Source organism: Pararge aegeria, chromosome 9, assembly GCF_905163445.1.
Source record: "Pararge aegeria chromosome 9, ilParAegt1.1, whole genome shotgun sequence".
In the NCBI taxonomy this organism is placed as follows: domain Eukaryota; kingdom Metazoa; phylum Arthropoda; class Insecta; order Lepidoptera; family Nymphalidae; genus Pararge; species Pararge aegeria.
In genome coordinates, this window is record NC_053188.1 from 16,098,717 (window position 1) to 16,387,074 (window position 288,358).

Genomic DNA, 288,358 nt, shown 5'->3' on the forward strand with positions numbered 1-288,358 from the left:
TATGTACCAATCAAGTGTTACAATAATGTTATAAAGTGGGTAAATATTTAAACTTTTCATAACGATTACTTGATATGTCACAGATAATTTATTTTATTTATTAGTCTTTTAACAAATGTGCTGATAATTCTTATTTTATTAATAAATAGTGGCTATTTTTATTGCAAACTTAAATTAAAATAAAATAAAATATACAATATATATAGTAAAGTATAACATAAAGCCCAATAGAAAATAACTTGATACGAAAACTAGCAAAGTCAATTGTGCTCAATATTTGACTTATCCTTATTATCAGTTTATCCTAAATAATCTGCTTTTTATAATAATTCTTATGCTCAAATTTAAAAAGTTATATTTTGAAATAGCAAACAACGTTGAAGCAGAAAAAGAAAATAATGTGTTTTGAATTTATATTTTTAGAATGTGTGCGTGTGTGCTCTTATAAATGTAAATTGCAGGATTATCTACAGAACTTGGCTTGGCACCATTTTAGATCTCAATTCTTTTGACGGTGAAATCAACAACCACCCGTATTCTTCATATAGAACTTGGCTTAGAAACATGCTATGCGCAAGTATAATTTCCGCATAAAATCATATCAATCATAGACGGCCGACTGGCGCAGTGGGCAGCGACCCTGCTTTCTGAGTCCAAGGCCGTGGGTTCGACTCCCACAACTGGAAAATATTTATGTGATGAACATTAATGTTTTTCAGTGTCTGGGTGTTTATCTGTATGTTATAAGTATTTATGTATATTATTCATAGAAATATTCATCAGTCATCTTAGTGCCCATAACACAAGCTACGCTTACTTTGGTGCTACATGGCGATGTGTGTGTTGTCGTAGTATATACTTTATTCTACAGGGTTGTCATAAAATAAACGCTTTTTATTTCAGTCTGAGTCTCGCCTGTGTGCTTAAAAATGCATATCCTAATTTTAGTGTCAGCGTATAAGAGGACGGTAGCTTAATTGGAAAACACCCAAGCGATACCCAGAGGGGTGTTGGTTCAAATCCCGGCGGTTCTGCTATTTTACATACCTACTATTAAGCATTTATATTTAAACAAACGCATAGTAATAGATATGTGTTTATTTGTGTATTACAAATAATAAGCTTAAGTGTTAAACAGATTATGATAAAATTTGGTACAGAGATAGCTGGAATTTAAATGAAAAATAAATAAATATATTACGACAATACACACATCGCCATCTAGTAATCGTAGCTAGTGTTATTGGCATTAAGATAACTGATTAATAATTTTTGAACAATATACATAAATCTTATATCTTTAAACGAGCAATTATATATATATATATATATATATATATATATATATATATATAATTGTAATCTCGGAATCGGCTCCAACGATTTTCATGAAATTTAGTATACAGGGTTTGGGGGCGATAAATCGATTAACCGATTTGGTGCACACGAAGTTGCACGGGTCAGCTAGTAATTATAATATACAGATAAACACCCAGACGCTGAAAAACATTTATATTCATCACACAATTTTTTTTCAGTTGTGGGAATCGAACCCTCGGCCTTGGCTTCAGAAAAAAGGGTCACTGCCCACTGCGCCAATCGGCCGTCACTTCAGAGACTAACTCTTTAAACTTTTAGATGTGGTCTGTTATTGACAAGAAATTTACTGTGCCATCAACCTAAAAATAACATAATGGAGAGTAGAGTAGAGTACGTAGAGTTATAAAAATACTAAGTTTCCCCGAAACTTATTTCAAATAAGTTCACACAAACCGTCATTGTACGACCCACCGCGTCGCATCGACCTCTATTGCTGGTCTCTATACTCCCGGAAATATTAAATTTAAAACCAGTGCATCAGTTAATGAGTAACATGGTCCTAATTAGTTCTGCGAGCGTGATGATTATGCGAAAGCCAAAGTCAAATTGTCAAATATTTTTGTATTAAAAAAGTCACATAGATGGCACTTTTGATGCGTTGATCAACGTACAAAATGTGTACAGTGAGCAGTGGCAATAACTACATTCGTAAACTTAAAACTAAAGCTACGAGGGTTCCAAACGCGTCCTAAGAAGAAGCCCACAAAAAGATTAGCCAGGAGTTCTTTTTGTTATCACCATCTCACATTGTCATTTGAAAATATTTAATAAGAATCCTGGTTAGAGCTGGTTCACAACCAAGCTTTTTTATCGTTTACGTAATCCTTTATACTATAATCGGACTTTTCTATAAGGTTTTTGGTGAATACGAACTTTTTCTTTGTTAAAGATATCCCCAATATATCAACCGGTAATTTATAGTAAAGTTGTATACAATTTCCTTTGAATGAATTGCTTATTTTGTGTAGTCTAGTGTATTGCACTGCCGTTAGGGGAAGCCGTTAGGCCAGCAGTGTTATAAGCTATTCATAATGAGGATTTACACGGCATTGGTCGAAATCAGAACCATCATCGCGTCAACCAATGGACGTCTGCTCCTGTTTTTTGTAGAGTTCTAAAAACCATGGTATTGTGCCGCTTGGATCGGATTGGAGCTGCTCCCAGCGCTCCACTTCATCGGGGATATCCCTTTCCTATCCCTATCCGTATCCCTATCCCTACTTCCCTATCCCTATCCCTAATAATATTATAAATGTCAATATAAGTTTGTTTGTTACGCTTTCACGCAAAAACTACTTGACCGATCCTCATGAAACTTTGCACACATATTTTTGGAAGTGTTAGAAGTAATATAGAAAAAAATTTTATCACGACATTAAGCTCTGTTCCTTTGGGAGAGGGGATGGAAGTGTTTGACGATTTTACACCATAACTCCAACGACAAAATAGAGGTTATAATATGTGTTTAATTTTGCCCAAACTTTGTGTAGATCTGTTGAATGTGGTTGGAGATAGAGGACAGAACTCCTCAGCGGACAACAGCAAACCCCTCATGTAAGGCTGAGTGATACTGAATACTTTAATTTTTTTAAGAACTACAAGTTAATTGAATGCCACTTAAAAAAAACAAAATTAAACCCAGACGAAGTCGCGGGCAACAGCTCGTAATCAATAAATCAGAAAACAATTTTCATACTGAACTTAATTCTTTAAATAAGCTTTCACAACCACTTTTGTGCCGTCAAAGGTGTGCGCAATGCTATTAAATTTCCAGCCAAACACCGGTCTCCTAATAAACTTTCCAGAAATAAAGTACCTACTTAGTGTAAAGTTCATTTCCAAATTTAAACCTTTCCTGGGTATTATATCAATGTCATTGACGTTTTTGTTTTAGAATTATAATCCTTGAGTAGTCCTTAGCTGGTGGACATATTTATTATAAACCTTCGGGGATACAATCTGCGGATATAATTTTTTATAAAGTCTCGTGCCTGTGCTAGCCATACAGGGCATGGGTCTCATCCTACAATGATATGGGGTTAAGGCCGTAGTTAACCACGGTGACCCAGTGCGGATTTGTGGACTCCACACACCTTTGACGACATTATGAAAACTCTCAGGCATGCAGGTTTCCTCACGATATTTTCCTTCAGCGTTGAAGCAAGTGATATTCTAATTGTTTAAAACGCACATAACTTAGAAAAGTTAGAGGTACGAGCTGGGACTCGGCCCCCGAAAGTTAAGTGGAGCGCATACCCAATGCAATAATACCCAATAACCGCATCTAGTAATAAGTCGTAATTATTGAGTTTTTATTGACCACTATAATTTATACAGAAATAACACAATATTTTTTTGTAGTAGTAGAACTTTTTGCGTCAGACCCTCCGAGTACTACCGCTATGCTTATTTCTGTCGCCAAGCAGCATCGCTTTTGTCCGGGCTAAAAGAAGTGGTTGCCGGCCTTATTACAGACACATGAGGCTTAACACTTACGCCTCCGGTTGACAGACAGAAGGCGTGTTCCGTGCATGCCCTGCCGAACTGGACACTTAAATGGCGATTCGCGCTAGTGCATCTCAATGTTTCACATTGTTTTAATAAAACACAGTTTCCCTGACCGTTTTTGCCGCAGAGATGTTCGAACTACGCGAGAGATATTATAGTATAAAACTGTGTGCGTAAATACAGGTGCATGCTCCATTCTCATACTGTCATTATCTGACTACGTGCAGGAATGACAGCTTAACGTAAAAAATAGCACTTCAATTCTGCGCAGAAATTTTAAGAAAACACTAGCCAGTGACTTATCGGCGACGGATTTCCACTAACCATCAGGTAGGCCGTCTGCATGGTCCGTTAATTAGAACTATATTAAAAAATAGTTGGAAAATCCTAAAGCGCACGCCTCATAATCTCATTCATTACAATAAAATTGAGATTATTTGTAAATAATAATTAAACTACATCTACTTATACCGTGACAAGTAATAGGCTTCTAAACCTCAAAATACTGAAACCTATAAAAAAAAAACCAACTCGATAAGTGAAGTATTTCGCTCGTTATCGTGACCACAAGATACGGGATCCGCACATACAGACACACGGACGTCCAAGACAGAACTTTTTTAACCAATTTTTTAATTACTTTAAATAATAAAAAGAGATTTAAAAATATGATGAGTGTTAAAAATAGTGTTTTTTCTCTACATTTGTCTATTTATATTCACTTATAAAAAGCAATAAAGAATAAAAAAAGTGACATTTTAAGTTGGAGAACCATTTTGTGTGCGTAAACTGACAGTAATACCCACCTCAACGCTTCGCTTATGAGGCGTGCAATACAGCAACATTAAAGACAATAGAATAATACATACCTGTCTTCTTTTCTATATTGTCCCCTGTCTATATAGAGGAAAATATAAAACGCTGAGCAGAAACACTTGAAATAAATAAAAGGTACGTTGCGTCGTTGTGGTCACCTTCTCAGCAGCTTCTTCTTAAGGTTTCAAGTGTAAATTTATAGATAAATGGTAAATAAGTATATTTTTATACACGTATTTCAAGTTGTACACAGGCACACTTAATACCCCAAATATGCGAATGCATACAAAGTCGACATGTTAATAATATAAACGTATTCCCCATACCACCATCTATAATAAACAAAAATGCTCAGTTTTCCTAACGTTTTAAATTGCCTAAAAAAATGAGTAACAAACTGAATTAACAATTTAAATGTTAAAGAAATGTTGATTTTTTTCACTAAACGAAGACGATTTGTTTAACAAGGCGCTGAAAAATAATGTAGCGTTCAAGAGCGGGCTTAAAATATACAGGAGAATTATTTCAAACTAAGGAAGGGCGCACATGGCTCTGAACTGTATCTACCTACGCTTTATCGCATTCGTAAAGACAAGGCCAAAATATCAGCGTCCTAAGCAGCGTTCAAGTGTGTGTCCTGATCGAATGCGTGCTTCGCTTAACACGGTGTGTAACCGACCAGTGGCATACGATTCACGATACATATCACTACATAGTATAAAACAAAGTAACTTCCTCCTGTCAGTCTATCGATATACATGCATTAAAATTGAATGTATATTATAGACGATATTGCAGAGACATGGGTATGTGGGACTGGCCGCGGCGTAGGCATATAAAAAGCTGTGAACATTGCATATAAAGACATTTTCTACTATATTTATAACCAGCATTGCACCCGTGCAAAGACGGGGCAGGTCACTAGTAACACATAAATTCAGTGCGCATTTTGAAACTTTTCTGAAAAGAAGTGAAAGTGCGGCCGGCCTTATTTCACTCTAAATTCGAGGAGACTCACTCAATAAAGAGTGCTCGATCCGAAATTGAGTGTTTTGTTCTGTAAGCGAGGTCTGGGAAGTTTTATGTAGGTTCCTTTCGGAGAATTCCTTTTTTTTAAGCGTTGATGTAATTGGATTTCGGATTTCATTTACATTTTACTATGTACGCCGTTTTTTATAGATAAAAGGTTTGTCGCTGGTAGGTTCATCAGCGGGATTATTTTTTTAAGGATAATAATGCTTTCAGCACTGAAATGAAAAAAGTAATTCGGAAACATTACATAAATGTGAATTACTTTTTTTTTCTATGACTGGTATTTCTGTTAGTTTATGCGGCAAAACCAACTACCTAAGACAGACGTGCCAAGCGATTTTCTGTTCCGGTACGATGCTTCGTGGACACCGATTTATGGTATGGGTTAGACCGCAATTATTACTTAACATTTTAGCTGTTATCATGCAAAATGACAAAATAATAATTACATAGTTCAAACAAACTAAAAAACACGCTTGGTATAAAAAACTAAACTAATTTCTTTCTTTTAGCTTATTCATAATAGCGATTTTTTTCAGGTTTTTCTTGTTCTATTATTTTTATTAGAGCAAAATTAATCGGTAACCCATCCACCATTAAAGAGATAAAATATAGATAATTTTTTTTTTTTTATTCAGTGTGCCCGTCTCTCGAAATGCAAGTTCTAATTATTATTTAAAACAGGCCATTAAAAAGTAACAGCTAACGCCCTCTACCATCTAGTAGCTTAATGTTTTCTGTGGAATTTGTTAGGTACGCGAACGCCATAGGTTTTTTACATTTGGGTCTAGATGGCGCTGTAGTAATTAGTAAAAAATCTTATTTTTTATAGTGAAAATTGGAATAATCTTTTCAGATTAGTGTATTGTCATCGGTCCTCGATATGTCTACAAAGTTTGAAAGAAATCTGACCGTTTCAAGTGGGTCAAAATCGCGCCCAAAGAAGTCGGTTACAAACAAACATACAAACATACAAACATACAGGTGAAGCTAATAAAAAGCGTGTAAAAACTAGCCTGTACTACATAACTATTTTGTGTGATGTGTGTGTTTCACTGACCTCTATAAAAATACAGCGTGTAACCGAATTACGAAATCATGTTGTATACATAACTATATTTCATAAGGGTGATTACCCTGTAAATGAAAAGCATATTTATTTTTCTATACAATCAAATTAAAACATTCTAAGTATTTACTTATGACAACCCTACTGGAGATAAAAGACCGCCACGGCATAGTACTTACACTACGCAACGCGTATTAAAGTGACGGAAGTCACTTGATTTTAATATTGCATGTGATGGTAGGGCTATATCTGATTTCTTTCAGGAAAAACTATGACAGTGGTATAATCAAAACTCATAATTAGTCTCATAATTTTTCCTGTATTTTTATGTGGTGAATAAAAGTGTATTCATTCATAAGTCTCAGAGACAGTAAATAATGTACTTGAGGTAGCGTAGGTAAGCATCTGAAGAAATATTTCGGTTTTTATTTACTCGTTGTATAGTACTATAGTCTAATAAAAGTCCGTGGTAGGACTAATTAACACTTATCTATCTATCTATATATATAAAAGAGAAAGTGTGTGGGTATGTTCCGTATAGGCTCCGAAACGGCTGGACCGATTTTAATGCAACTTTTAGGGAATCTCCGGATTTACCTGGCGAGTAATCCTGTAAAGTTTGGTGACGATCGGAGCACTCCTATTTTTGAATTGTCAAACTGTCAAATACTGCTTTTATTTACTATGTTGATATTCTATTGTTGGGTGTACATGGGTGTAGATAATGATCTTCACCCGCTCGAGAAGAGAATAGAAGAGAATGAATACGGAGAGAAATAAATGATTTTATATATTATGAGACTTAAATTAAAAATTTAATGATGTAAGTTTATTGTTGGCGAAGCGGGCTGGGTACGCTAGTGTGTTATAAAGATTTCCTAAGTTACTTCCTGAATGTCATAAATATTAGTATTAAAAAGTTAGAGCACAAATAATTTTACCGTATTTATTCTTTTTTTTACGTAATCTTTTATTCACTGAAGTCATTACTTTATACATTACTCATGGAAACATGTCTTCGGATAAAAAGATCCAAATCATTGGTTTTATCTAAGTTCATAGAAAAATAACGGTGTAGCTATGTCATATATAAGCGTTGGGTTGAGGATTATTAGAGTACAAGTAACATGCGTTATTGGATAGAAGCAGCCGCTTTGCGGAACTCCATGATATATTATGAAAATTAAGCTTAATTTGCCATACACCGCCAAAAGCAGGAAAATCTATATGGTGTAATATATAATTTCTTCAATCCTTATACTCCACACCAAACAGATATTCGGCAATGTACCCTCTACGCACGTACAGGTGTACATTGCCGATCTGATCTGATCTGATCTCCGAAACCGGAGCATTCTCGGGAGATATTGACTTTACAAATAATAATTATTGAGTACACTATGTTTTAAGGTTAATTTAAAACAAATAATCTAGTGTACAGATTCCAAATCGACCTAAGTCACAAAGGATCAAGGCAAGCCCAACTGTTTTTCATTAGACTAAATCGGGTGACCCATGTCAATTGTAAACCTCAGAATCTCAATGGTTTAGAGGTGAGCTGAAATCTAAAGAGTTGCAGATTCAAATACCAGCCGTTGTTCTTTGATCGTATTAACTCTCTGCACAAGTTTACCGCTGATTTGGTGGAGAAAGGGTAATATTAGTACAGTTTAGTATTGGCTTAATTTTTTTAAGTCTATAAGAATGTTAAAAAAATTCTTTATAAAATTAATAATTTATAATTTTGTAAACTATTTGTTTGTTGTTCAGTCTAACACACCTTTGTAAACATATCCAATGAGTAAATAAAATCATCATCATCATTTCAACCAATTGACGACCACTGCTGGACATAGGCCTTTTGTAGGAAGTTCCAATTCCAAATCCGGTCCTCTCCAGCGGCTCACACTGACTCGCCTGATGTCATGTGTCCACCTCGTTAGGTGCCGACCAACACTGCGTTTACCGGTGCGGGGTCGCCATTCCAACACCTTAAGCCCCCAACGTCCATCCGTTCTCCGATAAATAAAAATACAATAACTAAAACTTAACCTTATAACCTACGCAAAAATAAACGTAACACTTTTTTTTCCATTATGTAAACGTTTATATAATGTTATTGAATAAAATTATACTATACTTATAACTTGTACTATTCACGATCGCACATAATTCTTATGCGTAGCTACATGGTTTTTAAGTAAAAACAATTTTTTATTTTACACTATGCGTGTAGACATAAAAAAATGAGCAACGGATTCAGTAAACTGCAGCATAAACCGGTCGCTTGCTCTAACTACAACAATACGACAATCGACAACGAATTGCGAGGTCCTCGATTTGAAAGTTGGCGGAGAGCGGGTATTTGGATTCCTAGAACTAATAAGTTTAAAAGTTGAGCTCGGTCAAATGAGGCAGGAGGTGGTTGGTATACGAAGATTTCAAAATACCTGCGGGCAACATGCGGGGACGGGCTCCCATTACCGCAAGCATCAAAGGCCAAAGCCTCCCACCAAACCAGACCAGGGAAAATACAGATATTATAAATTCCCAAATTGCCAGGAATCGTATCGGAATTTATAGCGCTCACCGCTAAGCCATGGAGGTTTTGCAGCGATAAGCCATAAAATGACTTCAAATTAGTCTAACGCGGTGAAGCAATGTCCACTGTGGCGGGTCCGAGGCAGCCAAGGCTAGTTGCACCCAAATTAATGGCACGTCACTACCACTCCTCTGGTGCAGGGGCCAAGCTTTAGCTCACGAACTCCTTAGGATACAAGTGATGAGCGATTTTAATCAAAAAATCTAATACGTAGACTAGCCATATAATTCATAATATATCTATTGTCAATAAGTTTTATAATATAACCATTTTAATCGAAACAATCAGGGGGCGCAAAGATACCCTTGGTGTCTTAATCGTTACGTACTTATCCATAATATAGCTATTTTATATAAGTTTTTAAATAATATAACAATTATTCAGTTAAGTATTGTTTATAGTTTTTTATTGTTACAGTACAATTAAATTAATTAAGAAGTTTTTTATTTTATAATTCTTTAAAACTATAACACCGATAACAATACAAAAGCAGTAAAGAATACTACATTGTTATATTATTTAAACATTTTGAATCATTTATAAAACCAAGTGACGTACTCCCTGGCGCAACAGTGAGCGCTATGAATTCCGATACGATTCCTGGCATGAGCAATTCGGGAATTTATAATATCTGTTTTTTCAATGGTCTGGTCTGGTGGGAGGCTTTGGCCTTTGATTCTTGCGGTAATGGGAGCCCGTCGCCGCATGTTGCCCGCAGTTATTTTGAAATCTTCGTATACCAACCACCTCCTGCCACATTTGACCAAGCTCAACTATTAAACTTATAGGTTCTAGGAATCCAAATATCCGCTCCGCTTATGCTCTTTGCGCCATACTGTCGTCCAAAGGGCGGGCAGTGAAATATTATTGGAATTCCTCTATCCCAGATAATCCGGGCCCAGTTTGTCGCGATCGAGTCGTCTACCAAATTCCGACCTTTATCCAACTCATCTGTTAGTGTAATAAAGGGTAGCAAATGTTATTTTTTTTTTTATTCCGAGAATTTTTATTGAGTTACTTTGTGGATGTTTTTTAAGATAGAGAAGGTAATATGTTCGACTATATCTCTTTCTTTTTCTACGTTTGTTAAAATATTTCTCCGTCAATTACTCCTCGATACTCCGCGAAAAGCAGGAGAATCTGTATGGTGTGATTTATAGTTCTACGAGTACTTCACACGAAACAGATCTTCTGCAATATACTCTCCACGCGCGTTTCGCTTTGACACCGGAGTAACCTCAGGTGATGTTTACTTTGCAATTTTTACAAGTAAGGTAAGTCTTAACAATTATGTATTGTAAAGTGGATATAAAGATTGAAGAAATTATAAATTACACCATACAGATTCTCCCGCTTTTCGCGGAGTTTAGCAAATCAAGCTTAATTTTCATAACATATCATGGAATTCCGCAAAGTAACGCCTGCTTCTATCCACTACTTGTCGATTTCAAAAACTATTTTATGGTTCAAAAGGGGGAACGTTAAATTATTTTATTGTTTATATCCACTGCTGGACATAGGTCTTTTGTAGGGAGTTCCAAATATCACGGTCTTGTGCCGCTTGGGTTCAACGGTTCTCTCTGCAACCCGCCTGATGTCATCCGACCACCTCATCGGGGGTTTACCAACGCTGCCTTTACCGGTGCGAGGTCGCCATTTCAGCACCTTGAGTGCCCAACATCCATTAGTTCTCCGAGCTATGTGCCCCGCCCACTTCAGCTTTGCGACTTGTTGAGCTATGTCCGTAACTCTGGTTCTTCTAGGGATCTCCTTATTCCTGATTTGACATACTCCTTACATAGCTCTCTCTATTACCCACTATGTGACTCTAAGCCTTCTTTGGTGACCCATAGTTAGCGACCACGTATCTGGGCCATAAGTCAGGCACTGTTTGAAGACAGTATTTTGGGATGAAAAGATTGTCTGCTTATAAAGTGATATTTCCATCGACAAATATTAAACAACAAAACATCTTCAAAATAGCTCGTTAATACAATATCGAAGTAGCGACATAAATTATCACTATTTCTCTCTATAGCTTGAAAAAGTCTATTCGTTAGCATAATGAAATTTTAGTTATTGGTTAGACTTTTCCCATCAAAGTCAAACGATGCTGTAGTCATACGTATAAATAGTGAGCACATAAATAGAACAGGCAGGTGAGTAGGTATTGTGGTAGGCATATACTGCGCGTATGAGGTAGAGGTATTCTTTTGTTGACTTTCTTTTTGTTCAAGATGAATGGGATACCTCTTTGCCGGCCTACTTTTCAGCCGATAGTGCCATTTTGTCTTAGCTTAGTCTGTTTTAAGACTTTTTCCAATTGAATTTTCACCTTTTTTTTTATATATTTGCATAGCTATTTACTGTTTCGGGATATTACATAAATTGATTTACTACCAATATAAATGTACCTGAGTCCACCAATCCGCACTGGGCCAGCTGGTGGACTATGGCCTCAATCCCTTCTCATTGGAGGGGGAGACCCGTGCTCTGTAGTGGACCGGTAATTCTTGTGAATATATTTTTGTTATTATTTTACCGACAAAAGTATTTCACAGACTTTGTCATTTGTAGCAAATGCACAATACCTAAAGCTAATCCTGTGGATATAATGCAGGCTAGCCGGCACATTAATAATTGGATTACTGACTTATGGAGGAGCCATCTTGGTTTTACACGTTTAACATCCGCACCTAGCATCGTATACCTACTTTGAGGTTGTACTTAATTTTTAACCATTAAATATGCAATTTTTAAAAAGTTTTACCTGACAAATAAAAAAGAATGCATATTTATTGGTTTCCACGACCTGGCATAGTGGTGAGTACTGTAGGATAGTGGTGATCGGAGGTCCCCGGAAAGCGTTTAGCGTATTTATAATTTCTGAATTTTGTCTGGTCTAATCTGATGGAAGACCTCGGCCGTGGCTAGTTGTCACTGAAGAAAACCATTAGGTGTTTGGGCTCAATATAACTGATATACCCCTAAAAGGTTAGTATGCTACCAACTTAACGTGCATTATCAACGCAGGTGAGATTGCGGTCAAGGACTAAATATAAAATGTAGTCCAATAAAAAAACTAAAGTAGGTATGAGTTATATAAAACATGAGAGCTCAAACTCAATTTTTTTTATTAATATTTTATTACAATACTTGCCGAACCTAACCTAAACTGTGAAGGGTATAAATAAACGCAATTTTTCGATGGGGGTCTTAATTCAAGCACGATATGTTAGGCGAAGCTGGAAAGTGAGAATGGAATGGAAGCGAAAGTGGAAATGGGTGGGGTACATAGCTATAGCGATGGATGTTGAGGTCCCAAGATGCTGGTATGGCGACAGCGCACATGTAACCACAGCGTTAGTAGACCCCCGATGTGGTGGAAGTATGAAATCAAGCGAGTCGCAGGGAACCGTTGCGCTGGACCCAAGAGGCACAAGACCGAGGAATACCTCGGTCGAGGAATACCTTTTGTACAGAGCACTAAATATAGTGCTCTGTACAAAAGACCTCTGACCAGCAACGTCCAATGTTTTACGTGATGATGATGATGATGATGATGATGTTACGATATTCGAAAATATCGAACTACGTATAAGATGTGCTATCTCAAACAGAGGGTAGAGGTTCTACGTATAAAGTTGCTCACTGCACTTTTTAATTACTCAACTTTCAAAAGTTAAACTCTCCTTTCTATTATGATTTAAAACAATAGAGCGTCTATTTTCTGACAAGTAGATAATGCTACAAAATCGGGAAACTTTAAAAGGATCCCTCCTTTTAAAGTTGAAGTTGAGTTTCTTCATTTTGTTCGCAAACACTTTCCGGTTCTTGGGATTAAAACTTTATGACACAAAAATGCAATTTGCTGAACCAATAATTGTAGATGGACTTCCACTTTGACCTAGTACTTAGATTTTAAATTGAAATCCGCGTAGTAAAACTTATCTATTACCTTTGATCACCATAATCATATCAACGCTGGTTGTGTGCGGATTGGTGGACTCCATACAACAGGTTACCTCACGATGTTTTCCTTCACCGTTGAAGCAAGTGATTTTTCCATCGCCTAAAACGCACATAGCTTAGAAAAGTTAGAGGTTTCGAACTCGGCCCACCAAAAGTAAAATCGAGCCTGTCCACTGAGTTTTCACCGCTTCAAATTGACTATTACTTATATTATTCTCTTATATAACTGAACCGCTGATATAGCTTAGGGGGTAAGGCTTTGGCTTCCCTTTCGGAGAGACCGAGTTCGATACACGGCACGCATCGCTAACATTTTCGGAGTTTTGTGCGTTTCAAGAAATTTATTATCTCGAGTTTTCTATAATTTTATCAAGAGCGTGCGTCTACCAATCCGCATTTGGCCAGCGTTGGCTGACTAAGCCTTTCTTATTTTGAGAGGAGATCACGAGGCCCTGTAGTGGCGGTAATGATGATGATTAGTGACTAAATAGTCAGATGCTATTCTAGAAATCTAGAATAGCAAAGTCAAAGTCAAAGTCAAAAATGTCTTTATTCAAGTAGGCCCATAGATGGCACTTTTGATGCGTACATTACATGAGAATTACACGGTAGTGAGATGATGGCGATAGCCATATTCGTAGACTTAAAACTAAAGCTACGAGAGTTCTAAAAGCGTCGTGGTCTAAGAAGAAGCCCATAACAATCAGCCGGGTGTTTTTTTTGTTATCACCATCTCACATTGTCATTTAAAATTAGTAGAAGAGCAACCTGGTTAGAGCAATAATTCACGATTACGTAGTCCTTTATACTATAATAGGACATTTCTATAAGCTAACGTTTAAAACAAACTTTGAACTTTTTAAGAGACATCTCCTAGATGTCATCTGGTAGTTTATTATAGAATTGTATACAATTAAATTTGATTTTTATTTTGAAATTGAATTATGAATTTTATGTAACCTAGTATACCCTAGCCTATTATAACCTAGTTGCCCTGATACAATTAGTGCGTCTTCTAAGGAAGGATAAAGATCATTAGGGCACCTGAAATTGGGACAGTGAGGGGTCGAATAATCGCCGGTTGCATTTCTTCTTGCTACGCCAATTTGGGATTGCGTTCCCGCTTCTTCCTGTTAGAATCAGCCTTCAGAATTGGTTGATAGAGTCACTAATAATACATGCAGTAAAAAAATAAACCTTTAAAGTAGGCCTACTTAAATAAACGGGTTTGCATTTTGCTATTTGTATTTCAACGTTCAGCTAAAGAGTTCAGGTTCGAATCCCGCCGGTTATGCAGCGCGCTGTAAGTTACATTTCGAACTGTAATGCACAAGTATGGAGTGGGTAACATAAACCGCATTAATTTTCGAACTTTTCCCTCGCAACAGTCGCGAGTTGCAACGCACACGAAATGCCATCAACGTGGAAATTTTTAATTAATACCCACGCGATTTACCTACCCGCAACGCCATATGTCAGTTAAGGCCCAAACTACACTCTCCGGTTGCAATGCGGTCCGATCCGCCAAGCTAGTGTATCTTAAATATATCTTATTCATTTCCGTTATTTAATACCGTATTCATTTCATAAAATAAATAAATATACTATGTCGTAGTATATTTGTTTATTTACACACATCGCCATCTAGCCCCAAAGTAAGCGTAGCTTGTGTTATGGGTACTAAGATGACTGATGAATATTTTAATTAATAATAAACATAAATACGTGTATTATAATACACCCAGACGATAAAAAACATTCATGTTAATCACACACACATTTTCCAGTTGTCCCACAACAGAGAAAGCATTGAATCCGCTCCGTCTCATCCGCTTTTAATTCTAAAATGGCCCGATAAACTACCTACTAATTATTATTGTTTTTTTTTTGATTTCCTTTTTTTTGAATGATATTTTAGCTTTCTGTTGGCGTAGAAATGGTTATTATCGGTCCAGCACTCTCGGAGCCTATTGGGTCCAAACAAACAAAAAAATCTTTCCTTTTCGTGATATCTTAATATATATAAATCTCCTGTCACGATGTTTGTCCGCGATGGACTCCTAAACTACTAAACCGATTTTGAATTAAATGGGCACACCGTGAGCAGTCTGGTCCAACTTAAGAGATAGGATAGCTTAGATCTTTAATTATAGTCGCAATTTTATTTAATTGCAAATTATTTGTCTATAATTAATTGACAGTCACATGTTATATATATATATATATATATATATGTATACTACTATAATCATTTAAGGCTTAGCGATACTGAATACTTTAAAAACAAAATCAAACGCAGACGAAGTCGCGGGCAACAGCTAGTTAGAATATATAGATATATATTACGCTTGTTTAAAACCGGATCGGTGTAGAACCGTGTATTGCGAACGTTTATCGATTCGGATTTTTGAATCGCGTAATGCCTACTATAGTAACTACTGTAGACTTGTATAGTATATATCTGCACTTGACATGGCTATTCACTAACATGTAATATGGCTACACAATTGCGCAATATTGGATGTCTGTGTATCGGAATAATTGCTAAGCCAGTGTGAAGCTATTACATGAATTTAGCTTCACAGGGTTGCTGCCTAACTTAACTTATAATATGACCTACTTAGTTTCAACCAATGGACATCTGTTGTTCGATTGATGTCGTCTGTTTACCAGTGTTGTTTGACGCCTCATGGACTTTCCACACAGAGTCCTCAACTTCAATTTTGATAAAAAATCCTGCATCGTTCATTATGTACGCCTCATGGTCATCGTCATTTCAACAGATGGACGTAAATTGCTGGACACAGATCTATTTTACGGATTTGACCACTCCACGGTCGAATGCTGCTTGTATCCAGCGAATCTATGTAGCTAGATACTTTTTCAACTTTTTCCCATTTCAATTCTGTTGCTTGAGTTTTTCTATTCTATGTTTATTTCTTTAATTTTATCACGCAAAGATACTCTGAAAACAGCTCTCTCCATCACTTGCTGGCTGACTCTGAGCCTTTTTACTTTATGCATACATATATATCTAAAAGGTCACTGACGTAAGTGTCAGAGGTAACTTATATTGTCTTTCAACGGCGATCCAATTCATGAAAAAATTCAAAAGCTGAATAAATAAAGAACCTTGCAATGAAAAACATGACAAGCAAACAATTATTTGGGGGTAGTAAAATATGCCCTCTCATAAATGCCAGTGATACAGCGCAGCGGCGGTATCAATGACAGCTTCGGAGAAAAATAAATTGAGTTCAGACGTATGTGCAAGTTTACATTATTTGTATGCTATGTAAGTTATTTAGTCTTAAAGTTACAATTGTAAATTATTCTTAATTATTCAATAATCTAAATTGAGATATATTTTGCATTTAACAAAGATTATTTTTACCACTCTGGTATGGAACCCTAAAAAGGTATATGTGCGTAGCAATAAAAAAGCCAATGTAGCGTTTTATTTAAGCGATTAGTGCTTGTGACATTGACGAATGAATGGCATGACCTTTTTTAATTGTAACACATACCTAAAGGTTAGAAGTTGATTGTGCGGTTTGTTTTGTTTTCTCCTGTGACCTGAGTTGAATTTATTTGTTCGAAACGCTCTTGAGCTGTTTCAAATTCAAAACACTTAATATACAACGTGTAAGTGAAAACAGAAATAATACTTCACATGCTTTATAGGTACATGAGGAACTGTCTTTGAGACTTATCTGTGAAACCGAAAACCATTTGATTGAGTATACAACTGCAGTCGTTTTTACTGAAAGAAATCAGATACAGCCCTAACATCACATGCAAAATTAAAATCATGTGAATACCGTCTCTTTATTAAGTACGCGTCGCCTAGCGTAGGTACTATGCGCGTGTCGGTCTTTTATCTTCAATAGCGTTGTCATAAGTAAAAAATTAGAAAGTTATGAATTACTTTGTATAGAAAAATAAATATGCTTCTTATTATTTAATATTTTTACAGGTTGATTCCTTATGAAATATACTTATGCATCCTTCGAATTCTTTCGTAATTCGGTTACACTTTGTATCTATATTATCATTAACGTTGTGCGTGGAGGACTGAATATAACAATGTTGTTTCGGGGATTAGATATATAAGAAGTACCTAATACATACATGATACACAAAAAATGCATTAAACAATTTATTAAGTATGCATTAAAGTTTACAGAAGTCATCATCTGGATACCTGGTATTCTTCTACTGTTCGAAATACCAGATCATTTCTACCGCGCACTTGCAAACTGTGGAACAATCTCTATAAATAAAAAAAATTAAATGAAAAAAACTTTCTAGCTAAAAATACAAAGATAACATTACAAAACATATAAAGAATTCAAGTGAAAACATCATTAAAAAATAGTTCTTGATTGCATTTATATAAAGATTAATAATTATTTACTGGTATAATATTTCTTTTCCCAAGAACCGCGAGGGTAAAGGACTCCTCCAGACATGACCACCAGTCTCTATCTTTGGCTACATGTTTTTTTTTTTTTTTTAAGTATATAGACAAGTGCTTGACTGCAATCACACCTGATGGTAAGTTATGATGCAGCCTATGATGAAGCGCGCTTGCCTAGAAGATGCCTATTCACTCTTGATTTGAAGGTACCCAGATTATAGGTATCGGGGAAGACGGAAGATGGGAGGGCATTCCAGGCGGTGCGGATCAGAAAGGAAGAAGCAAAACGCTTCGTACGTGTTGATGGTATTTCAACCACGTAACGGTGCAGATTCTTTCGGTACCTGGCAGTTCGATGGTAGAAAGGAGATGGTTTGACCAAATCCAATAGCTCCTGAGCACACTCTCCGAAATATATCTTGTAGAAAACAGCCAGACAAGCAACCTTGCGCCAGTGTATGCATCCAGTTTATGCCGGCAACTTTTACGATATCGTCTGACCGTCTTGCAAGTGGTCTGCCTACCTTTCTATGGCCTGCAGAACCTGGCCATGACGTCAGCCTTGTTGTCCAACGGTCATCGCCCATCCTAGCTATGTGACCTGCCCTTTGCCATTTTAATCCACTTGCCATTAATAACAGGTATAAGCAATCTTTATTGAAAGTAGTTACGTTTGAATTGAATTTGATAAAGCGATAGAAGTGGTTATCGAATCGTCATGTCTCATTAAATTATATGACGAGGGTCGGGGAATCTTCCCTTAGTGATAAATTGAGGGTGGGAAATTCACTTCCTATGCGATAAATTATATGAAAATGTATAAATAAAACTTAATATTATAAATGCGGAAGTGTTTGTTTGTTTTTCTTACCTTCACAGCCTAACTAAGCAACCAATCAATTAGAGTTTTGGCTTTATATAGAATTAGTTCAAATGACGAACAGTGACAAGGCTTTTATCCACTTGTATCCTTGGAAACAAAGCGTTACCAAGGGATTTGTATAAACTCGTAAAGTCCGCGTCTAGGACGTAAAACATTAAAAGAAATTGAGGTAAGGAAATTCACTTGATATGCGATAAATGAAATCAAATAAAAATTATTGATAAGAAGCTATTCGAAACCCAGCTCTAACTTTTTTAAGTTATGTGCGTTTTCAGCAATTAAAATGTCACATGATTCAACTGTAAAGGAAAACAACGTGAGGAAACCTGCATACCTTAGAGTTCTTAAGTTCTTCTTAATATTTAGTTCCCTAATGTTCTCAAAAGCGGGGGGAGTCCACCAATCCGCAATTGGCCAGCGTGGTGGACTACGGCTTTAACCCGTTCTCATTGTGGGAGGAGAGCCGTGCCCTGCACTGGGCCGTTAATGGGTTGATATGATGATGATGTTACAACGGACGGACATAGCGATCTCGTTCAGCCTCATTAAAACGATGTAGGTACGTAAAGATTTTTAAATAAGAAACGCTAACATGTATTAGACACATATACGCATATATACTCATTTTTAATTAAAAAAAATTGAAAAAAATAGGTGAATTGACAGTGTAGCGCTCACGAAATCTGTGATTAAAGAAGTATCATCATCATCATCATATCAACCGATAGCCGTCCACTGCTGGACATAGGTCTTCTGTAGGGTGTTCCAAATTCCACGGTTCTGTGCCGCTTGGATCCAGCGGCTACCTGCAACGCGCTTAATGTCGTCTGTCCACCTCGTTGGGGGTTGACCAACGCTGCGCTTACCAGTTCGGGGCTGCCATTCCAGCAGCTTGGAACTTCCTACCTTTCTCCGAACTATGTGCCCGGCCCATTGCCGCTTCAGCTTCGCGACTCGTTGAGCTATGTCGGTATTTCTGGTTCTGCTACGAATCTCCACATTTCTGATTCGATCGCGTAGAGATACTCCGAGCATAGCTCTCTCCATCGCCCGCTGAGTGACTCTGAGCCTTCTTATGAGGCCCATAGTTAACGGCCATGTTTCAGAACCATAGGTCATTACTGGCAACACGCACTGTTCGAAGATTTTCGTCTTCAGGCACTGAGGGATTTTTGACGAAAAGATGTCACGAAGTTTAACGAACGCTGCCCATCTGAGTTGGATTCGGCGGTTCACCTCCTTCCTAGAAGAAGTATAGTCTATGACAATAGAACCTATAAAAAAGTAATTATCTATGGTCGATTATCGATTATCCACTAGTTTGATTAAAATTGTCTTACGCCGGAAATTAATAGTGATTAATAATAATCATTCGAAATCGAACTGTACTGGCAGAGTGAATTGTGGTTGCGGTGTAATTACAGACACATGGGCTTAACACCTACATGAAATCGAAAACCTCACCTTGTTTCGTGTGATGAACACAGGGGGACGTCGCGGGACGTCTTCTTGGCATGTCCTGGACATCTACAACTCAGGAGGATGGTCTACAACGCGGCACATTAAAGAACTTGTTTCTAGCAAGCCTTGCGAAATGTTGCTCTGTTTACCAATTACACCTGAACTTAAGAATAACAGTTATAAAATTAAATTATTTGTTTATAAGAACTCTCATCCGTACCTTCTCCGTGGTAATCTACACACGCTTTGTTTCTTGGGCACTACAATACATTATAAATCAGAACAATAAGATGTCGGACGTTTGAATTGAATTCAATAAAAGCTATAAAATGTCAGCATCGAATCTTCATGCCCCGTTTTATATGACGAGGGTCTCGGAATCTCTCGGTATTGACTGTCAGCAGATAATATAATAACTGGGAGGTGAAAAACAGCGGTTGAGAAATTCAGTTTCAATGCGATAAACGGATATGAATTCTTAATGATTTTGCCTCTTTGTCTCTCCACAAGGAACTACAATTGCCTGCTCTGATTTTTGAATCAAATATCTGTATTTGTTCATGTGCCGTACTTTCACACAGCCACAGAACAACCGGTTGATGGTTTTTTTTAATAGTGTTCATAGGCTGGAGAGGGATCATCCCGCTTGGAGTCATCATCATCATCCATCCACGGTCCACGGATCCACGGTCCTGGGCCGCTTGCCTCTATTGGCTGCTAGGTACTTGTCTGATGTCATCTGTCCACCACATTGGGAGCCGACCTACGCTGCGTTTACCGGTGCGGGGTCGCTATTCCAGCACCTTAGGACCCCAACGTCCATCGATTCTCCGAGCTATGTGCCCTGCCCATTGCCACTTCAGCTTCGTGACTCGCTGAGCTATGTCGGTAACTAACTAGAGTTACCGACACCGATACCGATAGCTCCTACGGATCTCCTCATTTCTGATTTGATCACGTAGAGATACTCGTGGCATAGCTCTCTCCATCGCCCGCTGAGTGACTCTGATCCTTCTTATGGGTCCATAGTTAGCGACCACGTCTCAGATCCGTAAGTCAGAATGGAAACACGCACTGTTCGAAGACTTTAGTCTTCAGTCACTGAGGGTCTCTGCTTCGCTAGCGCTTGGAGTATTCGAATTTCTTTCTCTGAAATTAATTCGAATTGAATTATTTTAGCAAGTCACCAACGAATAATACTTTGTTTTTAAAAGTTTATTGTTAGTATCAATAAAGTATGTTACTTAGTGTGTTGATTTTATTTTCTTGTAAAATATGCATAAATTTCTATTGACAAGAAATCATTAAAATTTTTTATATAATACCCCATTCACTTTATATATCTTAGTTTGAAATTTCGGACGGACGGACAACAGAGCGATCCTATAAGGGTTCCGTTTTTTGTCTTTAGGCACTAATTTATGAGTCTTATATTACTTATATAATAAGTATGCTATCTTTCCATTAATATTTAGACCGATGAAAAACAAAACTTATTTTTGTTAACATAGATTACGTAAAATGAAAGCATTTTTTTAAATCGTTTTAGATACTACCAACGATGTAGAAAATATTACAGATTATCGATTCTGTTGAGAGCTCGATTAATGGGAAAAGCCATTAAGCTGTTGTCAAAAATTGCATTCCGAGTAAAATGGCCATGGATATAAAATATCTAGCAGGTACATTGGCAGTGATAGTTCCTTGTGCTAGAGCAATTAAATTCTACAGTTCTTTTGAGAATTTGGACGACCAATGCTGGGCGTGTGGAGGATCGTAGACGAGTCCAATCCACAGTAGTGAAATAAAACAACAAGGTGTAGTCGTTTTACCGGAGATGCGTTCGCTTCAGAGTCAGCGAGTGAAGTGCGTGATTTGACCGCGTGAGGCGGGGTTTTATGCTCACAGAAACGCGCGCATATCGGTATCTTTATTAGAGTATGAGACAAGGATGCAAATACAGGTAAAAGAGATAGAAATATTAGTAGACAGAGATAGAGATACATAAAGAGTGAAGCGGTTGTTTACAAATTGGTCAGCTTCAGTATGGTTGGTGACGGGGAAGCATCGACCGCTTAATTTAAATAAATCTTATGTTTAATTTTACAGCTATAAATCGTCTATATTTATTACTAATAAAATATACTCTAAATAGACTTATCTTAACTAACTTATATTTTTCATACAAATAACCAATATATCTACATTATCAACTATTAAAACATAACTTCCTTATTATAATAATCAACTGGTCAACATACAAGGTCTCGCAAAAGTATTTGTTAATTTACTTAATCAATTTAGGTATCGTGAATCTTCAACAGTCTCCCCTCCGTGCGAAGATGACATCTGGAGCACTTCATGTTGAGGAAGAAGATTGCGCGATTTTCACTAGGCGGGAAACCGTTCGCTTTAGTATTCCGGCGGTAGTGCGCACGTCTACTATACGTGTTTTTCCGTCTGGTCCGGGGTAGGTTTTGATGATTTCACCTCTTGGCCAGGTGCCTCGGGGAAGAGAATTATCGATTATTATTACAATGTCGCCGATGGTTGGGTTAATGAATCCATTTTGATTGTTGTTGTATCGCGGTGTTATCGTGGGTAGATATTCATTGAGCCAGCGTTTCCAGAAGTGATCGGTGAGGCGTTGTAATGTTTTCCATGTTGGGGGGCCGATGAGTTCGTCGTCCGTGAAATCTCCCATGCGAAGGTGCCCGCTTGATCTTCCAATCAGAAAGTGGTTTGGAGTTAAACCTTCTTGGTCATCTGGATCTAGGGATACCTCTGTTATAGGTCTTGAATTTATGAGGTGTTCTGCTTCTAGAAGTAATGTATGTAATATTTCTTCTTGAGGATGTCGTGTATTAAGGGTTGCGGTTAGTGCGGTTTTAACTGATCGCACTAGTCTCTCCCATGCTCCTCCCATGTGTGGAGCTCCTGGAGGTATGAATTTCCATTGAATTCCTTTTTCTTTGGATTTATCTATCATTTTTTCAAACGCTGTCTTGATTTCTTTATTTGCTCCGATGAAATTTGTTCCATTGTCGCTAAACATCGTTTTAGGTGTCCCTCGACGTGCTATCATTCTTCGCAGTGTGAGTATCATGTTATCTGCTGACAAGGATGTAGCAATCTCCAGATGAACTGCTCGCGTTGTGAGGCATGTATATAAAGCCACCCAGCGTTTATCTGTTTTTCTGCCAATTTTTATGGTTATTGGTCCGAAATAATCTACAGCAGTGCAGGTGAACGGGTATTGTTTGTGTTGCAGGCGTTCCACCGGTAAGTCTCCCAAAGGTGTTGTGATAGGAACGGCTTTGTGTATTCTACACCATTGGCATTCTCTTGCTATACTTTTGACGGTGTTTCGAAGAGATATCACATAGTATTTCTGTCGAATCTCGTTCATAATCGTGTTGTGATTACCGTGATTGTATTCTTGATGGTAATGGTTCACGATTAGTCGTGTAATCGGGTGTTTTCCATCGAGTATTATGGGTTTTTTATACGGTTTCCAGGCTTTATCCTTGACGATTCGTTTAGTGGCGGTGACTTTGTCGGGTTTATTTATTAATGTTTTAAAAACTTCGACGCTTTGTATGAAGCGTGCTGAGGCTCGTAGGTAACGTGTCCATGATGAGAAACGACTGACGTCTGGTATAGGTGGTTGAACGAGACGCGCCGTGGCTACTGTCTGTGTTTTTTCTTCGCCCGTAACTTGTAGTGAGCGATCACTGTGATCTTGAGGCCATTCGTTGCAGTCAAGTTTTAGGAATTCTGGACCGTTGAACCATCGATGGTTGCTGTCGAAATTTCGGGGTGCCGATCTAGTTGCGTCGTCAGCTACGTTTTGTTTAGTGGGTACGTATCTCCATTCTGATGTTTTTGAGAGTTCTTCTATTTCAGCTAGTCTGTGTGCGACGAAGGTTTTGAACGTGCGTGGGTCGGATTTGATCCATGCTAATACCGTTCGAGAGTCTGACCAGTAATACTTCTTCTTAATATTGGTGTCCATTTCTTGGTGAATGCTGTTTGCTAGACGGCAGCCAAGCACTGCGGCTTGTAATTCTAATCGTGGTATAGAGGTAGGTTTGAGTGGGGCCACCTTGGCTTTTGCTGCTATTAGTTTTATGCTGACCTGGTTGTTCATAGTAGTTTTCCAGTATGTTGCAGCGGCATAGATGGTTTCACTGGCGTCTACGAAGGTATGTAGTTCCCCCTCGTTACAGGAATCTGTACATCGTGGAACGTTTAGATCCTTTAGACATGCTAGGTTGTTGAGCCATTTTGACCAATGGTCTCTAAGCGTGTCGGGTATGTGGTCGTCCCAATTTATTCCGGTGCGCCATAGTTGCTGTATAAGTGTTTTTCCTTGTATTAAAACTGGAGTGGCTAAACCTAGCGGGTCGAATACTGACATGACAGCGCTTGCGACTTCGCGTTTAGTTGGTGGTCTCGTTTCTTTAGTGACGTCATCGGGCGTGTTGCGAAGGCTGACAGTAAATCGTAATGCGTCGTTGTTGGTTTGCCATATCATGCCCAATGTCTTCCCATATTTATCGTGGTCTCCCAAATTAATGTGGTCGGGATGGTTGATTTCCATTGTGTTAATAGTGGATGGATAATTCGATGTCCATCCTCTTAGTTCGAAACCTCCACTTTTGTGTATGAGGTCCACTTCTTTACTTGTTCTTTTTGCTTCTTCGACTGTTGGGAAGCTTTGTAAATAGTCGTCCATATAATGACAACGTTGAATGGCATTCACAGCCTCGGGATATTTTTCTTGGAAGTCTTGAGCATTTCGATTCTTAACGTATATAGCTGAACAGGGTGATGACGTTGCTCCGAATACTAGCGACTTCATTCTGTATTCTTTAGGTTCTGCGTCTGTTTCGTTCTCTTTCCAGAGGAATCGTAAGCTGTCTCTGTCTTCTTCTCGTATTACGATTCTGAGAAACATTTCCTTGATGTCGGCTGCGACGGCTACCGGGCCTTGGCGGAACCTTATCAGCACGCCGAAGAGGGATTGTAGTAAATCAGGACCGGATAGTAAGGCATCGTTTAGACTTTTGCCATTTGTGCGTTCGGCGGCGTCGAACACGACTCTTAATTTTTCCTTTTGTGGATGTATTACTGCGAAATGTGGCAGGTACCAGGTTCTTGGCGAGGTGGGTTTTGTGGTGGCTAGTTCGGCATATCCATTGGATATTAGATTTTGTATTTGGTGAGTATATTTTAATTTGAAGTCTTCATTTTTATTTAGTTTTCTTTCTATGCCTTGTAGGCGGCGTAAGGCACTGTTTCTATTTTGTGGCATAGTTTCATCGTCGGATTTCCATAGTAATCCGCATTCGAATCTTCCTTCGGGCAATCTATGAGTTGTTTTTTCTAAAATTGCTATGGCTCGTTGTTCGGGATCTTTTAGTGGTTTTCTTTCTGTTATTCCCAACGAGTCGAGACTGAAATGGTTTTTAATTAGTTTATCTATGTCTTCAGTTTCTTTTTCATGAATGTGATTTATGAAGAGGACGGGTTTTGAGGTTTCAGTCTTCAAGCCGTGAAGTATCCATCCTAGGCTGGTTAGGGATGCCACGGGCTTTGATGCGCTACCAGTCTTCAAGTCTCTTGTAACTATTAAGTGCCAGTTGTCTTGGCCTATTAACAGTGATGGTGGCGTTCCATCGTATATCAGCTGATCTTCTATATCTTTAAGATGGGGGCAATCTTCTATGTCTTCTTTCTTTACGGATTGTGCTATAAGGTTGAGTTGTCCGATTGTATGTGCCTGAAGATCTTCGTATGTCCTTGAGAATAAACCTTTGATACGAATTTTAATATGTCTTGATTCTTCCGTTTTCATTTGATGACCGCTTATGCCTTCGATAACTAGGCTCTTTGCAGGTCCGGAGGCTCCTATGTGGTGGGCGACTTTGTCTACCAGCAGAGTGACTGTTGACCCTTCATCTAGTAAGGCCATGACGGTCTCAGTGCCATTTGGTCCGCACAGCTCTACAGGTACTATTTTTAAGTAGGCTTTTGAAGTGCCTATGTGATTTACTGAAACTATCTTATTAGAGTCTGGTTTTAATCTTTCTTGATGCAGTAGCTCATGATGCTTTCTGATGCAACCATCCTTGCCACAAGGTTGAGTTTTGCATTGAAAGTGTCTGTGATTCGTTTTGAGACATTTGAAACACATCTTTAGTCTTTTGACTATTTCCCAACGTTCTTTGGTGGGTTCCTTTGTGAATTTGTCGCATTTGATAATATCGTGTGATTGTTCGCATAGGGGACATCTTTCTTCTTCTATTGCCGAGGCGGTAAGGACGATTCTCATTTCTTCTTCGAACTCGCTGTCGTAGTTTGAATCTTCGTCACTTTCGTAGGTTGATTCGTGATTTGCCGTATTAACTCTGGCTCTTCTTATTGGTCGTGATTTGTTATTTTCTATTTTAACCTTCTGTTTGAGACGTTAACCGGGCTCATCAAATTGATCCGATATCATATTTAAAAACTCAGACAGCACACTGAGTACGGGTTCCTTTGTCCGGTGGCATTTGTATTCTTGCCATCGAAATCTTACTATGGTGCTCATTTTTCCCACGATTCTATCTGATATATCGGTAGAGTAAAGATATTCCTTTCGGTCTAATTGTTTTATTGTATTTACGCTGTTAAATACTGCGCTAGCAAATGTGCCTATGCCCTTAATGTCTTCAGTCATTTTGGGCAATTTGTCGAGTTCTGCGATTTCGCTTTTTATTATATATGAAGGTTGTCCGAATCTTCTTTCTAATTCTGTTAATATTATTTCTGGGTTCGTGCTGGTGTATAGAAGAGATTTTACTGTTTGTCTTGCAAGTCCTTTGAGGGACTTCCTGATGCGAGCGGTGTTTTCGATGTCACTAAAAAATGATGCCGTGTCCTTGTAGTGGCTGATGAATGGTATCCAGTTGATGGGATCTCCGTCAAATAGGTACAGATCGTTAATATATATTGGTGGTTTCTTTGGTGCGGTATCCGTTCTGTGTTCGTGACTACTGTTGGTTTGTTGAACTGCCTTTGCTACTAGGTTTGATAGGATGTTCATACTGCGGTTAAATTCGGTATCTTGTGGCGGCGGAGTTTTGTCTATCCAATCGTTGACTAGGTCGTTTTCATCGTCCGGTTCTTGGTCGGAGTTCTCTGCTAGTTGCAATAGCTCCAATTTAGTACGAGCGAGTGCAGCTGCGGCGTCTGCCTGTTCTTTTTCTCTGTGCTGGAGTTCTAAACGGGCTTCTAGTTCTGCACGTTTGCTCTGCGATGTCCGTGATCCCGTCGCTTTTCTTTGCACGTCTTGTGGTGTGTTTTTCGCTGTGCTGCTTGAGTCTGTTGTGGTCGTAGTTTGATTGGTGCTAGTTGTTTGTTCTGTACAGGTGGTTCGCTCTGTACCTGACGTTTCGCCTGTTCTAGACGAATCTCCCGATTCGTCGCTTCCGACTTCCTTTTCCTTCGGTTGTGACTTCTTGCTTCGCGTTTCGATGGTACTCATCTTGGCGCAGGTCTTCAGTCTTCTTGACCCTAACAGCCCTAACGCCCTATCAGTCCTGGCAGAGGGTCCCAAAGGAAGAACACACTCTGACAGGGATGGAAATAAAGGTAGGGTGGTGAGGAATCGCCCGACAGAGGGTAACGCGTGAGAATCGCGCGCTCGGGTACCGGGGGGAACGCCCGATACCGTCGTGCGTGCCTTCCAGGAGGGCGCTATCCCACGCGAACCGTACCGGCGCGATCAGACTGTTACAGACTTACTGCCCGTTAAGGCAAGCTGGCAGTACCGTCTGGTATACTGCTCCCGCCGTTAGGCGTTAACTCACTGTTCACCGTTTGACACCGTTAGGTGGTGAACAGATGAGGCGCGGTAAACCGCTTTGAGTCTTCTCTTCTACGTTGCGAAGCGATCTTCCCAACAGGCCTCGCGGTCTTCGGCAGCTATGCAGAGCTTCGCCTCAATGCACCCGCAGCGATGGTGGATTCCTCTTCGTATGTTGAAGGTAAGACTTCTTGTAGGTCTTCTCTGCAGCGCGGCAAAACGATCTTCCCAACAGCCTCGCGGTCTTCAGCAGCTACTCCAGAGCTTCGCTTCAATGCACCCGCAGCGATGGTGGATTCCTTTTTGCCAATGCGTTGTAGGTGGGACTTCTTGTGTCTGTAGCGCGAGAAACGATCTTCCCCACAGGCTTCGCGGTCTTCGGCAGCTATGCAGAGCTTCGCCTCAATGCACCCGCAGCGAAGGGTTGATGCCTTTTCCGTTGCTAGACAGACTTCTTGTACGTTGACTTCGGTCTGCAGCCTGACTTGAACGATCTTCCAAGCCCGCGGAACCCGTTCCGCAGCGATAGGTTGATTCCTTTCAGTCTTGCTTCGCAGAAATGTTCACTGACTTGAGCTCGTCTCCTTTTCTTATTTTGCCGGTTTCTTGGATCCGGCTCGAAGGACCATGCACTGTGGAGGATCGTAGACGAGTCCAATCCACAGTAGTGAAATAAAACAACAAGGTGTAGTCGTTTTACCGGAGATGCGTTCGCTTCAGAGTCAGCGAGTGAAGTGCGTGATTTGACCGCGTGAGGCGGGGTTTTATGCTCACAGAAGCGCGCGCATATCGGTATCTTTATTAGAGTATGAGACAAGGATGCAAATACAGGTAAAAGAGATAGAAATATTAGTAGACAGAGATAGAGATACATAAAGAGTGAAGCGGTTGTTTACAAATTGGTCAGCTTCAGTATGGTTGGTGACGGGGAAGCATCGACCGCTTAATTTAAATAAATCTTATGTTTAATTTTACAGCTATAAATCGTCTATATTTATTACTAATAAAATATACTCTAAATAGACTTATCTTAACTAACTTATATTTTTCATACAAATAACCAATATATCTACATTATCAACTATTAAAACATAACTTCCTTATTATAATAATCAACTGGTCAACATACAAGGTCTCGCAAAAGTATTTGTTAATTTACTTAATCAATTTAGGTATCGTGAATCTTCAACAGGGCGTATTAAGCGTGCGTGCGTGCGTGCGTGAGCGCGTGCGTGTGTGTGTATGTGTGTGTGTGTGAGTGTGTGCGCGTGGGTGTGTTTACTGGCAGAAATAAGCATGACTGTTGTACTTTCCCGGAGAGCTCTGCCACGAAAATCCCTACTACTAATAAATATCCTTGTGATATTGCTGAGATGTTTCAGCAGTGACGTGCATAGAGCCCGTGCCTTCTGTGCATACCCTATATGCACGCCACTGTGTTTCAGACTGTACGTTGAATGATGCTTTCTGAAAGTAGAAGGTCAGTTGTATGATGAATATTAAACCTGCCAAGTGCAAGTCGGCCTCGATCCCGAAGGGTTCCCCCTTACATATCTATTTTATTCTGTTTTTCAGTATTTATTGTTTTAGCAGCAACGGAAATACATCATCGTTCATTTGATACAGCCCGGTGATAAACGGGCATACAGCGGAGTCTTAGTAGTATGGTCCCGTTTTATCTACGGAACCCTAAAAAACTAGTTTGTCAAATTCTTACAATAAACTGTGTAACCACTTCCAAGTAAATGTGAGAGCGTAAATAAAACGCCGTCTCTCTCAGATAACGTTTAAGAGTCCTCATTTCAACAATGCTTTCTTCTGAACGTAAAAATGTTTCATTGAGCACCCCTATTTTATTCTTTCATAAATAAAGTGTAACGCTGACGGCACACTGGGTTCGAAACTAATTAAAATTTTGACAAACACGCTTAAATGTATTATGTGTTTTTTCAAGTTCATAAATGTATCCCTTAAGCTAGATACAGGTCAGCATCGGAAGTATAAATCAAAACTACGTTTAAAAATTGACACTGTTTTTTCCAGGACAAATGGGTAATTTATTAAGTTAAAAAGAAAGCGACAGCGTACTGGAAAAATACTAATATTAGTAAATATATGGATCAAAATAATAGGCAGGGAAGGCAGACACCGTGGCTGTAATATTGTCAAAGCATTAGCCGCAATAGTCAGAGATATGAATGAGGCCTGGAGTACCGCCAGTTCTGGCTATAATAATATTTATTTAGTATCTTGGTGAACGTTGTGGTATGTGCTCACTTATGAGTTAAACAGATTTCAAAACATTAAGTAGATGTACGTCTGTTGCTTTTACGTCCATCATACCTGTGGCGCTGTTTTCAAAAAGTAATAATATAACATCACGTGCATATACCAATGCACAATGTAACCACAAAATCTTATATTTTGTTTGCATTCGTAATCAAAATGGTTTGAAAATTTGCAAATAATCATTTACATTATGTATTTAAGTTGAGAATATCTTATTTAAGTGTTGTACATGTTTCCACTGTGTAGCCTAAGACAATAGTCTTAGACTATACAGTAGATACATGAGCAAAATATGAGTCATTGATGCTCTTTGTGTGCCACCAACTTAACACTTAACAGTGAAGGTCTTAGCGAAATAGCGTTAATTAAGATTTCTTTTGCTATCATTCATTTCCGAGCTTAGCGCAGAAACTTTACAGCGTTGTAAGTGATCACAAGAATAGAATTTCTTTACTTTAATCTTTTCCTATTGTAAAAAGAAACTGTCCTAGCCCAGTTGTACGACTTCGACTTCACCGTCGGGGGCCAAGTTTAATTCCCAGCAAGCATTTCTAACTTTTTTAAGTTTGTGCGTTTTAAGCAATTAAAATATCACTTGCTTCAACGGTGAAGGAAAACACTGTGAGGAAAACCTGCATGCCTGAGAGTTCTCCATAATGTTCTCAAAGGCGTGTGAAGTCGACCAATCGGCACTTTGCCAGCAAAGCAGACTACGGCCTCAACCCCCTTTTTATTGTACCGCGTAATTGACATTTCTATTATTTTATTTTTCTTACACAGGTTTTTAGGTCTATTAAAGATAACTATACTAATAGTAGTAAAGTGATCTTTAATAGATCTAAAGCAAAGTCTGCGAAACCATATTATTATACCTATCTCTTCTAACTAGGTTATAATTCACTGTGAGATGGTGATAACAAAAAAAATAGCTAATTTTGTTGTGGGCTCTGCGTAGACCAAGGTGCGGTTGGTTCTCTTTTAATTAAGTTTTTATTGACTAGTTTTAAAATTGGATTGAATTGATGGTGATGACGAAAAAGAAACCGGCTAATTTTGTCGTGGGATCTTTGTTTTTTGAATTTGAATTGAATTTTGAATTTGAATTGAATTTTGGTCCACGGCCATATTATCGCGAATCGAACCGTCCCCAATTTGATCCATAATTGGACATATTTACTTATATTATTGCGACAGTTTTTGTTAAGTCGGTTAAAAAAGTAACAACGTAAATCCTTTCCGAACAGTAAACATTATTACTCCCGTAAGATGAATTCCCTTCAGCGGACCTTTTGAACCCTTTGAGGTCCGCGAGCAAATGGACTGGGCAACTCAGTTGATGTCTCGATGATCGATTCCCTTTTCGCCCTTTATGCGAACTTACTAGCATGATTACGAGCTTCAGACGTCTTTTATTACAATACAATTCCACTTTTTTTTTGCGATTTTGTTATTCTTTACCTACACGATGTTATTGTGAGTTTGTTGTTTTAGTATGTTTGCTTTTGTTATTTAAATACACAATTCAAGTTGTGCTGTGTGGTGACGGCTGGGTAGAAAACAGTTGTGCTAGTCTTACCGAGGGAGAACGCGCTGCAGCGTCCTCTGTACTACCATTTAGAACTACTGCGATAACCAACGCGTTATTGGAGGAGGCCTTTTAGTCCAGCAGTGGACAGTGGCAGTCATATGCTGACGTGATATACCCACTTAACAGTATGATTATGAAAATGTTGCACAACATTTTCCTTATACAAGTATATCTATGGAAAGTGCGTATGGTGTCTGTAAAAATTTATAACAAAATGCCTACAGAATCTGTAAATCTGACTCAAAATATGTTTAAGAGTAGGTACACTCAATAAATGGCTCTTAGAAAAATGTTAGTATGTTTTAAATGAATATTTAATGAGATTGTGTCTTTTTATATTAATTTCGATTATATAATTGTTTTAATTTGCATTTCTCTGACATATTTATAGTGACTTGTTTTGTGATTTAACAATTCTTTTTATTATAATTCGTTTCCATATAATATGTGATTTGCACATTATTAATATAGTCGATTGTTATGGTCTATTTATGAAAAAATAAGGATTATTTATTGTTATTTAATTTACAAACAAAAATGCTGTTTAAGAAATAACTGTACAAAGTTTTCATTAAAATACACGGCCTTTTATTTTGATCCATTATAAAAACTGCGATTATATTACACATAAAATTTACTTTGGCAACAGAAATAAGAAAGATAATAACTGTAGTATTACAATATATAAGTTAAGTCGTATTTTCAACATTATAAATAAATAAATTAATATACTACGACAATACACACATCGCCATCTAGCCCCAATTTAAGCGTAGCTTGTGTTATGGGTACTAAGATGACTGATGAATATTTTTTTATTAATAATATACATAAATACTTATAATATACATATAAACACCCAGACACTCATGCTCATCACACAAACATTTTCCAGTTGTGGGAATCGAACCCACGGCCTTGAACTCAGAAAGCAGGGTCGCTGCAAACTGCGCCAATCGGCATTATTCATTCTTAAGTCGACATCTCCTGAGGTTGCTCCGGTTTCGGAGTGAAATGTGCATAGAGAGTACATTGCCGAGGATGTACATTTGGTGTGGAGTATAAGGATTGAAGGAATTATAAATTAAACCATACAGATTCTCTTGCTTTACGCGGGGTACAGCAAATAGAGCTTAATTTTCATGATACATCATGGAATTCCACAATGTAACGCCTGCTTCTATCCAATACTTATACCTTGTATAAAATACTTTTTTTTATATAATAGTAATTGCCAGACCAAGCGGATGGCCTACCTGAGGGTATCCCGAAAATCATCGCCTTCAAAGACACGTTCTAGGAATTGGGTAGGTAAGGTCTAATATTTAGCCTCATGTCCCTGTAATTACACTGGCAATCACAGTATTCAGAAAGGAACACAGCGATTCTGCTTAGTGGCAGAAATAAGCACCGCTGTAGTACTTTCTCGAAACCGCTCTGTCACGAAAATATCTACTAATAATATATACACACTAATAATATATAACCCAGGCGCTCGTCTGGTGCTCTTTTAACATTTTCGCACCAATGAGATGGTGCCGTTTTGGTTGATCAATGTCCATACATATTGGATAGAAGCAGGCGTTACTTTGCGGAAATCCATGATATATCATGAAAATTAAGCCTAATTTACTATACTCCGTGAAAAGCTGGAGAATCTGTATGGTATTTATTTTTAATTTGTATTATATTTCTTCAATCCTTATACTCCACACCAAACAGATCTCGGCGAAGATCTGTTTGGCTTTTCGCGGAGTAAAGCAAATTAGGCTTAATTTTTTTAATAATGTCCATACACATCGAGGTTACTATACCATCGACGAATTTCTTAATGACCACCTTGGCTTGGAAACAAGCCTCTTCGCTTTCATCTCACACAAGCAAAATGATTGTTAAATTCAAAATGATGTTGAATTTCTTTCCGGCTTGTTATTGGTAGAATCTGTCTCCCGAACGGACGGTAGAATCACTACAAATAGACATACTTGATTTTTCAAATGTGCATATACAACGCCTACTTGAATTATATGAATTTAGAATGGGAATGTTTTTGCTGTTTTCAAAAATACTTTCGGCATTCCCGGCGCGTCGTTCCCCTCACATTTTATCACTCACAATAATTCAATCTTTGCGTCAAGTAAAATGAAATATTATATTTAATGAGCAATTTTCTACTTACTGATAAATCCGAGTCGTCAGGCCAAGGTGTTGAGTGGCGTCCAATTTATTACAAGGAAAATGGAGGGAAAAGTAGGATTTTCCAGACTGATTGCATTGTTGACAAGTTAAGTAAATTACTGCTCAGATTTATGCCCGAGACAATTGCTACGTCTTGTTGCGAATGGAAAAATATTATTCTCATTATTTGCATAGAGTGTGTTTGATGGAATAGAGGTAGACTGGACGGCAACCTACGTTCGCATATTTCTTAAGCATAGTTTAAGTTACTTCACTGCCTCATTGCTTCAGTGGTCGATATCTTAGATTAGGTACGAATTGACATATTTTCAATGTCTCCTTTTTTGTCTCGGAGTAACACATTTACGAAGCGGTGATAGCCCAGTGGGTACCAGTTCTTCTTCACTTTCGGGGGGGCGAATTCGAATCCCAGCACGCACCTCTAACTTCGCTGAGTCTCTGTGTTATACGCTTTAAGCAATTAAGATATGCACTTGCTTAAATGGTAAAGGAAAACATCGTCAGGAAACTTTCATAACTGAGAGTTCTCCATAATGTTTTCCAAGGTGTGCAAAGCCAACCAATCCGCATTGGGCCAGCGTGGTGGTTGGAGAAGTCCCGTGCCCTGTGGTGGACCGGTATGAAATGATCAACTCATTTACGCATAATATCCGGATCGACTCCGTCTCTAGTTGGTATCACTATAATGTCATAGCAATGATTAAACACATATCAATAAATACACATCTGTTCCACTAGGCTTTTAGATAGTCCTTGACTGCAATATTTAACTTGATTTTGTAGTGTATTCATTATGCAGCCTAAGGTTGTGATAGACTAACCATATACGGGTGAGGCAACAACCAAAAAACTCCTCAAGACCCCCAATCGGTTTCCACAGGGCATCGTTAGGTAACTCTAAATCGCTTGGCATCACTTCAAAGTCAAAGTCAAATATTTCTTTTTTAAAATAGTCACATAGATGAAACTTTTGATGCGTACATTACATGCAGAATATGACATAGAAGTGAGTTGATGGCGATAACTAACTTCGTCAACTTAAAACTAAAGCTGCGAGGGTTTCAAACGTGCCCTGGTCTAAGAAGACGCCCACAACAAACTTAGCCGGTTTTTTTTCGTTGTCACCAGCTCACATTGTCATTTTAAACTTTTTAAGAAGCAACCCGGTTAGAGCAATAATTTACACCCAAACATTTTTATCGTTGACGTAGTCCTTAATACTATAGTAGGATTTCTCTAGAAGCTTACGTTTAATACAAACTTTGAACTTTTTAAGAGACATATCCAAGACTAGCTGACCCGCGCAACTTCGTCTGCACCAAATTGTTTTAATATCTTAAAAAAAACCTAGAAACTAATTGCAGCGCTATCTACCAGGTGACCAGGAACACCTGGTAGGTAGCGCTGGAAGGTTTTATTTCTAAACTATGTTATTCGCGGCCGTACGTGTTATTCTATATACCTGTCCCAACTACTAAGCGATGGGTTCAATTTCAATATTTAAAAAATGAATTTGCAGGTATGCAATCAAACTTTATATTTATATTATTTTATTTCTTTCGCATTTATAATATTAGTAAATAGTAGGAAGATACGCATGCATTCGATCGTTGTCCCTTATGCCTCTCGACTTGCTGTTATCTGAGCAAGTTATCTGTCATTTATCTCCAACAATAGTTTATATAGTAGATCTTCATTAAAATTGGACAGTAAATGCTTGATAGTATACACTTTCAAATAAAAAAAGAATTGTAAAAATCGGAGCTATGAAGTAAAATTGATAAAAAGTTCATCCCATTTCCCGGAGGAAACTAATTGTTTATCGGGATAAAAAGTATCCTATATGTTGACCCGGTATATCAGCTACCACTATACCAAATTTGATTTAAATCCGTTCAGTAGTTTTCACGTGATGCCCGGACAGACAGACAGACAGACAGACAAAAATTAAAAAAAAATCTGTTTTGGACTCAGTGTAGATTATAAAGCATCCCCCGGTCAAAATTTTCGAAATATATTAAATGTACAGAAATCTTCCAGTTACAGATTTATTATAAGTATAGATATCAACTGGTAGATTATTGTAAAATTGTATACAATTTCCTTCGTCGTTATGGTGGCAACAGCGAAGCCGCGCATCAAACAAAACTCATTCCCTATCACCTGGGAAAAAGACCTGTACCCAGCAGTCGTGTATTGAAGGTGATGATGAAGTAAAAAGCAACGACTTTTTGAACGAGCATAATGCAAATGGGTATCGATTCCTTTAAATAGTCTCCAGTACTGGAATGTCCCTTGTTTGCGGTACGTGACCGAGTGCTAAACAACCCGTGGAGAAAACCTTTTACTTTGTTGATAATGCCGTAATGGCGAGCTCGCTAAACGTTATTGCACCTTTTACAATTGCTCCGTATCCTTAACTACAGATATTTATTTGTAAAAGGTCTTTTATAGAAATTGTAAATGAACGAACGATTCTCTCTGTTCAGTCGGTCCCTCATTACTGAGGATCGTGATCACTGCAATGGTAGCCTTGTGATCAGTGGCGTGCATAGAGGGTATGCACAGGGTATGCAGATGATTTAAAATGAAGAAAATCTCCAGTACGAGTTATAAAAAACTTCCACAGGGCATCGTAAGGTAACTCTAAATCGCTTGGCATCACTTCAAAGTCAAAGTCAAATATTTCTTTTTTAAAATAGGCACATAGATGAAACTTTTGATGCGTACATTACATGACATAGAAGTGAGTTGATGGCGATAACTAACTTCGTCAACTTAAAACTAAAGCTACGAAGGTTCCAAACGCGTCCTGGTCTAAGAAGAAGCCCACAACAAACTTAGCCGGGTGTTTTTTTTTATCACCATCACACATTGTCATTTAAAATTATTAGAAGAACAACCTGGTTAGAGCAATCATTCACACCCAAGCTTTTTATCAATTACGTAATCCTTTATACTATAAGAGGACTTTTCTAAAAGCTTACGTTTAGTACAAACTTTGAACCTTTTAAGAGACATCTGCGGTTCCGGTCGGAAGGAAGTAGTTAACGGTGTAATTTTAGGTACATGAAGTTTACCACGTACGAGCCTGATTGATGGACACAGAGCGGTACTTTGGAGGACGTGTTCCTAGCATACCCTACGAAATGTTGGTCTGTTTGTAGGCGAAGGTTTTCCTGTTACCAACAGGGGGGGACATCCTTGGTTACAATTATTACTATTGAAAAAACTTACGTGAAGATTGAGACGAGATTGAATTTAAATATAGAAGCGTTATATTCAGAGTTTATAAATTTAACTCTGCTTATTGCACGGAATTGCGGAGTAGATTAAAAATGCTTACATTTTAAACACGGAGCGGGGAAGCGAATTTAAAAATGAGTGGCAGGCTTTTGGCTTAGCTCCACTCCACTTCGATGGACAGTCCACATCACCTTACCTTACCTACTACCTTAGGTATCAACTCCCGAAGGACGGACCAAATGGACCTGCTAGTAGCAGTCGTCGCTTTCTATCAACAATGCCGATTGTTGACAGCAAATTAAAATACATGTAGTGTTAACACGGAGTGGGATAAAAAAAATCTCGGTTGACCCGTCATTTGTCGCATGCTTTTTGCTTGGCTCTGGTCCACTTCAATGGACACAGTCAGTCCACATCACTGAGTCTGAGGGACCAATACCCAAAGAACAGGCCAAATATAATTGTTGTATAGAAGCACGCGTTAATTTGCAGAAATGCATGATATATTATGAAAATTAAGCTTAATTTGCCATACTTCGCGAAAAGCAGGAAAATCTGTATGGTGCAATTTATAATTTCTTTAGCCTCATCTCCAAACAGATCTTCGGCAATGTACCCAATACGCACATTTATTTTTAAGACTTAACAATTATTCATTGCAAAGTGAATCTCCCCTGAGGAAGCTCCGGTTTCAGAGCGAAACGTGCGTAGAGGTTACATTGCCGAAAATCTGTTTGGTGTGAAGTATTATTGAAGCTTGAAGAAATTATAAATTATACCATACAGATTCTCCTGGTTTTCGCGGAGTATAGCAAATTAAGCTTAATTTTCACAAATATTCATGTTAATACCAGTCGTCATTTTCTATCAACAATGCCGTTTGTTAACAGCAAATTAAAAATACATGCAGATTAATCACGGAGCGGGGGAGCTAACAGAAAAAGCCGCGCGTAGCATGGGTCTATAGCTCCACTCCAATTCAATAGGCAGATAAAGTCCTCATCACTGCAGCATGGGTACCGACTCCCTCGCATTTCTCCGCTTCAAAGGACAGGCAGACAAATAGGCCTTCTAATACTAGTTATAGGCCTGCTGTTACCAGTCGTCACCTTCTACCAACAATGCCGATTGTTCGCTGCGAATTAATGACGCCCACCGCAAATCGTGCGTAACCCCCGAACTGACGAGTTAGCGTTTTATTAAAGCGAGTGCAGGTGACAGTGATGGATTAATTGTACAACATTTTTAACGGGATAAAGGTCAGAATTTGTTGTTTTGTTTGCTCTGTTACTGAAGATATCTAAATACAAGCTGGTACAAACTTCACCTGCGCAAATTACTTCTTTATTGAATTCTGCATCATAAATAAGCAGAAAGATCTCGAAATAAAACTGGAGTTTATCGAAAGAAATTAAGCAAGATCACCATCATCATAGTTATCAATCCATTACTTTCCTGCTATAGAACACGGGTCTCTTTTCAGAATGAGAAGGGTTTAGACCTGCGGATTTGAAGACTTAACAAGCCTTTAAAAACATTATGGAGAACTCCCAGGTATATTCTCACGATGTTTTCCTTCACCGTTAAGTTAAGTGATGTTTTAATTGCTCAAAACGCACATCTAAAAAAAATACTCGAACTCGGTCCCCCGAACCTGAGCTATCACAACTAAGCTTTGGTTAATCCACGGCTACCATATTTTGAAGAGTGTGCTCTTGAGTTATTCCCTCTTGTTCTATTTACACCATTTTCCCATCGCACTGTAAGATGACGGGCAGGTTTTCAAGGTCAAGCAAGACTCTTTCACTTATTTCATTTTTCGTTATATAATGTATCCAGACACTTCGTTTGGCATTTGATTTTAAAAAGGTTCCTATCCTACCCACCTTATTTTATTACGCGTGTTGGAGTATTTTGTATAACCAGCATGGTATGCCAATTTTAGTCAAAAAGGTTTGAACTACATTGATCACAGCTGAAGCCCCACCAATCCGTATCCAGTTCAGAAATTGTTAACTTCAATGTTCTGACCGGGTTTCAAAACCGTAATAGCCCATGCATAAGACATCAGACAGGACATCTTCCTGCGCCCACTTTAAGTCTGCATTGTAGCACCGTGGTGGGTACCACGGTGCTCCAATGCAGACTGGCGGAATTTAACAATCATTATCAGACGTTATTGACAACACACACACGCACACACTTACCCACTATACCAACTACTTTTAGTTTACTTTTTTTTTATATGATATAATTAAAGGTACATAAGAGTAATCTCTTCATTTCAATCTGTTTATGTATATTTCACAGATAAAATCTAGCTAGGATAGCCAGTTCGTCAACTCGTAATAAGTATGTACAAATTTATATCTGGTACAGACGGTTTAACGTGCACAACGGGAATTAATATCGGGCTGATATTGTGATTTTGTTTAAATGAACTGAAAAACGTTGAACCTAACGTAACCCAACCCGATAATCACATACATCTCCTGAGTTGTAGGCGAACATTTTAACCTCAAAATCCACGATTTCTCCAATAATTGCTAACAAAAGCCAAATAAGTGAATTTGAACAAAGTAAATAAATAGGTGCGAGAGTTGAAAGCTTTTTCGTTATTCAATTAGCATTGAACTCGCAGCGGGACCCAAAAATGAAAAGACGTGGGCAAAACTATTTCTCATTCTGTCACTCAGATGGTTTCGGAGTAAATGTTTGATGGAATAAAAGCGATTTATTCATTGTTATTTGCTTTGTGCAAAGAGATTTAACTGACAGAAAGGCTTTTTTTTATTTCTGACAAGTTTGCCCGTGATCTCACCAGCTGATAAGTGATGATGTGGGGGATATGGCACCTATATTAAACCCATATATACAAGTTAATGTTTGGCAATGTTTACGTGATTGAAGTTTTCAAATAGTGGGTGATTTAAGCTCCAAGAGCAAGAACAAGTATATAATTCGCCCACACCTCAGTCATTTGTTTATGTATGTTGAAATACTATCTGTACTTAATATATTAAACATGACCGCCGAGTGGCGCAGTGGGCAGCTACCCTGCTTTCTGAGTACAAGGTCGTGGGTTCGATACCCACAACTGAAAAATGTTTGTGTGATGAACATGAATGTTTTTCAGTGTCTTGGTGTTTATCTGTATATTATATGTATTTATGTGTATTATATTCATAATAAAATATTCATCAGTCATCTTAGTAACCATAACACAAGCTACGCTTACTTTGGGGCTATGTGGCGATGTGTGTAATGTCGTAATATATTTATTTATTTATTTATTTATTTATTTATTAGGTTTGTATAGTTGGCACTACCAGTACATGTGAAAAAACTTTACGTTTAGTAAGTATTTGATTTATTGGCAGGTGTAGTATATGTAGCATGTACGCTGTGTACCCGTAATTAACGCGGGCGAAGCCGCAGGATACATCTAGTAAAGTAATCGTAGCTTGTATTATGGGTGCTAAGATAACTGATGAATAATTCACGAATAATATACATAAATAGGTACTTATAATATACAGATAAACACCCAAACACTGAAAAACATTCATGTTCATTACACAAACATTTTCCAGTTGTGGGAATCGAACCCACGACCTTGGACTCAGAAAGCAGGGTTACTGCCCACTGCGCCAATCGGCCGTCCAAGTATTTTTCTAATTATATAGGATTATTTTTTTATGAAAATCGTATTTCTATTTATGACCGAAGTGAGATTGGTATTTATTTTCAATACATAAAACTGCAAAATCTATCTAGCTGCCATTTCAGGTGAAACTCTGAATACATACGAGTAATAAGGACGTCACGTCTCGGTTACAAAAATAAATCTGTACCGCTTGAAATTCGAAAATATATCAAGCTAGTTAGTTTAGTTTAGTTTTAGTTTAGTTTATTATTCAAGTTATTGTTATCAATAATCTTTAGCTATAGTACGAGGAATTAATAAAGCTCTGAGTTTCTTATTACACCACAAATTTGACCATCACATCCGGCGACCGTTTTCGCGGGAAATATTAATTTGAGATATAATTTGCAATTTATTTATCTGCAAACACTTTAATTTTTAATATTTCTGAATATCATAGGGAAGTTTTCTATTGTTGAATTTCTTGCTGAGAAATTACCAAGGTTGCTTGGGAGCATTCGGCTCCGCTTTCACCACTCGCAAAAAAGAAGAATTATTGTTAAAATGTAAATTGTTGATGTTGGAAAAGAGCAACTGCTGGGTTTCTTTCCGTCTTCTTCTCGGTACAATCTGCTTTCCAAACCAGTAGTGGTGTCAGCGTCACCACCAAGTATTTTAAGTCCAATTGTGGACTGTTATAGGCTATTAATGATAAGATATATATAATGTGAAAAACGCTACATGGTAATGTAGAGTAAAAAGAAGCCAAACGGAACTTTACTCTACCTTCCATGAATTAGATTAGTCCTATCTAGCACTAATAAAAACGTATATATCTGAGTCCCTGTTTATTTGCAGCCTACGCAAACGGGCTTTTAAGCTAACTTCGATACATATGAAGGATTTGTGGAGTTTGCTTGCGAATAGAATTCTTTACTTGTCAGTAGACAACAAATGGAATCTTTTACTTTTTGATTTGGACTTCGCACGTGTTCCGAAAGTTAATTATTCTCGAAAATAAGTTAGAGGTAGAGAGTAGAGAGGTACAGGGCAGAGAGGTAGAGAGTAGAGAGGTAAAGAGTAGAGAGTAGAGGAGTAGAGAGTAGAGAAGTAGAGAGTAGAGAAGTAGAGAGTAGAGTTATAGTAGAGCTTTTTGTGATGGAGTTCTTCCGAACCACTACCGCCATGTTAATATCTGCCCGTTGCCAGTGGCGTGCACGGGGTATTCAGCCAGGGTATGCATAAAGCAAATACATAGCATGAAATGAAAAAAAAAACCCCTGAAATACGAGTTAAATATAATAATTTGGGTATGCAGTGCTTTTGTGCATGTAGGAAGTGCACGCCACTGCCCGTTGCAATACTGTGTTCAGACCTGAAGGGCTTGGTTGCGGTTTAATTACAGCCAAATCATGCTTGGTGAACTTATGGCGGCAGGCTACAGGAAGTGTTCCTTGAACGATGGTTTTTCTCTTATTTGGGCCATTTACTATCTACATTTACCCTCAATAATAACTATAAAAAAGTCCTCCTTTTAAAAAGTAACTTTAAAAAAACATTCGGGGCAGTCTTTGAGAACTGTTGATAGTAAACTCGATCTATGTACCTACATATACAGTATAGGTACATAGTTAAGCTAAGTTCATAAATTATATTCAGACAAATTAACCAATATTTTTTGTAATGTACATCTGTAACTGACTTAGTATGCGTTTTGACTAGCTGTAAGTATACTAAATATTTAAAAATAAATAAAATATAGTTGTTATAATTAAATAAATACACTGTATATCTACCTGTAGCTCATGGAAAGCGTTCGGTGACAATTACTAAAGTTTCATAATTTTTGTGCATCCAAAAAGTACACATATATACACTGTATATTTACTTAAAGCTCAAGGAAAGCGTTCGGTGACGATGACGCGAGTTGATTGGCCATGACTTTGTGGACCCAAAAAGTGCTAGACGCGCATAAAGCAGTTTACACTTCAGAAATAATAAAATAATAGGTAGTTGCGGAGTTAAAAAAAAAAAAGAATTATTACGTTATTGGTAACACGTACGTTAAGAGCAAAACATGGTCCATCAGTCACTTTACAACACCTATGTACAGATATACCTATATAAAATGGTAAGGTGATTACAAAGTAACAAGGCAGTATCTGACGTCCATTGCAGTAATTACATATACGAGCACCTTTGTGCAGTAGTTGAGCCGTGAAAAGTAATTAGTCGTAACTAACGTGTTCTGCCGAACGTTGCAATGTGATCAAACTTCATATTCCCACTGCCTTTGTTTTTAGAACTCCGTCGATAAACAGAGCAAGAGATACAGAGATGGACTCGGAATATCTCCAAATGTAAAATTCAAAAATTCTAAATTTCTTTATTCATGTAGGCCTATCACAGGCACTTATGAAGCGTTCATACATATTTGTTTACATAATTGTAACGGGATGGTGATAACTTCGTTCGCCAACTTAAATCTAAAGCAACGAGGGTTCCAAACGCGCCCTGGTCTAAGAAGAGCCCACAACAAACTTAGCCGGGTAAATTTATTTTTTCGTTATCACCATCTTCCAGTAAATTTAAATTAAGCTATGAAGCTAGAGCAATTCAGACCCAAGCTTTTTTATCGTTTAAATAATCCTTAATGTTATAATAGGATTTTTCTGTAAGCTTACGTTTTATATAAACTTTGAACTTATTGAGAGAAAACTCAAAGATTTAATTTGGTAATTTGTTATAAAATAATATACAATTGCCCTTGAATGAATGTGTAGCCTAGTAAACTGCACAACGAGTTAATTTTTGCTATATCTACGCTTCTATTTTGAATGCAGTCGGCATCTTAATCGAATGAGCCACAAAGATGTGAAACGCTCACCCAAAATATGCGTTTCCTCCCACGAATAACTTTAGTATTTACAAGGCAGTTTTGAATAGGCATTTTCTAGATAAGCGCGCTTCAACCTAGACCTCATCAGCTTTACATCAGGCATGATCGTTGAGCGCTAGCCTGTCTATGCCTTCTATATTCTACACTTTGTTTTTTTTATAATAATTGAATATACTACGACAATACACACATCGCCATCTAGCCCCAAAGTAAGCGTAGCTTGTGTTATGGGTACTAAGATAACTGATAAATATTTTTATGAATAACATACATAAATACTTAAAATATACATATAATGTAATATAAAAACTATAATTATAAACTTAAAGAGATTTTTTTAGTTGAACACGCTTATCTCAGGAACCACTGGTTAGAGTTGGAAAAATCTTTTTGTGTTGAACAGTCCAATTTATCGAGGCAGGCTTTAAATTATGTAATACCACGCTTAGACCAATAGGAGCGGAGCACCAATGAAAAACGTTTGAGAGTTTCTGATGTGTGCGATGCGTAAAGTTACACCAAAATTATGTATGACAGATTTTATAAAAAAAAAAGTCTGCAACAGCATATGACCTTTTGCGGTTGACTAATAGGCTTTGTAAACAATAATTAAAACACTCATATTATATAGCAAAAAGGTTTAATTCTGACCACAAAATGATACAAACGAAAAGTGCACTTTATTTATAAAAGAATACCGAATACGGGCGCTCAATGAAACATTTTTACGTCCACGAAAAAAGCATTGTTAACTCTTGGACGCTATCTGAGGGAGACGGCGTTTTATTTACGCTTTAAAATTTTGTTAGGATTGAAGCGATACAGTTGATTACAGAACCACAGACTAAAAGTAAGTGACTAAGAATAGACAGAACACTCGCCGCTTAGTGACGAAACATTTTCAGTTAGGAATCAGAACAGCCCTATCCTAACTCTTTAGAATAATCTAAGCGTGATCAGAATAATATACAACCTTTTCGCACCAAGGAAGGCGCAAATCGCATGCTGGATTACAAAATAGACTGATGCTACGAAGTGGCAGTCATTTTAAGTATCGGAACACTACTCATATCGCAGGAGTAGTTAAAGTCCTCAATTTAATGATCTCGATTTTTATTTTACAAACTATATTCGAGTCTGGAAGGACGTCGGTTCTAATAATTAAGTCTAATCTGTGCCCAGTAGCGGGGCATGGATTTAATGAGGATGAAACTTTATTGAGCATTGTAGAATTATACTGTCAACTTGTGGCGCAAAGAGCGGTCGCAATGCGATTTATTCATTGTCACCAACCACATCCCAGAGACGGTTTTAGAGCATAAGACAATAAATCCACCACGCTGCTCCAATACGGATTGGTGGGTTTTAACGACAATTATCACAAGTTAACGTGCTCAATATGCTTAACACGCTTAACGTGGTGATTTAGTATAACAACTTAAATTAAATTATATGGAAACTTTCTCTCTGCGATCTTTGCCTAGTCTGTGTCGAGAACAAAAACGAGTATTTCTTTGGTATCATCAAGTTTACGGCTCATTTCAGTGGGACTGTAGTCTGCACTCAGTCACAAAATTTTCGAATTTCATCAAAGTAGGTTTTTGTATTACGAGTATCTACCCGAAGAATATTTTAAAGTATTCTGACCACCACTCTGGCGCAGCGGTTTACTCTTTTCAGAAGTTTTGCATGAGAATTTTCTGGTTTAGTTTCCAGGTAACTTCGTTTACTTAAATGTACAACCAAAGTTTAACATTTAAACTTTGGTTGTACATTTAAATAGATGTATTTTAATCAGGGTATTTTAAAAAAAAGTATTTTAATCAGGGCATTTTTAAATATAATTTTATTGTGAACAAATTATTTTGATAAATTAATTAATCTAAGAAAGGCTACCCTGTTTTCCTACAGGCGGTTAAGCTCTCGGTCACGTCCCGGAGAGATTCCAATAGGTATTGGAATCTATTTTAAGAACTCAATAAGCCCTGCTGTTTTGTGTTGATGGGCACTTATTTGTTTGGCAATTCTCTTTAAAATCACAAGGGTTGTTTTTATGGTTCACAAGTTTATTTTGACTGTTTGTAGTCTCCTATATTCAATTATATATTACTAGCTATTGCCCGCGACTTCGTCCGCGTTTGATGTTGTTTTTTGATGTGGCATTCAAATTAGTTATAGTTCTAAAAAAAATTTAAGTATTCAGCATCGCTAGGCCTTAAATGAGGGATTTGCTGCTGTCCCCTGTGGAGTTCTGTCCTCTATTTTCAACCACATTCATCAGATCTACAGAAAGTTTGGGCAAAATTAAACACATAATATAAACTCTATAGTACAAAAAAAAATATTTAAATCGGTTATTATTTATAATTTGTCGGAGTTATGGTGTAAAATCGTCAAACACTTTCATCCTCTCTCTCAAGGAACTGAGCTTAATGTCGGGATTAAAAATATTCTTTACACTTCCAAAAATATGTGTACAAAGTTTCATGAGGATCGGTTTAGTAGTTTTTGCGTGAAAGCGTAACAAAAAAAAAGCGTAGAAAACAATATTTTCATAAATGTTGTAGAATAAAGTATGATTTTTTTTATTCCACTACAAGTTAGCCCTTGACTGCAGACACACCTGGTGGTAACTGATAATGCAGTCTAGGATGGTAGCGGGCTAACCTTTTAGGGAGTATGGTACTCATACCCCTAACCGTTTTCTACGCGACATCGCAATGGAACACTAAATCGCTTAGCTGCGCGTCTTTGTCGATAGGGTGGTAACTAGCCACGGCCAAAGCCTCCCACCAGACCAGACCAGACAATTCAGAAATTATAAATTCCCAAATTGCCTCTGCCTGGAATCGAACCCGGGACCTCCCACTTAAATTCACAGCGCTCACCGTTGCGCCAGGGAGGTCGTCGTTTTAGTTCTAAGCAGTGAAAGCTCAGTGGGTAGAACTTCGACTTCACTTCCGAGGGGCCGAGTTCGAATCTCAGCGCGCACCTGCTCTGCGTTTTAGCAATTAAAATATCATTTGCTTCGACGGTCTAGGATCATGCATGCCTGAGAGAACTCTCATGAAGAGCAACTGCTGAGTTTATTGCCGGCTTCTTCTCGGTAGAATCTGCCTTCCGAACCGGTGGTAGAGTCACTACACACACAGTCTTGACGTTTCAATAGTGCTTATATTTTACTTAGGCCTACTTGAAATAAATTAATTTTGAATTTTGAATTTTTATGTCCTCAAAGGCATGTGAAGCCCATAAATCCACACTGGGCCAGCGTGGTGGACTACGGCTAAACCCTTCTCATTGTTGGAGGAGACCCGTGCAACCGAGGGCCAGTAAAAGGTCTATGCGATGACTATTAAGTTAAGGTTGCGTTATAACTTAGCTAAAATTGCTCACTATACTAAACGCTAAACTGTTTAGGTACTCGAAAAGTCTAATGTCACAATTTATAGTCGCGCTCTCTGTAGTTTTAATGCGCCTCGACGCGTTAACTGCATAACGACTGCCATTACTCCTCTCCTGGGCATTCCAGCAGCTATAAATATCCCAATTCCAGCTATTATTAAGTTTTTTCTTACTTTTTTAATGTTTGACTGTTTGTTGTCTCCTATATTCAATTATTTATATGTAAACAATCTTTATCTTTATAAAATACTAGCGTACCCAGCCCGCTTCGCCGGGCTAGATTTTACGTTATTTTATTCAAACAATAAACTTACATCATTAAATTTTTTATTTAAGTCTCATAATATATTCAATCATTTATTTCTCTCCTTATTCATTCTCTTCTATTCTATTCTCGAGCGGGTGAAGATCAGCCACCCTACACCCATGTAAAACTAACAATAGAATATAATCATAGTAAATAAAAGCTGTATTTGACAGTTCAAAAATAGTAGTGCTCTGATCGTCACCAAACTTTACAGGATTACTCGCCAGGTCAATCCGGAGATTCCCCGATAGTTTCATTAAAATCGGTCGAGCCGTTTCGGAGCCTATACGGAACATACCCACACACTTCTCTTTCATATATATATATATACATGTTTTTTTTTTTTTAGACAAGTTAGCCCTTAACTGCAAACCTTCCTGCTTTAAGTGATGATGCAGTCTAAGATGGTAACGGGCTAGCCTGTTAGGGGTATGGCAGTTATATAAAACCGAAACCCCTACGGGCTCTACGCGGGTTCTACGCCATATCATCTAACAAAACCAATAAGAGGGACATGCCGTGGTGGTTTTTAGTTTGGGTATACCCCCTTTAGAGGCCATACATAATCGTACAACATAATCTTCGTCCTGCCCAAGGGTCGGAGGTAGCAATAAAGCTTTTCCAACACGCCCCAAAAAATAAAGGGTACATGTCTCTTCCCACGATTACAAGGGGTTAAGGCCGTAGTTCACCACGCCGCGCCAGGCCAGTGCGGATTGGTGGACGCGTCACCTTACCGTATATACCGTTATATAGGTACCTTCTGTGTTGTTTTTTTTAATACTTTTTACAGATTCTCTTTTTAACATTTTTCTTCGTATAATAAATAACACCATCAAATTGGTGAGACTGCATTACGGACTCACCATCTTCATAAACTCCATAAACTTATATTATGCATACTTATTTTAGTTGACTTTACAATTATGAATTTATTTATTTATTTATACTCTTTATTTGCACACAAATAAAAATACAGAAGAAGAATAAAAGAAAACACAGACAGAAGAAGTATACAAAAGGCGGCCTTATCGCTTTGTAGCGATCTCTTCTAGGCAACCTTAGGATAAGGATAACATACTGCAGGTTGTGCATATTAAAAAAAAAATACATACTAATAACTACACTATGAATGACAGGGGATATAATCTAACATGCAGCGATTAATATAATCAGTGCTCTGAGAGTTGATAAAGCTGTGGGAGAAGATAAATTTTTATCCTTTCCCCGGGGATATAATTGTCTCCTGCCCATGCTAGCCGTGCTGTCAAGGACTAACTTGTAGTTCAATAAAAAAAACGTATGATTACTTATTAAATCCGACCGTCCTCAAAATAATACTTTATGAATAAACTAAAATAACTAAACAACTAACAATAGATTAATAATAATAGCAAGTAATTAGATGTTTCCATGCGAGCAATTAAGACTGTTTACGAAACGTGATAAACTTTAACATAATAACAATGTTTTGTACACAGTTTTGACTGACAGTTAAATGTGTGTACCGTCGGCATAAAAATATCAAAAGATTTTTCTCAGATTATTCTCAGACACAGGACACAGGACAGTGACTGTCATTTGAGCGTTTACCACTCCAACTAACGCGAGTTTCAGTGTCCGTGTTACAATAAACGTTTTGTAGTTTAAATGCGGTTTTTAATAGAAAGTAAGTGAACATATTTTATAATTTTTGTAATTATAAAATATGTTTTCGCCATAAAGACTTTGAATTATCTTCATATTAATTTGACCTTTACCGTCTGTGTGTGGTTCAAAATAAGTGTGTTTGAATGAGCTTAAATTACAACTGAATAGCAATCTTATGCTGTAACAAATAATGTTATACTGTTAAAAAGACTAATATTTAAAATTTATTTTATTTAGAATACTTTATTGCACAAACTTAGAAACAATACAAGAAACACACAAGAAAACAAAAAAAAAATAAGTAAAATTAAAAACAATTAAAAAAAATTAATAATAATAAAAAAAAGTTAAATACAGTTGTGTGCAAAGGCGGCCTTATTGCAAAAGCAATCTCTTACAGACAACCCTTGGTGAAAGTAATAATAGAAAACAAGAGGGACAGTGCAAGCAATGAAACATACTCAGGCAAGAGAAAAAAAATGTTTTGGCAATAACAATATTTTTTTGCTATCGGTACCGGGATGCTCCCGAGTGTGATACGAGGGTATCAGTTGTCACCAGGAGGCCGTGACGAGTGGCTGTCACTTGTACGTTTACGGCTCCTACGCGAGTTTATGTGCCAGTGATAAAATAAAAACGTTCTATATTAGCTTTATGTCAAGTGGTTTTTAATTGGAATGAGTAAGTGACATTCATTTATTTATTGGGTACTAAGGTTATTGCAATTTGGACCTAAAGATACTGGATAAAAACTGAACTCGGAAGATCAGCAAATACATAAATGATAAAAATAGTAGAGTCCATTTTTTCTGGCCTGTCTTATTATATAAATAGTATTTTTGTAAAAAAGTAATTTTTATAAATATTAAAAAATAATAAAAGTTCTATAAGACTAAAAAATAGTAATAATACATGAGTATTTGTATTTTTTTTTTAATTTTATTTGTTTTTATTTAATTTAACACATTTGTTTTTTTATTATTTCGAATCACATTTCTATCATTTTGAATAATGAAACAATACCCTCTGTTACATTATAATACAGGTTCATAAAACTAGAGTAAAGGCCACCTCACCTAACTGCCTCGTTGATCTAGCATGTTCAACTACGGATCACGAGTTCTCGGTCGAGTCCGGTCGGGCCAAACTACAAAAGTTGTTATGTATTTTCTATAAAAGAATTTTCGGTGCCAGCCCGGCTTTTGTCTGTGTCAGCCACGTAAAGCCGTCGGTTCCGTCAATTATCAGTTAATTGTGGTACTAGTCGTTAAAGCCCACCAACCAGTATTGGACCAGCATGGTGGGTCTATGCACTAAAACCTTCTCGCCTGTGAGTCACGAGACCTGTGCCCTGCAGTGGGACATTAAAGGCTGCGAATGATGATGTAGCTACCTCACTGCAATGGAAAAATCAAAAGTGGCCAGCGAAAGTTTGATTTTATAAATTTAAAATGCATGTAAATAAAATCGGAACAGACAGGATTTGAACCTGCTACTATCTGGCAATTGCGGCCTTAGCGCTTTTACCACTAATCGATGGCTATACCGAAATTACTAAATGGCTTTTTATATAAGTCTGAAAGCGACTTTAGCGCCATCTATATCATCAGTTCTAGTAGGAAACATTGTAGTTTCGATCTACTTTTTCAAAGTTCTATATTACCATGAACCATTTAAATAATAAATAAATAAAATAAATATACTACGACAATACACATATCGCCATCAAGCCCCAAAGTAAGCGTAGCTTGTGTTAAGTGCTAAGATGACTGATGAATATTTTGATAAATAATATACGTAAATACTTATAATATACATATAAACATCCAGACACTGAAAAACTTTCATGTTCATCACACAAACATTTTCAGTTGTGGGAATCGAACCCACGGCCTTGGACTCAGAAAGCAGGGTCGCTGCCCACTGCGCCAATCGGCCGTCAAATCGGTCATTTGTTAGTATAGTAGTAGTATACCATAGTAGGCTTTCGAGGGTAGAACAATCAAACAGTTTTTCACTATTCTTTATATTGGTATTAGTAATTAATAATTTCGTTCTTCGTCCACGGTTATTTTTTGACGTGGTTTTTGTAAAATACAGTGGACGAAGAGTGCGGGCAACACCTAGATAGATATATACAATTTATTGCACACAAATGTTGGTTTTCTTCGAATAATTTGACGACCTCCTTGGCACAACAGCGAGCGCTGTGGGAGGAGGTTGTTTAAGTAGAAGGTACCGGGTCCGATTACCGTAGGGGCATTTTGGAATTTACAATTTCTTAAGTTTCTCTTCAGTTACAATTTTTTAAGTTTCTCTTGAGAAATTACAAATTCCAAAGTGCCCCTACCGGCTATATTAGTCTTTATAAACAAAAAGTGGATATAAACAGTCGACTTGCAAGAAATGATCATAAATTAGTGACATCTGCATATCGTCTACGAAAGGTGCAGAAGTCATTTCTCGACCTCCCTCATTCTCATTTATATGATAGAAGTTAAAGATACATACGTATAGCATACGTATTCAAAACACATGAAGTATATATGTTTGTGTCTTCCGCATTGACGTAGTAGTAGGAAGATATTAATAAACTTTTGTCTAGTTGTATTCATTGGTGGCGCTATTGTCAGATTTCAATGGGGTTCAAAAGTCAGTAACTCCTTTATTGGGGCACAGATGTCCAAAACACGCACGTATCTCTATTTAATCTTCTACCACTTACGTTGACGACCTCAGTGGCGTAGCTCTGGCCTGGTATTTACAAAGAGAGGTCCCAGCTTTGAATCCTGAGTCAGATTAAATTGGTATAGAATTTTTTCCGTCCATTTTTTTTTCGTTAAATTTTATTTTATTTTGTATTCATCAACCAATCTTTGACGGCCGATTGGCGGATTGGGCAGCGACCCTGCTTTTTGAGTCCAAGACCGTGGGATTGATTCCCACGACTGGAAAATGTGTGTGTGATGAATATGAATGTTTTTCAGTGTCAGTGTCAGTGTGTGTATATTATAAGTATTTATGTATAATATTCATAAAAATATTGATCAGTCATCTTAGTACATCTTATAAAACAAGCTACGCTTACTTTGGGACTAGATGCCGATTACGGGTCTACCACGCTGGCCATGTGTGCATTGGCTGATGAATGCAAACAAAAAACAATTGTCAAAAAAAACGGACTTCGTAAATAAAAATGCTTCACCAATTAAATCTGACCCAGGAATCAAATCCGGGACTTCTCTTTGTAAACAACACACCGCGGTACGAAAATAGAGAATATACACAATTATTTAATTACATAGGCGATATTTTAAATAGGCTTTCACGTTAATAGTTTCCAATATAAACTGCGGCTGACCGATCCAATAATAAATTGAATTTGAAATTTAATGCATAAATGAAATAGGTAAACACTCTTGTATCAGTCATTCACCCCGGGCTACGCGGCTTATGAACATTGGACGTGTTATTGTAGGATAATAACTTACTATACTAGGATTTGAAAGCCTTATGGTGAAAGTTTTAGTTCGAAATGTGCTAAACGGGGTATTTTCAAAGCAGTGGCGTGCATAGAGGGTATGCACAGGGTATGCATATGACATATAATGGAGAAAATTTCCAGTGCGAGTTTTTAATGTAATGTACGAGTTATGAAAAGCCTATCCTTAAGTATTTATAACTCGTTTTGGAGATTTTCTTCATTTTGTATCATCTGCATAACCTGTGCATACCCTCTATGCACGCCACTGTTTCAAAGTATTGTATCTTTGAAATGGTGACATATTTATAGAGAGTAGAGTATTTGATGGCCGACCCTGCTTTCTGAGTTCCACCGAGCTACCCACCGCGCTGCTCCAATGAGGGTTTTTGTGGGCTTTAATAATTATTGTCACAAGTTTGTGATAATAACCGGGACCGATGACTTAACGTGCTCTTCGAGGCACGGGGGTTGCCACCGCCAATCTCCTAACTCCGGGCTGGTACTTAAAATTGTCTAACATTGCCCCACCCTGGATTCGAACCCAGAACTTCTTAGGAAAACATGCTAACCACTAGACTAACGAGGTATTCAAAATTTATTACATAGTAGTTCGTAAGTTCCACAAAATTATCGAAAACAGCTTACCCGTTGGAATCAGGTAAATTGGATAATCCGTAGTATAGCTGCGAACAAATGTGTGTCATGATACTGTTATAATGAAGTGCTCCAAAAATAGTCAGCTTTATCAGAAAATATTCTATTTCCTCTCGTATTCCATCTATTTAACCTGGCACCGAGCACAAAGAAATGCACTTCGTTACAATAACGTGTAGCTCACTTATCGCTTACTGATAATAGTGACCGGGCCTGTACACACCCCACTCCGATACGTAATATACGCCAAAAATATCCACACTAGTTTACACTTTATTATCATAAAATACGATGCATAATTCTGTGTAGTTGCAAAAGGGTTTTGTTGTTTAATGTTGCTTATAAGGTCAAAGAACATAGCTGATTATTTGCTACAAAGGTTGAGAGTACTTACACCCGTATTCACTAAGTATACTTTAAAGTTCTGCTTTGCGAATGAACGCACAGTGTAGGTTTCAGCCATCAGTTCATTTTAATTAGGAATAAGATATACTAGATATAGTTTTTTATTATATTCTAGCTTGAGGTGCATGTTTGATGTATATTAGATGAGCGTTAACTCGGCAACAAACTGATATTAATCCATATCCAAATAAATAGTTTTATAAATATTAATTTTGATTATAAACCTGCAAATTGCTTTTTAAATTATTCAAATTGAACCTATCGCTTAGAAGTTGCGACGGGTATCAAAACGCAGAAAGCAAGAAAAATGCAGCGGGCAGCCCGGCCGCGAATAACATAGTTTAGAAATAAAACTAGACATGGCAGGTAGCGCTGCAATTCACTTCTAGCTTTTTTTAAGATTTTAAAACCTCTAATAACCGATTCGGTGCAGACGAAGTTGCGCGGGTCAGCTAGTCAATAATAAAAAATAATTGTACCACAACAATACATACATTGCCATCTAGCCCCAAAGTAAGCGTAGCTTGTGCTATGTGTACTATATGCTGATGAATATTTTTATCAATATAATACACATAAATACCTATACAGATAAACACCCATTCATGCTCATCACACAAACATTTTTCCCGTTGTGGTAATCGAACCTTGAGCCTTGGACTCAGAGAACAGGGTCGCAGCCCACTGCGCCAACCGGCTGTCAATGGTATAAGAAATATTTTGTTAACATCGGCCGTTAGTATATGTTAATGTTTATGTACCAACATGAATCTGTTTATTTAGTGGGCTATATGATATTGCATATTGTTATCGGTGACTTCCACAATTTCCGAGTAACTACCTACTTACTGATAATATTATTCAGTGGAAATGATTTAGTTTATTGACACCATTTTCGATACTTAATTATAGTATTTCTTAAGAAACAGGTATCTTTTAATAATAATAATAATAATAATCAATTATTTCAGGCTTTACCCATACAATTTAAGATCAGTTAAGACATAATGTTGAATGCAATTAAAATAAATACATGTCAAAAATAAATAAAACTAAATTAAAAAAAAAAAACTAAATTAAATCTAATCCAAATAAACCAATTCAAAAATGAAATTTAAATAAAAAGAAGATTGAGAACAATCCCTTAATACTCCCTAAGCGGCATTGGTATTGCAACGTGCCTATCACAGCAATGCCGGAGGTAATGACAGTCCAGTCTAGCCGCAAACATCTTCAGAACTATGTTGGAGCTATTCCGCACCCTGCGCACCAAAGACGCGCACCGCTTGCGCAACGTAGTGTGAAAACAATCCGTCCGCGCATCCGCAAACATACCAGAGGCGCTGCAGAATCGAGGCAGCCCCAACAACATTCCGAATACATTATTGTACAAGACGCAGAGGTCGCTGTACCTTTTCTTAGAATAATTAGCCCACAGGCTGCACGTGTATAAGGATGTGCAGTATGCTTTAAAAAGCGTCACCTTGACGTGCACAGAACAACGTGCAAACCTGCGAGCTATCATATTTGCTCTTATTGTCTTATTAAGACAGGCTGATTCTATCGAGTTTTAACATTTATTGTTAGCTAAAAATATTGTCAGTTTAAGTTTAATTCAGATCCATCAGTGCGTTCTTTGTTTATTACCGTTTTTCAAAAATCTTTAAACTAACTCTATGCCAAAAATCATTTACCTGGCGGAGAACTACCATAGTGGAGGCGCAGAAGATTGGCCTTACCTGGAGTGAAGTTAAGCGCGTGGCCACAGACAAGTCGTAATGGAGAAGTGTTGTGTCTGCCCCAAAGGGGGGACGTAGGACACAAAGAAGAACAAGATGCCAAAAATCTTTGTTTGACAGACAAACAAACAAACACTCTTTCCCATTTACAATATAATTAAGAATAAAATTTTCAATAACAACATGGAGTATTAATATGTAAAGCGGTCGTAGTCTAGTGGTTAAGATTTCAGCCTCTCTATCTAACTGTTCGGAGTTGTATGAGTTTTAAAATATCACTCGATTTAACGATAAAGAAATACGTAGGTGTTTGTCCTTTTACAATTTTCTTAGTCATTTGTCTGATGTCTATTTGTATTCCAAAAGACTACTGAACCGATTTTTAGACATGTCGATGGTAAATCAAAATTCAGTTGTCACCACACCTCTTCCCGGGGGTGACGTACGAGGTGACTTAGGAAAAAAATATCAAAAATTCAAAATTTTAAATTCATTTATATCAAGTAGGCCTAATATTAGCACTTTTGAAACGTCAAGACTGTCTGTTTGTAGTGACTCTACCACCGGTTCGCAAGGCAGATTCTTCCGAGAAGAAGCTGGCTAGAAACTCAGCAGTTGCTCTTTTTCGACATCAACTGTTTACATTTTTCATTTTAACATTCATTTTTCTAACTTGTGATCGATTATGTCGATCATGGGCAAACCCTCCTGTTGGGAACCTTTAATCCAGCAATACTTATAATATAAAATTCTTTATTGCTCACCAATACAAAACATAACACATAAACAACTTATAAACTAAATTAAGGTGTAATGGCGGCCTTATCGCTGATAGTGATCTCGTCCAGGCAACCACAAGTTACAAAGAATAGTGGTTGGTGTACAAGTTAAAAGATGAACTGCTACACGCTATTCATGAAGTAATTTTAATTTTTTGCTTCTGAGACATTTTCCTTTGTGTTGTTGTCTTTTATTTGGAATGATATAGTGATTGGTATTTTTTAATTTGGTTATTTTTTATTTTGTATATATTCTTCTTCTTGTGTATAACCTAACCTTATTGTCTAAGTTTTTATTTTGTTTTGGGTTCCCTGGCAGCTTCTTGGCGATATGGACACCCATTATACCTGTCAGTGGCGTGCATAGCGTGCAATGGAGTGCATATGATATAAAATGAAGAAAATCACCAGTACGAGTTATGAAAAACTTATAACTCTAACACTTAAGTTAACTCTACTCTATAATTTATAACTCGTACTGGAGATTTTCTTCATTTTATATGATCTGCATACCCTGTGCATACCCTCTTTGCACGCCACTGGTACCTGTATGTTAAATTAAGAGATTTTTTTTGTTTATCATTTCATTCTGTTTATTTTCATCTTCATTTAATCCTACGTTTTAATTGCATACAATATTTTATTCAACTTAAACCTATAACCTATTTATGTCGAAAACTTTCAATCTATGAGGTATGACACAGCAATAATTTTAACCCCAACGCATTCAATCTACATTTTATTTGATCCTATACCCTCCCTTTACCCAAAGAAATCCCAAAGGCGGGAGAAAGTGAAAAATTCACTAAGCTCACCAAACGCTCTGCCTTATCGCTTCGGTACAGCGAACGGACAAAAAATTCGCCTCTAAAAGGACGCGAATGTTATCGCAGACCCTGACCCCCGCAAGTTATCTTTGAAAGTTCACTACGCCACAGTTTTTCACCCTGTGGTGATGATTATCTTTTTTTTTATGTCTGTCTCTACGTCGTGTTCCTCATTGCCAAGGTTCGTGACCCTCCCACTCAGTGGTATGCATACAGGGTACGCACAGGGTATGGACTAAGCGGGTAGATAATATAAAATGAAAAACATCATAAGTTTTTATAACTAGTACTGGAGATTTTATTCATTTTATATCATCTGCATAACCTCTACGCAACTGCTTCCACTTACAATCTTTCGGACGATTTTGTGGCATTAGACTCGGCTTTTAGCAACATGTCAAGCAATATGCACTTTGGTGTCGAGAGCAGTGCGGTTTGATCCTACCAACGAATCGTGCTACGTCCTCGACATCTTCCTTCTTTGCCAGTGACCAGAGAATATTCTAAAGACAGGTAGTTGATATCCTTCTATTATATTATGAAAATTAAGCTTTGTTATACTCTCGACTTATATGCGGACGAAGCAGCGAGGGACCGCTAATATAATATAACCTTTTATAAGGTCCATAATGAAAATTAAGCCTAATTGTAACAAATTATGAATGTAATTGTACAAATATACACTTTGAATACATTTTGGTATAAGTATATCACAACACTCTTGGCACTGTCCCGTTCTCTGGCTAAAATTCCTGTCTTACTACCGGAATAGCTGGAGAATCTGTAAGGTGTAATTTATAATTTCTTCAATCTTTAAACTACACACCTAACAGATATTCGGCAATATACTCTCTACGTACATTTCGCTCAGACATCGAAGCATCTTCAGGAAATGTTGGCCTTACAATAAAAAATCGTTAACAATTATTTAATACACCAAAAGCAGGATATATTCTCCAGCTTTTCGCGGAGTATAGCAAATGAAGCTTAATTTTCATAACATATAACAGAAATCCGCAAAGTAACGCCTGCTTCTATCCAATATATGATTATACAATATACAACATAGTACAATAGTTTGAAGCAGTGATAGCTTAGGGGTTGGGACTTCGGTCTCTCTCCGGGTTACGCTAGAGTTATCTATATTGTTCATAAAGGGGGCGTCTGAAGTCTAGCAACCCGCACTTGGTCACGTCTGAAACCTGTCTCCTCCTGTGAGGAGACTCGTTTCCTGTAGTGGGCCGGTAACGGGTTTATAAATGGTAATATTGATCAAAGTTGATAGGGACAACCATGATGACGTGGACAAGAAATGCGCTGTCCGTGACACAGCAGATTATACACTCAATATCCGTCGTATTAATTTCACTCAATATCCGTCGCCCGACAGTCTACAATCTTGTTAGCAACAATTCAACAAGACGAATTATTTTGACCAAAACTTCGGATAAACTTCGAACTGAAGTTCTGTGAAACTTAACAAGTTTACGGTTTACATAACAGCTATCATTGCGTCAAAGAGGCTCTTAGTTTTTGATGTTTTAGTAAGAATTCACTGACAAAGTTTATAAACTGAGACAGAATTTACAACAACAGTAAATAAATTTTCAAATTGCAAAAATCTGTATACTATTATAATTTTTTTTTAACTTGTCTTATGATATACCTAAGAAAACCATATTTTTATTACTTTTAAGTGGACGTAATAGATACTTTACATTCAATAGTAATAAAAAGATTTTACTTTTACACGATAAGAAAAAATGTACTACCTACCTATCATCATCATCATATCAAGCCATTATAAGAAGGGGTTAAGGCCTTATTCCACCACGTTGGCCCAGTGTAGATTGGTGGACTCTACACACCTTTGAGAACATTATGAAAAACTCTCAGTCATGCAGTTTTCCTTCGCCGTTGAAGCAAGTGATAGTTTAATTTCTTAAAACGCACATAACTTAAAAAAGTTAGAGGTGCGTGCTGGGATTCGAACTCGGCCCTCCGAAAGTGAAGTCGAGCTCCCACCCAATGCGCTATCACCGCGTAGTACCTATATATGGGATTTCTTTTTCCACTATAAACTTGATGGTTAACCTGGCGTTATGGCAGCCGGCGACTTGTGGTATGCAGCGCAGTGTTGATAGGTAGAGTGTTCGATTACAAGTAGTGGGAAATTTGGGAATTTATAATGACTGGTAAGTTGGTGGCTAGTTACCACCGACCGTCAAATACATACCACCACACAATTTAGAGTGCTGGTATGATAGCGTTTAGACTAGGGGTATTTTTGCCCTACCTATTAAACCTCTCTTTGCATCTTAGCAAAGCATCAATACTTATCACCAGGTAATTTGCAGCTAAGGGCTCACTTTTAGTAGCATAAAAAATAACTAAAACCTAAAACTATTATTTTAACAACAGTTGGAAAGTCCACATAGTAACTATACATAACCTATATTCAGTGGCGTGAACTTCACGCATGCACAAAAGCACTGCATACATTAAAAAATTGGTATTACTCATAAAGGGGAAGGATTTTTCCATTTTATGCAATTTTCCTTCTTTATGCGTACCCTGTGCATGCCACTGCCTATATTCAGCGTTAGCAAATAATAACTTTTTAATTAAGAAAACAAAAATAGTTCTTACTTCAGCAGCGTAGTTTTGCAGATTAATCTTAGTTTTGCGCAAAATTAGTCAACTCGGCAAACTCGAAACTATGAAACACAACAAACTATTCTGAAAAGTTGCTACCGAACTTCCCGTGAACATTGAAGCACTTTATGTATCAATTATATAACTTTATTATAGGCATTATTAGCTGTTACCCGCAAGTTTGTGGAATTTCTGTAAGTAGCTTATAGATAGAAACCTCCTTGGAAAGTTCTTGTTTTTGAGTCATGCAACCGTTCAATCATAAAAGTATATTAAAAAAAAAAAAAATCGTAAAGCTATAAATTGATATCGGTCTCTAAACTAGATAGCCTGTGTCGCGGAGACCATTAAAGACTTCTTATTTTGTTTAACAAAGAACTAGGAGACTTCTTTTTATGATCTGAATATTTATATACCTATTATACGTGTATACAAGTATCTTTGTGTATACATTGAGGTAGGATATAATAAATAAATATAAATTAATATGTATTTGTATATATCTATCAGAAATGAGGAGATCCGTAGAAGAACTAGAGTTACCGACATAGCTCAGCGAGTTGCGAAGCTGAAGTGGCAATGGGCGGGGCACATAGCTCGGAGAACCGATGGACGTTGGGGTCTTAAGGTGCTGGAATGGCGACCCCGCACCGGTAAACGCAGCGTAGGTCGGCCCCAAACGAGGTGGACAGATGACATCAGGAGAGTAGCTGGGAGCCGTTGTAGGCAAGCGGCCCAGGACCGTGCATTGTGGAACTCCCTACAAAAGACCTATGTCCAGCAGTGGACGTCAATTGGTTGAGATGATGATGATGATGATGATGATATATCTATACTTATAGTAAAACTGTGACTGGACGATTTCTGTACATTTCATATTTTTTGAAATTTTTAACCGGGGGACGCTTTATAATAGATACTGAGTCCAAAAAAGATTTATTAAATTTTTGTCCGTCTGTCTGTCCATCTGTTGTGCTATCACGTGAAAACTTCTGAACGGATTTAAATAAAATTTGGTATAGTTGTAGCTGATATTCCGGGTCAACATATAGGATACTTTGTATCCCGATAAACAATAAGTTTAAATTTTCATGAAGATCTGATAAATATTGTCGGAGATAAAGGACATAACTCTTCGCAAATAACAGCAAGTCGCAAGGCATATGGGACAACGATCGAATGCATGCGTACCATCCTACTAATATTATAAATGCGAAGTTTGTGAGGATGGATGTATGTATGTATGTAAAATAATAATAAAACAAAAATAATGACAACTAACTCAGTATACCACGTAAAATAATAGTAGGTACATAGTTACCCACGATGATTATGATGTTAGCATCAGATCTATTCTAGCTTCTAGATTGACTCATACACGAACAAAGTCGCGAGGGTCTGCTAGTATATAAAAATGTTTATATAAATAATTAAAAAAAAAACTTATTAGTATATGGTAAAGGGTAAGTAAACTATTTATAACATATTTGCCATAAGTATTTCCTCTGTGTCCTTGTAAGTTAGTTTTTTTACCCAGTTTATGATGGTATGATTTGCCTGTTTGATTGTTGGGTGTTTAAGGCTACAAGACTTGGCAACATAGTTGTACATTTTAGCGTCAATATTTTATATCAGACATTCAATTGACGGCCAATTGGCGCAGTTTGCAGCAACCCTGCTTTCTGAGTCCAGGGCCGTGGGTTCGCACAACTGGAAAATGTTTGTGTGATGAGCATGAATGTTTGTCAGTGTCTGGGTGTTTATATGTATATTCTATGTATTAATGTATATTATTCATAAAAAAAAAAAAATATTCATCAGTCGTCTTAGTACCCATAACACAAGCTACGCTTACTTTGGGGCTAGAGGGCAGTGTGTGTATTGTCGTAGTATATTTATTGATTTATTTATTTTTATTTTATTTTTTAATTTAATTTATTAGCATTTTAAATGATAAAATTAACATATACAATTTAAGACAAATAAATAATTTACTAGCTGTTGCCTTTATTCTTTGTCTGTGTTTATTATAGTTTTTTGTAAAAACCTAGAATAAAAAGCCTGTTGCACTCCATCCTTTAAACTATCCCAAAAATCGAGTATTTTGTGGTACGGAACTCTTTGTGCAAGTCCAACTCGCACTAAGCCGATATTTACCAAGATATTATTTACGCAAGCTCTTGGCTCACTAGACGTCAAGACCAATTGTTGGGACACGATGTTAATAAAATTATTCGTGTCTGAAGACCATGGGCCCAGGGTCTCAAACGCAGGCCCTGGATAAACGTAGAAGAAAAAGTCCCACCGACCTTGAAACGATTTTTCTTAAACATACCTTGCGACCTGTTGATATTAAAAAACCCTCAAAGCTTCATTTTGCATTATTTTACGAAATAAGATTTTGGATAAAAGTAGGCGTTATTTTGCGGAAATCCATGATATATTTTGATATATTAAGCTTAATTTTCAAAATAAATAAAATTTTATTCGGCCTACATCTAACTTTTTCATTTAGGTATTGAATTTAATATTATGAATGTATTTTACTTTTATCTGGTGACCCTGATAACTGGGAATTCAATAGCGCCAGCATTTTGGGTGCATTGCCCATAAGTGAACAGTTAGACGGCTTATATTGTTTTAAACATTTATGTAAGTTTGTAATAATTGTTATGTGTTTTCCAATTGGTATTATATTAAGAGGCCTACTTGAAATAAATATAAAAAACTTTTTTACTCAGTTTACATATATTCCTCATAACATTCTCATACCTTTCACTTGTAAATATGAAGTAAAATTTAAATGAATGATCCCATTATCGCTCACCGGTAGGAACATTTTCCTGTTTATTACCCCACTCGTGGAATAAGTCTGAATAAATTTAGGAATCTCGCTTATTTTTTATGGTAATGATACACTTATTCTACTTGATGGGATTACTGAAATGTTTTATGTTACCTACACTTAGCTATCAACATCAGTATCCGACCTGTACGTTGGTAGATAAAAGCGAATTCGTAAATTAGATTTTATTAAAGATATAGTAATAACACCGAAGGTCAAAGACCCAGAGGCAGGTCCCCAACAAGATGGGCAGACCAGCTGAAAAAATCAAAGTTGTGCCGCTTCTTTCAAATCGCCAAAATGGCCTCCAACAGAAGCCGATGTATACAGTTTACCAGCGTGAAGTTAAGATCTCAACAGGACCACGATCTTTAGTGATGAAGGAACGACCAGAGAGAGATAGATATAATAATAAATGACGGCTCAAGTAGACAGTTAACCGGATAGAAGTTGAATCCTCTATAAACAGAACAAAACTTCACTTCGTATATGTTAGGCTATGCTAACATCAGCAATCACGATAATAGAAATTAACATGGCTGTAGTAGGTTATTCCCCGAAAGAGCTCTGCCACGAAAATATCTAATCATCATCATCATCTCATCAACCCATTACGGGCCCACTAGAGAGCACGGGTCTCCTCCCACAATGAGAAGGGGTTAAGGCCGTGGTCCACCACACTGGCCCAGTGCGGACTGGTGGACTCCGCACACCTTTGAGAACATTTGCAGAACTCTCTGGCATGCAGGTTTCCTCACTATGTTTTCCTTCATCGTTGAAGCAAGTGATATTTTAATTAAACGCAAATAACTTAGAAAAGTTAGAGGTGCGCGCTGGGATTCGAACTCGGCCCCCCGAAAGTGATGTTAAACTCCTACCCAACGCGCTGTCACTGCTACTCTACAAAAAAATCTAATACTACTAAAGTCTTACTTCTAATTATATTCAAGCCGCGGTGTTGCCTATTTTGGGGAACACTAATTATTACGAGTCGAGCTTCTGTCATTTTTGGTGTGGAATTCGGTTATAGTTATTTCAGCTGAACTTTCAATTATTTGATATAAAATAAATCCTATGTGTTTATTTAGATTGTGCCTTACTTATCTTCATTCAAAGATTTAGCTTTGCTTAACCAACCTTTGTTATCTATGCGGTGTTTAAGAGCATAACTGACTGTGAAGACATTTTTCTTAAACATACCTTGCGAGTTGGTAATATTCAAAAAACCGTCAAAGCTTTATTTTGCATTATGTTTATGTTATGTGAAATAAGTAATTTGATTTGGCTTCCAACTAACTTTTTTATTGAGATATTGATTTAATATTAATGAATGTATTTTCCTTGTTTCAGGTAGTATACGAAATAGTTATAAAATAATGTCATAGTGCTGTGATAAGTTTTTGTTTCTCAAAATGACGTTGTGGTGCAATGCGTTCGGTGCGACGGTCGGCGCAATACTAACAGTTTTTGTGTGTGTCGCGGCTGAGGTAACATTTGTGGAGGGGAGAGAAGAGCCTCACAGATTCACGATAGACGAGCTGATTTCAACGCATTTTGAAAATAAAGACTCTAATGATAATGGGATGGATCCTTGTAAAGCTGGTAAGTGTGTTGATTAATTTACTTAGTTCCTAAGTTTTATTTATGTGGTTTTTTTTTATTATGTTAGTGTTATGTGTCCCGATATAACCCTAACCGGATTGTAAGAGATTATGCAAACCAATTTGGATCGCTCTTACCCAGATTATTCCTATTCACTTTTCATTACAAGCACATTTTTTTTTTAATTAATTAATTATGTTATTTTAGCAATCTTTCATGAACATGAAAACCCCGTTGAGGTGCAGCCTTAAAAATTATTAAATATTAGTTAAATCTTTGAATTAAATAGTTATATGAAAATATTAATAAGAGAAGAAAAAAAATACAATAATATTATTAGTAAGAGGGAAAATAGGTGCAGGGTAGTTAAACAATATCTACCAGCACGGCTAGCATGGGCAGGAGATAATTATATCCCTCGGGGATAGGACATCAATTTATCTTCTCCCACAGCTTTAGCAACTTTTGAAGCTCTGGCGCTGAAGTGGAAATAACATCCAAATATTACCGGATGTTTGGTGCATCGTGTGCCAAATCGAATCTGATGATTGGAGGGGTCTTTGGCTATCTCTTCAGCCCTCGTAAAAAAATCTTGCTCAAACGGTTTTTTTTATACTGATTTTAAATTGTTTTTTTAAAAATTGTAAAAATTCTACATTTAAATTTTAATAAAAAATAAAGTTGTTAAGTATTAATTAATTTTCTTTTTAATCTTTAATTTGTAACGTTTTACGCTTCTTTTGAAACTAGAATTACACGCCAGCAACATCTAGTTTTTGTTTTACAGCCCCGCAAAGTTTTTTTTACGTAAAAAAATAAGCTTGAACGTCAACTTTCGGTTTTAATAAAAAAAAAACTAAAAGTGATCATGTTCTTCCAATTTTTTTAAAACATCTCTGGACTGTCCCCTTTCTAATGGTGTGCAATATGCCATGAAAAGTAATTAGTAACATCACTAATTTTCAAATTTTCTAAACTTAGTCACAATTTTCTAATATTCAACAGATGAAAGAAAAACAAGTTTTTGCGTAAATAAAACTCACAAGCAGGTAAAATTTTTAAATTTCGTAGGTTTTACTTGAAATAAAAATAATACATTGCATTTGAAACATTTATTTCATAATTTTTACAAATTCTGCTCAAATTGTTCACCCCTGTTTCGAATGCAGGCCCGACATCTTTGACGTATTGTTACAGTTGTAGTCCGAAGCCGTATTTCGTTCTTAATTGTACCGAAGGCCGCTTCTATGCGTTGTATTAGTACCTCCCTCGTTGGGACTTCTGTGGCGTATACTAGCTCTTTGGCACGTCCCCAGACATAAAAATCTAACGGAGTTAAGTCTGGGGAACGTGGAGGCCATGCAATAGGCCCATCGCGCCCAATCCACGAATTGGGGAACACATTATCGAGGTATTCCCTCACAGTTAAACGCCAATGCGCGGGACAGCCGTCATTTTGAAATACTATGGGCACATCTTCATTAAACACGGGCACCTCGGCCAATAATTCCGGCAGATCATTTTGCAGGAACTCTAAATAATTATCGCCATTTAAGTTATCAGGCAGGTAGTGCGGTCCAATTACCTGATTCCCAATCACTCCTGCCCAAACGTTCACACTAAACCGTCTTTGAAAAGATTGCTGTCTTTTGGCATGTGGGTTTTGCCGTTTCGGTGCCCAATGGTGTAAATTGTGCAAGTTAAGAATCCCTTCTCTGGTAAATTTGGATTCGTCAGTCCACAGTATTCTTTTTAAAAAATCAGGATTATCCACATCTGTGTGTAACAAAAACCGACAAAAGTGCATTCGTCTGTCAAAGTCGCCACCCTCAAGACCTGCAACAACCAAAAATCTTTTTAATTCCCCTTGAGCAGTAATTAATTGCACTAGAAGATTATGGATACCTGCTAAACAAAGGCAACGTCAAACAAAGGTTTTAAATTACGTACCTTGAACCGGAGTCTCGTGGAATGGATATTTTTCGTTTTGTCGAAGGACTTTCCACACTTTCCATATTGAAATATCAAGTTGTGCCGCCACATATCTAATGCTTCTTGTGTCGTCTTCCTCAAAAAGTGCCAGTATTCTCTCGTCCACTTCAACATTATGTCGCACAACATGTCCCCTTGGTTCATGAAAATTGACACTCCCAGTCTCGCGTAAACGTCGGTATGTGTCTTGGAAGACTCTGCGGCCAGGTAATCGTCGACCAGGAAAGCGTTCCTGGTAAAGTCGTTGCGCTGCACGAGCGACACCACGGGCTGCACCATAAACCATTATGATGTCCGCATATTCCTCGTTAGAGTATGTCGTCATTGCAACAACAAAAAAGTCAACAAAGTTTAACAATAACACCAAAAGTAAATAAAACGTAACAAAAAACAACAAAACTTAACGAAAACTAAATAAAAGAATCGTGGAGTACAGTAAGCTAGCACACACGTTAGGCAGCAGAGGCAGTGATGTCTCGACTAAAAAATAAGATGGCCGCCGTGTCGACGCGACGCGGGGCCCGTTCGCGATTGGTTCAAACAGGTTTGCACTATGCAAGAAAGGAATAGAAGATAGATTTCGCTTCACTAGAGTGAAAAAACTATTTTTGCCTGTTTAAACGAACAACGGGCGTATAACTTTATGAAAGAGACAGAAAATGTCATCTGCCTTGTGAATTGTGAGTGTTATTTACGCAAACCCTTGTTTTTCTTTCACCTGTTGAATATTAGAAAATTGCGACCAAGTTTAGAAAATTTGAAAATTAGTGATGTTACTAATTACTTTTCATGGCATATTGCACACCATTAGAAAGGGGACAGTCCAGAGATGTTTTAAAAAAATTGGAAGAACATGATCACTTTTAGTTTTTTTTTTATTAAAACCGAAAGTTGACGTTCAAGCTTATTTTTTTACGTAAAAAAAACTTTGCGGGGCTGTAAAACAAAAACTAGATGTTGCTGGCGTGTAATTCTAGTTTCAAAAGAAGCGTAAAACGTTACAAATTAAAGATTAAAAAGAAAATTAATTAATACTTAACAACTTTATTTTTTATTAAAATTTAAATGTAGAATTTTTACAATTTTTAAAAAAACAATTTAAAATCAGTATAAAAAAAACCGTTTGAGCAAGATTTTTTTACGAGGGCTGAAGAGATAGCCAAAGACCCCTCCAATCATCAGATTCGATTTGGCACACGATGCACCAAACATCCTGTATATGTGTAATAATAAACGGGAGTAAACGTCTCCAATTCCTTGTTCCCGTGCTTTCGCAGGTGGATACGTTAATTATATCCCCTGTCAGAGGATATAATCTGGGGATATAATTATTGTCTCCTGCCGGTGCTAGCCCTGCTGCAGGCCTAGCATAGGCAGGGGACAAAAATTATATCCCACAGGGAATAGGAGAAGCTTACCCCCGTTTATTATTACACATATATTAATTGGATATTATTTCCACTTGTGCGCCAATGCTCTGAGAGTTAATGAAGCTGTGGGAGAAGATACATTTGTATACTTTCCCCGGGCATGTAATTGTCTCCTGCCGTGCTCAGCTGCTGTGCTGGTGAGATTGACCTTTTGGTGAAGGGTGAGGGGTCTAAGGAATTCGTTCAACTTATATATGCATTTTTGGATAAGTAATTCAGTTATAATGTGTTTCATAGTTAGTTAGAATGTGTGGGCTCCACAAGATCAAGCTATGAGCTATCTACAAAACAAAGCTATGAACTGTTATGTGAAGTGATTGACGCCTCGAAGTCCTTCAACTTTTATCACCGGCGAGCGGTCACACCTAAATTGAAAACGGGCACTCCATAAGCCTTATAAGTCAATAAAGCCCGCACCCATTGAACCGGAAACCGGCAAAAACCGGACAATACCGGCTCATACCCGCTCCGCCAGTAAAAGACCCTCATATTTGTTTTGACAATCACACAATGAAGTGAACGAATATCCCATCTTTTTTATGGTTAACTAGCGCCCCGCCCCGGCTCTGTATGTTCGTGCATAACTTCGTCATTTATGTGATTTGCAAAATTTTTTTTTTGGATTTTGTTTATTCCGGTATTATTTAAAGTTCATATAGATAATATGATGGAGAGTGACGGAGACAGACAGCGGAATTCTTAAAAAAATTACAAAAAATCCACTACCAGGTAACCGCTAGTTTAGTTTATGTTTGACGACCTCACTGGCGCAACGGTGAGCACTGTGAATTTAAGTAGGAGGTCCCGGGTTTGATTCCCGGCACGGGAATCCCGGCATGTGGGAATTTATAATTTCTGAATTTCCTCTGGTCTGCCCACCGACAAAGACTTTAAGATTAGTGTTCAGGTGCGATGTCGCGTAGAAACTAGGCGTACTTGAAATAAATCAATTTGGAGTTTTTTGAATTTTGTGCTCTCCCGTACTAGCTCTGTCACAAAAAGCCCTACTAATTACTACGAAAAATACAATATAACTTTCTAGTAGAAAGGCATCGGCCTACCCTCATTCTGAATGGTAATATTTTTAAAAATATAAATATTTTTAAAAATCAAATTATTAAGCACTATTCCACATAATCTTTAGGGAAATAATATATATTTATTACTAGCTGTTGCCCGCGACTTCGTCTGCGTTTGATTTTGTATTTTTAAAGCATTCAAGCTATCTCTTAAGTTGGAACAGACTGCTCACGGTGTGCCAATTTAATTTAAAATCGGTTAAGTAGTTTAGGAGTCCATCGCGGACAAACATCGTGACAAGAGATTTATATATATTAAGATTATTTAAGTGTTTCTTTTTTGTTTCAACTTTAATTTTATCTTTACTTTCTGTTTAATTTAATTCCAAGTTGTGTACACATACTTTGGGTTGTAGCTTAGAACAAAACTTGTTATTACTTATATTTAGATCTACTTTTAGTTATTACCTGTTTTGTGTACCTAATAACAATAAACAATAAACAAGTAATGTATAACAAGTAAAGATTTTGTAGCATACTTACCTACTAGATTAACCAAGCAAAACTTTGTCAACGGCTGGCTATACGGAAAAAATATTTTATGGTTTTGCTTACACCATTAAATTAAGACCTGTGATAAATAAATAAATATACTATGACAATACACACATCGCCATCTAGCCCCAAAGTAAGCGCAGCTTGTGTTATGGGTACTAAGATGACTGATGAATATTTTTTAAGAATAATATGCATGAATACTTATAATATATAGATAAACACCCAGACACTGAAAAACATTCATGTTCATCACACCAATATTGACCAGTTGTGGGAATCGAACCCACGGCCTTGGACTCAGAAAGCAGGGTCGCTGCCCACTGTGCCAATCGGCCGTCAAATTTATATTATGTGTGATGGGTTCATCATCATCCTCATATCAATCCATTATCGACCCACTACAGGGCACGGGTCTCTTCATACAATAAGAAGGGGATAAGGCCTTAGCCCACCACGCACGAGCCAGTGCTGATTGGTGGATTCCACACACCTTTGAGAACATTATGTAGAACTCTCATACATGCAGGCTTCCGCACGACGTTTTCCTTCACCGATGAAGCAAGCGATGATTACTCAAAACGCAAATAACTTAGAGAAGTTGGAGGTGCATGCTGGGATTCGAACTCGCCCCCCCCGAAAGTGAAGTCGCGCTACTACCGGGCTATCACCGCTTCTACAATCTCACTTCTATAACCTCACTGAAATTGAGTACAAGCGTATATGTTTGCACTATGTACACTAATTATATTTCGCAATAACATTTTCATTTCGAAATCCTCGGCGCTGCCGACCGGTGAAAAAAACTCGTTATGCGAAGTAATGCAAGAATGTTGCTTTGGAACCTTCTTGATTAAAGTCGTCTTCTTAAGACAGATCAATACTAATATTATGAAGTAGGAGAGTTTGTGATAGCCCAGTGGTTTCACTTTCTAACTTTTCTAAATTATATGCGTTTTAAGTAATTAAAATAACACTTGCTTAGAAGGTGAAGGAAAACATCAACAAGATAACAAGATGGCGTAGGCTGAACTGAAGTCACAAAAAGCTTTTTTTTTACATGTTGGTCGTATACATTCCGATCCACACATCTGATGGATAATATCTCGCCAGGTCTTTCATTGACCTCCTTTTTAAGGTATCAGATGCCAGAAGGGTGGCAACGGTACCTTGTAACTGAGCCTCTGCTGTCTATCTGTCCGTCCGTCCGTAAACCCAGCTGTCCATCAATCCGTCAGTCAGCAGGCTGTATCATTTAAGAAATATAGAATAGATAGATGACATTTTCAAAGAATGTGAATTTCTATTGCCACTATAATAAATATAATAAAAGGTTTCAGTTGAAGGGTCCAAACAAAAAACGTTTTGTGTGGTGTTTTAGCTCGATCTTATCAAGTAATGTTAATAATGTATATGTTTCATATCGCACATTAGTACGAAAGCCTTGGTCCAAGTCTCCTAAGACATGTCTGGGTACCCTTTTGTCATTTTTATTGACCGTCTGTGGCAATCTGCTTACATTTCCTGTCAGGCGGAAATCGCCTTAAAATTTTCTCTCTCTTTCGTCTTTTTACTCTCTATGATATCTAAAGATGATGAGACACCCGGTATTTATTTTTAATAAGGGTTGGTACGTAGTATCAAAATTACATAATTAATAAAATAAATATAAAAATATTTTGTCTTCTCTTGTTTAATATGCGTATTCCAAACAATATACATATATATAATATTATAAATGTGAAAGTGTGGATGTTTGAAAATTGGTATGCATGTCGCCTATGCTATGAAAAAGTACATGTACTTTCTATACCAATATCTCGAATAGTTTCCGTGGTAGGATTAGAATTTGTTAGCGAGTAAAGCTTTATACCCAATTCTGAAGACCACGCAGACGAAGTCGAGGGCAGAAGCTAGTATATTAAAGTTAAATCTGTTCAGTTCTTCACAGTGAAAATAAGATATTTTATTTACGATCATAGTAGCTATTGCCCGACTTATTTGTCGTTGTTTATCATTATTTTTACAAATCACGTAAGAACCGTTTGTTTCCTGGCTTATGTTACACTCAGTCCTTTTAACTAACGCTATGCCAAAAATCAAGCATGCGTAAAGTTATAGCGTAAAGGAAGGACAAATAAACAAACAAAGAAATAAAAAAAAACTTTAGCATTTATAATATAGGTAAGGACTTCTGACTAAATAGCTATCCATGTCCATAATTAAAAACACTGTACAAAATCATAACTATACAAAAAAGTATTTATCCACATCCCGGCGACTCTGCAATTCGGTGTGAATTATTAAAAATAATTTAGAATTCCTCCAAGCCATAAAACACTTTAAATTAAAAAAAAAAAGTAAACCCATCTACTTTTGACTTTGACATCAGTGAGAAAACGAGCACAAACAACTCCCCTGGCACGCACTGGCGTGAAAGCCTTTATGAATTCATTTTTACGACATATTTAAAGCGATGAATGTAAGTGGGACGGGAGGCTTTTATAGATAATAGATAGGACGCGCGCCACAGACAGTGTCGTTCCCACCTGTACTTTCTCACTAGAACCATTGTACCAACGACTCTATGGTATCGTGAATTACTTATTTCTTGATCGTTTCTAGGTTTTACCTGAAATCAATGCGCTATGGTAACATCATTATTGTCATTATAACTCTTTATTTGTACACCACATCAAGAATTATACAAGAAAAACAAATATATGAATAAATAAGTTGAATGCAAAAGGCAGCCTTATCGCTTATTCAAAAATTTATTAGGTCTACCCTAAGTTGATAGATTTAAATATAGGGCTGTCTTTTCATTCTATGTCCCTAGAAAAGGGTAACACAACTTTTAGATATGTAATTATAATTTTAAAGCATTAAATAAAAAATGTGTGAATATAATTTAGTTAAGAGATTGGTGGACTACAAAATTGGCAAGTAGTAATGCTGATCTTTTCTAAGTTTTGTCTGAAATTGCATTATTATATTAATAATAATTATAGTAATATCCAAAAATAATCCTTAAAGTTTAACCAGCTTCACTACTGATTTACCAGTCCAAAGAATTTAACAAACTGTGTAACCAAACTGTAATGAGAAGTTTTACATTCAACCGGTTTGTAAATGAGTTCGAAACAATACGGGAACGTTTAAAATACTCGAACGGAGCGACCCGAGAACATTGCAAACAGATAAATTTAACATTCCCGCGCGTCAACCTTTCGCGAACTTTCCGCTTTTGTGTTACAAGCTTTTTTCAATTTCCCGAGTAAGGTACACACACTACGCATAAATCTCGGGCAGGTTTCAGTGTGCGCTGAAAAAATGGCGGACACTCGACCCTACTTTTGTACGCGGAGATGACTGTTTAGCATTTTTTCCTGCGTGTAATGTGAAATGCGCGGGACACACGGATGTTTGGTTAGAGAAGTAAGTCGTTATTGGTAAAATGATCTTGACATGCGATTTACGATTTCGAGTATTATTACGACGCAAGAAGACGTAAGATGTAGAATGGTAGACAGTTTTGAAATTTTTTCCTGCATATGTGAATTTCGCACGATGACACACTGATTAATGAATAGAGAAAGTTATATCTGTAAAATTACCTTCTGCATTCATATTCAAATTCAGTAGTACGGTCTTCGTAATCCTCATCATCATATCAACGCATTACCGGTCCATTACAGGGCACCGGTCTCCTCCCACACTGAAAAGTATAAGCCGTAGTCCACCACAATGGCCCAATGCGGATTGTTTAACGATAAGTCATAGTAAGATGTAACTACAGTAAACGTATTACAGTTAAGATTTAACGGATATATCGCTTATCTTTTATTAGATGTGTTCTGACCTATATATTATTAACACTGCAGTCTGCACTGGACTGGATGAACGTCTTTTCAATAACAGCTTTTATTTTTTTAAGCGCCACATTTTAATTTTAGTTCCATGGACGGCTTACATGGACGACGTATTACAGTGTCACACTTACAAAATGGCGTCAATCAATCAGAAGCGTAAACAAAGTGACAGGATAGTATTATTTAGCAGCAGTTAAGCTTTCTTTTAGCAGAAGTGGAGCTTTTTATGATGAGGATGTACAACCGCTATGTAAATTCTGCAGTATTATAAACTTACTTACCTTGCTAAATAATAATAATATTTTTGGATAATACAAAATTCAGTACTATCCATTGAGTAGTTTCTAATCTTCCGTAACCCACTTTCTCACAAAAACGTCGTGGTAGATAAAGATTCATAAGTATAATAGTAAAAATATTATAGAAGAAGTAGCATTGTACATGAATCGTGTCGGTTAGAAAGAAAGTTGACTATTTTTGAGACCCGTGTGTTGCAACTGACATTTGTATAAACTCTATACAGCATTCTACAGCCACTCCTAATCAAGGGCGGGCGTCCTACGCACGTCTGTCAAAATGAACACGAACGCACGTACGTGTGAAATGCTTTTTTTTCAAAAATAAATCTGCTCACTATTAGTTAGCTTCGTTAGTTTTTTGTTTTTTTTTTAATCGTCCATTTTCTGAGTTGAACTGACGTAGTTTAAGTAGTAGAGCCATTTGTGACAGAGCTCGTCCGAGGAAGCACTACAGCCATGCTCATTTCTGCCACCAAGCAGGATTGCTGTGTTATGGTCTTAAGGGCGTGGTTGTCGGTGTAATTACAGGTATATGAGGCTTAACACCTACGCCTCAGGTTGAGTGACACAAGACGGCATTTTTCAGGACGTGTTCCTTGCATGCCCTGCGAAGTGTTGTGTTACAGTAATTTTATAAAGTGGGTAAATAATAAAACATTTTATTAAAGTAAATTTTAAAATTGCTAAGTGACTTAACAATTATTCATTGTAAAGTTATCGTCTTCTGAGGATGCTCCGGTTTCGGAGCGAAACGTGCGTAGAGGATACATTGCCGAGGATCTGTTTGGTGTGGAGTATACGGATTGAAGTAATTATAAATTACACCATACAGATTCTGTTGCCGTTCGCGAAGTAAAGCAAATTAAGCTTAATTTTCATAATATATTATGGATTTCCGGAAAGTAACGCCTCCTTCTATCCAATATAATGTTCATGGATTTGTGGGTATTTCGATATAAATACGACTGCATTATCAATATACTCCAGTCCTACATGGACTCGACAGATGCAAAGATACCTCCCGGTGTCTTAGTCGTTTATCAGTTGTTCTGTTAATAATAAAAAATACTTACTTTTTTATATTGAGTACCTTTGACGGCCCATTGGCGCAGTGGGCAGTGACCCGGCTTTCTGAGTCAAAGGCCGTGGGTTCGATTCCCACAACTGGAAAAATGTTTGTGTGATGAGCATGAATATTCTTCAATGTCTGGGTGTTTATATGTATATTATAAGTATTTATGTATATTATTCATGAAAATATACATAAGTATTTATGTATATTATTCATGAAAATATACATCAGTCATCTTAATACCCATAACAGAAGCTAAGGTTACTTTGGGGCTAGATGGCGTATATGTATTGTCGTAGTATATTTACACTTATATATTTTTATATTTACCTACTTTTTACCGCCTCTACGATACAAGTTATCTTATAAGTCTCTATTCTGAATTTAAATTAAGCCGTGTTACGTAACGAAGGTTATTTTTTAAAAGCTGCAACGGTTATTTCTATTCCGGGATAAAATTCGCTTTTTAATTTTAATCATTTACAGAAAAGTGATGTCCTATGGTTCCGAAACATGGTCGCTAACTATGTGCCTTAAAAGAAGGCTCAGAGTCACTCACAGGGCGATGGACTCGGAGTATCTCTACGTGATTAAATCAGATATGAGGAGATCCGTAGAAGAGTCAGAATTACCGACGGAATCGTGAAGCTGAATTGGCAATGGGCGGGGCACATAGCTCGGGGAACGGATGGACGATGTGGTCCCAAGGTGCTGGAATAATAGCTCCGCACTGGTATACTGGTAGTATTTCACTTACTTCTGAAATTATCTTAAGTAGAGAATAGACTATATTATTGGCTGATTGGCGCAGTGGGCAGCGATCCTGCTTTCTGAGACCAAGGCGGGTGGGTCCGATCCCCACAACTGGAAAATATTACTATTATGAATGAATGTATTTCAGTGTCTGGGTGTTTATCTGTATTTTATAAGTATTGATGTATATCTTCTATCTTCTATATATATATATATATATAAAAGAGAAAGTGTGTGGGTATGTTCCGTATAGGCTCCGAAACGGCTGGACGGATTTCAATGAAACTTTCAGGGAATCTCCGGATTGACCTGGCGAGTAATCCTGTAAACTTTGGTGACGATCGGAGCACTCCCATTTTTGAACTGTCAAATACAGCTTTTATTATAACTATGTTGATATTCTATTGTTCGGTGTACACAGTGGCGTGCATAGAGGGTATGCACAGTGTATGCAGATTTTATAAAATGAAGAAAATCTCCAGTACAAGTTATAAATACTTAAGAGCAGGGTGTTTATAAATCTTACAATGCCTTAAGATTTTTTATAACTCGTACTGGAGAATTTCTTCATTTTATATCATCTGCATACCCTGTGCATACCCTCTATGCACGCCACTGGCGTGTACATGGGTGTAGGGAGAAGAGAATAGAAGAGTATGAATACGGAGAGAAATAAATGATTTGATATATTATGAGACTTAAATTAAAAATGTAATGATGTAAGTTTATTGTTTAAATAAAAAAAAACAAAATCTAGCCCGGCGAAGCGTGCTGGGTATGCTAGTTATTCATAAAAATATTCATCAGTCATCTTAGTACCCATAAGACAAGCTACGCTTACTTTGGGGCTAGATGGCGATGTTTGAATTGTAATCGTTTATTTATTATTCATTATTCTATAATGTAAAAGATGCCACATATTCCTGAAATGATCTTACTAGATCTAAAAGCTGGCATGATGTAAATTTGCCATTAGGTCTGTCTGAAGCTATTTCAAATGTCACTTCCACTATGTGACATACAAAGCACCCGACGCGTTCGCTTTATTTTATTAATAGTGACAAACGAACTTCATAGAGCAATTTTTTTTTTCACTCATATTACACAGTAGCAACTACCTCCAACTTCATTCGCGATATGGAATAAAAAAAATAGCCCGGAATTGCCAATGTCTATCTCCTGTAGGCTCCGGGCAAATCGATTTTAAGAAGTAAAAATTAGAAAATTACTGGTATATTCCTTGCGACTTTATAAAAAGGAATACAAAGTTTATGATATATACATAGTAACTTTCTACATTTTACTTGGCACCGACTTAAAAATGGTGCAGAAAATATTTATTTCTTGCTCTTTAGTTGTATGACAAAGTCGGTTTGTTTTTTGTCAATTTTTTTTTTTTATAACTTTAATAGGCTAGAGCTTGATCTCAATCTCAGCTGATGGAAAGTGCGCTTACATAGAAAATGCGTATTCACGTTTTAAAAGATACCCAGGTTTATTTCATTTAGAATACTAAGAAACACACAAGAAAACCAAAAAAAAATAAGTAAAATTAAAAACAATTAAATAAAAATAATAGTAAAAAAGTTAAAAACAGTTGTGTACAAAGGCGGCCTTATTGCAAAAGCAATCTCTTACAGACAGGTTTTAAGAATTAGGGAACACAGAACACAGCACACAGCAGGGCGTTCCAAACCCCAGCCATGCGTACAACATAGGGATGACAACCCGCCTGTTGTCTTGCAGTGCGAGGGTAGAATGGTTAGAGAGAATAAGATCAAATAGTTCCTTAGCACACTCTCCAAAGCATATCCTACAAAACACCGACAGAATGTCTACCTTACGGCGATGATCAAGACTTTGGAGTTTAGCAAAACCCTCATCTTAAATCAGTACGACAGTGTTTTCCCTCGCGACTTCGTCCGCGCAAAAATCAACCTTCAAAGATAGACATATGGCTTTTTTTTAAACTTTTAATGAGGAACAAATTTTTCTTACGTGATTTTATCAAAACTTTGATGGTTTACGCAGCGCACTTAGCGTAAGCTCTCAAAAGGAAATAAAAACCCCGCATTATGAAACATTCTTCATTGGTGCTATGTTTCTATTAGTCTTAGCGTGATGATACATACTCTATAGCCTTCTTCGATTGATGGGCTATCCAACACTGAAAGATTTCTTCAAATCAGACTCTTACCTGAATAAATCTGCCGTTTAGTTGCAGTATAGATAAATAACTTAGAAACCGTCTGCAGCGCCATCTGTCGGGCTGATATTTGAATCTAAATCATCCAGATTGCCACCCAAATGCATAAAAAAATTCATTCAAATCGGTCCAGCCGTTTAAGAAGAGTTCAGTGACGTCATACACACGTAGGTACAATAGAATTATTTATATAAAGATAGATAACTCTAACAATCAAATTACTATGCCACGAATAATTTAAGAACCTCCTGTCAAAGCAGCCTCGGCCGGTTTTGAGAATTTAATCTTACCCTCGTGATCCGTAAACAAACATGCAAACCATGCTTTTAGCGTCAGCGGTTAAAAAGCTGATGTTTCAAAAGTCGAATCCAAATCTCGTTTGTGCAATAATTAAAAAGCGTTTAACCCTCAGAATTGCTCTCGAATTGTTTTTACAAATTAGAAGGAAAATTTCGAGTAATGCTTTTTTAATATTTTTTGCGTACAATTTCCAACAGATTGTTTCTTGTTTGAGTAACGTAATATTTGAAAAAACATCCTGTTTATTTTACCACAAAATATAAAAATATTGATGTGGTTAGATATTGAAATATTGGTGTTCTACATTTGATATTGGTTCATAATATACTTTGAGTGGAATGATTATAGAAATGAATGCTATCGATGGCCAGGTATTTGTGCAAACACAGGATAAAATAGGAAATAACTATATTTTATAGCTATTACAACTGTTAGCTTAACAATAAAAACAATTATCAAAAATGGAATCCTTATACATACCACAGTTACACTGGTTACATTTTTTATTGGAAAAATACAATATGGCGACTGTATGACGCTATTTTCTAATCCGTAATATAATAGGGTTTGGCAGTCGTGTTTTATTTATATACATAAGAGTATTGGAACGACTAATATATTCATTTTATTCATAAAATTTCTTCTTTTTTGTTATTATATTGCATAATTTAATTAAAAACTATTTATTTTTCCGCAGATTATTCGTTTATACCTTATAAGAATTTCATATTATTGAGTATAGTCCTACCACGTTGTCTTAATGCGGAATGGCGGGCTTTAACGATAAATATCACACTGTGATAATAACTAGGACTAACGGCTTAACCTACTCTCAGAAAAACTCAATTAACGGATGGCACGATGTTTTACAAAAATAACATTAATTTGCGTGATTGAGTAACAAACATTTACACTTTCACATTTTTAATATTAGTAGGGATTTCTGAATCAGGTCAAAGCTTATCCAATTTAGACATAAAATAAGTAATTTTGGGAACTTAAATGTACCGAAAGCACTATTCAAAAGGCGATCTCTGTTGACACAGGCCTGAGTCCCTGGCACTGTCATATTGTAACCGCTGCCAATCCAAATGATGCCTTAGAACGGCTTAATAGAAATCATATTTGTTCAGCAACGATGTTGTACCTGTGGTATACAGAGTGAAATTTTGAAAGTGGTCAGCGAAATGCAAACTAGAATTAATAACAGACATTATTAATCAGAAGTTGTTAGGTATTGAACGAAAGTGCGTTTATGAGCTATCAAAATGATAAATTTTCTTTACTTAATGTGAAAATTATTTTACTACTATCACTGTAGTATTGGAAGGTGATCAAAACTTCGGTGTAAAAGTTTATAAACTATAACATAATAATATACCCATGCTCACATTTTATCTTTTAATACAATAAAGAATCGACTTTATTTCTCTTTCTTTAAAAAAATAAGGTAATTTAAGAAGATTGCCGACTGAATTATCAAGTAACTGACTTCCTAAAAAGCAAAAGTTAACGATTATTCTAATTTAATACATCTGAATTCTCTATCTAGCACTCATCGGTGAGAATAGAATAGAATAGAAAAACTTTATTGCAACACAACATAATAGGTAAAAGTGATCTTTTAAAGGCAACCAAAGCTGAGTTGATTATTTTGGTCAAATTAAGTTTACATGACGCTTTGTCAATGCTACGTGCACTTGTAATTGACGTGCATATAAGTCTATGTTTTTGTGTGTGTGCAACACTTAAAAACGTGTAATATGAATGTTGTTCGTGCTCTTATTAAATAAAAAAAAAATCTAGATATTCAATCCCCGGAATTGATTATTTCAGATTTTTCTTTGGTCTTTTGTGGTTTGAGACTTCGACTGTTAATAGTTACCACCCTACCAACGAAGCGATTTTTCAACAAAGACGAACCAACAGAGCGATTTTTTTTATCGTTTCAATATGATGCATAGTAAGGGATTAGGGTTATATGTTTAATATAAATGTTTTACCCCTAACAGGTTAGCCCACTCTTATGTATCGCTGGAAGTCTTTCAAGCTTCGCTTCAAAACACTGACGGCCTGGTCCTTCCTAATACCGAATGAATATCCCAAAAACATAACATGTTTTTTATGTTTTTTACGGTTCATCACTGACCCCACCCAAAATTTTACTCTTTAGTATGGGCTGGGAGTATAATATAATTATATTCTGTCATAGTGTACCTTAATTACTTATAGTGTGTACTTAACGTTGACCAGTAAATAATATTGATGCGTAGCGTATGACGGTTCTAGTGATGTGAATAGGTATACCAAATGAAATTTAGGTTCATAAAACCGACTAATGATACAAGAAACAATAAAACCGACGTACATAGAGTTTATCTACGGCCACAAGCCTTTTCTAACGAGGACGAGTTTATCTGCTCGTCCACCATATCAAGGTTTATGAAAATCTAAAAAAAATATCTGGAGATGGAACATAGGAATTCTAAACTGATCATAGCAACACTTTGCTAGTGAGTTAAATATTAGCAACTAATGAGTACATTTTTTTAAACAGTTCTGACGTTTTTCTATCAGCAGTACCTAGATGAAAAGAATAAGTAGAAGCGGGCTACTACCATCGCTTATAGCAGGATTTTTATAACGATAGTTTAATATGACAAACCTGTCCCTAAAATAAGGATCATAACTATTCTAAAACAAAAGTAATTAGCTTTTCAAGAAAGCGACAGAACTACAGTAGGCGTTGTTTTTACAAAGAAGAAGCGAGCCCGCGTTTTACACTCGACGTATAGTTTTCAAAATGTTCTAATTCTAACTTAAAGAACAGATCAGGCTTAGGATTAGTATTTGTGTGCATTAATATAAGCTACACTGCTAAAAAAATGTATCGCTGCACGAAGAGAGTGTGGTGCAGCGCTTTTAACAATCTAAAACGACGATAGTAAAGGTATAACACGATATAATTTTGCCCATCACTAGCAAGCGGAAGAGAGCGCGCCGCGGCGCGTTTTACGATCGCAACTGTCCATGCACATAACACATGAGTGTACATCCAGCCATTGTGTGAACACTCATCGGAACAGAATCGAAATGTATGGGTACAGACGCGTTGAAAACGGATTATTTATGTATAAAATCACATAGAAAAGATGAATGTAGAACTCAACCTAACTTTTGACGATTTGAAAGTGGTGAAAAATATTGAAATTGGTTTGAATGGAGTTGAGACATGAAAATATGGATTTAAATAACCTCCCTAAAATAGAAATTTTAAGAGTCCATCCCTAATAGTATGTTTTTCAAACTGTCCCTCCCCATATTTGACTGGAATGACTTTTAGATCTATTTGAGTTTGGATAAGTATATTATGTGTACGATGGAATTATCGACACTGCTAGTTATGTTCTAACGTTGGTAATAATTATAAGGGTTTTAATCCTTATAAAAACCCTTATAATTATATAAGATAAGCATGGTTTGGGCCATTGTCTACCACGACAATTGCGGATTTATCGTCTTTACACACCTATGAGTACATTATGCAGAACTAAGTGCATCTCTACGTTTTCCGTCTCCGTTGACCGATAGATTTTTTTTTAAATTAGCATCTGATTTGGACTATTTCTTAAACAGCAAATATAAGGTATGCGTGTTTTATTACGTCCCAATATAGCTTGTGTTCGCGACAGTACTCTTGTCTATTATAATCGATCGCGAGGAGTGCTCCGTGCTCCATTCATCGATATACTCCATCGATATATTCCCTGTCACCTATGGGAAGCGCTTAATGAAGAAAGATGCACACATTTAAACTAGCGTTGCATGAATGTAGTGGGGGCAGACCTTTATTTCTATTTATTTGTTGTGAGTTGGTTACATTACATACATTCGCTGGCACTTGAAACTTCATACGTAGATGGTTATGATTTTTTTTATTCCACTACAAGTTAGGGTTTACTTGTAGTGGAAAGAAAAAAAAGTAGCTTATTAAAATATCCGTTGCTGCGTGAAGGTTTCTTTTTTATTCATAATATAAGTGCGAATTCCACCCTAAGTTGACTAGTTGAATATTGGCGTCAGGTGGTAATTTGAAAGTTGGTTTCAATAGTATCTACCAATTTTTTTTCCCTTTTATAAAATAAGTAAGAATCATCTGACGCCAGCATTTAGTCAACTTACGGTGTAACCCTAAGTTGACTTAAAACGTCTCGCAAAAAATACGCCTTGTACTTAATTTTGTTGTGCCGTTATTGCATGAAAATCAAGATAAAGTACCAACCAACTACAAAATTTTCACATGTTTAATAATAGCAGAATTTTAGCCTTAAGTTGACTAAATACTGGTGTCAGATGATAATAATTTGAAAATCCGCTCAAATAGCATATCGAGACGGCATCTTGCATAAAATACACCTTATTCTTAAATGTATCGCACCGTTGCTGCATGTAAGTAGGATATAGCAGCAAACACACTTTCCCATTTATGATATTAGGAGAGATTCCTCCCTAAGTTGACTAAATGCTGGCGTCAGATGATAATTTGAAAGTTGGCTCAAATAGCGTCTCGAGGCGACGCCTCGCATAAAATACGCCTTGTACTTAAATGCACAATTCCGCCGTAGCCGGATTAAACCGGCACAAAGCGGTTATACTAAATAACAAGCTTAACTTCTTAAAAAAGGCTTTTATGATATTATTTTGATCATATTTTTGTTTTTAGAGTTTTTATGCAATATCTAATATTAAATAACCCTCGTTCAATAGTTTCGTGACTTTTGTCCGTCTGATATTTGTCATCTTCAGTGTTTTAGTGTCCCCAAAGAGCCACATACCTCTTATTTGTATTATTTTATTATAAGTTGGCCCTTGACTGTAAACTCACCTGGTGGTTTTTGATTATACAGTCTAAGATTTTTTTTTTCTAATTTTTATTCCACTACAAGTTAGCCCGTGACCGTGATGATCCAGTCTAAGATGTTAGCCGGCTAACCTGTTAGGGAGTATGGTAGTAGCCTTCAGTAAAAACTATGGCAGTGGCTTACACAAAAACTATTAGCGTTTCTGCTGCTTACTGCCTTAGAGGCAGTAAATGATGTAGTATGTACTCTAAAGCATGCGAAGTTATATTTCGATTTTCATTTACACGTTGTATATTTGATTTCCACGATACAAGGAATCCTAGTGTAAAAATCACTGACTTAATCTGTACAATATTGGGCTTTCCTTCTTGCTTCATCATCATTATTCCAAACATAGCATGTCCTATGTCCACAGCTGGACATAGGTCTTTTGTAGGGAGATTCACTCGCTACGGTTTTGCGCCGCTGGAATCCAACGAGTACCTGTTCACTACTCATAGAAATCGCATTTAACATTGCCTTTTTAAACTTCTATGATCTTCTATAATCTTCTATGATCTTCATTAAATTTCTATGATCCACCTCTAGGAGGCTCTACTAGCACTGCGCTTTCCAAAGCGGGTTTAATAAACCCTCAAAACTAGAATATCCGTATACTTTGTTTATCCTGCCCAGATATTAATACGGAAAACCAATCCACCCATATGGGCTACACATCTGAAATACAAAGTTTCCTACAAGGTCCCACAAGTTTGACCACTTTGTCTGTCCGTAGAGATACAGAAGAGTCAAACTTAAAGGATCCTACTTCCTTGGTTGGGGATTTAAAACAAGCAGACGCTGCGGGCTTCAGGCTTTGTTAAACCATTCTAATTTATACAAATTTTTCTTTTCAAAAATCCAAATCAATTTCCAGTTAACAACTTGGCAAGGCCCCAAAATGGAAAATACAAATATATTCCTCCTTTCTTGGCAATTAACGGTACACCACCCACAACATGCCCGCAAACTACCCCAAAAAAGTACATCAAAATATCAACCCTATACTTTAAACGGTAAAGTTCAATGTGATGTGACATTACCGAAAGTTATTACAAGACCTTACAGATCGATTGTTCTCAAAACAATGTTACGGCATGGTTCTTCGTAACTACGTTAAGTAATTTCTCAGTGAATTGTTTGCGATCCTACATTCGCTATTATTAGTAGGGATGGTTAGGCCTTTGCTTATTCGAACTTATTGGTTGAAAATTGTTAGTTACAGAATCAATACGGTAATTTGTTTTTGAACTAATTTGCTTAAAATCATCGGCCATCTATGTGTAGTTCTTTTTTTAACCCCCGGAGGAACAGCGAGTTGTTATGTTAGTTTCACGTGCCCGTGTTTGTGTGTGTATGTGTGTATGTATGTGTGTGTTGTGTGTGTCAGACTGTGGCATCGTATTTCCCGAACGGATGGACCGATTATAATTTTGTATTTGTTTGTTTGAAAGATTCATCGGATGTGTTCATTTATGTTGAATTAAAATCGTTCCAAGATGGCCGCCTTTTACGAGGTAAATGTTTTTTCACAACTCCCTGAATTTGGGTATCAAATGAAAGGGCTTTACTAGTCGAATAATGTGCACTATCACTATTGGAAATTTCGGTGTTCTGTTAATTATTCTTAAACTTTTCTAAGTATGCCTCGTCAGGAAACCTGCATTCCTGAGAGTTCTCTATAATTTGCTCAAAGTCGCGTGGAGTCCACCAAACCGCACTGGGCCAGCGTGGTGGACTACGGCCCTTTTCACTGAGGGAGTATGGGTTGATATAATGATTATGAATTTGTATGATACAAACCTTCCCTTGGGCAGTTAGAAATAAAAAGTATACACAAATACTTTTGAATGTAACGTTGTGCAAAATATTAATGTTGATGCACAACGGCTACGGCGAACGTCAGCAGGTGCGCGTTATTTTTTCTTCTTTTGTTTCTTTTACAATAAAAGTGTTCATTTATTTATTAATTCGGTCTGATATTATTTCCCCCACTATTTTATTTAATATTACATAATACGCTATTAATCGTGTCAATCAGTTTAATTTGAGTTTATTTAAGAAGTTTCCGTGTACTGTAGATATACGTGATGGAAACATCACGTATATCTACAGTACTTGAAGCAAGCAGCGAAATTTTTAATTTATATTATGGCATAATAAGCCGTTACATTTTTCACTAAAATGTAAATACAAAAATATTTCCAAGCAACAACTCTTGCCAAGTTGGCACTATATGTTTTTATCATTGCCGAACTTTATAAAGTCTCATAACATCGATAAACCTTCACATCACCATCTGGACGTAAGTTATCAAACTTCAGGGTATTTTAATATAATAATTGAATGCGGTTTTGTATGCTATCAAATCATTCGGCATCTCTACATATTACAAAACAAAGTCGCGGGCCACGTCTGTCTGTCTGGGCGCGAATAACTGAAAATCCACTAAACGGATTTTCATACGGTTTTCAATAATGGATAGAGCGATTCATGAGGAAGGTTTAAGTATATAATTCATTATGGTTTTCTTTAAAGTGACTGAAATATAGCATTGATTGTTAAATGTATGTAATTAACTTTGTCGCTCAGAGTTGTAGTTTATCACCCGTTTCTCAGCTTTTCATCTGTTCGTAGAATAATATGTCTTAATCCACTTGAGTTGGAAAAGTTTCTTCGGTTATATTATTTCGGGAAGCCGATGAATTATGTGACTTGCGAATTACTTTTAGTCGTTGATTGAATCAGGCGGCGATCTAAACATAGGATATATTTTTTCTTACACTACAAGTTATCCAATGACTGAAAACTCGGTAACGGTAGTAAGTTTAGATGATAGCGGGCTATCCTGTCAAAGTTATGATATATAATAATAGACCCATTTCTCTAACCAGTTTCTATTTGGGATCGTACTAGGACGCTCAATCACTTAGTCGCATATCTTTGTCGCTAGGTTGGCACCTAGCCATCACGTCAATAATACACTTATAATTTCTCCTAACCAAAATTGTTTTTTATTTGTTAATTCATACCGATTCTAGCAGGTGATTTCCATATAATATCGTAAAGTAATTAGGGTGTTTCTAAATAAGTATTTCTAACAAGCTTCAAAAATTTATTTCAAAGTTACCCTAGTATTCAGTAGTTTTATCGACTCCGGGTTCTATAATTCACCTTCATCGCATCCCTAAATCAGATCCACGCATTCAAACCCTGTGATGTATGTACAATAATATAATATTATTATTCTTTTTTTAAATATATCTGCTTGGTTCGTCAACTATGACTATAAAAAAAAAATCATAATATTTTTTTTTTTGCTTTAAGGGCAAGGGTAGCCAGGACTCAAATATTTAATTTCCCGTTTATATCTACTGACTAGGGATAAATTCAAATTCCCGCTCATAGAAGAGTGAATAAACAGGGAAACTGGCTTTCACGTTTATTATAGCATAACTAACAATGGTCTAAGAAACCAGAGAAAATTATAAATTCCCAAATTCCCGGGTATCGAGCCCGGAGACTCCCGCTTAGACCCCAGCGCTTCACCACTGCATCAGGGAGATCGTAAAGAGAGTAGTATTTCTTGACAGGAACACTTATAAACATCAATTTTCAGCCTGACGTTTGTATTGACGCTTTTTTTTTCTTGAAGGAAATCCTCATGGATGTCAACAGGTCAGTACCACTTGACATGCCCGACTTCACTGAGAGTACAACACTCGGCGACCTACGGACTAAAAACTCCTGCATACCCCGACCGTTCCCGGAACCGCAATACGCATGACTTCAGAAAGGGGGGGCTGTCTGATCAGGCTTTGTCTGCCTTTTGCCAATCCCATTCGTACTAAAGTCGTGTTTGCATAATATTCTGAAGCATTATTCAAAATCAAATGCGATTTCAATTATTCGTTTAAGTGTTTGTTACAAACTTCCCTTTGACATTCAGTTGACACGTCTTGATCCTGTTGAATTGGACCTTTCCCTTCAATTATTTTACTAAATCGTTAAACTTTTATAAAACTTTTAATTGGTAGGCGTTCTCGCAAGGCTGGTACAAAATTTGAAATAGCTCGTTGGCTGTGTTAATTACTTATTTTCTGCGATTATTTTATAATTCCCTAAAGACCTTATTTCAAAAAAACCCTTAATCGAGTATTTTACTTTATGCTTTCGCAGGATAAGTGTAATAAGTATCATCTTTCCTTCTTCAAATTTCAAGCTACGTTTATAACAAAAATTGGTCATGATCGGTATAGCCGTGCGTGCTGAACGATACTTGTCTGGTTTTCCGGGATCAAAAGTTTCATATGTCAATCTCCCGGATCAGAAATGTCTAATTTCATCAAGATCGGTGGCGCGGTTTAGCAAAACATAGGTAGGAAACAAACAGAAACACTTTCCCAATTGGCGGGAATTGGCGCAATTGTAGGCCGATTGGCGTAGTGGGCAGCGACCCTGCTTTCTGAGTCCAAGGCCGTGGGTTCGATAAAATCATGTATGACAAAGCCCCTTTAAGAGTTCTTAAAAAAAGTCCGAGACAGCATATGTCTATCTTTTTCGATTGACTTATACGCGAACGAAGTCGCGATGGACCGCTAGTACCGTATAAATTTGCAATGTCGCAACGACTACGCATTTCTCAACCCTCCGTGGGTTGAGAAATGCGTAGTCGTTAGTGAAGATTCTGAGGGTAGATTTTTTAATACTATTTATAATATGTATACATTAGTAAATCTTGCGTCGTGTGGTGACGGTAGTTCAGAATACCGTTGTCACCATCCCTGTGCTTCCTGCGGGTGTACGAGGCGACTTAGAGAATATAACGAAGATGTGTATAAATGAACTCTACTAATATTATAACTACTATTACTGCTAAAAAATCATATCTTTAAAATCTATATATTTTCGGCGCGTGATTATGTGTTATAACTGTAAATAATGCATAAACCTGATATATTTCGTATTAATACTGTGACCTTATGACAGATGACGTCTGTCAGTTGAAGCGTTATGCAAAATTCGCATAACGCACATCGATTGCCGAGACTGTAGGCTATGCGGCGTCCTCCAAATCTATCAAATTATACTGTGCATAACGAATTTATGCCGATGTAAGTTAAAAGCGATGGCGGAAAACTTGACATCACAGTCTCAATGTTGCTTAACATGCCCGAACAATCAATATAGTCAAAAACTTTAGATGGCATATTTAATAAATACTGCAGTCCTTATCTACAGGAAAAAATAGATGAAGGTTAGTAGTGTTAGCGAATCTGCCTTTGTATGTACATTTGTTTAAAAATAAAAAGATATCTGCGTTCAGACTGATCAAAATTATGCATAATCTGTGGTCGGTATAAGTTAGAGAAGAAATTCAAAATGATAGGAACCCAGATCAAAAAGGAAGGTCATACAAAATGGCGGGAAAAATAGAGGTACAGAGGAGAAAATAGAGATATAAGTTCAGATAGATTGATGTTTGAGTTTTTATGTTGTAATTAGATACTTAAACGTTGTAAGATGTTTATTGGGTTTCTTTTAGTAGGAACTACCAAATTTATCTGAAGAATTTGGATTAATTTTAGATTATTTGCTTATAAATTCGAGCGTTAACGACCTTGTATAGGTTTATGTCCGACATTCGGAAACATTCAAAATTCAAACATTGTAGGAAAATTATTGAATTGGCGATAGCGCAGAGGGAGCTCAACATCACTTTCTGGGGTCGAGTTCGAATCCCAGAAAGCACCTTTAATTTAAAATATCACTTGCTTCGACGGTGAAGGAAAACTTTGTGAAGAAACCTCCTTGCCTGAGAGTTCTACATAATGTTCTCAAAGGTATGTAGAGTCCACCAATCCGCACTGGGCCGGTTGGCTTGGTAAATGTTTTTGTAAGACTATTTAGCAAAATCAAATTTAAAAAAAAGCATCAATAGAAATTGTTGATTTTTAGTCAACACTATAGACAGTGACAATTGAAACGTCAAGTATGTCTGTTTATAGTGTCTCTACCACACTCATACATAGTACGGAGCTTTTGTGACAGTTTCGCTTGTCACTTGTTCCACATCCCTCCTGCAATTCGAAGAAATGACGCTTTAAATGATATTTATTTTACTCTTCAGTCCTCTACACGATGTTATATCTAATGGTGAATCTTATAACAAACTCGTTTGGATTTGTGTTGAGAAATTCGTTGACGTTGTGGAAACGGGATAAGACTGTGAAAAGTGTTTTCATTCAAAGTTGGTTTCATCACCATCATCTCAACCAAAGGACGTCCACACCTGGACATAGGTTTTTTTAGGGATGTCCACTAGATACGGTTTCGTTCCACTTTTATCGAGCGACTCCTTACGACCTTTCTTAATTTCTGTCGTCTGTTGACCTCGTGGGGGGATACGAAAACTATGCTTTCCATTGTGCGGTCGCTACTCCAAACCTTGGGACCCGAACGTACATCGGTTCTCCGAACTATGTGCACCGCCCATTGCCACTTTAGCTGCGCGTCTTTTTGAGCTCTGGTTCGGTTACGGAAGTCCTCATTTCTTATTTGATCACGTTCACTCCAAGTATAGCGCTCTCCATCGCCCGCTGAGTGACTCTTAGCCCATAGATAGTTAAGAGCCATAAATCATTACTGGCAAAACGCACTGTTTGAAGATTTTTGTCACGAGAAGAAAATATTTTGGGCGAGAAGATGTCGCGAAGCTAAATTAGTTCAGACGAATGAAAATATGAATAGAGCATTATGGAAAATATTTTAGAAAGATGTAAAATAAATAGTAAATATTATAATTTATCGAGTTACCTACGTACACTAAACTACTCTACAGTTGAAATGTTACAATATTTTATTTTATTTTACTACAAGTTAGCCACTGCAATGGCAATCTCACCTGCTGGGAAATAATGATGCCGTATTAGATGCTAACGGGCTAACCTTTCAGGAGTTTGTCAGTTATATTAAACTCATACCCATAATCGGTTTATACGTGACATCGTACTGGTATGCTAAATCGCTTAGCGGCATGAGACTAGAGAAAACTCAGCAATTATAAATTCATAAATTGTCCTTTGCCGAATCGAAACTGGGACCTCCGATTTAAATCCACAGCATTCGCCGCTGCAACAGGGATGTCGCATAATCAAAATAATTCTATAAAAATGATTTTTTTCTATGTGTAAATGATAAATAGTATAGCTGGAGGGTAATCGATCTTTTATAGGTCGCTAAAAATAACAAAAGAGAAACACTTATCATAAACATTTTATAGCACATTCGAAAAGAAAATTAAATTTAACAACGCCTACTGATTATTTGTTTGTTTAGCCATTGTCGTCGATATTCTTAAAGACCTAGGATACTGATATTTTTTGTTTTAGTGTGCGTGGCGGTGGGACTTCCCCGGAAAAGAGCTCGTCCGGGGAAGTCCTACAGCCTAGCTCATTTCTGCGCAAAGCAGCAAGGATGTGTTCGGGTTTGACTGCCGGAGTAATTACATCCACATCTCAGATTGAAGGACACAGGATGGCACTTTGCAGGGCGAGTCCCACGCAACCCTGCGAAGTTCCGATCTGTTTATATTGTCCGTCAATCATTTCTATAGTAAAATTAATACCTGTATGTCATTAGGTAGCTACTTATCTAATAAAAAAATTGAAGTGAATATTCAAGTAATAAATATGTTTGTTAATTACGGAATAGTTACGATTGCCGAAATAGGTAAAACGCAGTTGCAAGCATATAAAACCCACGTAAAACTTCTAAATCAACACAAAAACTCAACTGGCACTTTTAATTGTTCTATCTGACATTTCAAGATAAAAACAAAATAAATACTTGACTTCTTATGTTATCAAATATTCAAAATTAAATAAGCTTAAACCTGGACATTGATGTTAATTTTTTTTTTTTATTTAATTTGAATTTTAATTTTAATTCTATTTATATTTTTAATATTATAACCTTATTAATTAGTAAAATATTTTTAGACATTTATTTTGTAATGCAGATATATAAAATGTAATTAATGTTGAAATTATTTGTAAACGTTGTGAAAACCTGTAATAAGCTGAACATTCACTTAGCGGTTGGTTTTCCTAAATAAATAAATAAACTCCCAACTAAGAACCAGTAAAAATCAACGGACCCCTTTTCTTCTCGATCTCGTATGGGTTTGCATATCTAGAACGTACCTAGTATCTACCCTATTTATACATGCTTAGACATAAATCAGATCAAGCAATAATCAGATCTTCATTACCAACTGTGTTGTATACGGGCCCCAAAAGAAAATAACCTCACCTAAATAGTCCTCTTTTTTCCACAAATCCTTTACGGTTCAGGCCGTTAATCTTTGGAACGCCCTGCCGCTAAAGATTCGTGAGGCGCGAACGATCGGCATTTTTAAGAAACAAGTAAAGGATCACTACTTGTCTGTATCGGCCGGGCATTGATGGGAATGATCACTGTATTCTATTTTGTTTATTTCAATTCTACAATAAACTACCAATTGACATCTTGGAGATGTCTCTTAAAAAGTTCAATGTTTGTATTAAACGTAAGCTTATAGAAAAGTCCTATTATAGTATAAAGGACTACGTAATCGATAAAAAAGCTTGGGTGTAAATTATTGCTCTAACCAGGTTGCTCTTCTAATAATTTAAAATGACATTGTGAGATGGTGATAACAAAAAAAAAAAAACACCCGGCTAAGTTTGTTGTGGGCTTCTTCTTAGACCAGGACGCGTTTGGAACCCTCGTAGCTTTAGATTAAATCTACGAAAAATTAAATTGTTCGTGGTCCCTTCCTGTAACACTGTTGAACGTAGCACGGCACCTATACCGCGTTCATTGTCGTCATTCAATGCGCTCTTAGACAGCAATGCTGCGATGCAAAGGGATCTTATCTATGACGTGTGGACAGCATTATTCCGTGAATTGTTGAGGTACACTGAGCATATTGAATGACCTTTACTTCAATATTCACAGAGTATCACTATAGTACACTATATTAATATCATGTCTATAAATTTAAACATTTAAACATTAGAAGTAAGAATAAACTTACAGTGCAATATACTAGGTTACATAAAATTCATAATTCGTTTAAAGAAAATTGCATACAATTCTACAATAAACTACCAATTTACATCTTGGAGATGTCGCTTAAAAAGTTCAATGTTTGTATTAAACGTAAGCTTATAGAAAAGTCCTATTATAGTATAAAGGACTACGTAACCGATAATAAAGCTTGGGTGTAAATTATTGCTCTAACCAGGTTGCTCTTCTAATAATTTAAAATAACATTGTGAGATGGTGCTAACAAAAAAAACACCCGGCTAAGTTTGTTGTGGGCTTCTTCTTAGACCAGGACGCGTTTGGAACCCTCGTAGCTTTAGATTTAAGTTTACGAATGTGGTTATCGCCATCATCTCACTACCGTGTAATTCTTATGTACGCATCATAAGTTCCACCTATGGGCCTACTTGAATAAAGATATTTTTGACTTTGACTTTGACTTTGTCTTTTATAATACTTAATGTCATCTTTCATTCATTTGTCTTATAGTTATCCATAAATTATGTAGTTCCATCTAGTTAGTGTAAGAGGCCCTGCCGTACATGATGTAATATAAATAAATAAATGCTCAATTTCACCTAAATTGCAACCTTTTAAACTCTAACTTCAAAATTTTTAATACAAATTTAAAACCACCACTAGCCCACTGCTGGGCTCCTCGCTCACAAGAAAGAGAATAATGCCCGTTTTCATTAAACCTAGGAAGCGCCTTAATCGGATGCCTAGTTATTTAGGTGATTCCTAGAGAAGAAAAAGGATTCACGAACTCGTATGTTATGTCTAACGACGTTAGACACCGTCTAAAGTGACGACACAGATTAGGCGGATCTCGAAGTTTAGACTCGTAAACTGACTCTTGTCAGATGCAAAAATATATAAATTCCATATATTTTTTTTATAAGTAATACTAAATCCATACAACAAATGAAAAATATGATAATACAAACACAAAATACCACACCCTGTGGCAAGAACCATAGACAATTTGGGTTATATAAGTGAACATCAATTGGTTAAATGTATGTCTTCTTTGATTAGGCGTTACTTACCTGCGCATTGCCTTGTCGTTCGTTTGTGAAAACGGGCATAAGAGTTGATTATACTTTAATGCAGGTCGTGTGACCGAAGTTAGTAACTTCGGTATGCAACTGAGAATTACTTGGCATAAAACCCCAATATGTATCAAAAAAATACTTTACTTACAGTATCGAACCCCGTGATCCGTAGACGAACCGTAGATGCTTAACACTAGACCAAAAACGCAGTTGCAAACTTGTACGGGTTAATTAATTAATTGGCAGCCACCATTGGGCCAGGACAGGGCCACATCTGCTTCAAAATCAACATAATATAACTCTAAGTTAAGCTAGTATATGAATATACATTCTCACGTGGTCATCGTAAACCACGTCATCCATTACGCAGCGTGTACGCTTGTATGTGGAATTAATTAATTGGCAGCCAGCGCTGGACCGCAGCTGGGCAGGAACACGGCCTCGTTACATTTTATGGCAACACCAGATGTTCGTTGTTAATCGCCTGCAGCGTGGCATTATTGCGAATTTGAATTTCGAATCAGGTTATAGATTACCGGATAATTGAATTCATGTTTGCATTTTCGTGAAACGTTGATATGATTTAACGATATCCAGTCATTTAATAATTGTGAATTAATTAGTGTTATTAAAACATTGCATATTTAGACGGCAGACATATTAATTAAAAATGCTACGGAAAGCACGATATTAGGATACGCTTAGATTCATCAACCATTAATTTGTTCATCTTAACAAGACACGTGAACTGCTTGGCAGTAGTGTTGCCCAAATGCAAGAACAAGACGAGACTTAGCCAGTCTTGGTCTTGGTCTTGCGCCAATACACCTGGTCTTGGTCTTGGTCTTGGTCTTGCGCTCCCAGTCTTGGTCTTGGTCTTGGTCTTGCAGCAAGAGTCTTGCAAGTCTTGCAATTACCTATTAGTCTATTACTATTTATTAAAGTTTACTTTAAATCTTAGAAAAATGTATTAGAATTGGAACATTGTGAGCTTGAATTAACATAGCCATAGTAAAGATCAAGCAGATTAATAAATAACTGAAGATTTGATAAGAAATTCGAAAAATCAACTGACCTATATGTCGTTTTCCATGGAAGTAACTGTTTCTTAATAAACATTTATGATTTATAAGCTTACATTTGCTAAAACATGTAAAAAAACAAATTAATTACAATAACTTGACTGTATTTTAAAGAACAATACTTATCTGTCTAGAAAGAGATTGAACCCTCAACTTATAAGAAATTTAATAAAAGAGTTTTACGATTTATCATTTATTTGAATAAAAAATAAAATACAACACAAATCAACAGCTTTATCATAAGGTTATGATACTTTATATCAATTCTTTTGACCAAGAATTAATACAAAGTAACCATCTGGCTGACTCATCACTTAACCTATTTCTATGTTTTCTAATTACTAATGATGCTTTAGAAAATAACCTCTCAGCAGGTACTGAAGTTGCAGGTATTGAGAGAAAATCACGGGCCATTTTCGATAAAATCGGATACTCTGTCTCATGCGTCCTCCACCAATCTAAAATCACCAATCTGAAACCTATTTATTCTTTGGAACACCTGTAGGTACTCTTAAAATTCGAAATTATTTTGCATGAATAGTGTCAAATGTTATGATTTCGGCGCGGCGGCAACGATTGTTTTAGATTTCAAAAGAAGCCGCCGGCGCGTGTATCATAACCATGTACTTCCGAAAAGCGGCAAATTTCTTTGAGAAGTAAGTACAAAACCTTTGATGCCGCATTATCAAAGTGCCGATGGTTAAAACATAACTATGCATGCACTCAGTTTGATTTTAATAGATATTTTTTTATTCGCTATGTTTATGGTATTAGTCGTAATGCGCATAGGTCCAGTTTTTCATATTCTTTGATATAGTTTTTTGCGTCTCATAGAATTCCTAAGCGTACCTACCTACCTATACACCGAACTGTTACACCTAACTACTCCGTGAAATAGCGCTAAGTCCTAGCTGCAAGACGCAAGAGTCTTGCAGGCTATGTCTTGTTCTTGCTCAAGTCTTGCACGGTCAGTCTTGGTCTTGGTCTTGCTAAAAATACGCGGTCTTGTTCTTGGTCTTGGTCTTGCAAAAACGCAAGAACAAGACCAAGACTGCAAGACCAAGACTGAATTTGGGCAACACTACTTGGCAGTGATGGAGCATCCAGTGTTGCGTGTATATGCGGTCCCAAAAATAAGGGACTAATTATTTGCTTGGTATTATTTTTTAAGCGGTGATAGCGCATTGTGTAGGAGCTCAACATCACTTTCGGGGGGCCGAGTTCGAATCCCCGCGCGCACCCTTTTCTAAGTTATGTGTGCTTTAAGTATTTAAAATATCACTTGCTTCAAAGGAAAGAACACATCGTGAGGAAACCTGCATGCCCAGAGTTCTACATAATGTTCTGAAAGGTGTGTGGAGTCCACCAATCCGCACTGGGCCAGCGTGGTGGACTACGGCCTTAACCCCTACTCATTGTGGGAGGAGACCTGCTCTTTGTTTTTGGTCGGTAATGGATTGACGTGATGACGATGAAGATGAATATTATATTAAGTCTATATGTACAGGGTACTTATATATTAGCCGGCAGCATTCAACATATAAAACAGCGCACGATATCATTGAAAAAAAAATCGATCGGACGTTAGTGAACATTATCTAATAACCAGGCAGGTTATTAGATAATGTTCACTACCACAATTACGAACACAACTATCTCTGAAGAGATAGACATTGATGCCAATTCTGTGATTCATTTTATATAAACTCAAAATATTGGATAGAAGCAGGCGTTACTTGATGAGATGTTGTCTTTGAAATGAATAATTGTTAAATTCTTAACAATTAACAATTAAACAGTTAAATTCTTAACAATTATTCATTGTAAAGTCAACATCTTCTGAGGATGCTCCGGTTTCGGAGCGAAACGTGCGTAGAGGGTACATTACCGAAGATCTTTTTGGTGTGGATTGAAGAAATTATAAATTACACCATACAGATTCTCCTGCGGTTCGCGGAGTATAGCTAATTAAGCTTCATTTTCATAATATAATCTCAAAAAACATGTCTTAAGGCCTACCTTTAGTCATGTTTATTTAGTTAATTTATAGATTTTTCTATAACAGAATCGGCACTTTATACATTAGTTTAATTTTAACCCTTTAAACATTCTGGTTATTCCAGCAACTCGAGAACAAATTAGTGCTAATGTGAAAACTTTTTCACAAACTGCGTCCTAAACGTGAAGGAGAGTTTAACATTTCTACCTCAAATAAAAAAATGGCAAATGCCGACAACCGGCAGAAATAATTATTCCACGAAGCACTCGACGTTTAACGCTTGATGCTGACCTACACTCGCATAACCTATCACCATGTTCCATTGAATCTCTGAGTATTAGCTGCCTTTGTCATTTATCTCGTCTCTTAAATTACAGACTCAATCTAAACTAATATAATAATTCCAAAATATTTTCGATTCCGGTGGAATAGATTCTTCTTGTTGATCACGGAGAAAGTGAGAGACATATTTTTTTGCATAGTGCTAATTCAGGGGCAGAGAACGAAGTCGCGGGAAACAAGAAGTCTCAAATAAACATAAAATATTGAACGGCGGATTGCCAAACGTTATAAAAGCTCTATGGCTTCAATAAAGTTCGGCAAAAACAAAACCTTTCAAAATAATTATTTAATTATCTGTATTATTTGAGTCAACATTATCTTGAAGCCCATAAAGGTCTGAAATCAACTGTTTAATTTATCCCGTAAGCCTCCAGAGAAGTAAAACCCTGTGAATATGACGATATTGATAATTTTGAAGATTCATAATCCATTATTCTAAGAATCTTATTATTACTCATAGCAAGCTAACAATGTAATTTCTAATGAGTGTGATTTTAAGACATCGGTCTTACGGACAGCGAATAAATCTTAATAATGCTTATTTTTAAATATTATATAGCTGATAAAGCAGCTTTGAAATTACCTAATAATACAGAATAACACATTGTAATTTTCATTCGATTCCCACTATTGTAAAATCTTTGTGTGATAAACATGAATGTTTACAGTTCTGGATGTTTCTATTATGTTTATTATAAGTGTTTATTTATATTATTAATAAAAATATTCATTACCTATAAAACAAGCTAGGCGCCAATTGGGGCGTTTTTTTTTTTGCGTTTGGTGTGTCATAGCCCAGTTTAATTTACAGAAGATCTATTGGAGGCATCCTGGAAAAATCGAGGAAATTTCAAATATTATAACCGCATCTATAGCGAGTAGAGTATTTTTAATGTAACTTGGGCATTTTCCTTTCAAAGGCTACTATGTAGTCATGCCAAACTGATGTTGAAGACCAAGGTGGCCACCGAAACTATACAATAAGAGTTACAATAGTTGTACTGCGATTCTGGTAAAAAGGTTATGCTTGTCACAATAATGAACCTAATGGTGAGGTGCCGGGAGAACTCCTCTACCATTAACTAGTTCAGGTCATATTTTGTAGAAGGTTATGACCAGTTCATATTTGGCTGTTATAACTAAGATGTAATTGAACACCTACCTACTAAAAGCGTGAAAAAATTATTTTAAAAATAAAGAGCAGTCTTCGAAAACCACTAAAAAGCAAGAAATAAATTTAGTTTCTTGCTTTTAAATGTTTTACGAAGCCGGTTCATATTTTTGTAATCCAGCTAAAATGGTTATGCAGCTGATGTTAAAAAAAACATGGCTGGTATTTTCACATATCTTGGGCTACTCCATGTCTTTACTTTCATCGTCATCAACCAATTAACGGCTTGAGAATATTATGGAGAACTCTCAGGACTACAGGTTCCTTATGATGGACATTTTTATCAAATCCAAACGGAATTCGAAAACTTTTCTTTACTTTTAGGCAGGGGTTTTCTTAATACTGACTCATTATATTAACAATAACGTTTGTCTTGGTTACAGAAAACTTTCAAGGTGACATCGCAATACCAGACGTAGATTATCATAAGCCCGTCAAGACTGCTCCCTCACCCTCTAAGATTAATAAGTCACTGCAAGAAGAGGTGGAGAGACTTAAGAAAGAAGTATTGTTAGAAGGACTGCAAGTTGAAGAGGAAGGCCTAACTGATATACTAAGAAAGAGAACGAAACAACCGATGTCACTCTCTCAAGAAAAACCGAAGAAGTACAATGAAGCTTCTATAATATCAAAAGTAAGTTAAGAAAATTAATGATGACAAGTAAGGTGACAGTATAGTAACTAAGTAAGGTAGTAACTAATTAATATTAATTTATTGTACTTGGGCTATTAGAAAACGACAACAGTCAAGTCCTAATGATAATAAACGTACTTTCAGAGATCAAATTTGGATCTGCCATCCATTTAGTATTTATAAAATAATTTAGACAAAACATTTGCGTTACAATATTTAAACAAAAATATCAACTTGATTGCTGCTTTGTTGTTTTACTGTCTGTGAAAACTTCATATTATTGATTATTTTCAGGTAATACCGCCTGGTCTAGACAAACCTTTTCTGATGAAACATGGTAGGATACCACTAGAGGAAGATTTAGACGCTATTAACTTTTATAATCAAAATCAAAAATCAACAGATTTTAACGAAACTAATATAACAGATAACTTAACTGAGTCAGAGAGTTTAGAACAAGATGGAGTTTTAGTAGTTAATATTTCAAGTGATAATATTTTAAATCTAGATGAATTTTATCCACAAATTCAACAGTCAAACTTTTCACACAAAACAGATGAAGTCACAAATAAAATTCAAAGTAACAGTAGAGAAATAACAGGTGATTTTAATAATAACTTGAAATTTAAAGAGCTCCTTGAAAACATGACTGTCGCTCCTGCTCCTACCAATGGAGTTTTACCTGTGAATGAAAGAGATGAAGATAATGAAATGTTACGGAAAGAATTGATAAATAATACAAGTCAAGAACTTTACAACAAAATGTATGAAGCCAATGAGTTGCTGAAACCTACAGAGAGCTTACAAAGTTTAATAGGAAATACATTTAGTCATAGGCGACGGAGAAGACGAAGACATGGAAACGGTAGACGGTAAGGTCAACGACCTCATTTTATTGCACTGCATTTTCTAAACCTTACTTAATTTACTATAATCCGCGACTTAAAGACATCACCACACACGGACCACACGGTGCAACGAAGCTTTCTTCTATCCAACACTCCGGAAGATTTTGTCCACTTCCAAGTTCGTCCCGAATACAAACTAAACTGTAACATTTTTAAGTCAATGCCAATAAATAAATGAATATACTTCGACATAACACATTTCCGTCAAGCTACACAGTAAGTGTAACTTATGTTATGGGTACTAAAATGACTGATGAGTATTTTTATGAATAATATATATACTCGTAAATACCTAATTGCATCCATTTCGAAACTATGAGTACTTGAAACTGCTATGAATCGGTCCGAGAAAGGCTAGATAGCGCTTTTTTATTCTTTTGGTTGTCTTAATATTTTATTTCCTTCACCATGACTGTTGCAATATTAGATTACTTCTGTTTTCACTTTAAGTACTTTGAGTAAAAGTTTACAAAAGCTGTAACTAAATATACAATTACTAGTACTAATATTATAAAAGCGAAAGTGTTCTTCGATCACGCAACTGATTGAAGTGATTTAGCATAGAGATAGTTTATGGATCGTAAAATGCACCGCTTCTATGAGATTAATTTAAAGCTCTTTTATAACCTCTTCGTTCTTCATGCTCGAATGGCTACGGATTTTGATGAAATGTGCTATAAGGGAATTTTAAGATCCTACAATATCAAAGCCATCATTTCAAGCACAAACGCCTTTATAGCTATAGTATAGAGATAATGAAAAATCTCTCGGTTGGTCTAATGGTGAACCTGTTTGGTTGCTAATCACTGGACAAGATATCCGTGGATCCTCGGGTTGGGCCGATCGTGATCTCCCGCCTCATCGGACTATGAGACCGAGGAAATAGAAAGTGTACCTGTGTTTGGACACAAACTTGTGCACTATAATATCTCCTGCGTAGTTGGGAAATCTGTTTGGTAATCGACCACCCTGGCTAAAATCGGTCGGGCAAAACTGAGTTCTGTGGGACGAATAATAAAAGTAAAATCTATTCTAGTTGTCCATAAAATACATCTTTATATAAACAACTGGAAAGTTCAGCTGGCAAAGTTCGATGCAGCAACTTCTAGTGCTCACAAAGGTTTTAATAAGGCTAATGAATGCACGCGAAAAGTATGCAGATCTGGATGAATAGTGCATTAATTCAATTTACTTCGCCAGTAAGCGTCGTACGAAGTTTAAACGTACTTGTGTGTTATGACTGCAGACACTTTTAATGGAAATCGGCTGATTGATCTGAAAGAGAAGAAACTTGTTATTTCAAGACCTTCTGTCTTTTCCATTATAAATATAATATATTGTTGTTATTCGTATTTTAATATACAAATATTGTATATTTATAATGGAAAAGACAGAAGGTCTAGAAATAACAAATGGAAAAATAAACCCCGTTATATGATTACTTTGTTTGCTGTCTATGTACTCATACACCCGTTCGTCTGTGTGCCCGTATATTACCACATCTTTAGCCGAAAAAAAGAAATAGGTCCTTAGTTTCCTTGCTATACTTTTTTCAGGTGTTTCAAAACTCCGACATTTGACCGATTTAAAAAAAAAGTTTCGTTTCTACTGTTTCTCTGTTGATTTAAACGTTATACTTTCAAGTTAGTCTCAATGTTATCAAGTAACAATTATTGAGATCCAGAAGAAATTAAGAGAACTCTTCATATATTCCAGGCACTAAAAGACCTAAGGCAATTGGGGTTTTTTTATAATAACCTGTGCTCTTTCTTTTTGAAAGCACCATTTGGTCAAATTATACTGACTATAATCTTTCGGATGGCCACCAGATCTACAAAAAAATATGTATTTAACAGCCATTCAATTACTCAGTTATGATTGCCACAATAAATACCTGAACTTTGAAATTACATTCGTCTTAGAATTGGTAAACTACCGCAAAAAAAAGAGAACACTGTATAGTTAATTTTCAAGTAACTGTATTTTTCTTTAGAAGACTTAAGTAATAAAATCATTTTTTTATTATAGGCTAAGAAACATATCCAATGAAAAGAAAAAAGAAGAACAATCGCTGCAAAATTCTGATGAAGATCCAAGTGACATTAAGAAAGGAAAAAAAAATGGTCGTTATCAAAAGAAGAACAAAGATTACAAAAGAAATAAACACTATGGTACATTAGTGCCAGAACATGAATTTGAAGAGAAGTTCGAGGTAAAACCACCGCCAAAAAATTTAAACGTAGAAGACAAAACAAATAATCCCGGCCCTTTTGAGAATTGGTTTTTTCGTGACACGGAAGAAGATTTAGAAGCCAGCGAAAGCAGATTTTATAACCATACTGAGGTAATTTGCTGTGATTGGCAGGCAAAACCTTAGATCGTCATCTCTCCAGCCTGAAACTATAACAGCAAAAACACTATAAGTAAAAATATATTATTAGGTCGCATTGAAAATTGAATTACTTACGTTCTGAAAGATTGGCACAGAAAAAATCATATTCCATTATTTTTTTCCTTTTCTTTATTTCACTCTATATTTTTATTTGTATTGTTAACGTTTTGTGAAGACACAACAAGAAAAATATTCCACTTCTTACTATTATATATTACTCGAAGAACTTATAAAAGTCCAAATTGAAAAACTTTTGTAAAGTCTTGTCTGCCGAGACACCGGAGGCCTCGGGCTCAACGGTTCTAAAGTTTTAATGTTTCCTCTAGGACTTGGGTAGCCTACAAGTGTTGTTTGTATTTTTTGCTTAAAATGCTACAAAAATATTACCATAATTATATCATTGTACTAATATTATGCGGTGCGGAAGCGGTGATAGCCCAGTGGGAACGACTTCGACTTCACTTCCGGGGACGAGTTCGAATCCCAGCCACCTCTAACTTAAAGTTATGTGCGTTTTTTACAATTAAAATATCACTTGATTCAACGGGGTTCTACATAATGTTCTCAAAGGGGTGTGGAGTCCACCAATCCACACTGGGCCAGCGTAGTAGTTCACTAGGCCTTAACCTCATCTCATTGTGAGAGGAGACCCGTGCCCTGTAGAGGACCAGTAATGGGCTGATAAGATGATGATGACTAATATTATATTTATAAAACTTGTTCAAATCATGAGAAACTTTACTCCAAAAACATAGAAATGCAATATTTGTTTAGCGTGCCAAAGAAATGAACAGAAGAATGTCACAGAAAAACCCTTCCCTTGCAAATTTTTCATCTATTTTGATTTCTTCCCAGTTGAAATTATGCTGAAGTAAAATTTAATCAATGGTTCAAGAAAAAATAACTAATCATATTTCTTATATTTTCGAAGAGACGTCATCGTGCCACCAGAGCTGCTACCAACAGAAAAGAAAGAATATGGGACAATGGCGTTATACCATACGAAATCGACGGCAATTTCAGCGGAGCTCACAAGTCTCTCTTCAAGCAAGCCATGAGACACTGGGAAAACTTCACGTGCGTCAAGTTTGTGGAGAGGGAATCCGAGCATAAGGACTACATCGTCTTCACTGAACGGCCTTGTGGGTACGTAGAAGCTTTTTTAAACTAAAATACTAAAATAAAATATTGTATATATTTATTTATTATTGATATTAATTATTAGGTATATATTAATTAGTATCACTATCTATATATTTTATTCTAAGTTTGTTATATGTACATATTATATTTGTATATATAGGTTTATGCATGTTTATTTGCAACACAGTACAGTTAAATGCACCACCTACCTCTCTTCTTGAGCTGTTTTTAACGCCTTTGGTTGCCTGGAAGAGATCGCTATGTAGCGATAAGGCCGCCAAATTTTAGTTAAATTTTTTACTTTTAATTTGTTATGTTTATGTCGTGTACAATAAAAGTGTATTCATTCATTCATTCATTCATACTGCTCCAATTCCTTACTTGCTTACGCCGCGGAGAAACCATTCGCTCAAACCATTTCAAGAGATACTGATCCTAGACCAGTCTCTTAAACGACTGTCTAGAAGGGTCTTTTTACCATTGTATGTCGAGGCGTCCGGACTTTAACTTTGATCGCCAATTGCAGTGCCATCATTAACCCTCAGCTACACAATAAGCCGTTGCCCTCAAACCCAGTATAATTCTTATACATCGGAGACCGGGATCTCCCGGCAAAAGTAATAAGGGAATTTACAAAGCGGCTTCGGCCGTAGCTAGTTGCTTTCCTACCGATAAAGACGTGCCGCTAAGTTATTTAGCGTTCAGGTACGATGTTGCGTGTAAACCGAATAGGGTATGGATTTAATAGAACTGCCATACCACCTAACAGGTTAGCCTGTTAAAGGTGGTATTTTATTGCTCCTGGCTACAAATGTACCTCATAAGAAGGCGATGGACAGAGGCATGTTAGGAATATTTCTATGTAATCAAATCAGAAATGTGGAGATCCGCAGAAGAACTAGAGTTACCGACATAGCTCAACGAGTCGTGAAGCTGAAGTGGCAATGGGCGGGGCACATAGTTCGGAGAACCGATGGACGTTGGGGTTCCAAGGTGTTAAAGTGGCAACCCCACACCGGTCCTCCCGAGAGACTGTAGTCCTCACCACCAGGCTATCGGACTTTTTTTCACTGCGTAAATGTATGCGATGCAAAGCGATAAGGTTGCCAAATTGTCATACGTTGTTTTGTTATACTTTTCTTTTTTAGCAATAAAAGTTTTTTCATTCAGTCATTCATTCGTTCGTTCATGTAAATAGTTTTATGTTAATGTAAAACAATAATAAATTTAAGAGTCGCAGCGAGTCATACCTAGGGCGCATTGTGCGGTTATAATTGGAGGAGCATTTTGTGTGACGTTTCCAGGTTAAGATGTTATGTCGGTTTTATTGTAGTCTCTGTTATCGTTCCTTTTACTTTGATGTCGCATTTGCCCGCTATTGAATACCGTTTTGTGCCTTTTGTGTCACTTAACCTATTTTCAATTGAATTACTTACGTATGAAAGACGTTTCAGTTTGAGGCGGTTTCTTGAGTGATGCCTTCCTCGTAATATATCAATCAAATCTAACCCTTTTTTTATAGTTGTCCTTTCATTTGACGGCCGACTGGCGCAGTGGGCAGCGACCCTGCTTTCTGAGTCCAAGGCCGTTCGATTCCCACAACTGGAAAATGTTTGTGTGATGAGCATAAGTGTTTTTCAGTGTCTGGGTGTGTATTTTCTAAGTATTTATTTATATATAATTCCTAAAAATATTCATCAGTCATCTTAGTACCCATAACACAAGCTACGCTTACTTTGGGGCTAGGTGGCGATGTGTGTATTGTCGTAGTATATTTATTTATTATTTGAAGGGGGCCTCAAGTATTTTATCACAATTGTGTTTCTGTCATTGAATGACGTCATAGCAACTACTTATTGAAAAAAATATAAAATTTGTCGCATCGTTTCGTTATTTCAAGCAAAAATGGCATTTCCCAAATCCGCCATCGTAGTTGAAATAGATACAGTCTTTTGGAAGTGTTTAAAAAGGTTACTTTTCGAATTAAAACTCCTATTTTAACCCTAAATGGATAGTGAAAAGGTCATCACCATTCTCAGTCGTGAACTATCTATAGTGTTATCTTCTGATAGGCGTCATTGCTCAGGAACTTAGGGCTAGACCCACCACGCTGCCTCTATGCTGGTTGGTGGTCATTAGTCATTATTATTGTTCATAATATTATTACCGGCCCACTACAGAGCACGGGTCTCCAACCCACAATGAGAAAGGGCTAAGAACGTAGTCAACCACGCTATCCCAGTGCGGATTGGTGGACTTCACAAACCTATGAGAACATTCTGAAGAACTTTCAGGCGTGCAGGTTTCCACACGACGTTTTCCTTCACCGTCGACGCAAGTTATATTGTTAATTACTTAAAACGCACATAACTTAGAAAGTAAGAGGTAAAGTTGAGCTCTTACTTACTAGCTCGAGCTATCACAGCTTCTCTTATTATAATTATGTTAGTATGCGGGAGCTACGGCTTAGCGTCTTTTCCAAGGTACTGAGCTGACAACGCTGGAGTTCCAAAGCCCGGGCTGTTACGGAGAAAATTTGGGCTCTCACCCTTATCATTCACTAACACAGTTAGGTTGCCTGGAAGCAAGCCCACCTTACCTTCATCTCACACAAGAGATATAACAATGATTGTTAAATTGTAAAATGATATTGGTACAGAGCAACTGCTGAGTTTCTTGCCGGCTTCTTCTCGGGGGAATCTGCTTCCGAACCGATGGTATAGTCACTACATACAGACATACTTAACGTCTCAAAAGTTCTTATATTAGCATTTCTTAAATATAGTTCAACGGGTACATACAACGATAATATTTTGGGATTTGTCGATATTTCGACCCAGTTTCAAGGATCGTGATCACGACAGGACTGAAGAGTTCTTCTTCTTCTGCTTATGGCTCAGGTTCGCCTTCTCCCTGGTGTCACGTCGACCGGTTACAATCTATTTTGACGACCTCGTCGTACCTCCGCAGTCCATGCAACTGGGTCGAAATATCGACAAATCCCAAAATATTATCGTGGTGTGTAACCGTTGAACTTTATTTAAAAAAAAAAAAGGGTTGATTAACCCCGAGATTCTTGGTTTAAAACCTTTAGTTGCTTTTATTAGGCCTGCTTGAAATAAATGAATTTTGAATTTTGAATTGCATCAGGTGCTCACTGAAAACCAGCGCTGCACGTTATTGCATTGCAGCTGATTTTATTTGTTTATTTGTTTATTGCACCACCAACAGAATCACATTAAATACATTAAGAATTGATTATAGCCTTAGGTGTTCGATACACATTAGATTCAACCACAGAATAAAGAACAGACAGAACCCTCGTTCAGCCATTTTGCATGCAGTGCATTGTATCCAAAAATAGTGAAAACGCCCCGAGCATGTCTTACTTCACGACCGCGGAATGTTTTTAGCTCACAATTTTTTTCTCATTTTTTCTTTTTTTCCGCCACTAGTCATACATGACTCCTAGACCAACAAAAGAGTTCCAGTTTGACTGAGTTCGGGTACGTAGGTACTTGCCCTTAAAGAATCAGCTTCCAGGAACAGTCAAAAACGAGTAAATTCAGGCCAATTTCAACCAATTTGTCACACAAATTAGCAAATTATAGCTTTGCTTGACAGAAATTCATCATCAAATTACTGGGTAACTTATTGCATTAGTGCGGTAACTTGATACTATGCGTTTTGTTGAATTATGTAAATGCTTATGTTAATTAAAGCATTTGAATACAAGGTTCGAATTAGCTCGGCAGTTAAGCGTTCAGCCGCACTTTCAGAGTGACCGGATTTTATTCCCGGCACGCAGCTCTTTTCGGAGTTATGTACGTTTCAATCAATTAAAAATCACCTTTTTTTAACCCGACCACTAGTTAGCCCTTGTCTACTATCTGAGTTATTGGTAAGAGATGATGCAAAAATAAGCAAATCTGTTAGGAAGTATGGCAGTACCTAATATTAAACCATCGTACCGGAATGTTACATAGCTTAGCTGCACGTCTTTGTCGGCAGTGCAGGACATGGGTCTCCTCCCACAGTGAGAAGGGTTTAAGGCCGTATTCCACCACGCTGGCCCAGTGAGGTATGGTGGACTCCACATACCTTTAAGAACATTATGTAGAACTCTCAGGCATGCAGATTTCCTCACGATGTTTTCCTTCACCGTTAAAGCAAGTAATATTTTAATTACTTAAAACACACATAACTTAGAAAGGTTCTAACCACTGGGCTATCGCCGCTTACAAATCGGTAAATTTAAAGTACACTAATTTTGGCTGTGCCTCCTTTTAGTCATTCACAGTATGGAAGTTTAGCTATAGAAGTATTAGCGTCATATAATAAATATACTACGACAATACACACATCGCTATCTAGTATAAAGTAAGCGTAGCTTGTGTTATGGGTACTAAGATGAACACAGATAAACACTTAGACACTGAAACCATTCATGTTCATCAATGAAACATTTTCCAATTGTGGGAATCGAACCCACGGCCTTGGACTCAGAAAGCAGGGTCGCTGCCCACTGCGCCAATCGGCCGTCAATCATTTACCTATCCCCAAATCGTTTCTAGGCGAAATAGTACCGTAACGCTGGATCGCTTAGCGGCACATATTTGTCGGCAGAGTGGTAACTTGCCACAACCGAATTCTCACAACAGACCAGTCCCTTAGTACAAGATTTTCTCGCACGCAATCGAGGAATCGAACAAAGTTTCGAGGACCAAAATACTTAAAGTATAATAAAGAGTATAATAGATCTTATTCGTATTGTACTAAAGCTCAGATTTTGATTCTTCAGCTTGGGATTTTCGCAAAACGTTTACATTTTAAAATCAGAGGTACATGATTTACCACTCAAAAACACACACACACATCCGCACAACACACATACACACACACATACCCACGCAAAACAAATTTATATATATATATATATATATATAATTATCTTGTATAAGCAAACTTATATGCGAGTACCTATGCGACGCAAACCCACACAAGCACAATTATAAACTCTATCATCGCGTCAACAATTTGAGGAGACCACTGTCGCCTGTAATACAAGTTTTACCTTAATCAGGTACAGTAGATTTTAAATTGCCCCATTACATAGTAACATACTCACCAATATAAGATGTGAAGTACGCATTTGATTGTATAATAATTATATTTACTTAACTTAACATGTACCTATGATGATATAAATTTGCCAAAAAAAAAAGAAAAAAACAAGTGATAATAAACTCATTTTACTTTGACGGCATATAGATGCTAGCGAGCAAATCCTGTATTACTACTACTTATAAGACGCTGAAAGAAAGCTCCACGACGAAAATGCACAGAGTTAAGAACATACAGAATCCTTATTCGGCCTTTACTGATGCAGTGCATTATGTTCAAAAACAGTGAAAACGCGCTGCGCATATCTCACTTCAAACCCGCGGAATGTTGATGGCTAACAACCTTTTTCCCATAGGCTTCCACTTATAAAACGCTCAAATAAAGCTCCATGATGATAATGCACAGAGTTAAAAACATAGAGAAACCTCACACGACCATTATCGAATGCAGTGCATTGTCCAAAACAAGAGAAAATGCGCCGCGCACATCTCACTTCAAATCCGCGGAATGTTGCAAACTTTTTCCCATTTTTCTATTTTATGGTAAGCGGAACATTAGTGGTAAAATAATTACTGTCAACTGCTAAATGGTATGAAGTGACGAAGTTAGGGAAGCACTACTAAAGTGGAGTGGTGTTGCTTACTGCTTTATATTAGTCGTGTACGCGGTTTCTGTATGTTCTTAATTCTGTGTGATGATGATGATTCGACTCTAGATGCTGCTCCTTCGTGGGGAAACGTGGCGGAGGAGCCCAAGCCATCTCCATCGGCAAGAACTGCGACAAGTTCGGAATCGTGGTCCACGAGCTCGGACACGTGGTGGGTTTCTGGCACGAGCACACGAGACCGGACCGTGACCGGCACGTGCAAATCATACGGGACAACATAATGACTGGTAAGTGGCAATCAGTTTATTTTTAGGTATCCAATAATCCATATAATTTAAAATGCATATAAAAATGTTCGGAACCGACAGAATTTTAACCTGAGACTCTATGGCATTAATTTTACATTTTAAATTTATAAAATTGATAATTCTTCCGAGTGTAGATAAAAACACTAATAAAAGTAAAAAAACTATAAAATTGTGTTGGGGAAGAGCAATCTGCTGAGTTTCTTGCCGGCTCTTCTCGGTAGACTCTGCCTTCCGAACCGCGGTGGTAGAGTCACTACAAAAAGACTGAAATTTAGGATACTTAAAGAAAAATTTCAGAGCCGACAGGATTTGAACCTGCGACTTTCTGGCCTTAATTTTGCATTAAGCATTAAATTTATAAAATTGATAATTCCTTAAAATGTAATGAAAAACACTAATATAAATTAAAAACTATAAAATGATGTTGGAAATGAGCAATCTGCCGAGTTTCTTGCCGGCACTTCTCGGTAGACTCTGCCTTCCGAACCGGTGGTAGAGTCACTACAAACAAACAGAAATAAATGAATTTTGAATTTGAATTTGAAAGAATATAAAAATCTACTAATGCTCTTCGAATAATTAATTTATTATATTTCTTATTTATTTCGATATTTTCGGTATTTTTATTTATTTCGATAGGCAATTTCAAGCTAATAAGATTTCAAATGGTTCTTTCTACAAACCCGATCAACCTCCCCACAAATAATTAATACCTAATTATATTTCACGCATTATAGAGTGTAATACAATTATTTCGACTCTCGTAGGTATAATTAGAAGTAGGTGTTCCAATTTAGGCTAAATTGTTTAACTAGCGTTGCGTGTGCACTCAACCTTGCGAGATAGGTATCACACGCAACATTGTGACATTTGAGTTAATTAAAACGTTTTTTTTTTATAAAAAAAGATGACTCTATTGTAAAAACATAATATTTTTTCGACAGAAAATTTTTGTTGTAAGCTCTAGCTGTGCCCCGCGGTTTCACCCGCGTGATCTAAAGGTCGTAACGTTATGTTCGCCACCCCTTAAGCTAATATTGTGACTTAACTATGATAAAACGGTGATAGCCCAGTGGGTGGGACTTCGACTTCACTTTCGGGGAGGCGAGTTCGAATCCCAGCACGCACCTCTAACTTTTCTAAGTTATGTGCGTTTTATCATCATCATCATCGTCATTTGAACCAATGGACGTCCACTGCTGGACACAGGTCTTTTGTAGGGAGTTCCACGATCCACGGTCCTGGGCCGCTTGCCTCCAGCAAGGTATGTGCATTTTAAGCAATTAAAATATAAATAAATAAATATACTACGAAAACACACACATCGCCATCTAGCCCCAAAGCAAGCGTAACTTAAAATCTACATATAACTTGTACAAGAGGGGATTTTTGCCGTTTATGCAATTCTCCTGCGGTATGCATACCCTGGTAAGAAACCCAGTGCGCGCTACTGCAAACAAGGTCATGTATAAAATAAGCACGTAGATTATGTAACATAAGGGACTATATTTGCATAAAAAGGATTCCTGTACAAAGCACTTAGGCCCTGAGCCTGAAACGGTTGAAGACTTCCAGCAAATATTGGCTCAAGGCTGAGCCTTAGGGTCGGTGCACATAATTAAAAAAATAAACTTTAAAAAAAAATATATATATACTACGACAATACACACATCGCCATCTAGCTCCAAAGTTAGCGTAGCTTGTGTTATGGGTACTAAGATAGCTGTTGAATATTTTTATGAATAATATACATAAATACTTAGATTATACATATAAACACCCAGACACTGAAAAACATTAATGCTCGTCACGCAAACATTTTCCAGTTGTGGGAATCAAACCCACGGCCTTGGACTCAGAAAGCAGGGTCGCTGCAAACTGCGCCAATCGGCCGTCGAAAACTGTTGTCAACTTGTCCCTAACCTTATTTTGCTCACACAAACTTGACCCCTAGTACGAGTTTGCTAACATCGTAACCGTCGACGATTTACGAGTATCGAAAGGTGTTTCGATACTCGTAAATACAAGAACGTTTTAGTGAAAACGTTCTAGTATTCACAAGCGCTTTCTCATCACTTTGTCTGTGTAAAACTCCTGATAAGTAACTTTTCGCCCTTATCCGCTGTTCTATATAAAATACTCCGACCTATCGCTTCGCATCGATCGACCGACACGATATTACTCGCACGATATTACTTCCTCTCGCCTCATAAATATCAAATAGCCTTCCTCAAGAATCATCTATCCAGTGCAAAGAGAAATTTAAAAAAAAAACCTTAAACGTTTTAGTTTTATTATAAGTCTAATAAGTTACAAAATTAATGTAACTTCAGTGTGTTTAGCTCAGAGGCATCTAAGAACATATGCACATACTTTTATAAAAACAGCTTTTACTCGCGGCTTCGTACACAGTTTTTATGGATTTTCATGAATACTGCGAAAACCTACATTTTCCCGGGATAAAAAGCAGCCTATGTGTTAATCCAGGGTACAATCTATCTCTATTTCAAAATTCTTTCAAATTGGTTAGTAGTTTTTGCGTGAAAGAGTAACAAACATCCATCCATCCATACAAACTTCCATATTTCCATATTTATAATATGAAGTATGATAAGTAAAAGTGAGTTAATAAATGTTCTTTTACGCAACAACTTTGCATTTATAGCTTTATACTCACTACAGAGCACGGGTTTTCCTCCCACAATAACAAGTTGTTAAGGCCGTAGAGCACCACGCTGGCCCAGTGCGGATTGGTGGACTCCAACACACCTTTACATAATGTAGAACTCTCAGGCATGCAGGTTTCCTCACGATGTTTTCCTTCACTGTTGAAGCAAGTAATATTTTTATTACTTAAAACGCACATAACTTAGAAAAGTAAGAGGTGCGTGCTGGGTTTTGAATTCGAAAGTGAAGTCGGGGTCTTACCCAATGCGCTATCACCGCTGCTATTTATAGTTTTACTAGGGTTTTAAAGATACAGTAAAAATGAGTATTACATTAGGGCGATGCTGTGGAATTTTTGCCTTTAGCAATTTGTTTCGGGTTGCAAAAATTCTAAGCCGTAAATCTTTGTGGACTCGTCCTATAAGAAAATAAAATGTAACATTACATGGCCACCTCTTCCTCGGGGATCATAATAATCTGAATAAAGGCACTCGTGTCGAGTAACGTGCCGTAACGTGCCCTTCACGTGGCGGGCTTCTTGACCTGGATCCAAAGCGATGTGCGTCTGGGATCTTCACTCACCTGGCTGTATGGGGTTTTTGTTGTTGGCATTTTAAGAAGCCTGTCATAGAAAATAGTGTTTCGTTTCTTCATGGAACAGCAAATCTCGCAAATTACATACAAATTCAAATTCAAACTCCAAAATGTTTTAGTCATCCTTATCACAGGCACTTATGAAGCATTCATACATTTAACATGTTACACTCATGTTAGTGATGGTGATAACTGCATTCGTTAACTTTAAACTAAAGCTAGGAGGGTTCCAAACGCGATCTGGTCTAAGAAGACAACAACAAACTTAGTCAGGTTTTTTTTTGTTATAACCATCTCACAGTCGAGTTAATGTTGAGCTATGAAGTAAGAGCAATTCATACCTAAGCTTTTTTGACATACATGTAATCCTTAATATTATTAGATTTTAACTATTAACCTTAAATGCCTTACTAAGTTTATGCAGTCTAGTAAACTGCACTACAGGTTTATTTTTACTTCTTTAATTATTATTATTACACTCCACTTTCTTTTTAAATATTGTCTTCTTAAAGAAGAAGAATAAGAATAAAAATGGCGAGAATGGATAATTTATGGATAATTTCTTTAAAGTCGCCTGAAAAGCAACTAACATTGTTAAAGTTAATTTAAATTTAAAGTTGTTTTTTAACCAATTACAGGACACGGATCTCCCTCAGAAGGGTTTAAGCCGTTGTCCACTTATTCAAAAAAATTCAAATATATATTTGAATTCTTTTTTCCGTTTACGCCATTGGTTGCCTGGAAGAAATCGCTATGTAGCGATAAGGCCACCAAATTGTACTCTCTTGATATGTATTAATATCTTTGTAACTACTTTTTTTCTTTGGTGTACAATAAAAGTGTATTCATTCATTCATTCATGAGTATGCCATGAAAATTTATAAACATATTTCTAGAGGTAATTCTGTAATTGATAGATTATGACGGAGTGTTTGAACTAAATAGGTGAACTCTAAGTCCATTAATAGATTAACACCGCCCTGACATAGTTTCTTTGACCCATTACCTAATGTTACGCGTCAGTGCGACCCGCTGTCACACCGACGAGGTCACGGCGCGTCATGACGCTCGTCTCAAGCTGTCAACCAACACGCGTAAGAGTATACTTAGCGTCTAATATCTGTTTTATTGGTAAGGGCTAACCAACACATATAACTCGCGTCCGCAGTTAGCACTAATTATTTAAGACATTCTGGCTTAAGTGAAATCCTTTTGATTAGTCACAAAACGCACAAATTGAATGCACTCCGCAGAAAAAGGCTGACCGATGTTAACACACCAGACTTTCTATCTATGTATATCTGTCAGGATATATAATGCTAATATTATAACGATTCAATACCTGATAATAAGTATTATTTGCTACCCAATTATTGATCTTCATACTAATCCTTCTTTCGACTATCGGTCGGTTGTTAAATCACTATGGTGTTTAGAGTTCATTTACGCGCGTACACTTGCCGTTAATTTTGAGCTCGGAAAACTGTCAATAATTCGGTCCTGGCTTTGGTGTGTAACAGTTTTGGTACAGTATTTTCCATAGTTGTACTAGTCGGAGGTTCTATCGTAAATTGAAAGAAAACCATATTAGCATTAATTTTTTGTAGTTACTTGATATTAAGTACGCTATTTAATCCAAATTTCAAAATATGCTGCAACCAGGACAGAATGTGAATCACCAACATCGAATTACAGCAGATATTGTGTCGATAACTAAGTCACAATGTCTTACGATGTAGGTTCAAATAAAGGTTGGCAGTAACAGGAAGCCTGGCAGATGTGAAACATTTATGTTAGTATTATAAATCATAATAAATGAAACAAGTAAAATAATAAAAATATTGTGTGGTATAAGGAAACGCTATGCCGCTGGCCGACATATGGGTCGATTTACTGTCAAGGCGGGCAAATATAAGATAAGACCTAGTGGTCCAGTACTTTGGCAATAGAGAACGACGCACTTCCCTTCTCGAAAAAGGGGGTTGCGTTCCTTTATGGACCCTATGATACATTGAAGAGGTCGCGTGAGTCAAGACTGAGGCAATCGGAGTCGCGGGTGTCAGGAAGGAAGCTACTTCCTGTTTATTATTACCCTTTAACATTGTTTTTATACTTACGCACTTTGAATAGGCCGGAAATACGTGTAGCATATTAGGTACGAGACAGGCTAGTGACGTCAGCGATCATCTATATTATCTGCCGCCTAAGCGGGGAAAACCTAGTGGTGAGGACTTCGGTTTCACTTTCGTGGTATCTGAGTTCAAATCCCAGGAGGCACTTCTAGCTGTTTTAAGTTATGTGCGTTTTCAGCAATTCAAAAATCATTGGCTTCAACGGAGAAGGAAAAAACTGAGGAAAACCTGCATGTCTGAGAGTTTCCATAATGTTCTCAAAGGTGTGAGGAATCCGCACAATCGAATAATATTGCCGAATTCTCCCACACCGTGAAGGGTTTACGCCTTAGTCCACGACGCTGGCCCAGTGCGGATTGATGGCCCCAAAACACCTTTGAGAACATTGTGGAAAACTCTCAGGTTTCCCTACGATGTTTTCCTTCACCGTTGAAGCAACTTATATTTGAATTGTTTAGATAACTTAGAAAAATTAGAGGTGCGTGCTGGGATTCGAACTCGACCCCCGAAAAGTGAAGTCCTACCCACTGGGCTATCAGCGCTTCAGCTGATAAAGAACATAATATAAATGCCTAAAGATTATATTATCCTCTCAAACAAGACTTTAAACACAAATTACTGAAATGCCAGCATCCGCCCATATTCCAGAATCTAGGCATTCAGTATTTCATCTTTGTTAAACCGTTTTAAACGGTAACAAAATTAAACTTTGACGCTCAGACTTAAAGATCATAGTTGTACAACAAGCAAAATGCTTAATTGCCAGGATAACGAACTGTAAGGCTATTATTATCAATTTCAATCCCATACCAGTTCTAGTATATATTCTGTGGCTACAACGGACAGAAATGCGAAAAGTAACTTTGATGTTCTTAATTACTGAGCTATTTATTTATTTATTCGTCTAAACTAACTAAGTGAAACTCCTTTAGAATCGTTGTGATTTCAAACCGGATGCAACGGAAACGACAGGTAATAGACACAAATACAAAAATGTGTAGGATTCAGCCGGCGAGATAATGAGATAGAACACATGTGTGAAATGCATGTGTTTGCTCCTGCGTGTTAGAAAGATTTAGTATAAGTGTGTTGATTGTTGATGAATTTTTATTTAATGAATAATGAAATATAAAATTATGCCAAAAACTAAAGTTAAAAATAACCACGCACGCACTGCACTACGGAGTTATATTGCATTGCTTTGTGTTATAATAATTATTGAAGGGAAATTAGAACCGTTGTAATTTTAAACTCGATGTAACGCAATGCTTCAAAATCAAGAAAGAGACAGACGACACATGTATGGGAGGGAATGAGATAGAATACATTACACATTTTGTTTCGTATTTAAGTTACCAAGGAGCACAATTACTATCTGAATAAAGATACAAACACATAAATGTATAGGACAGAGTGAGATAGAAAACATTATCCATTTTTTTAACTATTCTAGTTACCATGGAAACTAAATACCTTTACTAAACCTTACATTTATCCTAATAGTTCTGATACTCTACATCCACCTCAATCTCTCATAGGCTACTATTCAGAAGTTACACTTCTGCCGTGTGTAAATAAATTGCACAGGATTTTTTTTCATTGTAAAGTCAACATCTCCTGAAGATGCTCTGGTTTCGGAGCGGAACGTGCGTAGAGGGTACATTGTCAAAGGCCTGTTTGGTGCTGAGCATAAGGATTAAAGGAATTACAAATTACACCATACAGATTCTCTGCTCTTCGCAGAGTATGAAAATATAATATTATGAAAATTAAGCTTAATTTTTGTTTCTCAACTTACGTCATTTGAGAACCGGGCTGAATTCAAGACGTGTGGTGCGGCTGCCACCAATGCTGAACAGGCCAAAACATCGGCCACAGTCGGGTACTTGGGCCTAGACGATATATTAGACGGGCGATATTAGACGGTATTAATTCTTTTAACAGACAAGTCAATAAATTAAAGTAGGTAGCTAATAGCGATTAATTCCAAAATTCAAATAATTAAACCCGGCCCGTATTAAATCCGATATTGAATGCAGGGAGAATTTGTTATCAATTACAGTCCGGTGCAAGTTTCTAAAGAGGATTATTAAACTTGGGAATTAATTTCAGCTAATCCGCTCTCGATGCTGTTACTGAAGAAACTAACTTAACTTTTGAGCGAGTTTAATACTTTGTTACGTTGTTGCATGATCTATTGGATTTATTAAAACGTTGTTATTTATTTAAATAATGATCTTAACAACGTGCTCTATCTTATTTTAGTTCAAGTCCCGTTTTCAATAACGACAAAGAAAGCAATACTTAAATAAGTAACGCCTAAGCTAAGGTGATTCTTAAGCATACATCAACTTCTCACAAATTGTTATCACCTAAGAGTTGGTGAAACGTTTTTTTTTCTACAGACATCGATGTCTAATCTTATAGATTCCTTGATTTAGTGAAAACGGGCATAAAAGTTGTGATGCTCCGAAAGCCATTTAAAGTCAAAGTCAAAGTCAAAAATATCTTTATTCAAGTAGGCCCACAGGTGGCACTTTTGATGCGTACATAAGAACCACACGGTAGTGAGATGATGGCGATAACCACATTCGTAAACTTAAAACTAAAGCTACGAGGGTTCCAAACGCGTCCTGGTCTAAGAAGAAGCCCACAACAAACTTAGACGGGTGTTTTTTTTTTTTTTGTTATCACCATCTCACAATGTCATTTAAAATTATTAGAAGAGCAACCTGGTAATAATAATTTACACCCAAGCTTTTTTATCGTTTACGTAGTCCTTTATACTATAATAGGACTTTTCTATAAGCTTACGTTTAATACAAATCCTTTGTGCCATAGGGCCGGGCTGACTTACTATTTTCGAAACATCAAGTCTCTCCCTTGGTAGGGAGGTTCCCATCGCTTATGAAGGCAGATTCTACCAAGATGCGGGCAAGAAACAAATCAGTTGCTCTTTTACAACACAATTTCATTATTTTAAAATAATTTGAAATCTCTGGTTTTTGCATTCTCTATAGTTAAATTAATCATATTAGCTTCATTAAATGCATTAAATTTTTACTGATAGACACATAATTCTTTAAATGTTTATACAAAGATATATAAATAGGGTTTCGGTTACAGGTCAAGAGTACAACTTCAACAAGCTGACAGACGAGGAGGTGAACTCTCTAGGCCAGACGTATGACTACGATTCCATCATGCACTACGCTCGGAACACGTTCAGTAAGGGCACATACCTGGACACCATCCTGCCACTGGAAGTGCACGGGAAGAAGCGGCCGGAGATCGGTCAGCGAGTGAGGCTGAGCGCCAGCGATATTGCGCAGACCAACTTGCTGTATAAGTGTGCAAGTATGTTCATATTACTTATTTAGCGTATATGCCTGGAAAGATTCATTGAAATAGACCTACAGCTGAGACTCCATCGTACACTACGCGTGAAATTAATTTATTTGTATTTCTTTGACATGTGCCCATATAAACTTAATTGTAATTTATTATTTTATTAATTGTATTGCGTTATTATAAACATTGTAATTGCCAATATTTTAATTGTACCTAGTAGTAACATATTAAAATTTTAAACACTACCCTGAAAACAATTTGCATGCCAATTTGGCGTGGTACAGTTAAGATCTGCATATATTTTTTTTCTTGTAACACCTATTTACCTGTATCAGCAAATAAATAAAATTGAATTGAATTGAATTGAAATTGAAACTTGCTTACCAAAGGCACGTAAGTGGACTTATCATGCCGATGGTAATTCACGGCATGAAACGACCAGCGATCGAGCAGCAAGTGCGGCTGAGCGTTAGATATATCGCGTAGACAAATTTTCTATATAAGGGTACATGTATGGTGAAACGTTTTTTTTCAGCATATTTTTAGTTTTTAGGTTGTCCCTGGAAAGAGTAATTGGGCTAGAAGTACAACAGTTAGATGTCTAGCCGAATATACGATCTAATGAACGACCAAGACGAAATAATAACGTACAACTAAGATTCCATCGTACATACGCGCTTAACTCGTTTAGGTAGGGCACGCACCTGGACACCATCCTGCCGCTAAAGATGCACGGGAACAAGCGGCCGGAGATTGGCCAGTAAGTGCGGCCAATCTCGGTCTAGTACATTACTTTACTTGTATGTTCATATTACTTCTTTAGGGTGACCAAACGTACGACTACGACCTTCAAAAACCAACCTTCACTTATATAAAACTTGAAGAGCATAGCCAGATTTTCGTCTGGCTACTTCGTTAAGGTATTCAAGTGCTCTGATTTATGTTTATGTTTTGGGAAAAGAATGCGGGAAGACGTTCCTGGGCAACGCCGGGTGGTTTAACTCGCCAGGCTGGGGCTCAGAGGCGCAGCCCGCCACGCAAGAACGCTGCGAATGGCGCATCGTAGCGACTCATGGGGAACGTGTCGTGCTCAATATCACCGGTAAGTTTCCCTTTATAGTATCAACCAATGGATATTGACCGGTACCTACGTCTACCAATACTCGGGAACCGAATAATTAAAACAGACCGAATTGTACGACTGCGACGTGTTTTTAAAGTTTGGGGGACCGTTTCCGTGATAAGCCCAATCGCGTCGGACCTACCAGGGTCTTAGAAAATCCTAGAGCTGTATTATTCGTTCGCTGGTGACCCGAGAAGGTTTAAGTTTTTAGTTATAAAATCCATACAATTCTACAATAAACTACCAATTGACATCTTGGAGATGTCTCTTAAAAAGTTCAAAGTTTGTATTAAACGTAAGCTTATAGAAAAGTCCTATTATAGTATAAAGGACTACGTAAACGATAAAAAAGCTTGGGTGTAAATTATTGCTCTAACCAGGTTGCTCTTCTAATAATTTAAAATGACATTGTGAGATGGTGATAACAAAAAAAAAAAAAAAAACACCCGGCTAAGTTTGTTGTGGGCTTCTTCTTAGACCGGGACGCGTTTGGAACCCTCGTAGCTTTAGTTTATGTTTACGAATGTGGTTATCGCCATCATCTCACTACCGTGTAATTCTTATGTACGCATCAAAAGTGCCACCTGTGGGCCTACTTGAATAAAGATATTTTTGATTTTGACTTTGACATATAACCCGCTCTCTTCCCTAGAAATTATGACATCTTCAGAAATTCTAGTCCAAAGTGTAAATGATAGAGCACAGTGCAGCGTTTACAATTGGCGGCGTCGTCGGTACATAGTGATTATATTATAACCATTTTTGGTTTTAGATATAAAACTTATTTGCAGAAACGTGCCCGTTTGAGTTATCTAGCGAAAGGACGTTTATTAAATGAGACTTCCTTAGCAGGTATCACCGAGCTTCCCTCATTTCGAAATAGCAAATAAGTCAGTATTACCTGTATCATTAAGAAAGCGGTGCCGGGTCGTGCTATTTTTATATATAATATAATCATCAGCAATGAATGATATAAAAATATTTGTTTAGTTTATGGTAACAAAATAGAAAATAAGTTGTAATACTAACTATATTAAGCTTGAAATAAAATTATCGTTATGTAGATAGAAACGATGATAGCCTAGTGGTTAGGACTTCGGATTCTCTTTCGGGGGGGGCCGAGTTCGAATCCCGGCACGCATCCGCAATCCCTCTTTAATGTTATGTGAAATCGACTTGAGGAAACCTGCATGCCTAAAAGTTTTCATGGTGATTAAAATTTTGCATCTTTGTTACATTATCGCAATTTTCTCTAGGATTTCCAAATTTTTTTTAAATAAATTTTAATAAACGCCATTTGTCTTTGTAATTGTCAAATGTTACTTTGTGATAGTTTGGCTTTCGTTAGGTTACATTTAGTTCATTTGGGTACATATTGAAGAGAAGCAGGCGTTACTTTGCGGAAATCCATAATGACTTAACAATTATTCATTGTAAAGTCAACATCTCCTGAGGATGCTCCGGTTTCGGAGCGAAACGTGCGTAGAGGGTACATTACCGAGGATCTATTTGGCGTGGAGTATACGGATTGAAGTAATTATAAATTACACCATACAGATTCTCCTGCTGTTCGCGGAGTATAGCAAATTAAGCTTAATTTTCATAACTTTCGGGTACAACAAACAAACAAACAAAAATCTTTCCTCTTTATAATACAAGTATACCTAGATATATACTATATGCAGTGGATGTATATAACGGATACAAAAGCGCTTTGCAAAGACCATTTGGAGATGAAAAAGGAATGAGCAACGTCATCAAATCGAAGTGTTTGTTTGGGGGACGCTATTAAGGACAAAAGGCCACTTGGACCGCCCAAATCGGCCCTTTATATGCTGACCCACTATGTTTTGTGTGCTTAGAGGATTAGAGAACAAAATTTTATAACATTATAGCGGTGGCCCGCGACTTCGGTCGTAACTTCTGATAAATAAAGACCCGTACAAACATTTCGCCTACGACGTATCGTGTGGCAGCGCCCGCCAGTTGCTGAACTGGGTTGTGAAAAAAAAACTGTTTCTCTTAGCGGTGTGCAATCTTTCTCACTCTCGTAGTCCGATGGGACGACAGCTCGGACACGAACAGAAACAGTTTACAACAGTTAACACGGTGAAGCACCGCCATTCGGAAATTGGGGGCGAATCACCACCAATTTCCAAAATGTGGACTGAAACGAAGAATTTCTTGATAGAAGAACCTAATATGCATTGGCGAGAAGATGGGATCGAACCCAGGATCTACTAAGATAAACATAAGACCAACAAGGACACTAACTTACGAAGGCATAGCAAGATGTTAAATAGCGCTATAACTTTACTTAATAATCTATACTTATAATAAAACAGTAACTGGAAGATGTCTATACATTTAATATATTTTGAAAACTTTGACCGGGGGATGCTTTATTATCGAAAACCGATTTTTATTTAATTTTTGTCTGTCTGTCTGTCTGTATGTCTGTCTGTCTGTTTGTCCGGGCATCACGTGAAACTACTGAACGGATTTAAATAAAATTTGGTATAGTGGTAGCTGATATCCCGGGTCAACATATAGGATACTTTTTAGCCCGATAAACAATAAGTTTCCTCCGGGAAATGGAATGAAAACTTTTGTCAATTTTACTTCATAGCTCCGTTAAATTTGAACCGATTTTAATAGTTCTTTTTTTATTTGAAAGCGTATACTATCAAACATGTAGTGTCCAATTTTAATAAAGATTTTATTTGTCGAAGATAAAGGACATAACTCTTCACAAATAACAGCAAGTAGCAAGGCATATGGGACAACGATCGAATGCATGCGTACCATACTACTAAATATTATAAATGCGAAAGTTTGTGAGAATGGATGTATGGATGGATGTAAGTATGTATAAACTAAAATAATGACAACCTCAGTATACCACGTAAAATAATAGTAGGTACATAGCTATCTATTCTAGCTTCTCGATTGACTCATACGCAGACGAAGTCGCGAGGGTCCGCTAGTCTTATAATATAATACATAACGCTGAAGAGTTTGTTTACTAGAACGCGATGATCTCAGGAATTACTGGTCCGATTGAAAAAATATTTCACAGTTGCATAGCCCTTTTATCGAGGAAGGCTATGAGCTATATATCATCCCGCTATCAATAAGAGCATTGAGAGCACCAATGAAGTATGGTATGAATGAATGAAAGACACACACAAACACACACATAGACACGTAAACCTTATAGCACCCTGCCGTTTTCCTGCCGAGTCGCAGAATGCAAGCGGCACAAAATCGGCACGAGTGGAAATACCTAGGAAAGACCTACGTCCAGTAGGGCTAGCACAGGTAGAGGATAAAAATTATATCCCCTGATTATATCCCCTGACATATAATTCACGGATATAATTCACGTGTCATCCTTCTGAAGCACGGGAAAAGGGAATAGGAGAAGTTCACCCCCGTTTAATATTACATATATATTATTAAAATAAATGTTTTATAAATATAACCTAAAATAAACTATTTAAAACGTCCTCGAAACCACCGCAGCGAGGCACAGTCCCTAAGATGCTGGCAGCATTGCCCCTTTGGATGGCCAAACTAATTCGTCGGCCAAGGTAACTGCCCGCTCTAGGATCACCGTGCTATATCATTATATATTATTTGGATATTATTTCCACGTATGCACCAGTACTCTGAGAGTTGATAAAGCTGTGGGAGAAGTTTTTTTTTTTCTTTTCCCCGGGGGGACAATTATATAATTGTCTCCTGCCTATGCTAGCCGTGCAGCAGACGTCCCGTGGTTTATACTGAATTTTTAAACAATGAAATCAAATGTCAGCCGCGGTTCCATTCCATTAGTTTCAATTTTAGATTAATTGGATACGTGACGCTTAACCGCAGGCCGCCGTGTCTAGAATGATACCAATTAATGGGATACGGTAATTGAACATTGTTGTTTAACTGTCGCTAGTTGTTAATGTTTGTCAACCAATAGTTAATTATTTACATCAACCTTATTCTTGGCTGGAACTTGGCTGATACACTATCGTGTGTCTAGATCTATACAAATAATAGAAGCGGTTATAGCCTAGCGGTTGAGGTTTTGGTTCCCTTTCAGCAGTGGAGGAGACAAAAATTATATCCCCTGACAAGGTATATAATTAACGTGTCCACCTGCTAAGGCACGGGAAAAGGGAATAGGAGAAGTTTACCCCGGTTTAATATTACAAATATATTATTTGGATATTATTTCCACTTGTGCGACAGTGCTCTGAGAGTTGATAAAGCTGTGGGAGAAGATAATTTTCCATTTTTTTTTAGTTAATTTCCTGTCCCCGTGCATATAATTTTCTCCTGCCCATGCTAGCCCTGCTGGGAGACTGAATTGGATCCCCGGCACGCACTTTTTACTTTTCGGAGTTATGTGCGTTTTAATTTAAACTATTAAAATATCACTTGCTTGGTGTAGGAACCTACATGCCTGAGAGTTCTGAATAAAGTTCTAAACGGCGTGTCATCACATCACATCACATCATCACTTCAACCGATTGAAGTCCACTGCTGGACATAGGTCTTTTGTAGAGAGTTCCAAAATCCACGGTCCTGGGCCGCTTGTTTCCAGCGGCTCCCGGCGACTCGATTGATGTCGTCTGTCCACCTCTTTGGGGGCCGACCAACACTGCGTTTGCCTGTGCGGGGTCGCCATTCCAACACCTTGGAACCCCAACGTCCATCGGTTCTCCGAGCTATGTGCCCCGCCCATTTCCACTTCAGCTTAGCAACTCGCTGAGCTATGTCGGTAAGTCTGGTTCTGCTACGGATCTCCTCATTTCTGATTTGATCACGTAGAGATACTCCCAACATTGCTCTTCGTGTGAAACGGTGTGTGGAGTCTACTAATCCACACTTGGCCAGCGTGGTGGACTGGTGCCTAAATCCTTCTCACAAAACTAAAACAGCTCATATGGTATTAAATTTAAGAGCTTTATTTGTACGTATGGCTCAGGTTAGGTTATTTCATAAAGATTTATCGATTCAGACTATACGTGTGCTAAACGCCTCTGGCAATACGGGGCCGAGTAATAAATTCATTAAAGCGATATACGGTAAATCCATTAGGTCTTTCAATCAATACACGCCTGTTTGCCCTGGAGGATGACAATAACTCCACGTATCTACAAATAATCCGATTTCACTAAGGCGTAGGAAAAGACTAGATGTACTGATAGAGTTTATTGCAAGTAATAATCTTGAGATCATGAACATTGGGAATGTCAAAACCTTTGTCACAAAATCAAGGCAGGAAGTATTAGACATCACATTAGCTACTGAAAATATTTCTCACTATGTCAAGGAATGAAGGGTTGATCAAGACGATTCGTTTTCAGATCATCGTAGAATAATCTTCCATATAGATTGCATATTTACGGATATTTACGGCGCTTAAGCACTTGAGAAGATTCGGCAGCTGCTGCCGCTTTTTGGGACGTACTCGGCAAGTGAGAAGCTGCCAACGTATCAACGCAGGTCGCATCCCACACCAGCCCATGCCCCATCGACCACGGTACTATAGTCATACCTTCTGGTCTCTTGTCTATATATAAATATATTAAATTTATATATATATATATAAATACAAACAAAGCACATAAATAACTTTATGACTTAGTAGATACGTAATATTCTTTTATACGACTTCTGAAGATGCTTAATGATTTAGACTGTCTAATGTTCCTTGGCAATCCATTCCAGAGTATAACCACTTTGACTGTAAATTAATTGCCATACGCCATCGAGTGACTTGCACGAACGTGCAACCTGTTGCCCTTTGCCCTCAAATAGCACTGAACATTGCTATCAAGAAAGTTGAATCGCTCTTTTAAATATGGTGGCGTTTGAGGATAAAATTAAATAGTGTATAAAAGACAAAGAGCGTGCAAGTTCCTACGGCTACATTATGTATTTATATTGATGTCTTTACGTGATCGTAGAAGAACCCGAGTTACATATATAGCTCAACGAGTCGCTGAAGCGGGTCACATAGCTTGAAGAGAATGGAGACCGATGGATTTTAGGGTTCCAAGGTGCTGAAATGGCGACCTCGCACCGGTAAACGCAGCGTTGGTAGACTCCGACGAGGTGGACGGATGACTTAAGAGATCTAACCACTTGTTGGATCGGGCTGAAATTTTGCAGACAGATAGTTATTACAATGTAGGAATCCGCTATGAAAGGATTTTTGAAAATTCCAACCCCAAGAGATATCATTTAAAATATGTAAAGTGTGTTAGTTTTTCCCCCTAACAAAGCAACCTTTTTAATGTTTAATGTACAAAGAGTAACGTGGCTATCTTTAAACCCGGGAAAACGAAAAGTATGAGAAAAGTGACCTACAATTAATTGTGATATTTATTTTCTTTTCCTTATTAGTTTTTTTAAATTATTAGTTGTTATTGTTAACCTATTCTTTTCTGTTCTGATCTTTTCTGTTCTGATCTTTTCTGTTCTGTTCTATTCAGTTCCAGTCTAGTCATTTCTGTTCTGTTCTTTTCTGCTCTGTTCCGTTCCGTTCTGTTCTGTTCTGAACTGTTTTTTTACATTTCAATTTCACTCCATTCCATTCCATAATCTATATGTGATATTAGATTTTTGATACTGTCTTAGACTGATTTCTTAATGTTCCTATTACGAGTACAACATTTTGTATTAATAAAATATTAATTAAATAATTATTGTGAGGTCACAATAATTACTAAAATTATTGTAACCTCACGTATTAACAAATTACCTATTGACCTATTGAGCACATTGCAAATGTTTACGTTCGTAACGTGTTTACGAAAGTAATGTTTATTTTGATTTAATATTGTTTAAAAACGCACTTAGAATTATTATTTTATAGATAATAAGTCGGTATATATGATTTGTTATAAAAAGTAAATATTTATTGTTTTTTACAATATTTTATTGTATTTTTAAGTTTTTAGAAAGTACTTCCGAACGTAAGAGCTTTGTAAACGTAAGAACGTAAGATACCATAGATAATTTTGAGTTTCTTGTCCTTTCGACCGTAAGAGCTTTGTAAAACGTAAGATACTATGGATAACACTTTAAATATCAACCTACCTACCTGTTGCATAATAGTTTTTTTTCAGATGAGAGACCGCAGGTGACCCTAAAACTAATCTCTGTTAGGGTATCCATACAATTTAAAGCCCATATTATATACGATATTAATCCATAGTTCCATCAAATCTAAATCAAATAATGTTTGCTATAGAGTCAAGTCAGTCTCATTTAAAGTCGGTAAATATCTCATAAGTTTTGTATATTTTTATTAGTTATCAAATGGCATCGTTTCATTATATTTTCGCGCTTTTCCGATCATATCTGGAAACTTGGTTTTCTTAGTTAACGACACTGTAGCTTTAGGACCGCAGTATAAAGATTGAAGAATCATAAATTTAACCTTACAGATTCTCCTATATTTCGCGGAGTATTGCAAATTAAGCTTAATTTTCATGACATATCATGGAATTCCGCAAAGTAACGCCTGCTTTTATCCAATACACTAGCGTTGCCGGTTGATGCTCGGCCAAAATTGTCAGTCTATCACGTACATCAGTATAGTATTAAAATTTTGTGCGGCCACCGGACGTAATAGTATTTTTTTCTAATATTATAAGAGCGCGTATTTCATATTTTATTATTACGGCAAATGCCTTTAACCATTGATATGAGCATCAGAGGTAGCTAGTTCATCATCACCATCATAATATCAACCCATTACCGGCCCACCACAGGGCACGGGTCTCCCAAATTGAGACCGGTTCAGGCAGTCGACTGGACTCCACACGCTTTTGAGAACATTAAGGAGAACTTTCAGGTTTCCTTACGACATTTTCACCGTTGAAGCAAGTGATATTTTAACAACTTAAAATGCACTTTACTTAGAAGACCTTACCAATAGGCTATCAACGCTTTAGCGAATTATTTCGTTTTTATATAAAAAAGTGAATTGGTTGCTTATTTAGTGCGTGTAGGAAGGACAAACAAACGTTCGCATTTATAATATTAGTAAGGATTTTTTAAAAGCCACATACACAGAGCGGTCGCTCGCAAACTCGCAACAGATGGATCGCACGACACAGATCGCCCGTGTATGGGTCCCTTAAAACATAAATTATTCCATCTTTTTTAAGGTTTAAATACCGGAAAAAGGTCAACAAGATAAAGGACCAATTAACTCTTTCCTAATGGAATGAAACTATCGAAATTCCTTTCGTAAGTCGCCATTATACTAGGCATACCAGCAGTCTTGATTGGTTAGGAAAGTACCGGTTCATATATAATTACGTGAAGCAAAAACTTTGTACCCCATTTTAGGAAAATCGCGCGGACGTAGAAGTTCCCCACACTTATAGTTTAAGAAGAAGAAGGCTTGCAGAAATCTAAGCATTATAATTACATTAAATCAATAAAAAAAACATTACCCACACTACCGCGACACTCACGCGCATATACTCTTTTGTAATATTTTTGTTGGATTATATAAAATAGACAAATTAATTAACAGTGTCAGTGTCAGTGCCATGACAAAATCTGTGATAATAGAAGTATAGTCTTTGAAAATAGAAATTTAATAATGTTCAAACTTATTATATTGGATAGAAACAGGCGTTACTTTGTGGATTCATGATGTATTATGAAAATTAAGCTTAATTTTCATAAGAAACTTATTATTTAAATCAATAATGACCGAATTTTGACCACTGCGTGACCACTTACATTTACACATTATAATAATATCTTTGAATAAAGCGACTCAAATCAAATCAAATCAAATCAAAGTACACTTTATTGCACACCAAATACAAACACAAAATAAAAAAAAAGAAACGAGGAGGTACGATAGGCGGCCTTATCGCTTAAAAGCGATGTCTACCAGGCAACACATAATATTGATCGAGATTCACAGAAGCTCTTTTGATCTCATATTATGACAATAATTTTTTCAATCAATTTTTTCATGGCAATTATTTTAACTTAAAAATATATAAATAAATTTGAATTCAAATTTTCATTTTCAGATAAATTTTTATTTTAATTTATTTTCCTTACAGCAAAATACATTTTGTTGAAATCAATCTATCTTATTTTTCAACATTACATGCTTGGTTACCCTAATGCCGACTAACTTATTTGTATTGAGGATGTAATGGAAGATGTGCTTAAGCGATTGTCTGTATCCACAAAAAAAGCAATAGTATGCGGGGATTTTAATGTTGATATTTTACTTAGTAATGCAACTACGACTAGGTTGCTAAACTTATTTAAATGTTTTAATTTAAATTATGCTTTTAGTGAACCTACTAGAATCACAGCAACCTCAGCATCGTGTTTAGATAATATTTTTCACAACTGTGATATCTTAGGTAAATCGATAATAACCAACTTAAGATCAGATCATTGTGGCCAACAAATTACTGTTTTGAATAATATAAACAAAGATAAACATATCGTCAAGTGTAGGCCGATAACTAAGAGCAAATTGACGCGATTCAAAGGTGAAATATCATCCAAAATTCCTGCCCTTGTCTTTAAGAACGGTCATCCTGACAGCATTTATGGTACGCTCTTTAATATTATAGAAAATGAATTTAACAAAATATTCAATTTCAAACATATAGATTTCAATAAAAAAATAAAGTTTAGCGATTGGGCAACTATTGGCATATACAAAAGTAGAGATAATTTGTATGAGCTCTATGGTGAAAAACAATATAACCATACTCCAGCTTTCCTACAACACGTAAAAATGTACTCTAAAACGTTTAAGAACGTTTGCTTTCATGCTAAGTCGCTATACTTTAAGGATCAAATCATAAAATCGGATAACAAAGTACAAACAACCTGGAAAATTGTTAATAATGAAACTGGGAAAGCTAAATCTCGCAACGTAAACTTTGAATTAATTATTAATGATAATAAAGTTACCGCTGACAGTGAGGTTGCAAGTACCTTTGAAAACTTTTTTCAGAGTGTTCCTATTTTGTTGACTGATTCACTTAATTCTTCACCTACTGCAGCTCAGAGTTTATTGAGGAACAACGTTAATGAGTGCAACGTTTTATTTAATTTTAAACATATATCTGCATATGATATAATAAAGAATTTTAAGTTGTTGAAACAGAAAAAAACCGGTGATTTATGGGGTATGTCTGTAATGGTAATATCTAACATTATAGACGTTATTGCCCCTTACTTAGCCATACTTTTTAATGAATGTGTTGATAGAGGTACTTTTCCAAATTTAATGAAACATAGTAAACTTATACCTCTATTTAAATCTGGCAATAAAAACGACATTAACAATTACAGACCCATTTCAATCTTACCAGCTCTTAGTAAGGTCTTTGAAAAAATTATATTAAATCAACTTTTGAATCACTTCAATGTAAATAACTTACTACATCCGGAGCAGTACGGTTTTACTAAAGGTCGTAGCACCACGGATGCAGGCGCTAAACTTTTAAAACATGTGTACGATGCCTGGGAACGTTCGCAGAATGCCATTGGTGTTTTTTGTGATCTATCCAAAGCATTCGATTGTGTCGATCATAAAACCTTGCTTCTTAAACTAGCCCATTATGGTATCAAAAACGTTGCACTAAATTTGGTTGCCTCTTATCTCAGTGACAGAACCCAAAGGGTTTGCATAAAAGACATTAAGTCGCAGGGGTCGGCTACGTCAATGGGTGTCCCACAGGGTTCAATCTTGGGTCCCTTTCTATTTTTGGTGTATATAAATGATCTACCACACCATGTCAGTGAAACCTGTGACATTGTACTGTTTGCTGATGATACATCTCTAATTTTTAAAACTGATAGAGGTAGAGACAACTCTGACGATGTAAGCCGTGCTATGTCGCATGTGTCGCACTGGTTTACTGTCAATAATTTACTTTTAAATGCAAAAAAAACTAAGTGTGTGGAATTTATTTTACCAAATGTAAAGAAAGTTAATAAAAATATAATAATAAATGGAGAATCACTAAAAATGGAAGATTCCACAGTTTTTCTGGGCATGACCTTGGATTGTAAGCTTCAGTGGGGTACCCATATAGATACACTAGCAGGTAAACTAAGCTCGGCTGCCTACGCCGTCAGGAAAATTAGACAGATTACTGACGTAGAAACAGCAAGACTTGTTTACTTCGCGTACTTTCATAGTGTGATGTCTTACGGGATCTTATTATGGGGCAAAGCTGCTGATATTGAAACTATATTCATATTGCAGAAAAGAGCTGTACGGTCAATATATAAACTTAAATCACGTGAATCCCTCCGTGAAAAATTTAAAGAAATTGGTATACTTACGGTAGCCTCACAATACATTTATAACAATATAGTATTTGTAAGACAACATATTAGTCTTTATAAACAAAAAGTGGATATAAACAGTCGACTTACAAGAAATGGTCATAAATTAGTGACATCTGCATATCGTCTGCGAAAGGTGCAGAAGTCATTTGTGGGATTGAGTATACGCTTTTATAATATGATTCCTAAGGTAATTTTGGACCTACCAATCCATAAGTTTAAAGAATGTGTTAAAACACATTTATTACAGCGAGGTTATTATACAATTGATGAGTTTCTTAATGACAAGGTTGCTTGGAAGCATCCGGCTCCGCTTTCATCTCTCACAAGATAGAAAAATGAATGTTAAAATATAAAATGTAAATTTTTGATGTTGGAAAAGAGCAACTGCTGAGTTTCTTGCCGGCTTCTTCTCGGTAGAATCTGCCTTCCGAACCGGTGGTAGAGTCACTACACACGGACAGACTTGACGTTTCAAAAGTGCTTGTATTAGGCCTACTTGAAATAAATGAATTTTGAATTTTGAATTTTGTATCCTTTACAAATGATCACCATAACAACTCTAGGGCCCGCTCTTTACACTACATTGTTCTCATATTATCCCAGTGGGTCTGTGCAAAAAACTACACGCCCCCTGCTCTTCACAGGCGGCTACCAAATTATCTGACCACTTGGTCCAAAAAAATTTTTGGACCAAGTTTTTTATAAAAAAAGTTTTTTTATTAATCAACGTTATTCCTTCTATATCGGTATCGTTATAACTTCCGTCCGATTTATTAATGCATGAAGGTTTAACTATATACGATTGTAGTCCTTGCGAGATCGAGAGTGCTTTCTTCTTATGTGCGAAGTCAGATAAAGCAATAGGGCTTCTAGATGTTACACGCTTTTAAATGAAAAAAAGGATTTTGATAATCAGTTTGACCATTCAAACCGGCGATGCTGCCAGCATTTTGTTTACAATGGCTCACTGCAGTGCTATGTTTCAGATGTAATTTGGTTTTATTTTGCTACCTCGGTTATTTTTGTTTATAAATATTTTTATTGAGGTTCATTATAAAGTTTATGAAGATTTCAATTAAATAATCTTTAGATATGAAACAGAGATATGTTATGGAACATCGCCAAAAATAATAATTGGATTTTAATTATTAATTTTAAGAGATATTAACCGACTTAACATGAGACTGACTTGACTATATAAAAACATTTTTAAATTGATTTAGGTTTGATGGAACTATGGATTAATATCGCAATATAATATGGGCAATAGTATGGGTAGCCTAACAGAAATTAGCTTTAGGGTCACCTGCGGTCTCTCCTTAAATAACTATTATGCAACAGGTAGACTGCTATGGAAAATTGGTTTATATTTGAAGTTTTATGTACAGTATGTACGCAATAAAGTTGTTCTTATAAATAATTATGGAATCACTTCAAACTGATAATCTCTTACCAAGTTTTGGTATCATAGAAAAACATTGTCTTCTCTTAAGCGTGTCTCTTATTACATTAGGCCCGTGGCAAAGAAATGGTGAAGAAAAAGGTCCAAAATAAATTGGGTTGTTCAAGGAGCGGTCATAACTTATCGTTGACGCTCACTCTGGTTTACGGGTAGTTGTGTTTGACTTGTGTTATTTATCTCGTTATGTTATCGATACTGGGCTTATAGGTAATTTTAAAGAGGAGGTAAGGAGGTTTAGTATTTTAATGCCTTTCCTCTTGCGCTTCAAAATACTTAAGGATACAAAGAAATATGAATACTACGACACACCACATGTATCCTCTCAGAAATAAAAGGGTTCAAAGTTTATTGGCGATAAAATTTAAATTATACATATTTGCTTTGGAATATATTTTTTTTTATCCTTTGACGCAAAATCGTCGTGATAAGTCGGACGTGTCTGTGTGTATATCTGTCTGTGGCATCGAAATTTCCCGAACGGATGAACCGATTTAGATTTTGTTTTTTCTGTTTCAAAGGTGAATTAGTCTGTAGTGGTCTTAGCCACGTTTGAAAATCGGTTTGCCGCTGCCACAAAATGGTGAACAACGAAGGGCTTTCTAGTAGAATGCTAAATACTATTACAAATTTCCAAGATGGCCGCCACAACTAAATGGTGAATTAATAAACTTTTTTGTGGCAGAGCTCGTCCGGCGAAATTCTGCTGCCATGATTATTTTTGCAACCTCAAATTGTGTTTCGATTAGAAGGGCGTGTTTGCCGGTGTAATTACAGGCAGATAAGGCTTAACACCCACTCCTCAGGGTGATGGACACAGGACTTCACTTTGCAGGACGTGTTCCTCGCATACCCTGCAACGTATTGCTCTGTTTACACAACGCGTAAATAAAAACTGAAATAACTCATCACAGGCTTCAAAGGTACATTATATACTGTCTCTGAGAAAAAACCTAATAGTTTTTGAGTAAACCACTGCCATAGTTTTTACTGAAAGAAATCAGATTCAGCTCTAACATCACATGCAAAATTAAAAATCTTGTGACTCCTGACACTTTATTAGATACGCGTCGCGTAGCGTAGGTACTATGCGTGTCTCGGTCTCTTATCTTCAATAGGGTTGCCATAAGCGAACACTAAGAATGTTTTGAATTCGAATGGAAAAATAAATATGCTTCGTCTGATTTAATACTATTACAGGATTCCTTATGAAATATATTTATGTATTCTTCAACATTATTTCGTTATTCGGATACAAGTACATTTGTCTATTCATTGTAACAATGAAGAATAAAAAAAAGACCCAAGTCTAACAAAGAATCAGTTTAAGAAACGTTATTTTTCTTTTTTTAACAGAAATCGACATCCACAAGTCCGACGGGTGTCGCGCTGAATGGGTGGAAGTTTGGGATGGGTACATGCCTAACGCCCCAGTGCTGGGAAGAATCTGTGGGTCTGGCAAAGGCCCTATAATGCGCTCCACGGGGTCCAGACTGACTGTCGTGTTCCAGCCCGGACCAAAAACGAAGCCTCATAGGGGCTTCAAAGCACATTATGAAGGTATCTAAATATATACATAAATACTTATTATAAATATACTACAAACAATACACACATCGCCAGCTAGCCTCAAAGTAAGCGTAGCCTGTGTTATGGGTGATAAGATGACTGATGGATATTTTTGACAATAATGTACATAAATACTTATAATATAGGTACAGATAAACACCCAGACACTGAAAAACATTTAAATTCAAACCTTTTCCAGCTGTGGGAATCGAATCCACGGCCTTGACAGAAAGCAGGGTGGCTGGCCACTGCGCCAATCAGCCATGACCATTTAATGGCGTAGTTCAGAAATAACGTAATTAAACTTAATTGGAAGGTCTAAAACTAGTGCAATCCTTTGATGACCTCCATGGTGCTGAGGATTTAAGTGGGAAATCCTGGGTTCGATACCCAGCAGGGAAAGTTCTAGATTTATAATTTCTGAATTTTCTCCGGTCAGTTTAATAAGCGGTGATAGCCTGGGTAAAGCTTCGGCTTTCCTTTCGCGGAGACCGACTACGATCCCAAATTAATATACTCTTTGAAAATTGTAAGGGGGTACATAATTTAAAAAAAAAAATTTAACCTGTTTATCCCTACTAATATATATATTACATCTAATATTATAAATGTGAAAGTAAGTTTGTTTGTTACGCTTTCACGCGAAAACTACTTAACCGATTATCATGAAACTTTGTACACATATTCTTGGAAGTGTTAGAGTAATATAGGTTACTTTTTATCCCGACATTAAGCTCGGTTCCTTTGGGAGAGGGGATGAAAGTGTTTGACGAATTTATACCATAACTCCGACAAATTATAACCGTTTTAAATAATTATTTTTGTACTATAGAGGTACACGTATTGAATTTTGCCCAAACTTTGAATACTTAGATCTGATGAATGTGGTTGGAGAGAGAGGACAGAACTCCTCAGTGGACAGCAGCAAACCCCTCATTTAAGGCTTAGCGATACTGAATACATTATTTTTTTTAGAACTACTGCTAAATTGAATGCCACATCAAAAAACAAAATCAAACACAGACGAAGTCGCGGGCAACAGCTAGTTATAAATAAAAAATACATTGTTGTTTAAATCTCGATTACATTCCGCTAATCTTCATTATGGAAGATTTTTGCGCTCGAGAGGGTTGCACTAGCTTATTAATTAATATTTAATGTAAAAAAAAAACAAAAGAAATATTTCTATTATGTTAATTAATGGAATTTGTAGGAATGGTCTGGATGAACTTCCGCCTTGTAGTTTTTGCACGTACCCTGAATGTAATAACGTTTCAATTTGTTTTTGATCTGCTTTAGGTTTTTATTTTCTATTTCTTCTAGGAAAGGTCTAGGTAATTTTTCTTAAACACGAGGCAGGAGGTACTCCCATACCCCCGTTCCATAAACATTATTAAATGTGGGTGTACTAAACATAGGTAGATAGGTAAAATATAAGAACTTTATCAAAAAGTGCGGCAACTCTCCGGCTTTTACCCCATAGTAGTTAGTCAGCCGAGTGGGGGACTAAAATGACAAATTGCTATTAATCCTGTCTTAATATTACTCAGTAAAATTAATTACTGAGTCAAAGCTGAAATTATCAGTACGTTTCCCGTCCCGTCATAATCCTGTAAGGAAATCAATTTATAACCCACTTCGTATCTCCTACATCAAACTGAATTAATAAATACCTTGGTTATAATATCTTTCTGTGTGACTTGGGTATTCGTATTTGCAATAAATTTCATCGTAGTATTAGCTAGCGTATTGTTTATTGTTATTAGGTACACAAAACAGGTAATAACTAAAAGTATATCTAAGTATACAAGTAACACATATATAGTATGTGTACACAACTTGGAATTAGAACCTACGTAGGTAGTACACGCATTAGAATCGTCGCCGTATTTTGGACGTAAGCAGTGGGCACAATTTCAAAAGTTATAGTCTTATTTTTGCAAGATAAAGAATATTTTGAAATTGTGACGTTAAGTTATAATGGTTAAATTTTTTTTATTTGACTACAATTAAGGCCTTGCCTATCGGTATTTTTCAGTAAGGTTGTAATTGGGTCAGCCTAAGCCTCCCACTATCCCTTCCAGAACAGAGAAAATTCAGTAATTAATTAATTCCTTAAATGCTGGGAATCGAACCCGGTACCCCCTACCCCCTCTTTACTCATAAGCGACCTTGCACTCCTACCTATGAGACTTACCCGCCGAATCACGAATTATTTCTATTTGTCTCCCTTTTTTGTCCCCTCAGGGGAACAAATAGGAAAAAAAGTATAGTATGGCCCCCTGCGCCCGACGACGGGACAGATGACTTACACGTAGTCTACGCTGTAAGTAATTCTGCTCGGTCCCCCCGCGATGCCATTTAGAAACCTATTAGGTGAATTGGTTTGATATAACTGCCATACCCCCTACAGGTCATACCGATACCTTCTTAGACTGCATGATCATTTACCAACAGGTGAGATTGCGTTCACGGGCTAACTGGTAGTGGAAATAAAAACAATAAAAAAAATATCAGACGACGTCATGAGACCACTTTACTCGGGGTTCTATTAGTAATATTCTAACAATTGAAGATAAGAAGGGATTCTACATCGTGTAATTGAAAACAGAAATAAAACTTCATAGGCTTTAGAAGACATTAATTACTGTATTTGAAATGTATCTGTGAAACCGAAACGCTAATAGTTTAGAGTAAACCATGGTCACTTTATTAGGTCGCTTAGCCGAGGTACTTAGGGGGCGTCCATAAATTACGTGAGGTGTTTAAGGGGGGGAGGGGGGTCGAGTCAAATCTCATCTAATCTTACGTTTTTATCTTATCCTTTCCGCAGTTTTTTTTCTGATTGAAACAAAAAAAAATTATACTATTTTGGTCCATTTAATCCAGATTGTACATGCTTAAGATTTTATCAGCGTAATCGTAATACGATTAAGATCATTTATTAATTCGTTCGAAAGAAAATAGTTTCATTCATACTTCGACGTTATACATTTACTCACTGTCAAACCACCATATTTGTTTTATACCAAATCCAACGCGTTTACGTAAGAAACTCACATTTTGAAAAATCTCACGTGAGATTGGGGGATGGGTTGAATGAAATCTCACGACATCTCACCAGGGGGGGAGGGAGGGGCAGAAAATTTAAAAATCTCACGTAATTTATGGACGCCCCCTTATACACGTGTCGGTATTTTATCTTCAAAAGGGTTGTCAGAAGTAAATACTTAGAATGTTTTGAATTAGTTTGTATGGAAAAATAAATATGTTTCTTTTTATTTTATATTAATACAGGATGATTCCTTATGAAATTTTCTTATACATCCTTCAACAGTATTTCGCAATTATGTTACACGTGGCATTGCGTATAATGCGTGTAGACATAGCGTTCAGCGTCAAAAGGTTACCACGTTCTTTTATGTTTACAGCCGTTTGCGGCGGGGATATAGAAGTGGACAGCAGTGGTCATTTGGAATCCCCGAACTATCCTGACGATTACCAACCCAACAAGCTCTGCATTTGGAAACTTTCAGTGCCACAAGTAAAGCTTTTTTGTTTGCGTATATTTCATAGTAGCGCTTTGGCAGTGCACTGGGTCTCTTACCAGGGTATGCATACAATAGGAAAATTGCATGAAACGGCAAAAAATCCCCTCCAATACGACTCATATAAAATAATTTGAGTATGCAGTGCTTTTGTGCATGTATGAAGTGCACGCCACTGTACATTGGTAGACCCCCGAATAGGTGGGCATATTACATCGAACGAATCGGTCTGCTATCAGGGAGCGAGCAAGCAGACCGTCAAGAAGACCGTGGAATTCGGAAACCCCCAAAAGGCCTATTTAAAACACTGGATGTTTGTTGACAAGATGATGATGATGATGATAATTCTTTAGCAATTCCCAATTAATTTTCCAGTAATGTAGTTTTCTACACGATATTCGTATTTATAGTCTGTTTGCACCCTAGCCTAAGTACTATTACTGTTTTCTTTGTATTTTTCCTATTGTTTTGTGTTGCAATAAAGTTTTTCTATTCTATTCTATTCTATTCTGTTCAATTTCACACCGGCAGGAGAATATGGCATTCTACTTTTATGCTTTTATTATTTTTGTAAGTTTTGCTTTTTATGTGAGTAGGTAGGTACTTGATTTTTGTAAGTTTTGCTTTTTATGTGTTGTTTGTTGAATAAATTGTTTTTCTATTCTATTTTTATGGTATTGTTACAAATATAATTTATGGTATAGTAATGCAAAAGTCAAGTTAAGGGAAGGGAAAATTTAAATGAAAAATATGAGTAGATAAACGAAAGTACGTAAAATAGACACTATTTTCTACATCACATCAATTGTTGGGTTCATTGTACCCTGTACATACTAGGCTAGGATTATGTCTTTGGAATGGCAGCCCCGCACTGGTAAGCGCAGCGTTGGTCGACCCCCAAAGAGGGGCACAGACGACATTAAGCGCGTCGCAGATAGCTGCTGGATCCAAGCGGCACAAAACCGTGGAATTCAGAACTTCCTATAAAATACCTATGCCCAGCACTGGACGTCTATCGGTTTATATATCATAGACCACAGCTTAGATTAATTTTGGAATGTTGGTATACATATACCATGGAAATTGGAATAGGATTCGAAACATTCTGCTCCTTTCTTAATAATAAGTTTATCTCCGCTTCCATGTCATAATGTCAAACAAGATAAAATGTAATTATTATATATATTCATAGTAAAGTATTATCATAGTAAACAATTGCTCTAACCAGGTTGCTTCTTAAATATTTTCTAATGAAAATGTGAGATGGTGACAACAAAAAGAACACCCGGCTAAGTTTGTTGTGGGCTTCTTCTTAGACCAGGGCGCATTTGGAACCCTCGTAGCTTTAGTTTTAAGTTTACGATTGTAGTTATCGCCATCACTACTCACTGCTATGTACACATTTTGTATATAATAACGCATCAAAAGTGCCATCTATGTGCCTATTTGAATAAAGAAATATTTGACTTTGACTTTGACTTTATTACATTGTTAATTCTTAATGTTGGAGAAGCAGAAATAAGCAGTTCGAACTGGTGGTACAGTAACTACAATCAGGCAGTACGTAACATTTCGAAAATGCTTATTTTCTTATAATTAAGGGCATATCTTTGGTAACAGTTGCCAATGTTTATGTTCAAATAATCGATAGAAATAATAAAGGCATTGTTAGTTTTTTTATACAAAATATACCATGTTATGCACGGTTTGTTTCCAGGATTACCAAGTAGCACTACGTTTCCATTCGTTCGAGGTGGAAAACCACGACACATGTAACTATGACAAAGTGAAAGTACGAGACGGAGATTCGTTGGATAGCCCTTTGATCGGCATGTTTTGTGGGCATAAAATACCTCCAGATATTAGGTAAGGAAATCCAAACCTCACTCTTTTAGACCCTGATTTTCTATGGCATGTGATATAATTTAAACTGCACACAAAATGTGTTCTGTGGTATTTATTTGGACACTTCTTCATTCAAGTATCGACTGTCAATGTTTACGCCGCAATCTGTGGTTAAAGGTTTTTATCATAAGAACTAGCTGACCCGGCGAACTTTGTTCCGCCTTAATGTCAATAAATAAGCAGATTTTTTTTTTATTGGAAAAAATACAAAAAAAATTAAATTTCTACATCAATCATTCATAATTATTTCTGTATTTTAGTACATAGGTTGCTCTTCATTTAAGTACCTTGTGATACACGACATTTTTTGTTTTATTATCAGGCGCAAAAACAAACAACGCAGATGGTCTTCCGACCCGTGAACATGCCACGTATAATTGACCATGGGAAAAACATGAATGTTCTAGATTTAAACCACAAACTTTTAAGGATTGGCCTTGTGATTTGTTGATGGTCATGGCAAATGCAAGACGTATCGGAAATTGAAGTCTTTTAAATTCAAACGGCATATCGGTTGGGATCATCGGTATCCTCGGAATGAGAACTTGCTCACCTTTGAATTTTCCTATCATTATCGTAGCGTAAATTACATTGTTCATCAATTTTCTAACCACCAAACGCGTACCGTTGCACAGTTTTGGTTGGTTTATGTTTCGAAGCATGATTACTACGGAGCCAACCTTTAGGCGTAAATTGTGCGGTGGTAAGCCAGGCACGTCCAAAGAGTTTAAAAATTCAATTGGATAGTTGGTGGCTTCATCTTCATTTGTGACGCAGTCAATAGATTTGAATGAATGCATTGTTCCAATGATCTTATTTTGAATTATGTTGTTTAGGTCATCTACATCTTTATTCTTAGCCGCTAAAATTGCTCGCTCACTCATCCATTCATAATTTTTGTAGTTAGAAATAATTTCTGGAAATACATTGTTGATAAGTTCGTCTTTTGATGAGACAAAATTACAGAAATTATTTGGAAATGATATTAATCCGCTCGATTCATCGACAGGTACTTGACCATTACCGATAGTCAGCAATTGCTCCGAGAAATCTTCAGCAGATGTATCATTAAGCAATGCAACTCTCATGTTTGTTGTCAGTTGCAGTTTCTTCACATGGCGCCATAGATTTGACGATTTGAGGCAAGCGTTTATTTCGTCGGCAGCCGTAGATCTTGGAATTACTGGCAGTATTTGGCGGAAATCACCAGAAAGTAAAATCATTGCTCCTCCAAAACATCTCGAGTCATTGCGTAAATCTTTTAATGTTCGGTTAAGTGCTTCTAATGCACGTTTATGCGCCATTGTGCATTCGTCCCAGATGATGATTTTCGATACCGCTAAAACTTTGGCCATTGCTGAGTGTTTTGCAATATTACACGTTGGTTCTTCAATAGTTTGAAGATTTAACGGTAATTTGAATGCTGAATGAGCCGTACGGCATCCTTCTAACAATGTGGCTGCTATTCCAGAAGAAGCAACTGCAACCGCTATGTTAGATCTCGCCCGAACAGTTGCTAAAACTAATGACATGAGGAATGTCTTGCCAGTTCCACCAGGGGCATCTAGGAAATATAAACCACCATTTTCATCATCGATTGCCTTCATTAAAGTATCATAAACTTTCTTTTGTTGGTAATTCAACAGGGGTACATTCGTTTGAACTACTAAATCTAATTCCTGGTGATCATATTCACGTTCCCGTTCCAATTCTCGATTAAATGCGTCATTCATTTCACGATATGGTGCTGGCATTCCTAACCTGATTAATAAATTACCGCACATGAGGTAACACATATCTTCGATCAAGAGTAAAGCACGATTATGTATCTCCTCATTCATCTCAATATCGTGATTTCTGGAACTGACACGAATTTGATGTAAAATATCTTCTGACATATTATCCTTGTATTTGTGCCACAGGTTACATGGGTTTGATGGAAAACATGTCGAAATTATGATAGCGAATAATGTGCGTATCTGACTTGGAGATGCACAGATAATGGCTTCAGCGATTGTCGTATCCCAATGACTATCGTTTTCTAATAACTTCAATTCTTCACATGCAGCACGATATGTTGGGAATATTACACCATTAACAGTTCGTAGTGACTCAAATGACGTTGGCCCACGCACATTTACCAGCAACAACCGCAAATAGAAACATTCATTATTCTTTGGATGAACTGTATACATACGACCAAGAGCATCAGTAGAACGCACATCTGGATACCCAGGAACCGCATCGCCTTGCTTCCGTCTTTGAAAATTCTTCGATGAAGCATTCCAAGTATAATAACGTGGCATCTCCGAGTAAAGCAAAGTTCGTGCAAACTGATCGCTTTGGCAGATTGCAAAAAAACTGGTCAATGTAGTTGCTGGAGGTGTTTCAGCACGTTGCGTAGCATTCGAAGCCGTGAAATATACTCGTTGACCATTCTCCAGATGCACCGCCAAATGCGTAACAGTAGGATGACGTTCGTGAATGGGAAATGCGAATATACGCCAAATCGCTTCATTACAGTTCACATAACGACCAACTTGATAGCGTGAAATTTCATCGTTGGTATTCGAGGATTGCAATCCAAAAACCGCCATATCACTGCCTTTCGTGACATATTTGCAAATATATTTTATGGACTTAACTGAATTGCAGTATTCAACGTTGCAATGTGTCTTGAACGATTTAGAAATAAGTGGCGAATATGGAACAATCCAACTGTTGTCGACAACGAAATCCATTCTTTTCACTTTCGTTGTGACAGTTCGACCGTTGTCATCTGGTGATCGACGCCGATACAGCGGATAACCATCATTGCCAGTGACAGTCTCCGCCGTTAATTTCCGTGGATATCGTTTAGAGCACTTTCCATCGACCATGCAAGGTGATTGGGGATTGATGGCACCACACGGTCCATGAATCATATTAGTAGTAACAACATCATGTAGGTCTGGATCGACTTCATAATCAGGAATCTCAGCACATATGATATCATCTATTTGGTCAGGCTGAATTCTTTCCACTAACCAAATAAGAATGTGTGCGTGCGGCAGGCCTCGCTTTTGCCATTCGATTGAATACATCCAGCATCGAGTATCTCCAAAGACGCGTTGTTTAACAATAAAGTTCATCAGGGACCGAATTTTTTGCCTGAATATACGTGCTGTGATGTCGTGTCTATCACTTGATGTTTGTCCGGGAAGCAGCAATTGAGTAATTTCTATCCATTTTGGATTACAGGTAAAAGTAATAAAGAGATCGGGCCGACCGTAATGACGAACATATGTCATTGCATCTTGTGCATATTCATGCATATGACGTGGACTACCAATGTATGTCGCCGGCAGAATAGTTAATCGACCAATATTAGCTGCATTTCCTTCAGTATTAACTGCATCACGTAAATGGATGTACTCCTCAGAACGCAGTTTGGCTTGGTTCAACCTAATGAATGTTAAACGTTCCGTTTCTATTTTTACATACATGTCAACGCAATACTGCTGAAACAATCGACGAAACCGCAGCAAATAGTTGTCAGCATTTTGACGATTCATCAAACGATATGCGTAATAATTCATTGAGCTAACTTTCTTTGTAGTTTCTTCACCTGAAATTAAAAATTTGATAATTAACCATTTCAAAGGCAAATTTTAAAGGCAAACAATACAGACATTAACCATTTTTTTAATAAGCATTATTTTAAATCAGTGTCTTTCACAAATAAATGAAATAAATTATGATACTGATACTCACCATTCAATGGATTTTTCATTTTAATATTAAAATAATATCCATCTTCTCCTTGCCAAAACATCAGCGGGTATTGCAATGTGTCATATGATCGATGAGTTTCAGATATTTGTTGCAGTTGCCCAGTATCGCGACGTGTAAGCACAATATCGCGTTTTTCCAATTGTTCACCAACAATCAGGATGGCAACTTCGTCTACTGTTGGAGCATTAAATGTCCTTTCGTGTGTTCCAGATGGTCGTTTATCTGCTTTGATAACAACTTTATAGTCATCACTTGGCATGCGCTCTAAAGCACTCTTAAACAACCTGACCAACGCATGATGTTCATGAAGCAGACACTGCAAGTCTTGAAGAATTGCTCGCTTCATTCCTGCATTGATCTCTAGGCGTCGATCAAGTTGTTCTTCCATGTTGCCCATGAAATATATTTGTAAAAATTTATTCTGTGTATCTTCGAAAGGTAGTAATGATCCAATTCGATGATGAATCTGTCCTTGTATCTACAAAATAAAAACCAGACAGTATTAACTGGGTTATAAACACTTTTTTCGGTGGGAGAGTAGAGTTCAGAATTAGCAAATATACTACATAGGTACCAATAGATAAAGTAAGTTATTCTTTAACTACATTCTATATAAGTACAAAAATAAATACCTTAAATGTCGGATTAAATCCCCGTTCTTCGATAATATCTGCCCCAAATGACGTCATCTGGAAACAACCATTGTATTTTTGAGTATTTGCAAGAAAGTGGCGTGATTCTTGTGTTTCGCCACAAAGCAATGAATACAATGGCTCAGGTGGCGGAGTCAACAATGGCAATTTCACTTTACCATTAAGGCAGCATAATCCAGGCGTTTCTCCGGAAAACTTTAATGCACCACAATACTCGCAAACTACGTCCATTTGCCCAATGCAAACGCTAGGATGCAAGCTGTAATCATTGCTGCAATCGTATTGAAACGCTGCTCGATTCAAATCAGCACTTGATAAATATCTTGTTCTGCGTCGCAAATTATCTATTTGTTGACCTCTGTTGTTCGCTCGACGATTCTGCATTGCCAACCGAGCTGTTTCACGGGCTGCTTCACTTTGCTCTCGTGATTGAGAAGCACGAAGTCGAGCCATACTATCGCGGCGCTGTTCACGTGCAATTTCTTGTTCTTCTTCAGTCCTTTCATTTGCAGTATTTCGTATTCTTCTTGCATCACGGCTTTGTCGGGAAAGATTCGATCGTCTTGGTCGCGGCATTATTAATTAAACTTCACTTCACCTAAAAACTTAAATTTTTAACCATACCGAGTTTTATAGTTCACTTCACTGTTTATACGAATGGGCAATTGGGCAATAATGTTAATTATTTATTTAATAGAAATAGTTATATTATTGATTTCTTACAAATATCAAATAGTCATCCATACGTCATTACATAGCTGTCATTATACGTCAATTTTGTTATTCCAAGTCTGATTCTTTTTTGTTATACCACGTTTTATAGTGACTGACGTTACATGTCAAGTCACACGGGAATGATGTCGAACGGGATAAAAAGTATCCTATGTCCTTCTCCTGGCTCTAAACTACCTCCCTGCCAATTTTCAGCTAAATCGGTTCAGCCGTTCTTGAGTTATAAGTGAAGTAACTAACACGACTTTCTTTTATATATATAGATGTAATGGCGAAGCACCTTGTGCCCAGTTGGCACAGACAAAAGCCATACACAAGAATTGAATTGAAGAATGTAACTAATAGAAACTAGTTTTTGTACACTGCTTAAAGAAAACCAGAGTAATTATTTCTAGCGAAATAAAATAATATTGTGCAAAATAAAACTATTGAAAATATTATTGTTAAAAATTTGTAAAATTTCTTTTATACTTTGCAACTGAAAGCTAAGTTCCTACTTTATGTATTACAGTTTTTTATATGTGGCTTTTTCTTTTCAGATCCACGTCAAACAAACTTCTAGTCATCTTCGAATCAGACAGTTCTGTTCAAAAAGCGGGTTTCTCCGCAACCTTTATGAAGGAATTTGATGAGTGCGCTTCCATTGATCATGGTTGCAGCCACTCGTGTGTTAACACTCTTGGCGGATATGAGTGCGCTTGCGATATTGGATATGAGTTACACTCAGATGGGAAGAAATGCGAAAGTGAGTTTTCAATGCAACTTACACATATCTGTAATAGATATAACTTATGTATGGGAGTTATGATGATATGCTCGACCGTAACAATAGAAAGACTATCATCCGAGCGGTTGATCGTGCTCAGGGACCGAGGTTCAACCATACATCTTTGGAAGTTATCACTTCGTTAGCGCGATGCAGGATCTTTGTGGCGCCATCTAGTTTGATAATATAGGAGACCGCTACACTTACAACAAAGCCAAAACGCTAATTAGTTATTTATCTGTGAATAACTGTAATATAATCGGTTTTTCTAAAATCTTATCATGTAGGAATGCCTTTTCAAAAACGAGTGCTATTAGCGGCCTCGTCCTTTAAAATTTTTTCTATATTTCAGAAACCAGTTAAAGTTGTAATTACCCACTTGTAATTACCGGCACAAGTCGTTAGCTTATATAGAGAACGACGAAAGTGTGTAAATGCGCAAACTTGCAGAAGAGTAAATTTTGCGCATTTACACATTTTCGGTATAAATTATATATAATAATAATCTTTATTCAAAGGTATAAGCCCAGATTTAAAATGCAAAGAGATAAATTTAAATTTAAATAAATTATAAATTACAATAAAAATATTGCAAACGCACGACCGTCATAGTAATTACTCTTTCTGATATCAAGCGTTATACTTTATGGGTATCAAATACCTATCCTATCCTATATAATAGCAGGAAGATCGCATAAAATTGAATAATTCTCCTTTTATACAAGTTGTATGAAAATTTTAGGGTAGGCATTTGTGCATCTATTAAGTACATGCCACTGACTAAATCACCCCGTGATGGAAACCCTCCCGTTGAGAGAGACCTTTAGCTTTAAAGGCCAGCAGTGGACTATTGCAAGCTGTTGATGATGCAACATTTCACATTACAGATGCATGTGGCGGTGTTCTATATGCTCCAAACGGTACAATCACATCACCGTCGTTCCCTGATCTGTATCCACCATCCAAAAACTGTCTCTGGGAGATAGTCGCACCACCTCAACACAGGATTACACTCAACTTCACACATTTCGACTTAGAAGGCAGCAATAATATGTATCATCAGGTAAAATACTAAGTAACACCACAAGATAGAATACAATAGAATTGTATTCCACTTTTCTACTCAAATACACCATAAAACAAATGAATAATTGAAAAATTGGAATATCTTGCCTTTAAACTAAAATTTCATTTGGAAATGGAACAGTCTTTTTAGTGCTTTCAATGCATTCCAAAAACTGCCATGAAAGAACAATTTTGGTGGCCTTATAATTCACTACGGGCGCACGTACGTACTTAATATTTTACCGTTAAAAATTGTATGATACCAAGGAAAGTGGCCCACTAAACTCTTGATTAAGTCAAGTAAGAACTAGTGAGATCCCCATCTCTAGGACAAGGTCTCGTTGAGATAATTTGTATAATAGTCGGAAGTAGTCGTTAGCGGATACTTCACGCGACAATTGTCAGTTTGCGTGAATTTAAATATTTGTATATACGTTCAAGATATACAGATTAAATATAATTAAAAAAAAAAGGTTTTATAAAAAATATAGAGATCATATTATGTTTAATATACCTACATTTGTGAGTGTTAGAAAAAAAATACTGATACAATCGCGATTTCCTTCGCATCTGTAGGTATCGTCCGTAAGAAGGCAATCCATCTTCCGGAATTTTAGTGGCCTACTAAAAATAGTTGATAAAATTTGGGCATTGTCCTTGGCCATTTTAGATACAAATCACCAATGGTCGAGGCATGGATCTTTAGAATGTCTTTAGTTTGTCATGTAAATCTATTGATAATGATTTCCAGGAATGTGAATATGACAGCGTAACAGTACACTCAAGATTAGGCGCTGATGTTTTACGGCGTCACGGAGCATTCTGTGGATCAGTGCTCCCGCCACCAGTTACCTCAGATGGATCAGTATTACGTGTTCAGGTAAGTTTTATTAATTAGTATCATACTTTTTTATTAATGACAAGTATCTGCTTAACTCTGTTCCAAAACCAAAAGATAGTACCATACACAATTATGAGCCAATGAAAGTTTTTTTAAGCAGGCTAGCGTATTCCATCTTACAAATAATAACCGCCGTCAGTAACAGTTAAGCAATCGCAAACTTAATACATTGTTACTATCAGAAATAAAGTACTTCGTTATTATTTTTTATAGCCTTTGATACTGAGTTGAACTTTAATCAGGATGATGATAAAGACGAATTTTAAGTCACATACATAACCGATTCATATTAATTCCAGTTCACATCAGATACATCCGTTCACCACTCGGGATTCGCTGCAGCATATTACATAGACGTTGATGAATGCGCTGACAACAATGGAGGATGCCAGCATGAGTGTCATAATACTTTGGGAGGATATGAGTGCGCATGTCATAGTGGATTCACACTCCATCCCAACAAACACGATTGTAAAGAAGGAGGCTGTAAACATGATATCACGCACCCACATGGAACTATTTTCAGGTAAGTTTTATCAGCATCATAAACAGGACATAGGTAAGTTGTGTTCATTTTCCTTTAATAGGGATTGTAAATAAAAACATTGTCAATTTTCTATAGTGAGATTGGGTGAGAACAACAAGACCAATATGTATGCATTATGTGTAATTATAGCAGAACAATGTCAATAAAAATAAACATTAACTTTTTCTTTGCAGTCCAAATTATCCGGATACTTACCCGTCAAGGAAAGACTGTGTGTGGCAGTTCTCTACTACTCCCGGACACCGTATAAAATTAATCTTTAACGTCTTTGAATTAGAACCCCATCAGGTAATACATACTGCTGCTGCTGCTGCATCCATTCACATATTACCATTTTAAAGTATTAAGTACAAAGTATTTTCAAAACATAGCCTACCAACTGCCAACTACGGAATTCTGGCTAATCTAACTTTAAAAAACTCAATGTACGTTACTAAACCTTGAACTTGTGTTATATTTACCAGGAATGCACATACGATCACGTAACCATTTACGACGGAGCATCAGCAGATGAAAAAACATTAGGAAGATTTTGTGGAAGTAAGCTTCCTCACCCTGTAGTCGCTTCACAAAACCAGATGTATGTCGTTTTCAAGTCCGACGCATCCGTACAAAGAAGGGGATTCTTAGCTACTTATTCTACAGGTAAGTTCTCTTCAGTCGGTTCGCTCTTCGTCGTGGTCGTCATTTTAGTGTTTTGGCACGCTTGACTATCCGTCGCCACTCTTCTATAGCAGCTGCCTTTCTTGTACACTCATGTAGAGGGGCGAACACTAAAACGACAGGTGAGTTACATAGTGCCGATTGTCTGGTATTGTAAATCAAAAGGTAAGTAATTGGGTCGCAAGTTATGTTTATTAAGTTCAGTAATTGTTAATGATTATTACAAGAACTACCTTTTACATCAACTAACTTACTTGATTTCAACAAGTAAGTTAGTTCATGTAATAACACTACATAATTTAAAATAAAGTCGAGATATTGCTTAAAGTATCTCACTTTCCGTTTTCAGCCTGTGGTGGCTACCTTGCAGCATCAGAGACTGTGGGGCACTTATACTCTCATGCACGCTACGGTCACGACTCATACGAATCTCGTGCTAACTGTGATTGGAGTATCGTCGCCCCGCTCGGCCAATTCGTCAGACTTACCTTCCTTACCTTTGAGTTGGAGCCTGAGACGAACTGCGGTTATGATTATGTGCAAGTGTTTGGTGGCTTAGAGGGAAGTGCTGGCGCTTATGGCAGCTTCTGCGGGACAAAGGTATAGTATCTAAGTTTGGTTAATAAATCGTTGATTTCTGAAATTTTTATTGTTATTCCCAGGTGCAATTTCTCGGACCTTTTCTAGTCTGATAAGATATTTCTACCGGCAATGCCATACCGTTAAACATTTTACCGTGCAGGTACGATAGAACATTTTAAAAATTTCATACCCATCCAGATGAGACGAGATCGCTGTCAACCACTAACTAAAGGGCCTCATACACGGGACGATCTACAGTTTCTTTTTATGAATCGATTGTAGTCTCATTCTGATTATACTTAGTGGAGGCATATCCGATAAACAACTAATAAACCACCAACCAACCATTTAATTTGGAATTTTTTGACGGAACGGACCTTCACAATTTTTTTGAGACTCCTCGAAACAAATCGTTTTGAAAATTTATTTATCTTGAAAAATGTCATCAACAGGGTCCACCCGAGATTGTATCAACAACAGAAGCCTTATTAGTAAAGTTCCGCACAGACGATTCCATAATATTCAAGGGATTCTCAGCATCTTACCAAGCGGTGAAGCCAGAAGTATGGAGTGGAGAGGATAGCTCAGAAGGCGGAGAAGATTTCGAGGAGGAGGAAGATGAACAAATTCCCCCATTGGTGGTCAGCAGGAGGGGCTTGCGAGCCCCATTGCAGAGGTTCGTACGCCGGCCCACGTGACGTTGGCAGTTACGTCATCGACACAGACGACTGCACCACAACGCTCACAATCGGCTCAAAATTGACAATGTGCAAAAACATTAAGGGCCTTTTTAGATATGGCATAACGTCGGAATAGTTAAGCAGTATTTTCTACGGTGTGACCTTTGAAAGGATCTGTTAATAAAAGTGTGACAGAACTATGCATAGCAACAATCATCAATGGTTGTCTGGAGATCGCTTAAAGCCTTCTTGTGTTTTTTTTTCTTGTTATTTCATCTTTTGTTTTCTCTGTAATTTGCGCGATAAAAACTTCATCAAACTATTCATCTATCTAACTATTCCGACGTTATGCCACTTCTTAATGCTTAAATATCGTAGGGAGCGATACTATGCGGCGATTATTACCTGCGCTAATTTACTCAATAAGCATAACATATATCTCAGAGGATACAACAGACAGCCCGACCTAACAATAATGCAAATCCTGCAAATCTGCAACTATAGAGGTAGTTATTCCTTCCTTATCTGTCTCATAATCTAAACAATCTTTCTCATAACTACTATTCTAGAGTAAAATAAAAAAAGGAAAATTACAATTGTGTAAAAAAATTAAAAGATATTTTTATCATTTATTTTACTTTTTATTTATTGTTTGTATTTTCAAAGCATACTTTCGACCATAAAGTAATAAAAGGAGTCAAGGCGAGAAAAGACAAGCGGTCGAGAGACGAGGACCGACCACATTGTCGTCGGCTTGAATCGCGCTCGCATTCATCGGATCGTCTTTGAGTATGAAAGTAATAAAAAAATATAAACCTTTAATCGCAGTAAATTCAAATTTAGCAGAATAAATTACTATTAAACAATGCCGGTGGCGTATCGTACCTACCTAGATAAACATCTATTTTTCATAATATTGCGATAATTATGTTTTAGTTCTGAATATGTTTAATGTTTTTTGTACATACATACATGTACTTACATTTTTTATTTAATAACATCCGTTTGCTATTTTTTTTAATTTTATTAACAACGAAAATCTTAGTTTAATGCCCGTTTTCACTAAAAATAGGAATATCCTAAAACGAATGCCTAATGATTTAGGCGATGTCTATAGAAAAAATCCTAACTCTTAATAGATAACTATAGGAATATCCTTAGATTAGGCGTTACTTATTTAGGTATTGCCTTGTTCATATTTAGTGAAAACGGGCGCAAGATTCTTCAAATTCAATCAAAAATATTCGGTAGGATGGATCGGCTGCAGTCTGGACCACATTTATCTGAGAAAATATAAACATAACGTTTTGTTTTTGTTACGTTAAGGTTGACATAAAAAATATTGACTGAGGCGAGGTTACAAACAAATTTACGACAATGACTAACATGATGTTTGTGTCCTCTCTGGTTTGAATGATGACTACAGTTGATTTCGGTGTTTGTAGCCATTTTGTTCAATCTTAATAACTGTATAAGGTTTCTCAAATTGTATGAAAGCGGTCGCTGATTAGTTTTTTGCGATTGTAATTATATCACTAAATTATAATGTCTGAATTTATTTTTATGACTGAATGTAAATGTAAATAAATTATTTATAGGAATATGTAGGTGTTTATTACAATACTTAATAGCGGTTACCAAGTTAATAATACTCATTAATATAAAATCCTAATGAACTGTAGACACTTGTTTGTTAAATATATATTATAATATTATTATTTACGTGTTCATTTGTTAATTACTTTTATTTAGGGTATTAAAGTACATTTTAAAACCAAAGATAAGTCCAAAGACATTTCATTGTGCCATAAAATATTTCCCTAATAAATACATAGATAAAACTGAAAGACGAAATTACTCGCATACTAATAATATAATAGTTCTATTTAACCATATGTACTTACAAACAGTTATGACTCCTTAGCCATAAAATATACTTTTATTTCACATAATGCCTGTAATGTAATTATTTGCATTTTGTAGATAGATACTTATTATAATATAAATGCACAATTTAGCAAGAAACAAATGTGACAATACATTCTAGATATAAGGTAATGAATATTAATAATACTAAAATTAGTAATATAGCGTATCAGCATATTATTAGGCGATAGTGTGACTACCACAACTGTATAATGTTATAGTTGTATTTATGGTTACAGATCATATCAAAATCATGAGTTGATTGAAATTTGAATGTTAGTGAATGTGTATTTTTTGTATCACTTTATTAAATATTTATGTATTGTACAAAGGACTTCCCGTAAGTCACCTACATACTTGTTCCATGTCTTAAAGTTTTTATTAAAAAGAAAAATGTCAATAGACGGTTGTAATAAGCACATGTAAGTAAACAAAACCTTAAACACAGTAGATTCTTACGTTTTTAGCATTTTTTTTTACAATTGAAAAAATAAAAGTTCGATGTTTGATGTTTAAATGTGTGCCAAAAACTCAATACTTATTACCTAATGATGTGTAGTTATTAAAATGTAAGTTAGTATTTTATAACTTAAAACTTGGAAATATTTATATGTAGAAATGTCATATTATAATTTTTAATAAAATGATTGTAAAAGTTTATATTCGTTTTATGATCCAGTCTTACCTGTCATAATCCACTGTTAAATTAACCTTCCCGCTGACTTATATTGGAGCAGCAAAGTGTATCTCAGCTACCGACCGATGAAACCATTTTTTTTTCACACCAAACTAGCAAATTTTCCAGTAATCTAGTCAATTTCCGGAAGGGTACGTACTTAGGTGGCTGGAATACCCACGAAATCCCAGCGCAACCCAAGGCGTTTTAAATGAAGAGTCAACGGATAGCTGTCGCATGCAACATTAGCACCTCAACGCTTAATTCCGAACTACAGGATTCTAGACTCTAGATGGCTAGATGAGGTATGTAACAAACCTCTGCAAACCTCCGCCTGCTGTCACCCACCAACGCTCCATGACATGACACCATTGCTTGCAACCAAGTGGCAAAAACTTGTTGCCAATTATCGTGTCTATGATATTTGGCTGCGGTGCCCACGTCGCACACTTCGCCAGAGTGTGGTGTGCGGTATCCTTCGACGCGTCGCATTCCCAGCTACCAGATGTGGGTTCCCGTCACGCGATCTTGTGCTAATACTTACCGAAGCAGACTGATTATACCCTAATTAACACATACTTAAGCTAACCCGACATTTGTGAGAAACTCATTTTCACGTAGATGAGCTATAAATTTCATACAAACTATCTATGTTGTCTTCTAGGTTGGAGGTCTCGGGTTTAATCCCCGGCCGAAAAATTCATGATTTTTTTCTGGTCTAATCTGGTGGAAGGTTTTGGCAGTGGCTAATCCAATATGTGCCAAGAATGGCCATCGAAGGGGCTCAGTGCGTAAAAATCTTTATTTTTATTTTGTCCTATAATACAGGTTAAATCCTAGTATAGGGGCAGAAGTTTTCCAATTTCTACATATGCTTCGATCATTTAACTAATAACTAATGTGTCTTTTTGTATACCATTATTATTCCGTCCGTCCTGCTTTCTTTGTGCCCAATAAAGTATTCTATTCCATTAAATTCTGATCTACCTTTGACAACACTTTTATGTCAAACTTATCTCATAAGCTTTTTCATACAATTGTTATTTACACCTAAATACATTATCTTATAAACATTGTTATTAACACCTAAATACATTTTTTTTCAAATATTTTAAAAGAAAAATTGATTTTACCCTAAAAATAAAAAAAAGTTTTTCTGGCTACACCTAACATCGTTCTGCATTTCTTCGCTCAGTAACCGAGAGAAGAAATGCAGAACGATGACTATGTTATCTAACATCGATCGGTAGGGACACATTTAGTTATAGTTTTATTTTGTAAATTTGATGTAATAAATGAATTAGTTTTCAATAAAATGCACCGCAACATAATGCTTCTTAGCACCCCCTGGTTGCACCGCAACATAAGTGGCGCAGTCAGTAGGATAGTCGAGTAACGGCTTTTTATAACCTACGTGAGTTGCAGCTAAGTGGAGTATCCGAAAATCGATACAGCAGATAAATGCAAATTTTTTGGTAAGTACCTAAATCTTACTGGAGTGACTCGTCAAGGCCTAACTATAATTTTCCCTTGTATAATTTTGTTAATTTCCTCAGTGTTACTATAATAATTTATTAAAAAAATTGGTTGTCTGTAAAGTCGGCTTACTGACGATAGTTGAACGTGACAACGTCGTAAGAAAATACTGATGGACTGGTGGCATTTTTCAAAAGAAAATTTTAATTTTATTTGTTTGATAGATATTATCGTTGCTATAAACAATTATTGACACCACATTCACTTTTCACTGCACTTCATCCTTGCCGAAAACATGTAAATGTATTATTGTATAGAAGCTGTCCACGCGGACGCATCGCTCACTCAAGTAGGAGAGAGACAGATGTCGAACGTGGAGGCCGACTGTGCCTCTTTGTCGCTCGTTCCGCGCTCTCGCTTGCACTTCAAGCCTTGAATGGAACGCCTCAGAGCGAGGTAACGCCGCATACGTCATGTTTTTTCGTGCGTGCAGCCGGCTCCATCGAATTATAAGACGCTGTCACGTCAAAAATTTCACCCACAGTGTGGATTTTAGTGATTCATTAAAATAATATAGAAATATAAGTATAATGAGTGTATCAAACCTTAGTCTTATATCTGTGCTTTCATAGACTAAAAATAGAGAAAAAAAATACTTTTATAAGTTGTCACGTCTTGTCATCAAGAATCCTAATCTGTTCTTGTCACTGTCAGATTGTTTTGCTTTTGTAATGTCATCTCATTCAAAAATTCGGACGCCTACGTAACGTTATGTTATTTATTTATTTCAACCACTTTTACTTCGCGTACACTTCTTTTTGACGAACAATAGAAAATTAATAATAAATAATTTGGTGTATATATAGTTTTATTAAATAGGATGGCATCTCTGGCTTTCAAAGTTAAAAGTAAAAATGGTCAGCAGGTATTGAAGGATTTGACCTCTGATAGTACAGTGGGTGAATTGAAATTGTTTCTCTCCAGTATATCGGACGTTAGTTGCGAGAGAATTTGCGTGTTGTGTGGCTATCCGCCCAAGCCAATAGATGTTAGTAATGATAGCAAAAAATTGAGTGACATTGGGTTGAAAACTGGCGAAACTTTAATCATCGAAGAAAAGTCACCTCCCGTGACCCCGACTGTTTCAAAACAAGATGTAGCACTGCCCGTGGAGAATGGAACATCGCACGAGACAATTAACCCCTGCAGACCTGGCATCTTGATGAAAAAAGTGGTTCCATCAGACAACTCTTGTTTATTCACTAGTATAGGTAAAATTATTGATAAGTCTATATTTGTTACTGGTTCCCACGCGATTTTAACATAAAACCAGCAGAACAAAGTATTACGCGGTGGTAAACTATATTTGGAACAATGCGCTTCTTTGTTTATTACTTTTTACACACAATGAATTTTAACAGGATGTCAGGATGTGTTTAGTTTAACATTTTTTTTAAACAACTGCATGTTTGAGTGCTTATTTTCCGTTTTTAAAATGTACGTACGTTTTTTACAATCTAATTGATCAGCCTTGTTAAAGAAAAAAATATGAGAATAAATAATGCAATCTTACACTTGGTAACCTATAATCTTGATGCATATTCAAATACCGAATTTATGAGTCTAAGTTAAGTGGTTTAGAAGCTGGGTATGGGTAGGAAGCATCAGTAGGAAGTTTGTTATTGCAGTGTTGGTATTGCTATTGTGTGTGACAAAACTATTTACTTATTCATTATTATTATAATCAACCTATACTAAACTATTTACCTATCAATGTTATCAACCTGTTACCAATCCACTTCAGGGCCCACATTTTTTTATAGTTAATAATTGATAGATCAAACAGATAAGTGGAAAGCCATTGCCTTTAAACAGAGCAACACTTTGAAGGGCATGCAAGAGACACATCCTGTAGTATTGCCCTGTATCTGTCCACCTTGGGCGTAGGTCAAACACAGCATTGCAACAATACTCCCCCAGACTACAACTACATACTACATAACACATTCTTAGAGTGGTATGGGTACAGGGTGTAGTCCACCATCCTGACCAAGTGCAGATTGGTATACCTTCACACACATTACGAAGAGCTCTCAGATATGTACATTGCCACAAACATTTTCCTTCTACATTAAATTCAAATTCAAATTCATTTATTTCAAGTAGGCCTACTTTATAAGCACTTTTGAAACATCAAGTATGTATGTTTGTAGTGACTACCACCAGTTCAGAGAGAAAATTCTACCGAGGAAGAGCCGGCAAGAAAGTCAGTAGTTGCTCTTTTCCAACATCAACATTTACAATCATTTTTCTATCTTGCGGAAGATGAGAGCAGGTTGGCTGCTTCCAATCTTCCTTATCATTAAGGAATTCACCAAATGTATAGTAACCTTGCTGTATCAGATGTGTTTTTAAACATTTTTTAAATGTTACATACATTGGTAGGTCAAGAATTACAATAAAAAATTAAAACATGCATCACTGTACATAGTTAGTAACTTTTCAAAGTTACTAACTATGTACCGTGACTATGGTAAGTTTATAACTTTTTTACTCATTAACCTTAAAAATACAATTTAATAATATGATGTAATTTTGTATTCTTAGGTTTTGTATTAAATGGCCAAGTAGATACATCAGTGCATACACTGATGCGGCAAATAATAGCAATGGAGGTGGCCAGTGACCATGACACATACAACGAGGCCATGCTAGGGAAGCCCAATGCGGAGTACTGTGCCTGGATACAACAGCCTAGCTCCTGGGGTGGAGCTATTGAGGTATTTGGTTAACTTCTTTCATCATAGGTCAAAGGTCTTACTGGTGATATGACACCATACTTTATGAACTTATTTTGCCAATTTTTTTTGTTAATCAGTTAATAGTTAAAGAAAAGACATTTGACCTTAACATAGCTCAAAGAATTAGAAGGTTGAAGTGGCTGTGGGCAGGCAATGATGCCTGTTCTATTATACATAAATCATTTAACTAAACACTAAAAATAATGCAACTCTTTTCCACCGCAAATATTGTGCAAAGAATAACAGCAGTTTTAGATTTGTAGAGGAATCAATTGCCCTTGTGGTTGACTTTTTTATAAGGAATTATATTCATAACAATGACAATTTATTTTTATGTTTTTGTTTCAGGTTGCAATTCTATCAAGATTTTATGGTTTAGAAATGGCAGTGGTGGATACGTTAAATGCAATTATAAATAGATTTGGAGAAGATAAAAATTATGGACAAAGAGTGTTTCTTCTTTTTGACGGTGTACACTACGACCCTTTATATTTAGAACAATCTGATGTAAGTAGCACCCTCAAACCCATGTATCTTACCTAATGTCATGTAATAAGATTAGTGCACTATTTGTGCTAGGCTACATGAAAAGGAGGTAGAACACAATACCATACACCAAAACACAGTACAAAGAACAAGTGTTACTCTGCGTTCCGCATTGATGATGACAACTATGGAGGGTAGAGGTAAGGAGAGTCATCTTATATGGGAGAAAAGTTGAAAAAGTGTCCAGTGTATGCGCTAAATAACAGTTCAAAAATCCTCCACAATGGCGCTGGTGGATGCACAGGGTATGGTATGAATGTAGCAATCGTAGATGAATTGAAGTATGCCGAGTTAAAAATTTTAATGTCATTATCGACTAAAGTAGTTAATTATTGAGAATTTCAACAACTTGCGTTGTACAAAATATTGTGGTAATATAACCTTACTTCCTTGTATCTCCATACTTCCTTGTTTATTTTTCAAGCCTACTCTAACAATATTTATATTTGGCGCTTCTTTTAAGAGTTACCCTGATGCAAATGTGGCGCCATCCTAATTTAATACATTTTGACGACACTTTTTCATATACACAGATGACTCTCCTTACCTCTACCCTCCATAATGACAACCCACCATCAGATATCCCATCTGCTATATGGTCCATTAATAAATATAAGAATAGAAAAAAAAGTAATTAGATAAATCCTTTTTGCCACAGTCATCATTATAGTTATTGTTATAAATTTTCAGGGTGGTATACAAACAGTATTCCCCGCTGAAGACTTGGAGATATATGGAGAGGCGGAGCAGCTAGCACATGAGGCGAAGTCTTCCCGACAGTTCACAGATCTGAACAAGTTCACACTCAAGTGTATGATCTGCGACAAATTGCTCAAGGGGCAAGTAGAAGCCCAAAGGCATGCGAAGGAAACAAAGCACACGAGCTTTGGAGAAGTTTAGTATAAATTATATATAGTTATTTATCTAACAAATGTGTAATCCAACTAAAACGGGAAGTTAACAATGAGAGTTAACTCAGCAAACATATATGTTGTCTCAAGTTGGATACAACGCCTTTCAATATTTTATTTTCATACACTCAATATAAAATCAATCAGTTACTGTGGAAACGTAGTCACTGTCGATGCCATTTGCTTCCCTTTTATACACATCTCCAGAATCGAATCCAGAACTTTTTTGGATTAATATTATCTGCAGCTATGCAATGGCTTTCTCCCAGCGTCATATTGTCTGAGAAGATACCATTCCACACTTTATTTGCCTGTTTTGCACACAGCACAGCTTGATACTGATGAAAAATAACCCTTGAAGCTACTTGGAGCGTGTCCTGTATGCTAACACCATTGCTTAAAGCCGTATTATTTCAATACTAGTTGTTGCCCGCAACTTTGTCTGTGTGGAAACTTTGATGTGTATTTATCTGGTGAAACTGTAAGTTCCACATTATAATCTATGTCTGTGATGAATTTTACTCAGATCATTTTGTTTCAGAAATATAATTATTTTAAGCAAAAGATCTTCTGATATAATAATGCTTTAAGCGATGGTCGGTAGTGAGTACCGAAACTGTAATCAAGTTGACAAACTTTTACTTTGGACTAACATAAATCTGTCAAATTTGTATGGAGTTGCGAATTTTTGACGTTTGTTCCTATATATTTTTATATGACAGATTTGGATGAAAACTTGCACTAAAACAAATTGCCTTTACACCCAAGCAGTTTCCTGAATTAGTATCCTGTGTTGAAAGCAAAAAGTGACTGCGTTTGCTCATCGTCTTAAGGTGGGCTTAGACGGACACATCTTCATACAAAAGTCCATACACTTAATACTCTTTCGCAGATCATTCCATTCATTTATTTTGTCTTCTAAAACTCAGCTGGAGATACCTTTATCTCTTCATTATCTACACCGAAATCTAAACAATATATAAAAATTATATATGTAGGGTAGCTTTGACGCAAAATATGGAAAACTGATGCATGATATAGGCAGTGGCGTGCACTTCATACATGCACAAAAACATTGCGTACCCTAAAAATTTTGTATTACTCATAAAGGGGATGGATTTTTCCATTTTATGCCATTTCCCTTCTTTATGCATACCCTGGTCAAAAACCCTGTGCACGCCACTGGATATAGGTATCTTTTATGTTTAGATTTAGGTGTCAGTAGGTAATGCCAAGTTAAAGCCAATATCTAACTTACTTTAGAATAAGAACAAACAATAGTGAAATGATTTGCTGATAACTATCGGAGATACGACCAGTTAGAGCCACATTAGAGTTAAAAACACTTGATTTAACTGCAAGATTCTGCTAACCTGCACTTGCCTAGTTCAAACTTTTATTGTTACTTTTCGCTTTTTTTGGAACTATGTTATTAAAATCGACTCGCATATTTTAAGGGGTATCATGGCACAGAAAATTTGAAATTAATGTACACGTGTATTGTAAAACTTTTGTAATACATTCGCAAATAAATGATACTCAAAGAATTAGGGCCAAGAAATCGTAACTACGCAGGAAACTTTTGTGTCGTCAATCATAACACCTCGTACAAGAACTGTCAATTAGAACAAAGGTCTTGATACATTTTTGTAAAAAAAAAAAAAACTTTGTTACTAGCCACCCCTAAACAAAGGTCAACTTGTAAGCCCGCTTGCGCCTATAGCTAGGTTAAAACTACGTAACACCAGGTTTTTAAAGTTCAGGTTTTATGGTTAAAATTTAATATTTTGTTGCGCCACTGAAAAACCACGCGGTTATTTACTCGGGATTTCTTTATTTTACGCTGTTAATATTAATCAATTATGACATTGGTGGGTTAAAACATTAAAAATATAAAACAAGGTTAGTCCCTAACACTTGATCGTGCAAGACATAGTTATAATTTAAACCAATATTGTCAGCTAACTATCGGAGTTAAATAAATTTAGCCTGAGTAGCAAAAGCGGGCCTTAAAGAGATAATTAATGTATGCAAACTTACACGATACTAATGCCAGTTTCACTAAATTAACATTTTTTTTATAATTTAAAATCAATACTACAAATGAAAAATATGATAATACAAACACAAAATACCAAACCTTGTGGCAAGAACCATAGACAAGATAGGTTATAATTTGAGTTGCCTAGTGAAAATTGATTGGTGTAAGATAAATGAATGCCTACGAATCTTTGATATGGCATTACTTACTCAAATAGTTTCATAGTTTGTTTAAATTAATTATCTTTTCGTAGGCCGCAGTTTAGTATAAGTTGCAAGTTCCGTCGGAAAGAAATCGGGATTGTTGGTCATGTTAAACATCTTGTATGTTCTTTTTCAAATGCTGGATGCTGTTTTGCATTGTGCCCACTTTCTTTAGTTATTTTATTAATTAAGGTGCCTTCCACACATACATATACATTGTTTGTAAAACATACTTTTTGCATTTCGTAAACAAATTGTTTTTTTTCAATTTTATATAAGTACTTAATGTTCTGTAAGGGAGCAGAGAAACTATGGCGTAAATTTTGAATGTCTTCCCTGAATTTTGAACGTTTTTACGTTATAAATTGTGTTTGAACGTTACAAATTAAGAATGAGCGTCCAATAAATATTATATATTTTTGTAGATTCTTCGCTATCTGTATTAGGTCACTCTGAATGTTACCTTTAATTGTTGAATATTTAACAAGGAGAGCATTTTCCCTTCCCCATTATTTTTATCTGTGTTTATTTCGGTGTACCTACCGATTGTTCTATTGACAATAATTATATCGCGATATCAATGTCTTTTAAATCGTCAGTTATTTTAGCTAAACCGAAGTGGGCACTGTTTATTTTTATTAGCGTATTTTGTTGGCTATCAATTAATAAAAAAGAAAACAATGAATTTTACTGTTTGGTTTTATTTACATCCTCATTATTACTGCTTTCTGGGTTCGATTCCCACAACTGTGAAATGTTTGTGAATTGAATGTTTTTCAGTGTCTGAGTGTTTATCTGTATATTATAAGTATTTATGTGAATTATATTTATAAAGAAATATTCATCAGCTATCTTACTACCCACAACACAAGCTACGCTTATTTTAGGGCTAGATGGCGATGTGTGTATTATCGTAGTATATTTATTTATTATTGGTATGGATATCGACATGATTTTGTCATACCTGCTACGTAACTGTTGCCCGCTTACTTGGGCATCGCCTAAATTGAATGCCTAATTATTAAGGCGATGTCTATAGAACAAAACGTTTCACCAACTCTTAGATTATAATTATTGGTGAACGGTTGCTGTATGCCTAGGAATCTCCTGCGATTATGCGTTACTATTTAGGGCATTGCCTTGTTCATGTTTATGAAAACGGGCGTATGTCTGTTATATTGACCAGATTTCTAAGTGTGAGATTTTATAACTCAAATATTCGATCGCGCGAAAGTTAAATACTATTTATATGGTATCGAATGAGCGCCATTCGTGACAGATGGCGCTCCGGTCCTGTGCTTTACTAAAGGAAAACGTACAAACTTACTTAAAAATGAAAACGACATGATCCGCAGATTACTTTTGTGTGGTGCGTCTTCTCTGAGGCATAATTTATAGTAATAGTTGCTGTTTATTAAGGCGGAGATGGATACTCATGAACTACCAGTACAAAATAACAACGTTTTACAGTAGTAAGTTTTTTCTGTTATGAAAATTAAGCTTCATTTGCTACACTCCGCGAACAGCAGGAGAAACTGTATGGTGTAATTTATAATTTCTTCAATCCTTATACACTACACCAAACAGATCTTCGGCAATGTACCCTTTACGCACGTTTCGCTCCGAAACCGAAGCATTTTCAGGAGATGTTGACTTTACAATGAATATTTGTAACAATTATTCATTGTAAAGTCAACATCTTAATCATACATTATGGATTTCCGCAAAGTAACACCTGATTCTATCCAAGTATATCATTTCTACAATGAAAGCACTCGAGTACCTATATGATAAGATGGCCATTTAAGTATTAGTCAGGCACTAGTTAAGATACCATATTTATACTAGTTAACTGTATTTGAAACTATGAATTCCCTATTTGGTAGCTGAGAATCCATCCACAGTGAGCAGTGAGCACTGAGCATACCTATTCAAACAACGCTCGATAAGCAACCAAAACAACCCATTCTAAGGCATACTTCCGTAGTGTAAGAGAAGTTCACAAATGAGACTACCTAATCTTGTCCATCGTACTGGGCTACGTTCGTGTTTTCTCTACTTAAGTACAATGTTTTTAATAACTGTTATATTTTGAAACTTAAGTTTGTCTCTTCTTTTGACACACTTATAACCTTGCAGCACTCGCAATAGTAGGGACCGCTTGTAAATAAAAGCTTTAAAATTTTTACATCATTTCAAGCGTATTAAAACTTAAAATACAAGCTCCTTAGTATGTACCTAACTTTTATTAAAAGTATAGGTAGATAAATTACTTATTATATAGATATCACTTCACCAGACCTTATCATACTCAAATGGCTGAGCAGATATACCTACTTCCAACAGAACAAACAAGATTCACCTATTAATTAATAAAACCGCTAGGTCCATCCTTTAGAACTTTAAAATGTTAACATCACTTAAAGCGTATTCAAACAAAAAAAACAAGCCCCTTAGTATTTATCTATTTTTAAAAGTATAGATAGATAAATTACTTATTATATAGATATCACTTCACCAGACCTTATCATACTCAAATGGCTGAGCAGATATACCTACTTCCAACAGAACAAACAAGATTAACCTATTAATTAATAAAACCGCTATCAAATAGGTCCATCCTTTTAAGCACTCTTATAAGTCGATTGGCTTAAAAACGGTCACTTTTCTATACCATTTCTGCGTAAAACATTGCGGATTTTAGTAAAATGAGACGATCAAAATGGTTTTTTCATATTTTATTTGTAACACAAAAATGTACAATATCAATAAATATAATCTAGTCACATCGGCTTTTATCACTTGTTATTATTTACGTCTAAGATTCATTATACAGTGTTGTCATACAACCTCTATAAATACGTACACGCTGGGTCGATTCACATTCACGCGACCGAAGCGCCTCGAAGCTACAATCTTAGTTCTGTCCTGTTGTACCTACACTTCAAAAAACGAATTTGGCAGGTCTAAAAATCCTCTTTTACCAAAGAACATAGTTTAAAAGATGGCACTAGGTTTTAAACCTGCCTCGTTTAGTTTAAGAGACTTGTGTAATAAAATACTCTAGTATCATTCACCCAAAAAGTAATGCACTGAAGATCGGTGGAAAAAATTGCTGCTTTTATAATATAGGTTTAATGAATGCCACTGTTTTATTTTACGTGCAGTGCAGTACTGAAGTTATTCATGATAATTAATGCCGTCTACTTTAAAAAAAGACGCGTGTAAATCTTGTTAAAGTCGTGTTAAATCTTTTTTGCCTCGATCAAAGCAGCCAAAACTTGAAGTTGTCTAATTAAAAATATGCATTACGTATTGAAGATAATGGCAAAAATGCTATTTGAACTATCGATTGTCGCTTCGATGCGCTTGAACTGTGTGAATCAATTCTTAGGGATCATTTACGGAGCCTTGTAGCGCCACCATAAACAAGCCCCTGTGTTGATCGCAGACCGCCGCATCCCATTTTACTGCACTAGAAACGAGAATGCCTCTACCGCATCGGACGGTGGCATCACTGGTGCGTGCGACTCCTGCGGTAATCTGCGATCAACTTATACGGAAATAATTCGCTTCCTCAGTTTGGTCGCATCAAATCAGAAATTGTCAGTCGATCAGATCCACATCGCGTCGTAATAATATAATAAATAAGCATATATATTTTGTATCAAATTTCGGAAACGTAGGCACACAGAAATGTGTATCATGCCAATATCCTAAGACGCTGTCTCTCATACATTTTATACTAAACTGCGGTTAAATAAAAGAGATAATTATATTATGTGGGTAAACAAAAATGTTCGACGTTGTTTTCGTGGCAGAGAAAAGGTGTATACTTATGTTTTCTTTTTTCCCTAACGCAAATAATTTAGAATAACTATGTATTTTCGTTATCCTTTTTTAGATTAAAACGATCGTACTACAAATTGTGTGGAGAGAACAACTAGAGCAAAACAGCAGCAATTTTGTTTATTTTTGATCGTCTCTTGGCGTCATTCGGGGACTGAGAAAAACCGCAAAACTCGCGCAGTGTTGGTGAAAAAATTATCCTGCTGACAATTTCCAATAATATGCGACCGGTCTTATAGTTTGATATTGTGCATCTGTAACCATCCATTTATAGAAAAAAAGTCTACGCCATTTGTAAACATTTAGGCGTTCAGCTAGTATAAAGCCCGGTTTATATATACGTGTTCCACTCCAATAAACTACGCTCACTTCTTTTCGTACATTGAAGCGACTTCTCTGATACTTTTATAGCATTAGTAAAATTGTTAAAAATTACAGTAGAAATATTATTGCTTCATATCATAGGGATAAAAACTTAAAACACGAATTTTAAACCAATGATAATACCTAGATAACCAGCTATGTGCAGTTTCATGAACTAAATATTTTAAAATACTTTAAAACACACAGTAAATAACCTAGTATTAAGGCGGTAAAATTGAGAACACTCGGGTATGCGAGAGCTTTGCACGAATGCTTTATTAAAGCAATATTTTAGTAAGAAAACCATGCTTTTATAATTTTTAATAATCCTTTTTTAAATGCCAAACAGGATTTTACGAGTGTCACGATAAATATTTTTTCGATAAGAGGTCAGTAGTTTACGTGTTTAAAACCTTAGTTAGACATAAAACGAAGTGTCTCATTAAGATAAAAATAATACATTGGTACAATATAAACCGCAATTAGAACAAACTATTATTGCCAACAATAGCTGAACGCTCCAAAGTAAATAGGGCTTAAAGTCACACTGACAGTACGTAAAAAAACGAAATGAATAGAATTGATCAATTTTGAACAAAACATACTTTGTCATTTAATAAAAATAATAAGATGGCGCAGTATTCAATAAAGTGCTCGAATTATCTAAAGATCACAACCAATATGTTAGCAGCCTTCACTCAATACTAGATGCCGTTATCTAAACGGCAAAACCGAAAGCATAGGTGTGTTAGACAGAAAAAGAGGTTATGTCAGATCTTTCAAGCACCTCAGAGAATGTATTAAATTAACAAAACTTAATTTAAAACAGCTTTACTCTCGAGGATATAATAATGATATTCAGCACGGCTAGAATGGGCTGGAGTCAAAAATGATATCCCCCGACAGGGGATAAAATTTACGTGTCCACCGGCCAAAGCGTGGCAACATGGAATGGGGTAGGTTTTATCACACACGTACCTTATTTGGAAATTATTTCAAATTGTTCGCCAATGCAAGAACGAGTTGATAAAGCTGTGGGAGAAGATAAAAATGTTGTTCTCTTCCCTGGGAGCAAAAAGCAGTTTAGTGTAGTAAAAAGTGTCAAGGAAAAAGAGCAGTGAGAAGCAAGTAGACGTAGTGGTTCTGGAATGAACAAGTGGCGCGGAGCTTTGTGTGTTATTGTTACATGGACGTGTTTAAAGAGTACAATTCATTTGTTCCTTGACGTAAATATATAATACCCTTTGCGCAAAGGCACGGTTTCCAGTTAAGGCAACGATGCGTTAAACCCTTTTTTTATTATAACGTCTTGCGTTTGAAGATTACCATGCCTCATGGACAAATGGATGGCCGCATTGCTTGCTAAGTTGACTTAAGTAAGTTATTCCATCAAAAGTTAAGTTCTATATGTAAATAGGAAAAATCGTGCAATTAACCAAAAACGGCGATGCGTACCGATATGTCAAGGCATGTTCGCATGTGAAAGCTTGTATACTTGCACTATCTTTCATAGTGATAAAAGTGAATTGTTATTTTTACCAACGAAACAACCAATGAAAAGTTGTTTTAGTAACTTTCTAAAGCTTTATTTGAGAGCTGCCTTAATGCTTTAATTGCAGAACCTTTACTGGAAACCATGGGTGTGTGTGTAAAGGGCCTTATACAAATAAATATCTTCAATTTTTAGGTGTTTGTAAGTAGAATATATTTAAAGTCATGTCAAGTATATGGAATAAATATTAAAGATTCATTTATTAAAGCGTGACAGTTAAAAAAATATCTCTATCTATTCGTATAGTATACGGCATTGAATTTTGATATGAAAATTTTGAGTCCATCCTTTCGATACTTACAGCCTTACAAGGGTCATCATTATAAGGTCTTATTTACACCAAGCAAGTACCGGCCGAGCCGACTGACGCTTTTGAATTATTTAGGACAACATTTTAGTCTTGTAAAAACTATTTGGAACCTTAAATGTAATTTACATTGAATTGCATAAAAACCTATTTTTGTATGTTTACAAACGTGGACGTTTAAACGTTTTACGTTGGTCTGTATACTATCGTCAACATCTTGTCGCCAGACACTACACTAAATTCGTACTTTATACCATAAGTACGTATTTATTTAAGTATTTTTTCTTTAGCTCCATAACAAAACTGATAAGTAGCACGTTTATCTCGAAAAACAACGTTGGTAACCAACGTGCTTTGAGTAATAGCACTAATGACGTTATTACTGCAAACAAACAATTAAACCTTTCAAAAATAAATATTAAAGAAAACCAAACTATACAGATGTGCGTTATGCTTCGGCTGGCCAAAAGGAGTGGTAACTAGAAATTTAGTGAGATTTGTACGCTTGTACTTTTAGGGACGTTTTTGAGTATGAAAACATCGTATTGTCCGAGTTATAAGTAAGTAGTAACTTTATTTTCATACTTAAAGCTTAATTTGTATTATTAAAGCACACTTTTATACACTTAAAAGAAAAATCAATATTACATAATGTAAGACTTTAAAATTAGCACCATTAGGTACATTTTACTGTGTCGCTACGATGTTTCTACACTCAAATGTCTCCATAATAGCAATCGGACAAATGTATATTAGGATTATGAACTCGACCGAGCACTCACTAGGTGTAAACGGGGCCTAAATTTTTCTTTTTATACAGAACGTCACAACTCTGATATTTTTCTTTTAATTATAACACCGACGCTGAAACCTATCTAATTTGTTAGTAGAAACACATCGACAACACCAGCTGGCCGTATCTCACGCCGCCCCACACGTGTTGCGTTGAATCGAATTAAATTAACTCTCGTCACAGAACCACCACCCGATGTTTCAGGAGGCGTGCCGTCAGACCAACGTTGCATCAGGTCGGATAGCGTGGTAGCGAGGATATCTGTTCTCTATGTGTTTCTAACGAAATTGGTTGATTTGTATGAATATGTACATTTACCACAACAAATCTCCATACATATTTTTAATTAATTTTCTTAAATAATGAATATTAGGCAAGTCCAACCATGACTAATATTTAAATTTATATTTTTTTTTAAACAATCCCCTCCAACTAAGCTCAAAGCTTGTGCTAGGAGTAGTTACGACAATAGTTCAACGGTCGGGAAACAACATATGTCCTTTCGGATTTGAAACCAACCCATTACCACTGAACTACTGACGATCAAATTGTCTTTTACACTAATGTCAATTAATGTATTTATAGTTATGTAATATTTTGAGCGCTATCTACACGCATTAGTGCAATTTTTTATTCGCAGACAATATACTCAGTGATTTTTTTATCGTCAAACATCGACAGACACATAAATCTATCTGATCTTCAATAACTGCACAGACATCAATAATTAAAACAATAATTTCTCCATCAAATTAAGTACCTATTCGAATGTATTTATTTACTGCATGAAACGACTGCAATTGATGGAACTGATACCGCCACCGCACCGCGCCGCTTACATTCAATAAAGGATACTTCTTAAACACCAAACTATTAATTTAAAATTCTTAATTTTTTTTACCAATGAATGGGAGGCATAGAGTAACTGTTGATTAATCGATGTTTTAAGACGAAAAAAAAGTCACCGTATAATAATATTTAAAATCTTTTTCACGTATTTATCTATTACTTATACTCATTTATTAACACAGTTATTTTTAACTATCTATCAGTGAGCCCGGATTTTAATATAACACGTCATGATACTATTGTAATATAACAGGTTAAGTTTAATGCTACATTATATTATACTTATTTTAACATACATTACAGCTCAAACCGATATTACAATCAACATTTGATAATAATGCATTAGCGGGAAAAAAAGCTTTGTAGATACAGTTTTTAAAAAGTGCGAGTTTAGAAAGCGTTTTTTTATTTTAGAACTAAAACTGTTTTAACTCGTGCTAATAGGGGTATTATATATAACTCTTGTTATACGGCTGGACCGATATGCATAAAATTATATGTATATATTCATATAGTTTAAATTGGTTTCTGGGTGGTTTGAAAACAGAATTTTACCCGGTAGGTGGCTCTGCTTAGTTTTCCCCGGGAGGTGCCCCATTATGTCTAATGCAAAGAATGCCCCGTAGCGTTCTTTAGAAATTCTGGAGCCATGAGGATTTACCATCATTTACTGGGAAGAAATCCCACATAACCAAACCAAATTTCACCCCCAAAAAGTAAACTGTGTACCATTTATTGTTGACGTAATAAAATATGTCATTCATGGGCTCTTTTAATTTGTTTGAAAAGCCATGCGAGCCCATGTGTGATTGATTACAGGTCAAGCGCAAAATTTTTACCGAATATTTAAAATAACCTGGTGAATAGTTCAAGATCACGCTACAAGTAAAATGCTATTTTCAAAATATAAACGTGACTTTAAACTAGGCAATTGGCCCATCAAAAATTTATAAAAAAAAATAAAATACAAAAGATACATTTCCAAACATTCATTTTGTTTTTAATCAATCAATACAAAACAATGAAACGTAAAAAGCAAAAACTAAAAGCCTTTATAAAAGCACATTTTATATCGGAACAAAAACCCTATATAGATCGTATATGTACGCAAAAATATATGTTTCATTGATAAAAGCTGAGAGAAAAACTTATCTAAGTTGCTTATAAAATGCTGCGAGGTGCTCTGGACTATTGCTTATAAAATTGTCTATTTCTTGTTTAATTTGCAAAAGCTAAAAAAAAATGCTATTTTTAATTAATTTTGGCTATTATTGTTTTTATGCAAAAGCTAAAAAAAAAAATTGCATCTGTTATTTAGTGTTACAACCATATCATATTATGAAGTGTTTCCCAATCCCAGAGCGATTTTATTTTTAAAAAAACCTTAGGAAATCTTAGAATTTCTCAGTGAGAGTCACACAAGTCTAAAGCTCTCAGAGTATCACTACGTTATCTAATCAATAGGAGAGTTATGTCCGTTTTCACAAATGATGTAAGTAAGTAACGCCCTACCAAAGATTACCTTTTACCTTTCACCAATCATATAATCTTACTAGTCTATGGTTCTTGCAACAAGTTGTGTTTTGTGTTTGTATTATCATATTTTTCATTAACGATTTTAAACTAAGATTTTCGTGGTTAAACATTTCTTAACTATAGGTCAAAAATATTATCGTTGTATGTACGGTAATACGAAAATCTTAGTTTAAAATCTTTAATTACTAACCGGTACGGCCCGGAATATGTGAGTCCCGTCGTGACCACGATCCATGCAACTGGGTTTAGATTATTTTTGTTATTTAAACTCTTTATTAGTAGTTAGTTTACGAGTCCCTTAAACTTTACGATCCGCAGAATCGATATCGTACCTTTAGATCGCGTCTAACGTCGTTAGACGTCACATAAGAGTTCGTGAAACATTTTTTTTTTGGAAATCACCAAAATGAAAACGGGCATTTATATAACCAAATTTACCGACAAAGTTATCTTTATCCCAATGAACACTTGAATCAAACTTTAATGGCTAAAGATTGGGAAACACTGCCTTGATATTACATACAATATATTTATCAAAATAAAAATCTCAATTTGTTCAAATCACACATTGATTGCCTTCACATTTTCCCTTAATAAATTATTATTATTAATTTAAAAGCAACACTCGCTTGGGCAGTATAAATAGTTAATTGATTTATTGTTTAATTACAATTATTATAATATTCCTTATCTATTTAGTATCCACCAATGAATATTGGAACTTACCTGGAAAAATAAAATATGACACTTCAATTCTGTTATATAATTAAATTCCATAAACTACTGCATTCTCACTTGGCGGTGAGTGATGATGCAGTATGAGTGGTAGCGGGATAACCTATAAAATAAAGCAGTTATACGATTTAACCCCTACCACGGTTTCTACATGAAATCGCAACGGAACGCTAAATCGCTAAGCGGTACGTCTTCGGCGGTGGAATGGTAACTAGCCACGGCCGAAGTCTTCCACTAGACCTGATCAGAGAAAATTCGGAAAAAATAAATTCCCCTGCCGGGAATCGAACCCAGGACCTCAAACTTAAAACCAAAGCGCTCACCGCTGCGCCAAGCAGGTGGTGTTTTCCAGTAATTAACCACAATTAAAAATTAATTGTAATTAAAAAGCCAAAAAATATGGTTATAAAAAAAAAAATACTTACAATTCACAATTCAACTAATTCTGTGGGTTTTGCGGCTTGGCGAAGGAGAACCTTGGCAGTGATATGCCAAACTTGGTCTCCAGGCCGGTGAGCACCGGCATGGCGACCTGGTACCCGCCGATGTGGTGAGGTTTTCTGACCGCCTCTTCTATGGGTGTTGATATTGTTTGTTCCGAACCCGCGGGTCGACTGTAAGAAAAAATCTATCTGAGTGCTTTGTAAATAATAAATAACTAAAAAATTATACTACGACAATACACACATCGCCTCTAGCCCCAACGTAAGTGTAGCTTGTGTTATGGGTACTAAGATGACTGATGAATATTTTTATGAATAATATGTACATAAATACTGAAAAACATTCATGTTAATCACGCAATTTTCCAGTTGTGGGAATCGAACCCACGGACTTAGAAAACAGGGTTGGCGCCCACTGCGCCAGTGGGCCGTCAATGCGTCAGTCGGTTTATAAATGGTGCATGCTGCTCAAATTACAGATTTATACTAAAAAGTATGGCGGAATGTTTCAAAAACTGGCGTAAGATCTCAATCGTCATCGTTGGTCTCAATCGTCTGATGACCCGGTATAGTTTGCCATTCTTTTCATTAATTTTAATATTTTATGTTTGACGATAATTATTTTACTTTAAAGAAAATTATTATATTGGTATTTTAATTTTTATTTATTTGTATTTAAATACAAGTGACATTACGTGAAATATAACATAATTTCTTTATTCATAATATAAATATAGGCATAGCGTAGGCATCGATGTAAGTACATGAATACATTTGGTTATGAGGATAAATATTTCACAGAAATTCACCTCAAATATACCAAGCGCCACCTCTTAGAATACTCATAAACTAATACGGGCCGCGAGTGGACTATGTCATATTTTTTGTTATTAGAAAAATACGGCATAACCATGCTAGAACGGCTAAACGAAAATACCCACGGAAAAGTCTTTTTTTGATTGTTGTATTCAGTTAAATCGTTCTGTCATGTCGGCAATACAAGGTTACCTAGTTAGGCCTTTTAGTCAAAAGTCGGTGCCATTTTGATAGATATAAAACGCTATTTTCTTAGTGCTTCTTTGGTTCAAAATTGAATAACATTGGTGCCATTATGTTTGTCCAAGCAATGGGTTGATATGATAAATCCAAAGGGATATCAGAATTCCCTCACGGATCTCGAACATTCTAATAATAATAAAATCTTTTATTTGGGATAAAAACAACACATAGGAATTAACATATAAGGTACGAGTTACACAAAAAAAAAAAAAGTTATCATTAACAAAATAAACTTTTAAAAAAAATAAAAGAAAGGATCTTAAAATTAGGTTACAAAATAAATATGCTAAAACAAACAAATATAGTTCCCTGTCGGCAGTGACATATCTGTGGTGTTGTTCTAGAGACTGTTACGTTATGATTAAAATAATGTACTCACGATCCTCCAAAATCGACGTAGAATAGACGCTGTAGGATTTCGTATGTAACAAGAGTAACGGCGAACTGTGGCGACGAACGGAACACACGGGCTGTAAAAATTCAAAATTCAAAATTCATTTATTCAAAGTGAGGTTTCGATATCAAGTTCGGAAAAACGCCAAAAATAAAAAGGGGTTAAAATGTTTGTTTCTTTTTTGTCAGCTAACGAGCTAGTAACGCGAAACTGAAGTAACAATGAGCGGATAGCTCGGAGAAAAGATGGACGTTGTGTTCCCAAAGTGCTGGAATGACCCCGCACCGGTGAACGCAGCGTTGGTCCAGCGGACTGTTTCGGAACTCTCTACAAAAGACTAACTATGTCCAGCAGTGGACGTCGATCGGTTGAAGGGACGATGACGATGATGAACTAACTTGATGCCCGCCAACCTGAACTGGAGCTGGAGATCGAAGAACGGAGTTCAAAATTTATAAATTGAAAATAGGGTGTCGCGTCATTTGCCGTGATGGCACATGGGTCGATTTCACTGCGGTCCATAAAAAATCTGACGCGCAACGTTTATCTCTGGGGACTTACTACGAATATTATTGACGTTTGGTTATAGAATTATAATATTGTGTTTAAAGCGGTGTTAGTGAGGCGGTGGTAGAAATCCCCAGGTCCGGTTAGCGAGTTTACGAGTTTACGAGTTACGGAGTCCACAATACGTACTTTAAAAAACACTTGTTATGTTTAATCATAATGGATAAAAATCATGATTTGTACCTATAGCACCCTTCCAGAATGCTCTGGCACCTTCCTCCGCGTAGATCTTTCTCGTCGCGTCTATTACTCCGTTATAAGTCGTTTGTCCGGATCGGGCCACTACCTGTAATTTAATTACAAGAATATAAATAAAAAAATATATATATATATATAATTGCGTAAGCATCGATATATCCATATGAATACATATGGTTACGAGGATAAATATTTCACACTAATTCACCCCACATATAAATAAGCGCCACCTATTAGAATACTCATGAACTACGTCCATCTACGTACTCATGTCCGGGAGTGAACTATGTCGTATTTCTTGTTATCGGGAAAAAACAGCATGACCATATTAGAACGGCTATACTGAAATACCCACGGACAGGTCTTCGTCTCACAAACCGGAGAAAAAAAGAAAAAAAAAAAAAACAGGTCTTCGCTCGCTCGCTTGTAGTATTCAGTTAAATCGTTCTGTCACGTCGGCAATACAAGGTTACATAGTTAGGCTTTAAAGTCAAAATTTGGTGCCATTTCGTCTGTCCCATTCTCAATGTAATAAGTCTATGTGTGTAGTACCTATGATAGATATAAAACGTTTCTCCTAGTACCTCTTTGGTTCAATTGGATAACATTTCGCTAAGAAATATTCCTGAGGGGGGTGAAAGTTTGTGTCAACTTTATACAACTCTCACCCCCGTTGGTCCACACCAAGTTAGCTCTTGACTGCAATCTCACCAGCTGGTAAGTGATAATGCAGTATTTGATGGTAACGGACTAACTGTTAGGGGAATAAATAAATAAATAAATAAATAAATAAATATACTACGACAATACACACATCGCCATCTAGCCCCGAAGTAAGCGTAGCTTGTGTTATGGGTACTGAGATAGCTGATGAATATTTTTTTATGAATATAATACACATAAATACTTATAATATACAGATGAACACCCAGACACTGAAAAACATTCATGTTCATCACACAAACACTCTCCAGTTGTGGGAATCGAACCCACGGCCTGAATGGCAGTTATATTTAACTCATACCCCCAATCGGTTTCTATGCAACATCGCATCGGAACGCTTTATGGCTTAGCGGCACGTCTTTGTCGGTAGGGTGGCAACTAGCCACGGCCAAAGCCTCCCACAAGATTAGACAAGACAATATCGAGATATTATAAATTTCCGCTGTCGGGGATAGAAACCGGGACCATCCACTTAAGACCTCACCGCTGTGCCAGGGGGTGGTCAAAAGTCTCGGTTATGATTATTAGGTAGTCGATGAAGAAATTAATATATAACATTATATATTTTAAGTATATTATTTTATAACAAATTATCAAATGAAATCTTTGAGATGCCTCTCAATAAGTTCAAAGTTTATATAAAACGTAAGCTTACAGAAAAATCATATTATAATATTAAGGATTACTTGAACGATAAAAAAGGTTGGGTGTGAATTGCTCTAGCTTCATAGCTTAATATAAATAAACTGTGAGATGGTGATAACAAAAAAAAAATACCAGATAAAAGTTTGTTGTGGGCTCTTCTTAGACCAGGGCGCGTTTGGAACCCTCGTAGCTTTAGGTTTAAGTTGGCGTACGAAGTTATCACCATCCCCATACAATTATGTAAACATTTATGTATGAACGCTTCATAAGTGCCTGTGATAGGCCTACATGAATAAAGAAATTTTGAATTTGAATTTGAAATATGTCCCTTAGTCTACTTACTTGTAGCCTAGTTTTGATGACGTCAGCGGGTGTGACTAATGAAGCCGCCGGGACGCCGGCGATAGCTCCAGCAGCTAACAGTGTCAACGGGTGATTATATCCATTTTCGTCCGCGAACTTCGCCTAAAAACATAAACTAAAATTAAGTTTTAACTTGTTTGTGTTTTGTTGACTAAGATTTAATATAACATAGAGCATGGGTTTTTCTTGTTAAAAAACCAGGGCTATCTAAAACAGACAGATCGGTAAGATATTCGAAATTATATATATATTTATTATATATTATCGATATATTCGAAATTGGTATGCTTTGATTTTTACATTAAGTCTTTTCTGTCCAACTTAAGCGTATCGGCTATTGCAGTTCGTTAAATGGTGCCAGCAGCGTCTATATTCGAACCAGCTTTTAACAGTCACTCACTCGTTCTGTTTATATTGGAAATATGGCTTCTTTATATTGGAAAACTAGCGCGCGGAAATCAAAGGAATATAAGTAATTTAGACAACATACCTTAACATGAGCATACGCAGGGAAATAAATAGCGCTGAATGGTACATCTCTCAATAGGCAGGCCCTCGCGCCTTTGTATAGGCCGAAAAGTCCTAAGTCCTTGACTACCGACCAGGCGCGAACCTTGCTAGCGGCCGCGATTTCGCCCGCCACTTGTAGTCGGATTTTCACTATTTCTAGGGGATTTGTGAATACTACTTGAGATGCGCCAGCCTGTTGAAAAGAGATATAGATAAAAAATACATTAGCGCTAATATTATAGCACTTCAATAATTGGTGCCCATTCGACGCAGATTTTCATGTTTATCAATTTATAAGTAGTACGTCAATATTGCCAAGAAATTCATCGCTTACTTTACAGAGTTATTAGTAAAATAAAAGACAAATTGTCCATTTAACAGAGCTGAATAAGCAGTATCATAGTTTTTGTCAAGAGATGTTTGTAAAGAGGTTCTAGCCTAGAGGTGAGTCCTTCGGCTACATTTCGGGGGCGCACACGCACCTCTGTTTTTATGTGCGTTGTTTTAAACAAGTAAAACATCGCGAGGAAACCTACATGCCTGAGAGTTCTCCGTAATGTTCTCAAAAGCGTGTGAAGCCCTCCAATACGTACTGGGTCAGCGTGGTGGACCATTTCATAAACCCTTCTCACTATTGGAGTAGACCCATGCCCTGTAGTGGGCCAGTAATGGGTTGATATAATGAATACACAAATAGCATGACGGAAATAGTGTATGTCAAAACAAAATAAATAAAGCATGCCACTTTTTATTACTTCACTAAAGTATAATTACTGTTGAAACTGTTGAAGGTTTGATTGCGACCAACAGGCATGTCAATTTAAAAAATTTACATCAGGTTTAATAAACTTCTACTCACACATGCGCCAGCAATAATTTCTGCGTGCAGGGCAATATTTCCATTCTTGTCCATAAACTTATCGCGAACTAAATCGTTCATCTGTAATTTAACACGGTATTTTATTAATATATAAAATGGATTAAATAAAACGTTAATAAATATGCCCAAATCCATCCAGCGACTTGGGCTAAGATCGCCGGCAATCCATCACCGCAAAAAATCTGTTAGCTCCCAACAGTTTACGTATAAATTCTCCATGCAATAACCTCTTACTAACGAGCCAGACGGTTTTTTACATCAATGGCAAGGTTAGTCTTTTCTCTAGTTTGAACTGACTATATCTTGGGGGCTGGTCTTCTGCAGCAGACAAATAAGGACGACCTTTAATCTGATTACTTCAAAATTCAAAACCATCAATCAATCTTGAGACTGGTCTGGCCGTTCTTCTGCAGCAGACGGATAAGGATGACTTTGAAACAGACTACTTGAATATTCAAGGACGTAGACCAATCTTGAGACTTGTCTTTAACAGCAGACCGTTACGTACGACCTTAAAGCGGACTACTTGAATATTCAAGGACATAGACCAATCTCGAGACTTGTCTTTAACAGCAGACCGTTACGTACGACCTTGAAGCGGACTTCTTGAATATTCAAGGACATAAATCAATTTTGGGGCTATAGTTGCATATTCAAGGATCAATCTTGGGGCTGGTCTGGATGGTCTTTTACAGAAAACAAATACGAACGACCATGAAGCATACTACTTGATTTAAGGTCATCCTTTGTAAAAACCTTATTATTTCATTTTACTTACAGTCAACTTGATGGCTTTCTCTGGCGCTACACCGATCAATTGTGGGACCAGTCCTCTGTAAAGACCGAACATGCCTTCGTGCCGGATGACCTTCTTGAAGCAGTCCCATGAGTTCCGATACGCCACTTCACCGATAAAGGAGCCAGTTCTCTGATTTTGCATTCGAGTCTTCACCAGATCTATCGGGTACACCGCCGATGCTCCCACAGCTAAAATCGAATATTTCAAGAATTAAAAATTGTAATGAAATAAAGGGAAAAATCTTCGTTATCCGCAGCGTCCTCTGTGCTAGTACAATCATCTACTGCGATCACCAACCCGATCAAAGGGAGATGCGTTTAGAGGATTAAATTAAAAATTTAAAAATTAAAAAAATTAACAATATTTATTTCGTTTCGTACAGCAAAATAATACATTGAAATTGGGGTCATCCTAGTAAGTTACTAAATTAAAACGTATTGGCACAAATCATCACCCTTATCTGACTGGTGGTCATATGTCTCTCATACAAGATCTGTTTCAAAGCTGATTGGTACACTTTAGATATAACTGATGCCGATGGCTTGAGGGAACTCCAAAGGTTAGGGCTTTCTATGCAACGCTACGGCTACTCTATACAGGCTATAGAGGAAATCTAACAATAACTTTTAAGAATACTTGCCACCAGCTATAGAACCAAGGGTGAACCTATATGTGCTCTCGAGGATTTGAATGAAAACACCTCTCTCTTCAGGGCTCTGAAACAAACGTAACCGTATATTCATCTAATTTCTCTAATTTTTTAGGGATATTAGTTAATGAGATGCTTTCAAGCGCTTGAGGAAAATCGTGTCTGTTGGCAGCATCCAAATGCATTATGGATTAGAACTAGAACTACAAAACGGATCAAGTATATCAAATAAAGTTGTATAATGATGTCATAGCCAAGGCTTTCACAGCTCTTGCTCTTAGGGTCAGTCGGGGATGTGCTGTGTATATTTTGAGCTCTCAATTATCAGGGAAATCACGGATTCATAGTTTTTGCAGTTTGTACCCGGAGAGAAACAATTATTTGTGTATACACGAAAACAGTTGAATAAGACTTTTGAAGAATCATGCTGTTATCTCTTTAAGAGATGGTCCGTATAGCGTTTGGACATAAGAAATACATTTCAATTTTTTTTTCGTTAGTACGGCTGCATTAAGCTCGGAGGACTTTGGAGTCCTAAGGTTGTATAGAGCGGCGATTCCGCAGCGGAAAGCGTTGCATAGCAAAATGCACTAGATGGATTATAAGAGAACCGTTGGACAAGACCGCCGAATTTAGAAATTCCCAGAAAACACCAATATCCAGCAGTGTAACGATGGATACAGCGTGCTATTTATACAAGGTTCGCGTCAAAACAAATTTGGCGTACTCCGGAGGAAAACTGAAGTTTCCGCTACTAATAAATGTGAACGACTTTATAATAATTTACTTAAGGGCACTGAGACTGATATATCTGAGCCGGCCATTATTGTGAGCACACGTTGAGCTTACTTACGCAAGCGATTGATTTGTATCCCCTTATTGACCTATTTTTCCCATCCAATTCGATGGGATTTGCCAATACATCTAAAGAAAAACAATCACTATACGATCGTTCTAAAATTTATGGCGGTTTGTTCACTTCGGAAAGGCAAATCGTCTATTTCTACGGACTCTAAAATCAGTGCGGAAAGCAGATTTTATCATAAAGAAGCAGCAAAAAACTCAGAGGTTGTAGTTTTAAATATAAACGTTGTTAAATTTAGATGGATCGGTCATAATTCAATCTTGTTTTACATTAAAGCGGAGATACGACCTCGAAGCTCTAGATAACGGAGAACGAGTAGTAGCGTTCTCTGTGCTGCTACAACTACCGTTTATCATTTAGCGATCACCAACCAGTCCGCGTAGCGTGGTGATTATGGGTTGGGAGAGGCCTTTAACTTAAAATCTTACATTACAATTAATATTTAGTTAGTTATGTTTTAGTTTCACTTTACTTTAGTCAAGCAGTGGACTGTTAGACTGATATAGATGATAGACTGATAAATATATATTAGTTATATATAAGGCTATATAGATATGTATTAGTTATATTTAACCATAAAACATCAACTTATTAAATATGTTAAAAAAATGGTTAAAATTTATAGATTGGTAGCACTAAAATTACCCTAGAAAAACCCACTCTACAAAAGATTTCTATACTGACATGGAAAAGTTTTATTTATGTGTTTGGCAATATCTAAATGATTGTAAATGGTTTGAGCAAAACTTGCCACTAAATTATCTATTGGGGTATAACAAAATGAGTATTAATGTCGTTGAGTTTATATTATTAGAATTGATAAAAATAACAAAGCTTATGTAAGAATAATTAAATTTGATCAAAGTAAACGAATGGTGAGCGAGACGTTGGCTTTTATTATCCACTTAAACTCTTTGTTTTAGTTACAATTATAACGTTAGTATTAACGGGACACGGTTAGTATTCTCATTATCGTCTTACATCAGCACCCCTAAAATCCATCACATGTTAAGTAGTATACATGTGTTCATTTTACTACAGTAGTGATAACAAAATAGAAATAATTTTAAAATACCTTATGTACTAATCCGAATATTTTATTGCTTAGCTAAATAAAATTGTACCGTCGCCGCGCCGCCTTGCTCGCGTTTTTTTGTTTCTTAATACATCAAACAATAAATTACAGGCATTGGGTAATGGACGCCATTGTAAGACGATAAAAATTTAGCCTTAAACACTTAGGTACATAAACCGATTAAACATCCGAATATTTTTAGATGACCAACTCGCTCCTCTTAGAAGAAACTATATAGCTCATACAAATGAAAAGTTCAAAGAAAAAATAGCCAAGACATCACTGTGAAAAGAAAGAACATAGAAACCATATAGAAACTTCATAAACTCCAATGTTACTCACCAGGATGCGTTCCAAAAAGTTTCCTAATCGAAAAGGCTCTTTTATCATATTTACCTCCTCCTTTAAATAAGCGTTGAAAGAAAGAGAGAAACAAACAGCGATAAGTTAGTGATGTTTCCCAAAAAAAAAACCCCTAACTATTAAACTGATAAATTAAGTTGTCGAATACGTTTATGAACATTGTACGTATTTAGTTGGACAGGACATCGCAATTGGACTGATGTCAAGTAAAATCCGAGGTTTATAACTCTAGGCAATTTTCTATAAGATAATTCCACCCTATGTTATTTTATAAGTTTTTTTACGTGTCTTTTTATTTTTTGGTATAATAAGAGTTTTATTATCGGGTACGTGAAGATGTAGCCTACGATGGTTCTATCTAACCTGTTGGTGCTATATTAGTTATACTAAGCCCAACTCCTAATTGGACGAAGAGTAGACAATTACTGCAATGCACATTTGTTAGATAATATTTTTTAAAGGTAGAAGGCGCTGATGGTTTAATCGTATTTTTTCAATACTTATTATTCAAAGTTTTGTTTAGAATTTCTAATGACCCGATGCTGTGATGGTATTTGACCTGCTAAAAATATGCTACTTCACATTTTTTACTATTTTTATTTGACTGTATAATTTATTTTGCAGGTTTGTGAATGAACTGTGTGTATAATATAAAAACGTGATTTAAAATAAATGATGAGTATATTTCACGTCTATATATCTCGCTAGATGACAAAGAAAATATCCCATAACCTCATGAATTGTGAAAAATAGTAATAATTTTATTCATTTGGAATTAGGTCGCCTAGAGTCGCTTTTGAGGTATTAACAGAGGTGTGGGACGATGGTAGCATGTAATCGAGATATACCTCGACGCACTTCATATTTAATAAATTGGATAGAAACCTTTCAACTTTCGTAGTTTTGCTTCAGCGTAAAGATTTAAGTTATGCTAGAAGGATTTTGACGCCTTAAGTTAATTGTAATAAGTTAATACTTAAATTAATCCAAAGTCTTCAGATAATAGATTGAATTAAATATTGCTAACTTTATCCACCGAGAAGTACGTACATCCATCAACTTTCTATTAACTGCACTTTACAAGATAACGTCTTACTGAGACTAAGATCTATAGAACGTACTCAGTCGCGTGCAATTCAGACTTTTTGCTTTATGCCTAGCCTGGTCAAAAACTCAGTTTGTGCCATTAAACGTATTTTGGAATTTGCTGACTTTACATAGTGTTAAAACGAGAAGGACACATAACTGTGTACGGGACAAAACTGTTTTTTTAAGTCAAGGTTAAAGACACACTCATACACACTTTAGATCTCAATCTCAGGTGCCTTAGTAAAAGATTTGAAGCCTCGCAACCGTGGAGTCATTTTCGAGTATCGAGACACAATAACGTCAAAATACAATGGACCTAATGATACTGATTTTAGGGTCGCAAATTTTTTGATTCTACATTACCAAAATTCCGCAAAAACGGTGCCCAAAAAACTGTGGACGAATTTGAGCTTTAAAAAAGGTTCATTAGGTTCATTTTACTCTGACGTCACTGTGTTTCGAATCTTATACGTGCAGTAATTTACTAAATTTTTGGCCGCCTTCATATGAACTTTCATACATAGTGTGTCAATATTTCATCAATTATCTATAAGAAAATATTGACACACTACAACACCAAGGTTTACTGGAAATGCGCTCTGATGGCTTTATCCGTACATACATAAAACTTCTATAAAATTAAAATACTTAGTATATATATTTAATTTTTTTTGTATACGTATAACGTTCGAATTAAAACTAGAACGAGTAAATCGCACGCGGTTCTTGAAAGCATTCGCAGGTTCCGTGTTAAAGTAAGGCAGATGTATGTGAGCAGTAGTGTGCAGGAAAGAGATAGAACACTCACCGAAACTGCCTTAATCTCAGCGACTCTTCGTGTAACGTGTTTGAAGTACTGTTCGGGTGTTATCGAGTTGAGATCGTTGTATATAATTCGACTGCAAACAAAAAAAAATCAATAAAAAAACAAAAAATTAAAACAAGAGGTAACATGTAAGGGAATAATAAACTTGCATACCGAGGACCGTTAACTGGGAGTTATATAAAATTATTTCGTCCGAAATATCTTAATATAAATATAAGGTTTCGGACAGAGAAATCAGAGTTACTGCAGCAGCTCATTGCAAAGCGATAAGACCGCCTTTGCGCATTATATATATATATGTGTATATACTTTTTTGTTTTTGTTATTTCTTGTTTTCACTTTTAATTTGTGCAATAAAGACTTTATCTATCTAAATATCTCATTGGTGGGGGCTTTTGTATTTAACTTATGTAGGTGCATGCATTTGGGGACATTAATCGATGGAACTTCATAGATGTACACGTTTAAGGTACTTCTATTGACTTACTCGTGAAAAACCGGTTAAGTACGAATCGGACTCTCGCACTAATGGTTCCGTAAAATTATCTACAAAAACGGCAAGAACGGGAGCCCCAATGCAGACATGATTTCAGTAATTATTTTTATAGCGAAAATTTTTTTTTTCAATAGCAAGCAGCAAAAGAATTACATCATCTGTGAAAATTTCAACGGTGTGACTATCGCGGTTCTCGAGATACAGCCTTGTGACAGACGGATGGACAGCGGAGTCTTACTAAAAAAGTCGCTTTAAGCACCTTGGGAACGGAAGTCTAAAATATAATTTAGAAAGTAGATTTCAAACTGCGTTATTTGGGGGTCAGTGGCAAAAGGCGGGACATAGTTCGAACGATCGATGGTCGTTGGGCTAAACACAGCGTTGGCGCCCTATCAGGTAGAAGTGACAGGAAGCTATACAAAGGTTGCACAGACTGTTAAAGTGGGAAATTCGTATGTTATGGATGTTTATCTTCCCCCTCAGTTTTATCCACTTTAGGCGCACGGGTGTACACAAAATTCAAATAATATTATGCTTATTAAATGGGGTAAACTCCTTTTTCCGATTGCTGTGCTTTGCCAGGTGGAAAACTAAATTGTCTTTTGTCAGTGGATATATATCCCCCGATTATATATAATATATTGCTTTATAAGAAAAGAAGAAATATATATTGACTTTATATATTGTATCGGGGATAAAACTTTGTTCTCCTATATATGCTAGCCGTCCAAAAGTAGAGAAGTTTATCGGTCGACTTGCCGACTAAAACCCGCTCTTTAAAGCTGCATATTACGTCATGAAACTTGGTATTAGTTTTTAAAAGATAGGGTATATTGGTATTCAAGGCTTGTCTTACGCAACGCTATAAATTATTAGTATTATAACTCTTTATTTGTAAACCTGAATCAAGTTAATGATACAGATGTGAAAACATAGTCATCAAGTATAGGATAAAAACATACGCATAAAGAAAGAAGCAGAAGATTAAAAAAAAAAAAAAGAGTAGAACAGACTGCTGCACGGCTAGCATGGGCAAGAGACAATTATCTCCCTGGGGAAAGGGTAAAAAGTTATCCTCTCCCACAGCTTTATCAACTCTCAGAGCATTGGCGCACAAGTGGAAATAATATCCAAATAATATATTTGTAATAATAAACGGGCGTAAACTTCTCCATGTTCCCGTTGCTTAGCAGGTGGGCACGTTAATTATAGCTCCTGTCAGGGGTAATAATCAGGGTATATAATTTTTATCTTCTGCCTGTGCTAGCCCTGCCGGTGGTATATACGCAAACAAACATACGAATAACTACATACTAATACATAAATTGATACAAAATCAAAAATAAATTAGAAATATTTGAACATACTTAAACAAATAATATTGAAAATCGTCTGCAGTGAGAAATACCGCGTTTCTACTTAACCGCATTTTTAATTATAGCTAGTGATTTTGACAGCCGCATGTTCATTGGCAGTGCATACCATAATTCAATGACTTGTACGGTAAAATAATCCTTAATAATTCGGTCTTGTGAATGGGTGAACGTGTGACACGATCTTATATCGGATTGCTCTCCAAGAAGAGATTATCGTAGGGGTCACTCAAGATAAATACAACTCCATGGCATTCTTTGGTAGAGTATTCCAGCATATTATAGTTTGTCTAATTTGCTGACGAAAGTTATCGATAAGGCGTCGGACGATAATAATTTACCGTTAATAGATTACGCGATAAGGTATCATCAGTTCGATACTACGCTGCAATTAACTGTTACAACGTTCTATGAGCCCTATTGCATGGTGTTTAGGTTGAATTTGGCTCGCACTATCGCAGCCTAGGTAATTAAATAAATAAATAAATAATAAATATACTACGACAATACAATAAATTGGGGATAAATTTCTCCTATTACATGTTACCATGCTTTAGCAGTTGGGCACGTTAATTATATCCCCTGTCAGGGGATATGATCGGGGGATATAATATTTCTAGCTAGCCCTGCAGGGTTGAAGAAGTGAATATAATATCTCATAAGTATCAGTAAGTCAATATCTCATAAGTAATAACTAAATATAGGTGTAGGAGTATGGAAATAAAAATACGTTTTTGCTTAAGAATGTTACGATAAGATTTCGGTGCCTAATCTTTACCGCGTAATAGATAACGCGACAAAATTATCGATACCGCGATACTACGAAACATTTTACAGTTACAACTCCTTAGCAGACTTAGGCGCTTCGCAAACGTAGACATTAAGTTGTCTGTCTATGACAAGCAAGGATTTAACCCATAAAAAGGGCAAGATCACAGAATTAAGAGCATACAGAAACCGCGTGCACTACAATATTGAAGCATTACAAACCACTCCACTTTAGTAGTGTTTCCCAATCAGGCGGTTAGTCAATTAATTACGTTTAGCAGTTGGCAGTGATTATTATACCTATAATGTTCTAAACGTTTACAATGGGGAAAACGGGAAAAAGTTTGTGAGCTAGCAACATTCCGCGGGTGTGAAGTGAGACATGCGCGGGGCGTTTTCACTGTTTTTTTGCATGCAATAATGGCAGAATTGAGAACATACAGAACCATTCGTTCTGTATGTTCTCAATTCTGAGGGTAACATGTGTTATGCGTTTGACGCTCGGTGTAATGAGTGTCTGTCACCATTTATCCGAAAGAATTATGTAATTAAATTTATGTATGCCACCGATTCACTTCCAAAAAGGTTTTTTTAATATGTTTTGGGACTATAGAAGTCTTTCGCTGAAAATGTGTTACTATTTTGTTACTTACGTTACCACTTTTATAAAAGGAACAAAAATAATTTGTTATTAATTTCTTACTTATTTTACCACTTAGTACAAGGATATTGACGGCCAATTGGCGCAGTGGGCAGCGACCCTGCTTTCTGAGTCAAGGGCCGGGGGTTCGATTCCACAGCTGGAAAATGTTTGTGTGATGAACAGGAATGTTTTTCAGTGTCTGTGTGTTTATATGTATTTTATAAGTATTTATGTATATTATTCATAAAAAATATTCATCAGTCATCTTAGCGCCCATAACACAGGCTACGCTTACTTTGGGGCTAGATGGCGATGTGTGTATTGTCGTAGTATATTTATTTATTTATATTTTACGTTTGTATGACACCTTAAATTATTGTTTATCGTATTGTTAATGACCTACAGATTAGTTCACGGTTATATGATGTTTTTTGGTATCTATTGTTCACACGACGTTAAAATTACGCTCGTCATCCAGCGAGGATGGAGTTGTTGCACTCCGCGCAAATGATGTTTCAGATCACGTCATCATTTGCGTGGAGTGCAAGAACTTCTCCTAGACGATTTCCTGCGTAATAATAAATGGAGCGCAGAGTGCAAGAACTCATACTTTGCTAGGTGACGAACGTAATTTTTTCAAAACAAAAAAAACATCTAACCCTTAACTAATCTGTCATGCTCATCATTTATGTGAAGTACAGGAATTTCTACAAGACCTTATTCCTACTATAGTACAGCAGTAGTGAATTATCTCTCCCGTTCGTCTGATGGATAATATCGCACAGCGTGAATAGTATGCCCACTTAGAAACCGTGACCTGACCCATCATTTCCGTAAAGTACAGGAACTGCTACATTATATTAGTGCTAATATACTACAGTCATCAACCGATAGACGTCTACTGCTAGACCTAGGTATTTGGTGGGGAGTTCAAAATTCCACGGTTCTGTGCCGCTTAGATCCAGCGGCTACCTGCGACGCGCTTTATGTCGTCTGTCAACCTCGTTGGGGGTCGACCAACGCTGCGCTTACTAGGGCTGACATTCCAGCACCTTGGGATCCCAACGTCCATCCTTTCTCCGAACTATATGCCCGGCCCATTGCCACTTCAGCTTCGCGACTCGTTGAGCTATGTCGGTAACTACTGGTTCTTCTACAAATCTCCACATTTCTGATTTGATCGCGTCGAGATATTCCGAGCATAGCTCTCTCCGTCGTCCGCTGAGTGACTCTGAGCCTTCTTATGAGGCCCATAGTTAGGGACCATGTTTCTGAACCATAGGTTACTACTGGCAACACGCACTGTTCGAAGACTTTAGTCTTCAGGCACTGACGGATTTTTGACGAAAAGATGTCACGAAGTCCGAACGCTGCCCATCCGAGTTGGATTCGGCGGTTCACCTCCTTCTCGAAATAATAATTACAGTACAGTAGTACTAAATAATCTCACCTGTTCTTGTGGCGGATCACACAGACAGTTAACAGAAGCGTGATTTGATTCACCATTTGCGCAAAGTGCAGGTACTTCTACACGACCTTATTGCTAGTATAGAACAGTAAAAGTAAATCATCTCACCCGTTCGTTTGATGGATCATGTCGCACAGCGTGAACAGTATGTCCACTTCCAGCGGTGTGACCTGACTCATCATTTGCGCGGAGTGCAAGAACTCCTCCTTCGTGACCTCTTGCGTCCGATGCCCGTTGGTCGCGTTGAGGTACACTCGCTTGATCAGCTCCATGTTGTTGAGGAGTGAAGTGAACGCCATGTAGTATGGGAAACTGATTTTTCGCTCGCCTTGAGGGAACCCTGAAGCCTGGAAGGAGATAATAAACCATTTCACTGAAGATTCTTTAATGTCAACAAACAGATCACTATTTTAGGTTAGGTTTCATAAGTGCAATGCGGAACATAAAACTGAAAGAGATGTCAGTCAAAAATATGTCCATGCTAAAATTGTAAATGCAAAAGCCCGTTTGTTTGTTTTGCTACTATGCTAAAACAAACGGTTAAAAACGCGAACGAAACTCGCAGGCGACAGTTTTTAACACTGAAGATCAATTTAAATCAAGGTCCAAAAACAGAATTATCAGTTTGTAGTAAATTTTCTTTCGACATTACATCTTTCGATAATTATTATTCTTTAAACTTCACTTTTGTACCCGGGCCTTGTGGTGTTTTAGTTTAGTAGTTTTTGTGAGAGAATTAATCCAAAACGATAGATGGAAGGCAAAAGTGCATCATATCTTTCATCTTTTAAAAATCGTATTATTTAAATAAATAAAAATATACTACGACTGTAAACACATCGCCATCTAGCCCCAAAGTTAGCGTAGCTTGTGTTATGGGTTCTAAGATGACTTAAGATGATTTTTATGAATAATCTACATAAATACTTATAACATACATATAAACACCGAGACACTAAAAAACATTTATGTTCAACACACAAACATTTTACAGTTGTGGGAATCGAACTCAAGGCCTACGACTCAGAAAATACGGCTATCAGCCGTCTATTTTACTAAAACCTGATAGCCTAGACACATGCTCCCTATTTGGGAAAAATTCGAGTTCGAACTCCGATTCGCACCTCTAACTTAAATATCACTTGCATTAACGGTGAAGAACAACATCGAGAAGAAAACTACATGTTAAACAATTCTCCATATTATTGTCAAGTGTGAGTGAAGTCTACCAATCCACACTTGGCCAGCACGGTGGACTTGGGCCTTAAATATTTTTCCATTCTTAGAGGATACCCATGCCCTGTAGTGGGCCGGTGATGATGAAATCTACGTCATAACATATTAATTATATGGGTTTTGCAAGAACTTCGTTTTTTCACAATTTCGTCAGCTTATGTGTCGTAAACAAGTATTTTTAAATAAAACAATTTAATAATTGATAACAAGAACGGAATCTAGTTTCGTAATACCGCATGATCGCAACAAACGGGTTCAAAACGAATTATAAGTTTTACGTTGATATTGTTACCTTTTTTTTTTATAACTTTATTAGTTTAAAAAAAAAAAAGGTTTAATTTTCGTATCTATTTATTTATATAGCCACCCTTGCCGACTTTTAGATCTACCTATTATATACACTATTGCCTTGAACGTACTCCAGTTATACAACATGTGAATGAAAACCGAAATATTATACACAGGCTTTAGAAGTACATTATTTACTCTCTCTGAGACTTATCTGTGAAACCGAAACGCTAATAGTTTTTGATTAAATCCACTGCCATAGTTTTTACTGAAAGAAATAAGATACAGCCCTAACATCACATGCAAAATTTAAATCAAGTGACTTCTGTCACTTTATTAGGTACGCAACGCGAAGCGTAGGTACTATGCGCGCGTCGGGCTTTTATCTTCAATAGGGTTGTCATAAGTAAACAATGTTTTGAATTAGTTTGTATGGAAAAATAAATATTCTTCTTTTGATTTTATATTTTTACAGGACACTATTCAACACTATTTCCTAATTCGGTTACACTTGTATAAGAAGAAGTTTTAGACATTGTCTAATTTTTTTCTATAATTCAAGTAAAAATGTAAAAAATAGCTAAAAATCATTTTTAAAAACACAAAAATTGGTCAGCGTGGTCATCTTATTAATAGTACACTACGGTACACGATGCACAATAACGTTGGCCAAGGCCGTGGGTTCGATTCCCACTACTGGGAAATGTTTTTGTGATAAGCATGAATGTTTTTCAGTGTCTGGGGGTTTATATATGACGTGTGTGTTGAAAATGCATAAAAATATTCAACAGGCATCTTAGTACCCATAACACAAGCTACGCTTACTTTGGGGCTAGATGGCGATGTGTGTATTGTCGTAGTATATTTATTTATATATTATACCAAAGCACATAATGTTATAATTTAGGTGGCTAAAAATACATCTTTTATTTAGACTTTTTAGTAGCTAATGCGGGAAAATACGCAACCGCTAACCTTGTGACCCAGTAACCTAAGCGGTTCTTATCCGTAACGTAGATAAAATATAGTCCCAGAGAGTTCATATCAACTAAATTAATACGAAGCTAAGGCCAATTTTGTCATTTCTTAATTGGCCATGGTGATGTAAAAGGCTTTTGCTTGGCAACTAACCATGCTACCGTTACGTGACTGAGCGTTCCGGAACGACGCCTCGTGAAAACTACGACTATGGGTTTGATAAACTGCTATAAACCCACTAATTAGGCTAACAAAGAAATAATAACGTCTACCAATTTTCTTGTCTAAAATCATACAAATAGGACGCGAAAATGATAGACATAAGTACATTATCTTACTTGCTAACAGGTTAGCACGCTTATGTCTTAGACTCCATCGTCACTTACAATCGTAGAGTTCAATTATAGTCTTTGAATAGAAACAGAAAACTAATAATGTCAGAAGCAGTCGACTTTATAATGCGATAAACTTCTCGAATACCGATTAAATTCCTTCAGAATTGTACAGTTAGATAGCTCGCTTTTAAAATTGCGTGTTATGATTCGAAAAGTCGTTAAGATTTACTACTGAATAAAATGAATTGAAAGTAAGTACCTATTAAAAAAAAATGCGATTTAAATTTTTCAGAGCTGTTTATGAATTCAAACATTTATCAGCATTATGTATCCATTGCCGGCCTTCTACGGTCATTGGTCTCCTTTCAGAGTAAGGAGGGTTTAGGCCGTTATCAACTACGCTGGTCACGTGTGGATTGGTCTACATTACACGCCTTTGAGAGCATTTTGGAGAACTAACTCTCAAACATGCAGATAATTTCAGATACAAGTTATTTTTAATCGCTTAAAATGCTCAAAAGTCATACAACTCCTATGGAGACACTTATATTTAAATTTACTTCTTTAACCGTTAAAGAAAGTAATTACTTGCTTAAATTGTCATAACTCCGTTAAGAATTTGGTTAAAGGATAATCACTCCGATCCTTACGTTAGGCTATCATCGGTTTATTAAATTAATCCAATTTTTATAGGGAATTGCAATCCGAAGTTAACAAAGCGATGAGAAAAATCTGAAAGTAAGACATACAAATTGTAAATGAAACTATGTACCTACTGTCTCTGAGATTTATCTGAAAATCCTAATAGTTTTTGAGTATACCAGTGCCATAGTTTTTACTGAAAGAAATCAGAAACAGCGCTAACATCACATGCAAAATTAAAATCATGTGACTCCTGCCACTTTATTAGGTACGCGTCCGTAGTTATTATGCGCGTGTCGGTCTTTTACCTTCAATAGGGTTGTCATAAGTAAACACTTAAAATGTTTTGAATTCTTTGGTATGAAATATTCTTTTTTTTTTTTTTATGAATATTTTTTTGTGATTTCTTATGAAATATACTAATGCAACCTTCAAATTTATTTCGTTTACACGTTGTATATTAAGATTGCATTTGATGAAGATTTTATTAAACAATAAATTTGAAAAAAAGATTGTGTACACACATTTGTATCATTATTTCAATAATAAAAATGGATGTTAAAGTTTGTTGTGGCTGCAACGCCAGAAATATTTTATCAAATAAATTTTTAATTCATTTTAATATTTTTTTTTATACATTTCCTTCAAATCACAGTATCACTAGCACACACTCTACCTCAAACTCACACGGTTTTTTTGTGTCATGTCATAAACATCTGTATAAAATTCACTCACCATAATAACTTTGGTCTTCAACTCCTTGGTGAGAAGGTGGTTCTTGATACTCAGCATGATGTCCCGGAAGTCGGCCGCAGTGATAAAACCGCTGCCATCTTTATCGCATTTCTTGAACGCTTCCACGCCATACTCCTCGTGGAAGTCGTGGAGGAACTGACTGAACTCCGGGTATGTGACTAACCGTTTCTTGTCCTGCACATTTTTGAATGTTTATGTGAAAGAAAAATAAGAGCATATTCACATTGATTTAAAGCTCAAAGGAGAATGCCGGACGTAGTATGGGATTTGGTTTCACGTAGTACTTATAAGGTGCCTTCATGGAATTTATAGTTCGCCGGATTTCAGAGTTACAAGCAAATGAAGTTCGTGAATTTAGGTTATTTTTGACATATGCGATTATTGTACCTTGATTATGGTACTGTTCACAATATGTATTTTTCGTTTTGTTTTTGCGTACACAAGTGACGTAAATCTTTTGATTTTTTCGAGTAGATTAAAAAATGATGACGGAAATAATAGAACCACTAATTTATCTCATTAAAACATTTTTTAACCGTCGAAGTTAAGGTTTGGGATTTTAGAGGCTTTTCTTTAAAAATGTAAACTTAATTTTTGAATTAATTTGAATGAGGCACCAAACGAAATCTTGTTCCGGCATTCTTCTTTGTTTACACTCCTACAGTCAGCGCACTTGGGGAACAACGATATGACTAACGACATTAGGCACCGTTCAACACTGTTCGGCAGTGCGCAATGTTGTATACTGAGTCTTGACAGAAGAACAAAATACATACATATATTTTTTAATAACCTTAAATCCATACAAAAAATTAAAAATATGTAAATACAAACACAAAATACTTTGTTGTAAGAATCATTGGCAAGTTAGGTTATAAGAGTTGCTTAGTGTTAATCGATTGGTAAAAGGTATATCTAAGAATCTTATTAGGCGACGAATCTACTAGCCATACAGACAAACAGTTCTGCCATAGTTTTCAAGTTAACCTACAGCTTATAAATTTGGGGTTAATGTTTGAAATGTTACCTTTCCGAAATATAGCCGCACAAATGTGCTTTCCATATTAAACGGCAACTTTTTGTTTAGTGCCGTTTTCTGCATGACCTCAGCAAACTCGTCTGCAAAATAAACCAATTAAATAAAAGATTTAAGGCTATCATCAATCACTTTTCCCATTACACGTTAACCCTTGATTGAAATCTCAAATGTACCATATCAGTGGTCAGTGATGACAGTCTTAGATGGTAGCGGGCTAACCTGTTCGTTATGGCAGTTATATTATTAGACCCACTTTTTTTTTTATTCCACTACAGGTTAGGCCATGACTGCAATCTTACCTGGTGGTAAGTGATCTAAGATGGTAGCGGGCTAACATGTTAGGAAGTATGGTAGTCATGCCCCTAATCAGTTTCTACACGACATAGCACCGGAACTAAATCACTTAGCGGCACGTCTTTGTCGGTAGGGTGGTAACTAGTCACGGCCGAAGCCATTGCCAGACAAGTAACTTAACAAACGCGGGCAAGAACTAGTACAAAAATATGGGGTACAGAGGACATGACGGCATAAGAGAGCATCATGCCGTTTGCCGTGACGGCGTGTTCAAAAAGTTGTCTCACGTCAAAACGCTTGATGGTTCCCCTCAGCAGCGCCTAAATTTCGGTAGGTACCGCAGAGTACCAACGGTACTTCATAGTTGATGTTATCGCATCGCAAACATTCAAATTAACAGGCGATCTGTTCGAGATTTGTGTACATTTCTGTAATATCAGAATGATAAATAGCCTTATCATAACAATCAAAAATGTTATTAACAAGGCAAAGGAGATAATGGTTCTTCTGTAGACATATTTTATGAGTCAAATATGCAAATTGTTTAAAATATTTATCTATATAACAGGTACCTGGATAACAAACGTTCCCTGCATTTGCATCTTTTCTTATACGCACGGCTGGAACTTCTTATAGCGGTTTAGTGCGCGTGTTCCCTAATTCTTACAACCTGTGTATTATGAAAACATGAGTGAATAGGCATCTTCCTGGCAAGCGCGTTCCATCAGGTGAGATAGTGGTCATGCGCTAATCTATCACTAATAAATAAAAACTTACCAAAAGCTACGAGCCCATTGCCGTTCGTGTCGAAGAGCTGGAAGGCAGTTTTGTACAGCGCGTCCGGGACACAAAGCAGTCCCTCAAACGCCTGGAACTCGGAGAAGGATATGTAGCCATCTTTGTCCATGTCGACAATACCCGCGATGAGTTGCACCGATTCCTTGTTGTAGTCATCTGGAAAAATACTTCGCGTTTATTGCCATCGTCCTCAGCAATGATCTCTTGTCATAGGAGAGAGGAACCCACTCCACTTCTTCAGTGCAGGTTGTCGGGCTTAAACGATTATTAATAATAATGATGTTTTAAGTAGTAGTACAGCTTTTTGTAACAGAGTAGAAGTAGACCGAGGAAGTACCACCTAGCTTATTTCTGCCACCAAGCAACATTGCTTCCGGTTTGAAGGGCTGAAAGTTAGTGCACTTATAACCGGTGGCTTATCGTGCTCTCCGAGGTAGGTGCGGTGAACACAACCTATTTCTTAATTCCCACTTGTTATGTTATTTAAAATTTCTAGTCCGAAATCTCATTATCACATCAACCCTTTTCCGGCCCACTAAAGAGCACGGGACCCCTCCCATAATGAGAAGGGGTTAAGGCCCTAGTCCACCACGATGGTCTTTGAGAACATTATGTAGAACTCTCAGAAATGCAGGCTTCCGCGCGATATCCTCCAGCGTTGAAGCATCCAGTGATATTTCAATTATTTAAAGCGCACCTAACTTAGAAAAATTAGAGTTCGTAGGATTTGAACTCGGCCCCCGAAAGTGAAGTCGAGCTCCTGCTCTATGCGCTATCACCGCTTCAGAAACCGTCAGAAAACTCGCTTCCGAATTATTGTAGTGGCCCGACCCGAGTTTGAGGTTACTTATAATTTGTTTAAGTCTCTTTGGTCTCGTAAGTTCGACTACGGATCACTATACGATGAGTTTGATTCCCAGGTCGGTTAATCTGATCGGAGAACAGTTATGATAGTTTTTATGTCAAGAAAATTTTTGTAAGAAGTTGGCGTTGGCTAATGTACTAAATAGCAATGGAACAACAAACAGCCTCGTTGATGATGTGGTATATTACAGATCACGAGGTATCGAGCCATTTTGTAAGGTATTAAGTTTTTCTATAATTATGATAGTTCTTTGGCAAGAAAATGTTTGTAAGAAGTTGGCGCTATAAACATAGATCTGTGTTATTTATCCCAAATTCAACGAGGCTGTTTTTGATAAATTAAAGATCACATTAAGTTTTTCTATGATTGAAATTTTTAGAATCTACCATCCCTTATCTGGGTATAGGCTTTATTTAAACCTCGGTGAGAACGTTAAACCATCGGTTCTGGTCATAAAAATCTGCATCAAAGCAGCGTCAAACTTTGTGGGTTTAAGCTTAACATCCCTCTTTAGTGGACCGTTAGGCCACTTGCCGTTGAAAGCATGAAGATTATTATGAATTTATCCTAATTTTGAGAGATGCATATTGTTGAGAAGAAAATTGTTGTGCAAAGATACGAGGTGGACTGTATTTAAAATTGATATTGTCCACCGAGAACCGCTCTGCGGGCGGGGTTCTCGGTGGACAGAAGTGGACTTCGAACATTATTGTTCGTCAACTCGTTCGCCGCAAAACCAGTACTAAGAGTATTGGATTAAAAAATTATTCATTGTAAAGTCAACATCTCCTGAGGATGCTCCGGTTTCGGAGCGAAACGTGCGTAGAGCGTATATTGCCGAAGATCTGTTTGGTGTGGAGTATAAGGATTGAAGAAATTATAAATTACACCACACAGATTCTCCTGCTTTTCGCGGAGTATAGGAAATTAAGCTTAATAGGTTATCAAATCCGCACGCGGGTAGAAATCCGAATAACGGGAAAATGTCCCTAATGGTACGAGATTACTACCTACGCTCGCATTCGTAAAGTCGATTTCAAGTAAACAAACGCTGGCACATCAGCGTAAAATATAACTTATCATCGTTGCATTAAAGCTCAAATTCGTCCACAAATCTACAGTAAGTTAGTTCTCTTTGTAAAAAGTTTATCAAAAATAAATCTGTCAATTTTGCTTTGAAGGTATAATATTTCGATACACAAAAGCGTTTCCGCATTAGCGAGCTTGAAAATCTGAAACTAACATTTCATATAGACACATCTTACCTTCACCAAACAATCCGAGGAACTTGCGGACGAAATCTTCGGAACTGATATGTTTTTCGCCATTTTTCTCTAAAGTCGCATACTTGAGGAAAATCTCATAAAGGCGGTCGGTGTCGGCCCGTTTTAAATAACCAGCCCCCTGCAACAAAAAATTCAAAGTTAATACCTTTGTTCGGATGGACAGTAGCTGTAGGAGAATTAAACGGTCTTAAGTTTTAGCAACGACACCAACGAAGAGTATTCGATATATTAATATTGTTACTAAATATAAATATCTTACTATTTAACTAATAACCGCACTTCACGGTTCATACCATCATACTAATTGGCCGAGCATCCGTTAACGGGACCGGACTACGAGGCCAATCCAATTGCAGCGAAGAGTGCGACAGGGAGATATTATCTCCCCAAAGCTGTTTGTATAACTACCGGTAGAAGTCCAAAAGTTTATGACGTTAACATTTTTAGCCCTACGCGTCATAAAACGTCCATTTCCAGCTTATAATTGCAGCAACGTAATATGACGATTATACAACGTGTAAATGAAAACCTAAATAATACTTCACAGACTTTAGAGGTACATTATGTACTGTCTCTGAGACTTATCTGTAAAATCGAAACCCTAATAGTTTTTGAGTAAACCTCTGCCATAGTTTTTACTGTAAGAAATCAGATACAGCCAGTCACATTATTAGGTACCTACGCGTTGCGTAGCGTAGGTACAATGCGCGTGTCGGCATTTTATCTTCAATAGGGTTGCCATAAGTAAACAGTTACAATGTTTTGAATTCGTTTGTATGGAATAATAAATATGCTTCCTTTTATTTGATACTTTTAAACAGTGATTCCTTATGAAATATACTTATGTATCCTTAAATATTACTTCGTAATTCTGTCACACGTTGTAGGGTCTTTTCGCCTTTTCGCGTCCGACGCCCAATTCGCGTCCAAACGACGGTACACTGTTTTACAACAGTGAAAAATAACAATACCGACACACCAATCTAAACAAGAGCGCTTCTATTGATGTTCGGACCTATGACAGGTACTCACACACAAACAAAAGATCTGTGCGTGCAACCCAAATTTAATGAAAAATAAACTAATCTTGCGTGTGCAACCAACAAGTGCTGACGCGCGAATGTGTTGTAAAAAAAATAGTGAGCAGCTGTACTTTTCACGGTAAGTATTTAAGGTGTTTATGTGAAATTTAGAATACTTTGTTATCCCTAGACCTTAATTGTGAACCACACTATAGGAATAACGATGTTTGTGCTTATATTTTTCTACTGACAGCTTTATATAAGGTGGACGCGAACTGGTACATGAAATTTATAAAAAAATCACTTTGCGTCCGCTGTGGACGCAAATTACTCTAACTATATCTCAGTCAGATGTTTAATTAAATACGATAACATGGGAAAAACAATATTAACTTCCTATCAATTTTAACAACATTAACATGCATAATATGATGGCCGATTTGCGTCCATATTATTAGAAATATAAAAAAAGATAATGAATGTCAAAAATCAGACTTGGACGCACAGTTTTCCTACATTAGAAACCCTATAACATTTTGCGTCCATCTTTTTATCACACGAAAATAATAGAGTAAAATTTATATAATTTTATTTAAATATACTCTTTATATACAATTATTATTTTATGTATTTGCCAATATTTGAATTTTGTTTCATTTTTTTGGGATCCTTAGCCAAAGGGTAAAAACAGGAACCTAGTACTAAGACTTCGCTGTTCGTCTGTCACCAGGCTGTAGCTCATTAATCGTGATAGTAAGACAGTTGAAATTTTCATGGATGATGTATTTCTATTGCCGCTATAACAATAAATATTAAAAAATAGAATAAAACACGGAACGCGCGAGTCCGATTCGCACTTGGCCAATATTAAAGGCTTTGTACCGAAATGGTAAAATAGAATCCTATAAAGCCATCGACATGATATTCGAAATAATAGTGAATCTATTAATGGAGTTAGTTGGAGGAGAAAAAAAATATTCTGAAGTGCAATTTATGTTTACTTTTATGATATCAGCAATTATTAAATAAATGTTTTGATTAAAATCACAAGCTTCCCTTTTTATTTCTTATTTCCCTTCCTAATTATTTCTAAACAGGTGGACGCCAATTGGTCCACAGGCGGACGCAATCTGGATTTTGTGGACGCAAAATGGGAAAATCGCCTGTTTCAGCTATTTATACCTGTGTAGAATAAAACATCAGATGCGTTGTCCAAAAATGTGCATTAAACTTGACAAGACTATATAGGGACTACATTACAACCATATTTGATTAAAAACTACCGCACGTACATTTTTTTTTCACGTTCAAACCTAACAACTCCACTAAGTGGACGCAAACAGGCGAAATTACCCTATATTCGACTACTGATAACACAAGTGTGTAGTGGTTTGTTCAATCGATTATTGTTTTGTGAAATAAATAGTGCGTATTTTATTGTGTTATCTATTGTTACATTATAAAAAAAACATTTAACTTTTCGTATGCTATGGATATGCTAAAAAACTGCTTTACGGATTGTTAAAATTCTTTCACCCATAGATCGCTTCATTTTCGGTTGCTATACTAATACTAATCTTTAAAAAAAATTGACTTATATTTTATGACAGTAATAAAAAGGTTTCAGCCTAAAATACGGTATTCATAAGTCAACCAAAAAGTAAAAGCGCTACAGAGTTAATAAATTCGTGTGCAGGGACAAAATGGTCCGTCAGGCGTTAATATTAGGTAATACTTAATTATTGCAATCCAACGCTGGATCAGTTCGCTGGACTAGGTCTAGATACGACTTAACAGCCGATTGGCGCAGTGAGAAACGACCCTGCTTCTGAGTCCAAGGCCATGTGTTCGATTCCCACAACTGGAAAATGTTTGTATGATGAACATGAATATTTTTCAGTGATATTATATGTTTTATATTTACCAAGTTTCCTAGTACGCACAACACAAACTACGCTTACTTTGGGGCTAGATGGCAGTCGCGTGAATAGAGGGTATGCACAGGGTATGCAGATGATATAAAATGAAGAAAATCTCCAGTATGAGTTAGAAATACTTAAGGGTAGGCTTTTTATAACTCTTACAATGCATATCCTTAAGTTATTATAAATCGTACTGGAGATTTTAAGGGTAGGCTTTTTATAACTCTTACAATGCATATCCTTAAGTTATTATAAATCGTACTGGAGATTTTCTTCATTTTATATCATCCGCATACCCTGTGCATAGTACATAGGTATCTATGCACGCCACTGCTAGATAGCAATGTGTGCATTATCGTAGTATATTTATTAATATTATTTATATTCGAAGGCAAGTGAACAACATCGGTACAAAATTCAAAATTCATTTAATTCAAGTAGGCCCAATATAAGCACTTTTGAAACGTCAATATATGCGGCGGTATAATGGGAATTGCATGCAGAGATAATAACTTACTAATTTACTAGGACAATAGCTCACAATAGCATGGATGATCATCGATAAAGTCGCTTTTTAGAACCTCGATGCAGTGCCTGATCGCACTTTTACATGCTAATCGCAACAATTTAGTGCAGTTTTAGCATGTGTGGCTCCACTCACCCCCGATGCAGAATTTGAAGAACCGCTTAAACGCGATTTTAACACAACTAGAAAACACAGCAAGTCACCCAAACGCAATGCAGCATCGAAGCATGTGCTAAAATATGCAATCGCAAAATGTGCTATGGTCCTAACTTCTAACTTAAGACAAACACAGGAGATATCATAAAAAAAAGTTAAGTTATGGACAACCAACGGAAATTTGTATTTATTCTTCCAAACCCAAACCACAGATTAGATAATAGTAACTACTGACATAACAAATATTACCAGTATACTATAGTTTGGCTTATCTTATCATTATCTATTTAAATATGAACCAAATTTTACATATGTAGTTCATAGATTCCTCGCAGCCTTCATTAAAATTCAAAAAGAACGATATTATTCATCGTAAGGTAAAAACCCTTTTTGAATATAATATTTTCGTTTTATTCTCCTTTCTGTATTGACGGTCTCTTCTAAGTAATTTGGTTGAGAGGGCAACTTCAAGTATATGAACAAATTTATTAATACGTTAACGATGACGTATACTATAATGTATTGATGTTTATAAAACACCACGTGTAAATGTTCGTATGTTGGTACGAATAGCGTTCGTTTATGGTGAGGGCGATCTTGCCATGCGGAATCATTGTAACTCCAATGGTGGTATATCAAATTGAAACAGTCCTCCTGCGCTCTCCAACGATCCGGATGCTTTTTCCATTCCTTTGAGTGACCTTCGAAAAAGTCCAAATTAAACTGTTTAATTCTCATATCGAAATATTGATTATGTTGAGTCACGTACGGTCGATTATGGACTCCCGGCCACACGCGATTCATTAAGAAATTTCTTGATTGAAATGCTATTATACAAACTATATATACGGGTACCACAAAGGAAGTGATTAAAATAATTCTATCCCAAATACCAGGCCCTGAAATTTTAAGGAGGATTGGGCGTCGATGCGCCAATAGAAGTGTCCTTGCTTTGTGTCTTATATCCCATATGTTGATTATCAAAATGAATAATGGCGCTAAAGGGAATGCCATCGAGAACAGTGTTGCCATTCCAAACTTAATCGCTAAATCATTGTATTCATTGTGGAAAAATTCATCATTGAGATTTTCCAGTTTGTATTCTCTTTCCCATATCGGTGTATTTGAAACAATATCGTCGCAGAAGTATTGGTAATCACTGCTCTTCCTGTTTATATATGAGGGGATCTTTACAAAAATCTGTTCGATCACAATAGCAACCGCTAAAGTAATGCACATATCGTCTAAGGATGTACCGAGTCCATTATTCATCACTTTGAATCCACCGAAACTATACCAATTATCTTCATCGAAGTGATGTGTATAGAATATATTCCCAACAATTGTGTGCAGCGTCAATAAAGCGAATGTTCCGGTGAAGTAAAATCCATAAAGTTTCAATGCGAGAGAAGAATTGTACGATCCAATCGTCTGATTGTTTTCTAGTGCCGCTAGTTTATGTACCATAATTTTTGCAATAATCTTCAAAGGAATTGTAACGAATGAGTAGACGGTCGCTCCTATTCCAATATATAGATGTTCGTGTAATCGATCGGCACCAAATGGATCATCGTTGAATTTTGAATCTAGCCAGTATTTCACATACCAAATCTGTATTGACAAGGTAAAAAAAACCAAAAGCCATAATGAGAACAATACCGCCCATAGTAAGTTCACGAGACTCCATCTCAACGTCGCTACGAAGTTGTCGTCTAGCGACACGCCAGTTAAATGTGATCTTTGGAACTCTCGTTGGATTCCTAACATTCCCCAATATCCTGGTAAGAAAACACTTTTCATATACTTGTCTTTAGTTTCCCACATCCAAGCAAGAGAATTCTGCTTCCTCTTCCATAACACAAAGAATACGATCCCCCATAATGAGACAAGATAGCCAAACCTTTGCATATAATCTGTATCTATTAATCTAAGGAACTCCAGCTCTCTACAATAGGTCGAACGTCGTCTATATGTACAAATATCGTAATGGCGACACAGCGGACAAAAGTAGTGGTTCCTATACTCATCGTATTCACACGCTCTTCTAGATCTATAATCTAGTTCAGTTTGTGGCCAGGTAACATGTACAAGGATAAGTGCGACCCCGAGTATCGCTGGGAACATTAACGTAAAATTGAAATATTCATAATAAGCAAAATACATTGCAACGCCATCGCCTAGATATTCCTGTATCAAATGCAGCGGTTGATATTTGCATACATTTACTAAGCCCACCCAATTATAAAAAAGTGTTTGTCGTGCATTGACGCAGGTTTCTTGACCTGATACGAGAAAATAGGGTCCATCGTGTAATGCGTAAGCATCAATTATAATATTATGATTCAGTAACTGATTCATTCCGAATATATGTTCATTTTTTCCAAATGGTAACCGAAGGATAATGTTATATACAATCTCACTTCTCTCCAATGTTGAATAGTTGATCGGCCCTGGATACTGTTCCCGCAAAACTTTAATCGCATCTTTTTCATGTTTCCCTGACTTGATATAATCCACGTGGGCGTCTTTGAAGAATTTGCGCACATTAAAATAGATGCCGTACTCTTCAATGACGGAGTCGGGGGCGTGTAATTTGATAAATGTTAAATTCTTGTGTTCAGACATCTTCCCTTCAACCAATTCCAGTTCTAAGCCGAACCTTACAATATTTGTTAGATAATTGATGCGCATCGTTGTTTCTAGATTGCCCCCCGGGGCCATAACCAAAACGAGATCGATTCGTTGATCGTTATCGAGAAATCCGGTAAAAACTGGGTTATCCGGATCCATTTTCTACCCGCTGCTATGCAATACATAAATCAAAATAATGAAAATATCTTAGTAAAATCTAGAGTAATGTAGATTCAGAAAATTATCATCTAAAATATACTTTAGTAAAACTCAAACCAAAACGGCAACTGTGTCAAAAAGGATAAGTGCCTTGCTAATGCTAAATGTTACATTTGACAGACGTTTATGACGTTTACAGGGGAACTCTATAGTGTTATAGATCAGTTTAGGTATATCCTCTATGCTGAACATAAATTAAGAGACAACGCACAGACACGCGAAGTAGTTTTTATCTTTTTTATGTTATTAGCACATTACGAGAGGACGTGTGTAACGTCACGATGTAAATTGATATCCTCTTAGCTTATCGCTGCTGCAGACAACATATGGAAGTCGTTATCATTTTGAAAAATAATTTAATTATTCTACTGGCTTTTAGATAGTTCCCGAAACCTGCCTTGTCTATGCAAAAATTGAAAGTTTCAAAACTCAAATCTAGTTATTGAAATTTGACCCCTTTCCTGTTGACCGATTGATCAGTAAAATATGTTACAAAAAAAAATAGTTAGTGTTTTTTTATTTGTTATTTTTCCTTGTGTGTGTTATTTTTTAATATGTAGCCTGAAGCGATGAATTGGGAAAATGCAATGTCTCTCATGCTTTATACTTAAATTGAATTTTTAAATTAAGTATATGCCTTGTGTCCAGTATTCATTGTCGGCCGATCGGCACAGAGGGCAGCGACCCTTCTTTCTGTATCCATATCAGGCTGTGGGTTCGATTTTCAAAACTAGAAAACTTGTGTGATGAACATAAATATTTTTCAGTACCTGGGTGTTTATCTGTATATTATAAGTATTTATGTATGTAATCCTTAAAAACATTCAGCAGTTCAAAACGGCAAGTATATTGTTGTCCAAATAACATTAAGATAAACGTTTGTTAGGTATTTACCGTAACAATGATGAATACTTGAGAGTTAATATCGCAGTTAATACTCGTTTAACCATACGCTATTTTTTGACACACAGTTACATTCATGGGGGATCTAGGTCCCCCATGTATATAAATCGAATTTTAAGAGCCTGATTACATTAAAAATGTAAGCATTAATTAAAATTAATGGAAGGTTCAGTTTAAGCATTGGAAAATAGTTTTATCAATATTCGAACATAACTTAACAGGCTACAAATGATACTAGCTAACTCAATACGAATTACGAAATAAGTTTATTGCTTTCAATATTTATATAATCTCAAATATGAAACAACCGTAAATTTCAGTATTTTCTTATGGCACAAAAAATATATGCGTAACAGAAACATTTGTTCACTTATTGAATTGATACACTTTCTTTACTTATTCAGGCTTCTTTAATCAAAATTTTAGTTATTTTTATCTGCTAATATTTATTTATTTTTTTCAAGATACACTACACTACACTGTATAGACTGGATACGACATAAGTTTGTCTTGAACATTGAGTACACGCTTGGAGTAATACTATCTTTGCTTCTTTTTTTCAAGGGCATCCTAATTTGAGGGAATTAATTTTTTGTAAGTAGCACAAAACTTCAAAAGTTTAAAAAAAACTCTCAATACTTTCAATATCCTGCTAACGTAAGTACACTCGTGGGGGACCTAGGTCCCCCAACAGCACGTACCTGCTAAACTTGATGCTGTAGCCCGTCGTACGGTTACCCTTCTTTAGCTTTCTTGTGGTACAAGGTATAGGAATAGGACTCGCGAATGCGTGTCGTTCAAAATGACACAAAAATACGCAAAGGTGTATAGCGGGGGCACTACACCCCAACGAGTGGTGTTAATAGGTAAAACACTTATGAAAATGGGTTGGAATAACATTCTGTATTCACATTACGCAAATTGTTCATTGTTAGCGGATACCAATCTCAAGTGGTACGTTGTTATCTATGTTGTATTTAACATTTAAATACAATCCCTTGATTTAAATCACAACTTCGTCGCTTGGCATGGGTTTAAACGAAGCTTAAATATAACTGAAGTCATAAGAAAGGACATGAAAGGATGATAAACAGACACACTATCGCATTTTCATATTAGTCAGGCAACATGATTCGGCGGCTAATTTGAAGTATATGGTATCGTAGACTTTTTTTTTAAATCTACTAAAGACTGACTGGCCATTTAGACGCGGATAAAACAGGTTGCGAACGTTTTACTTTCAGCTTGGGTTACAAACACCAAAGTCAAAGTCAAAGTCAAAGTCAAAAATATCTTTATTCAAATAGGCCCACAGGTGGCACTTTTGATGCGTACATAAGAATTACACGGTAGTGAGATGATGGCGATAACCACATTCGTAAACTTAAAACTAAAGCTACGAGGGTTCCAAACGCGTCCCGGTCTAAGAAGAAGCCCACAACAAACTTAGCCGGGTGTTTTTTTTTTTTTTGTTATCGCCATCTCACAATGTCATTTTAAATTATTAGAAGAGCAACCTGGTTAGAGCAATAATTTACACCCAAGCTTTTTTATCGTTTACGTAGTCCTTTATACTATAATAGGACTTTTCTATAAGCTTACGTTTAATTCATGCTGCACCTTTATTTCATGCTGCATCTTATTACTACTGAAAATAAAAATAGCCTATGTTACAGCTGGATAAGCTTAGTAAAGGTTCTTAGAGAATTCCTATTTTATCTTACATTTTGAACGTAACTATCCAAAGGGCCGTGGCATAACGTTGGAATAGTTCTGCAGTTTTTGTACACCCTTTGACATTTGAAAACCTCAGACAAAACAATTTATAGTCAGACAAAGAATAGGTGGTCAGATATTAAAAAAAACCAATAACTAGCAATTGGCAGAAGAAAAGATAGGTTTTATATAAGACCAAAATCTGAGCATCAGGATTTCCAGATATAAGTTATCCAAACTTCACTGGTGGTATCCAATTAATAAGATAAAGACAAGCAGAATAATTTTATGGGTTAATTAATCGAAGCACTTAATTTAATTTCAACTTTTCACTTGTGGCCTTTGATAGCTTATATTATTATATATCATAGATTAATATTTTATATTTCTTCATTGGTAGTCTGTTCAAATGGAGATTAAGTACATAGATTGGATTCGCAGGTTGGTTTTGGGTTATCTGTACAGGAAGTGCAGTGTCTGGCTGGATTATGAAAAATGGGGTTATAGCATAGAATTAAGAACATACAGAAATTGTGTACACAGCACAACTAATATTGAAGCATCAAAAACCACTCCACTTTAGAGTGGTTTCTCAAACAAACGGTTAGTCACTTCATACCATTTAGCAGATGACTGTAATTATTTTACCTCTAATGTTTTAAGTGTTCATCATAAAATGTGAAAATAGAAAAAAGTTTGTGAGCTAGCTACAGTCGCGGTTGTAAAGTGAGACAGGGTGTTTTCACTGTTTTTGGACACAATGAACTGCATACAATAACGGCTGAATGAGGATTCTGTGCATTCTTAATTCAATGGGTTAACAGTTACCAAACTCAAAGGGTCTACTTCCCAAAATCCCCCGTGTCTTACTAAAGTGCTGGTCTGGGTGTACAAGTGAGACATTAACCATCATTATCAACAAATTACACTTCATACATGCACAAAAGCACTGCCTACCCAAAAATTTATATATTACTCGTATAGGAGGAGGATTTTTGCCGTTTGATGCAATCTTCCTGCTGTATGCATACCCTGGTAAATACCTGGTAAAAACAGAATTATAAGGCATACTGGTTTTGTCACAATGTTTTCCTTTAATGTTTAAGCAAGTACCATTAATAGGACAATATCATGTGTAAAATTCATAAAACATGTGGCTAGTTAGTAGGACATAGACAAAAAAAACAAACAATGTGATTATGCAAGTAATTGTTGTCCATTTCCTGTAAGTTGATTGTTTATATATCTATTTCTTGTTTATAAGACAAATGTCTTACAGACAATATATTACTGTAAATATATTGTGGTCTCCTGCTCTTATCACCTAAGTAAGCCACATGTTTAATATAGTTAGGTACTAATGATGTATAATGATTTTGTCATTGAGATCATCATCAGCCTATTAATGACTAATGTGGTTTAGTGGTTCGGTATTATTATTATTATCACTTGTTAGTGATAATAATAATACAGGCTAAACATGCTCTCTTAGGCATGGAAGAGAATATTGTATAGAAGCTGGCGTTACTTTGCGGAAATCCATGATATATTATCAAAATTAAGTTTAATTTGCTATACTCCGCGAAAAGCAGGAGAATCTGTGTGGTGTAATTTATAATTTCTTCAATCCTTATACTCCACACCAAACAGATCCTCAGCAATACACCCTCTACGCACGTTTCGCTCCGAAACCGGAGCATCATCAGGAGATGTTGACTTTACAATGAATAATTGTTAAGATCTTAACTTAGGGTGTATTGCCGAGGATCTGTTTGGTGTGGAGTATAAGGATTGAAGAAATTATAAATTACACCACAAAGATTCTCCTGCTTTTCGCGGAGTATGGCAAATTAAGCTTAATTTTGATAATGGAAGTGAATATCAGCTGGAATTTTCTGGAATTTTCAACAGACAATAACTTGGCGCAGAATTGCGAATCAAACCCATGACCTTGTGATCCATAGTAGAACACGCTAACCACTGGACTAACAATGCAATCATGTTACATTCTATTAACTAGTACAGAAGTTAATGAAAGGTAGTATCCAACTAATCTTTTGTTCTATGAAGACTCAGAAAGACAAAAGAATATAACTTGTAACATCAATATACAATCCTTAAAAATGTAAAGTCAAACTCAATTCAACTGCTTTTAATGCTTTACAGAAACTGATACTTTTTTTGTGATATATTGATAATTGATAGCCATAAATTTTGTATTTATTTACTATGATGGATTCATCAAGGATAATGTCAGATGGCAATGAGTCCACTGAAACGAGATTAATAAGAGAATCTTTATTATACACAAAAATGGAAATAATTTGTATTTCCATTTTTGTGTACAATAAAGATGTACATGATATGAATATAATTATATTGACAGGAAAATTAAGGCATACAAAAGGCAGCCTTATTGCTACAAGCAATCTCTTATGAGTGTGATATTTTTTGTAGTAAGAGTGTATGGGAGCTGTTGTAGAGTAATCATCTCTATATTACTTATCAAGTAGCGGTCCAAGAAGTAGTGCAATATTTTCAGAGTTAATAAATGCATTTCACCAGAACTTGCATGCACAGATGAATTGTATGTATAACTAAAATCTTTAATTCAACCAAGGGTAGGGATATGGGTGTGGGAGGGAGATAGCAAGATTTGCCAATAATTTTTCTTCTTTGACCTACATAAAAGTTACTACAGCCATGCTCAGTGGCAGACATCTAACATATGTATAGGATGTAAACACCAACAGAGAAGAGGGGCAACAGATACTCAAGCATGCCACAACACTTAAATGATAAACGCATTTGCTCTGACAAGTGCTAACCAAAAAAGAGGAAGTTAACAACGTTATAATTAGGGTTCAAATATCTAATATAAAGGGCTAAAATATCTCATCCGTCATTGTCATGATGATTTTGATGCTGTTCTCAACAAAATATTTCTTTACTATTCAAGAAAAGAAAATTATTTAACTAACTTCTCCCACTAATTCTTCTTCTCAGTCGGTTCGCTCTTGTCAGAGCGGTCGTGGTCGTCATTTAAGGGTTGTGGCACGCTTAACTATTAAAAAGTCTCCCACTAATTACTTAACTATTATTTTCCTATACCTAAACATTTCCTTACATTAACTTTCCACGCAAATGATCATAATATATTGTCAGATAATACACATAGAGGCAGGAAGGTCAAATAAATGAATAGTGATTTAATTTGATGTAACATTTAAAATCAATGTTTATTAGTATTTAACTGTTTAATTTGATTAATTGCTGATTAATTTAACATATTAACACGTTTATGTAATGTTATTAAAGTGAAAAATAAACAGATTTAAAATATTCAAACCCAATTTAGCTTGTAATTGTAACTATTTTCCTACGACTGGCACTCACATTTTACTACTAATCACAAGCCACAAAACCACTTTTTATCTAAAACTGAAACCATATTTCATATTATTATTTAGAGAATCAATTATTATTAGAAAAGCAAAGTTACCCGAGTCAAAGTCATTGTGTAGCGGAGACACGTATTGGACTGAATTGATGGATAATAAGTTACTTGACGTAATAGATAGGAATATTATTATCTTGTCACATGGTGATAATGTTATCAGCAAACTGGCCCAAGAAGATGGGCATGTTGCAGATGTATAAAAACAAATGATGCTATTAGAAAACATGTTATTTCCATATCTCATTCAGTGCTCCATCAGGTAAGTTTGCCTCCACAATTTACTTTATTTCGAATTTGGAACACACAACATTTTTGTATTTTTTTTTTATGTGTTCTTAGCTTAGCTGTTAAGGTCAAAGAGGTTAATTGCACCGATTATCTAATAATCTGTATTTTTCTAACAAATGAGAATGTATGATGCATTAAACGTAAAGATAGTTCGCAGGAAACGTTGAGTTTATAAATTTCACTATTGAAATACGATATGAGGTTCAGCAATAGAAAATTGGCGCAAATCTCGTGTTTGCATTAATTCAAGGGCAGGCGATTCAAGGGCGCTCGTGCCACTAAAATACCGCATACTGACGACCGATAACAGATCAAATTGACGATACTACAGTAAAATCTATCTATTATTCAAAACACTGATCAAAACTCAAAAGCAAAAACTTACCCACCTCTTGACAGCTGGCCTGCGTTATCAAGGAATTGGACAAAAATTTGAACATTACAGTGTTTTTTCGTCACTACACTGTTTTCCTCTAGAACAAAATAGTGTAATGTTTAACTTGGGGGTTTGTGTTAAGTTCTGTTGCCTTTCTTACGTCACGATTTAAAAAATAATACAAATCTATTTTAGATTTTCACGCACTAAGCTCATGATCAACTCAATCGGCAGCTGACGGTACGACTTTACGTTCCGTTTGCAATTTTGTTGTATTGTAATTTTTGCATGAGCCTAGTTTGTCAGGCTGTCAGGCTGTCTGCTGCCAGGGACCAGGGTTGTCAAAAACTCAACAAGGTTGTCAAAATCAAGTGTCATTCGCAGGCGCACTGCGAATTTGATTATTACATTTGATTTTGCCCCTAAAGATTCTTCCTATTCTGCTGAATTCCACCCATTTCTAATATTGTATTTTAATTTTGTACTTCAATTTATAAAATCACGCATTATTATGAAATTTTTATAATTAACTTTTTATAAGGTGGCTATATTATTTATGAAGGAAGGCCGTGAATGGACCCATTACAGCCATTACACAAGCCTATCAGACGATACTCTTGTAATGTAGGTAGATATTTATTGTTGTCCCGGGATTGGTGATCAGAATTTTGTTGTTAAACTGTTGCAAAACTCTCCCTACAAAACACATGTGTGGCATTTTTGTATAATGTTAAATTGTAAAACTTTTGCAATTATGATATTATTGATTGAATAATTTATGACGTGACATACTTTTTCTCAACTTGCGTTTATACCTTTTCTGGTTGCTTGTGTCATAGGTTGACTAGTGGCATGGGCAATCTGATGACATTAGCAGATTGCCAATGTCATCAGATTTAAATAAGCGTTCAAACAAGCCTGTGTATCACGGTTTTAGAACGATTTCAAATGATTAATTATTAGCGGTGCCAGAAGTTTAACTTTGAGACATTGACTGTTGATTATGGACTTTTTGACAAAACTGACAAAAAGTTGTAATACGTACGCCCGGTATACAACTTCTAAGATAAGTTATAGAATCGGGCAACTGTCAGAATTGTAAAAAGGTAAGGTGATAAAAGATAGGTACTTGTAAACTGCGGAGAACCAGATCTTGGATGCTGCTAAAATGTATTGTGTAAATTACAACTTCATTCTTTAAACAACCTTCTTTTTTATTTATAATTTACTATTAAAATTAGTTCTTATTGTCAGATAATAAATATAAATAGTTAGACCATGTTATTTTCGTTAGTAGATTACTAAGTTGCATAGTTACTTTAGTACCGAATTACTGAATAATCATCCAATTTACTACGTACATTCGCATGGAAAAAAAAGACAATTTAATTTTTCGGAAGTACCTTTATCAACACGAATCTCAAAAATGTTTTCAGAGAAAAATCGTGAGAATATTACAAAGCAATACCTATTTGGAAAAGTAGGTAAGTCTGGTTTAAAATATATTTTATACAGCACTATAATAATAGATTATGTTATTTATTACGATTATAGTCGTAAAAATGTAATAGGCCCGTTTTGACATTTGTCATCGCGACGTAACTAGTTATGGACCATAAGACTCGGGACTCGATACTCACGATAAATCAATTCAAGTTTTTATCAGTACTTGATTGATATTATTATGTATTGTAAAGTGTTCGTTCGTTCAAAGTATTCCTTTAACTTCACAACCAATACGCGTGACTGGCTGTTGATTATACGTCCACTTTTCAACATTTTGAAACAGAGTTAGTACTATATAACAACAAACACAAAAATCGAGTCAAATCACTATGTTTAAATTAATGTCCAAAATAGAAGAGCCATAGTTAACGTAATAGTAAACAATATATATCAAACTTAAACGAGCGCACAGTCAACTTTACAAGATGAGGAACGAAAAACTGCGCAGTGCGCGCGGGGACGCTTCAGTCATGTGCCGTTTGGTCAGATACATCAACCCAGACTCATTATTTAGAACCCATTTTGAGAACCAAGCTCATTCTTTGCAGTAAAGATTACTACACAATATTTAATTTCGATATTCAGTAAAAAAATGGTTACAGCTCTAGTATAAAAAAAAAAAAGACTAAGAACGTAACTGTTTTCGGAACGTTTCGCAACAATTATAAATTGCATGCTACGATAAATTAAGCGCAAAAAGAATACTCGCGATATATTCTTTCATATTATTTAACGTCGCAAAAAAATTTACGTATTTTTTAAAACACTGTATGTAATTGATTTTTATTTTATTGTTTCTTTCAGTTTCATTCCAAGTTACATTCTATGGTCTTGCACAAATGTCAAAACGGGCCTATTATATTTTTACGACTATAGGTACTTCGACTTGAAAAATTAGCATTGCCATCTATCGTACACATTGTAGAAAGTACGAGTTCGAGCACGCGAGAACCCATTTCCTACGTAGTTCTCAGGGGAAAACCCAGATGGCGCTTTACTAATACTCCACTCGAATTTGCGCATTTTTGAACCAGATTATTATTAAATTAATTTTTAATATTGGAACAATAAGAAATCGCTTTATGTGGCATGAGTTTTTTTTTTATAATTACAGCCCTTACTGTAAGCAAAACTATAGCCTTTATATATTGTTAAGTAATTAATAATGATTATTATAATAATATTTTTTGGTAACGGTCTTTAATAATAATATTAATAGTACAATGCATAATTTTCCCTTCAATATCATGTGGGGATATAGCTCAGTGGTAGAGCATTCGACTGCAGATCGAGAGGTCCCCGGTTCAAACCCGGGTGTCCCCTACAAATTCCGTTTTTTATTGTTATTGTTATTGTGTATCTATTTGCTATTTTTTTTTAATAATTTTTCTTTCTAACTATTTCTCGCCATTGCGTTACCCTCTGTTAAATAAGTTTTTGCAGTTATTAATGAAAGATGTTGCCAAACGGAAAACATTGTCCCAAATTAAAACAATTTAAGCTATCTTGGATGAACCCAGCCTGGGTTTAATGGAATGTCACAGACGAGTTAGAGGATTCAATAAAATGATATTTTTTAAATCGAATCGTGAATTGCTCCGGTAGTTAATCGGTTGTTGCAGGTGGTAGAAAAGGTCTTTAATGTGTAGCCTCGATATATTGGAAGGGAATAAGTAAATTTTGTTATATTAAGTTTTGGTTGGTCTTAAATTTCTTATTAGGAGCTAAAACTAGTTCTATTAATAAAAATAAATAAATTACCTCGACATTGTTTTTTGTTTTGGGTTGACAAAATTATTTCATTAGTGGTAAATTTCTTTTTTTGATTTAAATCGGTGATAGCGCATTGGGTAGGAGCTCGACTTCACTATCGGGGGGCCGAATACGTATCCCAGTACGCACCTCTCAACTTTTTAAGTTATGTGCGTTTTAAGTAATTATAATATCATTTGCTTCAACGATGAAGGAAAACATCGTGTGGAAACCTGCATGCCTGAGAGCCCTACATAATGTTCCCAAGGTGTGTGCCGTCTACGATGCCACGGCCTTAACCCATTCTCATTGTGGAAGGAGACCCGTGTTCTGTAGTGGGCCGTTAATGGGTTGACGAGATGATGATGATGATTTTTTATTTATTTAAACTCTTTAACTCAAGATAAGGACTTCAAGATAAAGACATCAAAAGAAAAGTAGACAAAGTAGTAGGATACAAGAGGCGGCTTTATCGCTTAGTAGTATACCAGCATAGGCCTCCCCAAGTGTTTTTCACAGAGATCTATTCCTTGCTTTCCTCTTCCAAATTGTTCCTGCCACATTTTGTACCCTTCTCTTTTTTTTATCTAAGACACCATTTATTTCTCTTCCCCATTTCAAAATACCGAATCAAAAAAAAACCCTAAATGGAAATGGGCTGGCCATTAAATGAGAAGTAAGACAGATAAATGGGCAAAATAAATAATGGAATGGTAGTTAGGATTATGCTGAAACTCAAATCTATCTTTTGTTTCAGAATCATAGAACAGTAAAGGTGTTTAAAATGGAAACACGAACGTTTGCTCCACGGGGAATGGTTGTAACACCGCATCATTTGGCGACGCAAAGTGCTTTAAGAATTTTGATAGATGGTGGAACTGCCATGGAGGCAATGGTTGCTGCTGCGGCAACAATTGCCGTTGTGTATCCACATATGAACGGCATTGGTGGTGATGGATTCTGGCTCATCGTCCCACCGAGAGGTGACTTTGTTGCAATAGAGGCTTGTGGGGCAGCCGGTAGTTTGGCTACTGATTTTTTTTTTAAAGGATATGGTAGAATTCCTTATCGAGGTCCAAAATCAGCTATTACTGTTGCTGGAACTGTAGGTGGATGGGAAGAAGCGTTAAAATATGTAACTGAAAGTGGTTATCCAAGAAGACCTCTATCTAAGCTACTGGCAGATGCTATTAGGTACGCGGAAGACGGATTTCCTGTATCATCTTCGCATATGGAAGCGCTTTTTAAATTCGGGATAGATGAAAACACTTCTCAAGAATTTAGACATCTTTTTTTACCAAACGGAACAATACCTAGAGAGGGTCAACTATTTCATCAGAGGAATTTGGCAAAAACGTTCAAACATCTCTCACGTAATGGCTTAAATAGTTTTTATCGAGGCAATTTAGCAAAATTGATTTCAAAAGAAATGGCGTCCCTAGGAATGCCCATTACAGAATCAGATCTTGCAAATTACTCAGCCATTAGGCGGACTCCGCTGAGATTAGCACACTCGCATGGTGAAGTTTTCAACCTACCTCCACCGACACAAGGTCTACTTTCGTTATCAATTTTAGGAATCTTAGATAAGTTACGCATCGATGGCCATCATGAAGGTCAATTTATTCATGTAACAGTCGAAGCTACAAAACAGGCATTTCTATTACGAGACCAGCATATAACCGACTCTCGTTATATGAAAGTCGATCCCCAGACGCTGTTATCACATCGCTCAATTTCAAAAATGGCCAGCAATATAAATTTCAATCAAACATCCTCAAATGGGAAAGGCGAAGGTCCAGGAGATACAATTTGGATGGGCGTGATGGACAATTATGGCTTTTCAGTTTCATTTATACAAAGCATATATGAAAACTTTGGGAGTGGAGTTGTTTTACCTGAAACGGGTATCTTGTGGCACAATCGTGGTTTTTCTTTCAATCTGAAGAGAGATGATATAAGATCGTTAGTACCAGGAAAGAAACCGTTCCATACTTTGAATCCTGCTGCTGCTAAATTGAACGATGGCCGTATAATGATATATGGTACTAGAGGTGGCGACGGGCAGCCTCAGACACAAGCTGCTATCTTCCATAGATATGTTGTCCAGGGAAAGACTCTACAGAAATCCATTTCTGAGCCCAGATGGGTGTACGGACCAACTTCCGCTGGGAATCACAGTGATTTTTTACAGCTAGAGAGTAGATTTAGTAGTGAAGTAATCGAATATCTTAAAGAACGAGGACATAAAGTTATAATTCTGCCGCCTTTTTCGGAAGAGGTTGGCCAGGCAGGTGCATTAGTTAGATACCCAGATGGCATGCTTGAAGGCGCTTACGATCCGCGAAGTAATGGGAATGTAGTAGGCTTTTAGTTACGTTAGTTAATTTTTTTCTAGTATTTTACTTTTCGTAAAGACTTAAAGAAGGCTGACATCGAACAAAGACTGAAGGAGAATGTGAGGATAGGTTCTAGATAATGTATTTTTATGAAATAAGTACGAGTGTTTAGTTCGCCCTTGATATAATATTCTTAGTGATGTAGTAATATTATCTCAAAGGGACTACATTTGTAAAACCTAGTCGTAAGTTAATAAAACTTATACAAACATAAAACCGCCAATATATCTCAAGGGATCTGATTAGCGTTAACCCAAGGAAAAAAGATGTAAAGCTTTGTGGATTATCTATATGGCTTTTCTTGTGAAAAAAATACCATCATTTCTGAGATGTTTAATGTATTCTATACTCTGTTAATTAAAATTTCTGCCTCTTTGGTTGGGTAGTTTTGATTGCCGGTTCGGCCCAAAAATTATTAGATATTTTGTTTTTTGGTTCAGTAATTATCACCACCAGTCTGGAGTTAAGGTTGGTGTTGTGACTCCCTATGCCACAGAGAGCACGTCAGGCCTAAGTAACCTATATGTGACAATAATATTGAATACCCGCCAACCACCTATGGAATAACGAGGTGGGTATATTTACACCACATCTATCTTAAAAGATTTTTCAAAGCTTTATGGTAAAACATTAAAATATTTCCAATCTTCATTTTACTACTTTTAGTAACCATGTATCCAATTTTTATGAGACTAAAGAACTTCTATTTAAATATAAGTTACTGTACTCTTATTATAAAATATTATTATAATTGAAAAACCTATCAAGCTAATTTGCTCTAACTTCATAGCTTAATATTAATTAGCTGGCAACTTCGTCTGCATCAAATCAGTTATTTCCGGAAAACACGAATAAAATTACATTTTCTAAAAATGAATCCTATCCTATATCGGTTTATCGCCCTCGAAACCCTGTATACTAAATTTCATGAAAATCGTTGGCGCCGATTCCGAGATTCCAATTATATATATACAAGAATTGAAAAGTGAGATGGTGATAAATTTACCCAGCTGAGTTTGTTGTGGGCTCTTCTTAGACCAGGGCCCGTTTGGAACCCCCGTAGCTTTAGGTTTAAGTTGGCGAGCGAAGTTATCACCATCCCCTTACAATTATGTAAACATATTATATGTATGACGGCTTCAACGCCTGTGATAGGCCCACATGAATAAATAAATTTTGTATTTGAATTTGATCAGAAGTTTTGTTGCAGCTTAGATAATCTAGTTTTTTTGCAAGTTTATTATAAAGTATAGTCAAAGTCAAAGTCAAATATGTCTTTATTCAAATAGGCACATAGATGGCACTTTTGATGCGTACATTACATGTAAAATATGACATAGGAGTGAGATGATGGCGATAAATAAATTCGTCAACTAAAAACTAAAGCTACAAGGGTTCCAAACGCGCCCTGGTCTAAGAAGAAGCCCACAACAAACTTATCCGGTTGTTATTTTTTTTTGTTATCACCATCTCACATTGTCCTTTAAAAACTAATTAAAGAAGCAACCTGGTTAGAGCAATAATTTACACCCAAGCATTGTTATCGTTGACGTAGTCCTTTATACTATAATAGGACTTTTCTATAAGCTTACGTCTAATACAAACTTTGAACTTTTTCAGAGACATCTCCAATATATCAACTGGTAATTTATTGTAAAATTGTATACAATTTCCTATAAATGAATTACTATCTAGTATCTAGTCATTGTCAAAATAAACGGGAACGTGGTAAAATTCGATTTAATATAGAGTTATATTTAAACTATCCGCTCTGGGCCAGCGAGCTGCACCCCATCTCTTTGTGGGAGGAGATCCGGGCTCTGTAGTGGATTGATAATGGATTGATGTGATGACAGTGACGATATTGTAAACGCATAAATCACAAATGTATCAAACGTATATTAATTTAAATTATTGTAATTATGAATATGAATGTTAAAATTAGCAAATTTGTATGGAAAAATACTTGCTATAATATTTTAACGTTGTAATTAAGGTTGTAGTAGGGCTTGCGGGGTTTCAGACTTAGGAAAACAGCGGTGGTCTCACGAAGATAACTTTATTGGTTACAGTGAGAGTACACGTGACAAGAGAGAGAAAGAAGTACAGAGAGAGCGGTGTAGTTAGGCAATCGCGCGTGGCACAATGTGCACTAACAGAACCGTACTTATCAGATAGGATCGAGGGTGTTCAGCTGAGAGCCGAAGCGCCGTCAATGCAATATCTGATTCTGTGATCCGATGACAAACTAAATGTTAGACAAGGTCTTATACATTTGGAGTTGTACAGTCGATAGCGCGATCTTAAAATCTATCAACAACTGCTAACGCCATCCAGCGATATATTTAGGAACTATAAGTAGCCAATTGGTTCTCACAGTCTCCACGTCTTATGCATTTGGAGTTGTACAGTCGATAGCGTGATCTTAAAATCAATTATGGACTACTAACGCCATCCAACGGTATATTTGGGAATGAATTGTAGCCTTTGGTTGTTACAACCTCCCCCTCTGTCCTCGAAGACGTCCCGGCGAATAGGACAGTATTAAGCTGATTATTCTGGTTTGCCTCGTCCTCTAGGAGCTCTCAATATTTGTGTCTGTTCCTTTCGAGGTCGTCCTCTTCTTCGTATCGGTTGTACTGGTTGTGGTAATTCTATAGAATTTTCAGGTTTATGAAATAACTTGAGAGCTGAAGAGTGGTGTATTCCGATTTTTTTATCTGGTTCCTCTTTCGTAGCTAGTTGGTACGAACTGGGGCCATGTTGACCTAATATAACATATGGGCCGTCTCTTCGTGGTGCAAACTTTGCTGAGAACCCTTTCGCTGCGTTGCTGATTGGGTGAGTATTAACTAGCACTAAATCACCAACCTTATATTCGGGAGCCATTCTTCTAGCTCTATCTGCATAGAGTTTCCTGGTTTCTTCTTTCATTTCTTGAACTTCCTTCGCTTTTGTCATAGTTTGAGCCAGTAGTTTAATTTTTGGCGTTATTTCTGGTATGAAATTCTCAGTTATTAATATTTGTCTGAAGTCTTCTAAATTATCATGAGGGGTTCTTAATTCTCTACCAAAAGTTAAATATGCTGGAGAACAGTTTGTCGAAGTACATATGGCTGTATTTAATGCAAAACGAATGCTCGGTAATTGTTCACACCAGTTCTGTTGATCGCCTTCAACAAGTATCGCTAGCTGTGTTTTTAAATCTCGATTTTTCCTTTCAACTGGATTCGCTTGAGGATGGTAGAGTGCCGTGAATGATTGCTTAATTTTGAAACAGTATGCTACTTGCTGCATAACTGCGCTGACAAATTGAGCACCGTTGTCACTCAAAATTCTTCTAGGAACCCCAAACCTTAAAAATATCTCGTTGATTAGAGTCGCAGCGCAATTTTCCGCCGTTGCTGCTTCTAATGCAAATAGTTCCACCCAACGTGATGCTATATCTTCTACAACCAATATCCATGTATTATTTTTCTTTGACGGCGGTAATGGGCCAAATAAGTCAAACGCTAGGACTTCGAATCTCTGATTCATCGTTGTAGTTTGTAAGAGACCAGCTGGTTTCCAATTTGCTGGTTTGTAGCGTTGGCATGGGACACAGTTTTTAACATACCCTTCAATGTATTTTCTCATGCCAGACCAGAAGTACCTCTTTGATATTCTATTATATGTCTTCTCACTGCCACCATGACCTGCCAGTGGATCATCGTGATATATTGAAACAACATTCATCCATTCATGTTGAGGAACAACCAGTTGTGCATCTTCTGTATCTACAGATGGACTGTTGCGATATAGTAATCCATTGTTCATTATGTATCCCTTTTCACTCCAGTACCTGGCATTCTCGAAATTTACTTCATCTTCTAAGGACTTTATTATTCTTTGTATATTTTCATCCTTTATTTGTTCTTCTCTTATTTTCGCTGGGTCTTTCTTTGGCATATCTATCGTTACTACGCATTTTCCACAATCTTTTTCGTTTTCTTTTGTACACGATGGGCGAGAAAGTGTATCTGCAACAACGTTTGTTTTTCCTGGGCTGTATTTTATGGTTAGGTTGTAAGATTGTAATTGTAATGCCCACCGAGCCAGCCGTCCTGTTGGTGATTTTAAATTCATTAACCATCTCAAAGCTTGGTGGTCAGTGACTACTGTTACTGGAAGGCTTTCGATATATCCTCGAAATTTTGATACCGCCCAGACTACAGCTAGGGCTTCTCTTTCTGTGGTATTATAATTCCTTTCTGCAGGGGATAGCAGCCTACTGGCATATTCCACTGGCCGCTCATCTTCGCCCTCCCCCTGCAGTAAGACTGCGCCAATAGCGTAGCTGCTTGCGTCGGTCTTTATAAGGTAAGGTTTTGTTTCATCTGCCTGACGAAGTATAGGCGCTGAGGTTAGAAGCTTTTTTAATTTATCATATGCCACCTGTTGCTCAATTCCCCATACCCACTGGGCATTTTTCTTTGTAAGACGTGTTAGTGGCTCTGCTATTTTGGCAAAACCCGCTATAAATCTTCTGTACCATGAACAGGTTTGTAAAAAGGAAGTTAAGTGCTTTAAATTACTGGGAATTGGCATGTTAACTATTGCTGATGTTTTTGATGGATCCATGGTGAGACCTTCTTTGGTAATTAAATGACCCAAATATTTCACAGTTGGGCAGCAGAAACGACATTTTATGATGTTTACTGTCAAGTTATATTTTCGTAACTGGTCAAACACCTTGGTTAAATCACCCAAATGTGATTCGAATGTTGGCGACATTATTATTATATCATCTAGGTACGCTAGCATTTTTACGTCTTGCAAAACCGCTCTAAAGCCATCGATTAACCTTTGAAAGGTTGCTGGCGCATTTCTTAAGCCAAATGGCATTCTCTTGAATTTGAAAATTCCGAACGGCGTTACAAATGCTGTTTTATTCTGATCTTCATTTCGAACTTTAATTTGCCAAAAACCCGCTTTCAAATCAAGCGTCGTCATGAATGGTGTTGGTTTGGCTTCATGCAGCAGATCATCCATGCGAGGCATTGGGTAATTATCTGGTATGGTTACTGCGTTTAAGCGTCGATAATCCAAACAAAGTCGTACTTCTTTATTTGGTTTTGGTATCATGATAACCGGTGCTGCCCAGGGTGACGCACATGGTTCGATAATACCATCATTTAACATTTCGCTAATTTTCTTTCGTAGGATTTCTTTACGAGGCGGTGAAAGACGATATGGTGGTACTGAAATCGGTGTATTATTTATGGTTTCGATGCAGTGTTCGACTATCGTTGTGGGCTGACCATTCGAAGTGAAAATATCTTCATAGGTGTCTAGCAATTGTTTCAGTGCTTCTTTTTGGCTATTTTCTAGTACTGTATTTGTGAAGTCTACTTCTAACATAGCAATGTCTATGTTAGTATAAGAGTTTGGAAACAAGGATGCTGATTCTGGTGACAGTTCTAGTTCGCCGTACATGCGATGCACATTTATCTGGGCATCGCGCATCATTGCGTCTGCAAATCGTGGTGAGTACCCATCAAAAGTCTTTATTTTCTTTTCGGGCGAGTCCAGACGTCGCAATCGGTAAGGGATTGAACTATCCGTTGGTGTAGCTGCTGATTCCGTTATTTGGTAAGTAAGATCTGAATTTCTTTCAGATATATTACTTAGCGGACAGTAAGCTCGCTCGCTATCGACAACAGGTGAGTGTAAGTTATCCATTAGAATACTGCGATTAAAGACAGCGAAATCTTCCTTGTATAACTCATGCTCAATATATGGGTCGTCCAGAAACTGGTACGTAAATTGAGCCATATTTAATAGCATTCTGGCGTCTTGTATAAACCCAACCCCAAGTAGTGTCTTGTTCTCTCTGGAATTAGGCAACACAATGAACGTTGTAGGAATTGTCCTTCCATCTAAAGTTACCAGAGCCTTGACTGTTAGTACGTCTTGCTTTCTTCTATGGCCGTCTGCCAGTGTTATCCATACATTAGCTTTTTCAAAGTGGTAACCTTTATTTTTTAAGCGACAGTACAGTTCAAATGATGCTACACTGCTCTTTGCACAGGTGTCTATATATGCTGTGCCTGTAATGCCTTCGATCTCGATGTAAATAACAGGGCGAGATCGCGAGTCTGTTTGAACGTTGACTGAATTAAAACCAATCTCTTCGTCCGGTACCTTTGGCTTCGGCTTCGTGCAGGTTTCGCAATTGCTGCGTACCACGCCTGGTGTGCCGCAACCGTAACAAGAAAATTTCGGTGCTGTAGGTGAAGGGACTTGAGAAGACGTGGTTGCAATAGGCTTTTTTGGTGTATGTGCCGATGAATTAGATGAGAGTAAATTTTGTTCTGCTTTTAATTTCTTGCGACATTCTTCAGTTTTGTGGCCCATCAACTTACAAAAGTTGCACCGTTCCCTTTTGATGAAACCTTTCTTCTCCTTAAGGTTCGTATCTCTGTCTGCTCTTACGAATTCTCTATCCTTACTAACCTCTTCTACTGCCCGAGCTTTGTCCAATAATTCATCAAATGTCTTAATTGATGTTCTAGGCACCTTCTCCTTAATGGACAGTTTAAGTTGTCCGAATATCATGTCTAGCTGTTGTTCTTCTGTGTGTTCCGGTTTTGGTAACTGCGCTAACAACATACGTTTTTGAGCAATAAATTTCTCTGTATGCTCATTATGCTCTTGTTTTACCCCAATGAGCTCTTGGTAAATAATATAAGCCGGCTTCTTTGGAGCAAAAGCATGGCGGAGCCTCTTTTTGAAATCGCTCCACTGTGTGATGCCTTCCTTGACTCCTTGCCACCAAGTTGCTGCGTCCTTCTTCAAGACAAGAGGGAGACCAGTTATTGCATCTTCATCAGATATCCTTTCAACTTCTTTGTAGACTGAAACAGCAGCTAGGAAAGCCTCCACAGCATTGCTCTCTCTTTCCCCTTCGTAGAAGGTAGTGCACGCTGCGAAAGACCCTTTCTTGGTACCTCCGCCCACTGCTTCCAGTAGAGTTTTAAATTGTTCTTCCGATAAAGGCATCTTCTTTAAAGTTTTGGTCGTACGTACAGTTGAACTCCGACACGCCCGTGTGACAACAAATTTCGGCTGCGGCGGAGAGCCTTGAGGTCTTCGTTTGTTGTCCAGAGTTGCAGATTTTTGCCGTTGGGCGCCACTTGTAGTAGGGCTTGCGGGGTTTCAGACTTAGGAAAACAGCGGTGGTCTCACGAAGATAACTTTATTGGTTACAGTGAGAGTACACGTGACAAGAGAGAGAAAGAAGTACAGAGAGAGCGGTGTAGTTAGGCAATCGCGCGTGGCACAATGTGCACTAACAGAACCGTACTTATCAGATAGGATCGAGGGTGTTCAGCTGAGAGCCGAAGCGCCGTCAATGCAATATCTGATTCTGTGATCCGATGACAAACTAAATGTTAGACAAGGTCTTATACATTTGGAGTTGTACAGTCGATAGCGCGATCTTAAAATCTATCAACAACTGCTAACGCCATCCAGCGATATATTTAGGAACTATAAGTAGCCAATTGGTTCTCACAGTCTCCACGTCTTATGCATTTGGAGTTGTACAGTCGATAGCGTGATCTTAAAATCAATTATGGACTACTAACGCCATCCAACGGTATATTTGGGAATGAATTGTAGCCTTTGGTTGTTACAAGGTTAGGTTATTTTTAAGGTTCAATCTGAAAGTTGCTCAAAATATATCTTGATTTTTATTGAAATAAATTATTTTATTATTTGTACAATATTGGTTTTTTATTTTATTATTTAGGAAATGTTTTGCCTAATAAATTATTAACTTATAACAAAACAAAATTAAAAAAATTAACAAAATTAACAAATAAAAAAAAAGTTTTTTTCTAAATTTTTTGTATAGCATAAATACTGATTACTGATCACTCACGTAAGATACCTCTAATTTTTTTTTTTTCATTTTCCCTGTCTAATATTATCTCGTATTCTTCGAAGAAGACAAATGAAAAATACGTCTATAAGACACCAGCCATTCCAGTGTTAATGTTCCGAAGTTCTAGCATTCTAGGGATTCGGAATACTGATCTTTAGGTACTATTAACTCTGAACTGGCTGCTGTCACGCTGATTTTGTCTTTTGAATAGACCAACGCCATTTTAGCGCTGTAAGTAAAACCCTAAAATACAGGTGAATGAATTAATGAATGAATAATAAATAAAATAAATAAATATACTACGACAATACACACATCGCCATCTAGCCCCAAAGTAAGCGTACTTGTGTTATGAGTACTAAGATGACTGTTGAATATTTTTATGAAAAATATACATACATACTTAATATACAGATAAACACCCGGGCACTGAAAAACATTCATGTTCATCACACAAACATTTTCCAGTTGTGGGAATCGAACCCATGGCCTTGGACTCAGAAAGCAGGGTCACTGCCCACTGCGCCACTCAGCCGTCTTAAACTTTTATTGTAAACCACAGACAAAATTGACAGAGATACATATACAATAGTACAAGGCAAGCAATCAGCAAGTGTGTATGTGTTCAATGAACAAAAAAAATTGAATGACTATATGACACTTAGTAGTTGCAGGAAAAGTCGTATCTGTCATTTGTGTAGGGACCATTGCATTGTTTAAATTATCGAGGTCAGCGTCTTGGGACCACTCACCAAATTATAATCTAGATTATAACATTATTATATCTAAATCGATAATAATACACTTCCATGAAGATAACACTTGCATTATAAAACAAATATTAACAGCTGTGAAGATAGTGTTTTATTGCTATCTCTGTCAACATAAAAAAAGTATCGTTATTGAATACGAAAACGTGTTTATTAAAATAAAGTAATAATAAACGTCAGACGTGTCCACAGGTAGCGTGTTAAATCGTCACAATTTCAAGACATAATAATACAGGTATAATATTTTTATTTTGAATTTTTCTTTGAAGTTTTTATATCTCGAATGACACAAGTAACGAAGTTATGTCACCGTTTTAGAGTATAAACTATAATTCGCTTAAATGGTGATAGAAAACATCGTGAGAAAACCCGCATGCCTGGAAGTTTTCCGTAATGTTCTAAAAGGCGTTGTGAAGTCTAACAATTCTCGGCCATTGTGGTTGACGATGTCCTAAAGCGTTCTGATTCTGGGATTCATTTGTTTGCTAATAAAGGGTTTATGGTGATGATGAACGTATATTTGTAAAAAGGATAGATTCAAATAAACATCACTCTCCAGACACCAAAGTCAAAACTCCAAAGAAAAACGATTGCAAAATTGTGTTACACTCTTTTTTTAATCAACGTAAAAAAAAATAACCGATTTTAATAATTCCTGTTGTATTCGTAATTTCGTGTAGATCTGACGAATATGATAGGAGATAGAGGACATAAATCCTCAGCGGATAGCTGCAAACCTCTCACTTAACGTTTAGCGTTACTGAAAACATAAAATGTTGCCACAATTATGAGGGCTTCGGTACTAGGATTTAATAAAAATGTTCTTGTTTAATCTTTAGCATACAAATCAACTAACAATGCGATTTCGATTCTTCCTGTAACGTTTTCTATTCTTTGTAAGTGGTAGGAGCTGAGACTGATGTATACCAAATTATATATAAAATTTCAAAGGACGGGCACCCATCTATTTACTGACTTGGGTCAAAGTTACTTACCCAGCGCTATCGACTAATATGTTGGGTTGCTGTTATGCCACACATTATTTGCAGTCAATTTATAGAAATTTCAAAGCATTTTAAATGTGGCAAACAAGTACCTAATAGGATCGTGGGCTGGTCATTTGCGTTTGGCAATGTTTACGTGATTTAAGTTTTCAAATCATTCATTAAAGCTCCAAGAGCAAGAACAACTATATTATTCGCTCACACTTCAGTCATGTTAAAATACTATCTGTACTTAATATCATAGATTTATATAGCAGTACGATTAGCAGTACGCTGCGTTCCGTACTTAACGCGGGCAAAGCCGCAAGGCACATATTGTAATTTGTGCTTGAATGCTCATTCGGTATAGAATATAATATCTACAATCTGAGCTGAAATATCTCAGTTAACAACAAGTATAAGACTGAAGTTATCGCAAAGTTTAGTCCTTTAGAAACTACTTGTATCTATTTCCATACCATACAAGCGTTACGTATAATTTTGAACACGTGCAAAAAGTTCCGCTTACCCCGATTTTACAATCAGTAACATATTAAATCAATGTACATAATGATTTTAAGATGATAACAATGACAACTTTGTTTCAGAATCTCAAAACAGTAAGCTTGCATAAAATGGAGAAAAGAACCTTTGCTTCTCGAGGGATGGTTGTAACACCACATCATTTAGCGACACAGAGTGCTTTGAAGATTTTAACCGATGGTGGAACTGCCATGGAGGCGATGGTTGCTGCTGCGGCAACAATTGCCGTTGTATATCCACATATGAACAGCATCGGTGGTGATGGATTTTGGCTCATCGTCCCACCGAGTGGCGACTATGTCGCCATAGAGGCCTGTGGGGCAGCCGGTAGTTTGGCTACAGACAAATTCTTTGAAGGCTTCAATAAAATTCCGTTTAAAGGACCAAAATCAGCTGTCACTGTGGCAGGAACTGTAGGCGGATGGGAAGAAGCTTTGAAGTATGTAACTGAATGCGGTTATCCAAGGCTATCCTTATCTAAATTACTAGCCGATGCAATCACGTACGCGGAAGAAGGGTTCCCAGTGTCCTCTTCTCTCATAGAAGCGCTTGAGAAATTCGGGTTAGATGACACCAATTCTCAAGAATTTAGAAACATATTTTTACCAAATGGAACAATACCGACAGAAGGTGAATTATTTCGTCAAAAAGATTTGGCGAAAACGTTGAAAGATCTCTCACGGAATGGTTTAAATAGTTTCTATCGAGGTGATTTAGCAACATTGATTGCAAAAGATATGGCGTCCCTAGGAATGCCAATCACAGACACAGATCTTGCAAATTACTCAGCCATTAGGAGGACTCCACTGAGATTAGATCACTCGCACGGCGAAATTATCAACTTACCGCCACCAACACAAGGTGTACTTTCGTTATCGATTCTCGGAATCTTGGATAAGTTACAAATCGATGGCCGACATGAAGGTCAATTTATTCACGCAACAGTTGAGGCTACGAAGCAAGCTTTTCTATTACGAGACCAGCATATAACCGACCCTCGTTACATGAACGTTGATGCCCAATCACTTTTATCCAGTCACGCAATATCAAAAATGGCCAGTAAAATTAGTCTCAATCAAATATCCTCTAATGGAAAGGGTGAGGGCCCAGGGGATACGATTTGGATGGGTGTGATGGATAGTAAGGGATTTTCCGTTTCATTTATACAGAGCACCTATCAACATTTTGGGAGTGGAGTTATTTTGCCTCAAACTGGTATCTTGTGGCACAATCGTGGTATTTCTTTTAGCTTAAAGAGTGATCACTTAAGATCTTTGGTACCAGGAAAAAAACCCTTTCATACATTGAATCCAGCTGCCGCTAGATTGAATGATGGCCGTGTTATGATCTACGGCACAAGAGGAGGTGATGGGCAGCCCCAAACACAAGCTGCCATCTTCCACAGGTATGTCTTCCAGGGGATGAATTTGCAGAAGTCCATTTCTGAGCCCAGATGGGTTTACGGGCCAACCACTGGTAGATACTACAGCGATTATTTACAATTGGAGAGTAGATTTAGTAACGAAACTATTGAATACCTCAAAGAAAGAGGACATAAAGTTGTTGTCTTGCCACCTTTTTCGGAAGAGGTTGGCCATGCCGGAGCATTAGTTAGATATCCGAATGGCATGCTCGAAGGTGCGTATGATCCACGCAGCAACGGAAATGCAGCTGGGTTTTAATTTAGTGCTAACACTATGTGATAAAATGACCAGTGAATCAACCTGTTTATCGACGGCTATATTTTATTAATAAAAAACAAGGAAAGAAAAATATCCTTATTAATAAATTATGCTACACATTACAACTTTCAACATCTTACGTGCTCATTAGGAAGTAATGTTAGGTACTGCCAGTAGCAGAGGCAATAGCGATCCCTCGTGACTTCGTCCGTGTACTTATAACTCAACCTTAAAATATGCTGTAGCGGACTTTTTATAAACCAATTAATATAATTTTTACCAAATATAACAATATCAACGACAACGCGTATGTTACTACAGCTGCCTATTTTATTAAATTAATTTAAATTCTAATTAAAATAAAAAATATAAATGAATAAAATAAGTTCACGCATCTTGTAGCTAATACAATTTAGAAAGGCTGCGCGGGGAACAAAACAGGAAATTTGTTTTTGTTTCCAATTGATTGACGCTATTTTGGCACTGTTAGTTTTGCAGCCGTAATGCAAGTGTCTAAACAACTAAAATTTGAATTACTAAAACACTATTAATATTAGTTCCAGAGACACTCGTACGCCACAATTGGCGCTTCAAATGGGAACAAAATTGGCATAGAGACATCAGAGTTAATAAAAAATAGAGGTAATTGTAGTTTTGTCATGTCAGGGTGTATGTTTAAGTATCATAGGATTTTTATTTATCAAAAAGTTTTTATTTAGGCGTTTATTTATAATGGAAATGCCCTTTTTCGATCAAGCCGAAGATTGTTAATTTATGTCGACAAGGTTAATTCACATAAACAAAAACGAGCGAGAAAGCTGATCTGCTAAGTTGCATTTTTGAATTTACATGTTTATGGTTGAATTTTAAAAGAGGGCTGATTGGCGCAGTGGCTAGTGACCGTGCTTTCTGAGTCCAAGGCCGTGGGTTCGTTACTCACAACTGGTAAATGTTTGTGTGATGGACATGAATGTTTTTCAGTGTCTGGGTGCTTATTTATATATTATAAGAATTAATATATTTATATCATTCATAAAACTTGATGAATAAAGTTATCTTGGTACCCATAATTGGTAAAATATTTATTTATTTTTTAAATATATTTTCTTTAAAGTGGATTTATAGCGTGGTAAGTTATGTACGGTTGCTCACGGCATTCCAACTTTTTTTAACTGTGTCACAATCAACGTGCATAAGCAAACAGTATCTAACATAAATAACATGGCCAAAGCTCCGAAGATTGGCATTCGAAATTCGAATAATAAGTTCGTTAGCGAATTCGGAGTGTTGCGGTCGCTAGTAAACAAATGCACGTCACAATTTCGCCGCGGGCCGGCGGAATACAGCGAATATATTCCTGGCAGCACTTTAATCTAATTTGGACTTTATTAACATGCCGTAAGTTTGAAAATTGGCATGCGTTTGGTTAAACCAATTTATTTCTGTTTATCGGGTTAGCCTTTGGGCATGCCAGCTACATTGTAAATCGCATGCATAGTCCTTTTTGGTAGGAGCGTTCTAAAAACCGAGAATAGGTGGTGCTGTGTTACCTTGTAAAGTTCATACTCGGCTGTTCTTTTAACGTGCATTCGATGTCTTGACAATTATTAACTGCTATTGATAATGTACTTAACAAAATTAAATAGATAATAAATATATATACCACGAAAATACACACATCGCCACCTAGCCCCAAAGTAAGCGTAGCTTGTGTTATGTGTACTAAGATTAACTTATACATACGAGTACATACTTATAATATACAGATTAACAATCATAAGATTAGCGCGTTAGGTAAAAATGGTGATAGTAAATTTTTACGTTGCACGCGCACACCGTCACGTAAAACCTTCACCATGAAGTTAGCTATAGTCAACATTTTAGTTTTTCTAAACAAGGTTTGACAGTTGACTTTCAATAATTCAAACAATAACTTTTTTTCTATTGTTAGTGTCGTTTTTTCTACAAACGTAGATTAAGGCGATAGATATTTTATTTAAAGATTTTTATCTTGTTACGCCAAAGAAGTATAACTTCTAACGCGTGTACATAAGTACACACACATTTTATTTGAATAGTGCAGTTTTTTTAAATAATTTAATATTGTTAAGAATAAAAAACAAATGACTATCAATGGAGAATAATAACGACTGACGGAGAGACTGCGATTTCCCGATTGTGAAAAGGTTACGGAAAACGGACTAATCTGTTAGGGGTATTGCTGCAGTTATATTAAACCTATAATCGGTTTCCACGCGACAGCAAATGCTAAATCGCTTAACAGCAAGTCTTCGCCGGTGTGGTTGTAACTAGCCAATGCCGAAGCTTCCCATCAGAAGGGTCAGAGAAAATTAATTAAATTCCCAAATCCCCTGGATCTCCGAATTAAAACTAAATCTCACCGCTGCGCTAAGGAGGTCGCCAAAACCAACGTATAAAAGCTTCCGATAGTCAATTGACTCTCTTTGAATTTTATAACCATTTCATCGTGTAGTTCAGGCACTTTACCAACTTTGAAAGGCCTTTGCTTAAGAAAGGAATATTAAGCAGGCTCTGCCTAACTCAAAGGCTGGGTCTAGACTTTATTGATTTACCCCAATACGAGGCCTAAGCTGGAACATGACGTGAATAAAATTGCGGAGACAAAATTACAAGAGAATTTGACGAATATAGAGCGAGCACTACGTCCACTGACCTCTTTTATTGACTAACTAGCGGTCTACCGCGAATTCGTCTGCGTATATATCAACCATAAAAGATAGAGGTGGACTTTTTTTTTTTAACTTTTAAAAAGAAAACACTTTTGTCATACGTGATTTAATCGAAACTTGAACCGTTTACGCAGCGAACGCAGCTGAAGGTCTCAAAAGTCGACAAGGCTTAAGAGTTCGAAGAACATCATTATCATGGACCAATTGACCCTTATTTGCTGTACCTTGATTTATTTTTTAGTGTGTGAGATATGTTGTTATTATATTCTCATTCACGATACCTTTTGTTTTCATGTTATGGTGTTATTGTATATTTTCATATGCTGTGTTTACTTTTAAGAAAACATTACACTTAAATAGAATAGTTAAATTTTAAAAACGGTTGTATTAGTGTAAGTGTTTGTAAGTAAACCTAATAAATAAAATAAAATAAATATACCTATAGAATATGACATATTTTTGTTTTACTAAATAAATTTGAAACATTTCATTAGTGCTATGCTCCTTTTAGTCGTAGCGTGATGATATATGGACCTTCCTCGATTAATGGGCTATCCAACACTGAAATATTTTTTTCAATCGAACCAGAAGTTACCAAGATCAGCGCGCTCAAGTAAATCAACAAATATACTAGTTTAAGATTGACCGTGACTTTGTCTGCGTACAATTATTAATTATCTATATATTATAAGTATTTAAGTATATTATTCATATAATTATTTATCAGTCATCTTAGTACCCATAACACAAGCTACGCTTACTTTGGGGCTAGATGGCGATGTGTGCATTGTCGTAGTATATTTATTTATATTTTATTAATTTATAATTTCCTGCGAGTAAGAAGTTTCTTTTGTCTATCTACCTCTACCTGCGCGCCAAAGCACTCAATGCTATCGGTACTTTGTAGCTAAAGCTCATTGTCAATAACTTTAATTCGAACTATTTGTCCTACTGTAAAGGACAGTTTATCTAATTTAAAAACGTACGACTGGATCTGTATGATGGAACCTAATCTGTATACATATATAGTTGGGGTGACAAGATTCTGTTTGAAACCTAATCTACATGGAGACGCAGCTTTCACAAGGTAGATAAATTTAGTATTGACGCATTTACACCTCCCAGGTTAAGCGTATTCATGAAAACCCGGCTACTAATCTGACCATAAAAAATCTTATAATGCGAATCGTTTACCATAATTTCACTCTTTATTACTTTACACTTTATCTTTTCATAGACAGTTTATGGCTTTTGATCTCGCGGGAGTAATTTTTGGTATAACCTGGGTATTTATGGCGGAGCGGTTTGGAAACAGCTATCGGGACATTATATTGTGAAGCGAGGCATTTCAGATTTAAGCTCTATCCCGGTCGGGCCCGGCTAACGATGTATTAACGGGGAAACTTGCCGGGATGCTTTAGAGGAATTGGATTTTGGAGATTAAAGTGTCCAGGTACCTTGTTATTAAACCGATATTTATTGACCAGCCGGTGAAGTAACATTTTGTCTATCTGTCGGCATAAAAAAAAGTGAACAATATTGACTTTAAGCGTAAAATTATTGACACTTTAAATTGTACTATCTGACATTTCAAAATAAAAATAAAATAAATACTTGACTTCTTATGTTATCAAATATTCAAAAATATGCATTAATATTAAATATAAGCTTAAATAAACTTGGACATTGATGTTATTTCTTTTTTTTTTTTTTTTAAATTTAATTTTTATTTTATTTTTTAACATTATAACCTTATTAATTAGTAAAATATTTTTAGACATTTATTTTGTAACGCAGTTAAATATAAAATGTAATTAATTTTGAAATTATTTGCAAACGTTGTGAAAACCTGTAATAAGCTGAACATTCACTTAGCTCACAACGTAAAAACTTGGACAGGAAAAAATGTATTAGCGGTTGGTTTTCCTAAATAAATAAATATATATTTATTCTTGTATGTATTTTGTATGGTAATTATTAATATATCTTCTTCTTTGAGTCCTTCAACACCTGATGGTGCATAGGGCCGAGACTACTAATGTCCATCCAGACCTATCCCGCAGGGTGATTACATATCTCGCAGTGGCGTGCATAGTGGGTATGTACAGGGTATGCAGATGATATAAAATGAAGAAAATCTCCAGTACGAGTTATGAATACTGAAGGGTAGAATTTTAATAACTCTTACAATGCCTTTCCTTGATTTTTTTATAACTCGTACTGGAGATTTTCTTAATTTTATATCATCTGCATACCCTGGGCATACCCTCTATGCACGCACCTGATATCTCGCTATAGGTTTGTGACAGGCGTAAATCTTGCATTAACTGCTGTCAAACGTCACTTTTGGTTATTTACTGTATGGAAAAGTGACGTTTGACAGCAGTGATTGCAAGATTTACGCCTGTCGCAAACCTGTCGCGAGATACGTTATCACCCTAGCGAGCTGCAAACTTAAGCGTGGTGTAAAATAAATTAAAAGTCTTTATTTCCGTTTGCAGAGATCGCTTCCATGTTGCCTTTGGCCTTCCACGCTTTCGTTGCCCGTCTACCATTGACATGATTCTTGTCGGGCACCGGATGTTCGGCGCAAAGCGTGGCCAATCCAGTTTTGTATTTAATACTCCGTATTAAATACAAAATTTTGTATTTTGTATTTAATACGCCCAGAGATCTGAATTCAAAATGGTTTTAGGCCGAAAAGTTCCCAAAGACGTTACGCAGGCAATTGTTATTAAAGACTTGGAGTTTATTGGCTAGTTGAGTAGTGTGCTTCCAAGTTTCGCAGGCATACCTATAGTAGGACACACTCAACGTTACTATTAAACATCTTTATTTTAAACGTCCTAGAAAGCATTGGATTTTAACGCCTGCTTCTAGTAGTTGTTACTTTGCGGAATTCCATGATTAGTTATTAAAATTAAGCTTAATTTTCTAACCTCGTGAAAAGCAGGAGAATCTGTATTCGTTCTAGTTTATTTATTAGTATGTAGTTATTCGCATGTACGTCTTTTAAAATTTGTACCACCAGCAGTCTATTCTCCTATTCTTTTTTTTCCTAATTCAAAGGTTGCCTGGCAGAGATGCTATTAAGCGATAAGATCGCCTTTTGTTTTCTACTTCCTTCTATATGTTTCTGTTTTTGTTATATTTTGTATGTGTTAATGTTGTGGTATACAAATAGAGAGTTTTATAAATAAATAATAGATTCATGCAATGACAGTTGCGAACCTTACAAAAGGTAAGTCAAATAATAAACTAAAAATTGGTGTTCCACTGTAAGTAATGTCCTGGGCCGGAGCATCTTGATTTCGCGGGCCGGAATAAACTTAAAGTGACGGGTTTTAATAGAGGATAGGTATTCAGTAATTCGGGAAGTATTTCACATAAACAAGCGCTTTCCGATAAACCCCAAACTTTGCGGGTCTTAATAAGTATAAGTGTTTAATAAAGCTGAGACCCCAATAAAAATGAGTTTAAATGAAGACGAATTCGTCCACCTAATTATACAAAAAGTCGAAGCGAGTGAATGACGTGCTAACGACATGTCGCGCGACCAAAAGTTTGCTATCCCATCGGTGTAGAATCAAAGATGTATTCAAAGTTGATGTCCTATTTACTAACGCCTCAAGTTAATGGACACTGAGCGGCACGTTGCAGGACGTGTGCTACTAAAAAATAAAATATGCAAGTAAACCTCTAAATTATTAACACAGTAGTATGCTGTCGGTGATAATTATACTCGTAAGCTTCAAGAGATCCAAGGCACCGTGACCTAAAACATAAAAAAGCAGAGTAGCTTATCTATGTATCTTGTATCTCTATAAGTCTATTTTCAAATTATTCATATAGTTGTCATTAAAGTATTGCTGAAGCGCAAAGAATCGAAGTGGGAGGCTTTAGCCGTGGCTAGATACCACCCGACCGGCAAAGACGTGCCGCAAAGCGATTTAGTGTTCTTGTGCGATGTCGCGTAGAAACCGATAAGGTGTATGACTACCATACTCGTTACTACACTACACTACAAGTTAGCCCGCTACTATCTTCAACTGCATCATCACTTACCACCAGCTGAGATTGCAGTTTCGGGCTAACTTGTAGTGGAATAAAAAAAAACGTTATGAGTACAGAAGTGGCTACGATGGTTTATTGTATTTATAGATTTTGACATTATAATCTCACTCTCTATCTCAAGAGTATGAGTAGAGCCATGTCCCATGGAACCCTCGTAGCTTTAGTTTTAAGTTTACGATTGTAGTTATCGCCATCACTACTCACTGCTATGTACACATTTTGTATATAATAACGCATCAAAAGTGCCATCTATGTGCCTATTTGAATAAAAAAATATTTGACTTTGACTTTGACTTTAGTGGGCCGCTAATGGGTTAATATAATGATCACTAGATATTGCAACATTTTTTGCATGGTTTTATATGGATTTTGAATTTGAAAAAAGCGGCACTAGACCGTGGAATTTGTAACTCCTCCCAAAATACCTATGTCCGGCAGTCGATGTCCATTGGCTGTTATAATGCGATGTGAATCGCCCACCAAAAACCTACCATTTTTATAGAGATATCTAGTAGGTAGGTAACAGTGGGTATAGTGTTATTAAATAATAGAAGTCCGTGTGGTTTCGCCCCAGTATAGCCTTCGCACTAGGTCTTTTCCCGAAGTCAGTTAAAATAAAATAAAAAAACTTCAAAAATTGCCAGCCTAAGGCCAACAAATATCCTATCACAGTCCACTGCTGTCCTCAGGGTCACTCCCAACGGCGGAGTTTGCCAATAATCACCAACCTATGCTGACGGGTTGGATGATGCAGCAGATGGTAGTAGAACAGAGAACGCTAAGTCCGCTCTCCGTTATATTCTCCTAGTTGCGCGGTACGACAGACGTTGGAAGGGGAGGTATTCTGACCTGCCATCACCCTCGGTCTCACGATCTCGGCCGCTAACTGTCGCGCGCGTATGTGCGTGTGCGAAACGAGTTTTATATTAATGCCGTGAAATTTGGATAATGTTATGACGGATATGCTTGTCGCGTTTATCAGTACTTATGAAAATTGGTTTAACATTCATCATCTTCATCAAATTGTAGGTCTTTTGTAGGGCGTTCCAAACTCGTCTCGTCTGTCCACCTGGTTGGGGGTCGACCAACGCTGCGTATACCTTTGCGGGATTGCCACTCCAACACCTTAGTTTTTTTGTTGTTGGTTTAATATTATTCATGTATAATATATTATGTGTTTAATATATTATGTAAATAAATAATAATGTTGTAGTTATTACAACATAAGTGTAATATCAATATAAGTGCTGTGTGTTTGTGTGTATGTGTGTGAGTTTGAGTGTGAGGAAGTAGGCTACAGTGTCATCCACGAAAAAGACGTGAGACAAAAAGTCTCAAGTCTGCTAGAGCTTTAATCCAGCTGTTGTTTACACCATTTATCCGCATTAGTGCCTCCTGGTGACAAATTAACGGATTTATTACCTTTTTATACGATGTTGTGAACTTACAACTCCCTAGAGGGTGAGAAATCGACGATATAGTGGAGGTATCTAGAGAGAGTTTTCAATTGAGACAAATTTATATCGAAAGAACTGACTACACTTTAAGCTAGCTATATATTTTCATTGAGGCACACCGCTAGACGACGAGTGCCAAATGTATAGGATACTTGGGCGGCAGAATAAGAGAACTAAAATAATCCGGAAAATAAGGTATTTTTGGAGTCTCTGTTACCAATTTTTTTTTTTAATTTTTATAGACGAGCGCTTGACTTTAATCACAAAAAACCTGACAAGTGATGATGCAGCTTGTAGGTACTTGGGAAAATGGAAGCTGGAAGGGCATTCCAGAGAGGTGCGAATTAGAAACGAAGATGCAAAGCGCTTCGTACGCGTCCGCAGTATATTAACCACGTGGGGATGCAGATGCATTTACTTTCTGTACCGTTGACATTATTGTGTATAGTTTTAGTATTATTATTATTTTTTTTTATTAATTTTTTTTCAATAACCACAATACACACATCGCCGTCTAGCCTCAAAGTAAGCGTAGCTTGTGTTATGGGCACTAAGATGACTGATGAATATTTTTATGAATAATATACATAAATTCTTAAAACATACATATAAACAACCAGACACTGAAAAAAATTCATGCTTATCACACAATTATTTTTTTCAGGGCCGCTGCAAACTGCGCCAATCGGCCGTCAATTTTACCGTATAGTTTATTTTACCATAGGGAAATATGAACTAGAGTATTTTCTTTATTTTATATATGTACTGTTTTTGAAATTATTAATATGTGTGTATATTCTTAGAGCTGTGCTCACCGCTATAAGGATTCACATGTGAGCCAATTCCTCATAATGGTTGCCTGGAAGAAATCACTATAAGTGATAAGGCCGCCTTCGTTACACAACCAAATTATTAAGCACTATTCCACATAATCTTTAGGGAAATAATATATATATTATTATTTAAGTGTTTCTTTTTTGTTTCAAATTTAATTTTATCTTTACTTTCTGTTAATTTAATTCCAAGTTGTGTACACATACTTTGGGTTGTAGCTTAGAACAAAACTTGTTATTACTTATATTTAGATCTACTTTTAGTTATTACCTGTTTTGTGTACCTAATAACAATAAACAATAAACAATGTTAAATGTTTTGTACCTTTGTTCTATTTTACTTATTTCTTGGGTACAATAAAGTATTTTTAATTGATTGATTGATTGATTGATTCTTTATTTGTTTCCTTATTTCTAAGACGAACTGCAAATATCTGAAATACGCTTGCTGTTTTCGTCTAAGGTCATCCTCATCGTCACTTCAACCTACTGATGGACCGTTGTATATTGGTCTTCTGTCCCAGCAGCCGTCTTGCATCGACACACTTAATCCCTTGCCCCGTCTGTCCAACTCGTTGAGGGTTGTCAAACACTGCGTTTACCGGTGCGAGATCGTCATTCCAGCACCTTGAGACTTTCGTTTGTTTTGTTCTTCTAGCTATCTTTCTGCCCGCGCCTTCGTCTGGGTTGAGTTGCTTTTCAGTTTCTGTGATTTTGAGTCTAAAGTTAATTTAGGGTATAGTCAAAATTGAATTTGTCTTGTATTAAAGTGGCAATGGCACCCCGGCACCGGTAAACGAAGCGTAGGTCGGTCCCCAACGAGGTTGACGACCATCCCCCGCCCATGATTGCTACTAATTCAGCTTCGTGACTCGTGGATTTACGTCGGTAACTCTAGCTCTTCTAAAGATCTTTTTATTTCTGATTTGATCACACAGAGATACTCTCTCTGCATAGCATAGCTCTCTTAATCCGTTATGAAACCGTTTTAGTCATTTTGTCATGACTTTTATTTGAATCCCCCCTAATCGGGCTCTACGTGACATCGCACCAGAGCGCTAAATCAAGGCAGGCCGTTAGCCAAAAATTCAATATCCATTATTGTAAGTATATCAGAAGATTTATAATATTTTCTATGATATACGAGTGCTTTCATCTCGAAGATCAAAGGCTGCTTCAAGTTTATTGATACGCTGAAAATGTATCCTGCGAACAAAAGCCTGCAGTTCTCTTTGAAGGCTTTTGCATAAGAAAGTAATATTAAGTAGACTGACCGACTTCAGGGTTTTGTGATTATTGTTTTATAAATTCCATTATCGCATTTTTAGCGTAATATTTGAAGCGGTGATTGCCTAGTGTGTGTGGTACTTTGACTTTACTTTCTCTTTGGGGCCCCAGTTCGAATCACGTCATCGAATTACTTTTCCAAGTTATATGCTTGAAAACATTGAGGGGAAACCTGCATGCATGGGAGTTTTCCATAGTGTTATCTAGGGTGTGCGGAGTCCACAAATCCGCACTGCGCCATATTGGTGGACTACGGTCTTAACTTCTCCCATTGTGGGGAGAGACCCGTGCTCTGTAGTAGGTCGGTAATGGTTTTATATGATGGTGATGCTCATGATAAATAAGCCCTTAATTTTATCTTACTGTCAGCGATGATGCAGTCTAAGATGGTAGCGTGGTAACCTGTTAGGTGGTATAATAATAATAATATAAAGACAAATATACTACGACAATACACACATCGCCATCTAGTCCCAAAGTTAGCGTAGGTTGTGTTATGGGTACTAAGATAACTGATGAATAATTCTATGAATAATATACCTACATAAATAATTATAACATATTTTAGATAAACACCCAGACATTGATCATCACACAAACATTTTCCAGTCGTGGGAATCGAACCCACGGCGTTGTACTAAGAAAGCAGGGTCGCTGCCCACTTTGGCAGTCGGCCGTCGCGTAGAATGGCAGTCATATTAAAACCATACCTCATTGGTTTCTACGCGACATCGTGCCTGAACGCTAAATCTTAGACGCTTAGCGGCACGTTTTTGTTTGGAGGGTGGCAACTAGCCATAGCCGAAGCCATACCAGACCACAACAGAGTAAATTCAGAAATTACATATTGCCCGTGACAACACGACATTACAGACATCGCAATGCAGCCTCAAAGAAAGCGTAGCTTCTATTATGGGTACTAAGATGACTGATGAATATGTTTATGAATAATTTACTAAAATACGTATAATACACAAATAAAAGACACTTAAAAATATTCATGTTCATGCAGAGCATTTTCCAGTTGTGGGAATCGAATTCACGGCCTTTGACTCAGAAAGCACGGATACTGCCTACTCAGTCAGCCGTCAAAATAGTAGCCTGTAATAAGTCGCTGATGGGATGGATTGATAAAGTTGATAAGGATGGCTTACAAATAAATTTGATTCCATTCTTTGTAAATTATTAAATCCGAAAAAAAAACTGATTAGAAAAATTTGGTTACGTTCGTATAGATTTCGCGTATTATTTTAACCGTTGTTTACGAGAGTGTTGTCGTATGTGAGGGTAGTGCGAGCTAATATTGTGTCAACATTTCCGCTACATTGTACACAAATATTGTGTTATGGAACTTGTGCATATAATATGGTAGGAACATATGTTAGGGTTGCCAGATACTTCCTTTCTTTCTGCATATTTCTGAGGTAATTTCTGGTAGGCTGAGTATGCCTTTTCACTTGAGGCTTAGACTCAGATTTTCACACAGAGTGGCAATTTGTACAACGTGATCCTTGCATGATTCTGTTGCTATGTTTATAGGCGATGGTTTTTTAACTAACCATAACGCCATTCCCTTTGTCAAAAGAGTTACTACTTTTGGCGCGTTCGGGAAAAACGGTGAGAATAAATTTTTACGATGCGCTTGCATACCGTCACAAAACACCGACACCATGAAGTTAGCTTATAGTCAACATTTTAGTTTTTCTAAAAAAGGTTCGACAGTTGATTTTCAATAATTCAAAAAATTCCTTTTTTTTATTGTTAGTGTCGTTTTCTACAAACGTAGAATAATAGGCGCAAGATAAAAAAAATTAATAAACTTCATTTAACGTTAGTACGTTATAATTAACTTTCAATGTATGAAATATCTTTTTTCTATAATTGTTAGTGTCGTTTTTCTACAAATGTAATAAGGCGAAAGGTAAAATTATTAAAAAGATTTTTATTGTAAAAATACATACCCGTTTTTATTGTAAAAATTATTGTACAACAATTCAAAGTCAAAGTCAAATATTTTATATAGTCAAATATTAGTCAAATATTGAATAAATATATAGATGGCACTGTTGATGCATTAAATGTAAAATATGACACAATAGAAGTGAGTTAATGGCGATAACTAAATTCGTCAACTTAAAACTAAAGTTACGAGGGTTCCAAACGTGCCCTGGTCTAAGAAGAAGCCCAAAACAAACTTAGCCGATTGTTATCACCATCTCACATTGTCATTTAAAACTATTGTTACAACATATATTACACCCAAGCATTGTTATCGTTAACTTAGTCCTTAATACTATAATATGACTTTTCTATAAGCTTACGTTTAATACAAACTTTGAACTTTTTAAGAGACATCTCCAATAGTTTATTGTAAAATTGTATAGGTACAATTTACCTCTAAATGAATTAATTATTTTATATATATTGCACTGCAAGTTTACGGTTCTTTCTAATGGTATGTCTAACGATTGCAGTCATATTTTCTCTTAAATTTAGATATATTTTGGGACCATACATTTTCAAATATGTATCCATACATTTTCAAATATGAATTACATTATCTTATTAATTAGTAGCAGACAGCACTTATCCGGGGAAGTAGTATTCCGGTGACTTATAAGTGTTTATGTTTTCTGAATTTTCTCTGATCTGTTTTGGTGCTAGGTTTTGGCCATGACTAGTATATTATTATTAATATTATTTATTCATTAAAGAAGTCTTATGGCCCAAAATATTATTAAAAACATTATTAGCACTAGATTAAAAATATAGCATTTTAAGTGAATTTTGTTAATCGTTGTATTTAATTGTACTGCCGCCTTACAAATACTATATTATTATAAATATATTGTAAAGCTACAGTAAGTACCTATAACTATTTCTTTAAAATTCTCACGGCGGGATTCGCGTGATTTGAGTTTATATGTTGATCGTACAGCTCTTTGCTGTAATATAAAAAAAAAAAATTAGGGTTCGGGATCATCCATTCGGATTCCGGAATCATACATTTAATTATTATTAGATACGGCATAAAACGCAATATTCCTGGGCTTTCCTGGATTTCCCAGCTATCTGTCAACCCTAATGTACGGGAAGGCCCGATATAATATTATTGCATTTTCCAACAATGTCAGAGCTGTATATCAACAAGCCAGTCTTAATTCGTTTTGTTTGGATGGGATTTTGGTACAGACGTATTTTAAATCTAAAACTGACGACCTCTCTGGCGCAGTGGTGAGCGATGTAGATTTATGAGTGGAGGTTCCAGGTTCGATCAGACAGGCAGAGGCAATTTATGGTTACTGAATTTTCTCTGGTATGTTCTGGCGACAGGCCGTGGCTAGTTATCACCCTACCGACAAGGATACGCCGCCAATTAATTTAGCATTCTGTTACGATGTCGCTTTAAAACCGATTAGGAATATGACTTAAATGCAACTGCTAAACCATTAACAGGTTAGCCAGTAACTAAAAAAAATTATGCACATAGAAGTTCAAGTCGATTTAAATTGTATTACAAAGGCAGTTATAACTACACTTACAGTGATTTTCCTCCAGGCAACAATTTAGAGAAGTTGACTCAGTAAAAATTACATAAGCAGTCAACATATTATCGGCCCACTACGGGGCATGCTTCTCATTTAAGAGTTCATATTGAAAGAGTAGAGTATCATAATGAAAAGGAAGGGGCTAAGAGCATAGGCCCACCACGCTGCTTCAATGCGGATTGGTGGGCTGATCGTCGGTCATTCAGCCATTCATATCTGGCCTGTTTATTGACGAGGCATGTCTTAACACATAGAGAATTTTATCATCGTTTTAGAATCACTCGCAAGCAAATTATTTTTATTTAGTCATCGATTCAGGAAGCTACCCGTGTACCCACCTGCTCCATCTATCAGACATTTTTTTGTAAATATCTTCTTCAATGTACAGAATTCGACCCGTTACAGTTTTATTATAAGAATAGATTCTTAGACCAATATATTTTTGGAATAATAGTATATTATGTCCATTTGTTGCAAGGATCAATGACCTCAACACTCCGACCGCCGCTTAGTGCTTATCAGCCTTAAAGCATGCAACGTTTACTGCAATTATGAACTGTCTTCAGACGGAACTACAAGCAATAGTGCTGTGTACGATTCGCCTTTGTGAATAACAAATGTTAATATGAGGCAATCATTTGAATTATCTATTACTAGCGGTTGAATGAATGAATACACTTTTATTGCACACCAAAGAAAAAAAAGTAGTTACAGAGACATAAATACATAGCAAGAGAGTACAATTTGGTGGCCTTATCGACCTACATAGCGATTTCTTCCAGGCAACCAATGCGTAAAAGGAAAACATATAGAAAAGAGGTAGGTGGTGCAATAAATAAGATTTAAAAATTATACAAATATTTAAATAAAATACATATATATATATATAAATATACCTATAATATATAAATATGAATATATTACGGTTGCCTGTGACTTCATCCGTATTTTTGTAATTTTTTCGCAAATTCGGCGGAATTTGTTAGTTTTTCCAAGATAATAATATCCCGACACTGAAGAACGATAGAAATACGAGAGTCAGTTTGCTAGAAAGAGAACGTCTGTAGTGGACCGGTAATGGGTTGGTATCATGATAATGATGAGACAAACAACATACGATTAATAAAACGTCGTTTGGCTAACAGGTTAAATTAAAATTAGATTTGAAAAGCTGTTCAAATTCACGCATACCCAAAACAAATGGTTCGCGAATTGTAAACAATTACACATGTAAACATGAAAAAATACAAAGGTAAAGAACTAGTAAACAGTGAAAATTGGAAGCGCAAAACATGTTTTTACTTTTCAAAGCGAAGGTAATAAGAGGCGAGTTACACAGAGACCGGCGGCTGTCCAACGGTAGTAAATAAATCGAATTTTGTTTGTCTTGTCTCGACTTGAGCGCAGACTCTCGACTACGTAGTGAACTTAGTTGGACGTATTTATTAGTCTATCGCACCTCGCGCTTATATTATTGTCAGTTCATTAAAAGTGTCCGAGGCGTACTATTGAAGTATTGATTAAAAATATTGTCAATAATATAGACCCTTTTTTTATCGTTGGCCAAGTATGGTTCGTTTACCAGTGTTCGTATTTGTTTTATTTTGTGTGATAACTTATATATTCTTGAAAAATATATATATTTTATGTTTATTTAAATACTTCAATAACTTTAAAATGCCTGGAACACAGGCATTAACCCCTATGTCCCTACACGTTTTTTTATATTGTCTATACTTAATTGTGTACTTATACCATATGTACTAACAGAAGATAAAAAAAAATGTAAGAGGCAAAATTTTGCTTATAAAATTCTTTATTTGCTTGCGGTTGAGATAGCTGTTGATGATATAAAAAAATCATATAGGTACTACACCTACATGATTAAATTCACAATATTCTTTATGAAGCGTTCACACATAGTATATGTTTACACAATTTTGATGTAATAGTGATAACTTCGTTCACCGACTTAAACCTAAAGCTAAGAGGGTTACAAACGCGCTCTGTCCTAAGAAAAGCCCACAACAAACTTAGCCGGGTGATTTGTTTTCGTTATAACCATCTCACATTCAATTAATATTTAGTTCTCTAGCTGAAGCTAGAGCAATTAACCAAATATTCAGGATTACTCAAACGATAAAAAAGCCCAAGATTTTTTATCGTATGAGTGATCCTTAACATTATAACAGAATTTTTCTATAAGCTTCTGTTTAATATAAACTTTGAACTTGATGAGAGAAAGTTAAGGAAGGCATAAAGTAAGTTTTTTGTTGCTACTGGTGCAAGTTATTTGCACAAGTTACTGGTCCACGCGACATGGACATACCTACTATTTGCTCGAGTTACTGACTCAGGCATTCATTCTACCTACGAGCTTTCTGTGACACGTACCTTTGTAAACGAGTCATTGCAGCAGGGCTAGCGAAGGCTGGAGGCAAAAATTATATCCCCCGATTATATCTACTCACAAGGGATATAATTAAAGTGTCCACCTGCTTAAGCACGGGAACATGGAATAGGAAAAGTTTATCCCCGTTCATTAATATACCCACTTGTGCGAAAGTGCTTTGAGAGTTGATATAGCTGTAGGAGAAGATACATTTTTACCCTTTCCCTGGGAATATAATACTGCGAGGCTACCCCCTAGCAGGGAAGTATTTTAAGTGATATATGGTAAAAAAAACCTTAGTATTAGTACATAATATCTGCTTCTTTGGGAGGAAAGACGTTGAAGTTATTCATCTCAAGTCTAAAGTGTGCGCTTGCTTAGAGAAAAGTTCTTTGTCGCAGTCAAAGTCCACTTGATCTAGACTCCAGAGTTCTGAATTGTCACAGGACATTCTATTTTAGGTATTCTACTTCCAGTCCACGTTATTGCCTCTTTAGAAATGTTTTAATGCATTGTTTTGCTGTATTCGAGATCTCTTCGCGACTTAAAGTACTTTTAAGGAGTTTAAAGTATTCAGTGATTTACATATTGATCCATACTAATATAATGAAGCGCTGGTCGCTTCTCTCGCCATAGCACCATCAACGACATCATCCGACGATCTCTTGCTACCGCTCACGTACCAGCTGTATTAGAACCTATTGGTTTGGCGCGGAGCGATGGCAAGAGACCTGATGGTATGACGCTCATATCTTGGAGGCTTGGAAGGTCACTTCTGTGGGATGCAACTTGTGTTTATACCCTAGCTGCATCACACATCCAGGCCACCTCGTCAATGGTAGGTGCGGCTGCTACCAGTGCCGAACAGGCCAAGAGGCATAAATATGAAACCTGGATAGCAGCTTCATTTTTGTGCCTCCATGAGTAGAGACTTTGGGACCGTGGGGTCCGGAGGTAAGAGCCCTTTTCAAAGAATTATCGAAAAGGGTTATCGAGTCTTCCGGTGACCCTAGAGCGGGCAGTTACCTTGGCCAACGAATTAGTTTGGCCATCCAAAGGGGCAATGCTGCCAGCATCTTAGGAACTGTGCCTCGCTGCGGTGGTTTTAGTTTTAAATAGTTTAGTTTATTTTAGGTTATATAATGAATGCGAAAGTTTGTTTGATATATATATAAAACAAAGTCGTGTTAGTAACACCATTTTTAACTTGAGAACGGACGGACCGATTGACATTATTTTTGATTTGTTGGATCTCTGTTAGTCCGGAATAGGATAATAAGTATAGAATTATAATATTTATCGATAAAACAATGTTTTTAAAATCTAAAGAATAGTCTAGTCTTTAGTAACAAACGCAACTGACAGCGCACGTCAGTTTGTCTATAAACGTAGATCGGGTGATGTGGCCTAAAGTGAGCTACATTACTCCGGAGTAAGATGAGCAGTACGTATTGTACTCTACAAAGGCATTGTGATGTACAAAATATTAAGGCGAATTTCAGTGCTTGTATTGGCCTAAATAAATAAGGAATTTTCGAATTTATTGCGCATTGATACTATAAGTTATTTTAATATAACGAAAGTATAGTTTAAGCCACGGTATTTTATATGCGAAACTCAATTTATCTAAGCTACCACGGGAACTTTTGTCATCAATATGCGAGTGTAGCTAGTACCCCTCGGTCCTCGAGGCTCGAGCACAGCTTAAATCTGAAGTGCTCTCACTCCAACACCACAGACTAAAGGAAAAAGACAGACAGCGGGTGTGCTGAATACCTACGTGGCTCAGTGGTGAGCGCTGGGGAATTAAGAATGGAGATCCCGAGTTCGATTCCAGGCACACCATTTGAAAATTTATAATTTCTAAATTTTCTCTCATCTTGTCTGGCTTCGGCCGTAGCTGCTCACCATCGGCAAAGACATGTCTTATAATTTGGTTAAGCTTTTCGTAGCGATGTCATGGTGAATTCTATTTGGGGTACCTATAGATTTTATATAACTGCTATACCTCTAACAGGATAGCCCGCTAGTATAGACTGCTTCGTCGGTGAGACTATTGAAGGGCTAACTAGATGTTAAAATAAAAAATGCTGATATATAATTAACGACAAAACTTTGATTGGACGTATTAAGACCATATCTAAACATCTTCATCGTCGTCTCAGTTTGAAAAAGGGCTTATTAGGCTATAGTCTGCCATGATGGAAAGCGCAGATTTCATTTTCACTTCACTTTAAAAACATTATGGTGTACTCTCAGGCATATAGGTTCGTTGTTTTCCCGATGTTTTCCTTCACCGTTAACACAAGTGATTTTTTTGAAGTAATACTTCTTTTGGCGCGATGGAGAAAAATGATGAGAGTGAAATTTACGATGCGCGCGCACACCGACACCTGAATTCTACATCGTAAAGGTAGTTCCAGGTGGTGACATAAATCGATGACTATGTTCAAGTTGTATATTTCTAGTATTTTTTAATTGCTGAAAATGCGCATAACTCGTAAAGTTAGAGGTGCGTACCTGGAACCGAACGGTGATTGCGTATCACTGCTGTCAAACGTCACATCTCCATACAAGAAATAAACAAAAGTGACGTTTGACAGCAGTGATTGCAAGATTTACGTTTCGAAAAAGAGGCCTATGTGCTAACCACTGTGGAAATTCCTTTCAACAACTTATATTATTGATCACGGTACTCAAAGCTTTACAGGTGGTACAGTTTTTGCTTTTATACGATTGTTGGCGAGAGCTCGGTCTATTATTTCCCTATAGTCTGTGATCACAATATAAATTCAAACTCCTAATAGCTTCTACGCCATTCCATTATAAATAACTAAGGTTGTGCTGAAAATAGCACCTTTGGGATTGAAGCTTGCAAACTGTTCATGAAATGTACTTAGCATCTATAATAAATATTGGAGTTACATTCAATTTATCGCCCCGGATTTTACTAAACGTCCTTTTTTTAAGTCTTTTATAAAAATTAAGAGGAGAAAGAAAGAGGACGAGGTCTTCAAATCAGTTGTATTGTGTTTTTTAATATATCGTGGCTTATTTATTCCGGGCTTTATTCTCGATGAAACTCAAGAAAACCTATATAATGGTATCTCCGTTCACTGTCTACGTATCCATCCGTCCATCCATTAAGTTCAGAAAAAGGAGGTGTTCAAATCTATTTTTTACGTTTGCTACCTCAGAACTCCGTCATAAATTATTTATATTATTATTATTATAGCCTCTTTATTTCCATAAAGAATTATTATCAATTATTAATACATTATTGTGCATGCATAAAAATGTTTTTTTTATATATTTATATTAAATTCTTAGTAATAAATAACCTAATCATGTTTCACTATGGGTGAAGGTGGTACATTTTTCCCCACGACTGTCTGTCCTTCGCTTTAATTAACCAATATTCACAGGCTTTTCTTATTACTTCGTCTATAAGTTATTTATTTACCGATTTGAAAAAAGCCACAGAATTAAGAACATACAGAAACCGTGTACACGAATAATATTGAAGCATCAAAACCACTCCACTTTAGTAGTGTTTCTCGTGTTGTCACCTCATAACATTTAGCAGTAGACAGTAATTATTTTACTTCTTTTTCCTTTTCCTTTCCTACACGTTTACCATATAATGGGAAAATGAGAAAAAGTTTGTACGCTCGCTATGGAGAGCGTAGTTGCCGGTGTACACACGGCGGCACGTTGCAAGGTGTATTCATGCCCTGCGAAGTATTGCACTGGTTATAGGCGATGGTTTTCCACTTACCATCAGGTGGACCATCAATTATAACCTCGACCCATTACCGGCTCACTACAGGGCACGGGTCTCCTCCCACAGTGAGAAGGGTTTAAGGCCGTAGTCCACCACAATGGCCCATTGCGGATTGGTGGACTCCATGCTACATTGTAGAACGATAGGAAATATCTTAGGCGAGCACTCTTGGCAGAGTGGTCGTGGCTGCTGAGAATTCCATGGTGTTAGGCATCATTGGATCGCACGGCTCTCGCGCGAGTCGTCACAGTTGTCTGGGTCAACGATCAGTCCAACGAGTAGGTGAAGGTCGAAGCAAGTAATATTTTTAATTACTTAAAACGACTTAGAAAAGTTACAGGTGCGTGCTGGGATTCGAAGTCGGCCCCCTAAAGTGAAGTCGCGCTCCTACCCACTGTGCTATCACCGATTCAATTATAACAAAAATATACATCAATTTTATTTTTTCTCACTCTGTAAAACCTAGCGATCGACTTGACCTTTTGAGCTATGAGGTGAAGGGCCGCCATAATTAATACTTTTTAAAGATGTCGAAAAAGTTTTTGGTAATTTTGATTTATTTTCTTTCTAAGTAATTTAATTATTTAGGTACCTAATGTTTCCGTAACCTTTCTGTTTTCCGCTGCGTTCGTTAAAAATCAGTTTATTACCACGTTGGTATAGTGGTTACGGCTTACGTGGTACTGGGTTCGATTACCGGGAAAATTGCTGCCTTTTGCATACTTAAATCGGGATAACTAATACGTTCGGAAAATACAATAGGACACACACACACACACACACGCACACATACACACACAAAGACACAGTAACGTCAAACTTATAACACCCCATCGTTTTCGCGTCAGTGTCTAAACAAAAAAATTACCTGTTGCTGATGACATCGCTGTTGTTAGGATGTTCCATAATTTTTCCGCAAGTTTGGGTGTTTTTTACCTGTCATGCCACAATCAAACAACCGTTTTACTGAAAGGCTTTAAATATTGTGGCACCATTTTTAAAATCTCAATACAACAATAATTAAATTTTAAAATTGGCGTAAGCTAAGCTCCATGCGAAAATAATCCAACCACTTTGAAATGATTACAGCTTATAACAACGCAAAACATCAATGGTTTCTCTGATCGATTTCGGCCACGGTGTTCAATCACCAGAGAGATTTTCCAACTACGCTGGAGATATAGCGCGTAAGTTTATGCGCAAACTTGTGCGCTATAATATCTTCAGCATGCACTCTATATTCGCTCGATCTTATAGTCCGACGTAGGTACGTATCATAGTCCGATGGGACGGCAGCTCCGACACGACCGGAAAAAGACGGAGCACAGGTCTGATAGCTTAACGTGCTCTCCGAGGCACGGGGGTGAATCACCGCCATTTTCTGAACCCGGGTACTTAGAATTTCTTGATAGGTAAACCCAAAAGATAATATTCATTCGGCCAACCCGTTGATCACACATAGGCCTCAAATGATCATAACCGAAGTCTAGTCAGATAAAATCTCGGGAATAAGCTAGTATATGATAATGAATACGGTATAAATAGACATGAAAAACATGTTTTTGCGTTTAAATGTGGAAGTAATAAGGCACCATATAAAAAGCTCGTCTGTCCGATAGCAGTAAATAAGTCGAATACTGTTTGGCCTGAGTTCTGAGGAAGCGCACACTGTCGACATTTGCGAGAAGATTTTTGTCTGTGTTCTTAAACATATTATAATACATGGCAAACTAGTTTACTAGCCGTTTTCAGCGGTTTCACACGCGTGATAAAGGTTGTAACGTAATGTTATATTGTTCACAATAGTAGCTTTAAAGGATTCTAAGCTACTAATGTAGCTGAACTATGGTAGTTAGATATATTTCCTTTATTGTAGGTAATAATGAGTAATTATCAATTATAAAATGCATATAAAAATTTCGGAACCGGCAGGATTAGTATATGCCTTTTACATCAGTCTAAGTTTGTTGTGGGCTATTCTTAGACCAGGGCGCGTTTGGAACCCTCGTAGCTTTAGATTTCAGTTGGCGAACGAAGTTATCACCGTCCCGTTACATTTATGTAAACAAATATGTATGAACGCTTCATAAGTGCCTGTGATAGGCCTACATGAATAAAGAAATTTTGAATTTGAATTTTGAATTTGAGTCTTATAGCTACTGTAGCGTCATCTAGTAGGAAACGTTGCAGTTTCGATCTATTTTTTCAAAGGTCCATATTAAAATGAGACACGTTTGAAACAAGAGATGACACATTGCTTTTTTATAATTTTTATTAGTGTTTAAAAAAAAAAAAAAATAATGAGTAATTTAATACCAATTTTGTATTACGTGTAATACAAAATTGGTATGTATCATCAAAACTTTTCTCAACGCACACAAAAGAATCAATTTATGCCGCTTTAAGTTACATTATTGCAATTTACTTAAAATTTCTCGAAAATTAATTTTAAGCCTGTATTACTTCCTGCTAATTTTGTTTTCGTAAAGAAATTGTTTAAATCGGTCCAGTACTCTCTGAGCCTATTCGTTACAAACAAAAAATCTTTCCTCTTTATAATATTAGTATGGATCTAGATTTACGGACTATTGCCCGAAGTCAATAATCAATCTCAAAACTTCAGATTACAGATTGAATTTAGGAATCCTATCCTTATTTCCAGAGAATTCCATCCCAAGATTTCAGTTTCGATATATTGTTAATATCGGGCATTAGTCTACGAGTAGACTAAACCTTGTGATATTTTCTTTTGGTTCATTGTGGAACGAAGACATCTGGGCTAGTAGGTACCTATAAACTTAAACCACCTTACGGCTGTCACCAGAACATATTTATAAATATATATAATTCAACTCCAAAAGTATATAATTGAACTCTTAGTTTCGAGATGGAATCACTTTTATTATTTTTACCTTTTTAATTATTAATCTAATTAAACACCAAAATATATATAATTATTTCATTTTTTTACGACGGCCGATTGGCTCATTGTGCAGTGCTTTCGGAGCCATGGCCGTGGGTTCGATTCCCACAACTGGACAATGTTTGTGTGATGAACATATTAATGTTTTTCAGTGTCTGGGTGTTTATCTATACTCGTATATTATAAGTATTTATGTATATTATTCATATAATTATTCATCAGTCATCTTAGTACCATAACACAAGCTATGCTTTCTTTGGGGCTAGATGGCGATGTGTGTATTGTCGTAGTATATTTATTTATTTATGATAGAGGTAACAAATAAGGTCTTCTTACTCTAGTGATTGCTGGAGATACGAATTCTTATACTTTGAATTTTTTTGAATCTCCAGTTTCATAGATTTATGCGGTGCTGTGTAGTTAATAAACTAGATAGTTAGGATACAACTATTTTGAACGGACTTCCAAATAGTGACTCGTTATTGAATTTGTAGTATCCTGTTAGTCTAAGGTTCTAACGCTGAACAGTCTCCTCTCTCATAAGAGAGACAAGTTCTAGATATACATTCGCCACGTTACGTCAATGTGGCCTTGCGGTTTTTTATCAAACTTGTAAATAACATACGGCAATAGAGAACAATGGAGTTGACATTAAAGTAGTCTTAGTCTACAGATAATCGAAAGTAAATCAAGTATTAAAAAAAAACCCGAGACAGTCTCTTGTGTGCGGGCTCGGTAAAGCTTCTTTGTTGCAGTCAACTGAATCTAGACTCCGGAGCACTGAATTGTCACAGGAATTTCTATTTCAGTAATTCTACTTGAAGTTGATATTATTTTCTATAGTACTTGTATAATATGGCTTTACTCATTACTACCCAAGTAATAATGGAGTCGCATTTTAATAAAAGGTATTTCATTAGTCATTTTCTTTGTTTTGGTAAAGGCCAGATACCTTACCAGTAGATTTTCGTTAGAGGTTTTATTCTAGTTCAAGTTAGACTGCAATCTCACCTGGTGGTAAGTGATGATGCAGTCTAAGATGGCAGCGGGCTAACCTGTTAGGGGGTATGGTAGTCATAACCCTAATAGGTTTCTACGCGACATCGCACCGGAACGATAAATCGCTTAGCGGCACGTCTTTGTCGGTAGGGTGGTAACTAGCCACGGCTAAAGCCGAGACCAGAGACAAGACCAGACCAGAAAAAAATCTGAAATTATAAATTCCCTAATTGCCCGTGTCCTCCTATTTAAATTCATTTTACAGTTGCCATATTTTCGTCTTTTAAATTTAAACGTGCTACATTTTATCTTAAAGTAAATTAAATAAATAAAAATTGAACTTAGTGAAGCAAAAAGAATCCAACCTACATTGCGGTACAATATCTTATATTTAGGACCTTAAAAATAATTGTGGCATAACGTCGGCACAGTAACGCTGTGAATTTTTCGTGCGTTGCTCTCAGTTGAAGTGTAATAAAATAATGCGTGGTGATAAAAGGAGTCTGGAGAGGACGAAGACCCAGAAATTTCTATGACTGACCTGCAATCCTTTTCAATCACCATACACAATTGTACTTGGTTGAGAATAGATAGGATTTATGCGTATTATTTACGATAATTATATATTTGCGTGGGTCGACCCTAATAAGACGGTTTAGGGGAACGAGCGACTAGCGAGCGGCATTTTTCTATCAACACGATCTGAAGTCGACTAACTGTTGGCAGCGACGCGACGGGCGATTAGCGTCTTCTTTACTGTTCCTGGGTATGTGAGAGACAGGAAGTATTGGAAGGATATATATTATAATGTTATCATGTGTGCGTGTATGACCATATTAAAAATGGCGTAAACACTGCGTAGCTATTGCGATGTAATGCCACGTTAAATTAGGAAGGCTTTAAATGTCTCAAGATCCTATTGATCCCTGGAAACAGTTAAAGAAGAAATTTTTTCTTCATCATGAGTGCAATGTAGACTGCAATACCTCATAGCCAAAATACCCCTCAAGTCAAAATAAAAAAGTTAAAAATTAGTTTATTTTGAGTAGCCTCCGATATCATAGTGAATCAGGACCCTGGTTAATTATATTTTTGTATATCTTGTATTTTGTAATTGCACGCCTAATAAGCGAAGCGTTGAGGTGGGTATTACTGTCAGTTTACGCACACAGAGTGATTCTCCAACTTAAAATGCCACTTTTTTATTATTTATTGCTTTTATAAGTGAATATAAATAGACAAATGTTGAGAAAAAACTCTGTTTTTAACACTCATATTTTTAAATCTCTTTTCATTATTTAAACTAATTAAAAAAAAATCTAAAAAGTTCTGTCTTGGACGTCAGTGTGTCTGTATGTGCGGATCCCGTATCTTGTGGTCACGATAACGAGCTTAATACTTCTACTATACTACTTCTACTATATACTACTTATCGAGTTGGTTTTTTTTTTATAGACTTCAGTATTTTGAGGAATAGAAGCCTCTTACTTTTCACGGTATAATTTGATGTAGTTTAATTATTATTTAATAAATACTTTTACAAATTTACAAATATTATCTCAATTTTATTGTAATGAATGAGATTATAAGGCGTGCACTTTTGGATTTTAACTATTAACTATTTCTTTCTTTCTGTCCATGACGGCCGATTGGCGCAGTGGGCAGCGACCCTGCTTTCTGAGTCAAAGGCCGTGGGTTCGATTCCCACAACTGGAAGATGTTTGTGTGATGAACAGGAATGTTTTTTCAGTGTCTGGGTGTTTATATGTATTTTATCAGTATTTATGTATATTATTCATTGAATAAATATTCATCAGTCATCTTAGTACCCATAACACAAGCTACGCTTACTTTGGGGCTAGATGGCGGTGTGTGTATTGTCGTAGTATATTTATTTATTTATTTATTTATATGAAGTGTAGCTTCGTTTATAGTGCGACGGTTTTCCTCTTATGGTCCTAACTATACTAAAAAAGGATAAGTACCCTTGTATACATCCTTATGTACATAGGTCTTGTGTACATCCTGATGAGTCACATAAGGTACAAATCCTTCTGTACATACATTATGTAATCAGATGTACTGGTACATCTGATTACCAGTTTAGGGCATGAACATCGTGCCATTACGATGCGTTAATTGCATTAGGCGCGTTGCAGTGAATTTCTTAACCAGATACAACGGATTACAGCCAATTAATTAGGTGTCTTAAGTGGTGATTCGTGTAATTGTATACAACATAGCGTACCTACAGTATACATCCTTGCTGTGCTTGTACTTAATAAATGCTTCATTGTGTTTGATGGATTCTAGCCCTATTTTCACATTTTACATTTCATTCCACGGATGGCATGTAGTTGATAAAAGTACTGCTAATTAAAGTCAAAAGAACTTAATATATTATTAATCTATAGGAATATAAAAAAAAAATATCCTTGATCTGTGATCATGTCTTACTAATGAATGAATAAATGAATGAATAAATACACTTTTATTGTACACGAAAGAAAAAAGTAGTTACAGAGATATAAACATAGAGCAAGATGGAACAATTTGGTTCATAGTTTTATTGCTACATAGCGATTTCTTCCAGGCAACCAAAGCGTTAAACATAGCGTTAGGTACTAATATTATAATGACGGCCGATTGGCGCAGTGGGCAGCGACCCTGCTTTCTGAGTTCAAAGCCGTGGTACGATTCCCACAACTGGAAAACGTTTTAGTGATGCACATGACTGTTTTCAGTCAACTTAGTACCCATACCAAAAGTGTGTGTATTGTCGTAGTATATTTATATTTATAAATGCAAAAGTTTTTAAGGACGGATGGATGGCTGGATGTTTGTTACTCTCACGGAAAAAACTACTGAACCAATTTGACCGAATTTTGGAATGGAGATAGATTGTACCCTGTATTAAAACACACACACACTGTTTTTTGTCCTAGTAAAATGTACGGTTTCCGTAGGATTCATGAAGAATCAAAAAACCGAGTACGAAGCCGCGGGCAACAGCTGGTTTTTGAATAAATGGTTGTGCGCTGGGACGACTAATCCCCGATAGAAAAAATGACAGAGTTACCTCACTCGAAAATTTGAAAAAGTTATGTTTTTCTTAGAATTACTAATGTGGATAAAAGAGTAGGTATTAGGTACTAATTTATATTGTTACTAGCAGTAGTAGTCTCTCACGTACCTACAGGTTCTGTTAGGTACATTTGTCCCATAAAAACTTTTATTTTACGATCGCCCGCCCGTTGTCCGACTATATGCTTAAGAGTCGTAGCGTGATGTTAAAAGACCTGAAGCCATCCTCAAAAATAGAAGCCATAAGCACAGATAGTTGATAAAATTCAAATCAAAGAGATCAAAAAGGGAGGCCAAAAAAAAATGCAATGTGAACGAAGTCGCAATAAAAAGTTGGGGTAAAATATTTGCACGGTCTTCGTATTGATTTGGGGTATAGAAAATCTTGGAGCATTGTTAGGTTCCCAATCTTGACATTCTTTGTGGTATGTAGGACACGCGACACTATATATTGTGTCACGTAAAACGAGCGCCGATTGTCAGACACTTCTTGCCCTTATCAAACGTTATGTAGGGGTTGGCAATATCATCATCATCATATCAAACAAATAAAATAAATATATTATTACAATACACACATCGCCATCTAGCCCCAAAGTAAAAGCCCCAAAGTAGCTTGACAATTATCATATATCTTAACAATTATTCATTGTAAAGTCAACATCTCCTGAGGATGCTCCGGTTTCGGAGTGAAACGTGCGTAGAGGGCCTACGCCACACAAGTTACACACTAGCAATGCCGAAGATCTGTTTGGTGTGGAGTATAAAGATTGAAGATATTATAAATAACACCATACAGATTCTCCTGCTTTTCGCGGAGTATAGCAAATTAAGCTTTTCATAAACGTAGCTTGTATTATGAGTAATAAGATAGCTGATGAATATTTTATGAATGTAATACAAATAAAAACTCATAAAATGCAGATAAAAAACTGACACTGACATTTCCCAGTTCTGGGCATCGAACCCACGGCGTGGTAGAAAGCGGAGTAGTTGCCACTGCGCCAATCGGCTGCCAAACCAACCGACAAACTACAGTGCACGGGTCTCATCTCAGAATGAGAAGGGTTTAGGCCGTAGTCCACCACGCTGGCCAAGTGCGGATTGGTGGACTTTACAAGGGTTTGAGAACATTAGGTATGGAGAACTCTCAACCATGCAGGTTTCCTCACGATATTTTCGTCCGCCGTGTTTTAAGAAATTAAATATAACTTGTGATATTTAATAAGTATAATTAGAAAAGATAAAGGTGCTGTGGTATGAATTTGGCCCTCCCACAAGGGAAGTTGAAGTCCTAACCTCTAGGATATCACCGTGTCTAACGAAGTATACACAAAATTAACTTAAGTTGTTAACATAACTGCACTTATTGCAAATACAGAAATACCGTATCTATATATATATATATATATATATATATAAATATAAATATAAATGTTATGTTGGTTTGTTTATGCTTCAAAAACTCAAAAAGTTCTGCACCGATCGAGCTGAATTTTTAGCATGATATATAATACGCATCAAGGATTGTTTTTATCTATTTTTCGCATCAGTGGCAGTCAGCAGACAGTGGAAAAACTAAAAATTATATAATGTATTATTTAGTTTGTTTGTCATTTCAACCATTCAATCACAATGCCACAGCGAAGCGTGGCAGGGAACAGCTAGTAAATAATAAAAATAGATGCGAAAGTACTAGATTTTACCCATCCATTAAGTCAAACACCCATATTATTATGATATAGACGAGAATATACAGTGTATTAATGTTAATATTTATATGCGTATACATATACCAATCCGCACTAGGCCAGCGTGATGGACTACGGCCTTAACCCCTTCTCATTGTGGGAGGATACCCGTGCCCTGTAGTGGACCGGTAATAGGTTGATGTGATGATGATTATGAAATATACATATACACAATTTTATAAATTTATAATGCATATAAAAATTTCGGAGCCGACAGGATTTGAACCTGCGACTCTCGGGCAATCGCGGCCTGAGCGCTTTCACCAATTAAGCTACGGCTCTCCTACCGTCGATGCCGAAATTAGTATATGCCTTTCACATCAGTCTTATAGCGACTGTAGCGTCATCTAGTAGGAAACGTTGCAGTTTCGATCTACTTTTTCAAACATCCATATTACAATGAGACACGTACGAAAGTAGATCGAAACTGCAACGTTTAATGTCGGGATAAAAAGTATCCTATATTATTTCTAAAACTTCCAAGAGATTGTGTACAAAGTTTTATGAGGATCGGTTAAGTAGTTTTTGCGTGAAAGCTTACCAAACAAACTTACATTGACATTTATTATAAGAGTAGCTGTTGCCCGCGACTTCGTCTGCTTTTGATTTTGTTTTTTGATGTGGCATTAAACTTATTTGTAGATTAAAAAAAAAAAAAAAGTACTCAGTGCCGCTAAGCCTTAAATGAGGGCTTACATTGACATTTATAATATTAGTAGGGATAGGGATAGGGATAGGGATAGGGATTTATATATAAGTCGCTCTCATCTCCCGCAAGAAAGCAAAATGATTGTAAATGTTGATGTTGGATAAAAGCAACTACTGAGTTTCTTGCCGGCTCTTCTCGGTAGAATCTGCTTTCCGAACCGGTGGTAGAGTCACACAAACATACGTACTTGACGTTTCAAAAGTGCTTATAAAGTAGGCCTCCTTGAAATAAATGAATTTGAATTTGAATTTAATTAAAATTAGTTACATTTACGTTTCCTACGCCGCTGACGGCTTTTGCAGCACTCTACAATTAACTTGGGCTTCAGACAATCTTTCCCATATACCCACAGGTTTCCTGAGCAGCGGTCGTCAATAACTCACATTTATTGGTGCGATAAGGGATCGAACAAAGAACTTTACGGTCGTGAATCACAATTGATTTCATTTTATAAAACGATAGTGTGATAACGTCACAAATTAAATGGAGTGAATAATTAATTTATAACTTTTTGATATCAAAAATTGGATTTAATTGAAGACTAATGCGTATAAAAGCCGTTATACGGTACGTTAATTTTGTATTATGTGTCCATCATTTGATTTATTTTCGCGTAAATTAATTTAATATGATGAGTTCGAATCCTTGCACGCACCTCTAACCTTTCAAAGTTATGAGCGTTTTAAGTAATTAAAATATCACAAAACTAAACTAAACATCGTAAGGAAACCTGGCATGCATGGCTGGTAGTCCTCCATAACGTTCTCAAAGGAGTGTGGAGTCCACCAATTCGCACTGCGCCAGCGTGGTGGAATACGGCCCTAACCTTTTCTCATTGTGGGAGGAGATTCGTGGCCTGTAGTTGGTAATGGGTTGATATTATGATGATGATGATTATTATATAAACTGATGGTAAGCGATGATGCAGTCGAAGATGGCAGCGGGCTTACCTGTTAGGGTTATTGCAAATACAACATACGTACATACCGTAGGGGTGTAGGGGTTTGTTATATACCGCTACGTACGTTTCTACGTGGCATCGTTCAGGAACGCTATGGTGGTACCGTGGTAAGCCATGGCCACAGACCAGATCAGAGATATATTCATAAAATATAAATTACTTAATTGCTCCTGCCTAGGAACTTCCGTTTATAAAAAAAAGCAGTTGTATAGAGATATTATAGCGCACAAGGTGCGCTCAGGTGTACTGTTTATCCCCCCATTATTAAAGTCTAAAGGGACGGCAGCTCCGATACGACCGGAATGAGATCAGGCGCAGGACCGACAGGTGACAGCTTACCGTGCTCTCCGAGGCACGGAGGTCAAGCAAATTAAAAAAAAACTACGGGCTGCTACAAAGAATTTTACGACAGAATAAATATATGAATAAATATACTACGACAATCCACACATCGCCATGTAACCCAAAAGTAAGCGTAGCTTGTGTTATGGGTACTACGACTGATGAATATTTTATACACAAAAATACTTATAATATACAGACAAACACTATACATGTAAAACATATATACTGAAAAACATTCATGTTTATCGCACAAACATTTGCAGTTGTGGGAATCGCACCCACAACTTTTACTCGCTCGCGAAAGCAGGGTCGCTAGCCTGCGCCAATCCGCCCATAATATTCATTGGCGCGACCCGGGGATCGAATGCAGGACTTCGTGATTGTCAGCCGAATATGATGACCACTAGACCACCGAGTTTAAGATCACAGTGCCGACCATTGCGTCAAGATGGTCAACCTTATTCAAAGAACCTCATTCAAATCGGTTCAACCATTTGAGTTCTACGACTTGACACATAGACGGACAAGACGATGTAACTTATAGCACTTTTTAAGTGGGAGGTCAGAAAGGTAATAAATCCATTAATCTGTCACCAAGCTCACTACTAATGCGGATGAATGGTCTAAACATCAGCTGAATTAAACTCTCGCCGTAATGAAGTGGCCGCGTTCGTCTTCATTTGAGCATCTAACTCACTTTATTAGATACATGGTATGTCGCATAGCGCAGCGCCTTCCGTCGAGGAGAGGCTTTGTGTCTGGACAAAATACTAGACCATATGGTCAGAAAACTATTTCAAATTAAATAAATGTTGTCATGATTGATTTTCATCACATAATATTACATTTTCATCACATATATACATTCAGCGGGCAATTCAGCGAGCTATAATGAAATGAAATGTACTTACTTGTATGAATATGTGATAAAATGTTGTTAGCAAAATAAAAAGTCGTAACATATCCAGTCAGGCAACCCCTACATACAAAAACAGCTTGGAGTATTTCTACGTGATCAAATCAGGAATGAGGTGATCCGTAGAAGAACCAGTGTTACCGACATAACTTAACGAGTCGCGAAGCTGAAGTTGCTATGGACGGGGCACATCGTCGAGGCACAGGGGTGAAACGAACTCCAAAATTTGGGCGTTGCGAATTTCTTGACAGATAAACCTCATTAGATTAAAGATTTTGTTGTAAAAACAAATACCTGCGTAATGTGCTAACTGGACTCTTAGACGTGTTGCTTAGCGGCGAGTCCACGAAGTTTTGGGCTCATCGGATAGCGCGGGTTCATGCGAGATTGTTGGACAGTTTTGGGTTTGGATACGCTTTGTTAACTGAGGTTGACAGTTCTGGGACATCGAGGAGTTTTTTCGCTATCATACTCTCGTGTGTCGTGTGATTCATTAATCAATGTAACTTAGTCAACAACAAATAAACAAACTTTATTAATTGACTTTGTTTTTTATTTTAACTCCCGACGCAAAAACGAGGTGTTAAAAACAAAGTAAGTCTGTGTGTCTGCGTGTGTGTGTGTGTGTGTGTGTGTGTGTGTGTGTGTGTGTGTGTGTGAGTATTCGTATATTCCGTAAGGATGAACCGATTTTGATTTTGTTTATTTTGTTTGAAAGGAGAATCAGTCGTGAGTGTTGTTAGCTTGTTTGATGAAAATCTATAAAACAGCCACCCCCACAAAATGGCGGAATATATATATATTTTCACATATTCCTTAATGTGGTTACTACATACAATGGCTTGAGTAGTAGTTTACTATTCACTTTGACAAATTTCAATTGCAAAATGGCCGCCACCACAAAACAGTAGTTTTTTTCACAATTTCGTTTTAGGGTTTTTAAATTTTTAATTTAATTTTCAATTATTATCTTAGCTTTTTAAGTATGCTAGTTGGATCACAGAACTGTGCGAAAGGGTTCAATGGAAGACTGTGGCTTGCCATGTGAGTGCTGCTAAAGCTTATTTTATTAAAAGACTAGCGCACCCGCGCGACTTCGCCCGCGAATGAGTCAACTTCAAAAAGTAGTCGTATGCTGTCGCGGACTGTTCTATACAACTTTGAAGAAATAATTCCGATATACTTACTACATATTTCCGTCGTTTGGCGTAACGTTTACCGTTCACGCATAGCACGCATCGGAATCTCAAAAAGGATATTTTTTGCAGTTTTTGCAACATTATTCATTAATGATGGTAGCCATGGGTTGTAGCGTGATGTTTTATAGCCTTAATTAATACTACTAATGCAAAATTAAAATCAAATCGAAACAGCAGTTTCTGAGATTAGCGCGTTCAACCAAACAAACTCAAAAGCTTGATAATATTTCAACTATGCCCATCTAGTTCATGTTGGCTTTTCCGGGATAAACAGAAGCCTATGAGCTATTCCAGAATGGTACGCATGTATTCGATCGTTGTCCCATATGCCTTAAGACGTGCTGTTATATGTGAAGAGTTATGTCCTTTATCTCCGACAATATTTCTCAGATCCTTATTAAAATAAGACACTACATACTTGATAGTATTCACTTTCAAATAAAAAATAATTATTAAAATTTATTTAAATTGAACGGAGTTATGAAGTAAAATTGATAAAAAATTTCATTCCATTTCCCGGAGGAAACTTACTGTTTATCGGGATAAAAAGTATCCTATATGTTGACCCGGAATATCAGCAACAACTATACAACAGACAGACAGACAGACGGACATACAAAAATTCAATAAAAATCTGTTTTAGATTCAGTATCGATTATAAAGCATCCCCCGGTCAAAATTGTCAAAATATACTAAATGTACAGAAATCTTCCAGTTACAGATTTATTATAAGTATAGAAGTCTGACTAAGACTCAACCTAAATTGCACCTTAAATTGGTGTATTAGGGTATATTATAGTCTAAAATATACTGTAGACTATTATGTAAATAGAGAAACTTCAGTATACGCATGTTTCCTTGACTTAAGTCGAGCATTTGATCTTGTCAACTACAAAATCTTATTGCGCAAACTTGCTTGCGCACCTAGGAATTTGGTGAATCTGTGTAGGTTCTGGTACGAAAACCAAACTAACTATGTAAAGTGGGGCGACGCACACTTTAGTGAATACAGGCTAGAATGTGGTGTACGTCAAGGAGGGTTAACCTCTCCGGACTTGTTTAATCTTTATATCAATGGCCTTATTGGGAGGCTGAGAGCCTCCAGAGTCGGTTGTCATGTTGGTAACATGTGCGTTAACAATATAAACTATGTGAATGATATAGTGCTTCTCAGCCCGTCAATAAATGGACTCAGAAAACTGCTGAATATTTGTGAACAGTTCTCTAAAGAACATGGACTCAAATGTGGCGAAAACTGAAATGCTTGTCTTTAGAGCCGGTAAAAGTCCGGAGGTGGTTCTGCCAGTGTTTTTAAACAGATCACCCGTTCGGGTTGTTAAAAGTTTTAAATACTTAGGACATATATTGACTGATAACCTAAAAGATGACGGAGATATGGAGAGGGAGCGCAGGGCTCAAGAGCCCTGCGCTCCAAAGTCAAAGTCAAATATTTCTTTATTCAAATAGGAACATAGATAGACTTTTGATGCGTTCATTACATACAAAATGTGTACATAGCAGTGAGTAGTGATGGGGATAACTACATTCGTAAACTTAATACTAAAGCTACGAGGGTTCCAAACGCGCCCTTGTCTAAGAAGAAGCCCACAACAGACTTAGCTGGTTGTTCTTTTTGTTATCACCATCTCACATTGTCATTAAAAAATCTTGTATGTACTTATCAGAGAGATTTCGAATTTATCACTGACACAAGAAGTGCAGAGATCGTTTGTTCCTGTTGTCGATGTTAAAAATGAACTGAGCATGTACGTAAGGACACAATTCATGTCTAAGCGGAAATACTGCAAGAATTTCCCCTCACAAATACTGTCACAAAATACAAGCAAGATGCATTGGCGGCTGGACTATTATGCACTTTATGGGTGATATTATGGGATCGTTCAGTGTTCAGACAATGGACAGCTTACAGGACGGACAAAATTTTGCTTGTTTATTTATTTATTAACTAGCTGTTGCCCGCGACTTCCTCTGCGTTTAATTTTGTTTTTAATTTCATGTGGCATTAAATGTAGGGGGGGGAGGGATTAAATTTTGGGAGTTGTAGATCTAAAAAAATTAAAGTATTCAGTATAGCTGAGCCTTAAATGAGGGGTTTGCTGCTTTCCGCTGAGGAGTTCTGTCCTCTATCTCTACCTACCACAGTTTGGGAAAAAATTAAACACATTATAACCTATACAGTACAAAAATAATTATTTAAATCGGTTATAATTTGTCGGAGTTATGGTGTAAGATCGTCAAACACTTTCATCCCCTCTCCCAAAGGAACCGAGCTTATTGTCGGGATAAAAAGTATTCTGTATTACTTCTAACACTTCCAAGAATATGTGTACAAAGTTTCATGAGGATCGGTTAAGTAATTTTTGCGTGAAACCGTAACAAACAAACTTACTTCGACATTTGTTACATTAGTAGGGATAGGGAAGTAGGGATAGGGATAGGGATTATTGGCGATTTCACATAGAATGAAATATTCTTTATCATATATACATTGCACAGAGTATGCAAACCATTTAAGGTAAACACTACATGCTAATTTTGCTTGAGAACAAATAATTTTCAAAGTGAGTTAAAAAAAGGAAAAACAACAACAAAAGCCGAAACAGAAGAAAACGGAAAATACTAAATTATGATTATAAAAGTAAGTTATGATTAAACTTAAAATAACTACTATGTTTAACTCAAAAGACGTATATAATTAAACAAGGATCAATACATAAAAGTTATTAAAATATAAATATTAGATAACAGAAAGTATCCTATCAATCTCGGGATGACTGACTAAATTACTGATCTTAACTTTACGAAAAGTCTTATGGGAATAAAAGTTAATGTCAATTGACTGACTGAATTTATTATATTTATAATTTACATAACCGAGGGATAGTGGAGTTGCGCCAAAGACTGTTCTGGTGCGAGGTGGCACGAACGGAGTAAGGTTATTTGCTTTTCCTAACGCAAACGAAGCCTAGTGGCTTCGGCTTCTCTTTAAGAGGGACCGAGTTTGATCGCCGGCATGCATCTCAACTATTCAAAGTTATGTAAACTTTTAATTCCGGGACAAAAAGACCCACCTTCGTAATTATAATACTAGCATGGACTTGAAAAGAGAAACTATAAATCCCTTTGTGTATAGCTAATACGTGGTTTATAGTGAAGTCTTTAACTGAACGCTCCAAAAATCTCACCCTTTATATCCAACTACTGTGTATAGTTTCAAAAATACACATTAACAATAGTAGTGAAGAATTTAACAAATTATCGCTGAACTCTGAGGGGACAGATAGATCTTCCATTGTATGTTCACATGTCAAAGTAGTATATACTGTGGGGACTGAGGACCGAACTTGTTGCGAGAAAAAGTTTCTAGTTTTTTAAATATTGGATAGAAGCAGGCGTTACTTTGCGGAATTCCGTGATATATTATAATAATTTGCTATAATCCGCGAAAAGCAGGAGAATCTGAATGGTGGTATTTATAATTTCTTCAATATTTGTACTCCACACCAAACAAATCTTCAGCAACTTACTCTCCACGCACCGACACCGGTGCATCCTCAGGAGATGTTGACTTTACCATATCATAATATTTAATTTTTCAATCTTTATAGCGTCTCATTAACAAAATGTTACACACCCTTATGAAACCCTGTATGGGAGTTATGTTGATGCGCTCGACCGTACTACAGAGATTTTTTTATTTATTTATTACTTATGTACCATAAAATGTGAATAAGTTCATATGATACAAGAAGTGTACAAAGGAAAGCTTATCTCTAAAAGTGATCTCTTCCAGCTACCCTAGGATTGAGAAAGATGACTTTCTTGTGGTATAGGTCAAATAAAGATCTTCCTCCGAGCTGGAGTTGGAGCAAAGTTTTTTTTTTATTTGAATAATTTAAATAGAAAAGCGATTGCCCTAATCACACCTAATGAAAATTGCACCCATAGTCTAAGACAATTTACCTATTCACTCTGGTTTTAAAGTCTAACCATTTATCTTAAGGAGTAAACTTCGATAGCGCGATGTACGAACTTGTGCTGCCATCTAGTATGACAATATGAGGACCAGCAAATGCTAATGTACTTCATTGCCTGTAGATATGGCTTCAAGCCAATGATTAAATCGTCTAGCAGAGACGTGAAAGCCTAAATGGTGACGGCCGCAGCCTCCCACTTCAACAGAGCACTCAGAAAAAGATTAGCATGCTCCACATTATCTAAATAGATGGCGCCACAAAGATCCTGCATCGCGCTAGCAATGTGTTCACAAATGACCATATATACAACTTTCTAAGATGAATGCTTAGACCTCGGTCCCCGAGCACGATCACCCGCTCGGAGGAAGATCTTCCTATTTGTACGGTCGAGAGCATTACCTATGAGATAGGTTCCGTACACTCGCAAACGAGTTAGAAGATTCCATAATCCTTTTTTATATTGCCAAGAGCTCTTGGCCATATAAAAACAGGAGAAGCGTAGACTAATTTAAAACGAGGTGAATAAATTATATTTTACAACAATTTGATCGAAAAAATATTATACACAGAGTACAGATCAGAGAAAATTCAGAAATTATAAATTCCAAAAAAAACAAAACTTTCTTCTTTTAATATTTAATTATAATTTTCACTTTTTTCTTAATATTTCACACTTTTTGTCTTTACGTCTTTCTACCTTCCCATCAACTCCCCGACTTCCCCGTCATCCAAATCGATGTCTTTTTGTCGGTCAAATCACCCCACCGCCACCGCGGGTTGTGATTGGTCGATGTTTTTCTGTATCGATGTCATTGGCAGGTTTCATTAAAATCAGCCAACTAAACATCTAATAATCTAATAAATATTCTTAACGTAGTTAAAATCAATAAAAGTAACAAGTTCTACCTTCTTAAAGTAATTAAACATTTTTAAATAATACTATGTTTATGTGGGATGACGGTGATTTAAAATCTGTATATAACCGAACCTAACATTGTTTCTGCCGTCAAATATTGCAAGCATTGCTGTGTTCTGGTATAAACGGCGCTGTTGCTGGTGTAATTTCAGGCACATGAGGCTTAACCCCTACGCCTCAGGTTGGTGGACACTGTTGAAGGTCGTTTCCCTTAGCATCCGGTGGACCATCAACTTGGTGCTTCAATTATTATTAATTTAAAACAAAAGCTATATATCGAGTGAAAAAAGTGTGTGTCAGCTCCGACGCAAGACTGGAGTTTACTCCTTAAGTACGATTGTCGAAACATACACAAAAAGAGTTTATTTAAAGATAAATACCATATGAAAGGGTAAATTAAAAATCCTGCGCAATTTATTCACACACTGCGGAACTGTAACTTCTTAAAAGTAGCCTACGTAGATAGAGGTGGATGTAGAGTATCTGAACTATTAGGATAAATGTAATGTTTATTATTTAGTTTCCATGGTAACTAGAATAGGTAAAAAAATGTTTTATGTTTTCTATCTCTATGTGTTTGTTTCTTTATCTAGATATTATTCGGTTTCATTGGTAACTTAAATAGGAAAAATAAGTTAATGAAACGAAAGCGACGTTGCATGTTTGCGCATCACGGTTGCCGGGCATGCAACGTCGCAAAGCAAAAACGTAACGAGGTCATTCATTAGTAGATTTTACTCCTCACATTTTTCTCATACCGGGCGCCTTATAAAATCGATTGTTAAGGAGTAAACTCCAATAAGTTTAAAATATCGAGTGATAAGTTTAAATAATATTAGTTTACCTTCCGAACTCTGAGACAGTGTTTGCACGATGAAATAGTTTACGTTCTACGCCACTCGAGTGACGTATTATAGGATTCCCTTATTCCCACGTCTCATTTTTATGCGCAGTATTTTATTTCTACATGCTTAGCACTACCTTTGACGTGAAATAGTTTTGTTATTTGTATGGCACGAGTATAATATGAAATTGCAACGCTTGTTTATTGTGAGGATTGTGTTACCGTATAAGATGTGATGTATTATTTTACTATATTTTTCGGGTAAGTACATTTCCGAGAAAAATGAAAATAAAAATATATCTATTGTTCAGAAGTAGAACAGCTTTTTGTGACAGCTTCGTGCGTGTTGCCTGTATGTCTACCACATAAGGAAATGTTTCACGGCGTCTCGCTGTTCTGTGGAAGAATGGTGCCGGAGGAACAAGAAAATGAAGTTCCTAAGCACACCCGCAGTATATCCTGTAAAAAACCGCCAGACCGATACCTTTTAGTTCACTATTTACTTTGAGTTCTGTTTAGTTCACAGAGCTCATTGGGGGAATATCGCCATGTTTGTTTATGCCGCCGAGCAAGTTTGCTTATTAATTTACCTGCTGTTATACTGAATACCTGTTGTTATGCAGGTATTCTTAGTAGTGGTAGAGCTTTTGACGTGACAACGTCTTATAATTCGATGGAGCCGGCTGCACGCACGAAAAAACATGACGTATGCGGCGTTACCTCGCTCTGAGGGGTTCCATTCGAGTCTTGGAGTGCAAGCGAGAGCGCGGAACGAGCGACAAAGAGGCACAGTCGGCCTCCGCGTTCGACATCTGTCTCTCTCCTACTTGAGTGAGCGATGTTTCCGCGTGGACAGCTTCTATACAATAATACATTTACATGTTTTCGGCAAGGATGAAGTGCAGTGAAAAGTGAATGTGGTGTCAATCGTTTATAGCAACGATAATATCTATCAAACAAATAAAATTAAAATTTTCTTTTGAAAAATGCAACCATTCCATTATTTTCTTACGACGTTGTCACGTTCAACTATCGTCAGTAAGCCGACTTTACAGGCGACCAATTTTTTGTGACAGAGCCCGTCCGGCGAAGTACTACAGACATGCTATTTCTGCCGCCAATCAGCAATGCTGTATTACGGTCTGAAGAGCGTGTTTGCCGGTGTTATTAAAGGCACATGAGGCTTTACACGTATTACGCGATATCCTAATTAATTAGTAATACCAAAATACCGACTTGCACAGACTTTAAAATCGCCTTACGCAATGAATAACTACCCTTGAAAACCTTTAAAAGGAAACTGTTTCTATGGTTGTGTGACAGATCATTTTATACCATGGCAAAATACCTTAACTGCTATGGTTATCATGAAATACTCGTGTCTGTGGTTCCTGCTTAATTTTGCATGTGTGCGTGACCTTATTCTTCTGACATGTTAATTAATTAAATTTAATTTTAATTGTATTTATTTGACATTAAAACTTAGAATTGTGATTAAATAACTAATACAATGATCTAATATGACACTATAAATCTCGGAACATTATTTTATATTATTGATAACAAATAAGATTATTATTAATATGACTGAATGTATCTTGATGTATTAAAAGAATATGTTGGCAATTTATATCCTAAACACCAATAATTAACCCATATTTAGGAAATTCATTTTATTTCATTTCAACACCTACGCCTCAGTTTGATGGACACAGGGCCGCAGTTTGTAGGACATGTTTCTGGCATGCCTGGCATGAAGTGTTGCTACGCACACTGTTACGTTGAACTTCAAAATTTCTCTCCTACAGACATAAACGATCGTCGTGGTCATCAAAGTTTTTGTGTCTTAAATATTAACCTGTTTCCAAGAAACAAGAGAGTGAACGCGTAAAGTTATTTCGTAAACTTTCGCATTAAACACCCGAATTATTCATAAGCTTAGCGGAATAACACAGACCACAAAATAAAGTAAGTATACTTATTTAATATTTACAACATTTAAGTGATGGTTCCAGTTGAGAATTTGTTACCAAAATAAGTACCTGCGTTTATATATATTATATGGGGTGGTGGGGATATGCGCCATTAAAAAACTTTTTTTATACTAGATTGACTTGCGCTTGACAAGTTGTCAATAATAGTTTATCATGCCTGATGTGAAGCAATGATGCGGTCTAAGTTGGGGTGCGCTTGCCTCGAAAATGCCTATTGACTCTTGCATTGAAGGCATTCAAGTGGTATGAATCAGGAAACACTGAAGCCGGAAAAGCGTTCCAAACTTTAGCAGTCCGTATCAGAAACGTAGATGAAAAGTGCTTCGTGCGTGTTGCCTGTACGTCAACCACATAAGGATACCACTAAGTATGTTACTGTGCTTAATACCTTGTCATATTAATTGCTTGATTCATTTTGTACTTGAAGACTTTTGCTGTTAAGAGATTAGTTTACAAACTTGGGGGAGCAACTTTATTTGTATTGTGTCATTTAGAACCATTAATTACGGTTAGAGTTAACAAAAACGGCCCTCATTCCACGGGCCATAAGATTCAGATAAGAAGCAATATATATAGTTGTACTTGCTGGGAAATTTGGTACCGGAACCGCAAAAACAGGTGTAGTGTAAGACAGATTTGTGGCTAGGAACTTGAGAGTCCAGGGCAGGATTTGTACGTTTGATTGTTCAAACATCCGTTCGGTTGTTCGGAACATCTTTATTAATGTAATAACGATTGGCGCAGTGGGCAGCGACCCTGCTTTCAGTCATCTTAGAACCGAAAAGACAAGCTAAGCTTACTTAAAAAACAAATGCTAGACCAACAACCCCAGAATGTCCGAACGTGACTCTGGGTTCCAGCTCTTAGGAGGCACTCTTACAGTTGATGTCTCTCTCTCTCTCCCCCAATGTCTTCCAGCCTTAGGCCCCAACTCCACCCCCGGAGATGTTGTTACAGTCCTGTGATCGGCTACAATCCGTCCGAAACAACAATATTACGAACCAGCTGTGTATGTTGTTCAAACAGGCCTTATTTTTTATTTTATTTATTTGTACACCACAAATAGAAAAAAGAACTATGAACACAGCAACTTATCAAGTAGGATACAAAAGGCGGCCTTATCGCTTAGTAGCGATCTCTACCAGGCAACCTTAGGATTTGGAAAACCAAGCAAAACCGATTGGTGGGGTGTATTATTATAAACATACTTACGAACAATTACACACTAATACTTATCCAGATTACACACATAAAATACTAATAATAATTAATATAAAAAATAATAAACTAATATATACTATAACATAGGATACATTCTTCAATGTCCTTGAAAAAAAAAGATGCTGTAATTTTGTATAATTTTGAGAAACCAAGCGGAAGACAACGACACCGAAATTGTTAAAATCACCAATAGGACCTTCGCAAATGTGGAGCATCTAAATACATAGACAGATAAACATATTATGACTCCCTGTAGTCGGATAAAAACATACATTTATAGGAGTGAATGAAAGAATGAGCTAATATAAACGTACCTACTGACTACGCTCCTGAGTGCGAGCCAAGATTTGAGGAGATTTATTGAGAGAGCACTTTTCGGCTCATTAGTTAAGTGGCATTACGTTCTCCTTTGAACAACTTCTGTTTATTTTGCAAATATATACGAAAGCTCCATGGTTCCCTTTGTTTTGAACGAAAGCTAAAAAAATATGTCACAAGAAAAGAAAAAAGGGCAACAAGCTTGTCATTTAGGACACAAATGCATCTAGATATTAACAATCGACTTACCAGAAACTGACATAAATTAGTAATATCTACATATCGTCTGCGAAAGGTGCAGAACTCCATTGTGGGGTGGAGTAAACGCTTTTACAAAATGATTCCTAAGGTAATTCTTGACCTACCAATATATACATTCCAAAAATAAAACATACCTAATACAGCGAGGTTACTATACATTTGATGAATTCCTTAATGACATGGAAGCAGCCAGCCTCGCTCCCATCTCCCGCAAGATAGAAAAATGATTGTAAGTGTTGATGTTGGAAAAGAGCAACTACTGAGTTTCTTGCCGGCTCTTCTCGGTAGAATCTGCTTTCCGAACCGGTGGTAGAGTCACTACAAACAAAAATATAAATATATAAATACATACTACTATAATACACACATCACCATCTAGCCCCAAAGTAAGCGTAGCTTGTGATATGGGTACTAAGATAGCTGTTGAATATTTTTATGAATATAATAAATACTTATAATATACAGATAAACATCCAGACACTGAAAAACAATCGTGTTCCTCACACAAACATTTTCTAGTTGTGGGAATCAAACCCACGGCCTAGGACTCAGAAAGCAGGGTTGCTGCCCACTGCGCCGGTCGGCCGTCTAAACATACTTGACGTTTCAAAAGTGCTTATAAAGTAGGCCTACTTGAAATAAATGAATTTTGAATTTGAATTTGAATTAAGATATTTATTTATATGGTGGATTATTTAATATTTTGATAACAATAAACCTTCTTTTAATCAATGATAGAAGTACCTACTACTATTTGGCATTGATCGACCACTGAGATACAATTGCAATAGCAAACTTTGTGGCCAAAAATAAACCAAAATACGAAGATAAACTTTACTCTCTGTCGTTCCCTACCGAGCCAATTCTCTTCTCAATGGAGCGACAGTGTCAAGCGTCCATTATAAATGTACCCGTCAATATGTACCCTGGCCACACGGGCTCGAAATTCCCTGCTGTCTAAAGCTGATTGTCGGAAACAGTAAATATCGTTGGGACTATTTAATTCTGAACTGGTTTGCAACAATAAACGGTAAATCTATATTTTATCTATATAATATGTAAGAAATTACTAAACCGTACAAATTTTCCTGCTTAACGCGGAGTATCGCAAATAAAGCTTAATTTTTATTTTATGATTTACCCCTTCACAGCAATCTCACCTGGTGGTAAGTGATTGCAGTCTAAGATAGTAGCGGGCTTACATAGCCCTAATCGGTTTCTACACAACATCGTACCGAAATACTTAGTCGCTTAGCGGCAGAACTTTGTCGGTAGGGTGGTAACTAGTCACGGCCAAAGCCTCCCACCAGACCAGACCAGAAAAAAATCTGAAATTATAAATTTCCAAATTGTCCCTGCCGGGAATCGAACCCCGGACCTCTTGAGCAAATTCACAGCGGTCACTGTTGGCTCCGTCAAAAGCCCACCATAAAACTATGGCAGTGGTTTACTCAAAAACAATTAGGTTTTCGGTTTCACAGATAAGTCTCAGAGTACATAATGAACCTCTTAAGCCTGTGAAGTATTATTTCGGTTTTCATTTACTCGTTGTATAATGTACCTACATAAATAAAAAAATTAAAAAACCCCGACTTTCAATGCAGTGTAACATTAAACAAGTGAAGTTTTAACCCTTTCATTTGATACCCATATTATGGGAACTGTAAAAAAATATGCAATCCTCAAATTTGTGGCGGCGGCCATCTAAAACCGATTTTCATCAAACAGTCCCGAGTTATTCACCTTGAAAACAAAAAAAACAATGTGAAATTCGGTTCATCCGTTCGGGAAATACGATGCTACAGGCACACACGCACACACGCACACACGCACACACGCACACACACACACATACACACGCACACACGCACACACACACACATACACACGCACACACGCACGCACACATACACGCACGTCAATCCAATAACAATTTTAACAATTTTAGACTTGTTTGTGTACAATTAAAGTGTTACTATTAAAATTAGTAATAAAATGGCAAGATATAAAAATTAAAAAATTAGAAGTTACGTAAGTGTATGGTTTTCTTACAAGAATCGCAAAGTTTCTTCATTGCATAAATAAGAAGGAAGAGCAAAAACCAATCTTCCACAAGAAAGGTCCATTGATATGAGACATGATATCATCCCCACATTAGCATAACGATACTTTTCCAAACACCCCCATTTATATGGGTATTATGGTGGACACCGTATTTCCACTTTTGCCCTCGCAACCACAGACTAAGCATTTTCTATATCATTATAAACCAGTTATATCAGTATGGGTGTAAAAATGCACGAAGAATTTTTATCTGCTGTAGAAATTTTGTGCCGCGGGATTGGTGCAGTTCACTATTTGTTTTTATAGCATGCCGGCGGCCGGTGGATATTGTTATTAAAATGGTTTTGAAATAGTCTACTGTACTTTCCGAGTTCTTATGAAGGCTCTTACTAGGCTATATATGCAGGCACAGAGTTAAGAACGTACAGAACCCTTACTCAGGTATTATTGCATGCAAAGCATTGTGTTAAAAAACAGTGAAAACTACTTATCAGCTTTGATTTATATTTTATAAGAATTACATTGAACATTAATACAATAAATAAAACACTGCAATCTGCACTGTGAAATTTATTATTTATCAAATCATTATTTGTATGTGTGTGTGCGTGTGCAATTGTTTGTGTCGTTGTATGTGTGCGTGTGTATATATGTGTATGTATGTGTGTGTGTTTGTGTGTGTGTGCGTGTTTGGCTGCGTGTGTGTGTGCGTGTCTTTTGCATTGTATTTACCGAGCGGATGAACCGATTATGATTTTGTTTATTTGTTGAAAAGGTGAATTCGTTGAGAGTTTCTAGATGCAAGTCGCTCAAGTTGGCCGCCGCCACAAAATAGCGGATTACATACTTTTTTACAACTCGCAAATATGGGTATCTATCAAAGGAAAGGCCTTGACTAGTAGGATAATGTACACTATATTATTTATATAGAATGTACTCGCTGCATTCGACTCGTGTCAACGCCGGAGCATCCACAGAAGATTTTTTTTTTAGACGGCCGATTGGCGCATTGGGCAGCGACCCTGCTCTCTGAGTCCAAGGCCGTGGGTTCGATTCCCACAACTGGAAAATGTTTGTGTGATGAACATGAATGTTTTTCAGTGTCTGGGTGTTTATATGTATTTTCTATGTAATTATGTATATATAATTCATAAAAATATTCATCAGTCATCTTAGTACCCATAACACAAGCTACGCTTACTTTGGGGCTAGGTGGCGATGTGTGTATTGTCGTAGTATATTTATTATTATTATTTTTTTTTTTTTTTTGATAATGTTAGAATAAAATATATAAATGAAATAATTCAAGCACAATTCATACCCGCATTAATTGAATTTGATTATTTTTTATTTCATTTTATTTTTACTTTTGCTATCCAGGATTCAAAGTCCCGGCTCAAATGTATTGCTTTAGTGGCTTTAACAAACTCCAGTATTGTATTTCGCATACAGTGTTGCGAAGCTTTTGTGATATTGTTACGTTTTGGGAATTAAAGGTCGCAGCGTTATTGCGTTGAGCAGCTCTTGTATGCACCTGGGGCGTTGTTCTAGTGCTCTAGATCCAGATTTCCGTTTGACCAGTATCTGACGTATTGTCATGTACAAAATCCATGTGTATCAAACAACATTTTCTATTTGTAAAACCAATATGTGTTAATTACTAAGAGAGAAAGGACAGTATATTTTAGATAGAAGCAGGCGTACTTTGCGGAAATCCATAATCTATAATATGATTCCTAAGGTGATTTTGGACCTGCCAATGCACAAGTTTAAAGAATTTGTTAAAACACATTTATTACAGCGAGGTTACTATACAATTGATGATTTTTTTAATGACAAGGTTGCTTGGAAGCATCCGGCTCCGCTTTCAGCTCTCACAAGATAGAAAAATGAATGTTAAAATGCAAAATGTAAATTGTTGATGTTGGAAAAGAGCAACTGCTGAGTTTCTTGCCAGCTTCTTCTCGGTAGAGTCTGCCTTCCGAACCGGTGGTAGAATCAGTACAAACAGACAGACTTGACGTTTCAAAAGTGCTTATATTAGGCCTACTTGAAATAAATGAATTTTGAATTTTGAATTTTTTTGAATATACTTATAATAAAACTGTAACTGGAAGATTTCTGTACATTTATATATTTTGAAAATTTTGACCGGGAGATGCTTTATAATCGATACTGAGTTCAAAACAGATTTTTATTTATTTTTTGTCTATCTGTCTGTCTGTCTGCCTGTCTGTCCGGGCATCACGTGAAAACTACTAAACGGATTTTAATGAAATTTGGTATTTGGTAAATTTGGTTTGTGGTAGCTGATATTCCGGGTCAACATATAAAATACTTTTTATCCCGATAAACAATAAGTTTCTTCCAGGAAATGGGAGGAAAGTTTTTATCAATTTGACTTCATAGCTCCGTTAAATTTGAACCGATTTTAAAAATTCTTTTTTATTTGAAAGTGTACCTATACTATCAAGCATGTATTGTCTATTTTTAATGAAGATCTGATAAATATTGTCGGAGATAAAGGACATAACACTTCACAAATAACAGCAAGTAGCAAGGCATATAATCGTAGGTACAAAGCCTTTTATGTTAGAAGATTATTATGTTAGCATCAGATCTATTCTATCTATTATATCTCGATTGACTCATACGCGGACGAAGTCGCGAGGGTCCGCTAGTATATTAAAAAGCTTAACTTGCTATACTCCGAGAACAGCAGGAGAATCTGTATGGTGTTCTTCAATTCGTATACTACACACCAAACAGATCTTCGGCAATGACCCTCTCTTAACAATTATTCATTGTAAAGTCAACATCTCCTGAGGATGCTCCGGTTTGGGAGCGAAACGTGCGTAGAGGGTACATTGCCGAAGAACTAATATAACTCCGAAAAGTTAGTGGTGCGTGCCGAGGCTCGAACTTGGTCTCTACGAAACTTAAATCGAAGCCTTACCCACTAGGCTATCACTGCTTTTAAATCGAATAAAGTTATTAGTGTTTAGTGCCCTAAGGGTAAAAACTTCCGGCATTTTTCACGTTTCCATTTTTGTCTGTTGGCGGTGTTAATGCAATTTTTCCCAGCAGACGGGTTTAATTATGATGTCGTTTGACGCGCCAAACTCATGGTTTTATACCTTGCTATACGTCCTGCAGTGGCGAGCGCTTCATACGTGCACGAAAGCACTGCCTAACCATTTTTTTTGAATAGCTCATATTGGAGGGGATTTTTTCCATTTTATATCATGTATCTGATTTATGCATACCCTGACCGAAGACCGTGTGCACGCCACTAATGTTCTGCTTTTTATGTATTTAGATTTAGATTTGGACGGCCGATTGGCGCAGTTTGCAGCGACCCTGCTTTCTGAGTCTAAGGCTGTGGGTTCGATTCCCACAACTGTAAAATGTTTGTGATGAGCATGAATGTTTTTCAGTGTCTGGGTGTGTATATGTATATTATAAGTATTTATGTATATCATTCATAAAAATATTCATCTCTCATCTCAGTATTCATAACACAAGCTACGCTTACTTTGGGGCTAGATGGCCGATGTCTGCGTTGTCGTAGTATATAAATTATAATTAAATTATAGATTTATGTATTTTCATGGTAGCAACCAATCTCCATTTGAGCAGCGATGAGGGTTTAAACTCCAATTCCTTCTCTCCTAAGAGAGAGAAACCCTCTGCCCAGCCGTGGGCCTTTAATTGGCTGAGGACGATGGTTATATGCATGGTTCCGGTGAAATTATAGCTATATCTAGATTGACGTAGCCAATCCTCTATAGACTTTCAGAAACATATTATCCGTATACCCGAGATCGTTAGCGAATAAATTGTTAACAAGTGAGCACGTGGCTTAATTATAGCAAAGTTAAATTAACAACGAACTAACTAACTTTTAGTTTAAGTTTTTACTAACATCCATAATATAAATACGTAACGATAAAATTGTTACTAACACATACTCGTGGTTTGACGGAAAGTTTTTTTTTTTAGCAACAGTATTGTTTCGCATTCGGTGTTTCACAGCTTTTGTGACATTGATACGATTTGGGAATTAAAAGTCGTAGAGTTATTTCGGTGAACAACTATTCTATGCACATATATAGCTGCAGGTAATCTAAGATTTCTGTTTGACAAACATCTGACCCAACGGTTTTAGATCGAAAATGAATGTATTTCAGTTTTTTTTCCAGACCCAGAGAATTAAGTGCTAAGCCATGTAAATAAACAAGTTACTAAATTTTTTATGTTTCCTTCAAGTGCACGTAAAAACACACAAAATATAAAAAAACTATGTGTCATCTCTTGTTTCAAACGTCATTGTAATATGGACCTTTGAAAAAGTAGAACTGCAATGTTTCCTGCTAGATGGCGCTACAGTTGCTTTAAGAATGATGTAAATGGCATATACTAATTTCGGCAACGATGGTAGGAGAGCCGTAGCTTAATTGGGAAAGCGCTCAGGCCGCGATTGCCAGAGAGTCCCAGGTTACACTTGCATTCCTGTCGGTTCCAAAAAATTATTTTTTTATGCATTTTAAATTTATAAAAATGTTACTATAAGTCACAAAGCTGAACTGGTAATGGGCAGTGTACATATGACGACCTCCCTAGCGAAGTGGTGAACGCTGTGGTTTATAGTTGGATGTTCCGGGCACGATTCCCGGCAGGGGAGATTTGGGAATTTACTACTATCTCTGCTCTGGTCTGGTGGAAGGCTACGGCCTTCAGTAAATACGAAATTTTACAAATAGTAGGCGTTTTAACTTACTGTAAAAAACCACTCATAATAATAATAATAAAGCCTTTATTTCCAACTGTAAAACATTCGCATTCGTGTTTACACATATTTTCATTATTATTAACATTAACAATTAACAATTTTCAGTCGTAATTAATAAATTTATTCATTGTAATTTTAGTCAGTTTGTGTATGTCAAAATTTTACAATCATTTGCTATCTTAAATTCAATCTTAATTATTTTTGTTATTTAACTTTGTCATTTATAAAATCGTTGTATTTCAATGTTAGGTATTTAATGTCAATGTTAGGTATTTTACGTTAATTGGAATGCCCATTTTTGGGCATAGGCCTCCTCCATCCTTTTCCATCTGTTACTCTCTCTCGCCAGCCTTGTCTAGGTAGCCCCAAGAGCCTTGATAATATCGTCACTCCAGCGACGCCGCGGCCGACCTCTCGGTCGGCGATCTTCGCGTGGGTACCAATGGAGTATCTTTTCAGTTCATAGCCCGTCCTTAGCTCTCGCTATGTGTTCGGCCCAGCGCCATTTAAGGATACATGCTAGTTTCGCCGCGTCGATTATTTTCGTTCTTTTCCTAATGTTTATATTTTTAATTTTGTCTTTTATTTTTAGGCCTAGCATGCTCCTTTCCATGGCCCTCTTGCAAACCTGTATTTTATAAATCACATTCTTAGTAATAGGCCAGGTCTGGCATCCTAAAAAATACTCATGAGTTTCTAATATTACTGTATCAGTAAGTAAAATCGATAGTTGTTGGCGTCCTCACGGCCGCTTTGATGTGTATGTGTATATAAATGAAACTAAGTGGACTGTATATATAGCTGATTATAATAAGAATAACAACGTTGTTAATAATTGTCTATAAAATCACCGATCGCGATTTGCTCGACGAAACGACTGTGAAAATAAAGTGTCAAAATAAACCAGTTAATACGTGCCTTTATTTTACTAAAGTTTAACGAACTGCAGTATTGTATTTTGCATACCGTGTTGCACTGCTTTTTGATATTGTGACGCTTTGGGAACTAGAGGTCGCAGAGTTATTTCGTCGAACAGCTCATGTATACACATGAGACCCATCTCTAGACACAGTTGTAGCGGATGCTGTGAGGGTCGAGAGTTCCGTGTGACAAATATTTGACGTATCTGTAGCTGATGCAATATCTACGCGTGCCTATCCGAGTGTTAATTACTACACCTTTACAACGCCTGTATTTACAAACTAGCTTCTGCCCGCGACTTCGTCTGCGTGGACTTCAGAATTGGGTCTAAAGCTTAGCTCGTTAACAATTTTTAATCCTACCACGGATACTTTTTGAGAGATCGGGATAGAAAGTGCATGTCCTTTTCAAAAGCATTGGTGACATGCATACCTAATTTCAAATCTGTCTGCCCGCGGCTTAGCTCGTAAACAGTTTGAAATTTTCCCTCGGGAACTACTCAAGGAATCGGGATAAAAGGTAGCCTATGTTCTTTTCCGTGTCAAAGGCTACGTGCATGCCAAATTTCATCCAAATTCGTTCAGCCGATTTTTTGTGATTGAGAAACAAACATCCACACTTTCACATTTATAATATTAGTAGGATAGTAGGATCGTAGGATTAGCGTTTCACGAGTACAGGCTTATGAACAGACGAGCTCGAAATTATCCAGACCGAATTTTTCCACCTCCCTGGCGTAGTGCTGAGCGCTGAGAAATTTATATTAAAATAATGACGGTGCATAGTCAATACATATATGAAAATTTAATTTATGTCCATAAAAATATATCAAAATTTAAAAAGAAAATGGACTGTAACAATATCAATATTAGAAGCAAAAATAAACTCGTTATGCAGTTTATATTATAAGGGCAATTGTATATTATTTTATAACAAATTACCAAATGAAATCTTTGAGATGTCTCTCAATAAGTTCAAAGTTTATATAAAATGTAAGCTTACAGAAAAATCCTATTATTATATTAAGGATTACTTAAACGATAAAAAAGCTTGGGTGTGAATTACTCTAGCTTCATAGCTTAGTATAAAAAAAAATACCCGGCTGTTTGTTGTGGGCTCTTCATAGACCAGGGCGCGTTTGGAACCCTCGTAGCTTTAGATTTAAGTTGGCGTACGAAGTTGTCACCATCCCCTTACAATTATGTAAACAAATATGTATGAACGCTTCATAAGTGCCTGTGATAGGCCTACATGAATAAAGAAATTTTGAATTTGAATTTGATTCAGTGGATTTATGAGTGGAAGCCCTGGTATCGATCCCAGCAGAGACAATTTGTGAATTTATAATTTCTGAATTTTCTCTGATCTGGTCTGGTGGGCGGCTTTTGTCGTGTCTAGTTACCACCCTACCTACAAAGACATACGTTAAAACTGATTAAGCCGCTTGGACACATAATCACTTACTATCAAGTGGGATTTCGGTAAAGGACTAACTTGTAGAAAAATAAAAAATAAAAAATGCTTCGAGTTTAAGATGTGTCCTACCCCGGAGAATTTAAACGACAAAATACCCTTGTCAGTAATTTCAATTATAATATGAAAGCTATTAAACTTTGCATCTAAAAGCGTGGGTACCTCAATTTCGTTTACATTGCAAACAACTTTATTTATAACACCATAACTCCGCACTGACCTGCATTTTTTATTCCGCGTTGAATACAAAACGGTCGTATTTTCGGCAAAATAAACAAACTGGCTAAACTTATATCACAGTATATCAATCATACAGGGGTGCTTCATTATCTTCATTCGCCGTCTGCTTATGTCCAACAGCAGGGCACCAGCCCTCTCTCACGTAGAGGGGAGAGAATCGGAGTTCATACCTACCTATTATTTTTTATATATCACATGTTAGTTAAAATAAATGGAGACGGCCTCAGTTATAACCACTATCACTTCAGGTGTGTGGGATAGTGACAAATTACTCCTTATTGTTATTGAAAAAGTGCCGCACTTTAAAGTTGTTAATTCATAACTTCAGAAGTTTATGGACCTCAATAAAAATACATTTTAAGCGAAATTAGGTCTCAATTTGGAAACAACTTAAGCTCGAGAATTTTCAGTGCTGCTTAGATTGTTAGACATTTCAATACACACAGACATGCCGCGTGCGTGTGTTTGTGTGCAGATATTCTTATGGTTGTGCAGGTTTAATTTGTATAAACACATAAGTTTTCAAGGACTCCATCAGTCGACTAGTCTGGCCACCAGCACAAACGTAGCTTTAGGCTCTCGCTTCGCGACAAAATTCATTCAGAACTGTATGTTTGCTAAACTGAATCATAATTCCATGCAGTGGAACATTGTGTCGACAAAGTGAAAATTCCCACACTGCCGAACTGAATCGGACAGTGAAGTAGATTTAATTAATTATTCCTACTGTACTACATACACAATATAGTTGGATATAAAGAAATTACTGCTAATGGAAAAGCCCAAAAATCCAATTACTTATCTCCATTAGTAATAGGATTTTTGTCAGTACTCATAAGTATACAGTATACTTTGTATGAATGCAAATGGTTTGGTTTCAGATTACACCTAGATATTATATAGTTTTTTTTTTTGATATTAAAATAAACTTTATTTAACAAGATAAAACTCTCAATGTTTTAAATACCTTTTTTCTATTGTTAGTTTAGTTTTTTCTACAAACGTAGAATAAGGCGTAAGATGAAATTTTTGAAAAAGATATTTATCTTGTTACGCCAAAGCATAACTTCTAACGCGTGTACATAAGTGTACACACGTTTTTTTTTCTTGAATGATTTACTGTCGCTTAACTTTAACATTGATAAAGAGGGCATGTATTAATTTCAGTGGTGAATTGAAGCCGTAGCTTATACGAGTATATTCTACAACTTTTCCCTTGAGTACTATTTCAGTCGTTGGTGTGAAGTGATGATGCCGTCTTAGGTGGTAGCGGACTTTTAATGATACCGCGCAATATGTAGTAATCGAGTAAAAAACTTCATAGTCTATTCCACGTATTTATTAAGAATAGTGATTAGAATATAGAAGAACGTAGTGATTAAGAACAGTCTATTTAGTCTAGTCGTGAGAATTTTCAACTATCGCTTACGATAGGCTCGATTCCCGGATTGGACCAAGACTTGGGCATTCTGCAAACATTTGCATTACCAGCTTTGAACTAGGCCAAGTGCTGTCAACCCCTGTGCCTCGAGAAGCAAGTTATAAGAAAAAGTTATAGCGTGAATCAGTGGCGTGCATAGAAAGTATGCACAGGGTATGCAGATGATATAAAATGAAGAAAATATCCTGTACGAGTTATTAAAAACTCTAGGAAATACATTGTAAGTGTTATAAAAAGCCTACCCTCAAGTATTTAGAACACCTAGTGAATATTTTTGCCCTCTATTCACGCCACTGGTGTGAGTAACTCACAATGATGTGACCATCAGTCCTGGTATTTAGAAGTGGTGAATGGTGGAATAAAAATAAACTGACATACATGTAAATCAAAGTCTCCGGCACTACGAAATAATAATTATTTCTTCATTCCAAGAAGCGCCATCAGACTTGAATAATGTTGTATATTTTCAGCACCATTACTTATTCTTGAGAAAAATACAAAAATAAATCAAAGAAGTTTTATATAGCCAGTCTTTGTTAAATTATGATTTGTGTTGACGGGATGGCGTAATAAAAGTGTTCCAGATTCCTTGCGGGATGACAAGGGACAAGCTTCAGTACCTAAGGTAGGCTGAAACAGATATCACGCTATACGTGTATTTGTAAGAACCCCTTCTTATTTAGTAGTATTTTAAATTTACTTATATTAGGTGGGTAGGAAAACAAGAGAATAAAGACGCTCTCAATAGACGTTTATTTCACTTCAAAATTCAAAACACAATAATCCCCTTACATTCGAGCTCCGCCTTTTTACATCGTTGGATGAGTAAGATTTTTGACATAGTTTTTTTAGAGCTATGTATATAAACGGAATAACTGGTCGGTTTATTTGTTACTCATGTTAGTTTTAACCAATCTTTATGAAGTAAAAAAATATATATATTCATAAAAAATACGTAAAAAATTATAGATATATATATATAATTTGGCACAGGTAAAGCTAGAATTTAAGTTTGTTTGAATTGGATGCGGATAATATTTAGTTATGCGTGGTAAATGTGCGTGACCATACGAGCGGAGTTTGACGCTTGGTCTGCGTTGACTCTAACAGGGGCCAATTATATCAATTACTGAGCATCGGTGAGGTGACATCGATGACAAAGACCCAGCAAAGCTCTAACTTTATTAATTGAAACAGTGAACAGTTGACTGATTATATTGATTAAAAGTGTCAACAGGTTTATGTTTTCGACGAATTGTTGAAGTGAACACTTCTCTAGCCGTGTTTAGCGGTTTAGTAGGCGAAATACTTATAGGTTTGCGTTACCGATGACCTCGACATGCTCGTGACGTATTGCGCCAGACTAGCGGCAAGGGTAAAAAGTTTTTGCTTCACTTATTAATATATAGATTACTAGCTGTTGCCCGCGACTTCGTCTGCGTTTGATTTTGTTTTTGATATGTCATTAAATTTAGTTGTAGTTCTTAAAAAAGTTTTAAGTATTGAGTATCGCTAAGCCTTAAACCAGGGGTTTGCTGTTGTCCGCTGAAGAGTTCTGCCGTCTCCCAAAGGAACCGAGAAACCTTAATGTCGGGATAAAAATATCCTATATTATCGGTTAAGTAGTTTTTGCGTGGAAGCGTAACAAACAACCATTTGACTTTTATAATATTAGTAGGGATTGACATTGTGACTATTAATTGTTGAGTTAAGATTGAGAATTATACAAGAATAAAATTATGATAACAAATAATAAATCTATTATTTGGGAAAAACAAACTAACTGCATATAAGGTACATATAACATAACAATAAATCGAGGAGTACATTAAAGAAAATCTAAAACTAAACTAAAAACAAATACACAGAAAAAAGCGAGAAAAAAATGTTTCATAGACATATTCTAACATGTCTAATAGAGTTTAATTTAAGGTCTTGCGAAAACACCAGATAGGCTTATAATTCGTTGGGAGTACACCAACGCGTGAGAAAAACTTATTCGGGAATTAGATACATACATATTTCAGGACTGAATTCCATTTAAAACGCCGAGCTTTCTTAGTAAACAGAAATTTTATACGACGCAAATTTATGCAGCTCCAGTATTTGCAGCGGTGTCCAAGCAAATTAACTTGTTTGGGGCTCAAAGATGTGGGCCAACTTTGTCCCTGGCTCGCTTGTGGTGCACAGACTTTAAACGTCGAATTTCTCTTTGAAGTTAGACACCTTGTGGATTTGGTCTACGAGTTATCTCAAGGCTTTTTTTAATATCTCTTATATTGTCATGAATTTTGCCAGTTCTGTTGAATACCCCTGCAATGTCCTTAGACGGTATTTAGATACAGTTCTTTGAATGTATCTATTATTGCTTATTTTTAAAGATATTTAATTGCGGAAGAGAGGATGATAGAAAACTAAGACAATATTTGCGCATCATCCGATATTAGGTATTAAAGAGGTACCCACATGTATTTTATGTTATAATTTCCCTGATTTTAGATTTTGATAACAAAGAAAGGAATACGATACTTCCTTCATCATATCAACTCATTATCGGCTCACTTCAGGACACGGGTCTCCCTCCACAATGAGAAGGGTTTAGGCTAATGTCCACCACGCTGGCCCAGTGCGGATTGGTGGACTTCACACACATTTAAGAACATTATGGAGAACTATCAGGCATACAGGTTTCCTCACAATGTTTTCCTTTACCGTTGCAGCAAGTGATATTTAAATTACCTAAAGCGTACATATTTAGAAAAGTTAGAGGTTGGGATTCCAACTCGGCCCCCCGAAAGCGAAGCCCAAGTCCTAACAAATGGGCTATCTCTGCTTCCTCAGTTACTCTAATATCCACTTCATTGCAACTATACTAGATTTTCTGCGACTCAATTTGTATAATCATCCTAAGATTATATTCAAATAAACATACTTGTTTCCGTCTGTTATTCCAAAGCACCTGTCTCTTATCAAACTCTTATGAACATTAGAACGATAGAATTGCCTAAAACATGTTTATATCGTACTTATAATCTGACGTATGTCTATAAAAATCTCAGTACTGACCCAAATATGACGGCTGATTGGCGCAGTTGGCAGCGACCCTGCCTTCTGAGTCCGAGGCCGTGGGTTCGATTCACACTACTGAAAAATGTTTGTGTGATGAGCATGAATGTTTTCCAGTGTCTGGGTGTTTATATGTATATTCTAAGTATTTATGAATATTATTCATAAAAATATTCATCAGTCATCTTAGTTACCGTAACACAAGCAACGCGCTTACTTTCGGGCTAGATGGCGATGTGTGTATTGTCGTAGTATATTTATTTATTTATATTTAAATAAAAAAGTTGTATTTTCAACTGCGTGTTAGCCGTTGGCTTTGACAAGCGTTGTAGCATACGGAGTTGGCTTCTGATATTTATCGTTACAGCCCACAAACCTTTAAAACTGTGTTTGAATCTACTTCCACTGTTCTATGAGACTGCCCAGCACTGGGACATTACTGGAGATTGATGATGAATCAGGTCTTGTATAAGTTGCTTAATCCTTTGAGCTATCCGGCCTCGTTGGTTTTATTTCGCGCGGCGCAGAAATAATAACGCGTCATATTTGAGGATCAGAGCAATGGAGGTCTGACGCGTGAGAGGAATAACGGTTTAATGATACCGGCGTTAGTTTTACTACATTTTTTTACTTTATGTATTGGTGATTTTTAGGTTTTTGAACCGTAACCCATTTCGTGAGTCGCGATCAATAACTATATTTATATTTCAAAAAAATTGATTACTATTACTGTCAAATCAGCTGCTACTTACAGTACTAGTATTTGTCGAAACGTAGGGTACTGTTAGAAGCGTGGAGTGCTTCTAGAAGCGTAGGGTACTACTAGAAGCGGTGATAGCCGAATTCTATTCTCGGCACACACACAAATGTATATGTTTAGAGTTAAGCGCGTTTTAAGCTAAGCAGCATTGTTGCAATGATTTTTAATTCTGAAGGGCGTGGTCCTGGTCTGATTACAGGCACATTTGGCTTAACGCCTACGCCTCAAATTGATGGAAACAGGCCGGCATGTTGCAGGACGTGCTCCTTGCGTGCCCTGTGAAGTGTTGCTCTGTTTATTGGCGATGGATTTCCACTTACCATCAGGTGGACTATGTGCTTAGTATGTCAATTATTACTATAAAAAAAATATATATTATTAAAGCTTTAACTATCTTGCCATAACAAACTTCCTCGAAATAAGATTCTTTGTGACGAAAAAGTCAGTACACGTAATCAAAATTAATAGAAATACGTGCACTATAAAATACGGCTGGCATAAAATAATGTTAAATTAGTAAACTCAGGTACAATCGAGAGTAACTGCTAGTTGTTTAAGAGCATTCATTATTGGGTTGTTCCAGAGGTCTGCAGATAACGTCGGGTCCTCCCAAACCCTAAGCACCTCAACGCCTGGGATAAAGAGCCCATTACTTCACTCATTAGTCCCGATGATATACCCTTTGTATCGCCGGTGAAGTAATCAGTATGATGGCGGGAGGTTACGTAATCCTTTGGTACATAATATAAACAATGTGGCTTTCTTAGAGCCTTACACCAATAGTCACTTCCCGAAAGCATCCCTAGGCAAAATAAATTAAATATGGCGCGTAACGGAAAAATGTGACGCGTAACCGAAAAATGTGACGGTATTTTTTTTTCCAACGCCGATAAAGAAGTTTCACTTCAATTAAAAACATTTACTTTAAGTCAAACTAGGCCTTAGTTTGAAAAGTCATATTAATCTGTTTGCAGTGACTCTACCACCGGTTCGAAAGGCGGAAAGATACAAATAAAGTCATTGACCTCGAATTCAACAGCGTTTGTTTCATCTTTCAAAGAAGATGAATATTACCTACTCGAGAAGACAGCATCTTTTACGTCCTGGCGTGGAAATACGTGATGAGATAAATAATATAGATTTTGGACACTTTGACGTGTTGTCACGTAATTTTATAAATAATTTAGTAAATGATGCCAAAAACGCATAATAAAAAAGCAATATCATATAGCCCGTGTTTACTTATAGGACTCATGGGGGAAAGAATTTAACAGCATTGACCTACTACGCTGCTCCAATATGGATTAATAGATTACTCCTTGATCAAATTAGGAATTAAGATTAGTAACTTACATCAGAAAAAACTGAAACGATTTCGCAGGAACTTCATCAGTTTTTTAAAGGAAGGCGGAAAGATATTCTGCACGGATGAAGTCCGTAAGTGCTCCTGGCACACCATATTGTCGTGTCAAAAAACAGCTAACGGTTTTTGGTCACACAGGCAAAGGCTTGTGATAAAAAGTTCGAGCGCACAAAAGCCTTTAAGTCGCAAAAAGTATGAAACGAGTGCCGCATGTAGGTAACTACGGTGAGGGAATTAACTTCACTTTCACGCGGAATACTGAGGCTTTGGAAAATTTGTCGGGTAAACCGTGAGAACGTAATGAGGTGGCTTCGATGTGGGAAGCAACGCCGATGGACATGGCCAAGTATTTGTCCGAGACTAGTGGATGCGCGCAATTTCGTCTGCGTAGAATTTTTGATGGTACTATGTGAGATGGCGAAATTGTGTCTCCGGAAACCAAGCGGATAAGCTATCGGCGCCATAAGAAGGCTCAGTGTCACTCAGCGGGTGATGGAGAGAGCTATGCTAGCAGTATCTCTACGTGATCAAATCATAAAAAAGGAGATCCGTAGAAGAACTAGAGTTACCGACATAGCTCAGCGAGCCGCCAAGCTGAAGTGGCAGTGGGCAAGGCACATAGCTTGGAGAACCGATGGACGTTGGGGTCTTAAGGTGCTGGAATGGCGACCACGCACCGGTAAACACAGCGTAGGTCGGCCCCCAACGAGGTGGACAGGTGACATGAGGCGAGTCGCTGGGAGCCGCTGGAGGCAAACGGCCCAGGACCGTGTATTGTGGAACTCTCTACAAAAGACCTATGTCCACAAGTGGATTTCGAAATGATTATGATGATGATGAGAAACCAAGCTGCAGGAACAAACGAAGTCTTATATACTCTCTATGAACGTTTCTCGTTCCAACAATGGAGCATTGTTAGGATATTTTGACCTTACAATGAACAATTGCTAAGTCAAAGAGAGAAGATAACAATTTTTAAAGATCTGCAGGTTAGAGATTTATCGGGTTTTGACTTAATGTTCATTTTAATTCGGGTAAAGTTATCCAACGTCTCTTATGGTAGCAGAGCTGAAGGGATTGGAAAGTGTGCATCTATCGATTGAAATTATGACATATATATATGTTTATATATTTAATAATAGGGATGAGTACAGAGTAGTATATATTGTATTACACCATTGGTTGCCTGGAAGATATCGCTATGTGGCGATAATGTCGCCAAATAGTATACTTTGTGCAACATTGTATATTTTCTGTATTTTTATGTGGTGTACAATAATTAATTCACCTTGGGGGTATGGGCCTGGCAGACAGACAGTGAATAAATAACTTTAGAGTGATCAGTGTTGAAGAAAACGACTAAACTTGCCACATCCATTAAAAATCCTGTGCTATACATGAATGCAAAGCGTACTTTTAAAGGTAGCGTCCGAGCTTATGATGAAGCTTGGATGTAGCTGAAAATTCATTACTTTCTCATTAGGATAACGTTACGATCGTTATGTAGTAATGAGATAGCCGTTTTTATGTCCGACAACTCCGATGTTTTTTTGTACTAATACACCTTTTATATTTACTTACTTTTTAGCCACGATGGAATGATTATAATATATTTTATCTTTTTTGACGATTTTTTTTAACGACGAAGTTTCATGGACGATGAAGAAGAGTCCATTTCTTGGACTTTTCACTACAGGGCACGGGGCTCCTTCACAATGCGGATTGGTTGATTACACACACCTTTGACGGCCGATTGGCGCAGTGGGTAGCGACCCAGCTTTCTGAGTCCAAGGCTGTGGGTTCGATTCCCATAACTGAAAAATGTTTTGTGTTATGAACATGAATGTTTTTAGTGTCTGGATGTTAATATATCTTAATATATATAAATCTCCTGTCACGATGTTTGTCCGCAATGGACTCCTAAACTACTGAACCGATTTTAAATTAAATTGGCACACCGTGAGCAGTCTGGTCCAACTTAAGAGATAGGATAGCTTAGATCTTTAAGTAAAGTCACAATTTTATTTTATTGCAAATTATTTTTCTATAATTAATTGACAGTCACATGTTATATGTATATACAACTATACTCATTTAAGGCTTAGCGATACTGAATACTTTAAAAACAAAATCAAACGCAGACGAAGTCGCGGGCAACAGCTAGTAAATTATAAGTTTTTATGTATATTATTCATAAAACTATTCCATAACACAAGCAACGCTTACTTTGGGGCTATATGGCGATGTGTAGTGTCGTAATATATTTATTTAGTATTTATTTATTTATTTGAGAACATTATGGAGGACTCTCAGCTATGCAGGTTTCCTCACGATGTTCCTTCACCGTTACAGCAAGTGATATTTTAATTGCTTAAAAAGCACATAACTAAACACACGGTGGTAAAGCACTAACCAGGCGTCAAATAAAGTTTCAAAAAGATACCATAAGTAAAGTCAAAGTCAAAAATATCTTTATTCAAGTAGGCCCATAAGTGGCACTTTTGATGCGTACATAAGAATTACACGGTAGTGAGATAATGGCGATAACCACAGTCGTAAACTTAAAACTAAAGCTACGAGGGTTCCAAACGCGTCCTGGTCTAAGAAGAAGCCCACAACAAACTTAGCTGGGTGTTTTTTTTGTTATCACCATCTCACAATGTCATTTTAAATTATTAGAAGAGCAACCTGGTTAGAGCAATAATTTACACCCAAGCTTTTTTATCGATTACGTAGTCCTTTATACTATAATAGGACTTTTCTATATCTTTTCTATATTCTTTTCTATATAAGCTTACCTTAAGGTAGACTTATAGATTTCCGGTGTGGTATTTGATACAGAGTTTTGCCTGTATAGTATCTGCGTAGTAGCGAGCTGTTTGCTATAGTTACTATTAGTTTCGTTTATTACAAGTTTATTTTTTAACATTCTACATAAAAAATATGTGATCAATTTTTTAGGCGCGATAAACGGCAGTATTTCGTGTGCAGCTCGCCTTAGTTCTGACAACATCTCAATCGAGAATCAAGATGACTCCATTGCCTGTGACTGAGTAACCTGTCGAAGCTTGACATAACAATAGAAAGTTTTAATTTATTATTGCTTTATCAGATCAAGTGACATAACAAAATCCACATTAACATCAAACAAGATTAGATTCTTATTCCGTTTAAATTGTAGGCGTTTCTTATTCAAAACAATTAGAGTTATTAATTGAAGCTCTTATGTCAGACATTTAGTTTATCATCAGAATTATTAATGTCCCATCGATGGTCATAAGACACTTTCATCCGACTCAACGCAGCTCCGATGCAAGATGTTGGTTTAGGTGGTGTTTAGGTGGTTCCGAACTCTAAGTAACAACAAATGATAAGGATGAGAATGTGGTATACATTGGCGTGCATAGAGGGTATGCACAGGGTATGATGATATAAACAAAAGAAAATATCCAGTATGAGCTATAAATACTTGAGGGTAGGCTTTTTATAACTCTTAAAATGCCTATCCCTCGTACTCCCTCGTGCTCGTACTGGAGTTTTTCTTCATTTTATATCACCTGCATACCCTCTATGCACGCCACTGGTGGTATAAAAACATAATAGAGCTCGTCCGTGGAAGTACTACAATTATGCTAATTTCTGCCGCTAGTTAGCATTGTTGGAATGCTGTGTTTGGGTTTGAAGGGCGTTGCCGATTTAGTGAAAGGGACATAAGGCTTAAAATGTACGCACATTATACCATCAGGTGGGCCATGTTGTTGGCCCGGCAACTATATAAAAAAAAATTGGTTTGCTAGTCTCAGTGGGTATATAAATAAATAAATAAATAAATATACTACGATAATACACACATCGCCATGTAGCCCCAAAGTAAGCGTAGCTTGTGTTATGGGTACTGAGATAGCTGATGAATATTTTTTTATGAATATAATACACATAAATACTTATAATATACAGATGAACACCCAGACACTGAAAACATTCATGTTCATCACACAAACACTCTCCAGTTGTGGGAATCGAACCCACGGCCTTGGACTCAGAAAGCAGGGTCGCTGCCCACTGCGCTGCTCGGCCGTCAATATGTGTAGCCCGTTGTAGTGTTCAAATTGTATCTATTTCTCAATTGCTCAGTTGTCGCGAGCGTTGTCGGAGTCACCACAAACGCGTCATTATGAAAACTTTGACGGCCGATTTGCGCAGTTTGCAGCGATCCTGCTTTCTGAGTCCAAGGCCGTGGATTCGATTCCCACACGTGTGATGAGCATGAATCTTTTTCAGTGTCTGGGTGTTTATATGTATATTGTAAGTATTTATGTATATTATTTATAAAAATATTCAACAGTCATCTTAGTACCCATAACACAAGCTACGCTTACTTTGGGGCTAGATGGCGATGTGTGTATTGTCGTAATATATTTATTTAATTATTTATTATTAACTTGACCACCTTATTGGCGCAAAGGTGAGTGCTGAGGTCTTAAATGTGAGAGGACTCGGGTTCGATCTCTGGCAGGGTAAATTCGTAATTTATAATGTCTGAATTTAATCTGGTCTGGCCTGGTGGGAGGCTTCGGCCGTGGTGTTTATTATCCCTCCGACAAAAACTTGCCGTCAAGTCTATTATGAAAATTAAGCTTCATTTGCTGTACTACGTGAACAGCAGGAGAATCTGTGTGGTGTAATTTATAATTTCTTCAATCCTTATACTCCACACCAAACAGATCCTCGGCAATGTACCCTTTACGCACGTTTCGCTCCAAAACCGGAGCATCCTCGGGAGATGTTGACTTTACAATGAATAATTGTCAAGTGAGAGGCTCTTAAATATGAATATTTTATAAGTTATGCGTTATACGGAGTTTAAAAACGCGTTATATAGGAACAAGGCGTTTTCCTATCCAGTCCAAGAACAAGTCTACCGTATTATAGGAGAGATTACTATTATATACTAAGGATAAAGGATATAAATAAATAAACATGAAAATAAATGAAGTCACACCTTAAGGGAACCCAAAAATCGGTAAAAAAATTGGCTGATTAGCAAAAATTGTGGGCAAGTAAGCCATTTGTAACTCATGTCGACTTCGGGCTCCCGAGTTGTCGTGTGAT

The 288,358-nt window shown here is 36.6% G+C and overlaps 6 protein-coding genes, 1 long non-coding RNA gene and 1 other non-coding gene across 12 annotated transcripts; 5 read left to right on the forward strand and 3 right to left on the reverse strand.

Moving 5' to 3' along the window:
* Nucleotides 1–22,502: 22,502 nt before the first annotated feature.
* On the reverse strand, nucleotides 22,503–27,674 carry LOC120626501. The gene is made up of 2 exons (XM_039894028.1): nucleotides 26,727–27,674; nucleotides 22,503–26,603 (listed from the first exon to the last, which is right to left on the reverse strand). The coding sequence occupies exons 1-2, from the start codon at nucleotides 27,672–27,674 to the stop codon at nucleotides 22,503–22,505; spliced, it is 5,049 nt and encodes a 1,682-aa protein (XP_039749962.1).
* Nucleotides 27,675–49,791: 22,117 nt separating this feature from the next.
* LOC120626339 (bone morphogenetic protein 1) lies at nucleotides 49,792–149,500 on the forward strand. Of its 2 annotated transcripts, none has more exons than XM_039893833.1 (20): nucleotides 49,792–49,905; nucleotides 63,963–64,214; nucleotides 97,736–97,986; nucleotides 98,281–98,858; nucleotides 100,923–101,238; nucleotides 102,218–102,432; nucleotides 108,269–108,447; nucleotides 116,988–117,218; nucleotides 118,174–118,314; nucleotides 132,515–132,718; nucleotides 136,159–136,271; nucleotides 137,993–138,141; nucleotides 143,879–144,084; nucleotides 144,993–145,168; nucleotides 145,922–146,050; nucleotides 146,371–146,597; nucleotides 146,792–146,906; nucleotides 147,083–147,263; nucleotides 147,631–147,881; nucleotides 148,316–149,500. In XM_039893833.1, the coding sequence occupies exons 2-20, from the start codon at nucleotides 64,025–64,027 to the stop codon at nucleotides 148,559–148,561; spliced, it is 4,098 nt and encodes a 1,365-aa protein (XP_039749767.1). In that variant the 5' UTR covers nucleotides 49,792–49,905; nucleotides 63,963–64,024; the 3' UTR covers nucleotides 148,562–149,500. The 2 variants fall into 2 exon arrangements, with proteins under 2 accessions (XP_039749767.1, XP_039749768.1); XM_039893834.1 differs by having other exon boundaries at nucleotides 100,923–101,106.
* On the reverse strand, nucleotides 147,287–148,487 carry LOC120626340. Of its 2 annotated transcripts, none has more exons than XR_005658851.1 (3): nucleotides 148,409–148,487; nucleotides 147,770–147,868; nucleotides 147,287–147,391 (listed from the first exon to the last, which is right to left on the reverse strand). It is a non-coding gene; the product is annotated as an uncharacterized LOC120626340 (long non-coding RNA). The 2 variants fall into 2 exon arrangements; XR_005658852.1 differs by having other exon boundaries at nucleotides 147,320–147,391; nucleotides 147,779–147,868.
* A 3,854-nt stretch (nucleotides 149,501–153,354) lies between the features above and the next one.
* Nucleotides 153,355–159,813, forward strand: LOC120626234 (ubiquitin thioesterase OTU1). The gene is made up of 4 exons (XM_039893649.1): nucleotides 153,355–153,892; nucleotides 155,229–155,401; nucleotides 155,771–155,929; nucleotides 156,659–159,813. Exons 1-4 carry the CDS (start codon nucleotides 153,502–153,504, stop codon nucleotides 156,866–156,868), a joined length of 933 nt encoding a protein of 310 aa, XP_039749583.1. The 5' UTR covers nucleotides 153,355–153,501; the 3' UTR covers nucleotides 156,869–159,813.
* A 9,720-nt stretch (nucleotides 159,814–169,533) lies between these two features.
* On the reverse strand, nucleotides 169,534–207,284 carry LOC120626226 (calcium-binding mitochondrial carrier protein Aralar1). Of its 3 annotated transcripts, none has more exons than XM_039893635.1 (15): nucleotides 207,053–207,284; nucleotides 193,800–193,938; nucleotides 191,649–191,825; nucleotides 190,566–190,657; nucleotides 189,518–189,712; nucleotides 185,412–185,650; nucleotides 180,538–180,628; nucleotides 176,329–176,404; nucleotides 175,668–175,876; nucleotides 174,869–174,949; nucleotides 173,990–174,202; nucleotides 173,479–173,601; nucleotides 171,754–171,856; nucleotides 170,989–171,079; nucleotides 169,534–169,721 (listed from the first exon to the last, which is right to left on the reverse strand). In XM_039893635.1, exons 1-15 carry the CDS (start codon nucleotides 207,101–207,103, stop codon nucleotides 169,547–169,549), a joined length of 2,055 nt encoding a protein of 684 aa, XP_039749569.1. In that variant the 5' UTR covers nucleotides 207,104–207,284; the 3' UTR covers nucleotides 169,534–169,546. The 3 variants fall into 3 exon arrangements, with proteins under 3 accessions (XP_039749569.1, XP_039749571.1, XP_039749570.1); XM_039893637.1 differs by having other exon boundaries at nucleotides 207,049–207,064; XM_039893636.1 differs by lacking the exon at nucleotides 207,053–207,284 and adding an exon at nucleotides 206,418–206,445.
* On the forward strand, nucleotides 206,619–224,739 carry LOC120626227 (oxamate amidohydrolase proenzyme-like). The gene is made up of 2 exons (XM_039893638.1): nucleotides 206,619–206,634; nucleotides 222,985–224,739. The coding sequence occupies exon 2, from the start codon at nucleotides 223,012–223,014 to the stop codon at nucleotides 224,599–224,601; it is 1,590 nt and encodes a 529-aa protein (XP_039749572.1). The 5' UTR covers nucleotides 206,619–206,634; nucleotides 222,985–223,011; the 3' UTR covers nucleotides 224,602–224,739.
* On the forward strand, nucleotides 208,454–213,313 carry LOC120626228 (oxamate amidohydrolase proenzyme-like). Its single transcript, XM_039893639.1, has 2 exons — nucleotides 208,454–208,523; nucleotides 211,055–213,313. Exon 2 carries the CDS (start codon nucleotides 211,082–211,084, stop codon nucleotides 212,669–212,671), a length of 1,590 nt encoding a protein of 529 aa, XP_039749573.1. The 5' UTR covers nucleotides 208,454–208,523; nucleotides 211,055–211,081; the 3' UTR covers nucleotides 212,672–213,313.
* On the forward strand, nucleotides 209,797–209,868 carry Trnac-gca. The gene has a single exon. It is a non-coding gene; the product is annotated as a tRNA-Cys (tRNA).
* Nucleotides 224,740–288,358: the final 63,619 nt, after the last annotated feature.

Excerpts from the sequence above, each read along its gene's own strand:
- LOC120626339 (XM_039893833.1), top strand. The coding sequence starts at position 64,025 with ATGACGTTGTGGTGCAATGCGTTCGGTGCGACGGTCGGCGCAATACTA. Across the intron at positions 64,215-97,735 it reads GATGGATCCTTGTAAAGCTG|AAAACTTTCAAGGTGACATC; the intron begins GTAAGTGTGTTG and ends TCTTGGTTACAG. Across the intron at positions 146,598-146,791 it reads CCACATGGAACTATTTTCAG|TCCAAATTATCCGGATACTT; the intron begins GTAAGTTTTATC and ends TTTTCTTTGCAG.
- LOC120626228 (XM_039893639.1), top strand. The coding sequence starts at position 211,082 with ATGGAAACACGAACGTTTGCTCCACGGGGAATGGTTGTAACACCGCAT.
- LOC120626226 (XM_039893635.1), bottom strand. The coding sequence starts at position 207,103 with ATGTTCAAATTTTTGTCCAATTCCTTGATAACGCAGGCCAGCTGTCAA. Across the intron at positions 176,405-180,537 it reads CTGAGATTAAGGCAGTTTCG|AGCCCTGAAGAGAGAGGTGT; the intron begins GTGAGTGTTCTA and ends CGTTTGTTTCAG. Across the intron at positions 174,950-175,667 it reads AGAAAGCCATCAAGTTGACT|ATGAACGATTTAGTTCGCGA; the intron begins GTAAGTAAAATG and ends GTTAAATTACAG.
- LOC120626227 (XM_039893638.1), top strand. The coding sequence starts at position 223,012 with ATGGAGAAAAGAACCTTTGCTTCTCGAGGGATGGTTGTAACACCACAT.
- LOC120626234 (XM_039893649.1), top strand. The coding sequence starts at position 153,502 with ATGGCATCTCTGGCTTTCAAAGTTAAAAGTAAAAATGGTCAGCAGGTA. Across the intron at positions 155,402-155,770 it reads CCTGGGGTGGAGCTATTGAG|GTTGCAATTCTATCAAGATT; the intron begins GTATTTGGTTAA and ends TTTTTGTTTCAG. Across the intron at positions 155,930-156,658 it reads TATATTTAGAACAATCTGAT|GGTGGTATACAAACAGTATT; the intron begins GTAAGTAGCACC and ends ATAAATTTTCAG.
- LOC120626501 (XM_039894028.1), bottom strand. The coding sequence starts at position 27,674 with ATGAGTACCATCGAAACGCGAAGCAAGAAGTCACAACCGAAGGAAAAG. Across the intron at positions 26,604-26,726 it reads TGGGAAAAATGAGCACCATA|AAGGTTAAAATAGAAAATAA; the intron begins GTAAGATTTCGA and ends CGTCTCAAACAG.